Source organism: Cryptomeria japonica, chromosome 11, assembly GCF_030272615.1.
Source record: "Cryptomeria japonica chromosome 11, Sugi_1.0, whole genome shotgun sequence".
NCBI classification, from domain to species: domain Eukaryota; kingdom Viridiplantae; phylum Streptophyta; class Pinopsida; order Cupressales; family Cupressaceae; genus Cryptomeria; species Cryptomeria japonica.
This window is the reverse complement of record NC_081415.1, coordinates 215,991,933-216,280,290: the sequence shown is the minus strand read 5'-3', so window position 1 is coordinate 216,280,290 and position 288,358 is coordinate 215,991,933. Positions and strand designations below refer to the sequence as shown.

Sequence of the window (288,358 nt, the reverse complement as noted above, 5' to 3'; positions counted from 1 at the left end):
TTCAAAGCTTGAATACTTTGTTAGAATTTTTGAATTGGAAACCATAAAAGCACCATTATTATTGTAATGCATGAAAATGAGCATATATATATATACTCAATCTAGTGGTATTATGTTGAAATGTTTCACATGACCACTATTACTTTTAACTTAATATTATATATCTATTTATTTATTCTTTTTCTTGTTATTGTATTTTTTTAATATTGAAATAATGCATCTAATTTGGTAATCAAAATTTGGAAAATACATGGTGTAAAGATAAAAGTGAAACCATAAGATGAAGATGATATTTTTTTCCTCTGATCAATGTAATTTGTAGAATTTATAGAACTTGTGTGAGATTGTTTCCATGAGTATTACTTTCTAACAATTCTATTGAAATTTTAAAAAATATTTACAAATAAGAAATAAAAAATAATTTTAAAAACAGCGTAATGTATAAAAAAATATTAAAGTTATTGAGGTTTAATTTTATTTATTTTAAATTTAATTTTATTTATTTTAGCATTTTGATAAAAATACTAAAATTAATTTATTTGTATACAACTATCCAAGTAAGATACACCATTTGACTTGGGAAGACTTAAATGTAATGCAAAAGCAATTTCTTAAATTAATTTTGATTTGTAATATTTTTTATTATGAGTATGGATGGTTGTTGAATTTTTTATTTTTGAGAAAGTGGTAAAAATTTATTAAACTCAAAGAAAAATTACAAAAAAAGAAAAGTCATAAGCCTAACTCAAAAAAGCCCACAAATAACAAAGAGAACCTTTGAACCAACAACACAATCTAGTCCTCCCTAACTTCTCCAAAGCTTGGTAGGGGTCCCATGGGAAGGGCTTAAGCTCTATTTTTAAGGAAGAGGCGGTCTCATTGAGATTTTTTTGGGGGGCTACTGGATTATTTAGAATCTGTTCCTAAAAAATAGAAACTCCTACTTTTTAGGGTTCCATTTTTAAGCCGGTGAAAATGGCTGGCGGCTAGAAATTTCCCCACCAGTTTAGGAATTGTATTTGCCACTTGGCAATCAGATAAAAGTTGAGATGAGTTCCACAAAACATTTTAGAGGGGAAATTGAAAAAAAAAACAAATTATTTCCTTTTTCAGTGCTGCTCATGGGACCACTGGCGTCGGACTTAAATTTTTAAGCAGAACTGTGCTACACATTTCATGGGACCACCAGCTTTAAAAAAATCTTTGCAGCACCCACTATTTTTTAGGAATCCGCCTCCATGAAACCCCAGCCTTAGCCACACAATCCACCACTATTGATGCATCAATGTTAAGCCCGAACTTACAGCAAATCAACAGAAAATTGAAAAGCTCCCTTAAACGTGACAAATTACAGCAATACCAAATCAAATCACTTCAATTCACACATAATCTACATCCATTTTACAATGATTAATCTTTGTACAATAACCCAGTGGCTGTACAAGACTTCTACACACAGAGTGTTCTTGATTTTCTCACATCCCTAATGCTCGGTTCCCTTGTTTGTAGCCAAAATTGGTTTTCCATTTCACCATATACCTCCTCTTGTGTTTGCGCAAGCTCTAACTCTGCTTCCTTTTCATTTCTTTTTTTTTGTTGCAGAGAGCTCACTTCTATCTCAATACAGATCCTCTTCTCGGGCTCGTTTTCCCAACTTCATTCCTCTTCTTAACTTCTCTTGCCTCTTGCAATTCAATGTCTGTTCATTTCAGTAGTTTCTCCCAACCTTATGTGTACCCACACAATTGTCCACCTGACTTGGAGTTGATCGATCAATTTATGATGTCTAAAGTCTTGCCAAACATTCTATATTGCATATGATGCAGCAAATAATCCATCGGCTGGGCTATGCTTATGGATTTGCATACAATACTGAAATCTCCTCTATCACTTATGCATTGATGGATATCAATGCTTTGCGAAGGTGTTGTTTGTACTAATTGAATTTGTCTAAAAACCTATTTGATAGATCCATTTTGTGCACATCAGGCATTCACTGCAGCCCACAGGACTTGAGGCATTTTGTCAAACAGTTTTCGGGCTTTGTCTTTCCTCAACATTTTGCATACATGTCAACTGAGGCAGTTGTCATTACAACATTCGGAAAAACTCCCTATCTTCTGTGCGTTGATGGCTTTCCAAACATGCTAAGGATAAGCCAAGTCACATGTTTTTAACACTACTTCATGCTCATTAAATTTGGACTGTGTAAATGAGAATTCTTATTCTTGTGAGCTGGAGATGTTCTCCCATTTTAACCAATCGAACATAGACTCTGTAAAGAAGGTTGGGATTACTGGGAAAAATAACCATCTTAAGTTAAGAATCGACCATAGTTTGCCCTCTTACGCAAGGAAAAGGAAACTTAGTTTTGCCTTGTTTTTCATTGCATCTACCTAAAAGGAAGCTTTGATGGCAGCCAACAAATGAGGAGAAGTTGTCAAACACTTACAACATCACAAGAGAAAATGAGAAAATGAAGGAATAGAGGTCATGTTATTACAAGGGGTAAGGTATGTACGTCTCGTTTGTAGTGCAGTTAGGTACCTCTCTCATAAAGAGTACGAGGTAGTCCCATACTGCTCTAATCCATCTGTAAACCCATACATAGATGGCTGGCATCGTGGACTATAAAAGACATCGTTATTATTATTTCAGTCTATATGCCCTGATACATGTGAAGCCTTGAACCTTTCTCACACCTATTTTTACGCTTTCAAGTATGCCTCGTAGGTTGGGATCCTTTCTCATCTTGAGTTTTGGTATTTAAAGATGGGTATGGTTGCGCATGGGAGTAAAATAGATCCATTTATTATGAGAGAAGTCATTTTTTTTCTCTAGATATGGTGGTAATGCTATTTGTTTAGCTGTATGCTATGATCAAGGGTATGTTTTACTTCATTTTGCTGGTCTTTCTATCATGATGCCATGAGATTGAGGATTGTCAGGCCTTGTTGTCCCTATCAAGAGGATGCATTAAGATTCTATAAGTGCATTTATAATGTGGAGTAGGAGAAATGTTGAATGTAGCAGATTCACATCATAGAGACAACATAGATCATATAGCAAGTGGCATTATAGAGTTGTTCTTGGTTTAAAAGAGCCAAGGTGTAGAGGATAACAAAGGTTGGTGTAGAGGATAACAAAGGTTCATTCTCAGACAAAGTGTTGGATATTACAAGAGATTCTGGATCAGCAGCATAAAGACTTGTATCTGTCATGAAGTTTAGCCACAATATTGTTGTCAAAGGGTTTTACAAGAATACATGAAGATGACAAATGTTCTTTTGCATGCATACATACCTTGATAATTAGAAAATAATTTTGTTTTCTATGAAACATAGAATTTCTTGATAACAATGCTTGCAAAAGTATGGCATAAGCATCACTCTTTCCATTGTAGTGGCAATGTGGTCTGTTTTCAAGGTTTTAGCTTCACTTTTGCCTTGTGCTATGCTCATAAATCTCATAACCTTGATCATAGAGTTCTTTTTTTGATCGGTAAAGGCAAAGCCAAATTATATTGATTATGTAGAATTTACAGAGCTAAGATAGCAAATAGATTTTTAACAGAATTCAAAATGGAAGCATCAAAATGCCTTCTAGAAGAGAAGAAGGAATGCAACCAGGCAGTCCATGGAAGGCATAAGGAGTCCTTCTGAATTAACATATATAAGTCTGAGGATTCCCTTTTTATAAAAAACTAAAAAATCTAAATGGCAGAAGCTTGCTGCCCTATTAACAGAGATTATGCTGATAAGAACAAATACTCGCTCGAGAGACAAAACAGTAAGCTTTAAAATAACTAAAAGGGGACCTAGCTTGCAATTTCCTTATGGGCTTCAGATGGCAGGTGCTCCTTGATCATAGAGTTACTATCCTACAGTGGAGAACTTTGTTTTTGAAACGAAACATGAAACTTTGACAAAAATCAAAATACAGAATGCAGTATTGTAGATCATTAAAGGAAGACAGTCACTTTGGAGCACAATGATATGACAATGGGAAGGTTTCACACTGTCTCACCTTAGTAAATGAAATTGGGCGAGCATTAAGAAGAATAAATCATAGACAAGTCAAAATGGATTCAAGGACATTAAGGAGTAGCAGTCAAGGAAAAGAGGCAGCCCTGTGGAGTGGAATAAATAATGAGCAATATCATGTCACAGTCAAGTCCTTAAAGACAATTTGATCCTTGTGTGCATAAATCAGTCTTAAAGGCTTCAAAGAAAGGAGATAGAGTGTTCTTGGATCTCAAGAGCCTTGCTTAAAGTCTTGGTCCATAAGAGCCTATGGACTGTCATAATCATGAAATAATTATACAAAAGATCAGTAATGCAGCCGTATAGAACAGTCCAATGGAAATAATCACCTATGAACATGATATGATAATAATGAGAACATGTTGTGTGGTAGGGTTTCTTCATGTTTATTACTTTTGTTCCGAATATATAGACCTTTTATTGTCTTGATGGTTTCCCTTTGCTCATGATCACCGTAATGACTGTGGTGGCTTGTCTATTGCAACTCCGTCTCTATTTGCCATAATCACGAATCATCACAATATGATAGTTCAATCCATCACGCTTTTGGCAAGACACCAACCATGGACAAAGAGCAAGTCGTTTTGTCAAGGAGCCAAGATTTGCACGGCCGTTACAATCATGCTACTTAGGTTTTCAAAAATAATGAAATCATGAGCAAGGATGGAGACAAGATGACGAAAGCAAAAGTTTAAGGGCAGATTGCAACATGAATATCAAGACTAAAGTAATGACAGTTTATTTACAAGGAGAACACAAATACTAAAGCATCTGCAAAGAGGTGTGAGACAATCTCATACATAACATTTTGCATAGCCAAAAGTTGAAGGTCATGGTCATGGTCATGACAATGAACAAAAGGGTTGAGCGTGTGAGTATGAAGACAAGGCTACTGTATTTTTAAGACAAGAAGACAGTCAAACCAAATAACAGTCCAAAGAAGGCTTCAAAAGAAGAACAATCATTTTGATTGTGAGTGCAACTGGATAAAGCATGCTTGACCTGCATAATGACAGTGAATAAGTATTGAAGAATTATGCATAAAGACAGCTCAACCTGTGGAAAAAGAATGGAGACAGTCTAAGTAAGAATCCAAGTCATGGAAAATGATCAAATGCAAGAAGGAAATATTTAGAATGGTTTATAGACTTTAAGAACTACAGTCATGGTAAAAACCTTTATGGTAGTGCTACAATTACTCCGCCATGGTAAATCATAGTTTATGAAGCATGAGATAGCAGCAGTATGATAAAGAGCAGTGTTATTTTAATGGATTAAGGTGGCTACAAAGTATATTGAAATTGTTTAAACCCTATCATCATCATGTTGAAATCAAAGCATAGACAGTCCCATAAAAGGATTTTTAAAAGCAACAACATTTCACATGAAGACCATATCATTGAAGGAAAGGAATGACAGTTAATACCAAAGTGATAGAACAATCATAATATAAAAGAATGCTCTCAGAGTCAGATGAAGAGATATTAAGCTTGAAGAGAGATCAAAAATTAATGGACATCATACATTATGGGAACCCTTACTACATGATCATTGGGGGAAAGTAGTAGAAGTTTGTAAAGAAGTTTTTTCATAATCAAAACCTTTGTTGCAGTTGATAGTCATTAGAGATAAAGAGCATGATAAAATTTGTCTTAGTTTTGATAAGGTGCTAATGTCCCGAAGATAGGGGTTACTATGACAGTGGTGGAATAAAGGGACTGTGAAGAAGTATGACAGTGAGCAGACCTAAGAACAATGATGACAATATTCTAAAGTATAGGCAAATTTATGAAGGGAACTGCATGTAAGGAGCAGCCATAATAAGATTTATAAAGTGGCAGTTGAGAGAATGAGTGCATGGCTTGAAGATGTGTTTGGTTTAGCAAGGCAAACCATGCAAGAAGTGACAAGTAGAATGTGCGATACACTCTCCCAAGAAGAGAATGGTACAATAAAGACAACTATGGAGTTGAAGAAGACTAAATGACAGTGATATGATTATCACATAGTGAGTAGCAAAGAGCTTGTAAAAGGGAGACATGATATCAAGGGCATATTGAAGACAATTGAAAGTGTGTATAGAATGCAGAGAAGAAGACCAGTTTTGGGACTCTTAGGCGTCATTTTGACATGTGAGAATGTCCTTTATGGATATATATGCATTGAAAGAGTGGTTTGATGTTATTATGACACATTTTGGAGCTATTTATGGGGTCTTAAATGGCCTTTTTAACATTCATCCGACCCCAAGACTTTCTAAACCTTAAAAGCAAGAAAGAAGGCACATGTCCTATTACTTTAGGAGGTTGGTTAATCAGTTGAAGAGCTGGAAAAAGAATATAGGGGCAGATGAGAAGACATAGGGGTTGTTGTGAAGGACTTTGACCCAGTTTTGAAGACCAACCAAGTATCTAGGAACTTCTCCAACACAAAGAAAGCATCTAGGAGTTGTTTTATGACTCATAGATGATATTATCATTGTGAAAATCAAAAGACCTACCAAGAGTCCAACTACAGTCAAGGGACAGTTTTGAACACTTATGATGTATTCTGGAGAAATTTGGAAGGCCTTAAATGGCCAAAATCAGTTCCATCCGACCCAGGGCAGCAATTAAAGACTTTGTCAAGCATCCAAAGATACCTCCAGCTAGTAAGGCAAGACACATGCCTCTCTTCTTTGTTGCACATGTTGCAAATTTTTAGGAGAGGAAAGTAGGCTATGAAAGACACTTAGATTTCAGTTTTAGAGTTAGTTCTGGCAAGTTCTGCTAAGTTGTAATTCTAAAAAATTGTACTGAAACTCTCAATCAGTCTTAAAGATTGAAGTATGCATGAAATATCTTTATTTTAAAAACAAAACAATCATTTCCATATATGTACCGCTATTATAGTATCATTAAGCAGTAAAATTCAGTCATTTTCTCCCTTCAAAACTATTGTTTAATGTGCATATTGCTGGTTGATCTTCATTTTTTTTTTTTTAATTAAAATCCTTAATGAATGTCTCATTTCCAACAGTTCAGAAAAAGAAATTATATGTTTGTGTGGGTTGTAGATTGTGTTTCAGCTAAAAAGCACTTAGTTGTGAAAATGCATGTCTTTTCTTTCTAAGATTGCCAAACACTTTAACTTTTCTTCAAAACATTGACACATGAAATTGTAAAAACATTTAAATTGTACAATAAATAGCTGGATTTTTAAAAATATTATATGTCAAACCGCCAGTATAGTTATGAAAACTCAATCTGATGCATCACCGTCATAGTTTTAGGTCATTTTTTTAGCATTTAAAAGACATTTTTAGAGTTTATTACCCTTTTCCATAAAAAAATTAGTACTTTTCAAATAGTTTTAGGTGAGGTATCAATAGGAACCAGCTTGCTTTAGAGATTCATTCCATCTTTTAGGCAACCCATGGGCCTGGGAGTGTTTCCACGTATAGATAACTGAGTAAATGACTTAGTGGGGGTGTATATTTGATTGATAACAAGACCTAGAGAGGGGAGAGGTAGAGAGAGAAGTTCACAAAGAGAGAAAGAGGGGTTTGAGGTAGGGAAAGAGATTGAGAGGGAGGGAAAGAACTAGAGAGGGGAGAGATATGGATGTAAGAGATCTAGAGCTAGGAGAGAGAGGTGTGAGAGACCTAGTGGTATAGATAGAGGGGAGAGAGCCATGGGCAATGAGATAGGAAGAGAGGTAGTGAGGTAAAGAAGAATGGAGGGAGAGACCTAGAGATGGGGAGAGAGGGGATGGGAGGGATAGGTAGTGATCAAGAGAAGAGAGGAAGAGAGAGAGAGAGAGAGATGGGGTTAAGGAGGGAAGATGAGGTAGAGAAGGTGGGAGAGATCTAGAGAAGAGAGAAGAGAGAGAAGAGAGGGAGAGAGAAAGGTCTAGAGTTTTGAGGAGATAAAGAGAGTGAGATGGAGAGAGAAAGAGAATGTTGATAGGATCACCTTGATTAATGAAATTTAATTAAGTATGAAAATTTATATTATCTTCTAAAACCAAGAATCTACATTATAACTCTTAGAGATCTAAAACTGCTCTCAAACATCATGCCAACATATACATAAAATATAACTTAAAGTATAAGAATATTTATCCTTTCTTATACCTAATGTTATATTTTATGTATATATTGCACTTATAGAGAGAGAGAGAGAGAGAGAGAGAGAGAGAGAGAGAGAGAGATGTTAATATAATACATTTGGCAAGCACCAAGTTTGGTGCATCCCACATGGAAAATTTCTTTTTTTCAATTTGACGAGTGTCGAATTTAGTGCTTGCCAAATGGTTTGCATAGGAAAACACCAAGTCTTTGGTTTGCACTTGCCTTGGGCATCCAACCCAAAGCCTTGGATGACTATTTTAGGCCTAAGACATGTTTTTTTGAAAAGATGAAAAAAATTCTAACACTTTTGTTCATGCTCTCCATCAGGTTTGTATGTGTTTTGATGCAAACAAAATAAACACCATGGTAACGTCAAGCTCTCTCTTAGCTATCCAGCCATATAATTTTTTTATATTTTGATTATGTTAAAGTTTTCATTTCTAATTTCTTTTGTTAGTGTGTTTTTTTTTTGTCAAAAACCAATATGTGCTATTTTGGGCATAGAATATTACTCGTTCATCAAATTTTGAAACAAATTACATTTTTAGAAATTACACTTCATTCTACACATAAAATAAAAAAATGATTTCCAATTAGTTTACAAAAATTTTAGGGGGGAGAATGTTCTAATTTCTATTTTTTAGGATGTATCCACTTCAAAAATTAGTAAATAACATTATATTCATTAAAAAATTAGTCAAAAAATCTTACATAAACTACATGGTGTTGGCTAATTTTTCACTAGAGAAATTCGATAAATTCTGAAGAAAAAAAAAAGTTGACATTTTAGGGGGAGCACACCAGATGCTATGTTATGTTTTTTTGGAAAAAAATAAGACCATTTTTTGTACTCCCCTTTTTTGAAACTCTTAATCTCCACCATTTTCAAAACAATTTAGTAGTTTAGAAAGTAGACTCAGAGCTCTACAACTCTTGTTCTTGGTGAATCTTTGAATTGTGAGTGTAACTATCTTAATTTTCTCATCGAAGCTTACACTTTGCTGATTTCAAAAAAAGGCAGCATCTTAAGACCACTTTTTGGTCCCCCATCTTGATGCACTCATCCAATTTTATATACACTAGATATTCATTCAACAATTGAAGTGTTACAATAAAAATATTTGTTACTTTTGAGGGAGAAGGTATTGAATAAAATCATGAGCTAATATGTAATGGCAACCCATGAATGTACACCGTATAGAAGTTAAAAATTTGGAGACATTTGATCTTGTTGATTCAATAAGAAAAATATTTCACTTTTTCATGAACCATTTGAAATTGTTAATTTTTTTTATATATTTCCCTTATTCATTGTACATCAGCTTTCTATTGTAGGTAGGGCATCCTTCCCAAATGAATCTGCAATAGATAAGAGAATTATAAAAATTAGATTATATAGAGCCTTGGTTTAGCACAAACAATTAACTTTAAAAGATAATATGTTGAGGGAGGTCACCAAAATATTGTCCTCAATAAAGTTGACACACCAAGAAACCATCCTAAGAAAAAATAGATTCATGTATACAAAGTTATATATTAACAATAATTAAAATTCATTTATTTGATTTAAAAGTACTCCAAACAATCAATAGTTGATAGATATAATCTAATGAGAATGTGTCTAATAAATTCATTACTAATTTTCCTTTGAATTTTTGCATTTTAATATTTTGAATTATAAGTAATTTAAAGAAAAAATATTTTATAATTTACCCGTGGCATGCAGATTTATCCCCTCATAGTGTCAAATTCTTCATCCATGGAAACAAAAACTTTAAGATTGTGTCAACTTTATTGAAGTATTCCCTTCTCCAACTCACTTTTAGATCAATATCATTGTCCCTCCAAAGACATTGCATATGACAATCCCAATGCTATCTCATACCATGTATATTTAGTGGGTTTTTTTTCTTTGTTTATTGAAATTGGAGGAATAGGGACAAATTGTGGCCAAGAACATTTATTTGGTAAGGGGAAACCCCATAAATTAGGATTCCCTAAATAAGAAAATTCTTCAAATGTGTCAGTCATATGTGGTATACTTCCTGAAAGGTTGTTGTTTGATCAATTCAATGAATCTAAATAGCTTAGAGCTTCAAGCTCTGTAGGAACTTGTCCAAAAAAATGATTTCTTGAAAGGTCTAATGAGTCCAACTGACTCATTTCTCCCAAACTATTTGGAATGTTCCCATTCAAATTGCTCATTGAAAGATTTAGAAGCTTCAAACCCTTCAATTTCCCAATATTAGAGGCAACTCCTCTCTCCAATTTGTTGTTTGAGAGATCTATAGATGCGAGAGTAGAAAGTATAAATGGGTAATGTTGATCTATACCTTTTAAAGTCATATCCAATCCATCTTGATAAGAAACTTGTGAAGAAGACAATACCAAACCATCTTGGTTTTCTATCATCATTGCTTGCAATGATACAACTATCTGTGGAATCAAACCTAAGATATGATTGGAAGAAAGGAGCAAGATTTGGAGATTCATCAGTTGGCCAATCTCTGAAGGGATACTACCTATAAAAAAATTCTCCTTCATCACCAATACTCTTAGATTTGAAATATTTCCAATTAATACTGGCATTTCACCTCCTAAAAAGTTGTTTCCAATATCAAGAACTTGTAGTTTTGAACAATTTGCAATTGAAGAAGGGAATAATCCATTAAGGTTATTATTGTGAACAACTAATGAATATAATCTACTTAACTTACTAAACTCATGTGATAAGCTCCCCACCAAATTTGTATTCCCCAAATTTAGGACAATGAGAGAAGAGCAATTAGACAAGCTTTAAGGGATCACTCCTGTTATTTTGTTATTTGCAAGATTTAATAGCTAGAGTAGAGGTGATTTTCCCAATGTTGGAGGAATTTTACCACTAAACAAATTTTCATTGAACAACAATATTGAAAACTTAGATGACCAAATTGATGGGATATGCCCACTCAATCTAATTCTAGACACATCTAGCTCTTGTAGTTGCATTTATGTTGCAGTATTTGACAATAGGCCTCCTTGTAGATGGTTTCTTGAAAGATTTAGATATTGCAACAAAGGACTCGTTTCCCATAGCCAAGAGGGAATTACGCCCACAAGAATAGCATTATTTAATTCCAAGATTTGAAGTGAGAATTGTGTTAAAATCCAATGTAGAAATTCTCCATCAATTTTTCATGATATTAAATATAGTTCAGATAGCTGAAAGGGTGGAATCTAGGTTGTGCTAATATTTAGCACACAATTAGATAAATTCAAATGATTTAGCCTTGTAAGCTTGTTAAGGGAAGTTTCTGAAATCAACTCGTAATAATTTAGTGACATGTATAGTATTTCTAAAGAAGGTGGAAGTGATGAAGAAGAGATGGTTTCATTGAAATGATTGTCAAGACCATACAAACCTTTGAGGGAGGAAATTTGAGCGAATGAAGGGGGAATGGTCCCAATTAGATGGTTACTGGTAATACCCAAATTCTTGAGTAAAGAGAGATTTCCCAAGGAATTTGGAATGTTACTACTCAGTTGGCTGGATTGAAGATTCAAATACCTCAACAAAGAGAGACTTCCAAATGAAGTTGTTATGCTTCCACTAAGTTAAAGAGAAGGGTGTGGAGAGGTGAAGAAAACAAGCAAAACTGAAATTAAGAGTACAACCAGCTTCTGTAAATGGATGGCCATTTTGGGATGTAGGGAAATAGGGGAATGCAATTTGTTGTGTGTTGTTCAGGTGGGGAAATCTATTCTTAAAGTGAATGCTCATCAACAGGTCAATGATTAGGATGTACTTTCTACTAACAAGTTAAGACCCAAAAATTCGTGACTTTCGCGCATTTTCTTGAATAAAATAAATTATTATTTTTTATTATTATCGATAGAAGAAATCAATATTACATAGTAAAAATTTTAGAACCCCTTGAAATTTTATAGAGAAATTTGAGCGATCTCTCTACTATATTTTGGTAAATACTAGCAATTGCACTTTTGGTGTGCAATGGGTACGAAGAGGTTTGGAAGGTTAATTAGTGAAAATTTTAGTTTATTTATTGCATGCATGTGTGTAGGACATGAGGTCAATTAGTAGGCATAAAAACATGATTAAATGGATAATTAGACTCCATTAGTCAAGTTATTTTTTCAATTGAGTTGAAGAGGGAGAGGGAGAGGAAGGGAGAGAAAGGGAGAAATAAAAGTTGGGAAAAGTGAGTGAGTGAGTGAGTGAGTGAGTGAGTGAGTGTGTGTGTGTGTGTGTGTGTGTGTGTGTGTGTGTGTGTGTGTGTGTGTGTGTGTGTGTGTGTGTGTGTGTGAAAGAGAGAGAGAGAGAGAGAGAGAGAGAGAGAGAGAGAGAGAGAGAGAGAGAGAGAGAGAGAGAGAGGTATAAATGAAAAGGGGATAAATAGAGATAGAAGAGATAAATATATAGAGATAGAGGAGGGAGAGATAAAAATAGATGATGTAGAGATAGGTATTGAGAGAGATATAGAGGAAGAAATAGATATATATGATGATATAGAGGGAGATAGAGATAGAGAAGAGTAAGAGAAGGTGATATATCTCAATATATAGAGATTGAGAGGGAGAGAGGGAAAGATATAGATAAAGGGTGATATAGACAGATAGGGAGGGATATAGAGACAAGGAGATAAAGGTAGAGAAAGATATGGATAGAAATATTTAGAGAGAGGAGTGAGAGGGAGATAAAGAAAGAAATATAGATAGAGGAGTAGAGATAAAGATATAGAGGAGGAAAGATGGAGGAAAAGAAGAAGTGAATGAGAGAGACAAATGTAGAGGAAATGATATAGGTAGAGTGAGATATGGAGCGATAGAGAGGGATGAGGAGAGAGATAGAGGGGGATATAAAGTTAGAGTGAAGATAGAGATATAGAGCAGGATGGATGGAGAAAAATGAATGTGTGTGTGTGTGTGTGTGTGTGTGTGTGTGTGTGTGTGAGAGAGAGAGAGAGAGAGAGAGAGAGAGAGAGAGAGAGAGAGAGATGAAGTTAATGAGAGAAAGAGAGGTAAGGAGTGATACATATAGCAAGAGATGGAGAGATATATATTGAGAGAGCCAGATATAGCAAGAGAGATAAATTATAAACAAAATATTAATGAAATATAAACAATAAACATATAATTTATACAATACAATATGTAATCTAAATATAATTATAATATTAATTTGAAAATGAATTTAGGTATTTAAATTGTATAAAAGATAATATATAATAATAATATAATTTATTTAAAATTCATAAATGTAGTAGATATGTTGTAGAGTACAACTCTAGCATATATGAATAATCAACATTAGAGTTTATCAAATCTAACATAACTTTGTTTTTCATCTAATTTTAAATTTCTTAAGAATTTGATATACATTTACTTGTTCCTTTCAAATTAAGGTAGGATTTCATTATGATCTATCTCTTTTCTATCTTCCCACCCTAAGATATCACATTATCGTGGTACATGTTAGGGATCGTTCCTTGACTAACTTGTGCACTTTAACATTGGGTTATGTCATGCTCTTATCATTTATTTTGCATGACATATCTATTTTGATACACAAACTTTTTATTTAATGGATATGGGTGTCTTCTCTCTAGGGATTTTATTTTACCACGTAATTTATTTGTTTCATCATTCATTGAGATAATTAATGTCTCTACCTTTGTATGTTAGATATGCCAATGCATTTTATATCTATACCTTACATGATGTTTTAAAATTTATAAAAATGATGAGCATACCTTAAGCAAGGATGTATTATGTGATTCACTTTATGACATTACTATGTTTCATGGCGACACATCATTTATATGTCATCATAATCCTATCTTCACATATTCATTTACTTTGAATGTATTATATTTTTCTCTACATGATGACAATCATAGTAATGATCATTCCTTCACATCTCATGTTCAATCTATGGTACTTATTATTCACATAACTCTTCCCCACATGATTATAAATTACACATTTATGATCATTTATTAGCTTCTCAAATCTTTTTCAATGTTGTTCTATTGACTTATTATGCATGTTGCACAATGACATTATAAACCTTAACATAAAACTCTTAATTTTGGGATTATGATGGGATTATAAATACAGCCTTACATGTGAAACCATCATTACTTGTTAATTCTCAACATAAGGTTCATAACATCTTATAGATGAGTGCATCTAGATTATACCAAAATAGTAGATCTTTATAGTAATTTTATCTGTCTCACTTTTTTATACATCCTTAACAAATATAGCCAATAATTTTTACATAATATGTATCCTTAACTCACATAAGCTTAGTACAAACTTAGAGATGACCTCTCGTGATTAATCATTTGATCCAAGTTTTCCTATTAATATGGCTTTATGTGTGTTACCTTTTCCTTTGGACACCTTCAAAGGTTTACAAGTCCAAGGCCCTAACACCATATGGCTTTGAGGTTAGAATTGTGCCTTAGGTGACTTTGTTAAAATGGGTACCCTTAATCTTTGGTTCTTAATGGAAGAATTTTGAGTTGGAGTATTGTGCTCCTATATCAAATAGAAAAGCAATCTTGTGAATGATATAAAATTCTCTATTAAACTTTAAAAAAATAATTGTTCCATTAGTGAGCTAAAAATAAGAATGTCATCATTACAAATAAATGTTATTTAAATTTGATTGATACAATATTATTTCCAAGCATTTCAACCATAATAAATATTTTGATGAACAAGAATAAGAATTTAAATAATTATAATAGATTTAATTAAGAAATATAAATTAAAATATTTCAAACTTAATTAAAATTCATAGATTATCAATTACTATATTTTTTATAGTAATAATGGATAATAAATATTTTTTAAATATATTTAAAACAACACTTAGTGAAAAGTATGAATAAATAATTATGGAAAAAATGTTTTAACTCATTTAATAATGCATTCTTTATGGGAACTAAATATATATTTAAAACAACTTTTAATGAAAGTTATGAATAAATAATTATGGAAAAAATGTTTAGTTCAATTCCTTAGTAATGCATTTTTCACGAGAACTATAAAAGTTGGCTTAGGTGGCTAGGTCTAGGTGAACGCTCATAGTTCTAGTCTTCACTCCTTTACCTCCTATTCAATCGAATTTGAGCTATCGACGGGTACAAATTCATTAATGATATATAGTTGTCAGTAGTGTTAGTGTAGCGACTTTATCGACAATGAGATCCCTCTCTACCACTAGTACATGCTTTTGGTGTGACGGAAAAAATCTACAAGGTATCAAAGCGTAGGTCATCGGTTCGAGTCCCTCAAGCCCTAGACACTTCATCTGCGTAAGCTTGGATTATTGACATGGTACGTGGTTGTATTTGACTCTATCGTGTAGGGGGGTGTTGGTGTAACGACTATATCGATAATGAGATCCCTCTCCACCACTAGTACGTGCTTTTGGTGTGACAACAAAAATTTGCATGGTATCAGAGCACCAAGGATAGGAAGAAGGAAAATAAATATTTTTTCTTGTGGGTACAATCAATCAAAGCTTAAAGAATGGAGTTTCCAGCCTCTTCTCTTCTCACTCCATACAACTATTTCCAATGGAAGCCAAAGATTTTGCTTCAACTTAGAAGTAGAGGCTTATAATGAATAGTTATGGCAACAGAGGTTGAACCTAATTTTGTAGTTGAAAAATCCAAATATTTCAATAGGATGGATGAAGCCTACAGTCTCTTATGCTTGTCCATGTCTCCAGAATTGTCGTTTCATGTTGAAGGATGCAAAAGTCCAAATGAAGTTTGGACCATGTTGGAGACTCTTTTTGGAAAGCAAGATGAGATATGGGGGTCACATTCTTGAAAATGAGCTCAACTCATTAGATCCAAATTTTTTTGATAACATTCAAGACTTCTTCACCAAGTTCAAGACCTTATTACTCTAGTTGAAAGGATGTGGAATCAACAAATCCAAGGATGAAAGCAAATCAATCATTTCTATTCTGTCAAAGTTGGGTCCAGGATATGTTGTATTTGTCTCCACTTTTCACACAATTAGGCTTGCAATAGGAGCAACTTGGAAGATGCCCACATTTGATGCCTTCATTGAGTCCTTGATACATGAGCAAGATAAGCTCATAAAGATGGGCACATTGAAAAATTCCAATGCTCATGCACTTGTTATGCATGGAAGTGGAAAGAACAACTCCAAATCCAATCAACAATCCAAAGGCAAAAGGAAGAAGGAACTAGATCCAAGAAACGAAGGCAATCCCAAACCTCCAAATGGATCTACCAGCTCAAAAGAAAAGAAGGATAAAAAGGGAAAATCAAAGTGCAACTATTGAAATCGTGGTTACCATCTAGAATCATCATGCATGAAGAAGACCATTAATCTCATGGCACAAACACTTCAACAAAACAATCTTGGTAACCTTATCCCAGAAGATGCCAAGAAGAAGCAAGAAGAAAAAGCACCAGAATCAAGAAACAATACTCATGCATTGATTGCTATCCATTCTTCTTCAAATGCATGGATCATAGATCTGGAGCTTCACACCATATGGCAGCCACAAAAGATTCTCTCTCTTCTTTGAAACCATATTCTGGTTCACCTATTTGCTTGGGAGATGGATCTCCTATAGCAGCAACTAGAATAGGGAGGGTTGAGATGGGAATTGGAAGTTTTGAGAATGTCTTGCACATACCAAAGCTTTCTATCAATCTTCTTTCTGTGTATCAAATGACACACACTGGCATTGTCAGGAGAGTTGAATTCACTCCAGATTCCATGAGCATATTTGACATTGAAGACAACTCCAAAATTGTTGTTGGTAAGGAAAATCACCAATCTCATCTATACACTTTCACTGATTTTGTTGCCAAATCATATTCTACTTTACTTCTAACACATGCAAATGATGAAAGTGAAGTTTGGCATGAAATATTTGGTCATTTGAACTTTAGATAAATGCAGTAATTGAGAAAACAAGGGATGTTGAAAGGCTTTCCTACCATAGAATTTTTTGATGGAGTTTATGAAGCTTGTGCTCTTAGAAAACATCCACAAGAAAAGTTTCCAAAGGGGATTGCAGGGAGAGTCTCCTCTCCTCTAGATCTTGTTCATAGTGATTTGATGGGTCTATTTCCTGATCCTTCCATGAGTAAAGCCAAATATGTTCTAACATTCATTGATGATTGCACAGGATACACTTGGGTTTATTTTCTCAAATTCAAATCTAAGGTGTTTGAGAATCTTAAGATTTTCAAAGCCCATGTGGAGAATCAATCAAGCAAAATGATCAATATCCTCTGCACAAATAATGGGGCGGAGTATGTCAACAATGATGCTCAACATCTTTGTGATGAAGAAGGAATACGGTTACAGAATACAGTTTCTTACACTCCGCAATAGAATGGGGCAGCTGAGAGGAAGAACTAATCCTTGAAGGAGATGGCTAGTTGTATGTTGCATGCTAAATCTCTTCCCTCCAAATTGTGGATTGAAGAAATCAATTGTGCTTCATACATACAATATAGATCTCCTCACAAATCTATCACAAAAAAGACACATTTTGAAGCATGGAGTGGCATGCAATCGAAAGTCACCCATTTCACAAACTTTTGGATCATTTGCATGGGCTCGCATTCCTACAGAGAAGAGGAAGGCTTTTGGGCCTCAAAGAAAATAATGAATCTTTGTTGGATACCCAGATGGTGTAAAGGGCTACAAATTGTTAGATATTTCAACATTAAAAACATTCTTCATTGAGAGGAGTGTCTACTTTGATGAAAGTGCCATGCATGCATCTCATGAGCCACATTCCAGTACTTCTTTGCTTCCTCCTCTTACAGATCTCAAAGATGATACATGCAATCATTCAAATCTGATCTCTGCTACATTTGAATTTGATCCAGATGAACCTAAGCATGCATGTGTAGATCCAGATGCAGTTCCTGATTGAGCTTCTAGTGACAATTTAGTATCTCCTGTGAGAAATCAAAGGACTAAGAGCTTGGCTAATATATATGATGCCCCTCATGCACTTTCAGCTACTGATCCCATCATGCCAATGCATGCCTATGTGATTCAAGCATTTGATTCTCAGACTTATCCAGAAGCTGCAGGGAATCCTCTTTGGGAAGTAGCCATGGATGAGGAGTACAATTCTCTCATTGAGAATCAAACTTGGGATTTGGTTCCACTTCCACTTGATCGCAAACTTGTAAGGTGTAAATGGGTCTACAGAACAAAGAAATCAACAGATGGCCATGTTTGTAGATACAAAGAAAGCTTAGTAGCCAAAGGCTTTCAACAAGTTCATGGAATTGACTATGATGAAACTTTTGCTCCAGTGGAAAAAATGGACTCCATTCGGTTGGCTCTTGCAATTGCAGCAACAAGGTGGTGGGAGATTCATCACATGGATGTGAAGAACACATTTCGTCACAGTGATCTCGAGGAGGAAATCTATATGGAGCAGCTACAAGGGTATGTAAAAAATTCCTCATTGGTATGCAGGCTCAAGAAGTCACTATATGGCCTCAAGCAGGCACCTAGAGCTTGGTAAGCTAAAATGGATTCTTATCCTCTATCTCAAAATTTCATGCGATGCAAATATGATCCAAGTGTTTAGATGATGAGAACATCTAACTGTCTATTGCTCATAGTACTTTATGTAGATGATCTACTAATAACAGGTGATTCAGCCACAACCATTGTTGCCATTAAAATTGCTTTGCATGACAGATTTTCCATGACAGACATGGGCCTCCTCCACTTTCTCCTTGGTCTTGAAATTAGTTAGATTGAATTAGGAGTCACAGTTGCTCATTCCAAGTATGCAATAGATCTTTTGGTTCAATTTCACATGAGTGACTGCAAGCCAGCAACCACACCTTTCCTATCAGGGGTAAAGCTTGAGGATGGCAAGGACACACCATTGGTGGATTCCACACTATACTGTCAGCTTGTGGGGAATCTTCTTTATCTCACTCACTCTCATCCAAATCTCTCATATGCAGTGGGTGTTGCTTTCAAATACATGCAGAAGCCACATGAGCTACATTGGAAGGGTGCCAAATGTATTCTTAAATATGTTCGAGGAACCATCGGCCATGGGATTCATTATTCCACATGATGTACCTTGGATCTCATTGGCTACACTAATTCTGATTGGGTTGGTGATCACATTGATCGTAAGTCCACTTTAGGCTATCTCCTTAGCTTGGGATACGACCCCATTTGTTGGTCCAGTAAGAAGCAATCTGTCATTGCTTTGTCATCTGCAAAGGCTGAATATAGAGGTGCAGTCAATGTTACCATTCAACCTGTTTGGTTGCAAAATTTTCTCAATGAGCTTGGTATCCTTTTTCATCGCCTGACAGTCATTTGGTGTGACAATCAGAGTACATTGAAGTTTTACAGCGATCCAATTCAACGTTAACGCGCCAAACATTTTGAGATGCATATGCACTACATCCGAAGTTTGATCCATGATGGAGTCATAGATTTGCAACATTGTCCCACTTCTCACCAAGTTGTCGACATCTTCATGAAGGCGTTCACTGAGCAAAAGTTTCACTTCTTCTGAGATCTTCTTAGGTTGAAGGAGACTACAATACTGTAACCTTCATGCTTAGTTAGCATCTATTTTGAGGGGGGGCTTTTCTTCCCACTAGGTTTTCCTTCTTTCCTCATTTATTTCCTCTTCTATCTCTTTAGTTAAACTTAAGGGGGCTGTTAGCGTTAATTTTCAGTTCTGTTGGCGTAGCGACTATATCAAGGATGAGTTACCTGCGTGGATTATGGATCATAATCAGTTCCATTGTTGCATCCACAATATGTGGATCGAAATCTACTTCTTTAGTCAATAACGGTTAGCTTTGGTTTCCTCCATTCATGGGAGTTTAACACATAAGTCTAACTCAAGTTTCTTTGAGTTACATCCACAAAGTGTGGATCTAAACACAACAAGGTGTATGCACATCTTATGCCTTTTATTATTGTATTTTCTCATTTTCTTATGACATTAATAACAATTTCATATTATAATTTCTTTCAATTCAACTAATACTCTATTTTTTGTTCATGCTCTGTATTTTTTGTGTTCTTTGTTTGCAAAGTTGATGCAAGAGCATCCTCAGTTCTTGGCAATCTTGCATCAACCAAAAATATTTATTTTCTGTTTATTTTATTTTTTGCAATTTCAGCATTCCTTTATGCATTTTCCTTGCATTTTCTCACCGGATCTTGTGGAGCTGGATTTTGCTTATGAACATGATCATCTTCTTTATTCCTAAATCATAGAGCATTTAGACCATTTTCCGGCAAGTTATCGCTTCCAGATTTCGAGATAGTTTTTTTGCACTGGAACCACTTGGACATATTTGCTATTGGCAAATATTACGGATCCTTTTCGTAGCTTGTGGAGCTTTGGTTCGTTGATTCCAATGTTCCTTGGCATGTGGCTAACCTTCCCTCTATTCCACACTTCTTCCTTTGGATTTTTCAGAGGAATCTCTTTGGCAGAGGCTGACCTGGTGGTTTTACACGTTTGATCTTGTTCTTCGGCATTTGATCCCTCTTGGGCTGACCATATCTCTCTAGACCATATAAATCAATGTAATTTAGCATCATAAATCAGTTAGGCAGAACATAGAAGATATATCCTAAGATTTAGAGGTTCGGAGTTGACTGATTCTATAATTGAGCATGTATGTAGCAGGCCAGTGAGCCAAATCTTGTAACTCAGATGCTACAGGTTATCTACAATCAGTTTTCATGATCTAATTCATTCAGTTCTACATTGCCTCCATCATATCCTCTTGTTTCTATTGTGTTTACTCTTGCTACCCGGTCCAGATTGATCTCTTTGAGGTCCCTCCTAACAGGTGATTGCACCAAAAGTTATCTTTTTTTTTTTTCCTTCTTTCAGCAGATCAATACTGCTACAGCTATAAATTTCACATGGTATCAAAGCACAGGTCATTAGTTCGAGTCCCTCAAGCCCTAGACCTTTCGTCTGTGTAAGCTTGTCTTATCGATGTGGTATGTAGTAGGTACAAATCCTACATGATACATGGTTGTATCTGGTCTATCGTGTGGGGGGGTGTTGGCGTAGCGACTATATCGACGATGAGGATCTCTCTCCACCACTAGTACATGCTTTTGGTGTGACGACAAAAATCTACAAGTAGTACTGGTGTGGATTTCGAAGTAATGACAGCGTTTTATTCGGTGCTATAGAGATAGTACAATGATGAGCGAGAGAATGGAAATATTAATGGCAGGGACCCAAAAAACAGGAAAGAACCATTCAAAATGGTGAGGAAAAAAAACCAGCATAAAACAAAACAAAATCTGACAGCCAAAAACATTTCAATCGTCTTGCAGATATATTGGGAAACATGGACCGTGTATGTCGAATTTGAGGTCACCCTTCTCAAATAAGGAACGCCTTTAGGCCAAATTAGTCTTCTAGGTAACTTTGGGTAACATGTTGGAGAGTGAAAAGAAATCACATGAAGTGCAATTATAGCAGGGTTGTCATTATGATAGTGCTTTCATTAGTATTGTAGCAGTTTTGCCCTAACAATTGTGACAGATAAACAAAACTATCTATCATTTGATTGAGGATATTTTGGAAAATAGTACTAAGACTTCAGTGAGATTGATTCTAGATTTCTATGTCGTCAACTGAGATGATTTCAAGGTACTTTGTGGATCCAATTTTCTCACAAAAAATAAGATATTTCTTATTTAAGTTTCATTGATTTTAGGAGGTGTATGTATACTGTTTCTTTAATTCATTTAGCAAGCTTTTGTTGCTATCATAAAAAAATCTACTAAAAGATTTTCATCTTCTATATATAATAGATTTTTTCTTGATATCTACCTCTTTCAAATTTTAAATTATCATGAAACATTTTTTCTACTTTATATTAGTTAATTTCTCCCTATCTTTCATCACTCACTTTTTCTCTTCCTTTTCCATTTTATCCCTTGCTCGTGACAATTTAAACTCCTTTTTCCTTTTCTTTTTCAATATCGTGACAACTCTTCGATCTACTTGTTGCTCATAACAATTTAAGCTCCATTTTCCTTTTCTTTTTCAATATCGTGACAACTCTTCGATCTACTTGTTGGATAGACATTGTTTTAAGAAAAAATATTATTTACTTATATTTATATATATAAACCATCGAAGTATGACCGAACAGACTCATTCACGATGTTAACACAACAATGTTCTCATCCCAAAGAAGCCCAAAAAGTTGTGGGGTTTGATTCCGGTGTCAGAACAGGGCAGGGTCTATCTACGACTCGTCCATAGAGTCCCAGATTTCCAGTAAACGATCTGTTGAAAAGGCTTTAGAAACTTTCAAGCAAATGCAATTGGCAGGCCTGAAGTCAAATTCTACAGCCTCTGCCAGCATCCTTCCTGCGTGTGCAGCTTTGGAACAGGGTATGGCATCCATCAAAGCATAAAGAGTACAGAAATATTATCAGATGTTGTAGCTGCAACTGCTTGGGTAGACGTATGCAAAATATGGAAGCATCCTCCCTGCCTGTGCCAAAATGAGAGCTTTGGAACAGGGTATGGACATCCATCAAAGCATAAAGGATATAGGAATTTGTCAGAGGTTGTAGTCGTCACTGCCCTGGTTGAGAAGTACGCAAAATGTGGAAGCATTAGAGCCTGTTTGAGAAAATGCCTCAAAGAAATGCGGTCTCATGGAATGCCATGATCGAAGGATATGTACAATATGGATTTGTTGCAATTTGCAGATGTAAAGCCAAATTCCATAGCCTTTGCAAGCATCCTCCATGCCTATGCCAAAATGGGAGCAGGGCATGGACTCTCATCAAAGCATAAAGGATCGAATAATTTTGTTAGATGTTGTATTTGCAACGCGCTGGTTGACATGTATGCAAAATGTGGAAGCATAGACAAGACATTTGAATTGTTTGACAGGATGTCTCTAAGAAATGTGGTTTCATGGACTACAATGGTTAGATGATTTTATTCAGATATTATAGTTGGAAATGCTCTGGAAGACATGCATCCAAATTGTGGAAGAGTAGAAAAGGCATGTAAACTGTTTGAATACTCATTCTACAAGTTGGAAGTACGATTATTCGTTGCCAAGAAAGCAGCATAAATAGTATTATTGTGCCGAAAAACTATGAAGCCCGGTAATATATAAAAAATAATGCCATCCTTAGAACATGTGTAGAGAAATAATATTTATTGAGAGGCAGCACACCAAACTTGGTTGGGTGGATAACGATCCACTCTCTCTAAACATTGAGGATGTGTGGGTTCTAAAGTTTCCCTTTAAAGTTCTCGCTCTTTCCATTCAATTGCAGAACAACCACAACACTCTGTTTGGATACAGCAACTAGTGAGGCCTCCGTTGCTGCTAGCATAGGAGATTTCTGTTCACTATAAGAATCGTTTTGTTCAATGACAGGATCTACAGTATTGCCACGTATCAAAAGGAGATATTCTGGATACTGGACGTATGTGGCAGTTTCCTCATTGAGCCTCGCTGTCCATAAAAGCTCAGATAACAACGTGTCAAACAAGTTCATTCCCTATTTTCACATTGACAGGGCATATACATACACAAATACCTCCTAATTGCTATTACTCGATCCAATTAAGCCCACAAATCTGTTGGCCACCAAATCCAAACCCTCTTCCGCCTGGTCAAATCTAATCATCTCAGAGTTTTGGTTTTCTTATTTGGTTTTGTGGAATTGGCTCGTTCAACAGATCCTCAGGAAGTAGGAAGAGTCATAAGGGATGTTATAGACTTGTTTGTGCCCTCTGTAGATTTGACTGTTTACTATGGAACAAAGCAGGGCACCAATGGCCGTGAGACCCTCTCTTACCGTGAACCACCCAGATTTTCAAATTGATGGAAGATACTATGATGATAGTCTCTACACTTTGGTACAGCGTTACGTTGTTTTGTTTATGCTTTGGCTAAATTAGTGTGTGGCATTTCTGTTGAAGTGTTTTCCAAAACAAAATTCTTCATTTTTTATTGATTTCAAGATTTTGCAGTGTTAACATCACTATGTTCAAGCAACATGTGTGGATGGGTTGCTTAGTGGTTTGGTGTGGATGCATGCATTGACCAGGTGATGACTGGCCAAATTAGTCTTTGTAAAGCTGGTTAATTTTGCTTACCAGTTTATACAATTTCTTGAAGCATTCTTTCTCTTAAGACGATATAAATGTAGAAGTCAAATTTCCAAGTTCTTTGTTTTTAAGATTATGTGGGATTGTGTGCTGGAATGGGAAACAAAATTTTCACATCTCTGATCTCATCTTAAGGTTTTATCTAAATGATTATCGTTTTCTAAATGTTCTAATGGCAAGTATTTGTTTAATTCTGTCTAAAACAATAGCACTTGACTACTTCATGATGGCACCAGAATTTATCTGAAAGTCTTACTGGAAGTTCTTTTGTTGTGCAACCATTTGTTTCGGAGTACTTTTAGGCCGGGATCCATTCCAGAGTCTTTTAGGCTAGACTATCTGTTTTCACCGTGTGTCTGGATGGCACTGGGTGTTTTATCGTCTGAGGATTTGGGTGTTTACAACGTACAAATGTGTGACAGATCTTATTTATTACTTCCACGATCGGACGCTGTAAAGGTTAACGTATTCTGACAATGCTTTCGTTGAGCGCGATGCACAAGCCTGAATTTTAAACGGCGAATGGAAAACGTAAGTGGGTCGCAATTTATCCGCATTGGATATCTTCAAATGACAACTATTGATATGACTAGCAATTGCACCTTGGTGTGCAATGGGTATGCCTGGAAGGTCAATTAAAAAAGTAGTCTATTTTATTGGTGTAGAAGGTCAATTAAAAAAGGTGGTCTATTTTATTTTTTCATACATTTGTGCATTGTATGAGGTAGATTGATAGATCATTTAACAAATCATATATGGATCCATGTAAGTAGAGTGGGAGAGTGAGGGAAATATATCTATAATGGGAGAGTGAGGGAAATATATATATAGAGGGAGAGATAAAGAAATAAGGTGACAAAGGTAGAGAAAGATATGGATATAAAGAAATAGAGGGAGGAGCATGAGAGAGATATAGGATAGGATAGATGAAGGGAATAAGAGAGAGATAGTGAGACATAGTTATAGGGGGGAGATAGAGAGATATAGATAGAAGGTGATATAGGGAGAGAGAGAGGGGGGGGGATAAGAAAAGAGAGATATAAGAGACAAAGATGGGGAGATAGAAAGAGGAGTTGATAGAGACAAGTGTGTGTGTGAGAGAGAGAGAGAGAGCGAACGTGGAGATAGAGATGTAGGGAGAGAAATATATGGAAGAAATGAGAGAGAGAAATAAAGGATAAAGGAGAAGTGGATATATAGAAAGAGGGGGTGATAGGGGGAGAGGGAGATATAGGGATTAAAAGAGAGACATAGAGAGATAGATATGTTGGGAAAGAGAGAGAGAGAGAGAGAGAGCTCTTTATATCCTTTTCTGCTCTTCTTTCTCTCTAACCATAAATGAATGTGAAATGGATATACATCAAATTATAAGTCAAACTTAATACAAGAATGTGTCACTTATTGATACATAATTGTATCAATATATTCCATCAAAAAGCACCTAAAACTAAATGCAATTTGTTATTAGATATGCAATTTTTAACATGACAATATGTGATTAAATTTATTTAATTAACTGAAGTTAACAATAGATATGGAGAAGTTCAAACCTTGGCCGCTTTTGGCCAAACCTTTGCACTTTGATTTTAACCCCCTTTATGAGAAGTTCGACAAAATTCTGGTTTGGGTTAGGCTTCCTTACCTTCCTCTCCATTTGTGGGTTGATTCTCTCTTTGAGGAAATTGGTGATGCTATTGGGAGCTTCATTATGGTGGATAATGACTCCTTTGGGCTTTACCATACTACTTTTGCTCGCATCCTGGTTGAGCTAGATATTTCTAAGGGACTGCCAGTTGAGATTGCCATTAATTCCTCTTTTGGCAGTTGGGTCCAATGTTTGGATTATGAAGGTATTCCTTTTAGGTGTTGTAGATGCTTTAAAACCGGCCATGTGGCTAGGAATTGTGGGCTTGAGAAGAAAAATCTTGTAGCCTCATGGTGGTCGGGGGCTTCTTACCGACATTACATGATTAAGAAGTCTTCAGATACTTCTAAAGATTCGTTGGGTGCTGGGGTTTCTACTTTGGCTGGCTTAGATTCTTTATTGGCAATGAATTATTCGAACACCACTACGGATGTTCCTGTGATTAAAGATGTTGTTATACAGGTTGTTGATGTCTCTTCTGTTGAAAATGGTTTGTTGTCTCTTACCCCGTCGACTGCTTCACAATGTGTTGGCAACACTTCTGCCTCATCTGTTGGTTGTGATCATGTGCCCACGACGATTGTTGCTCCCTCTTCTGACACTCTTTTTTCCAGTCTGGAAATATTGGTGATGGGCCCTTCGGATTGGTTAGTTGTGACAGCTAAAGTTGAAGATGGATGGATACCTATGAAGGGGAAGCATTCAAAGACGTCCAAGCCTTCTTTTGATATGACTCTTCGTTCCCACAAGGCCAATTGCAAATCTTGAGGGCCCTTGTAGTTGGTTGTTTGGGTTGGTTTTACTAGCCCTTTCTTTGTATGGGTTGAATGTTGTCTTTAGGGGCAGTCCCTATTTTTTTTGTTGTTCTATGTAGCTGAGCTTTCAATGCTTTATCTATTTTATAATCTGATGTAAACAGTTTTGGGGCCCCTTCAAAACCTGCTTTTCACTTAATAAAAAATGATAGATATGGAGATATAGATGGAGGAGAGGATTATAGAGAGGAGAGGTAGAGATAAAGAGGACGAGGAGATAGAGATACATATGGGAAGAGAAAGGGAGAGTGATGTGAAAATAAAGGGATAGATAGGGGATAGGAAGGGAGAAAGGGAGGGAGAGATAGGGAGACAAAGAGAGAGAGAGAGAGAGATAAGTAGAGATAGATAAGAGGGGGAGAGGGGGAGAGAGAAATATAGAGATAGAGATAGCACATGAGAAATAGACTCATAGAGTGAATGACAGGTAGAGATAAAGATTATAGATAGAGAGGGAAAGGGAGAGATAGGGGATTGAAATAGAGGGAGCAAGAATTAGAGAGGAAGAAGATGATAAAGACAAGTAATGGAGAGGGGGGGAAGAGAGATGGAGGGGGAAAGATAGAGATAGAGATAGAGATATTTGAAACGTAATAAATATTATATAACTTGTATTACAATATAAAATATATTAATATTTAATTACATATCTTATTCTACACTAAATTGTATATTTTATTTTAAATGAACTATTAATTCGAAAATGGAATAGAAGGTAATCTAAAATATATTTTTAGTTCATGGAAAAACTTATGTACCATTATATAGACAAAAGAAAAGTAGGGAATAATAAAAATGTAAACTACACAAGGCATATTAGTTTTTGGATATAATTACCATAAAAATTCTACATTGATGATGGGTATAAAATGTCAAATTTAATTTGAAGGGCATGATGGCCGAAAGACAAAAATAGTACATGACAACATCTAATTCTAACATTCTCGATAATATTTGAGAAAAAAAAGGAAATCTATTCACATGGCATTAGTTTGGTTGAAATGTTGGTGAGAAATTAGGTCAATATTTCTAGCATGGTTTAAACTCTTTGGTATGATTAAATTTATTCCTTCTTTGCATGGTGATAGTTCGGTTCTAATATGTGGAAAGATAGATATAAGGGAGAGCGATGAAGAGGAAGATAGAGATAGAGATGAAGAGAGAGAGCTTTTTATATCTTTGTCTCCTTCCTTTACCTCAATGTTAATTTCTCTAATAGAATTTGCAACTACAATATATCTAACATGTCATTCACTTATTGATGAGCATATTCACCAATTATAAATATAAATTATGATCAACCTCGATAAGAAATTATTTAATATATAAAATTTAATATGTGATCAAATTATAAATTATTTATATATTATATTATATTTAATATGTATGTATGTTTATTATTTAACTATGTACATTTTTTATATATTTAATTATATTATTATTATATGACTAATCCCCTCTCTAATCAATTCTTTTAACTTTGTATAGATTAATTAAAAATAATATCCTATTTTGATATGATGAAATTTAGTAATATGTTATATAATATAGAATGATAAATATTAACTGTATGTATTATTAAATATTATTTGATATATATAAATAATATTATTAACATATAAATAGTAGATATTTAAAACTTGTTAAATGTTTTGTATTTTTAATACTTTTAAAATAATCATATTATTGTATATAAATTTAATTTAGTTTCACAATAATAAATATAATGTATAAATGATAAAATAAAATATTTTGTTTTAAATCTTGAAATGATAGTGCCATGCCAAATTTGCTAACTTTTAATTGTAATAAAAAAATATTTAAAATGTAATTTTATAATTTTCTAATATCTCATTTCTAATTAACATAATTTAACATTATTAAATCAATTTTCTATTGCTTAAATGAGTTTTCATAATATTAAAATTTTAAATTTCTAATAATTAGTTGATAGAAATATACAATCATTTGAAAAATTACTTCTAGCTAAAAGTAAAAGAAGAGAGATATTCACTAGGTTCAACTTCAAATTATATAAGATATTGAATGAATCTCCTACAATAAAATAACATTAAATAGTTATCTCTCTCCGTATTAAATAAATACCATTACACTTAATAGATCATTTTAATTTAAATACATTAAAATGTATTAACTCTCACTTCAAGAAAGCATGATTAAAAATTATGTATTTCTATCTTATTCATATATTTCAATTTATTGATTTGAGACCCTTTTTTTTTTCTATAAAATTATATTAAATATTTACAATGTACCAAACTATTAAAATCAATTATTTATAAATTATAGAATAATAATTTTTTAAATAAATAAAAATAAACATTATATTCATTATATATTATAATATACTAATGATTAAAATTTCTAATAATAAAAATTGGAATATAATAAAATCTATAATTTAAGGATGTCTTTAATATGATGAGTGATATATTGTAGTGACAAAAAAATAAAAAATTCATTCTTATAAATCAAAAAGACTTTAAAAAATTAATAAAAAACAAGCAATAATATTATGTTATCTAACTTTTGTTCTGTTCTTTTTTAATGTTTCCAAATTAACAACCATATTTATCCTATGAAAAAGGATATTGATATTTCCAAATAAACAACTATAGGTATTTATTTTATGAAAAATAATAAGTGATATTAATGAGACTAAGTGTCTTGACAAAAATATATATTTAAAGAGGATGTTATATTTTTTTAAAGCTAAGGAAGGAGACTTTTTTGCTGATGACCTAAATTCCTTCAACTCGATTGTTATTTAGCTAAGTTTAATTGCTATTAAATTAGACGAGGAGTAAAACTAATACCGGTTCACATGGTTGCCAAGTCCATTTTCATTAATGCCTCGATGATTTTCATTTGGTGTACGTGTCGATTTAAGAACCCTGCGATGCATTGATTTAATTCTATCAAATCAAAAGGAAAGGGGAGGGCGGCCTCCTAGTGGTTCGACTGCCTAAGCAGGGAATGGAGATGGACATGGACATATAGGCAAAAATGCAGAAAAATCAAACGGTTTATATGGTTTGAATCGTCATGCAACCTTTTTATAAATTTTCAGCCATTGATTTTAAATTATAGATTGTCCATCTCATATAAAGAGATGCCTTTGGCGTAAAAAAGCAAGTCATCCATTTCAAATAAGGAAACGCTTTCGGCGTAATAAATATTGAAAAGGGTAAAGAAAATCACGAGGGAGGCATGTAACAATTATGTCTGGAAGTTTCATTGTCAGCGATGATATTTTATTTAGGAACATTCACTCTCACGTAGTGTGAGTTTGATGGTGTTCACATATTCTCTTTATCAAAGATTACATCTTTATTTTTTACATCTAATTGTTTATGATTTTAATTGCGTTTATTATATATTATATTCACATATGGATGAAAAATGTCAATAAAAATAAACTAGCAATCACACTTTGGTGTGCAATGGGTACGCCAAAGAGATGTGCAAGGTCAGTTAGATAAAAATTTGGTCTTTTTATTGCTTACATTTGTGTTGTACATGGGGTCAATTGTTAGGGATAGCTCTAGGGGAAGAAAGATGGAGAGATAATGAGATAGAGGTAGAGATATTGGAGAGATATAGGAAAAGAGAGAGATGGAGAGATTATGAGATAGAGATAAAGGGAGAGAAGGAATGAAAAATATGGAGATAAAGATAAAAAGAAAATAGATATAGACCTAGATTTCTAAGAGGGAGAGGAAGAGAGAGATGGACGGATATAGAGAGGTGGATATGTCTATAGATAGATGGAGAGAGAGGATGATAGAGTTAGAGATGAAGATAGAGTCGGAGTGGAAGTGGGAGACAAATAGATAGACAGGTAGAGAGAGGTAGAGGGAATGATAAAGATAGATAGAGATAGGGAGATTGAGATAGAGAGGTAGATGAAGAGATATAGAGATATAGAGGAAGAGGGAGAGGGAGGGAGAGACATAAATGGTTAAATAGAGGGATAGAGAGAAAGAGATATAAAGAAATGTAGAGGGGAGAGATGGAGAGATAGTAAACAGAGAGGAGACATTGAGATATAAAGGGGGAGATAGAGAGAAGAAGAGAGAGATAAATATGGAGAGATAATAAATATAGAGAGAAGATATATATAGGGAATAGAAAGTAAGATAATGATAAAGATAAAGAGATAGGGGGATAGGGAGGGATCAAGTGAGGGATAGACGAGGAGAGATAGAGAGGGAGGATAGAGAGTTTGGGAGAGAAATGGATAGAGATTGGTAGAGGGGGAAGAGAGGGAGAGAGATTAATAGAGGGAGCAAGAGAATAAGAGTGGGGAGAGAGGTAGAGGGAGAGGTGAGATATAGATAGAGGGAAATGTAGAGAGAGAGAGAGAGAGAGAGAGAGAGAGAGAGAGAGAGAGAGAGTAATGAAATGAATATACAAAGGAAAATAGAGATAGAGATATAAAGTAGGAGAGATCCAAAGCGAGACATAGGGAGAAAGAGTAAGATATAGGATGGAGTGATAGAAAAAGGGGGAGAGAGGGAGAGATGTGGGTAGAGGAGGAAGCTGCAGAATAGGAGAAAGAGATCAAAAGAGATAAATAGAGAGAGTAAGAGAAGAGGAGTGGGGAGAGTGGTTCAAGAAATGACTTAATATATAGAGAGGGGGAGAGGGGGGGGAGAGGGAGGGAGAGAAAGAGAGATATAAATAAAGGGTGATATAGAGAGATAATTTAGGGATACATAAAGTGTTAGAGAGAGATAACGAGAGGGATATATAGATATGGAGATAGAGGTAGAAAAAAAAAGATAGAAAGAGATAGAGGAACAATATGGAGATCGAGAGAAAAATATCTAGATATAGATATAAAGTTGGAGAAATGGAGATAGAGAGGGCGGAGAAAATATAAAGAGATAAGAGAGGGATAGGGAGAGAGATAGAGAGAGATAAGTTATTAAGTACATAGGGGTAGAGATATAGATAGAAAGGGATAGAGAGGAGTGAATAGGAGATAGAGATATAGAGTAGGGGAGATGTAGTGAATAAGACTCAAGAGAAAGTAGAGATATGAGATATAGATAAAGAGGGGGAGGGACATATAGGGAGAAAGAGATAGAGGGGGCAAGAGTGATAAATAATAGTAATAGAAGTAGAGAGAGAGAGAGAGAGAGAGAGAGAGAGAGAGAGAGAGAGAGAGAGAGAGAGAGAGAGAGAGAGAGAGAGAGAGAGAGAGAGAGAGAGAGAGAGAGATTTTAAAATAATTTGATAATATTTATTTTAAAACGATTTAACAATCAAACAATTAATAATAACTACACACTTCATTATATAAAAAAATTTAAAAAGTATATTATTGTTGTAAAAATAATTGACTTTGATTGACATTTAAGAATAGCGTAATTTAAATTATATTTACCATATTTTTGGTTAAATAAACTAATAAGAAAATCAAGTTACATGACCTATCTTGAAAGTGATAAATGATGATAGTTTCATTGTTTAAATTGAAATAAAAGAGGGGTTAAAATTTATTCAAACAAGAAGAAATACAAAGCAGGGGCATCGAGTAGCCCTACCAAGATCCACTAAGTGATCTAGTTGTTCAGACAAACCCAAAGGTAAATTAACTATATACTTATTGTTAATATTTAATTAGTTAACTTGTATAACCCATTTAAATAAACAAGTAAAAAGTAAAATTTCCACTACAATTTTAAAAAAATGTACTATTACAATTTATAATTACACCAAAGGCATCTCCTACTATGAAATGGACGGGCTAATTTTTTGGATCAACAATTGATAAAAGATTTGGTGGTGCACGTTTAGGTTTTGTAGTTCGATGATTTCTACTTTATGTACATCATGGATTTTTTTCGCTGTCTGCCAGATTTTTTGTTGACTGCACGACCAAAATACATCATCTCGTACATTAATGTATCCCGGTCACATACCTACCTCCTGCAAAAGCCACACTTCTATGTGCAGAACGTTGAAAGATTCCAGAGCCTCACCTCCACCTTGCAGTCCACCATCACCGCGTGCAACAAAAATGACCGGATCTATGTCAAATTTGTCATCGCAAACTCAAACCTGGAAAGAAGTACGCTTTTCCAAACAGAAGGTACTGGAATTCGAGAATCGAAATGAAAGGTTCGCAGTCTATAATTTAAAATCAATGGCTGAAAATTTATAAAAAGGTTGCAAGACGATTCAAACCATATGAACCGTCCGATTTTTGTGCATTAAATCATGAAAATTTTCACCTGTACGTCTATGTCTATCTCCATTCCCTACTCCGACAATGCCTTGCAGTCGAACCACTAGAAGGCCACCCTCCTCTTAAATCAATGCATAGGGTTCTTAAATCGCCACATACACCAAATGAAAATCATCGAGGCATTAATGAAAATGGACTTGGCAACCATGTGAACCGGTATTAGTTTTCCTCCTTGTCTAATTTTATATCAATTAAACTTAGTTGAAGCGCAATCAACTTGAAGGAATCTAGGTCATCTGCACAAAAGTCTCCTTCCTTAGTTGTCACTACAATATAGTACTCATCATATTGAAGACATCCTTAAATTATAGATTTTATTAAGTTCTAATTTTTATTATTAGAGATTTTAATCATTAGTATATTATAATATATAATAAGTATAATGTATATTTTTATTTATTTTAAAAATTATTATTCTATAATTTATAAATAATTTATTTTAATAGCTGGGTGCATTGAATATATTTAATATAGTTTTATAGAAAAAAAAAAGGGTCTCAAATCAATAAATTGAAATATATGAATAAGATAGAAATACATAATTTTTAATCATGCATTCTTCATGTGGGAGTTAATACATTTTAATGTATTTTAATTAAAATGATCTATTAAGTGTAATGGTATTTATTTAATACCAAGTGAGATAACCATTTAATGTTATTTCATTGTAGGAGATTCATTGAATATCTTATTAAATTTGAAGTTGAACCTAGTAAATATCTCTCTTCTTTTACTTTTAGCTAGAAGTAATTTTTCAAATGATTGTATATTTCTATCAACTAGATATTAGGAATTTAAAACTTTAATATCATGAAAACTCATGTTTAAGCAACAGAAAATTGATCTAATAATATTAAATTATATGAATTATGAATGAGATATTGGAAAATTATAAAATTACATTTTAAATATTATTTTTATTACAATTAAAAGTTTGCAAATTTGGCATGGCACTATCAATTCAAAATATAAAACAAAATATTTAATTTTATCATTTATACATTATATTTATTATTTTGAAACTCAATTAAAATTATATATTATAATATGATTATTTTAAAAATATTAAAAATATAAAACATTTAAAAGTTTTAAATATCTACTATTTATATGTTAATAATATAATTTATATATATCAAATAATATTTAATAATGCATACACTTAATATTTATTATTCTATATTATATAACATAGTATTGAATTTAATCATATCAAAATAGGATATTATTTTTTAATTAATCTATACAAAGTTAAAAGAATTGATTAGAGAAGGGATTAGTCATATAAAGAAAAACATAATTAAATATATAAAATACATACATAATTAAATAATAAACATACATAAATATTCAATATAATATAATATATAAGTAATTTATAATTTAATCACATATTAAATTTTATATATTAAATAATATCTTACCTAGATCATGATTTACATTTAAAATAGGGGAATATGTTCATCAATACATGTTAGATATATTGTAGTTGCAAATGCTGGTAGAGATTAACATTGAAGGAAAGGAAGGAGACAAAGCTATAAAAAGATCTCTCTTTTCATCTCTCTCTCTCTCCTTTCTATCTCTATTTTTATCTCCCCCTCTTCCTCTCTATCTCTTTTCCTCTCTATCTCTATCTTCCTCTCCATTTCTCTCCCTTATATCTATCATTTAACCTCCCCCTCCTCTCTCTTCAACATCTATATTTCTCACTATATCTATCTCTCTATCTCTCCCTCTTTCTATCCACATATTAGAACTGAACTATTGCCATGCAAAGAAGGAATAAATTTAATCATACCAAATAGTTTAAACCATGCTAGAAATAATGACCTAATTTCTCTCCAAAAACTAATATGCAGCCTTGTGTAGTTTACATATTTATTATTCTCTACTTTTCTTTTGTCTATATAATGGTACATAAGTTTTGTCATGAACTAAAAATATATTTTAGATTACCTTCTATTCCATTTTTGAATTATTAGTTTATTTAAAATAAAATATACAATTTAGTGTAGAATAAGATATGTAAATAAATATTAATATATTTTATATTGTAATACAAGTTATATAATACTTATTATGTTTCAAATATCTCTATCTCTATCTTTCCCCCTCCATCTCTCTCCCCCATCTCTCTATTACGTGTGTTCATCATCTTCTTCCTCTTTCACTCTTGCTCCCTCTATCTCTATCCCCTATCTCTCCCTTGCCCTCTCTATCAATATATCATTATCTCTACCTCTCATTCACTCTATGAGTCTTAAGATCATGTGATATCTCTATCTCTATCTTTATTCCCCTACCTAGATCTATCTCCATCTCTATATTTCTCTCTACCCCTGTTCCCCCCTCTTATCTATCTCTACCTATATCTCTCTCTTTGTCTCCCTCTCTTTTTTTTATCTTCCCTCTATATCTCCCTATCTCTCCCTCCCTTTCTCCCTTCCTATCACCTATCTATCCCTTTATTTTCACATCTCTCTCCCTTTCTCTTCCCATATGTATCTCTATCTCCCCATCCTCTTTATCTTTACCTCTCCTCTCTATATCCCTCTTCGCCATCTATATCTTCATATATATTGCTAACTTCAGTCAATTAAATAAAATCAATCACATTTTGTCATGTTAAAAATTATATATCTAATAACAAATTGCATTTAGTTTTAGGTTCTTTTTTATGGAATATATTGATACAAATATGTATCAATAAGTGACACATTCTTGTATTAAGTTTGACTTATAATTTGATGTATATCCATTTCACATTCATTTATGGTTAGAGAGAAAGAAGGGAAGAAAAAGATATAAAGATCTCTCTCTCTCTCTCTCTCTCTCTCTCTCTCTCTCTCTCTCTCTCTCTCTCTCTCTCTCTCTCTCTCTCTCTCTCTCTCTCTCTCTCTCTCTCTCTCTCTCTCTCTCTCTCTCTCTCTCTCTCTCTCTCTCTCTCTCTCTCTTTCCTAATATATCTATCTCTCTATGTCTCTCTTTTAATCCCTATATCTCCCTCTCTCCCTATCAGTCCCTCTTTCTATATATCCACTTCTACTTTATCCTTTATTTATCTCTCTCACTTCTTTCATATATTTCCCTCTCACACTTCTTCCATATTTTCCTCTCTCTCTCTCTCTCTCTCTCTCTCTCTCTCTCTCTCTCTCTCTCTCTCTCTCTCTCTCTCTCTCTCTCTCTCTCTCTCTCTCTCTCTCTCTCTCTCTCTCTCTCTCTCTCTCTCTCTCTCACACACACACACACACACACACACACCACACCTTCTATCTATATCTCTCTATCTATCCCCCCTATATCTATGTCTCACTATCTCTCTCTTATTCCCTTCATCTATCCTATGCTACATTTCTATCTCTTTCTATATCTCCCTCTTGCTCTTCTCTCTATCTCTTTCCATTCATATCTTTCTCTACCTTTGTCACCTTATCTCTTTATCTCTCTCCCTCTATCTATATATTTCCCTCACTCTCCCACTCTACTTACATGGATCTAGATATGATTTGTTAAATGGTCTATCAATCTACCTCATGCAATGCACAAATGTATGCCAAAAAATAGACCACTTTTTTTTTAATTGACCTTCCACACCATTTCGGTGTACCCATTGCACACCAAGGTACAATTGCTAGTTTAAACTATGTTATATTGGTACAACATGCATATGGTTTAGGGAAAGCTTATAATACCATTCATCCTTTAAAGATTATTAAAATTAATACGAGTTTAAATGATAATGAAACGCACTCTCTATTTTCTTAACTTGTCATTGACCAACACTATATTCCAATTGTTAAATGAATACCCCATTATATTGCTTAGAAATCCAGTAATAACTCCCTTTGGTGTGGGCCTCACACGTGACGACTCACTACGCTAAAAAATGGAACATGTGTTGTGTTCCTCTTCTGTAGACCTCGTGCTTTATTCCTTTTCATTGGCTATGCCATTTATTTATACATAAAATGATATTAAAAAATTGCTCCTTTATCTAACAAAGATGGAAATAATATTTTAGTGTGAAATGCATGTTGTAATTGTTGACATAGTTTGGCAAGGGTCGGGATTACTTTCATCGTCTTGTATCTTCTGTAAAAAATCTAAACTGTTAATAACTTAAGTTAGCTTCTCTACTTCATATAGGGCACACCTTTGACGTAATTAGACATAGTTGTGACACTTAGGTAAATTAAAAGCAAAAAAAATATTTTTAATTTTACAATATTTTTATTACAAGATTAGTACATTTATATTCTTCATAAATATATAAAAATAAAAAAATATCTCTACATTACTTCCAATATATAAATATATGATATAATATAATAGTAGTATAATAATAGATTAGAAATAATATTATTAATTATAGGGATTCAAAGTGCCGCATAAAATCCACTTCTTTCTCAAGCATAAGGATAGAATGGATGATTTTGCTTTAGTCAAGAGTTTAATAGAAATATAATAAAAAAAATTGATACTAAAAACCATTTTTTTTGCTTTTGTAAAGCGTTTAATGAAAATATAAAAAATAAAAAATATATTAAAAGGATAAGAATATAATATAATTATTTAATAATTATTACAATATCATGATATAATAATAACAATTTAATTTTAATTACAATTATAATAATATAATATTTTTTAAAGTGGAGTAATGAACAAATATGATATCCTTCAACGTATATTACTCATATTTTTATAAAGACAGGTATGCAAGTAAGAATATATAAAAATTATGTATACTCAAGTTTAAATTAGAATGTTAGTTCCAACAAAATCTAAAATCTACATTTTGTACACTTAGAAAAAAGAGGCAGGACTCATGATTAGACTATGGTAATCAAACAAATTAACAAGAACAAGCTATTCCTTTACACATTTGTATCTACAAGATCAAGCAGGCGATCCTAGAGATGATTAACATGACAATGAAAAAAAGATAAACAAAAATGATAGATCTTCAATAAGCCATTAAGTAAATGCCTAAGATTTACCACTAAGCTCACCCTATACTAGTCACTAATTGAAAGACCTACATACTTACAATAAGTAAATACAAAAATAGATTTACATTCCTTAAATTAATTCCCTTAAAATTTGTTGATAACATATGCAATATGGAATCCATTATACATAAATCTCTTAAGATATAATAAATGAAAACTCAAAAAAGATATAACGTAGTTTGTATTATTGTATTATGCATACTAGTAAGTTCTAACCTATTCCTGAACAACCAGGGAACCACGAGGAAGATAACTTAAATAATAATAAAATTGATATTACTAAAAGAAATTGTCTTAGTTCATTGGACAATAGTGCTCAAGCTTGATAAAACACAAACATTAATGTAAATGTGAAATGAGAACCACATTACACCTTATTATCTCAATGTAAAGCAATGGAATCAAAAAAATTCACATAGTTAAATCTTTTTTAATGATCTACAAATGCTTAGTGATATTCCATATATGTTACTGTGAAATTCTCTATAAAATTTTAGAGTTTATTGCTACATCAAAATAATGTTACCTTAAAAACCTATAAAATTCACTCAAACATCCTAGTAAAATGGGGAGACACTCGAATATGACAAGAATCTTACTAGACTACATCTTCTCTAGATTTACAAGCAATGAATACAAAAATCTATACTTAGACATATAGTTTCTGATACACTAGAATATATATAATGGGAAGAAACTTCCATACAAATATTCCAAAAGTCTCAAATATAATACCAGACAAGTATATTAGATCATCATACTAGTATAGAACTTTTATACTATGACACTTGTTGCAAATCTAACATACTATAGGGAAATGACCTCTTTGTTCATGCTAGTACTCTCTTAGTAGCCGAGCATAATAATAATAATTAATTTTCAAGGATGGACAAAGAGATATTTATTGGATTAAAACTCATACATGATCTATGAAGAAATCACTTCAAGTAGCATGGAAGGTCTTGGAATTATAAACTTGTTAGATTCGTTTCTAGAAAATTAATATAATCATCCATTCTTTGAGATTCAATTCCTATTTGAATTCGTATACATGGTATGAGATATATTAACTTCATTAACTCTTATTTAGTAGCTTCAAATCCATCAACTTATCATTCACTAGATTAGATTTGTGTCTTACAATTATACACTCAACTATTTTGAAATAAATTTAAAAGACATTCCAATGGCTTGTAGAAATTGGGAGAAAGATTAACCGTTGACACACATCAAAGTTCGATGGATTGAATGATGTTTTACGTAAGTGTAAGGTAATAAGAGTCAAGAGTGAGAAAAAAGTGAGAATATGAAATGTGGGATTTAGTTTCTAATTTTGTAATATAGAAGTCGTTCTAATATCTATATGGCAACATTTGGTTAAACAAAAGATGTATCAAATTAACCTTCTAAAATTTCAATTGAGGCAATAACATGCTTGCATATGACCCACCTAAAAATAAGTTAATAAAAATAAATTATAATCTCTCATGCATTACCCACTTAATTTGAGAAAATATTTATTATGTCATTGAATAAGATGGTTGTATTAATCTAAAACCCCTTGTGTATGATCCACTTAATTCTAAAATATCATTACATTAATATAGTTTATTATATAAAAACATCATACCTATCTTGAGCACATATAAAATTTAAAAATATATATGAAGAATATAAAATTAAAAAAATATGCATTATTTTAAGATTATGAGAATTTGAATTTAAAATTAATAAATAAGTTTTAAAATTGAAAAATTACAAATTTGAAGATTATATATTCTTATAAATAATGTTGAGGTGAGCATTAAAGAGGAGAACATTGAAAAGAAAGATGGAAGGTTAAAAAATGTAGAAGAGGAAAATGAGGAAGAGATGAATATAGAAATCGTAAATGTGGAAAACACTCAGTGAAGAAATTAATACTAGTTTGTTAAGGGATGTGGATACACAAATGTTCAATTAAATTATATTAAAAATAACACAATCGATTTTAATGACATAAGAAATTATTTAAACATGAATGTAGAAAGAATTGAAGATATAAAAAATAATTTAAACATGAATATAGATAATGTTGAATAAGCTTGATCCGTTAATGGACCTTAGTGGGTCTATCCATCTAACAAAGTAGACATACAAACTAAATGAAAGAAACTGAAATAATGACGCATCAAGATAAATTTTGATGGGGCTTCGAAAGAAAATGGGCATGGTAGGATTGGTGTGGAAATATACTTGCATGAAGTGTACAGAAGCTCGAAGAGGGAGCGAACAACAAAGCCGAAGCAAAAGAATCTTCACTCACAATGAACTTAGCGAAAAAAAATTCAGCTCCCAAAATTCACGTAGGTGACAATTCACAAATAATGACCAATGCAATCATCAAAAAAGAGATCCAAATGTAGATATTGAACAAAAATATTAAAATCATTAGACATAAACTTAATTCATTTCAAAATTTAAAAATTCCTCATATTAGTAAAGAGGGAAATGAGGTGGTCGATAGTTTATCCAAGTAGGTGGTTAATTTATTGCATGACAAAGAGGAGGATATTTTGGACGATCTCTGGGAGGTGGCCATCAAGGATGACAGCATACAAGAAGCAGATATTATACCTTGAGAAGACAGGGCATTGAATGTGATGCCCCTCCCAAGGTGTCTGGAACATGTAAATCATATTAAAGGTAGAGTTAGTTGGTATTCGTATTTCATTATGGAAGTCGACAGCAAAAGACAGAGATAATTTCATATAGTATGGAGGCAAATTTCTTTCTGCAAATTTTGAGGGAAGATTTCTGATGATAAACTATAGAATATGTTCAAGATAGAAGATCCTATGTTCCTCCAGGTGACCTGAAGATGATGCTTGGTAAGGAATTTATGAAGGCAAAGTACAAATATTGGTTGGAGTTTTGTGAAAGACTACGTCTAAGAGAAGAAGGCAGAGGAGAAGAAAGGAAAAGGTGAGAGGAAGCAGGCAGGTAAAATTTGACAAGCAAGACTATTGGGATGGACGGCAATAGGAATAACCCATGAATTATGCATAGTGTGGATATGTTAGTTTCTAATTAGATAGTTTTATTGGTTAATATTATGGTAGTATATTCAAAATGGGAGGGTGAATATGATGTAATTTTGGAAGGAACGTATGCAGTAGTTGTAGAATCCAAGTTAGAGAATTTTTTTGTCAAAAATTGTCGATAGAAATTTCTTGTACAATAGAACTGTGTAGATGATTAAAAATGATACTAACAATGTAATATTCTTATGAAGTGATACAAATATAACCATTTATCTATCAAGGAAATAATAAATATGTTCATATTGGAACACCTCATATAAGGAAGTAAAAAAAAATATAAGAAAATTGAAAGAAATATGATAGATAGTCTTCATGGTAAGAAAATTTTGTGCACAATTTAAAGTGACACAAAAAAAATTGAATTCAATATTAAATGAAAGGTTTAACATATCAAAGTAAATTAATAATGAAGTTAATTATAATGAAAAATCATAAAAGATAATGAAAAACTAGGCATATTCACAAGAAACAGAAAATTTTCACTAATAAATAAATTGCTTGTATTGTTATTGATGTTGTTTATTCTATCGGCTTATCTTCTCACTTTAAACATAGAATAGACCATCACAACCCATAAAACTAACTTATTTAATTAACCAATTGTAAGAAAAAAAATTAGCTAAACTATGTCAAATTTTAAATGTAAATGTTAAAAATTTATGAAGACAAATAATGAGAAGATTGAATAGTGATGATATCTAATTCCAATTTGTTGGACACTCAACTTTCAACTACTAACACTATATAAAATTTAATAATGAAACAAGTTGTTTGATTGATTAGTTTTTTAATGATCAAATAAGGATACCCTCTAATACTCTCGAGATGTATTTAATTTAAAATTTGGATTAAAAAAATTCCTTTCCTTACTTAAAACATTTATAAGACATAAATAAAAAATAATTAAAAGTTATATGAGATCAAAATAATTGAAACATAAAATTAAAGATCATTTGAGAAATGTAAATCTTAATATATGAAAAAAAAAGAAATAATGAAGCACGTTATTGTAAGATCGTACAAGAGATTTTATTATTATTATGGACTTATTATATATATATATATATATATATATATATTTCTTTACATACTAACCAAATTATGTAGGAATGTTGTATGTATATGTTACCTGCAACAGTTAGGGAGTTCATAACTATTTTATTAGTTGATAACTTGATTGAAAAAAAAAATTACTCAATAGTTTATAATTTTAATAATCCAATAGATGCAAGTGGACATTTAAAAAGAAGCTTGGATTAAATAGTCGGTTAGAGCAATAAAGGTTAGACCAGTGGCCAAGGGCTACTCCTAGAGAGAGGGAGTTGATTTTGGTGAAATTTTCTCTCTTGTTGCAAACTTAATTTCTATTAAAATCATATTGTCTATTATTGTTTCTTATGATTTTGAGATAAAGAAAATGGATATTAAATCTATTTTCTTGCATGGTCATCTTGAGGAGGATATTTATATGAAACAACTTGATAGTTTTGTTGTGAAGAGAAAAGAACAATTGATTTGTAGGTTAAAGAGATATGTTTATGGTTTTGAAAGAGTCACCCAAGATGTGGTACCAAAAGTTCAATAATTTTGTATTGGATTTGGGACATATGAAGAATGAAGAAGATCATTGTGTTTATATTAAGGTAATTGATGAGATGATGTTTATTGGTAATAGCTAAGTGATGATTAGAGAACTAAAGGCTCAACTTTCTAGCACATTTGATATGAAGGACTTGGGGGCTAGAAAATATATTTTTGGGATGAAGATCAATAGAGATCTAGTTCACAGAAATATTTGGTTAAGACATAGTAAGTATGTTGATATTATTTTGCAGATGTTTAATATGCATAATTGTAAGTTAGTATTCCATTTTCAATAGGTACTAAGTTTAGTTTACACATATCTCCAAGTTTTTCAATAATGATTATGAGGATATGTCTAAAGTTATTTATTCTAGCATAATTGAGAGTTTTATGTATGCAATGGTTTGCACTAGACTAAACATAGCCCAAGTAGCGGGAGTTATGAGCAGTTTTAGGTCTAATCCTAGTAAAGAGCATTATGATTTTGTTAAGTAGGTGTTTATATATTTATGAGGTAATTCTAATTACTATTTGGTTTATCATGGTACTAATGATGTGGTTTAGTCATTGGACATACAGGGATTTGTTGATGCAGATTGGGTGGGAGACTTGAATAGTCGAAGATCCACTAGTGACTATGTATTTACTCTATTTGGAGGAGCACTGAGTTGGATGAGCAAGAAACAACCCACCATTTATTTTTCCACCACTAAAGTAGAGTATATGGTTGCTACTCATCCTTCTAAGGAGGTGGTATGGTTATAGAGACTTGGTATTCACATTGCTTTGATTGTAGGATTGTGATGATCATATGTGATGGTTAGAGTGCTATATATTTGTCCAAGAATCCCATGTATCATACTCGTATTAAGAATGTTGATGTTTTGTATCACATTGTACGAGAGATGGTTTAGAATGGTAAGATCATGATAGAAAATTATTTGACACTTTAGATAATGTTACGAAGCTAGTGACCACAAAAAAGTTCTCTTGATGCAAGAAGGCCATGGACCTTGATCATTGTACTTAATCTTATTTTATGTATCTCTTGGATGTAATTGCGATGTATAATGTCATGTGGGAGAATGCAAGGATATGGTGACATTAACCTTGCAATCTTAAGCCATTCACATGTCTCCATGTTCCTTGGAAAGTGTTCCCCGGGACCACGGGGGCTTCACTGACTAGGCAATATTATATCATGTGTGCATTCATATTGAGGGGTTTAATATCCTTAAAAAAATATCAATATATTGCTTATCTGGTGAAAATAGGGGGATTTTTAATTCAGGCTATGAAAAAATACAATATTTGGTGAAAATAGGGGGTTTTTAATTCAGACTATGTATTGGGAGGGGGTGACAAAAAAAGGAGTTTAGGGCAATATTTTTTGAAAATAGGGGGATTCTTTAGTATGTCATGAACAAACATGATATAACCTAGGCTAACTAAGTGAAGCCCCCGTGCCCGAGACATGGGAGAAAAGTATTAAATATTTGTACTTTATGGCTATTTTCAATTGCATTTTCAAGAGGTGATAAAAATAAATTAAAATAGAAAAAATACTCTTTCTTATGTCCATATTGAAACATGAAGCATCATGCATAAAGAGACCAAGTTTGGGAAGAGAAAAAGGTGTCCATTTGAGGATCTGAATAGTTACTAGGAGTTGTAGAGCACTCAAAATGTCTAAAGTCTAAAAGTGGCTTTGGGTTTGGTGCCTAAAAAAGAGTCACTTGAATAATTTTATTATTTTATTATGTCTATTGGTTATTCATTCTCCAAGGCGTGGTTTTTTGCAAGTTGTTTTGGCCCTTTGTTTTGGGAAAATAACAATGGGTTTCCCTTTCCCATTTGGCTATAAATTGGAGCCAAGGCATAGTTTTTTATTGTAGTTTCCTCAATTTTTCCAAGTAGTTTTGAGATCGTGTGGAGAAGTTAATTGAAGTGTATTATTATTTTAGACTCTCTTTTGAAGATTAAAAGTCTACTTGTACTTGTCCTCTAGTGGAGTATTTTCTTGAAAGGGTTTCTCCATGCAAATTTGGTCTCCTTTGGTATGATTCATTTTATATTAATGTTGAATGGTAAAATCACATCTTCATTTAAGAATTGGTAACCTTTCCATATGTGTAATTGTAATGGTGGAAAAATAGGGTTAGAATTAAATTAAGATAATAAAACCACTAAATAACCTAATTAACCAATTACACTATGGAGGAGAGGAAACCAATAGATCTAGCTTTGCAAGACCGAGATTTTGATCAAATTCCAAGGCTCCTTGGATAGGGCCTTCTCCTCCTTGAGTTAAATTGAATTGGATTGTAGAAGATTAGGGCAAAATATGTGATTATTGAAGACATTAGGAAAAAATAGTGAGCTACAAATTTCGCATGGAGCCACCAACCTAGATCTGAGCAGAGGAATATGTTTCAAATCTGTTCCCAGAAGTTCCCCTTGATTTTTTGGGACCAGGTAGTATCAATTTGCCATGGTCCTCTGAATTTCTCATCATCGAAAGTTGAACCTATTCATCTCCATGAATTATGTTGATCCTCTTGAATGCAACTTCGTACCTCTTTCCTACACACAAAAAGAAGGGGAAATTGTTGGGAATAAGGGTTTTCCTAAGTCAAACCCCGGTTTAAGAATGAACCTTGAATGAAATAATGCAAATACCAAAATAAATAAATATATATACCTCATATCTACAATTGTAAATGATGATGATGCTTTTCTATTTGAATGTAATCACAAATGTTGTATGAAATGGTATGACAAACACAAAACCCTAATCACACACAAATGCTTGCATAAGATTGATGTAATTTTGCTCCACAATGGTTAAAGGATAAATATGCAGCCTTGAAAATCTCTGAAAATGCTTGATGAATGTTTCACAAATGCACGAATACTTTAGGTAAGGTGTGGATATAAAAATGAATTGATATAATGTCTTTATATAGGTGTTTCTAGGTAAATTACCAATTAGGGCGACCTCCAATGGTCATTCAAAACCACAAGGATCAAATCTTACTGATGAGATATAGCCCCCACCTTATTTCAAATTGGAGCTGAATTAAGCGAGCCTATGGCATTTTGGGCGCCATGGTCTAGACCATGGCATTCCACACCTTGATCCCACCACAATCAAGACCATTTAAACAATGCTAAAATAGGGTGGATATCCCATGGTAGGACCCACAAAAGGTTACTCATGGCCTCAAAGCTAGAGAATAGACACAAACAGACCTAGAAAGAAGACAAGGATATGACATGTTAAAGTAGGGGCACAAACATGGGGTGTAAATTGGACCATTGACAATTTACGATGCTATAGTAATCACATAAGAAGTTGATATTCCAATCTTTCTTCACCTTGTTTCTCAACACGAACGAAGGTGTTTGCATATTTTTTTCCCCACTTGGATTTTTTTGTGTCCTATGTTTGTAACTCATTATAGTGGGAAAACCCTTCTTGACCTCTTCTTGTGATTCTGTCTTTGGTGTAGTCTTCACTATTTTAGGTTCCATCATCTTGGGATCTCCCTCTTTCAAGAATGATTCTTTTGGCTCATTTTCATTTAACTCATCCTTAGAAAATTTGGAATCTTTCTCTTATTTTCTCCCTCAACTAATGTAGTCATAAAGGGTTCTTTTATTCTAATTCCTCCCATCATTCCCTTCCAAAACCCTATTTGTGGGGTTTCTCCTAATATCTTCTCTCTCATCCATTTTTTTGAAATTCATAATAATGAGTAAAAGTCATGTCCAAATGGATGGATCCTAGACCACATAACAGTGTGACAAATTTCCAATTCTTTACTAAATGACTTTATTTTATCTTGTTTTAAATTTTGGCTCTAAACGTTATTGAACCCATAGAACCCATAGCTTCTTTTCTCTTCCTTATTTGCAAGTACCTAAATTTTCCTATCACTTTTTGCATGATATTGCATCACCACACATTCATAAGCTACCAAAAAAGGTTTTATGGTGCCACTTTAATCTATCTTTCCAATTTTTTTAATGAAAACAACAAATTTATATTGTAAACAATAATATCCACTAACTAGATTCAAACAATAATGATTTATTATACTCAACAACATGACTAATTAGTTATTCAAAAAATAAAATTATACAACATGAATTGACTTTGACAACAACGTATGTCAATTACTACCTAATTTCTATAGCAAAAAGGATTGTTATGATAGTAACTATAAAAATAACACATACAATTCTGCAATAAACAATACTCAAATGAACAACTAAACTTCCTTGCAACTCCTTGAAGATCTAATGCACTCTTTGAGTGAGAATGGCATTAAGAACCAAAAGGGTTTTTCTCCTTCATTCCAACACTAAATGGGTTTTTCTTCACTAATCACAGTCTCTTTAGGTTTTTGTCTACTGATCATAGCCTCCTATGAGCTTTTGCCCACATAAGATCACTTGAACAAAAAATTCCTAAAAGATGCAATAACATAACATGGATGATTATAATTGAATATTTCTCTAGTTTTATATGCTACCCCAAGAGATCAAACTAGGTGGTTTGAGCCCAAGTTGGTGTCGATGCCCAAATTTGAACTCTACATGCTACATCACATGTCAACATTAGTGGGCCTTTGCATGTTAGGCGACAGCTATTCTAGCTCCAAAAACACACTAACGTACTATGAAAAGCCGCATAACACCTAATTATAAATGCATTGCAAACCGTTGATCGCAAAAGTGATGGTTGTGATTTTGAGGGTGTCAATAACACGAATGTTTTGGAGCCAGAATAGTTGCGTCTATATACCTTATAGAGCTTACATGCTTTCCTATTGGAGGTTCAAAGATTATCCTTCCTTTTGACTTGGAATGGGTTGGAGGTACCTCTAAACCCTAATCCCTAACATCTATAAAGATTATGAGGCCCACTTTGAAAAATCAAAGCTATAAAGAATATATAATGCACACGAACCCCACTGATCTAATAAAAAATTAGCAAGGTTTCTTGCTAATAAGATAGCACATATGATTCTTCACATTCATGGATTGATCACATTATTATTAGACTATCACGCAAGCCCAATATTTTCTAATGTGTAAAGACCAAAAAATCTTAATTCCATATTTTTCTCTCTTTGCGTGTGAACTTCTAGGATGAATAACATTTTGTACAAATATTAAAAGTGACTGGACATGTGAATGCCTTCCCAATTTAATATAAGTTTCCATGTTAGAAATGTTCTCGTCAATATGATAAAATTGACTACGTTGATATTGTGTTATGTCATAAATGCTTTTCTAGGTTTCCGGTCTCATGAAGTTTCCACCTTGAAATTTCTCTTGGTATTTGAAGAGTACAAGGAGGTGAATATGCTAAAATTGACTTGACAAATTGATGCAATTAAGGGAGATCTTTCTCCCAACTCACCTATCTAACTAGGTGATAACTCTTCACTCACTCACAAACCCCTCACAAGGTCATTAGTTACTCACAAGGTTTCAACACCCCAACAACTCACCCATTCTTCTCAACACTCCTCCAACAAATGGCATTCACTCAACTAGGGCAAAACAACACGATCAAAACCCAATCCAACTCTCCAACACTCATAAACCCTTTGTAGTCACTTGCTCAAAACCAATCCTTCTCTAGGACTCCAACCTCCACTCTCATCATGCAATGGATACTCATAAACACCTATACCCCTCTTGACACAACCTAAAAGGATTTCCTACCCCCCCCCCAAAAAAAAAACCACCCAACAACCACCATGAGATCACTACCCTTTCACTCCTCTTTAGGACAGTCTACAACATGTTTTAGGACAATCCACATTTTGAGACCATACACCTTCCTAAGGAACCCCAAACACTCTGAATGGTTACAATGTATTTGTACCCTCCTTCACTCATTAACTTCATCCACACCAACCCTTCCAACCTTGCAAAGTATTGTGTTCTTTGGTACCGTTAAACTGTCACAGTCAAGAATGCTACTCTGAGAACAGCCAAGGGTTTCTTGTTGTTTGTTATGTCTTCTCAAATCACCAACCTCTGAACCACACCTGGGTTCCTCTTGCATCCCTCTCTCCCCTCTCTAGGTCTCCCAAGGACAATTAAATGAACTCACACCTTCCAAACTCATGAACATATTGTGTTCTCAGTTTGAGGCACATGAAAACAATCATATCCTCCTCATTTGGCACGTGCAAGATGATGCATGGGGCCCTGCAAGAACATTCATTATCTTCTACATTTTGTTGGAAATTACGTCAAAATAGGCATATTGTCAAAATGGGGGTAAAAGTCAACATAGGCCTATTTCCAACTTAATGTTCAACTGGTTTCATTATCTTCTACATTTTGTAGAAAAAAAAGGGAAATGTTCACAACAATATCATAGGTATTCTTAGATATCATTTAATTTGATATCAAAATCTAAACTTAATTAATAGAAAAAGTAGTTGTTTATCTCTTTTCTATTTGAATGATGTGTAAAATTTCTATTGCCATTTAACTATTGAACTAAATGATATTTACGTAAAGTGGAATATCGTACAAAATAGTAAGAAGATTAAGATGAATTGCTTCAAGGAAACATCATCGAAAGACCAATCAAATATAAAGTAGAAAAGAACGAATAAACTTGTCATATGCCATTTTCACCAACAACACAACAATGTTGTGGGTTCCTACAAATGAATTGTCAGCCATCTATTGTGGTGTTCACTATAAGGCCTCAAAAACCAAATATTGTAAGACATAAATTCATTTCAAAGAGCTCAATCATCTCAAATCACTTTAGTAATGAAAGGGTTATTGTTCAACTAATGAGAATAATTATGAATTGCCCATTAGCATAATGCATGCACATTTGTCATCGAAATGTCAATACCTCTTAGATCAATTCGTATATGCATATAGCCAAATCATCTATTACTAAATTATATTCTATCATAGTTAATGTTTATATCACATAATGCAATCAACCAATCAAAATCATCATGAACAATAATGTAGTCACACTTTCATTTAAATTCATCTTATCAAAAATCCTAGAACAGAACATCATTTCATATTTAAATAATTCTAAACTCATAATTCATTTCACAGATTATGTTCACTAGTCATCTCATAATCATTGGTTACATCAAAGGCATATTACACTCACATATGGGTGCAAAAACCTCGGTCAATAAAAACTAGAAGCATTTAATTTGATGTATTTGTGACACTTAGATGCATGAAAACAAAAAATCATTTTATTATTTTATAATTTTATATCTTTTATTAAAAGATTAGTATGTTATTTTTTAATACACGCACACAGATAATATACTAGTAGATTAGAAATAATGTTTTTAATTATGGGGATTGAAAGTGTCCCTACATAAAATCCACTTTTTTCTCAAAAATAAGGATAAGAATGAATATAAAACAAAAATATAGTGATATGATAACAAAATAATAATAATGTAGTCTTAAGACATTTTTTTCTTTTGTCAAGATTTTAATAGAAATATAAAAATATAATAATATAATAATTATAATTTGGTACCAAAAAAGGATGACCCTTTGCTGAAATTGTGAGGCTTCTTGTCTATAGTGCCTATAACAAAGGATTCAACGTCGTGGGGTTACTCTCTCCTGTGTTAACAATTGAGATTATTTACCCACAATTTTCAAGGGTGAACCTTTGGTGAAATGGTGGGGCTTCTTCTATGTAATGCCTACAACCAAGGTTCAAACGTTGCGAAGTTATTCTCTATTGCGTCAACAATTGGGATTGCTTACCCTTAATTTTCTCTTGTTAATGGGATGAAAAAGGTTAATCTTTCTCACAATCTATGTGATAGTGTTGTATGGGAGGAACTTGAAATCAGATGGATAAAGGTCAATTTTGATGGGGCTTCAAGAGCCAACATTGGTCCAAGCGGAGTTGGATGTGTGGTATGAGATCATACGAAAAAGAATTCTTGAAGAAAAGACATAATATCTTGGAGAAACGATGAACAACATAATTGAATTTTGAATAGCTCTGTTAGACTTAAAATGTGGTTTAGACTTGAAAGTTGATTAATTGCATTTGGAAGGTGATTCCTTAATAACTATTAATGTTATTCATCAAAACTCAACTTCTAATTAGAAGCTTTGCAAATGGTTAAAACCAATTTGGGATCTCAAAAATAAATTTGTTGAATTCAAAATAACACATGTTTATCGCAAGGGTAATATCTTGGCAAATGAATTGCTAAAAGAGTCGTTGAGTAAGCATCACATGCCATGTCGAATATACTCTTATAAGGCTAGAGTATGTAACTGTTAAGTAGGTTCCACATGCCATATCAAACATCTTGTCAATAGGCTGAAGTCATCTCATTTTGTTTGTTGGTGAGCAATGACGTGTTGGAAGCCAAGAACACTGAGAGGGGGGGTGAATCAGTGTTCTACCTGAATAATTAATTTTAACCTTATTAAAACATGCATACACCAACTAGTATACCGGTACATATAGAATTGAAAGAAGTAAAGCAACAAATAAGAAATCACATTAATGAATACCATAACACATAATTATATGTGGAAAACCTTAAAGAGGAAAAACCACGATGGGATTTGTGACCCACAATATCAATCCACTAGTCATATGAAGAGATATTACAAAATATAGGGGCCTGCACTTGCAGGAAGGCTTACAACCTAGAGCACACTGCTCAATCACAAAAGGAGTCTCACTGACTACATACAAATCCAAACTACAATTCGGATAAATGATTGAACTACAAAGATAACATCTTCTATGCCTGAATATAGTTTTGGTTAAGCTTTGTCTGTTCCAGTCTAAAACCCTTAACCCTATACCGAAATAACCCTTTACAAAAATATCCCCACATACATAATCTCTCTCATATATTTCGCATCTCCTCCATTATTTTCTTCCTTATACATATTCTCATCCATATCATATTTCAAAATGATCTAACCAACTGACCTATATACCCTTTACAATTTATCATGCCTTATGTCAGCTTACAAAGATAATTACAATATGAATATACATGTCGACTAGATAACATAAATACATGAATATCAAAAACAATTGCCGGATCCAAAAGATGTCGGCCTCCAATACTGATAACCTGATTCCAAACCATGCCAGCCTGCATTGCCGATAACCAAAGAATTCCTTCCAACCTGCTGATGTCGATGCTGGTGCCGGTGTCGGTGTAGTGTCTGTGAAGTACTTGTCGGTACACAACTAACCCAAATTATGAAGCCGGAATAAATTACCATGTTGTCATCAATGACAACATATTGAAACCAACCAATTGAATGTCAATTGCCAACAATCTCCCCCTTTGGCATTGATGGCAACACTCATGTGAAAAATGGTCATGGTTTCCAACTGTCGGTTTCATCCTGAACCTACTCCCCCTAAGCTAAATATCCATCAATACAAAATACTTCATACTTCCATGATTTTCACCTATACTACCCCTAATGTATACAACTCCCTTTTCTTTTTCACATCTATATCACTCCCCCTTTGACATCAATGCCATCAAATATACCAAAAATCCAAAAACCAGGACGAAGAATGAAAGACTGTACTATGAATATGTCCCAAAATACTTTATCGGAGCTGAATGTATTTGAAAATATCCTGATAGACCTTCTCCAATAGCTCTAGATAAGTATCCCAACTTGATTTGAAAGTGTCGGATATAGATACAAGTCCATTTAGCATATGGGCAGGTGACTCTTTCTCATTAAGCTTTGTCGGTGTGGGCTTACCAACCAGATCTATACACTCCTTATGTACACTAAGTTAGTCCAACCGGGGACTCACCAATCCTCTAAGACTTCTGGCTCTCCTTATGATTTTATATTTTTCCTTCTCAAGAGCAAAAACTTGGGCTTCCAAAACCAAAATTTGACCATCTATAGATGTAGTTAATGAATTCAATCCATCAAAAGAATTGGCAATACCTGCAATCTCCTCCTGGATATCCTTAATCTTTTTATTTGTCTCAGCTATGAGCAAACCTGTATTACAGCATACTCGGTAGATATTAGTACACTGCCTCGATGCATTATCTATCAATTTCAACTTAGCATTAATCTTCTTCCTCTCAGACTCAATCACTTGATCAAATATAGCTCTTTTTGCTTGTGTGAACCTCTCCAGTGCTTGCCGGTTTGATATATGCTGCAAGGATTGAAAATCCTTTAAAATGTGCTCGCTGATTGTCTTAAGCTTGCCGAATGGGCTTGCTTCTCTATCAAACTTTCACTCTGGGACTAGTCTATGCAAAACAGTGATAGATTGATCAATAACCCCTTTATCCATAGATCCCTCCTTCAACATTTTATGTGCAGTCATCATCATGAGTTCAGTAGAACTCATCTTGGTTATGCTTTTCATTTCAACCTGCGAGGTGTCAATTGACAACAATGATGGACTCACTACCAGTTCCCTATCGGATTCCCCTTTCTTCTCCTCTGATGTTTTAACCTTTATAGCTTCCTCACTTGCACCGGTGGCTTCACCACTTGTTGCAATCTCAGTAATTGGCGATTCATCCCTAGGGACTGTAACCTCATCTTGTACATTTGTATCCGGAGGACTATTGCCCTCAACATTAGAAACCTATACATTATCAACCTTTACACTCTTTGTATCTACTAGTATCTCAACATTTGCATGTACATATGTATCATAGGGGGCTCAATATCCACTATCTTAATGTTTTTCAAAATTAAGGGTGAAGTACCCATAATACCTTCTCCTTTTCCTTCAACCAGGATGTCTGCAGTCTCTGTCTTTGGTTCCGGTGAAGTATAAAAAAACACGGTTATCTTCAAAGAACTTAACCCATGCCTTGTGGGTCTCCTTGATGATCTCATTTACTCTACCTAACATAAGACTGATTATTTTATGCTTGTTGTTAAAGATTTTCCTATCTGCAACCTCAAGTGTCTTATCTATCTCCTCTGGAGCAATAGAAACACAAACATATAACAACTCTTGTATCTTTATATGCCTGTCTTCTTGCATTGTTGATAGTTTTCTAGAATCTAAAATATCATACAACTGTGTTGGTATTCGGTTTTCAATTTCTATCAAGGTTTTCTTATAGATATCCAAATACAATAAAACTAATTCCTCTACCTCTCTTTGTTCATCATTATCTAAATATTCATAATAAAACTGTACATTCTTTAACATACCATCTTTAGTAATCTCATCAACTAACTCTGCACAAGTCTTTGGTGGAATGATAGTTACATTACCAGATTCAAGTGCAAGATCAATGTCATCCTTCTTTCTCCTTCCAATACCAAATAGGGTTGAAGGTGTTTCTTTAGGTGCTCTTCTCTAGGCTGGTACCCTGATAGTAACTTTCCTAACTGGTTGCTTCTTAAGCTCTACCTTAGTTTATTTAGTTTTCTTCCTCAATACCCTTTTAAACACCAAGGGTGTGTCATCTTCAAATGCATATTCAGCTACAATAGTTTCCATGAATATTTCTGGTTCTTTTCTCTTCCTACCTTTCTCCGGGACAACATCAATCAATGCTTTGATGTCCTGTGAAACCTTTTCAACAAACTTACTTGCCTTTCCTTCCCGCTTATCTCTCTTCTTCTAGTTGAACTCAGTTTCAACCTCATGCGTCTTCTGCTTAGCAGTGCCAAAGGTTTTTATAGTTTCATCTACTAATGCATCAATTAGCATTTGTGCATAAGCATCAAGAATCTGTGCATCAACTTCATAACCCATTTCCTCAATCCAAATCTTTCAAGGCCTAACAACTTCCATCAAAGTTTCATCTTTCTTGACCATGAAGCATATGTCAGTTGAATACTTCTCAACAATGTGCTGGGGAACCCTCATCCTAGAATTCATAGCCTTTTGAAATGCTTTAAAATAACACCAAACTTTGTCATCTCTTTGACTACCCAATGTAGCAATTGATTGTTTTAGTTGCCTCCCTACCGAGATATCAAATGCCCATTTTCTTTTCCCAAAACCGGGAGTCTCATTGATGAAAAATAGCATTAAACAAACAATTAGGTTACCATACCAGAATGTTCCTTTCTTTTCTCCTTTAATCTTTCCTAATTTTATCAATAGTTCATCCAACATCCAACCACATAGATCCAACTTCTCATTCTCTCTCATCATTTTATGAGCTGCATAAATGCAGAAGCTAGAAACAAAATTCAATCGGTTTGATTGTGTTACCTTGTAACCAATGACCATGCTTACGAATCTGATATCTGTATCGGTGATAGTATTGATCCTCATTGACCATGTGTCTGATGTTGCGTTGGTAATCTTGTTGACCTGATCATTTGAAACTTTCTTCTCCGAACATTGTCCAACCTGCGGTAAACCGATGATTGCCCTGATGGTCTCCTTCGTAATCTTATATGGTCTATCTAACCAAATAAACTCTCCATGCACCCTGCTCAAAACATACCTAATGATTTCATCTTCGAATTCCGGAATATCCAGAATGTCGGATAAGCATCTCCAATGTCTGGAACATCTTCTAGAACCTCTTCCCGGGGCATATGCAACATCTTCACGAATTTTGCCTACCCCTAAGGCATCTGTCTTAGTTACCGAATGAGCTTCCTGTCGGTGCAGAAGCAACCTCCTCTTCCAGTAGAGTAACCAGTGCATTACCATCTGTTGATTGTTCTTCAGTCTTCCTGACCCATCTTTGGGTCTGATCTTGCTAGATTTCATTAACCTTCTCTTTTCCTTTCTCTTTTGATCCTCCATTACCAACAGGTGGATTTCTACTTCTAAGGAACTTAGCAATATGTCCAACCTCATTACATGCATAACATGTAACATTGTTCTTTAGAATTGCTTTGTTAAAACTGGTGTAATTGTTTGACCTGCACTGATTAGCCATATGTCCAAATTTTCCACATTCATAACACTTAACATTCATTCTGCAATCTTCTATCTTATGACCATACTTATTACATTTAGAAAATTGACCAGGAGCAGAATCAAGGTTCTGATTTGCTTTGTTTCTACATTGCCTAGCCATGTGACCAAATTTATTACAAACAAAACATCTACCATCAAATTTATAAGCATTAAACTGCCTTATTAGTGCCTTAAGGTTTTGATCTTTATTTGCAGTACCAGAACTTTGTCCTTGATCAAATCCAAGTCCACTGGAATCTCCATTATGCCTTTGTCTCTTCAACAACTCATCTAGTTGTGTTTAACTAATCTTGAATTTTTCTTATACTCACTTGCAATAGTTAGATCATCTCTCAGAATTATCATTTGTCTTTCAAGCTCTTGTTCATTACTTTGGGATTGTATTGAATCAGTTCTTAACATATCATTCTCATGAACCAACCTTCCACATTCTTCAAATTTGTTCTTCAGAGATAGAACAAGATTTTCTTCCTTTTTCTTTCGTTCCTAAATCTCTTTAGACATTCTCATAGTTATAGCTTGTATTTCATTCCTCATAACCATGTTCTCCTGACTCAGCTTCAGACATCTCTCATTAAGTGCATCTTTCTCATCGTTATCCTTATTCTGCAAAATTTTCTTCCTCCTAGCCTGAACAAATGACAGTCTCTCCTGTAGGACAAGAATGAATTCCTGAGCAGAATTCAATTCATCTTGTAGCTTCAAGTTCTTCATCGTTTCAGCATCATAATCTTCAAGTGCCACCTCAAGTTGCTTCTCCAAGCTCATATCCATGGATTCCGAATCTTCCTCAAGCTGTTAAACTTCCTCTGAGGCACAAGGCTCTATTATCAATTGTTGGAATCCAAGAACACTAAGAGGGGGGGGGGGGGTGAATCAGTGTTCTACCAGAATGATCAATTTTAACCTTATTAAAACATGCATACACCAACTGGTATACTAGTACATATAGAATTGAAAGAAGTAAAGCAACCAATAAGCCAATCACATAAATGAATACCATAACACACATAATTATACGTGGAAAACCTCAAAGAGGAAAAACCATGGTGGGATTTGTGACCCACACAATCAATCCACTAGTCATATGAAGAGATATTACAAAACATAGGGGCTTGCACTTGCAGGAAGGCTTACAGCCTAGAGCACACTACTCAATCACAAAAGGAGCCTCACTGACTACATACAGATCGAGACTACAATCTGGAGAAATGATTGAACTGCAAAGATAGCATCATATATGCTTGAATACAATTTCGGTTAAGCTATGTATGTTGTGGTTTGAAACCCTTAACCCTTTACCAAAATATCCCCACATACATAATCTCTCTCATATATTTCACATCTCCTCCATTATTTTCTTCCTTATACATATTCTCATCCATATCATATTTTAAAATGATCTAACCAACTGACCTATATACCCTTTACAATTTATCATGCCTTATGTCGGCTTACAAAGATAATTACAATATGAATATACATATCGGCTAGATAACATAAATACATGAATATCAAAAACAATTATCGATGTTGGATCCAAAAGATGTCGGCCTCCAATATTGATAACTTGATTCTAAACCATATCGGTCTGTATTGCCGATAACCAAAAAAATCCTTCCAACTTGTCGGTGGTTCTGGTGTCGGTGTAGTGTCTGTGAAGTGCCTACTGGTACACAACTAACCTAAATTATGAAGCCGGAATAAATTACCATGTTGCCATCAATGACAACACATTGAAACCAACCAATTGAGTGTCAATTGCCAACATGATGGACCAAGATGACAGGCGACTAAATCTTTTTTCTTAAGTCGTAGTACTATGAGCTATTGGAAATTGCATAGGGGAGAGGGGTCAGTAGTTATACAAGGTCTAATAGTCAATATAACAATTATGATTATAATATCTAGTCTTGCCACATATTTATACTATATATCATAAATAAATAATCTACATGTAAATAAAAAAAACAACCAAATGTTGGTCAAAATGGACCAATACTTGAACACAAGCGAACCTATAAATGTTATATGAAAAAGGGATAATAACATTCATTAATAAGTTAAATAAATCATTTTTTTTGTTTCAAATAAAATATCATAGCTATCCACTATAAGTGTGTCATTTATAAAATAAGATGCTCACTTCAACAAGTACTATTATCATAGTGAAAAAATATTATTCTTATGAGTACAACTATTGGGGTAGCAATGTATATGCATTGGAGTATTTCATATTAATAATGCCTTATCACAAATAATATAAAAGGTGAGTACAATAAATACCTTTTTTTCCATCAAATGTGAGAGATTTTCCAAAGGTTTTTGTGTTCAACAATTGGTCCTTTTGTGTTCAATATAAGTTTTATTTTATATAAATATGTTTTTGATTAATAAAGCAGCGTTAACTAGGGCGCTGACCCTTAACATAGTCAAAAACTATCAACAAAAAACAAGCAACATCAAGAGAGATGATGTTGGCAAAAAGAAAAACAGCCCAAAAACAGTTAGAAACAAACATAGTCAAACAAGCAAGGAATCCTATCCAACTAGAGAATAGAAAAGACCCCACTCAAGGGGGGCAAAGCCACCCAAACACCAACAAGGGGGGGTTTGGGGCAGGGGAGAAGACTTCTCTTTCCGCTTGCAAGCAACCATATTCCAAGCGATGTTGTCATTAGGTCCATCAAACGAGAGATCAACAAGAAGGGACCCTGCAGGGTTACAAACAATGGTGTCAACAGGGTGTTGAAACTAAACAATAGGAGGTTGTTGTAGAGCAGCAACAGGCTGTGTCGAAACAACAGCAACAAAAGCAGATCCGGCAACAGGGGATCGTGGCTGCAGAATAGGAGAAGCAGAAGTGAGGACCTGAGGAGATGAAGCCACAAAAGGAGCAACAGGAGCTGTGAGGGGCACTACATCGACATCATCAAAAAAATTTGTGTTCAACTATTGGTCTTTTGTGTTGGATATAAAAGTTAGAGATAACACACTTATGATTACTAATAAACATTTGGTCCATTTAAGTTGCATATAAGTTATATTTTACATGAAAATACGATATTGTACTAATTACAAATGAAATTTTTTTATTCAACTACTAGGGATTTTTAGATTAAGTTTTGGTCGAATATTTAAAAAGTCATTTTTTGGACACTTTCGCAGTAGGCGTGTTATTTTTTCAAGTTGCGCGATGAGTCACGCCTTCAAACCTTAGTTGTAGGTAGCTAAATGTCCATTTTACATTTCTAAAAAAAAACAGACGTCTTACGATATTCCATGTGATGGCTACATGTTGAGGAAGTTAGCCCTAACGACTACTAGTTCCTCTCTATACAACTTGGTAGTCTTATGTAATTGTGTGAAATTTGAGATGATGGAGATGTGTTTGTCGATCCTCTGGCTAACAAATCCATATATAATTAAATAAGGTCTTGCCAATATATGTATTCGCATGAAGCACTTAATTTTAGTAATATTTGACAATTTAATGTGACTATGTCGACCAAGAATTGACGTCATGGATATGAACCATCTGGAGAGAAGCATGTGTAAGGACTATGCCAGATTTGTAACGCTTATTTATTCCCTCTAGCAGTTGTTAATGACTTACCTTTCTTGCAAAGTGAGTGTTGGTAGTTTAGTCATGGATATGAATACTCCATTACACCTAGTGTCCAACAAGAGGCAAATGTCCTTTCTAGTTCAAATTTTCAAGAAATGTTTGAAGAAGATCTTTATTTCTAGTCATATCTTGGTCATTCATTCTATGGAGGTTATTTGGTGCAATGAATTTCTAAGGGCCAACCATAGACATAAGCTCAATTCTAATGTGTCTACCATGTTTTTGGCAACACTTTTGGAGATGGGGAGCCTAAGAAAATAGCAAGGTTGTTATACCAAAAAAAGAACAAAAAATATTTTCTTGGCAAGCTTGATGATTAAAAATATCAGAATGTCAATGAGGACAAGCGAATCCTATTCCCCAAAGATTATTATGTGGTCTGATGCAAGGGTAGAGAGGTGGGGGAAGCTCCCACTAATTTCCTCAAAAAGAAGAAATTTCTCTCACCATGGTGTTTCTAAAAATTTGATGGGCATGGTAGACAATGAGGGGGAGAACTACATGCAACCTAGAGGCTTTATGAGTGATATGGAGAAGGAATAGTTAGGACCAACATCAAGGAGGAAGGGACATGTTGTTGGAATGGAGATTTTGAAGGAGGCAAAAGTTGTGGCGCATGTAGACTATGGCCCAAGATTATGAAGTCGAGAGAGAAGTTCCAAAAGCAAGGCTAGAAGGTTAATTAACACCTGGGGTTTAGTTCTAATATGATGCATGTGATGGTTAGTATAATTAAGTTTATATATTAAGGGATAAAATATATAGTTGAGTCACCATTTTGCCACATGAAAGAGTTATTAGCTCTCTTAATAAGGGTGGTTGTAGATAGCCTTTATGGTTAGATGATATCAAATAGTGGATATAGTCATTTTTCGCTTTTGTAAACATTTTAATAAAAATATCAAAATATAATAACAAGAATATATTAAAACATAATAATATAATCATATCTTAATAATTTAATACTAATTATAATATTATATAATATAATGATTTAATATTCTAACAAATATTCATATTCATATATATATATATATATATATATATGTGTGTGTGTGTGTGTGTGTGTGTGTGTGTGTGTGTGTGTGTGTGTGTGTGGGTGGGTGCAAATAGATATTCATACTATTTCACACACACAAATATGCATATATATATATACAGATACTATATATATATATATATATGAGTTTGTGTATATATGCTCAAAAACTAACTCAGCGATATCCTTATTCAAACCTTCACATATGCATGTATCATCCTCTCCTCTCCTGTCCCTGTTTGTGGGTAAAGGGGTGTTTCAGGAGTATTGAAAGGAGTTTGGTTGGTGCCGGTTATTCATGTTTTGGCACATGCAGGTTTACACTCCACTGCAGGGTATCTGTGTTTAGTATGCTCTGGGCAGCTCGGGTGTAGTCTTCAATTTGGCAGATATGATATCTTCTTATGACAATTGGTGTCTGCCAGGCTATGTGTATTCATGCTAAGGATTCTGGCTTTGTTTTTTGATATTATTGATTCTTTGCTTCGGTTGTGATTGATATTTGCCCTGTTTTTATTTTGGGGACAGATTGCACTGGTTCCTGGTGCAGTTTTAGTGGTATAAGCTGTGGTATTGGACTTTTCTATATCGGGTGGGGTTCACTCGGGTCTTTACTATCTTCTGCGAATTAATGGAATGGTTTTCTTTTAGTGGTTTTGTGAAGGGCAGTTGTGATCAGCCCAGTCTCAATCATTGTTTCAGATCTGTAGTAGGTCCTATTGCCTCTGTACAGATCCTTTGTTATTCTGGTTGTTTTATTCCTTTATCCAGACATATTTTTCACTGTGAACTTTTGTTTAGAATCATGATCCTGGCAGACTCCATGATAATCTCGCATATTGACATTTATATGTGCATACATAGGCATATGAATTTATTTTTGCTATGGAGTATCAGATGTATGCTGTGTTAAAAGTGATTAAGAAATGGACCCTTTCCATTAGTGTAGGCAGAATTGTAGCCTGGATAATCTCTTAAATTGAATCCTAAAAGGTGAAAATGGTTTCAAGCTAAGGGTTATCCAGGCTACAATCCTCTTACATAAAATAGAAAAGATGATATTATTCATTGAAGGATTTTTTCATATTATCATGTTTACTATGCTACTAATAGTTTGGCAAAGTATGTTGCAATAAGGTTTTTGCAGATGCGGGATTCAGGTCCTAAAGTTAAAGCTCGGAGTATTAGTGGTTTCTCCTTTTTTGTGAAGACGGGTACATCCAGAGAGTGGTGCGAGATTTTATGCACAAAAAGAAACTTAAAATATCTTATTAAGACAGTCATCTCCCTCAGATGAGGAATTGTAAAAAAATTTCAGTTGTTCTGATATCTGATCCCTTAAGGGATCTGGGCTAGACCGGAGGTTTTCTTAGCTCCATTCTTTCCTACCGGTGCCCACACTGAATGGAGTTGTAAAAAATTTCACAAAAGAAATAAAATGCGGCTTCAGCCTTTTATTGAGAAAAAAAAAATATAATGATTTAATATTAATTGCAACATAATAATATCATAATTTTTTAGGTGGAATAAGGAACAAATATGATATCTTTCAACATACTTAACCTATATTCTTGTTTTTTATATTAAAAGCAGCATAACAAGGGTGTTGACCCTATAACATCCACAGCCCGGAGGCAGCCAAAAATAACAAGAAAACTACAACCACCAAGCAATAACAGCTATAGTCACAACAGTTGAAAAGCAGTGCACATAACCAACCAGAGATTAAACTAAGTCCAAAACATCAGCTAACATAAAACATACGATAATAACCTATTAATTTTATCAGAGTAGCCAAGCTCTAATAAACAAAAACAACAAAAAAGAAGGCCCCTATGACACTAAGCATTACTAGACTTCTTGACAACCTGGCCCGCCTGCAGCAAGGCATTACTCCAATCCTCAGTCAATAACTTAAAAAACTCCTTGTGAATGTCATCCTCGTCGGCAACATCACCAAGCACCTTGTCCTACATTAAGCGAAGTGAAGTCATCGAACTGTGCATAACTTGGACGTTGAATCTACATATGTTGTCCATCTCCATTTCCAACTCAAGGATTATGTCCTTCAGCATACGTAGTTCCTCCCCCATTTCCTTCAACTCTTTATCGGTCCTCTGACATTCCGTGCAACTCTCACCCACAACATTCATCTTCACATCCTCCTCCAAGGCAACCTCTTCCAATCTTTCATCCCCTATTGGGTTCCCTTGTTTAGACCAGTTGTTATTAACCGACTTCTCTGGGTTCTCATCAAAATTCTCCCCACCACCATCATCCTTCCCCTATTCTCCCTCTTCTTCTAAGACATAATCAACAAGCTTTAATCGTTTACCCTTCCCAGAATCACAAGAGGCCAATCTATTTGACCTTCTTCTGCCTTCATTCCTACTACTCTCTCTTTCATCCTCTTCCTCCTTACTTGACTCTTCTAAAAGAGTAATATTCTTACGGCTCATGTTATTTCCTTTCTTCTTTCTTGTTGAGGGGTTTTGGGTTTTGGGCACATCAATTTTTGTAATTACCTCTAAGGTGGAGGGATTTCTAGGGGAAGTAATGAAAGCAGCCTCAAGTTGTCGAATGTAGTGTTTAGTCCAAGTACTAGGCGCACCGATTAACAAGGGGGAAGCACTTGAGGCAAGCGCTTCCATAACCACAATATTCTTAGGTGGATATAGGGCCAAATGGAACAAATACAATCTATAAATCAAGCCTTGGTGCAAGTGCACGGGCATTTTGTCTTGGTTTTTAGAGTCTAGGGCTTCTTTGATAGTGTTCCAAGGAGTGAAATGGATAGAAGGGGAAAGAGATGGTTTCATGGTTCCTAATATGATTCAAAAGTAGCATATGGTAAAAGTAGTAAGCTTTATGATGACCTTCTAGAGTAAAATATTTCATAACCATCAAGCATACCATTTTCAAGTGGTCGGGCAACTCCTCTCTCAAATATCAACCTTGCAGCTTCACAGAGGCTTCATTCCCATGAAAGAACAAGTTAATACTTTCACTATTCGCCCCATGACCGGTTCTCTTCCACTTCTTGCCTTCCATGGAGAGGCTAGTCGCTTTTGCAATCACTTCCTCATTGACTTCAAAAAACATTCTTTCAATAGTGACTCTCTTATTAACCCAAAAGGTAGCAAATTGCATTGACAATTCTTCATCAAACCCTTGCATTAGTTCAAAGTACCCAACAACCCCTCCTTCCCTATAGATGTGTCATACAATTTCTATATTCTTGAACTCATTTGGCTTATTGAGCTACCTATATTCTTGTTAAGATAGGTTTGCTAGTTATTATTCATCTATTAGAGTATATCAAGAAATAATATGAAACAATATAGTCGCAAGATGAGAAAACCACAAGTAACAATATATATCCAAGGATTATAAGCAACAAAATGAAATAAGCAAAACGTGCTAAATCTACAAGAAAATGCACATAATAAATCATAAAGTTACGCAATTGTTTATGTCCAAAAATATAAACCCTCTTGTTGAGCATTGAATTTAAATGGATAGAATTCTGTGGTTTCAATTGAAGCTACAGAACTTTTCTTGAGAAAAAAAATGAAATCAAGCATGCCCTTAAGAATTTCGATAGAACCCTTGGCATTTCCATCGACATCAAAATCCTAAAGATTATCGCTCAAACCAAGGCCATCGGATATACATGCTAATACTTCACCGAGATATCTAGTTTGACCAAAATGGTACACCTATTGTATCGAAGAAACCTATCACTGTTTCATCGACAAGATGACTTATCGAACAGACTTGGCCCTCGATGAGTTCCAAAAGTGGCTCATTGAAAACATTATTTTCATCGACGAGTGGTATGTCGAGGAAACTGCAGGAAGTTCTCATCGATAAGACTTTTCGAGAAAAGGAAGGTGTCGAAGAGGTGTAAAAGTTATTGGCCGACGATCACGGTTTCATCGAAAAATGAAAAGTCGAAGGAGGATATTCTTCTTTCGTCGACATGAAAGATTTCATCAATGACCCGTGCAGAAGCTGGATAACAAGGGACCGTTATCAGCATACTCAAAAAATGATAAGATGATTGCAAAACGAGGCGGTGAAAGGATTCCTGCCGAAAACGGGGTTTCGATAAGCCGATGGAGGATTACGTCGACATAGACATGTGAGGTAGAGCCTTTCGATGAAAGTGAAGAAATCAATGAAGCCACAAAGCTCCTTAATGATGACAATAGTTTCACCGAAACTAAGGAGACATCAATGAAACATGACATTTCGAGGGAAGATAAAGTTAAGCCACCAAAGTACATGATTCCATCGAAAAAGGGTGCGGCCATAGAATTGATGAGCATCGATGGGCGATATGAAGTGCTGCTAGACGAATGATTACTTTTTGCCGCGAGGATCAATACAAAGCTTAATAAGGTCACTTCATCATAAATTCAAATAAATGCCTCTATAACCGTTGTGCAACTGATAATGGTAACTGATAAAGTCGCCATGAATGCTCGATAAATTGATAAAAGAGGAAACACTTCTGAGCGATACTTGAAGAATTCGCAGCAAGCCTCAGAGAGCTGAGACGATTCAAGATCAAACTCACAAGTGGTCCAGAGAGTGGCCATTAGATGCTATAAGAGTGACAGTTATATTAATTATCTTGGTATGCTTAATCTCTTTATCTTTCACTTTGTTAAGAAATTGTAATCAAGTTGTTAATGATGAAGGGACATAACTTCTCACAGAATAGGTGTTGCTCACTTATTTATATGAGCAAATTTATGTGAAAGAAGAAGAATAGAATAGGATATCGGACAAATACTATAGCCTCTGGCATACTATTGTACCATTTTGGAAGCTTTAATAGAATCAGTTGTTTACTTCTACATGTGTTGTAGATTATCTCATTTTCTGTAGGCAGTTGTTTGTGATATTATCTAAAGGAGATAAGGTTATTTGTATTCTTATAGTGAAGTCTATGTTCCTATATTATAAATTTGGATTAAAAAGATCTACTCATGGATTGTAATTGTTCCATGTAGTTCTTCCTTGAATGGTCCCTTAAGGTTAGGGTTAAATTCATTCAGGGGGTTTGTGATATAAACATTTGACAGATCTCATAAGAAACAGTAACTAACAGATTTACCAAAGTGGGTAGGTTTAAAAACTGTCTCACAAATCATACATTAAGTCCTAGAGAAATATAAGACTCTGTAGCCCAAATAACAGGAAAGACATTGGTCATTCACAAATCACAACCTTTACCATATTAATTACTTTTACATTAATGCAATAGGACTAGTTGAGTGGGACACATAAAACCAGTTAGCAATAGAATACATACTTATAAATTTCAAATACAAAGATCGAATAGCTTCCACAACAACAATCTTCAACTCATCTAAAACCCACCCATCCTAGGAACCTCTACCATTTTGAGATAGGAGGAAGTTAGAATAAGATAAACAATCTGCTATAAAAAGCATTAGTCATCGAAAGCCACTCGTGAATAGGTATACCCGCCTAGGTCTTGTAGAGCCTGAAGTGAGGGAGTTAGTAACCACATAGGTTCACTCTATAAGTTGGCCAAGTCAATTGGAGGGTTTGATCATAGGAGTTGGCATTTCCTTAGAACTTATCCAATCTGTTGATTTGAGACCCAACAGATTGGCAACTCTGCTGGGGAGAGTATTCATTTAAAAGGACTCTGCTGTGGGAAAGAACTCATATAAAAAGAAACAAATTTCCTCTCTAGAGAGAGGTGGCGACTCTGAAGAACAAAGAAGAATTTTTATGTACGAAAGGAGGTCAATAACACAAGGCCATCCAATAGAACAATTGAACTTTGATCAGAAAAGAAACAAGAAAAAACCAAACAAAGAACCAACAAACAATCCAATGTAACACATGAATGATTTCATGAACGAGAGGTATAACCAGTATTACTCTAAAAATAACTCACAATCAGCTTGGAATAAATAGAACCATACAATTCCTTCATGCCCAAGAAATGAGGACTTGGTAGTTGTAGATAAAGCACGAAAAGGAAAATTCCCTCCTGGTTTTGAAAATCATCGCCCAAATTCGAGAACAAATACATTAAGTTCCTCAGGTTCAAGTAGGATGGATGCACTAGACCGTTTTGCAGATTTGACGAAACAAATGTTAGATGTAGCTACTAAAATGAAAGATACTGGAAGAACAAGGGAGTTTGTGGAATTATGTGCTAGGCTGGGTATCAATATCAATGAAAATGATATTGATCATGACCTGAATAAGTATAAAGAAAGATGTGAACATGCAACCCAAGGGTCGGACAAGGGAAGAAATCATAAAGATAAAACCAATGTAAAGAACAATACCTATAAGATAACTAGAAACCCTTTATATGATCATGAGAATGGTAATTGTGAGAGTTGAGAAACACAACACCACATGAGCCCAAATGATCTCTGCAAGCTAAATAACCTGTTACAAGGAGAAGCAAGGAAGCAAATAACAGATAAAACAAATACACAAAAAATATGCTCAAAAAAATGAGAGCTCAATATTCACAAAATGTGTAATGTGATAATCCTTACAATACAATGAAAGAACTCAACCTTTAATAGGTCAAGAAACCCTAAAAAGGAAAACCTAGATTTGCACATAATAATTAATAAAAGAATTAATTATTATGCACCTAAAGTTAGCTTAAGTGTAAAAGAGATAAAGGGAACTTAAATAATTAAACAAATTAATTAATCAAGTAAATACCTAAATACTCTAACAGTAATTATGCATACACCCATGTACCTCATGAACATCAGTACAATCATTATAACAACTTTGCATATCAAACTCAATTCCAACCCCGAAACCAATTTCCCCATTATAATAACATGAGTCAGAACCATTGAAATTTCTTCCAGGGAGGATATGGATTGATGAATACAGAGCGTATCAAACAATTTGACTTTTCAGGAATGATGGTGTATCCTCATCCCATCCCAAATGAAATCAGGATTGCAGTACCAAAATTCACTAGGAGTAATGCTATCACAAGAGAAGCACATTGCAAAGCTTTTGATACAATCATGGAAGATTTTTGCCTCCCATATGAAGATGTTAAAATGAAGTTATTCATGCAGTCTTTAACAGAAGATGCACGAGATTGGTTCAGAACATTACCTGATGCTTCAATAAGTAGTCTTGCAGAGTTTAGGAGACTTTCTCTTGAACAGTATGGAGATCAAAATAGCCTTGAGATTGCATTACATGAAATCATAAGTATCAAAAAAGAACCTAATGAGACAGTAGTTGGTTTCAATAGAAGATTTAACAGAGTTATAAACAAAATTCCTAATAGGATAAAACCAGTCTCAGAGGTAAGCATCTTGTATTACATAAATACCTTTGACAGCAAGACAAATTATGAACTCAGAACAAAAAACCCTACAACTCTTCAAGGAGTTATGAAAGTTGTCATAACTGTAGAAAACAATAGAAAAGTTGTTGGGAGAATTGGGAAGAGAGAAGATACTAGGTTGTTCGACCCAAAAGCTCCCAAACAAACTAAAGATGAAGATAAATTGGACAAGGTATTAAATGTTCTAAAAGATTTATCTGTGAAGGTAAACAAAACAGAAAAATAACGGTTCTTCCGTCATGATAGACCCAGACTACATGATATGTCTTACAACACTACTTGGAAGGATGGGAAACTAATGGAGAAGAGTTAAAAGGATAATATGCAAACACCAGATCCTCTGAAAAGAACTATTAATCAAGTGTCAGATGATAACCTGTGGTGCTTTGCCTGTGACATGCCACATTCTCCTTACCAATGTATAGTGGCAAAGAAGCTACAAGAAGAAGAAGAAGAAGAAGAAGAATGTGAAGGGTATACAGATGACCACACCATAAATTTTCTATCATTCGAAAAATATAACTCATCTGAGGAAGAAGGGGATGGTAATGTAAGTTCCAGACGGATCAATCAGCAATGTTGTATGCAGCAAATATTCTCAGATGAGGAAAAGAGATCAAACTTAGGGTCCCCACTGAGGAAGAAAGGGAAAGAATCACAATGACTACAATGGAACAAGCCAAAAGAACCTATGCTCTCAGAAACAAAACCATAAACCCTGAGCAGAAAAAGCCCTCTGGAATGTTCATAAAAGAAGTCAAGAAAATATCTAAACCGATAAATAGAATGAGTAATATCCAAGATAAGGAGCCAGGCAAAACTAAAGAGAAAGAGGTTTAGATAACAAAACTGCAAAAGGGAGAGAGGGAGAATATGGTAGCTACTTCCCCAATACCCGTTGCCACATCGTTTGACATTGCCAATGCTTTGACACAAATGAAGGTCTTTGTGTCATTGCTTGAAATGATGAAGTTCCCAGAATACAGAGAGAAGACTCGAAGGATGATCACAGATGTCTCAGGAGATAAAGTGAAAGAACACAAGCAGGGTGGTCAAAACAATAATGGTGAACATGATCCAGCTCCAGCCATTTATTTCGGGTCGACAATAACAAAAAATCCTTCCCAAGTAGATCCCTTTTACCTAACTCTAATGATCAATAATAAGATGATTAAAAACTGCATGATTGATTCAGGAGCAACAATAAATGTTATGCCTGTAGGAGTCATGAAAGAGCTTGGAATGGGGGTGGATACGACATTCGGCAAGTTTTACGTTATGGATAATAGATCTGTTCCAGTGGTGTGTGTTATGAAAGATGTAGAGTTCAAGCTAGCAGCATGCCCCGAAGCATCCTACAAGACAGACATCACGGTAGTGGATGTCCCTCCAAATTATGGAATTTTATTATCCAGACAGTGGTCAAACCTAATAGGGGGACATGTCCAATTGGATTTGTCATATGCAACCATACCAATGAACGAACATGAAGTGAGAATTGAAAGACAGCCTCATTCCTCATATATCATTGAGGATGTGGAAATGCCTAAGCCAATATGTTTTATTCAATCAGACATGGATAATTTTAAAGGACAATTGACAAAGCCAAAGATTGAGGATTTGTCTCCAATTGAGTCTTGCATCAAAGAAACAAATGATCAAGTGTGGCGCATGTACTTTGATGGCTCGTGTAGTAAGGAAGGAAGTGCAGCCGGGATTCTTTTCATTTCACCAAGTGCAAAAACATTTAAGTATTCTTTCAAGTTAATGTTTGAATGTACCAACAATATTGCTGACTATGAGGCTTTAATCACAGGACTGAACCTAGCAGTTAAGCATGGAATTAAAATCCTTAGTGTATTTGGGGACTCAGAATTGATAGTGTCCCAAATTAAAGAAAAAAATGCCTCTAAACACATCAAATTGAAGCAATACAAAAATGCAATCTGGGAAACCATTGAATTGTTTGATGCCTTTCAGATAAATTGGATTGATAGGTCAAAGAACATAATGGTTGACTTTCTGGCGAATATTGCATTAAAGGAAAGTGATGTGACATTAAATGGGATATCAGAAGTGGAGATAAAAGTCACACCTTCCATCCCTGATAACCTATACAAATAGCAAATTTTTCAAAATGATGTTGACTTGCTAAACTTCTTGCAGTGTGTGGATCATTATCAGGCACAGGCTATTAACTTTAATGACTTTGTGGAAGAGACTGATGGGAAAGAAACCTTGTTTGGAAAGGAGATCATACAACTAAAATCGAACAAACTACCAAGAGGTTTGGTTGCATTAGAAAGAACCTTCAATGCACAGGACATAATAGAAACTAAAGTGACTCCAGCCAGAGAAAGTGGTGTTGAACAAGTTAACTTGGGAAACGAGGAGTCACCAAGGCATGTGTTTGTTGGAAAGAAGTTAAGTCCCAAAATGAAGCAACAACTGATAATATAGCTCAGAAAGTATAGGCACGTTTTTGCATGGTCATATGATGAGCTCAAAGCCTATAGAGAAGATCTTTTCCAGCACGAAATACTCCTTAAACCTGACGAAAAAACGTTTAGACAAAAACAAAGACCTATAAATCTAACCTTGCTACCTAAGATGAAAGAAGAAATAATAAAAATGAAAGATGCAGGGATAATCAAACCTTGTAGGTATTCCACTTGGGTTTCAAACCTAGTGCCTGTCAGAAAAAAGAATGGAGATATAAGACTCTAGGTAGACTTCAGGAACTTGAATATAGCATCTTTGAAAGATAACTACCCATTACCAAATATGGATATCATGTTGCAAAAGGTAATTGGATGTGATCTATTATCTATGATGGATGGATTCTCAGGTTACAACCAATTAAAGGTCAGGGAGGGTGAGCAATACAAGACAACCTTTACAACACCATGGGGTACGTATGTGTATGCAACGATGCCATTTGGCCTAACTAATGTTGGAGCAACTTTCCAAAGAGAAATGGATGTAGCATTTGCAGAGCCAAAAAATTTGATAATGGTGGTATATCAGGATGATCTAACCACTTATTCAAAAAGCGTTGAAGACCACTGCAATCACCTTGAAAAGATATTCAAAAAAGCTTTGGAATATGGAATCTCTCTTAATCCAAAGAAATGTCATTTTGGAGTTGAGGAAGGAAAACTCCTAGGACACATAGTATCCAAGGAGGGAGTAAAAATTGATCCTGAAAGAGTGGCTGCAATCAATGAAGTCCCCATTCCAAAAACCGTTAGTCATTCAGTCATTCTTGGGACAAATCAACTTTGTCAGGAGATTTATCCTAAACTTTGCAGACATTGTAAACCCTATAGTGCAAATGTTGAAGAAGGGAGCCAAGATGGATTGGGATGCAGAAGCATTGGATTCCTTTGTGGTAATCAAAAGGGCAATATCTAAGGCACCAGTACTAATATCACCAGATTTTAGCAAGCCATTTTTTATCTTCTCTTTTGCCTCTTGTCATACGATAGCAACAATATTATTGCAGAAGAACCAAGATGGTTGTGAGCAACCCATTGCGTACTTCAGCAAATCGTTGAGCCCATCTGAGATCAAATATGATATAAATGAGAAACGGGCCTATGCTCTAGTAAGAGCGGTAAAACACTTTAGACCATACCTGGTAGGGGCAGAGATCACAACTTATGTTCCTAATGCAGCAATGAAAGATATTTTCAAACAAACAAAAGTAACAGGAAAAAGGTGCAAATGGATCAATTAAGTCCAGGAGTTTAACATCGAGCTCAAGATTTCAAAAGTCATTAAGGGTCATGGATTGGCTAAACTCATTGCAGGAGCAGATTCCGAAGGATTTCAAGTAAATGAAGTGGGGCTCGAGGAAGCCAGTTTCAGTATCGAACACACATTATGGTACACAGATGTTGTGTATTATCTTAAACATATGAAGTGTCCAGACAATATGATTGATAATCAAAAGAGGACCTTGAAGTTGAAATCATTAAGATATGTGATCATTAATGGTGACTTGTATTGGAAAAACAGAGATGGAATATTACTATTGTGTTTAGATGAATGTCAGGCAGACAAAATCTTGCAAGAAATGCATGGTGGAGTGTGTGGTGGTTATTTTTCTACTAGAACTACAGCACACAAGATATTAAGGGCAGGGTATTATTGGCCACATATGTTTAATGATTCCTATCAGTATGTTAGAAAGTATGAAGCATGCCAAAAATTCTTAGGAAAAATGAAATACCAAGGAGCACTCCCATTGAGACCAATGCAAGTTGAAGAACCGTTCCAACAATAGGGATTGGATTTCGTAGGGGAAATATGTGATAAATCTAGTGGAGGACACATATGGATCTTGGTAGCCACTGACTATCTAACTAAATGGGTGGAAGCAATCCCTACCAAACAGACTACTAGTAAAGTAGTGATCAAATTCTTCATAGAAAATATCATTGTCAGATTTGGTATTCCTGCAAGAATCATCACAGACAATGGTATGTGTTTTAGATCTGAAGAATTCAACACCTTTTCTGGAGAATATGGCATCAAGATATCTCATTCATTTCCCTATCATCCCCAAGGTAATGGATAGGTTGAGTCTAGTAATAAAAATATTCTCAAGATTATTAAGAGGATGTTAGGAGAAAATAAGAAAGCATGGGATTCTAAATTGAATCTGGCAATTTGGGCAGATAGGATAACAGTGAAGAAGTCTACAAGAAGACCTCCATTTGAATTAGTTTATGGCAAGAAAGCTAGACATCCTCTGGATAACCCCTTGCATGTTCACAAATTTATAGTACGGGAAGAGATTGATATCAATGATCCTATGCAAGAAAGGCTTGTGCAATTAATAGAGTTGGATGAAATCGGGACAGAGGCCCAGAAGAAATATTAAATTACAGAATCAAATGAAGAGATTGTATGACAAGAAAACAACAAATAGGAAATTTGAGATAGGTGATTGGGTCTTGATGTGGAATGCAAGAAATCAGAAGAAAGGCAAGCATGGGAATTTTGAGGCTCTCTGGCTAGGACGATATATAATCCTGGATAAGGCAGGAGAAGACTAATATTACATACAAAGTGTTACATGAGACAATCAGGAACTATCAGTGCATGAACAATACTTGAAGAGATTTTTCTCTTAAAATATTATTCCATGTACAGTAGGTTAGGGTTCATTTTCCATTGTATATACTGCCAACCACCATTAGTAGGTCCCTATTCACTAGAGATTCTAGATTCTTGAAGGCATCCATAGTATACCTCCATCCCCAATCAAAGCCATTGTTGAGCATTGAATTTAAATGAATAGAATTTTGTGGTTTCAATTGAAGCTACAAAAGTTTTCTTGAGAAAAAAAATGAAATCAAGCATGCCCTTAAGAATTTTGATAGAACCCTTGGCATTTCCATCGACATCAAAATCCTAAAGATTATCGCTCAAACCAAGGCCATCGGATATACATGCTAATCATTCACCGAGATATCTAGTTTGACCGAAATGGTACACCTGTTGTATTGAAGAAACCTATCAGTGTTTCATCGACAAGATGACTTATCGAACAGACTTGGGCCTCGATGAGTTCCAAAAGTGGCTCATCGAAAACATTATTTTCATCGATAGGTGGTATGTCGAGGAAACCGCAGTAAGTTCTCATCAATAAGACTTTTCAAGAAAAGGAAGGCGTCGAAGAGGTGTAAAAGTTATTGGCCGACGATCACAGTTTCATCGAAAAATGAAAACTTGAAGGAGGATATTCTTCTTTCGCCAACATGAAAGATTTCATCAATGAGTCGTGCAGAAGCCGAATAACGAGGGACTGTTATCGACATACTCAAAAAACAATAAGACAGTTGCAAAACGCGGCGGTGAAAGGATTCCCGCTGAAAACGGGGTTTCGATAAGCCGATGGAGGATTACATCGACATAGACACCTGAGGTAGAGCCTTTCGATGAAAGTGAATAAATCGATGAAGCCACAAAGCTCCTTAATGATGACAGTAGTTTCACCAAAACTAAGGAGACATCGATGAAACATGACATTTCGAGGGAAGATAAAGTTAAACCACCGAAGTACATGATTCCATCGAAAAAGGGTGCGGCCATAGAATTGATGAGCATCGATGGGCGATATGAAATGTTGCTAGACGAATGATTACATTTTGCTGCAAGGATCAATACAAAGCTTAATAAGGTCACTTCATCATAAATTCAAATAAATGCCTCTGTGATTGTGATCATTGTGCAACTGATAATGGTAACTGATAAAGTCACCATGAATGCTCGATAAATTGATAAAAGAGGAAACACTTATGAGTGACACTTGAAGAATTCGTAGCGAGCCTCGGAGAGCCAAGACGATTCGAGATCAAATTCACGAGTGGTCCAGAGCATGTTCATTAGATGCTATAAGAGTGACAGTTATATTAATTATCTTGGCATGCTTAATCTCTTTATGTTTCACTTTGTTAAGAAATCGTAATCAGGTTGTTAATGATGAAGGGACGTAACTTCTCACAGAATAGGTGTTGCTCACTTATTCATATGAGCAAATTTTTGTGAAAGAAAATTACAATGGGATATCAGACAAATACTATAGCCTTTGGCATACTATTGTACCATTTTGGAAGCTTTAATAGAATCAATTGTTTTCTTCTACATATGTGTTGTGGATTATCTCATTTTCTATAGGCGATTGTTTGTGATATTATCTAAAGGAGATAAAGTTATTCGTATTCTTATAGCGAAGTCTATGTTCCTTTGTTATAAATTTGGATTAGTTCTTCCTTGAATGGTCCCTTAAGGTTAAGGTTAAATTCATTCAGGCGGTTTATGTATAAACATTCGACAGATCTCATAAGAAACAGTAACTAACAGATTTACCAAAGGGGGTAGGTTTAAAAACTCTCTCACAAATCATACATTAAGTCCTAGAGAAATATAAGACTCGTTAGCCCAAATAACAAGAAAGACACTGGTCATTCACAAATCACAACCTTTGCCATATTAATTACTTTTACATTAAAGCAATAGGACTAGTTGAGTAGGACACATAAAACCAGTTAGCAATAGTATACATACTTACAAGTTTCAAGTACAAAGATCGAATAGCTTCCACAACAACAATCTTGAACTCATCTAAAAGCCACCCATCCTAGGAACCTATGCTAGGAAGTTAGATTAAGATAAACAATCTGCTATAAAAAGCATTAGTCATCGAAAGCTACTAGTGAATAGGTATACCCGCCTAGGTCTTGCAGAGCCTAAAGTGAGGGAGTTAGTAACCACATAGGTTTATTGTATAAGTTGGCCAAGTCAATTGAAGGATTTGATCATAGGAGTTGGCATTTCCTTAGAACCTATCCAATCTGTTGATTTGAGACCCAACACCTCTAACGAGATCATAAAACATCAAGAAGACATGAAATAAGTGTAATTGGAGGGACCTCACAATCAACCTATAAACAATGATTACAGTTTAGAGCTAAGCTCTTTCATGAGTCCTCAACACTGATAAGAATTACAGAGCAATTTTGGCAAAATAACAATACTTGTAAAAACAATGCATACAAACTACTTTGCAAGCCTCTAATTTATAGATTCACAATGCCAAATGAAGCTTCACCAAAATGGGGATCACGAGTTGTCACATGCCACAATCTAAGCCTCTACATAAATGCAAGTTGCACCTTTACATACACGACACATACATAAACACTTGTTCAACATGCATAACATTTGCATGCATGCAAACTCCTTGTGTGCATAGATGTCTATAAGCTAAGTCCCACCTATCATTGTCACTTCCATTTCCAACTCTTACACTATCATAATTTTTCATGATGTGATTTTATCATAATTAGTTATAAACTCTTACACCTGGACACATACTACAAAAATAGCCGTAATAAACTCAACACAAAAGCATCTAACTTATTGTACATCTTAAGGAACTGCTTCAAACATAAAAAGAATTTTTCAACTTACAGACCAAATGCTCTTTAACTTTAACAGTGTAGTGCTCAACTTGTTCCACAATTTTCCTCCTCTAAATCACCATGAAAGAAAGTTGTCTTCACATTTGTTTGCTCAATTTTTAGATAATACGTTGCAACGAATGGTAGTAAAAATCTAATGGATGCCAATTCTACATGAGAATGTCCCATCGTGATCAATTCTCTCCTATTGAGAATAACCCTTTTCACCACCCTTGCCTTATGTTTCTCCACACTATAATCAAGACTAAATTTCTTCTTACATCCCAATGAGCTTGCATCCTTCAAGCAAAGATTACAAATCCTATGAATTGTTCTTTTTTAATAAAACCATCTCTTCTTCCATAGCTTTTATCCAAGAATATGCATCACTCATATTTGTAGTCTCCTTTACGATCCTCTACTCATCTATGTTAATCTCTCTTCATCATTAGCTACAACAAGTGTGATGGATTATCACCATATCCTTTCCTTTGCTTTTTCTAGCTACAAAACAACGAAGGAAACATTCATCTCTTTGAAGATGACACTTCTATTATAGAGAACCTTCTAAGCCAATGGATCAAAGCTTGTACACTTTTACATCGACACCATAGCCACTTAAAATACATTTTAGTGTCTTGTCTCTAATATCAATCTCTTCTCATTTACTACGTGCTTATACTTAACAACCAAATACTTTGATATGTCCTAATCATGGCTTTTTCCCAACCACACCTCTATAGGTGTCATATAGGCTATCTCCACTTAGCATACTCCTAACCCTCTTGACGAAAGGCATGTTCATCCTCTCAACAACTCAATTCTATTGAGGGGTGTATGGAATTGTCTCACCATGCTCTTCATAGAACTTGTAAAATTCTATTGAATAAAACTCGCCACCAATTATTAGTCCTCAAACACTTGATCTTTTTACAAGTATGGTTTTCTACAAAGGCTTAATCTCCTTATATTAACTAAAGACTTCAAATTTTCTTCTAAGAAAATATGTGTTCTACTATAATTATCAATAAATGGTATAAAATAAACAAATTTAGAAATTAAAAAAAATTGACAAGGACCAAAAAACATCAAAATGTATTACATCAAACAACCTAAAAGACTCGTGAGAACTAGAATAAAACTAAACACAATTTTGTTTTCCATATATACAATGTACACAAATATCAAAGTCGAGGTTGCAATCATCTATCTCCTCAATGAGGCTTTTATTACCCTTTCATAACTATGACCAAGTCTTTGGTACCACATCATTATCTTCAACGAAAAGTTTCAAATCTAAGGAATAAGCAAACTTAGATACCTAGAAAGCATGACCATTGCAAGCAGATGCAACACTTCTTTGCTATTGGTTCAAATGGTCAAGATGAAAAACATTGGATCTATTTTCTTCAATTCAATAGAATAAATATTACATTGAACCCTGCATGCATCCAACTGATACAATGTTGATCCAAACACCCTTAGCAAGCACCATAACTCCTCTACTCATCTTGCATCCTCCATTAAAGAAAACAACCTACACACCCGCATCATTCAACTTACTCATAGAGTAGGTTCCATACCAAATCAGATACACAATACATTATTGATCCCCTTTACCATCAAGAAATCTAATCAAGTTTCCTCCATCACTCTTCTATGACCACCTACCTTCAAATGAGAGTCATCACCCAAGTACACCTCATTGTCAAATTCTTCAACCTTCAAAAACCAACCCCTACATGATGTCATATAGAAAGATGCACTAGAATCATTGAGCACACATCTTCAAATGCATGAGTTGCTAAAGCTATAACAAACATATCACCATTATCTTAAGATGATTTATTAGAATTAAAATGTCATGATTTGTTGTAGTTCCAACATTTCTTGAACTTTCTAGGAGACTTAGATCTCCCATGAGATTTGGATCTAAACTTTCCTTTCTTCTAATCCTTCTTGCCTTTCTCCTTCAATAAAATTTTCTTCTTTTAGTCCTTCTTGCCTTTCTCCTTCAATCTAACTTGAACTATAATAGCCTCCTTAATTGTCTCAAAAACTTCTCTTTATATCTCTTCGGACAATAATGATGCAACCACCTCATCCATCTGGAACTTAGTGGTGGTACTCCCAAATGGCCATCACAAGGTAGTTCCACAATTCTATCAACAAACAAAGTAAAGTCGTACAAAAGTCCTCTATTTTCACACCAACACAACTCAACTAAACAACATACATGTTAAAAGGCATTAAAATGATCAGCTACAAATACTCCATCTTCCATCCTTAAAGAGTAAAGTTTCTTCTCAAGAATAACTTGTCCACAAGGGCTTTAGCCTAATAAACATCTCCAAACTTCTTTCATAGTTTTTCCACTAAAATCCTTTCATTTCATACGACCAAGTTTGATGCCAAATATTGCAATCCATATGTCTTAAGTCTACAAGCATATCTTCCATTTTAAGCTCCCACAACTAAAAATTGTCATCATTGAATTTCCCCATTTCTATTCTTCCAATTGTACTCACCATCTCCTTCCTACAATAAAGTCACAAAGTACTTTGCAATACAACAAAGATCAATACAAAAATTCCTCTACCCAACAATGGAACCAAAATTAGTCAAGCTCTAATACCAACTAAAAGGAAGCAAGATCAACGAAAATTTTTTATGTCAATCTACTAAAAACAATACAATTTTTTTTTCCTTTAAAACCCTTAAATTACAATGTAGAGATGCACAACGATAAGTATAAACATGCAAAACAACAATAATATCATAACACAATTATTTATGTGCGAAAAACCCTTCGGAAGAAAACCCCCTCTCTAAAGCACAACCCAATGATTTAATCTATAAACAATGGCAACAATACAGTTTTAAAGCTAAGCTCTTTTAGGAGTCTTCAACAATGTCAAAAGATTTGGACCAAATTCAACATAACAATACATGAAAAACACTTCTTCTAAAGCAGTATGAAAAACACTTCTAATGAACTACTTCACAAGCCTCCTAATTAGATTTGCAATGCCAAATGAAGCTTCTCCTAATGGGCACCATAGATTGCCACATGCCACAATCTAGGTACCTGAATGCATAGCACCCACATAACCCACATGCACAACTGCTCGACATGCACGACACTTAACATAAACGTTAACTCTTGCATGCATAGGCGCCTACAAGTTGGATCCGACCTATCATAGTCACTTCAGTTTCCAACTCTTACACTGTAATAAACCAATATAATGAAAGTTCTTGCTCTCATTCACTTGATCTAAATTATTTGGTGATGTGTCATTCCTAAAACATACATAAAATTATTTTGTTGCTTTAAAAATGAATGAAAATTATTCTGTTTGCTCACTCTATTAATATGATAACAAAGGGGTCTGACAAGGAAGATTCGTTTGAACAATGCTCCCCCTTTACTAGTACAAAAAGCTCTAAGAATGAAAATTTATGCGAACAATGTTTTCATTAAAAAACTAGCAACAAGCTTTCTTTTTTGAAAAAAAATTGAAGAAATAATTCTGTCAACAATCCAAACAAAACAAACTAACCACTACTAATTCAGATTTAAAATGCATATTCAAGTTTCTGGATATGGTCGGCTAAACCTCAGTACCTACATAATTCAAATTCACATAAGGTCACCTCCACCAAGGAAAATCTAGTAGTGTGCCAAAGAATTAATAGGTCAGAAATGTCACGTGCAAAACCAACGAAAAGGTCCAGTTCAATTTTAAGCTAATTACAGTCAATTACAAAAATCATCGTAATACAGTTGCGTTTAACAAGCAGTAAAAACAAATATTATCAACTTGGCACAAATTCCCTTAATTCATGCCTCCACAATGTATAGTAGAACTGTTTATTTTCCTATCTAATTATTTATAGTAAGCGTTATGTAAGAATTCTACCTGTAGTGATGGACTTCCTAGATCAGAAGCCACCATCCTGAAGAAAAAATAAGCAAATTTATATTTACGTTTTCTTAATCTTGCTGATATTTTCAACAAAATAAAGGAAAACCATGTATATTTAATATTTTTGAATTTATGATTGTTATTCACGAAGTAGTTTGTTATCAATAATCTTGAGACTAAACAGAGCGAATTTTGAAAAAAGTTGGTGAGAGATAAACTGTTCCTTTCATGAGTAATAATATCATTTTATTGTAAAAATGCTCGTGGCCTTAATAAGGTCTCGAAAACCACGACTTTTCTGATTAAACGCCAAACTCAACCAACCAGATATGCACAACTTCCCAATTCTCCAATATGTTCCATAAGATGTAAATACCACGAATGCTCGAAACTAAATTGGAAAATAAATTGTTTTCGTCTGATATAATATACAAACAATAATCAAAATAAACATTTTCAACGGAAGTCTGTAAGCATGGCTGAGGAGTTGGTTGTCCCGAGCTTTATTATGCTAATAAATTGAAGGCATTGAAGTGTCAAAATACTACAAGTGCACCTAATTTTGACTTACTAGCTTTACATTTACTAAATTGGTTTGTACATTCTTCGTATTCAAACCAAAGCATGTTTCTTGTCCACAGACTGAGGCCTGCTAAAACATTGAAATGCAGAATGTATACGACAAAACCAATAACATACCTTACAATTCCACCAGATTTTAAATTTTAAGTGAATAGGGGAACCTTAAACCTGCAAATAATCTTATTGAACTAAGAGAGGTAAAATACGATCTGACAAGCAAACATATAACTAAATTACAGGTACGATACCATTAGCTTGTTGCATAGAACCCATAGATGTCCCTGCAAAATTCACACTGAATGCCAATTAGCAACCAGAGGCCCACTTTAAGAAATTACAGATGAACGCGAATTCAAGGTAAAGCCAACAATTCTACATGAAAACTTCACAAAAGATAACTGCATTTCTCCTTGCTTCTGGCATGCTAGTATATCTATATACTGCATGCATTTAAAAGTGTCCTGATCATAAATGAGAACATTGATAATCTCATGCAAAATATACTTTGCAATGATCTCTTAATTCCATGCACATGTAGTAAAAGAATATTTAGGAGGTAAATTGACAAACAAAAAAACTAGCATTTATACCTGCATTTCCCGTAAAAGTATAAGGTGTCTGTATAAATCTGTTCCGCATAATGCCAGCTGGACCAACTTCCATAGGCAGTTGAGACCTTGCAAATTTATTTTCATGATACTGATTTTGAAAATTCATATGAGATGGATGCCCATTAGTGATTGAACGGCCTATTTCTGAAGTTGGAGGTAGCATTTGCTCAGATTTCCGTATTGATGATATCGTTGATAATTCTTTCTGCTGAAATAACACCAAAAGAAGATTTGAGTGCACTCCAATTAAAAATTCGTCATTTGAAATGTTTGACACGGATAGAAGCTAGGGCAGGCCATGACATATGGCTACCGCCCACTACACTGAAAAATTGCATAATGCATTTGGGCGACATTTACCAGCATCCTAAACATAGCTACATTAACATATATATAAAGGATCACATGAGTTTTAACTTATTAAGACTATCATAGGATTATATATTCTATTTATGCCAATCAAATCAAGTTTCCTGAATGAAAAGGGATTTAACTCTTCAAGCAACTAGCCTCACAAAATAACTTCTATAGAAAGCAGCATATATTTTCTTGGTGAAAATGCGGGTCCAGTGCTTTGATCTCGATTGTTCGCATCATTCATCAAGTCCATTGACTCTGAAATTTATCCATTGTAATGCATTTCATGAAAACTAAAATTTAATCAGAATTTCTAAAAAATTTTAACACTGGTTTTTTTGCAATGATTTTTTGACCATTTTTTTATTAGCGAAGGTGAATATATAATTTAATGAAAAAGAGAGTGGAAAATTTCGGACATTACCAGCATGGCTAAACGTATGGAAGTACAGCAGGGGAAGAGCCTGCCAGAAAGAGCTAAAGAGAAGGTAACAGATACAAGGCAAATAAGCCAAAAATTAAGATATCCCGAACCAAAAGATCAATTGTTACCAGGAGATGGTGATTGGTACTAGTACAGGAGATGCGAACAGGTACTGGTAAAAGAAAAAATGTAAATTTGGATAAAGGACTCTCAGACAAGTCATAAGAATGTCTTTCAAGAGAGCTATTGATTTTTGTGAGCCATTTGAGTGTTCAATACTCCTCTAATAGTGTATAATTTGATGCAAGAGAGAGAATTGGATTGAAAACGATATAATAGATTGAAATTAAAGCAACACTTTAAGAGTAAAAGCCAATGTTTTTCATTTTCAAGGGGGTCGTTATTAAGAACAAAGTCTCTTCTTCAGTCTTTAAGGTATCCATGAAAACCCTTTCAATTTGGGTAGGAACTTAAACGAAAAAATTAACCATCCAATTCGCATCCACCAATCCACAAATGCAACTCATTGATGGTTGGACACCTAGGACTTTCCTACTGATTGTGCAATCATTATGAGTATGAACTATTTTATATTTGTGGAACTCCTCTCCATTGACCATTATCTTTAGTTGTGGCTTATTTTCTCCTATTGCACCACAATTTTAGAGGTTGTGTACTAATTCTATTTCCGATCCATTGGTAAATTTCAGGAATCTACTTTTTTTGAAAACGACCCATTTTCCATAACTATATTTATATTATTAATAGTTATTAAAAGTTAAAAATCAAAATAAATAATCAAAATTGAAAAATAAAAAATAAAAAATTCATATTTATAATATTAATTATTAATTGCCCCCATTCTTGAGAAGTCTTGGTTTCACTGAATGTGAAAGCAAGAAATGAAACAAGATGGGAGCCCCCAGAAGTAGGGTGGTTCAAATTAAATTTCAACAGGGCATCTATTACAAAAAGTAATGACACAAAATGATTACCAAGATATAAGGCATTAATAAACGAAAGTCTCCTTAAGTAAAAGTTACAAAAGATCTATCCATAAAGGATAAGATCAACAAATAAGAAATCAAAGGATAAAAACTTAACTAAAAGAAAGAATAACCCTAAAGTCTATCCTAACTACTTAATTGACCATTATAAACTTACTATCACTATATTACTTTAATATCCTCCCTTAATGGTCAATCTACTAACTACACCAGGGTCCTTCCGAAATGTTACATAATTGTCAAAACCCAAGGACTTGTTAAGAATGTCTGCAGTTTCATCCTCAATTGGACAATTCTGCAACATCACCAATCCATCTTCTACAAGTTTGCTAGATGAAATGACAAAGAAGCTCCACATGTTTGGTATGCTCATGGAAGATTAGATTCTTGCCAAATCTCAACACCAAGGTAGTAATGTAGGAGGCCTAAATCTGTCATGTCAAAAGCCTTACTCAAATTACATTTAATTTGTTCAATCAAATGCACCTCACTACTTGTAATGATGATATCATCCACGTAAATGAGCAGTAGAATTATCCCATTTCTTACAATTTTGATGTTCAAATTTGGATTTGAAGGACTTCTTTGAAATCTCTATTGAACAAAATATATGTCAATATTAATCTACCATGCCTTGGGTGCCTGTTTCAAGCCATATAGAGCTTTTGTCAGTCTGCATACCTAATGCTCCTTTCATGCAGCCTAAAAGACCCTAGCCGCCCACGTTTTTGGATAAAAGGTCAAAAAAAGACAAACTCTACATTTTTTGTTGTAATCTACCAAAATATCCTGCGCTCCAAAACAATTACAAAAAACATTAAAAAATCACAATTTATCAAAAAAAAATGACAATTTCTGGAAACAAACATAATTTTAGATGACAAAAACACAATTTTGCAAAAGAAATGGCTGCATAATTTAAATAAAAGAAAGGTGTGATTTCCAGAAAAGAACCATGTGATTTGTACACAAAACCTAGCCTGATTTTTCAATAGGAAAACAAGCTGCAATATTGTTGGTAAGCCCACATTTGAAAAAAAAATCCCCAGAAACCCTTGACAATGCCTCTCAGTTCCATACGTCCTTTTGATAAATTAGTATGCAACTAGTGATCCATCACCGTCACAGCCAGTAGCAATCTCTTGGTCAATTCGCCTTCACCAATCCCAAGGTTTAGAAAACTCCAAGCTCTCATACCACATTATGAAAAGTAATAACACAAAATAACTACCAAGATATTCGATATTAACAAAGGACCAAAAGTTTTCTTAAATAAGACAAAATTTGTTACCCCAAGTTTCGAGGACAGGGAGAAGTGGGGGTGGGGTGATGCATTTCGAGGATGGGGACAAGAGGGAGCCATTTTTAGGGGACGGCTATTAAAAAAACAGAAATTTTCAAATATTTATACGATAGCATTGATAGTTTCACATATCATTCTATGCTTCAACTAAAACTTAGTTGTGCAATTAAAATGTATGTTGGGATTATCCTCAACAAAATAATAACGTCAACAAGTTGCGAAGGATCTAATAATTCCTACAAAACCTACCAAGGCACCCCCAAGGTTCAATGTTCTACAAGAAATAGAACAAAATCACACTCACTATACAAAATAGTTAGAAAAACAATCATGCAAGTTCTTATAGTTACCTATATCATTTGAATAACTAACCTTGTTTGCTGATAGAGGGCTTATCCCAATTCATGAAGATATAGATAAACACATAGTTAATCTTATATCACAAGACCAACTTATAGTTATAAAGAATTATAAAATTACTAATCTAACCCTATAGGTTGTGATACTCCCCATTCAAGCAATATAATCTTAAATCTGACACATGCAAAATCAAGGGAAAGTGGAATAAGACTTGCATGTCTGAGATAGGTTATGAAAACAAGTTTTGATGTTTGCAAAATCATGGAAAGAAGGGATAATTGTATTATAAGTCATGGAACATGTCTGGAATCATCTGCAAGCTAAATGAGCTCTTACCAAGTATGAAAGAGGGATAACATGTGCAGTTATGAACATTGTTTACAAATCACTTGATTTTCAGATATTAATTCCTTCTACTTGAGTTTTATTTTATTTTTATTTTTTTTATAATTGAGTTATTTTTTCAAATGAACTTAAAGTTGCTTGTCATAGGGGACAGCGACCTATCCCTAGACTGGTCGGGAGAAGTCCAGGCATCCCCTACGTATCCCAAGGCCCCAACCGTTTCCACTGAGTTGGCAAACATCCACAGTGCATTTCCCTTTTTTCTGATTTTTATGGATGGCGAGGGGTGTTTCCAAAGCATCCCCAAGACATTTCCGACACAAGACGGCCCAATTTTAGCCGTCTATGTATCCCCAAGTAACATAGGTTACTAAAGATCTATCCATAAAGGATAAGATCGATAACTAAGAATAACTAAGAAAGCAGAGGATAAGAACTTAATTATATTCCTAAAGTTTATCCTAATGACTTAATTGACCATTATAAACTTAATAACACAGTATTACTTGAATAGCATCTACAGGAAGCCCAAGCCTATTGGGAGTAAGATGCATAATTAGAAATCATTTTCTATCCCTCACAATTTTGATAATATTAATTTTTGTTTTCTGGTTGATCTCTTGTTTCCATTGCTTTTATAATATTTTTTTTAAAAATGACTTTCATCTCCATGTAGATTTAGACATTTTAAAGATATTGTATTTCTGAACATACAACTAACAACACATATGAGGTGATAACACTAACAATTCTTTGAAGGTGAGTATCTAAAGACTGGGTAAAGCATTACCATATTTCAGCCCGATAAGCAATCATAGGTAAAAGCATGGAATCTAAAGGAAATAACTCTTTATTATATAGAGTTCTGATAACAAGGCTTTAAAATATGACAATACTCCAAAATATTTTAGATACTCTATCTCTAAAGCTAATCCCTTTAATCAATCCAAAAACCATTAAATGATCTTTTCACTTACATTACAACTTAAATTGTTAAGAGTAAGACATCTAAAACTGATTAGCATAAGATATTGGCTCAAACCTTCTTTTGACCCATTAGATCTTTCTGTTGATCGGTTACGTCATTGTCAGGGGGTAAAATCTGTACACGTCCAGATTGCACTCCAGCATCCCCGGACAGTGGTTTAGGAATTGATGGCTCATTAGAGTTCTCTTTTTTCAAAGATTCTTGATAAAGATGACCGAGTACAGCACGCAACCGTTGGTTCTGTCTTGGGTAATATATCTTTGTTGCAAGTGGAGCTGGAATATCTGTTGTTGCACATGAACAAAAATGCTATTAAATAAGGATTGTAAGAAAAACTATATTCAACATCCATCATGATGTCATTCCACAGAAGAATTGACCATTTTATTTCATATCAGAACATTGGTATAGGAATATTCTGACCTGCAAAACGGTCATCTTTACTTTTTGGCACATTTCCATGAACTACTTTAGTATTGTGTTCTTCTAGTAGTACATCATAAACCTGCCTTCTTCCTTTAACTGCACGCTTTGACGATTCTGAATGCAATTTGCCTAGATATATCATAGATTATCACTATTAGCCTGTTAATGTGTCCAAACGGAATGCAACCTTATTGCAAACTGTAATCAACTTTAGCTCTACTTATAAGATCCTTAATCAGATGGTCAATATTTCACCCACTAGAGCATCCATTAATTAGAGAAGACAGGTTTTCCATTTTTTCTACCATCCGTAGGGGAGAGATTCAAGATAACTAAGGAGTCCTTCTGTGACTTTATATTTTTATAGACAGCATTCATTTAAATAGGGGAAATCACTTTAGGCTGCCTCTGAAGCCATTGAAATACCAGTTTAGAAAACAGTAGACGAGTTATCTCCATTCATTAATCACATGTTCTGGAAATCATGCCCGCATTACCAGGAACACTACAGACATGCATAACTTATGAGGAAATAGAATATGAATGATGATTAAAAGATCGATAAATATGTAGTTTAAGTTTATAGCTTAAGACGACTAAAGTTACAGTGTGGCTTTGACGTGAGATCACATGTTATTTCCTGTTAGTCCTACCACAAACTGATGACATTACTAGTTCTCATCTACAATTTGTGTTGTGTGAGCATTTTACATTCTCTTTTTCTGTTACAATGACACCACTAATTTTTTGCTTGCTATGAAATTTTTATCCCAACTATAAAGGAAATATAAAGAGTCTGGAAATCAACCTTTGTGACAGAGAGAAATAATAATGATTTAATAATGCCATTGAATTCAATAATTAAAAATGTAATAAAAAAAGCTATGAAAAAGTGTGACGGCTATTCTCAACCACCTTTGGGAAAAATTTATTTATATATGGAATTGTAATTTGGAAATTTGGGCACAGATAATTCTTCGTGATAGCACAATGCAATCAGTGGATTACAGAAAAAGCATAGTGTATGTCCAACCAAGGATACAGAGTAAGCTTTGGATGGTTACTGGTAAAGGCAAGGAAATTATATACGACATTTTTCCTCTATTCAGCCATTAGCCTGACAGCATATGTGACTAATCACCAAGGGAATGTGCAGCCAATTTCCACAGAGTATTCAGATAATTATTCAAACTTGTGTAGAAATTTAAATATTTCCTGATGAATATTTCAATTGATTCTCTGTAACTTTCAAATGTATCTATCATTGATCCTACTTTACTAGATTGTGTACGCCATTTTAAATACTGGAAATCATACTCTGTAATTGGGAAAGCAGTTTACTACATTTTGGCATCATAGCGAGTTTCCTAGATCTGTAGTTTACTAAATTTTGGTATCATAGTGATTTGTCTTTATTTCAAATGCCTTAAGTGTCTATTCTTTTAAGAAAAAATTGCTTCGTCCACACCGTTTCAGCCCATAATTTTAATACCATGGCTTACAACACCTTGGCCTAGTGATAAGCACATTGCTTCAAACATGTCTCGTTTCAGATTGAGGAAACATGCCATAAAACAGATCTGATTCGAAAACAATGGAAATACATAGTAATCCAGATAAGAAAATATTTTCCGGAATAACCTTTAAGAGTTAAAATATGAATTTATACCTCTGCTTTGAAATTCTAACAATACTGATTACTCAATTGTGGTAGCATGGGCACAACCCTGCCAGTAGCCATGATACAGAATAATAATATTTAATTAAATAGTATTCATACAAGTTGATGGCTGCCAACAATTTCAGACAACTCTCCAAGAGTCCCAGACAAAATACTAAAAGCATTTAATCCTCTGCTATTTTTTGCTATAAGTGTACCATATGAGTGCCCTTCTAAGAAATAATCCTTGTTATTTTTATGATTGTGTTAAAATTATCTATGTTGAAGGACACCAAAAATGATTAAGCATTATGCATAGCATACAATTGGTGAATAAATCTTTTCTTTTTTATTGTCTCAATTCTAGAAATGCTAGTCCTAGATGGTCACAATCTTGTTTAATTAGAACATATGGGTATAGTAAACCTGAGTTTCTAGGCATAGCATACAATTGGTGAATAAATCTCCTCTTTTTATTATGTCTCAATTCTAGAAATGCCAGTCCTAGATGGTCACAATCTTGTTTAAACAGAACATAAGGCTATTAGGAAACCTGAGATTCTTGGCTATCCTTTAGGTAATATATGAACATCTTTATTTATTAATAAATAAGTCTATTTCATTACCCTGGGCTGCAACCACAGGACCCAAGTTCATGACATCTTCTTTCTTTAATTTTGTTATATATACATGAGTGTAACTTAAGGGTACATCGCCCCTTTTTCCATCTTTTTTGAGAAATGGGGACACCCCATGCACACAGGAACAGGGACAAAATGTCCCCAAACTGTTCCAAATTTCTTTTCAAAATGGGGGCAGTGCCCAACTGTCCTAGGGACGCCCTAATGCCCCTAATAGCAAAAAAAAAAAAATCAGTCGAAGATAAAAGCTGAATTTTTTGAAATAATAAAAAACTTGACCACATCTTTTGGGCCCTGCAAATCCTCCCAGCACATTAGATTCTTGCTTTTATACTTTATATGCCTTGTCATTTTTAATTATTCTAATTTCATTTCATGTGTTCAACTTCAGAGACAACATAATTTATGGCAAGGTTAGCAACTTATCACAATCTACAGCAGAATTGTTTGGTGTTTTTCCTTGCAAAGAACTTAAGAAGAGGAAAAGCCAAAGGTTACAGTTACAGGTATGCAACAAGAAATCCTTTTCAATTTTTATTTCAAAATTTGGATGGTTTTTCAATTTTGTTTGTCTTTGAATTCTCTTTTGGCATCCTCAGTATACACAGGTCTACATAAATATCTATTTCACCATTCTCTGGCTCTCTGCATATAATTTGAAACTGAGAAAGCTAGATTCATCAGACCCTAATTCAGTTCTCAACTTTAAGGTATGCTGTCCATCCCCTTAATTAATTGATCTTGCAACTGAAAGCGAGATCATATCTGCTTTCTTTGAGATCATGGAAGAAAGACAATTATCAAACCTTATTTCCACACCCTGAAAGAAAATGGATGCTGTAAGAATTGAAATGCTCAAGGGCTTAACTTTGGTTCTAAACTTAGTAACTAAGAACTTACTCTTGAATTTAGATTTGTTAGTTATCCTTGGGCCTTATATTTCACTTCTTCGGATGATATAAGTTGAACTTCCGTGATTATATTTGCTGCTGTGACCTGCCTTTAACACCTCCCAAAGTTATCCATCTACAACTTAAGGAAACAGAAACCCCAATATGGTGTTAGTTGTTTTACTTTTTCTTATAGCTGACTGCTGAGATATTTATTTTTTGAAATTTAATAGTCCCTGGTGCCAGTTTTTACTTTTTAATATTTATTATTTAAATTTATAATAATATATTGTTATTTTATGTTGCATTCATTTTAGATTTCCAGAGTCAAGATGAATGCGTTTAGTGTTAACCTGATTTTAATTTAGAGAATGATATTGATAAGGAATCAATTCTGGGCAGCCAAATGCAAAACCCAAGCACAGCCACAAACAATCCAGTTGGGCTGGCAAATATATTGAAATCTGATTGCCCTTCAGAGTTGTTGGCACAATATCCCAAAGGGCCATTTAGCAAAGGTGTTGGGCCTTGTTAGAAACTCACACATCAAGTGAGAGATAAGATGATCATATTATTTAAGGGGGTATCACTGCACCTACACTTTTTGGTACAACACAGGGTTCAGGTAGACCACCTTCATTTCCATCATTTAAGGTGAGTGCACTGGAATCAAGAGGGAAATGGAAAGCTACAAGATCATAATCACTGAACCTAATAGTAGAACTATATATGATCAATGTACAAGGAAGGGAGGCTACAAATGAGGCCAATGCCAATTTCACTTTTGGTAATGGCATTCCTTTGCATGTTGCTTGATCTCTTTTGAACAAGGAAACAGTTGATACAGTGAGCAAAGTTACTGGATAGAGACTAAATTGAGAACCACTCTCTTGAAAAAAAGTTATTCCAAGGTTAACTTGTTGATAGAGGAGAGGAAGGCCAAATGGGCAACACGTTGCTGCAGCATAATCATGAAGGGTTAATGGACCACATTATTGATAATTTTATGACCACCTTGTGGGAGAAGATGGAAACCAAACTCTAGAAAAGAAGTACCATTCATCTAATCAAATCACCAAACAGAGGTAGTAAATTGGACATTGGTATAGCTCGTACAAGGCTAAAATAGCAAGTTGCCAAAAGTTTGGTATGACTCTTTGCACTATATTCAGAACCCATACAATAAACCAATCCATATCTCTATAGGTCTGGCATCATTTATAATGTGTTTGCATTATATGCCAACTGGTCCACTCAAAATTGCACTGAAACAAGATAAGGATTGGACTCGACGGTGACAAAAGCAGTGAAATTTATTGAGAGAATTCATAACATCAACTCAAGATTAAGACTAATGTTCCATGGGGACGAGTCCCTAAAAAAACTATTGTCTCTGGAGATGGAAATGTCCTAATCAGCCATTTTTCCCCATGCAACCCCTCACTAGCAATAGGGAGGAAACCTCCTTAGGGAATTCCCCTCAAGGAAAGGCCATTTCGACGATATCACTCCCAAGAGAGGACATTGAGAGAACTTGAGGAAAGTCACTTGCATCCCTTAAAACTTTTAGAAACTTGCACCCATCGACCACTTCTGAACAATCAAGATTTGAATATTTTTATAAAGATTTCTTTTTGGAAAAGTGGACCAGTACCCCTAACCCTAAAAGTTCCATTTGCCCCACCCACACCCTAAACACTTCAATATTTATAAAAGAGGATTGCACCCTCAATACAAATCACTATCAAGTTTTTATTGCATTGAGCAAAAGTGAACTATGAGTAAGAGCAAGGCTGCAAGAGAGAAAGTAAGAGTGAGAGCCAGAGGAAGACCAAGTCTTTGTCAATCAATCATGAAACACATTCATGAAGTCTTCAAGGGAGGCCTTGATCCTCCTTTGCTAACAGCACTATCTATTCATCTATCGTCCTAGGTTTCTAGTACACTAATCTTCATTAGAGGTAACAGCGAGAAGAAGACAAGAGATCATCAAAAGTACACCATTTGAGGTAAAAATTAATATCCATTGTTCATTTGCACATATCCTTTTGATTGTTTTTATTTCTTTCAAAGTTTCAAACAGTTAATTTTTCATTTCTATTTTTTATTTTATGTTTGCACTTGCAATTGCAATTTTTAGAAATTAAAAATAGCAAGTACAAAAAGGTTTACAGTCATCTTTTGCACATAAGAGGGCAAGGAATAAAAGGATGTGAAAAAACAACCTTAGCTAAGAAAGTCAAGGTGTCTATGTTATTCAAGGAGGGTGAAACAAAAAAAAAAAAACAGAATGTGAGTAGAACCTACACAATCGAGTGTACCATTGCCTACCCAAAACATTGACGTTGAGACTCAATGGAGAAACAATTTTACCAAAGGAAAGAGATGGGCTACTAGTGTTGCAAGCATGTTCAATATACAATCATTGTTGAAATTATAGCTAAGTTCGGATTACATGTAATTATAGCTTGCTATGAATATTGGGCGAGACCTATATAATGTAACTTGTGGATAGGGCAAGACCTATATAACATAACTTGTGGATAGGACAAGACCTATTGAATGTAACTTGTATTAAAACGTGTTGGAGCTGACCTATATTAAAATCACTTGTAATGTGAGGGCTATTTCAGTTTTGGCACCAACCTTAAAGCATTGAATTGTAATTAAATATGTTCTTCATGCAAGCCGACTTGGGAGAATTAAAAGGCTAAGTCTCCTATATATACAAGGCTATCAATCATTGTATGATACAACACACTCAAGCGAATTACTTCTCTAATCTGCAAGTCATCTAAGTATTCAGCAAATCCTTCTAAGAGATCAGCAAATTCTTCTTGAAGACAGCAACCATCATCTAGAAGACAGCAAACACCACTGAGTGACTGCAAACTGGTTTCAAGTGGCAGCAGTCATCATTTGAAGATCAGCGAACTATTCTTGAATGCTGTGAACACCATTCTAGGATCAGCAAACTTCATCCCTAGGACAACAACTTTTGTATTGCAGATAAGTTCATCATTTCAGCATGCCCTAGGTTAGAAGTATAACTGTGATTAGGTTGCTGTTAAAGAATGAAGCTCATTGTAAATTAAATTGGTGTTGCCCAATAAAGATCTGAGATTAGTGGCTGGGTTTTTCACCTCCAAGAGGGAGGTTTTCCCAGGGTATCTGTGTGTTTTGTGTTTGTTCTTCATTGCATTCTGATTTCTGTTGTTTATTGTTTAATCTGATTGCTAAAATTAACAATCATGACAAGTAATGAATTATTCAATTGTCATTTTTTTCTTTGCACTTGCCATCCCTTTTAATGTGACACATTCTCCCTACTTCAAACAAATGTTAAATGATACAAATGTTGTTGTTCCCCCATATGCCTCTTGGTCTATATAAACTAGACATTAGCCTCCTTGATAAGAGAGCATTCCAAGGTGAATTTAGCAATTAACATGAAGCAAATTTGGCTAAGGTTGGGCTACTCTATTATCATGGATAGGTGGACCAATATTGCAGATTGACAATTCATCAATATCCTAACACATATACAGTTGACTCTTATTTTCTTAAAGCTATTTATTACTCGGAGAAGTGGAAGGATGCACACTTCCAATTTCATATTTTAAAGGATGTCATAGAAGAGGTCAGTGTCTCAAATGTTGTACAAGTGGTCACCAATTTAGCACATGTAAGTTAATTGACTTGATGGTCGATTGTTACTTACAAGCACTTCTTTTGGACCCAATTTTGTGTTCATGCATTGAACAACGCATCAAAAGAAATAGTACAAATAGATTGGAAGAAGAGTGTGGTGGTAGAAACCAGAGGTATACAGATCTTCATTTGCAACCAGCACACCTAACTCTCTTCAAGACATTTTCAATTATTAATTCATTAAAGTTTGTAATTGCAAATTAGTTTCATTTTTTTATTAGCATTCACTTGTTGCACAACAACTAAAGAGTTCACGCATTACATTTTGTCATTGATTCTTATTCTTTTTTGAAATTTTCATTTGCAAATATGTTTGCTCCTTCATCCCACCCATTGCATGGGTCATTAGATATGCTAATAAAGACTCTCATACTTAAAGAGATTTCCAAGACATTTGACAACATGATTGGGTTGATCAGGCTAGCAATTCACGGCAAGGATCCTAATTTGGGTTTATATCATATATATGAAGATCATAGCAAGCCATTATGGTGCAGCATTGGAATACAATGAACAACCCACTTCATATGCAACTTGTGCTTTAAATCCTAGATGGTGTGCACCAAGGTACACAAAAGTGTCTCCTAGTGAAAAACAAGTAAAAAATAATTCATGAAAACCCTTCAAAAGGTAGATAAAAATGAAGAGGTAATTGTACTTTGAACATAATGGCTTGCTTTGTCAATCTTTAGGATCCAACATTTACAGAACAAAAGTAATGACAGATAGAGCCACATTAGGTCAATCCATGCCTATTAGATGGTGGGCATGGCATGGAAAGGATGCACCAATGTTGAGGATGATTGCAACTCACCTCCTTTAACAAAATGCTAGGTCCTCTATTACAAAGAGGAATTAGTCCATTGAAGTTCATTCGATAAATCAACAGGAATAGACTTACCTTTCATAAAGTTGAGAAGTTGGTGGCCATGCACGGTGCCTTGTAGCTTCGAAATTGACAAACTTCTAAGCATCAACAAACTCCAATTGCATGATGACATGTTAATAAAGAGAATGCCACACAAATTAAGAAGAGGCATAGGAGGCATTGGTAGGGGGTCTATTGGATGAGACAGCCCTTCATGTTGGCAATGACTCAGAATCAAACTCTAATTTTGATTTAGGTGAAGATGAGGCAAAGTGAATTTGGTAGTAGATCTAGCTGTCTACATTTTGTAATTGTAGCGTTTCAGTCTTTTCATTTTGTTGTATGTGCACATTGATGATGAAAACAAAAATGATTAGACATTGAATGTTGTTTATTTGTATGTTGACTGATGTAGATTCTTAATTCATCTCCAATGCTTCACTATATGGTTATATAATGAATATGGTGAATGTCTTACCATATGAATATTTAAAATTCCCAGTAATTTTAATTTTTTTCCTTTTTTTACTCATTGTCCACTATCGTCCCTGAAAAATGAACTCCTATGCCAGAAACATGTCTCTCATCACCTGTTGTCCTTGTCCCAGAAACTTGTTTGAACATAGCTTAGAACATAAAATTTATCATAATGTCATTATGATATATTAAAAGATAACTTTAAAGCCATTATCGTAATGTCAAAAATATGATATACCTAATAATATAATATCATAATATGAAGGTTGATTATCATGGATGGCTAATATTGCGGGACCTTTTAGAGAGTTGCCATCATTATCCCTCCCCACATTTAAACCAATACCAAAGCGGTGATCAAGGTGCAAAGAATGGATAATTTTTTGGAAAAGCAATATATCTCTAAAATACTTCGGTTGAGGAGGATATATTTCTGATGTCTGTGAGTCTCAGAGAGAAGAAAACAGAGTCCATGAATGTCTTGATGCTAGGGCAAGGGAGCCTCTAAATTATTTTTATATTGAAGAAGTAAATCATTAAGATGTGAGTGAACAGCCATTAGTTCAATTGTAATTGGGCTTTGCCTACCGTAAATGTCTCACTCTCTCCGGGGAAAGTCTTAAAGGTTCCGGCTAAATTTAATCAGCACCACATTTCAGCAGCCTTATTAAATTTTAATCGATGTTTTTGTAATTTTATTTTATTTAATTCTTTAGCAACGGTTGATTAAGGTTGGCACAATGATGATTTGGCACGGAATTGTTTTAAGCACTTCCATAGAGTCTGAAGTTGCGACGCACATGTTTACTATGTGAAACAAATTTATTTTGGATTGATCTTTACATAATTTGAGTCAAATTATTAAGAAATGCATATTGTATATTACATATTGAATTATAAGATTATATGTTTAAATTAAAAAAACTATTGAACAATTTATGTGGAGTTGAAAAGGATTTTGTTAAAAATAAGCTTTGTATTGTTATTAACAAATAAGATTAAGATTGTGCTTAGAGTGATTTTAAAGAATGTTTAAATTTAAAAATTGTTTCATTTATATATAAACAAATTTATTTAAGAATCATTTAAGATTTCAATTTTATTGTTAAGAATATTATAATGCAAGTACTATGCAACTCAATGACAAAGCATTTGATGGTATTAAGTTTAAATTTTCTACAATGTCGTAAAAAAAAAAAAAAGAGAAGAGGAGAGAAGTATCATGCCACTCAATGACAATTATTCATATGTTATAATAAAATTTATTAAAAATTATAATAATTCATGTAATATAAAATATAAAGAATTTTACACATGGAATTATATAAACCTAATATAAATATCTTAAATATATTTATTAAAAAAGTATTAGAAGATATCAATGCATTGCTATTGTGAGGGAAGTGAAGCACACATAACCTTAATTAATTTTTTAAAATTCAATTATTTTTTTAATAATGTATTTATATCATTACAATTCACTACTTGCTCCACTACAATTATACTTCACAATATAATTAATATTTTTAATTGAGTATTTTGTACATGACTAAATTTTGAAATAGGTTTCACTTTAATCTAACAATATGCTATAGTAAACAATTTTTTTTTCCAAAAAAATAGACAAACCCACTCACACTAAATGTACTCTTTAGTTTACCTTTATAATGTTCAATCTTATTACCATGTTTATTAGATAAAAAATAAATTAAATGAATAAGAATCCAAACTTCATAAGGCTTGTAAGGAGTTTTGTATGAAAGACTACAATGAAAACGAAAATATTTTATTAAATAGAGTTATGAAATAATGCATGTTACAAAAAAGAAGTATATCATAAGATAATAGTGCCATTAAAGTCATTTGTACATTCGTGAGAGTTAAATTGGTTCAACTTCGTAACATACATTATTTTTTCCTTTCTTTATTATTAGCATAGAAAAAATGAATTGGCCATGTTATAAATTCCTAAAAACACTCACCAAAACCATGGGAAGTGTGATAGCTTACAATTTTGCAAACCAATCTCATAGATTTAAAAATATTGGGATTTTATAGCTAATAGATTATTTGCTTCAAGACAATTTTTTTGCAACTTTTTAAATTAAAATATTAGCTGCAAGTCAAAATTTGCTTCTAGACATAAGAAACACTAAATTCTAGGCAATTATCCGCACAATATAGTCTATCAGCTAATAACTAAATTGACCATCATCACTATAAATGACAATTACCTTCAAGTGAATTTTGAATTTTGAATTTATCAATTGAATATAAATTAAATTTGTAAAATAGACATGTTATACATTAGATATTTTGTTTGGATGATAGTCATAAGTTATTCTTTGCATTGTACCAATCGTTAGTCAATAGTTAGCAAATAGACTATATATTATTTGCTGTGTTTTTGGTGATCCATATCTGTCAACAATGGCATTTGTCTCTTCAAATGTATTTAATGTACTCACTCGCATTTTAAATTGTACAAATATCTAATGTTATTTCTAAGACTGTCGAACTTTTACCATATATTACTATCGGCATTACCATTGCACCTCTATTTGGTGCAAGCACTAGTGTATTCAAATCTAGTCTGAATTTGCCCAATGAAATATAGATGAAGATATTGCTACAGACGTGCACCTCAAGACAAATTATAAATAAAAACTATATATTACATAATATAATATATACAAATGGTAAGACTTGGAGATTATGTAAGTGTTCTCATATGACTTCAACTATAATTTAGCAATATTACATAATATAATATATACAAATGCTTAGACTCGGAGATATGTAAGTGTTCTCATATTACTTGAGCTATAATTTAGCATTTAATTAAAATTCTGATAGCAATATACAACTGTTCTATGATAATATCTCAAGAAAATGATAAGGTATAGAGAATTACAAGTCAAGGGTCCCTGACAACATGTTCCAGATTCCATGGTAACTCCACACATAGAATCCGAATTATCTGATGTCAATGATGATTGAACAGGTAATCTGCAAAAACAAAAATTGGGTTACTGTTTATCAGTTTTACATCGTTAATGACTTCACAAAAACTACTGTAATACTTTAATATCAACAGACAATCCATAGTCATCTACTGAAGCCTTCAACACTCCCGAATAAGAAAAATTAATCAACTCCAAATATGAATGTTGGAAAGCATAGCTACAAAACATTTATATGACTTGAGAAGAAGACAGCGACCAAATTCATATCATAAGATATCCAGGTAACTATAAAACAAATAAGTAAACATCAAACAATAATTTGTTAGTTTTTCATACTTACATATGAAAGCTCAATGAATGAAACTTCTATAATCTATGTTGCTATAAGAGGATGCAATAAAAACAGTAAAGGATCTGTGTATGCCCTGGAAAATTTGTTCAATTTCATTTGAGGAAGCACTTCTTTTCAAAAGTAAGATTGCAGGCTTCGCTTGTTTTCCAAAGTTATGAACTCTTCAGTTTGGCTTTTAAAATTCATTTTTCACTCTCAAATGACCTAATCCTGCAATACAAACAAATGTGGACCATCTTCAAGTCAAAATAAGGGATAAATGATAATAACAATGACTTAATAATTGGATGAGCATGTGGGAAGTTTACTTATGAGACTCAAACATGATTCATGAATCTGAGTCAAAGTCAGGCTCACTAAGTCTGGAGCCTCAACTCATAAATCTAACCTACATAGTTTTTCAAACAAATAAACCCTTGTCTCATTTGAAAACAATGTTATGTTAACTATAGTGCACATATGGTCCCCTGCATTCAAACTATTTTACTGTGGCAAGTTGTTTGTCTTCATGAATTTGTCGGTGAACATTGATTTAATGTAACACCGATATCAACTTTGTAGTGGCGATAAACCAAGAAAATAAAGTGGATATGATTTTAGACTTACTTTGACAAAAGTATAAAATGTTATTGCTTTTCTTTATGATCTTCAATTTAGAATGATATTGTTAGGAAATTACTATATAATCTCAATATAAGTGCTATGTTGAATAGTTTACAAAATCCAAAACTAGTGTAACAGAATGAAAGTCAAAACAAAAAAACAAGTTTTACCCCACAAAACCCAATAAAAAATTAGTGTCAACTACAAAAAAAAAATTGGTGGTTGCAAACATATGTCTCGAATTGTACATCAAATCTGAGTGTATCCAAATCAACCATACTGCCATGGTGAGCTATGGTTCATGCAGTGTATTTGTGCAGTCTGATTTTTGGCATTAACATGGTTGGTTGTGAATCTACTGGTTTAAAACAAATGTCTCAATTGGGAGCTAAGGATCTTCAAGATCATAGTTTGAGGACTCTCCAGAACTCTCTAGACTCCCAAGTCCTATCTCTAGCTGAGTCCACTTGCCATTGACTCCTAAAGCGAGTCCGGAAGAGTTCTGGAAAGTACTCATCCGAGTCTCCCCGCAGAACTCTCCAAGTCCCAGACTTGGACTCCCGAGTTTTTGGGCATGGACTCTTGGTTCCACTTAAGTGCTGCTAGGGAGGTAAAAAAACATTAAAAAGTGACTTTTCCTTCACTTTTTTTGGTCCAATATTGACCAAAACAGGGCTAAACTCCAAAATAGGAAAGGAGAGGAAAAGAGGAGCATTTGAGATCCAAAAAGACAATGTTGAAGAAACAATTCATCATCATTTTTATATCATAGCACCTTTTAGTTCAACCCCTGACAAATTGAGTTACATTAGAAAGGGAAAGCAGAAGACGTAGATTGTATTTGGTTGTTTTTCTCATTTTGACATATCATTATATGCAAACATTTATAAATTATACATTTGTGTAATGTCCCACCCTCTCTAGGATACTGAAAGCTTGAACAGTAGAAGAACACCTGCTTGTTCTTTAATTATATTAATAATATTGTGTGTCTTTTGAATGTGATCTTTTAGAACTAGACAGAAGTTGCAAAAGATGTAGTATTTTTTGTTTGAAGTTTTTTGAAAGAAAGGAAACAAATGCCTTCAAGTAGTAATTGGAACAATATACAAATTGAATTTAAATTCAACACTATTACCAATATTCAAATGAAATTAGATACATCAATCTCCAAACAATAGTTCAGTTACAAACAATGAAGTCTTTTAACCCACTACTAACCATAACCGGTGGTTGGAGGAGAAAATTGAACTTTTGATGGAACATACAGCAAGCAGCTCACTCGGAAATGAGCTGCTTACTCAGAAAATCAGCTCACAGAGATCAGAAATCTGATCTTTTCCACTCCAGATCACTTTCATAAGGTAGTTTGCGGGGGACAATGGGTTTGCAATACATAGATGGAAGTTATCCCTTGAGTGGGAACAGTTTATGAACTCCAAATCCACAATCAGTACGGTCTGATATGAATCTGATTTAATGGTTTTCAGACCCCTTTAACTGCTGCAACCTTCACCAAACTGGTTTGTTGTGTAGGAAATTGATTGCCTAATAACAAAAGACTGATTAGAAAGATGTGTCCGAAATGACTTCCAAGGTGCTGTAGATGGAACTCAGCTAGCTATTCAAACAGCCACCTCACTCAGCCACCAAAAAAAACTCTTCAACTGATCCAAGAAGCTCTTCAAGACTGCTGCCAGGTCTTCACACAACTTGTTTTCATATGCCAATACACCCTTGTGCAAAGGTGATCCAAAATCGTATTTTCCAAGCCTTCCAATCTAGAAAGTACGGCCACACACACAAGCAAGGAGGAGGCTTCAAATTTGCTACAAACTTATTCAACTTTGATGCTGAATGGAAACCCTTGAATATGGAGTTTCTCCTCACACCCTTGGCTGGTCTCTCACAACTGCAGATGTGCAAAACAATGGAGGTTTTCATCTCTAAAGTTCTCAAAACCCTAACAATGATAATCTCCACAAGGAGCCAGAAATAATTATCAGCAAAAACATGAATAAAAATGAGTCTCCAATGACATTTAAAAACCTTTCCACAAGTTGCCCTAATTAGGGTTGAAACCCTAACACCTCAATCAAATTTAATGAATTAAATAACAGTTACTTTATCCTCGTAATAATTCTCCCACTTAGGACATACACTTTATGTTATATGTTTTCTCCACTTATACTAACCTTTTATCTCTCTCTTCCCCATTCACTCTCTCACTAGGAATAGGTACATAGGAAAGGTGAAACTTAATATTATTAATATGTTTTAAGTGACCCAAGGACACCTGGCAAGGAAGCACCGCACTCTCTCTCTAGACTCGTGTATGCCTTTGAAGGAGATATTCTAGGGTTTAATGCAGTTTTAGATTGGCAACTTGGAGATAACAATGTTGTTGACTAATTCCACCCATGTTTACTCTAAAGTGCCCTCTGAAATAGGAGAAAATCACCAATCCAATGTCCTTTGCCCGTCCTTATCAGTCTACGAGGACTTCGGTAATAGATTGATCCTAATCTGTTGATTCAAGCTAAGAAAGGACATTACAATTTGAAAGTTTGAAACTATGAGTATGAATTATGAAATTTCAAATGTTGAGTGTTTGAAGATCATATGACATGTGTAATGTTTCAATTATGACAAATTGATAATCAAATTAGGCTTTCATGTTCTCTAAATGAATTAATTTCATTTTTTTAATTGTAAACTACTATTTTTCTTTTTTGTCGAGTTTTTCATCAAGTCTGTGCCAAGTCTCGAGTCTAAGTCCTATTTTGGGCTTCCGAGTCCAAGTTTTCAAACTTTGTTCAAGATGTTGATAATGAGTAAATAGTTTGTTTTTCATTATTTTTGTGTTTATTCAAAGTAGCTGAATATGCCCCCGCCCATCCTTAGGTGTGTGTATCCCCGTATCCAATACAAATACACATACATACAACAAGGTTACTGTTGATGTGTTTTTTATGCACTTCATGCAGAGAATAAAATACCAAGGTATCTTATCCTCTCTTGAACAAAGACCTCTCAATGCTAAGCTATGTGACCATACGAGGTGACTCCAAGATTCCAAATGTCAATTCTTGACATGTGAATAAGCTCAATGGTTGATGTGATTTTGTTGGACTCGCAAGGGGGACCTATATTTTACATTAACTCTTGCTTAAGTGCGGCTGGAACATTAAGATCAATGATAGCACCTCATCATGCTTGGATGGACACATTCCCGAGCTTTCCTTCGCCATGTTGCCAACAACTACACAAAACCGATGCAATCTTCCAAGAGGAATGAAAGGTTTTCATATCATGAACGTCAATCCAAATACCCAATACACCGGTGCAACTTGAATAAACATATACATAATTGAACTTAGTACATCTTGATGTTCAAGCTAACAATGCACTTGAATTGAAAATCATCCATCCACAAATAGTATGAACCAAGGAATTATCAACATCCACACATTACTCCATCACAATCAATGAACTTCATATAACATGAGGATATAACAAGAAACCTCGCAATGTGTAGAAGAAACAACACATTCCATCATATCTTAAATGAAAAGTATGTTTGTTTACAAGTTGGCAACAATTTCTGCCTTTCTCCTCCTACTCTACTCTACTTCTAATGTCTTTTGTTATTCTCTAACTATTAATATTTACAAATAAGGAAGTGGAGCCTTATATAGTGCTCTCATAGTAATACAATTGAATGGCCAGGATCAAATCCACATCAATGGCCAAGATTGAAAAATAGAAACCCTAATTAGGGTTTGTTACACCCATTACATAACATTTAATGCTTGACCAATGATAAAATTACAATAAAAGGACACATGTCCTTTGAACGTTGAACAATAAACGATGAGGTTAGGTACATCGAACTTTGTGCCTCCACATGTGGTAGTTATCCTCCTCGTTGGGTGAGTCAAGTGCATTGAATCTGGATGCCCTAACTTGGAATGATGTGATTGGGTTGACGATGACTCAGCACCACCTCAGGTTAATCCTTGTAACTCATCACAAAGTTTATGTGATTCAGACAATATCTCATGATACTCAACATTTCCAAGCCCCTGATGTGATGATGGTCATATTGCTCAAGTCAACCTTCTAACCTTGTTTGATTCTTTTAACTTGTCTTGATCACTTTCATCTATCCTTTCATCCTTGGGAATTCCATCTTATGATGTGTTTCACCTTCAACCTTGGAATCCTTCACCTTGACTACTCCTGACTTTGAAACCTTATATTGATGTAGGGATGTATCCATGGTGTACTAGCCTTGAATCTTGGATTTCCAAAGGAAATTCAAGATAATTGCAAAATTTCCTCTTCCTCATTGCTCTATCCTGATGTAGTGAATCTTCCATTGCATCATTGTGAAGTTCTCTCCCTATTGTTTGTGAAGGTAGATGATATTTTATCTTATACATGTCCTCCTTCATGCTTACAAATCTCAATGTTGTAAGTCCTCCATTGCATTGGTGAATGATCTTCCTTGCACTCTTGGAGCATTCCTTGTCTCTTCTCATGTCATGAAGTTCCTTCCTCAAGTTGTTCCAAAGCCTTTCATCCTTGATGCTGATTCTTCCCTTGTACTAGTAAGCTTCTTGATTTTGTCTCCAGTATGCACCTTCATCATTTTCTTCAATCATACCTGCAAAATAAACAAAGAAGATATCAAACACACATGGAATGGACAGACTTCACAAACCCTCAAATCTGATATGTGCTCTAAATGATGGTGAAATGATGAATTGTTTTCTGTTTTACAGGTCTGATTTCTGAATTGCTAGGGTTGATTTCACCCTGATCTGCTCTTGGTCGTGGATTTGGAGGGGTAAAGGAAGACTTTGAAGGAAGGTCGGGGATTTGAAGTAGTGGGGGAAGTATTACTTCTTGGTTGTGGATTTGGATCAATGAGCAAAGTAAAGGAAGTATTGCTTCCTAGCCGTGGATTTGGAGGTGCTAAGGAAAAGGGGATATGACTATCATGGATTTGGATGGGTAAATGGCCAAGGATTTGGAGTGGTAGTAGAAAATGTCAAGGATGGCGGTGGATATGGAGGGGAAGTGGAAAATGTCAAGTTTGGCCATGGATTTGGAGGGGAAGTGGAAAAACTCGCTTGCCTCCCTTAAGTCATGGTTGCCTTAATCACTTTTACCCTTCATCAAACTCATTCATCTGCCTGATGAAGTATCATGATGATGCACTTTCCATTGCCAAGTTAAGGGAAAATTGGTAATTGCTGTAGATTTTGAGAGGTAAGGGAAGTTTCTTGAGTTATGTCGTGGATTTGGAAGTGTGAGGCAAAGATGTCATGATGGTTGGGGTTTTGAGGGAGTGACGAAACTTTGCAAGGAAGTTCGTGGATTTGGGGAGGTAAGGGAATGCGGATGGTTGGGGATTTGGAGAGGTAAAGGAAGCCTACTAAGATGGTCGTGGATTTGGGGCAGTGAGGGAATAAATGCTTGCCTTTTTTAAGTTGTTGATTGCATCAATCACCTTCAGTTCTCAATACTTAGCCATTTGCTTGATCTTCATTTTCAAAGTTTAAGATGTTACTGAGCAATATTTCTTCTTTTCCTCCTCCATCAACCTTGCTACCTTCATGCTCATGGCATGGATTTCCTCAATCCAAGGAGGAATGGATCCTAGGCCGTGGATATCAAAATGTCAAGGAAAAACTCTACCTAGGTCATGGGTTTGGGGGTGTAAAAAAAGAATTCCTTACTTCCACCTTGAGTTGACCACTTCACTACATGCCTAAGTTGATCACTTCAACGCTTTCACCAAGTGTAAAATGATTTGTTCATAGGGTTAACTTGATGTTTCTTGCTCCTTTATCACCCCTTAGACCTTGATTGATCCTCATCAAGCACTTCATCTAAATTGATTCCTCATTTCTCCTTGATTGATCCTCACTTCTATTTTCCAGCCTGAAGATATCCACTTGCTTGGTTGACTGCTCATCACACTTAAGACTCAAACCTTGACCTGATAGGGAAGTTGCACTATGAAGCATCACTCAAAGACTACCTTGATTCTCACCTATCACCTAAGCACCTAGAGCTGAGAAGACCTCAAACTAGTCTGGAGGAAGACCCGACTACTGCTAGACTGTCTGACTTGATCACTTCCTGACAATCAAAGGCGTTGTATCTCTCACAAGCCAAAGGTTAAAGGTTTGAAATTATTGCCAAGCTAGACAACTACACTACCAAGCAAAAAAGTGGGGGTCCCCATTTGCAATGGGGCGATGTGTGAAATCGTCACAACAAATACAAGTCAGCTACCATACCAATGCGTGCCAAAAAAAATCTGATTTTCCAGCCATGTTGGTTACCGTGTGATTTGATATTTAAAAAATTTAACATGAATCTTCCTAAACTTAATTTTAAAAAACTTCAATTATGCAATAATTTTTAAAAAAATTGGTACAAACAAAACCTACACCAAATGAGGAAGACAAATGAAATGTTTTTCTATTTCAGCGACCCATTTTTTATTTTTTATAATAATTAAGTATGTAGTGGAAAATAAGTATATAATAAATAATTAAATTTAAAAAAATTAATTGTTTATAATTTTATATTCATATTATGTTGTTTGAATGTTAGAGATCTTTAAAAGCTTAAAATTTATTATATACTTAATTATTTATTTTTTAAAATTCAATTTATATTTACTTATTTTATTAAAAAAATTGAACTTTTAATTAAGATTTAAAAATAAAATGTGAAAGTGATTTTTTTTAAGTTTAGATTTACGCACGCACACACAAATTAAATTAAATTAGATTTAATTGACATTACTATTAATTAGATTATAGGTCCTAGTTTGTATATTGTAAATTGTTAAATCAACTTATACTTATTTATATAGCAATTTTGTGTATGTATTGCTTTTAAAATCCTAATTAATAAAAATCTCCTCTAAACTTGGAAAAATGTGACATATATATGTATGTGTTTTTTTTATGAATGTCGTATCTGTTGGTATTTTGATAATGTTTAAGTTGTGATTGTCATTGATGGACAGACACTTATTTTATGTATGAGTTATTCTCCACCGGTAATATGTGGTGTGTTGTTTGCACTGGTATTATATGCCATTGTATGTATAGTCTTTATTTGTTGAAGACTATCGGTGTTTTGAAGAAGAAGCTTACCGGTCGTAGTGGTATGAAGACCTCAAGCGATATGAAGACCCCTAGCGGCAGTTAATCTTTTGATCGGAACATTATGTTCCAGTTTTCCAGTCTTATTCGTTAAACCAGTAATCGGTATACTGTGCCAAACCGATATAATTGTGAAGTGTGATGAGTTATCATCCACCGACACTTTAGCGGTGTTTCAGTGTCGTGTTACCAAATATGTCTAGATGCACTGTACCTAGGAAATTGTAGTCTAATCTTATTGGACCGACATGAAATCAGATCCTATATGAGGACATCATGTCTAGGGTTTTGAAGGATTGATGTGTGTGAGTATTGTAGAGCAGATTAGGTCTGTGCGAAATAGGTATCTCACTGTAGAGCTTGTGAGTGCAAAGGATATAGGACTGAAGTAATGTTGTAATGCATTAACGGAGAACTGTCAAGGATCTAATCAAGCATTTTGTGCTATCTTCTAGATCATTCACTTGTTGATTACTAATCTCTTCGACAAGTTTGAAACCCTTAACCGAGTAGGCCCAACAAAGCCTTTTGTAAATCCTCTAACAAGGTGGTTCACAGTCGTGGATCTAAAATCTTTTAACAGGGTAGTCTTTAGCAGGACTTATCTCCTAATAGAGATCTGGATTCCTAACAGGATCTGTTCTGATGAAGAACATTGTAAGGCCTTAACCGGTCTGACCTTAACTGGTCTGGTTACTATTTTGCAAATAGTTGACTTGTGAGTTTTACTCACCATGGTTTTTCCCATTTGGGTTTCCACGTCAAAATATCTTGTGTTATGGTAATTGTGCTTCTGTGGGTGAATGCTCTATTTGCTATTTGGCTTATTTATGTTTTAACCAGTTTGTTGTTTAAACTACTACACCAATCTGCTGGAAAATTGTTTAAGAGTTTGGTTAAGTTCTAAGGCATACTAATTCACCCCCCCGCCCCCCCTCTTAGTATTCATCAATAGGTATCAGAGCCAACCTTTCTATAAGTCTAACCACTTGGAAGGAGATATGGGGGAATACAACATGAGGGAACTCACTCACCGTCTGACTGAGTCTGAGAGAGCCTATGATGAACTCAAAATCAAGTATAAAGCCTCTTTAGCCAAGAGAAGAGAACTTGTTGAGCAGTTGATGGAATTTACTGAAAACAGCTCTTCCGATGAAGCAGACATGGAGGCCCTAGTCGGAGAAGTGGAGAAACTAAATGAATCCAAAACTAACCTAAGGAGGGAGTTGGAAGGACTGACTATCAAGATGAGTCAGGAGCTAGAAAACAGAAGAAACGCTGAAGATTTAGTGAAGGACAACGAGTGTGAGATCTCTAAGTTGAAACAAGAGATTGGTACCATCACCGCTCATCTACAAGAGGGTAATGAAGAGAAAGAAGAAATACAAGCAGACCTCAATGCTGCTATCTCTCAAAATGAAACCTTGATAAAAACCAATGATGCTCTTTCCAAGGAACTTGCTGAATCAAAGGAGATACTTGCAAAGTTCAATCGGAGTGCTGCTAAACTGGAACAAAAGATGGAATCAGTGAAGCCATCAAAGTATACCACTGGACTTGGTTTCTTTGCATATGAGGAAGGTGAAACCTCTGGAGCCAAGAGTAATGCACCAAAAGAGCAACCGGTACCTAAGAACAACAGCAAGAGCAAAGGTAAGCCAAAGTTTAAACCTGTATGCTTCAACTGTCATAAGGAAGGACATACTGCCAATGTATGTAGGAGCAAGGCTTACAATAATTTTCCTTACATACAAAACAATGTGGCTAGAACAGGTAGATTTAATGGTCACTGTTATGCATGCAACAAGTTTGGGCATAGAGCTTTTGAGTGCAGGTCGGTTATGAACAACTCTGGAAGTTATGCACCAAGATCTAAAGGAGTTGTCCCGGAACCTCCTATGAACCGGAACCCAAACCGGTACAGAACCTATGACCACTGGTCAAATGGTTATGGAGCGGCAAACAGTTGGAGAGCAACCTGTTTGATCTGTCGTGGTAGTGGTCACACTGCTGCAACATGCAAAAGGAAGAATGGAAATGTCAACACGGGACCATGGAGAACACCCGGTATGGTATGCTATCATTGCAACAAACCGGGACACACTGCCAGAGCATGCAGACTGAGAAAGAATCCATCGAGAGGCATACCGGTCGACCCAGAAGACAAGATCGATGTTGAAACCGTTCAGGCGGATATGGATAAAACTTGGAAAAAGAAATCTGAAGAGAAGCCACAAGATGTACCAGTATCCGCACCCAGTATGAAGATCCCTGAACCGGCAAACTGAGCTTCGAAAAGCTTGGGGGAAACATATCGGTAACAATGTCTCGAACCCTCGGAGTATATCGATAAAGTGCCTTTATCAGTATTGGTTACCTGTTGACCAACAGAAGAAACGAAGTGGTAAAAGGAAAAGTTAGGGTTTGTGCCCTAACGGTGATGCATTTATTATGGTAGGTAGGAGTATATTTAAAAGTGACTTTCGTCATCATTTTTACTTACCTATTTTCGAAGAAGAAGTTCTCTAGGTTGAGCAGAGCAACAAGAGCAATTCATCTTGCATTCGAAAGAATTTAGGAAGATATCTTGCACAAGATTTTGCAGTCATTTAGAGTGGAGGTCAGAGTGGTAAAACAAGCTTTTGGAGAAGTGTGTTGCGTTCGACATCGGTGTACCCTAGTTCGAAATCGGCGAACCCTAGTTTGGAATAATAAGGTATTTTTCGTCGAATCACTCTCATCATTTGGAATTATCTTGATATGGCTTCTACATCTAAAATCCCTTCTAGTTCTACCGAACCTAAGGAATCATCTGAGTTTCTTAGGAGGAAGGTGAAGTACAATGCCCTATCTCAAATTCCCGTCATAATCATTGTCGAAGGGGATGTTTCAGGATATATTGATTGCAAACTAGAAGACCTAGGGTCTCTAGTGATTCACTCCCAGCTGAGTCTGTTTTGTGGAAATGATAAGAAGATTAAGCCTGAGTACAGCATAATCGAGAAGAAGAAACTTCACAATGCAATATATTTTATCGAGGAATTTACAGAAAACACATTAGGATTATTCTAAGTAGGGCTCATGGTGATAAGATGTACCTTGAGCGAACCCATGATATTACACCGGAGGCAATTCATGTTGTGACCAGTTTCTACAATGTTGGGGAAGTCCCCGTCCTTCGCAAGATCACCAAAACCAAAGTGACAGAGCTCACCGGTTTTGTGAGCGACCAACGGGCAATGATTGTAAACACCATAAAAGATGACTTGGTGAAATATGCGTGCATGGTTATCGAGTATAGAGTATTCTATGCTAGCAGAATGAATTTTGTTCCTACAGCTGCGGTACATGTCGCTTATAGGATGATCAAGGAGAATGCAGAATGTGACTTATGTACCTACATGCAAAAACAACTCATGGAGAACCTGAAGTCCATCAAAGTCGACAAAACTCTGAGGTTTATGTTTGGTCAACTGCTTGTCGGTTTGTTTTTCTATTTTCAAGGATATTTTCCAGGAGTTTGTGATGTTCAATGGTCGAGTGACCTACCGGTTTCCAAACAAATAAAGGAGAGTCTGCAAGTAGTGGGAACTGCGTATCCAGAGACTCTGAACAAGTATTTTGATGAGTTCAGACTAAAGATGAACCAAAGAATGAGAATATCAAGTGATCTAGTTAAAAAATATGAAGATGATATCTATTTCACAATCAAAATAGATCATTGCATAATGCAAGCGGTCGAGCCCAAAGAAGAAGAAGTTGAGCCTACGGGCTATGAAGTGGTAAATGATATACTCACAGGGTATGCCTCTACCCTACTTGCCTATGTCACCGCATTCGCCGACCTTTAGTCATGAAGTTCGAAATTCGGCGGATTGCAGAACATAAATAAAAATTTGTTTAAATTCGCCACATATTCGATACAGTAAAGGAAAAAATTTGTTGTAATAAACTATATTTTAAAAAACATCTAGCGGAGGAGAAAGCATCTTTGTCCAGAAAGAGAAAGTTGTGCCCATCGCCAAGACTTTAGGGGTGCGAACGAATCGGCCTTGTATGCATTCGTTCATTTATTTATAAAGTTACTTTATAAATAACAAAACATAAGTTGCCTTTAATGTAAGTTTATAAAAGGTTATTGGTATGTCCTGAAAAGTAACTTTATAAAAGGCTATTCACGTGTATGTTTTGTTCTTAATTTAATTTTTTTCTTTTTCAAATTAAATTAAATTTATTTATACTTTATATTTTACATCACATTGATTTATTATTTAATATATAAATTTAATAAATTAATAATATTTTAATTTAATTTTTAAAAATAATTTATTATTTATTTTATTTTATCTTTAACTTTATTTATATATTTAAAAATACTAGTATACAAATATCCTTTTATTACTCATTTTCAATTTATTACTAATATTTTATTTTTTTAATTTTTATATAAGGCGAATTTAACGTCGAATTTTTTGCCCTTGCCGAACTTCATCGGAATTTTATGGTTGTCGAACTCGAATTCGAATTCGAATGTGGTGACTTAGCTACTTGCTTCACCACTGGATCCAAAGAAGAAGAGGACCGGTACTTACTCCGAGAGGATCAAATCTGTTGAAGTACCGAAGCAGAAAAAGAGTAAAGCAGTGCCATTGGACTGAACCGGAGGTAGAAATGAAGAAGACAAGGCAATCAAGCAAGAAGACGAAGTCCACCAGTAATGTACCAGCAACCTCTGCACCGGTAAATATACATGTTGCTTCTTACTAGCCTATGACACATTTTCAAAAAATTATGAAGAATGTTAAAAGGAAAGTACTTGACAATCTAAAGGATTATTTTGATGATCTTAGCGATAGTGAAAAGGAAGAAGTAGAGCTAGAGGTCATTAAATATTTGTGTGATAATGATCGGTCTCTGATTGACATTAAACCTGTTGTTCATAATTCTTTGTATAATTATTTGGATAATAAATGGCGCATTGTCATTGAAAAGGAGCAAGAAATTAGGGAAGAAATTTTTTCCCAATATTTTCCTAATGCCTCTAATTCAGAATTGTTTGAGATTCTTAATCGGTACAAAGGCATCTTTTTCATGCAAAAAAGAAGACTTCAACTACTCGGTGGCAAAACCTTTGAAGTGGAAAAAGACACCCATCTGCAAGTTAAAGCAGCTGTCAAAATGCAGAAAGTATCCAAAGCTAATCGACTGGCTGAGCAAGAGCCTGACCTATCCACAACCAAACCGGATGAAATCTTCGACAGTCTGGGTGAAAGAATAGCAGATCCAAATGAACCCATTGATGTTGATGCACTAGATGTTGAGGACACCACTCCAGAGAAGGAGAAAGCTGAAAAGAGGAGAGTGGAGAAAGAAAAAGATGAGAAAGCGGCAAAAGAGAAACAGGAAAAAGAGAAACTAGAAAAAGAAAAAGTAGAGAAAGAGAAACCGGTAAAAGAGAAAGCGGAGAAAGAAAAACAAGAGAAAGAGCAAGCGGAGAAAGAAAAACAAGAGAAAGAGAGAGTGGAGAAGGAAGCAGAGAAGAAGAAGGAAGAGGAGAAGAAGAAGGAATAGGAGAAGAAGAAAGAAGATGAGAAGGAGGAAGAGGAGAAGAAGAAGGAAGATGAGAAGAAAAAGAAGGAAGAAGAGGAGAAGAAGAAGGAAGATGAGAAGAAAAAGGAAGAAGAGAAAAAGAGGGTAGAAGAGCGGAAGAAAGAAGAAGAGAAGAAGAGAGTGGAAGACGAGAAAGAGAAGGCGGGCAAGGTAGCCCAGGAAAAAGAAGAGGAGGAGAAGAAAAGACGAGGAGATCAAGGCAAAGGAAGGAGGACAGAATCCTAAGGCAACCAGAGATCAAGCCAACCAGGTTGATCCCACCAGTCCCACCGATTTGACTCTTGCTTGTCTTACTCAATCGGTTGATGAAAGTGAGCTGCTAAGGAGCATTCAACTAGCTCAGGTTAGATTGGAAGAACTGAGGAAAAAGAAAGAACAGGATGTCATTCAATTTGTTGTTGACACTCTTTCCAATCTAATTCCCGGTACTAACCTTCCCAGTACCGATTCCTCGCTAGCCAAGTTAAAACTTCTTTGCACAGTGGTAGATGATCAAGTGCAATCTTTAGAAGATGCTGCCTAGGTTTCTGCAAAGAAGAAGCGTGAAAAAGCTCTAAAAGCTTCATTAGTAAAGAAAATGGATGTAGACAGAGCAAAACTACTTAAGCAGAAGGATGATATAAGTTTAGCTATGGGTGAAGGCAACCTACTCTTGAGCAAAATCTGCCTACCTCACCTATTTTGTGAAGATGCTCTGCAACAGAAGAGTCAACTCCAATCGGAGTTAAAGAAGTATATCGGCAACTTCAAATTGCCATATGATTCGTTCCCAGTGTATGGACAAACTATTCACACTCACCAATGTCAAATTGCAAAGATTGAATCAGAGATCTGCAAGCGGACTCATGATCTGCAGGAGATTCAGTTGCTTGTATTACCAAAATTGCAGGTTCTTCAAAAGTGCTTCCTGAACTTGGAGGCTATTACTGTAACACAGGAGATGAGCACTATCGATGCAATGGAAGAATTAGCCTTCCAGATGAAGACCGAGAGTGAAATTGCTACCTCACTTCTTGATTCATGGTCTTCAAACATGAAGAATTTTCTGAAAAACTTTAAATCTCTTTTTGAGAAGTTTTACTCTTTATTGTCATGAACATATGCTATGTTTTATGCAATATAACTTTGGTAAATTTCGGTGAAACGGGGAGTGTTTGCATTACTCTGTCATTGTTGGCAAAGCGGGAGTAGTATTGAAAATTTCATGCACATACTTGTAAATTTTGCAAGGGGAGTAGTGTATATGCTTAGGGGGAGTAATTTTGATTATGGCATTTGTTTTTGTTTTGTAAGCACTTAGATGTCAAAATTTTCCTAAGTGTTGCCATCAATGTCAAAGGGGGAGATTGTTGGTATTTTGACAATGTTTTAGTTGTGATTGTCATTGATGGACACACTTATTTTATGTATGAGTTATTCTCCACCGGTAATATGTGTTGTGTTGTTCACACCGGTATTATATGTCATTGTATGTATAGTCTTCATTTGTTGAAGACTCTCGGTGTTTTGAAGAAACTTACCGGTCGTAGTGGTATGAAGACCTCAAGCGGAACAAAGACCCCTAGCGGCAGTTAATCTTTTGATCGGAACATTATGTCCCAGTTTTCCAGTCTTATTCGTTAAACCGTTAATCAGTATACTGTGCCAAACCGGTATAATTGTAAAATGTGATGAGTTATCATCCACCGACACTTTAGCGGTGTTTCTGTGTCATGTTACCAAATATGTCTAAATGCACTCTACTTAGGAAATTGTAGTCTAATCTTATTGGACCAACATGAAATCAGATTCCTATATGAGAACATCATGTCTAGGGTTTTGAAGGATTGATGTGTGTGAGTATTGTAGAGAAGATTAGGTCTCTGCGAAATAGGTATCTCACTGCAGAGCTTGTGAGTGCAAAGGATAGAAGACTAAAGTAATGTTGTAATGCATTAACAGAGAACTGTCAAGGATCTAATCAAGCATTTTGTGCTATCTTCTAGATAATTCACTTGTTGATTACTAATCTCTTCGACAAGTCTGAAACCCTTAACCGGGTAGGCCCAACCAAGCCTTTTGTAAATCCTCTAACAAGGTGGTTCACAGTCGTGGATCTGAAATCCTTTAACAGGGTAGTCTTTAACAAGACTTATCTCCTAACAGAGATCTGGATTCCTAACAGGATTTGTTCTGGTGAAGAACATTGTAAGGCCTTAACCGGTCTAGATACTATTCTGCAGATAGTTGACTTGTGAGTTTTACTCATCGTGGTTTTTCCCATTTGGGTTTCCACGTCAAAATATCTTGTGTTATGGTGATTGTGCTTTTGTGGGTGAATGCTCTATTTGCTATTTGGCTTATTTATGTTTTAACCAGTTTGTTGTTTAAAAACTTTAAACTACTACACCGGTCTGCTGGAAAATTGTTTAAGAGTTTGGTTAAGTTCTTAGGCATACTAATTCACCCCCCCCTCTTAGTATTCATCAGTATCCATACCCGACATTGTATCTATATTTGCTTGTATTTAGCCGTTATGCAATGCATACAAGAAGTGGGAGAATATTGAAAAGGTGAGTTGTACTGAATTGTACACTTTGCATGATGGCATTTTAGTGATGTTATTGTTAGGAAGGTAGATCATACACCTGTTGTGCGATGCACACACGTCCCCGTCTTTTCTACCAGGGACCTGTTGTGACCATTTCACACATCGCCCCATCGCAAATGGGGACCCCCTCTTTTTTTGCTTGTTTTTCGTTCGTTTTCGCTTTCGTTTTTAGGATTTTGTTAGTCAGTTAGTTGTCTGGATTTAGGGTCAACCCCTAGGGTTTTTACTTTTGTCTTTTCAGGCCAAAATCCAGTCGTTTTTGAGAGCTTTCGAGCTTCCTTTTCTAGGATGCTAATTTTGAATGCAATAAATTCGCCAGAATGGTTTAATGTTCAATTGGAATGTTGATGCAGAGCTTAAATTTGTCTAAGTGTTGAAAGTGAAATGTGTATTTTTGTCTGATTGAATATTTTTGACCAAATTTTGACCTTTATGATTTTTGATCCTAGGCATTTGAAATGATTTGTTTTCGCCTTGTGAAGTGTTTAAATGTGAAAAATCATGTTATTTTGGCCTGTAGGAGCAAATTCGCTCCTGTCCCTCAGTGAAGGACGGGAGCTCGTTTTCAAATATCTCACTATTCCTGCAGAGTTCAGATGAATTACGAATTGTAAGTGATGGGGAAAGGCGAGATCTTTCCATTGAATATAAATTGAAGATTTTCATGAACACAGAAATGCCTCCAAGAGCAAAATCGCTCCTGTCCCTCAGTGAAGGACCGGAGCTACAAATCAAATTTTGCCTTGTCCTTGCAAGATTTTGACGACTTGACGATTCGAAGAGGTCCAAAGGGAGATGCTTTACCAGATGAATATAATTTGAGATGCAAACACGAAGGAGAATGGTCCAGAATGCAAAGTTCGCTCCTGTCCCTCAGGAAGGGACCAGAGCGAAGTACCTTATAGCTCCTATCCCTCTCCCAGGGACCAGAGCGATGTCCTTCATTGGGCAAAATCCAGGCAAAAATCAAGACAAGTTTACGTTCAAAGGCAAGGAAGAGTGTGAGATGAACTCATTGAATACAAATTGAAGATTTTAAAACGTCTGCAAGGGTCCCAAAAGGCCTAGTTCGCTCCTGTCCCTCAGGAAGGGACCAGAGCGATTTTTGTTATAATTGATTTTCTTGCCAAGTTGCAGACGATATCAAGGCATGGATGAATGGGGTAGAGCATGACGAGTCCGTTGAATATAAATTTGGGACCTGACAAAGTGGAATGAAGGCCACAAGGGATGGATCGCTCCTGTCCCTCTCCAAGGGACCAGGGCGATACAGTGGTTCAAGGCCGTTCCTCCAAGTTCAAGACCTTCTAAGATAAGGAACGAGGGTGGCAAGGACATTTCAAGACATCTTCATCGAGCACAAGCACTTAAAGGTCATCACAATGAAGAGATTTACACTCTAAGACCCAGATCGCTCCTGTCCCTCAGGAAGGGACCAGAGCGATATCTCTATAATGGCGTAAATTTCAAAAGGCAAACAAGTTTCGAGCAACCAAGAGGGTCGAAAGGACATCATTTCACGTAATGAAGATGATTGCAAGTTGGTAAAAACAAGAACAAGCACATAATGATGAACTTCGCTCCTGTCCCTCAAGAAGGGACCAGAGCGATGTTGGATATATTGGCCACTTCATGCAAGATTTACGTAAGGTCAAAGTTTTGCGAGATTGTAGAAGGTCCATGGCATGATTAGAGGGTGATACAAAAGGATTTTGAACGTAAAATGATCATCAAATTAAACATAGAGACCACATCGCTCCTGTCCCTCTCCAAGGGACCAGGGCGATTTGCTTTGGATTCTTCGTTTTGCTCCAAGTTCATGCCAAGTCAAAGCTTCGCAAGGTTATGCAAGGTTCAAGGTGTTTTTTGAAGATCACATGTAAGAGTTTTGAACGTCCAAACGTTGCTAATCAAGTTAAAGAGCTCATATCGCTCCTGTCCTTTGGACAAGGACCAAGGCGATCCCATCAAAAACACTCATATTCCTTCAAAGTCAAGGCAAGGCGAGGATGGACAAGCTGAGGGACGGCGTTTGGAAGACATCACAACGAAGATTGAAGTTAAAAGTTGCCAAGATTAGAGAGAAAGACATGGATCGCTCCTGTCCCTCTCCAAGGGACAAGGGCGATGATCCCTCTAAACGTCCAAACACCTCATACAAACAAGTTGAACAAGCGTAGAAGGAACAAGCAATGAAGTTATTCGCCCTACAATGAAAGTTCGAGGATCAAAGATGCATATTGAACGTGAAAACATGGAGATCGCTCCTGTCCTTTGGACAAGGACCAGGGCGATGAACATCCAAAGGCACTTAAGCACACATGCAAGACGATCTAACTCAAAGGACCCATCAAAATGATCGATATTGAACATGGAAAGGAAGGAGATGAACGTTGAAGTTGCAAGAATCAAGACAAAAATCATGAATCGCTCCTGTCCCTCTCCAAGGGACCAGGGCGATGAGGTACGTCCCTTTCATTTTCATAATTTTGGCGCCAAATAAACATTTCAAATTTCCCTTAAATGCTAAGTTCGATAAAATTGAAAATCCTATTTAAGTTAGCATTTAATATGGCGTTGATCATTTATTAATTATTTTGCCTTTATAAAAAAATCGAAATTTATAAATTAAAAACGAAAGGCATTTAATTAATTATTAATTAATCTATAAAAAATCGAATTGGAGCGCTTTGGCATGTAGGTCGGCCTTGTTATTTAATTAAAAATCATTTAAAAATCGTTCAAAATTGCTATATTTTATCAAGTCGGCCTAAGGGATGAATTGAGGTGCAAGCGCTATATATAGGGGGGTGAAAACTATTATTTTCACATCATTATTTTTATCCCTCTACATGCGAATTAAGGAGAAAGAAGATAGTGCGAAGTGTGCTTGAAGGGGTGCGAATTCCATTCAAACCAAAGGTGGCGCTAATACATCAAAGGTGGTGCGATACTTCATTTGAGTGAATTTGCCAAGAGTTGAAGACCACATCAAAGGCGAACTTGAAGATCACGTTGAAGACAAAGGTGGCGAAGTTGATCTTTTGAGGAGATAACATTGAAGATCATTTATACCTCAATTTTGCCTAGGCGAATTTTGTCTTTTTGCATTCTAGAGTTAGCTCTCTTTTGAGGTATGGTGATTTGATTTTATTGCTTTTATTCATTCATCGTCATATTTTAAATTTTGAAGTTTTGAATTTTGATTCTCTTAGCTCAATCGTTGTTTTTTAGGAAATGATAACTCTAGAGACTTATCATGACGTTTCCTAAAAACTTCTCTCTCTAATCTATGTTATTTATTGCAAAATCAAGTTCTTATAATGAAATGGTGTGTAGGTATGGCGACTCCGAAGACGGGAGCATCCACCAGTCGTTCAGCTCTCATGAAAGAAGATCAGAAGACCGAAGAAGTGGAGACCAAGATCGTGTCGAAGTGGAGCAACATTGGAGATACAAACTTGGGGAACTTTAGCACGAAGAAGTTTCGAGAGGTCCCTTACATTGGCAAGCCATCACCTGTCGCCCGGAGAATAATAGAGAGTGGCATCATCAAGGCGGCCGGTTTTCCTCCAGCTATTCAGTGCCACGAGTTGATGATCGAGTGTGCCCGTCACTACAATCCACAGTCCAGGACAATTGTGTCCAATGAGGGAAACACTTTGGCGTACCTTTCAGAGGAAGCTATAAGTGAAGCTTTCCATCTTCCAGAGCACAGGGACATGATATACAAGAGCATTGAAGGAGCCAGATCAGTGTACGACGATGATCCAGATGCTTGCTTAAGCATAATCAACAAGAACTGGCTACTCAAGAGTCGTCCCCGTCTAAGCAAGGTACCGAACACACCGCACAGGATTGATTTCCAGGAGGAGTACAGAGATTTGATTACTATGCTCAACAGAGTTACAGGAGCACCTCATGCCTTCTATTCTGAGAAGTGGATGTTTTACTTCATCCAGGTGATTGTTCAAGGAAAGGGTACAATACATTGGGCTAGGATAATTAGCCATTGCTTAGACGTACAGTTGAGGAGACTCGGGGCTACTAAGTCCTTCCACATGAGTTCATACGTCATCTATGCTTTGATCAGGAGTGTTGAGTACGCAAGACTACCTCACAGAGGAGTGATTGGAAGAGGACCCGGCGAGGTCAGAGCTTGTGAATCCTATACCTACTTGCATCATCCGTCAGGGAAAAACTACAAGTTAGTCAATGATACCTTCACGATGAACATCACAAGGACGTTGCAAGGTGGAATTCACAACAGGTTATCTCAGGATGCCCAGGAATTCATAAAGAGGTACGGTGCTTGGTTCATTCAGTTTCCCAAGTTTACTTACATTAGAGTGCATGGATGTCCTTTACCTCCATACATGTTGCCGAGGTATCCGACAGACAGAATTGTGTTACTTGAAGTAACAAGGCAGTTGGCAGCATATGTGAAGGCATTCAGACACAGACATCAGAATGGAGTCCAAGTACCTATTATTTTGGGTAATTCAGTTGAGGTATGTCCTAATGTCTTAGCCATGGATGACGCAGAGAAGGAGTTAGCCTTGTATTCTTTTTCATCTTTTGCTTGGAGAGAGAGTTTTGATCCACATGGACATTTAGAGGAGATGGTCGGTAGAAGATTTAGACATGAGCATCAAATTGAAGATTTTATGATGAACCTCCTAGATGATCTTGAAGTGAAACGAAAGATACATTCTAGATTGCCTTTGGATTTTATCAGGAAATGCAGGATTTACAGAGTGGCCGACCAAGCTCAGGACAATGGCAGGCATATCCAATCTTCCTATGATAGAGAAAGCAAAACAATAAGGTTGGATTGGAATGAGCCCGAGGTCGTGGATTTAGATGCTTTGATGGCACCAGTTTTGTCTTGTACTCGCAGATGGGTAGACGTTCAGCATCAAAAGTTGAGAGAACAAGGCATAGCTATGTCTTTTACTTTGGAAGAGAAACCAGCCGAAGGTGGAGCTAGTGTGAGTGAAGGCAATCCTAATCCTAGGAATTCAGGTGAAGGTAACCTTCGATGTGCCAGTGAAGGCAATCTCCATCCGAGAGGTTCGAAGAGAAAGGAAAGATCAGAAAAGAAAGAGCCTTCCAAGAAAAAGCAAGGGGCCAACAAAGATCAAACACCAGGTACTTCTTCTAGACCAGAGAACAGAACAACTCAAGTGGAAGAGTCCATGGAGTCTATGGTACAGAATGACAGGCAGGAGGAAGGACAGGCACAGCATGTTTCGTCAGATGGATCTCTCCAAGACTATGATTTAAATGAAGATAATGAGATGACATCTCCTCCCAGAGAAGAAGAAATAGTGCATAAAGAGATTCAAGTTCAAGAGACAAGATCAAATATCCCAGATTGGTTGAAGGAAAGATTGACTAAGGTGATCATAGTAGAAGACGAAGACAATGCAATTGATTTAGAGAGCCTTGTTGGACGTTCACGTGAGGTAACAGAGAAGAGAAAGGCTACCAAGATGTCCAAGATGATTCGAGATGAGACTGGATCCAGAAAACTGCAGATAGCTACACCGGCAGTAGACAAATATGAAGGTGAGATACTAGCAGAGGAATATGATATACAGACTTTTGAGCTAGGACCATCCACAGCAGAGCAGACATTGGATGATGCCACTGATTCATTTGAAGCATTGAAGGACAAGCTTAGAGAAGAAATGGAGAAGAATAGAAAGCTTGAGAGAGAGAGAGGTGCATGGAGGACATATTTCAGTCACATCAATGAACCTTTGGGACGTCAGGATCCAGCTAGATCACCAGTGCAAGCATTGCCACTTCAATCGATCAATGAAGCAGAAAGGTTCAGGAACCTGGTCCAGCGTACATGTAGTTGGATGGATAGATCTCATACAGTGGCCATAGAGTTTGTTACAAGGATGACGAAGATCATTCATCAGGCTATCCAAGTTCTTGAGATAATCCACAGATTGATGGTAACAGTAGCTGCATTTGCCCATACCAAGGACGTTATCATTCCTGTCTTGAAAGTTATAAGACACACATCCAGAAGAATTTTAGCGCAGGAGAGGATCTTGGAAGGTGATTCTCACAGTTTATTTCAGTGGTCAACCTTACTCCATATAAAGAATGTTCTCTTCGAGGACATCAGTGTTAGATGCGGTCAAGTTGAGGAGGTGATCAATCCGATCCAGGACAGAGTATTTGAGGTACTTCGTACCATTCTTGGCAAAAGGATCGAGGTCGAGACAGATGTGGATATGCAAGAATTTGAGGATAGAATCAAGATCATCTTTTGCAAGGACGCAGATGTTACAGATGAGCAGTATGATCAGATGTATGCCACCATGCTCCTGATTGATAGAACGAAGGAACTTGAACCTACATGGGACGCAGCTCTTCTAGATGCATTTGATCAGGTCATCCACTTAGAGGAGAGTATGAAGAATCTTCCCGAGATTCCAATCACAGAAATCGAAGGAATCGTGACAAAATTCATTGCATATGCTAAGAAAGAGAATTGGAAAGGGAATAAGATTCTAGATGAAAGGTTGTTACAGATGACATGACACCTTATTTCTCATTGGTTGATACCTCCTAGGTTTTTGTGCCGAATTTAATATTTGGCTATGTATTTAATATTGTTCAGTAAAAAGGAGGTCATTTGTAACAAACCCTAATTAGGGTTTAGGTGTCATGATCTTGTCCGTTGATTTACTTTTAATCTGGACCTTTCATTGTAACTGGGGATGCTATTTATACCCCCATTTTTCATTTCATTATATAGAGTAATAGTCAATAGTCGAATAGTGAAATAGTTGATGTAAGAGAGATTAGAGTTAGAAGTAATTTTATTTTGTAGCAAGATTGAGTCTTGAAGAGAGAAATTCAAGCAATTGTTGTACATGATGACTTGGAAATCAATAAAATATTGAAGTTATGGTGTTTTGTTGCAAATTTCTTGAGTTATCTTCATGGTTGTTTGATATACTTGAATCGTGCTCAATCGAAGTAGATTGTTAATTTGAAGGACTAAGTGTGAGATTTGATATTTGGTAGGATTCGTAATCCAAACCACTAGCTTCTTGCTGATTGTAGGAAAGCCTTGCGTGGTCGACTGGAGAAAACTTTGAGTCCTTTAATCTTCAACCATTATTGTGTCTTGGATATGTACCTTCGTAGTAGTGTCCTTGATCTTTGATGCATTGAATACCATTATATTACCTTAGAAGATCACACTAATTTCAATTGAGTTGTTATCTTATGGCAAAATTGAAGTTGGTTGAATCTTACCAAGTCTCGTCCATACTAAGTCATTCATAGGGTTAGGTTAGATTAGACCTCTTTTTAAACCCTATCCTTTTGCTTTTTTTGAAAGTTCCTTTTTAGTTTAGTAAAATCTTCGAGCTTTAGAATGCGTAAGACCCCTTGGAGGAAACAGCAAATCACATCATACCACTAAAAAAGCTTGTCCACACGTAGAGACCCTACTAAAAGAACCTTGGAGTCTACCTAACTGATCCTTTTTGCAGATCTTCAGCAGTTCGAGACTATTTTCTCAAGAGAGGATAAGATGCCTATTGGTATTTTATTCTGTGTATGATTGTGTATAAAATACACGTCAACAGGACCCCCTTCCTATAGTCTACTCAGGTGAGAGAGAACACGTGTGCCATTGTTTTTCGCCTTCTAGCATGCTGTGGAAAACACTGAGCATGGTGTAATGGTATTTTCGAGATGCCTTTCCCAAGTTCGCATGGATTAAATGCCCTTGTCCACGGCAATGAAAATTCCAAAAATAACCTTCAGGATGTTCAGGTTTCAAAACGCAAAGGAGAGAAGCTCGGCATTTTGTGAGGTGATGCGTTTTGTTTTCGCCTCTCATTTTTACCGAGGAGAAGCACAACATTCCCCTCAAAACATCGAAACCTTTAACATTTACAAAAACAAAACCAAGTTTGGCAATGTGTTTTTCCTATGTCATTTTGCTTTCGCCTTCAAACACTGATATCAGTGTCTTAGCATTTAAAGGGACACCGGGATGAAAATTTCAGGGTTCTCTTTTATGACAAGCTTTTGCTATCGCAAGCCCTGTAAATACCAAAAAAAAGATCCCAAAATGATTAAGGCACATTGCAAAATGAAACCGCCTTTCACATCGTCTAAAAGGCTGAATAATACACAAAGTGCCACGCAGTGATGGAATGAAGTGAATAAAGATTACAATGTTCGGGCCTTCTAAACCTAAAGATATCCCCGGCGAAAAATACCGAAAATGGATTCAGCCTACATAAAATGGAAACCTCACCAAATCCTCGAGCATTTGTTTAAAGAAAATGAAATCATTTTTTCTTTTTTTTGGCATTGCCTTCTAAGCCCATAGGAAACACCGAAAACAAAATTCCAACACGATATGGAGTCAATTCAAACCTCAAAAATACTGCGAAAGAAATCCCAAAAGCACTAAGCAAACAAGAAAAAATCGAAACAATAAAATATTGGGCTTAAATGAAACCAAAGAAGATAGGTTCATTTTTTTTTTTAACATAAGAGCCAAAAGGTGAATGTATTTGTTTTGCGCCTCCATAAGCCTAAACAAAATACCAAATTAAATCTTGAAATGCCAATGCAATGATAGAAAGATGTCAAAGAGAATAAAGTTCGCACTTTTTATTAAAATCATCGCCTTGACAAAGTCATCAAACATTTCGAAGTAATTCGATGTCTTCTTTTTAAAATTGAGAAGCACAAAGTTCGATCTTTTTTGAAGCTTAAGTGGCTCTTTTTTCCCTTTTATTAGCACCACCAAGAACACCGAAATGTAAAGGGGATAGTTTTTCCATGTTTGAAGAAATAAAGTTCAAAAGGAATCATATGTTGTCTTTGCTCTATCGTTCCTATGTTTGACCAAGACAAAATGCAAGTGCTTCAAGCTCCTTCTCAAAATACCAGTCAAAACACCAAGCAAAGAGTTTGAAAAGACCAAAACATAGAGTGAAATAAATTAGACCTTTTTACACGAGAGTGGGGCAATGCAAAGTTTGTTTTTTCTCTTCCAGCTCTTGTCTAACACCAAGGCATTTATCTTCAAGGCCCAATCGTAGCTTCTAAAGCAGAGAAACGCCACCAAAACGTGATCAAGGCAAGGAATAAGGCATCATTTTATTTGTCTAGTTTTTTATATGTGGCATGTTCTTTTCAGGTCAATAACACAAAGGAAGCAAACTGGAGATGCTTGGGATAAAGTGGGCTCTGCACCACTACCATTCGAAGCACCAATAAAGTCGGAAGGTGAAGGTGTAGAACACAGGATCAAAATGGTGATCACAGAGTAGTGAAGAACATGCTATAGAGTCAAGACCGAAATGATGCCATTTCGAGTCTCTGGAAGGCAGCAAAACACTCAAAATGCTACAGGAAAGGCAGAATCAGAAGTGCACAGCTAGAAACATTAGAAAATCAGTTTGTAGAAACAAAGGTGCTTTATTGTAAAATGGTTACCTATGGGCCCCATTTAATGCAAATTAAAAAAAAGGGGGCACAGGTTAGTTATTTAGTTATTTCTCAGCTACCTAATTTGCCTTGAGCCCAGAAAAGTCTTGTCTTTTGACCAGAATTGATTGAGAACAGATGCAGGTAACTGAAGTGGTTGAAAAAGGCAGTTGGGAAGTTATGGGAATTAATAGGTATGGGTTAAAGCTATTAGAGCTTCTAGAAGGCAGATCACAACCATTGGATGGATTAAATCCTGGCCTTTGATTCAAAATCTAAAAATGTATTAAAGGCTAGTGCCTCTCTCTTTGTAAGGGGTTAGATTTTTGGATTTAGAATAGTTCGATAGCTAGTAGAATAGGAGTAGAAGTAGAATAGAACTGTTGGACAGAAATTGTTGTAATGGCAGTTAGAACAAATAAATGGAATATCGAAGCCTGGTGTTTCATTGTTTGTCCTAATTTGTTTGCATGGTTTCTCTACATCTAGTTAGTTAGAGTTCAGTAATTTTAATGGTGGTGTGAAGGTATTTGATGTGATTTCAGGTTCATAGCATTGGAGGCTTATTGATTGTAGGTCCCTGTGCATGGTTAGTTTGAACCTAATGATTGTTCTTAGTTCAACTGTGGGTGTTTCTCTCAGGCAGCGTCAGAATTGGTTGTCTGAATGAGTATCCATAGTCTGAAAATCCTTTATTTCCTAGGAGCTTGCACTATTTCTGTGGAGTTGTGAGTATATCTCTGGCTAAGCAAGAAGTAGTTTATGTAAAATTTGTCTACCTATAGCACCAACTAATACTTTCATCATCCTTAGGATTTCTAAACCCTATCCCTTTTGTTATTTATTTTCCCAGCTTGAGATGCAAGGCATCGTCAGATGTAGGCTAGCTTGTTGTATTTGTAATTCCCGTCATGTTTACTAGCAAAACACATTACCGCTAAGTTATCCTGAGCCGTCAAGACTTAACAATTGGAACCTTGAGGTTCTCCCCTTTGAACCTTCAGAAAAGCATTAGGGATTTCCTTATTCAAGAGAGGATAGGATACTTAGCATTCTATTTTGTGTTGACCAAAAGAGAAGCGTGTGACTTTTCCTACGTCAACACCGTATGTAGTAGCATTGTAACATTGTTTTATGTTATGATCCTCATGGAATGGAATGAAACACTTCATTGTTAGGTTAATTTCTTTTTTGTAGTTACATTGTAACATTGTTGTATGTTGTGATCCTCATGGAATGGAATGACACACTTCATTGTTAGGTTAATTTCTTCTATGTAATGATGTATATAACATTAGAACTGCAAATATTAAGGGGGTCACATATGGACAAGCAAAGGGACAAGTCAATGAAATGTGAAAGGTTACCTTTAACATTTGGGTCATGTAGAACACGGAAAACCACATGCAGAAGCCTTGGAATGTGGTAGAAACATTTTAGAAATGTGAAGCCACATTAAGCACTTGGATAAACTCATGGTTTCTTGTTTCTCTATTTCCTATGTATAGAGTTCTTGGGTTGGCGGTTTGCCATGACACAAGCAAGTTGCATATTGTTGTGATAGCATCCACAAAAGGCATGGCAATAGATGTATTTACATGGTGTTCTAACAAGTCTCTATTTGCTTTTATATTGATCGCATGAAGGGGGAAACTCATAGAGTGAATTGTGAAGAGGTCAATTGAGAGTGTAGGTTTTTATTGAGGACAAGTTCTCTAAAGGTACTTGTTAGATTTGACAAAGCAAAGAAACTATTTGAGGATAAGTGAAATTCTCTATATATTTTAATCTTGTTATTTGGATAATATATCAAAATGGTTATATGTTTCTTGTTAAGTTTTCCCAAAAAGGGTTTCCAATGGTAAACCCAATGTTTTGTATGCTTTGATTTGTGGTTTTATTGCACACATTTTGAATTTTGTAACAAATTCAGCACAATTCTCTTGAGATTGTCAATAACTTCCTAACAGATATTGTAGGACTGGAAAGGTAGCCAATTTTTTGAAGCATTAGGATGAGTGAGTGGACAGCAAAAGGTGTCCAAAAAATGTGTGAATAACACTCCTCAACCAATAACCAAGCAGCCCTACAATTTTCAGCATTGTCTATTATAACTCGCATAGCATTTTGAGGGCATAATTCCTCAATGGCTTGACAAAGTAAGTTAGCAATAAATGCACCATCCTTCACCTCTAACTCTCAAAAACATTGCCTCTTAGGGGACACTACAACAATATTGATTAATGAACAAATTTTTACATCTTTCCATCCATCCAAAACAATGGAAACCCATGTTTCAACCCACAAATCCCTTATGGGCTTCAAGGAGTCCTCTACAAATTTCACCTATTTATCCAATAAGATGCTATGCACTTTTTCAAAACCTGGCCCTTGCACCCTTTTGGAGCCACACTAATTGATTTCAGCATTTTTTGCCAATATGGTGAGTGAACAGCATTGAATGCCAATCCATTCACATAGGCACATCTCACTATGTCCTGATTGGGAATCTCTCTAGACTCGTTCTGAAATATCAGTTCTAACAATCCCTATGATCTCTTATGCATAGAAGCCACAAGTTGTTCTTCACATATGGAAAAAAATGGATGGCCCACAGTAGGTTCAAAATAATAAGGCATTGGGGGGGCTTCATCCTCAAGATCATTTCTTTACTACTGACGATTTGATTTACCACATAATGCTTGTTCTACTTTTTCTTGTTATTCACCAAATGCCAAGACTTGTGCATCCAGAAGGCCTTTATCATCTTAACCTAGACAAATTTGATGCCTTGTCAAGCGATCTTGCACAAATGGCCTTCCACTCAACTTAATAAGCTTGAGTATCTAACTTTACAATGACCACAAATCCAAACATAACCTCCACCACCTAGAAGTTGTACCATTTCCACATATTTCCAAAGGGGAGAGTTTGGGTATGTTTTGGAGCAGGGTTTGTTCACATAGCTAGAATCAATTGGCATTGTGATACCTTAGACAACAATTTCAATAAGTAACACATTTGAAGAATTGAATTAAATGAAATTTGAAAAGCAAGAGAATTCATTTGTGAAAATAAAAACTAAAAACTTCAAAAAACCTACCCCTTTTGAAGAAATGTTCTTCTGCGATCTCCTTCACAACAAAACGAACACTTGCAAATGCATAGCAATAGCACGCAAACCAACTTTGAGTATTCAATGATAAATTTTCAACTCTATTCATATAAAGGCGGGAAAGAAAATAAGTCAACAATGGAGAAAAAAAAATTGTTTTTCATTCACAATATGAAAATGATTTTGCTTTGGCCTTGTGATTTGTATGTCATATTTTAGGGTTAGAAAGGTGAATGCAGCTTTTGGAATTGAAAAAGTCAAAAAAATAAATTAAATGCCCAAATTTGACAGATTGATGCAACTGGACGCAACATTGAGCACAGGTTCATCCAAACCGAACCTTGTCTGAACCCACAAGGGACCGACCCCAAACCCCAAACCATGTTCAAATTGAAGCGAGACCTAGAGTTTTCCCTGGGCAAACCGATAACATAGATTATATGTGATGTGCTATGAGATTTATTTTTTTATCATTAGAATCCATAAGAAGATATGCTTATCATGTTCGTCCTACAAACATGAAGTTGTTGACAAATAACTGCAAGTTCTTTATATGATTTTTCACCTAGAGGTCAATTAAGCATATTTTGGAGTATTGTTGTACATTGCATTTGTGTTTAAACGGGTCAGTGTAATGGTAAACCCATTACAGAGGATGGAGAATTTATGCGTATGAGAAGAATCCTACACGCCTTATCCTACATGGTAAGGGGCTCCATCGCACTAAGTATTAAAGTATTCATTATATTACTAATAGTCATTAGTTAGTCTTTAGTTAGTTTTAGTTTGTTTCTAATTTAGTTGTTTCATGTTTGTTCACAATGGTTTAATTTAGAAACATCATCTTGTAATTGCCTATATGTATTCATTTCTCTTCATTAATTTAATCATGCAATTACAATTTCATGGTATCAAAGCCATTTTTTAAAAAATTGGCAAATTTTTTTATAAATTAAAATCATGTTTAGCTTGAAAATTATTTCAGAAGTTTCGCAGATTCTTTGTTAAAAATCAAGGAGTTTCTAGAGGTTGAAGGCAACTCGAAGATTTTTCCTCTCTACAAATCAAAGGTCTTCTTCAATTTTCAGTCTTCATTTCTTGCATGACCTGATGATATGAGCCTATTTTCTTTTTCGTGCAAAGTATGTGTGCTGCTTGATGTGGGTGTTCGTTTTTTCATGCAACGACAAAGGTTTTTTCATATTTTCTCTCTACCACGTGACTTTTTTTTTTCACGGTTTTCTTTTTCTCTGCAACTAGGTTTACCATGACGACTTATTTCCTTTCTGTCCCAAGGGTTTATGCTCACAACGGGAAGCTTCTACGACGCATTTGATAGTGATCTTTGTCTTCAAAACACAACAGCTCTAGGTGACAATCACGAGAGGTTTGAGGAAGATCATATTGGTCAAACTGCTCACAACTAGGGTTCCAATAAAAAAATTGGGTTTTCCCTATTGTGACCTAGGGTTTTTGGGTCTGTTTTTTTGGGCACGTGACTAGTTCTTGTTTTTTGCTAGAGGGTTTTTTAATCTCTCAACAAAGTTTTTGACTAATTTTTGTTAAATAAAATCAAGGTTTTTTTCTTGAGCATCGCCTCAAAATTTGTGCCGCTGGATTCATACCTCGGGCTTCGTGCAATAAGGGTTTTGACTGATTTTAGAGAAATAAATCACATTTAGCTATTGCAATTTGTTTTACCTCATTTTTTGTGCATCAAAAAGCGGGGGGATGGCGTCATTGACCAGCATCATGTTGGAAAATAATCAACGATTCAATGGCAAAAATACAACACATGGAAACAACGAATGTGCACAATATTTGAATATCGGTGTTTGGACCAAGTTGTTCTGAGTACAACCCCTCATCCCACAGTGGCAGGAAAAGACCAGGACAAGTATGATGAGGACAATCAAGAAGCAATTATGTTCATCAAACTATCAATCACTAACAACATGCTTCCACAAGTGCTGTTTGGCAAGTCAACTTCAGAGATTTGGACAAATCTGAAGAATATTCGTGAGACGTCAGACAAGAACCGACCATTTTTTCTAAAGAATATGTTGTTTTCCATCGTGATGGACGATAAGATGTCTCTGCAGGAGCATCTTACAAAGCTCAAGGATGTAAATGTATTGTAATTTCCAATTTAATGGACAAGTTATATGCAGGATGGTGTATTTTGCGTTTTTGATATTATGACTATGACACTAATATTGTTATCTTTCTTTTATTGCAAGTAAGGAAGATGAACATGTGTCGATTTCAATGTCATCTCCTTTAATTTGAATGATGTATAAATAGTAAGATGGCCACGATCAAGTGGCACCTTGATCGGACATGTCTTTTAGACATGTCCGACCAAGATGTCACTTGGTCGTGACTCTTACAACCATCAACCGATCCATAACTAATCGGTGCTATAAACATACCCGATAATGAATCGGTATCATTGTTAATTGTAAGTTGTAACAGATCTAAACATACCCGATAATGAATCGGTATCAAAGCATATGATAATGGATCAATATAAAGTAAACAATAACAATAACTGTTAGCATTATATGCTATCGGGTTAATACCCTGATAGCATATTAATGCCGATTCATATATGAATCGACATTAATATGCTATCAGGTTAATAGCCCGATAGCATTTAGATTGACGCTTAACATAGTTAAGTAGGTCGTCAATCTAATCCATCATTATCCAATATCAATATCATAATTATAATCAATGTTATAGTCTGATAAACATAAAGCATGAATGAGTAAACTAATAACAGAATAGAGGAGATTAATGAGTTAGGAGAGTCTTATCTTGCAAAAGCTACTAATGCATTAACAAAGGATATTTGTGATCAACTAGAATCTATTGGTCACAAGATGGAGGAAGAAGACATGGTGGTGATCACTCTCAAAAGTTTACAATGCTTGTATGAACATTTTATTAAAACGCTCAACATTACATCCACAAATATTGACTTGATGTATCTTGTAATATGCAACAAGATTCTATAGCAAGAAAGGTGGAAACAACAGTTTGGGAGCAGCAACGAATCATCCACTATAGAACAAGCCTTCATTGCCAAAGCCAAGGACAAACACAAAGGCAAAGAGAAATCTTTTTAACCAAAAGGACAAAGCGAACCTGAGAGCAACTCCAAGAAGGTTATCACATGTCACTATTGTGGTAAGCTTGGCCACATGAAGAAGCAATGTAGAAAACGGTTCACTGACGAGTAATCCAACCAAGGAGAGTCTCAGTAAAAGGCCCATGTTGCAGAGCACATTCAACAGAAGGAATCTACTTTTTACACTTGTACGGCCAAAAGACCAGCAAACCAGGTTAAATCCTCTACCTAGTACATTGATTCTGGAGCTTCTCGACATTTCACGCACATAAGAGATTGGTTCATGGAGTATACAAATTGCTTTAATTCAGTGATCTTTGGAGGAGGTGAAGAGTATACAGTTGTCAGCAAGGGCAACGTTCAGATTACATTTTGTGGGAGGAATCTCATATTCCTCAATGTATACTATGTTTTGGGCACGGAGCTAAATCTGCTTTTTATTAGTAAAATGATGCGACACTGTTCAAAGTTGGTTGTTGTCTTTACTGCACGCATGTGCCACATTAATGATAAGGAGTCCAAGAGGATAATTGTTGTTGGCCTTGAGAATCATAGATTATACAAGCAAATTGATACTAGCGAGTCTCGTGAGATTGCCATGGCTACAAAGAGTTCTTCCATAAGCACTCTTTGGCATCAACAATACGGGCACCTCAACCTATTAATTCAGATGCAAAAGCATATGGATTTCAAAAAATCGATGTTGTTCAATTAATCAAGAAGACAAAGCTCCTTTAAATAGACTTACAAAGATGATGTTTCTAAAAGAAACAATCATTAACTAGAAGCGAAATTAGAAACAACTTAAATGACCATTAATAACACAAAGAGAAAGATGTTATTCTAATACCCTCCCTTAATGGTCATCGTTCTAACTACCAAGAGAAATAACAGAGAAGGTTGCCCCCTTCTTCTCAGAACACGCTACAATAGAAGACAAGAGCCTGCCACTAACTCTGCGACTTGAGATGAGTCTGCCACCAACCCTCCCAGAAACTGCAGAACTTCTGGAGATACCCAAAACAACACCAACCGTCCAACTTGATGTTGGAGAACTGTCCCTCCTTGTAACCAGAGACACACCAAGAACAGCTATCACGATTTTGAGGAAAAAATCGGCAAACCCTCCAAACTATTGCAAATGAGCAAGATGCCCGAAAATAGACTGCAAATAAGAGACTAGTGCAGATGTTCGCACAACAACTCCAAGTGCGACGAAAAACAGACTACAGCGAAGTACAATTTTTGAGGAAAAAATCATAAACCCTCGTGATTTTATTTTTTTTACAGCAACAAAATATTTAAAAACCCACAAATAATTTTTTAGGACAAAATTATTAAAACCCACAGATTTTTTTTAAGGGAAAAAATATTAAAACCCATCAAAAAAAATTTTTAGGTAAAAAAATATTAAAAACCGAAACAAACATCGATGCCCATAAGCCATCTTCACGCTTTTCGAGGCACGAAAAACAAGGTACTGAGAAGATTCTAAGTGCACAAAACCTGACTGCCTTCCAACATCAAGTTGGTCAATGACGCCATCTTGCAAGTTTCCCAATGCACGGAAAACGAAAAACTAAGAAGAGGCGCTTGCACGAAATTCAAAAAATTCGAATCCCAATGCAGAAACAAAGGCAAATGCAGGTACAGACTTCAAAAAATGAAGTGCGGCGGGCACGAATTTCAAGAAAAAAATTCCGGCTAACCCAGAAAAATCCGAAGACAACCCAAAAATCCTTGTGAAAAAACCCAAAACGAATCTGCTCTCAGAATCTGGATTTGCTGGCTCGAAAATTGAGGCACAAAAATCGAGGCACCTAGAAAATTCTGACGACGAACCAGTTGAGATCTCGAAAAACCCACCAAGAATCTACAATAAAAAAAAAAATTCGATTTGATCTAAATGGAAAAAATCTTAGTCGAAAATGCAGATTTCCGTCCAAAAAATGGCTGAAAAAATTTGCAAGCGGGAAAAAAATCGCGTCGCGTGGTCGCGCGAAATGCAGGACAGACGGGTCGCAGGAGAGGACACAAAATAGCCAGAAAATAGCTGAAAACCCTAGTAGCCGCAGCCAAAACGAACTGCTTAAAAACACAAAAAAAATTTCCAAAAAAACAAAAAACTGTTAAAAATTCATGACGAATTTTTAATTGAAAAATTATTTCGAAAATAACTAAGGCTCTGATACCATAATACAGATGCAAAAGCATATGGATTTCAAAGAATCGATGTTGTTCAATTAATCAAGGAGACAAAGCTCCTTTAAATTGAGTTACAAAGATGATGTTTCTAAAAGAAACAATCATTAACTAGAAGCGAAATTAGAAACAACTTAAATGACCATTAATAACACAAAGAGAAAGATATTATTCTAATACCTATCATATCTCTCACAGTTAGCTCGAGAGACACCGATACAAAGCTTATCTAAGATTCAACGACAGACACATGGTGTGTGCAGAGCTTGCCAAGCAAGGAAGCAACATTGCACTCCATTCTCCAATGGACAAGCTTCAAGAGCATCCAAGGTATTGCAGCTAGTTCATGCAGATGTTTGTGCACCAACGAATACAGCATCGGTAACTGGTGCCAAATATTTTCTTCTGTTTGTCAATGATTTTAGTAGAAAAATGTGGGTGTTTTTTCTCAAAGCAAAATCAGATGTGTTTAATGAATTTCAGAAGTTAAAAGCATTAGTTGAAAAAGAGTCTAGACATCAAATCATAACTCTTATGTCAGATAATGGGCATAAGTTTTGTTCAACTAAATTCACAAGCTTCTGCGCTAAACACGGTATCAAGCATCAATTCACCACACCCTATACCCCTCAACAAAATGGTGTTGTTAAGCGGAGGAACCAAAGCATAACAAAGATGGTTTGGTGTATGATAGAAAACAAGAATGTGCCTAAGAAATTTTGGGTTGAAGCAATGTATACTATTGTATACCTTTTGAATCGATCTCCCAAACAAGCCTTTACGAATATGACTCCCAAAAAGCTTGGTCAGGGAGGAAATCAAAAATTAGCCACCTCGAGGATTTTGGTTCAACTATATATACTTGGATTCTTGATGCCAAGAGAACAAAGTTGGATTCCAAGAGTCAGAAGTTGATGCGTACAGGCTATAGTGACAATCATAAGGCCTACCGACTGATTGATGTGGACACTAACTGTCTCACATTTAGTAGAGATGTCGTTTTCGATGACGATAGTGGGCCCTTTCGTCTCACATTCAGTAGAGATGTGATTTTTGATGTAGCAGGCCCTTTCAGCTCACCTTTACCATCCAACATCCTGAAAAATCAGCCTCTACAAAAAAAAAATATAGGAGTTAGGTTTCCATTAGCTTCACCTGAAGGGAGGGATTCTGATGATTCTAAACCTGAAGTTGTGAAATCTCCTAGGCATGATATTGTACCACCAAAGTTCCCTCAGGATAACCTGGATCAAAATCGAGATGATTGTATTCCAAGCAGCCCAAGTCATGTGGATAACCTGGATCAAAATCGAGATGATCAATGATGTTTGTGATATTAAACTTGTCAATGATGTTTGTGATATTAAACTTGTCGAGGGTAGGTCTTCTAGAACCAACAGCAAGAAGAAAAACACAGTCAACTTTGCTCTTATGGCCAACATTCAAAGTGTTTATGAGCCCTAGACATATTCAGAGCCAAAAGGTAAACCTGAATGGGAAAAGGCTAAGCTAAACATCATAGTCTTCTAAAGAATAGCACTTGGGTTCTCTCAGATCTTCCACCAGGGAAGAAACCCATTGGCTGCAAATGGGTCCATAAAATGAAGTACAAAGTTGATGGAACACTTGATAAATACAAAGCTCGATTGGTGGCTAAAGGCTTCTCCCAGAAGGAAGGAGTTGATTAGGAGGAAACCTTTGCTCCCATAGCAAATATGAGTATCATCCGACTAGTTCTAGCCATAGCAGCACAGTCTAGTTGTAAAGTCCATTAGATGAACGTAAAGAGTGCCTTCCTCAATGGTGATTTGGAGGAAGAGGTCTACATGACACAGCCTCTAGGTTTCAAGGTTGCAAGCAAAGAGCACCAAGTATGTAGACTGGTGAAGGCTCTTTATGGCCTAAAACAAGCCCCCAGGGCATGGTAGATCAAGATTGATCAATACTTGGCTGAACAGGGCTTTCAAAGAAGTCCTTCAGATCCCAATTTGTATGTCAAGAGTGCTGGTAATGACATCATTTTTCTTGTCATCTATGTTGATGATATCATCATTACTAGTAGTGGAGAACACTTACTTCAGCAAATCAAACAAAACTTGTATCAAGCATTTCATATGATAAATTTGGGACTTCTACATTATTGTCTTGGTGTAAAGGTTTGGTGGACAGGTGGCAGCATTTTCATCTCAGTCGAAGTATGTCAGGAGTTTGTTGGATAAGTTTAGGATGCAAGATTGCAAACCTTCATCTACACCTATGGAAAAAGGGCTAAAACTATCAGCCAAATCAGATTCACCTATGGTGAATGAGTAGAGTCATTCAAGCATCTAGTTGGCAATCTCATCTACCTTACAACCACTAGACCTGATCTTAGTTATGTTGTGAGCTACATATCTTGTTTCATGATAGCCCCAAAAGCAGAACATTGGGTTGCAACGAAGCGTAAACTGAGATATGTAAAAAGGAACACCTGACTTTGGCATTTTGTATAGCAGAAGCAAAGATCCTTGGTTGATTAGTTTTACAAACTTAAATTGGGCAGGTTCTGTTGATGACAAGAAGTCTACTTTTAGGTATGTCTTCAGCCTTGGCATGGGTGCAGTCACATGGACCAATAGGAAGCAGCAAGCAGTAGCTCTTTTCTCGATAGAAGCAAAGAATCAAGGAACTGTTAAGGCAGCATGTGAGGCAATTTGGCTTTGAATGATGCTGCCTAACATGAGAATGTCTCAGGCAAGCCATTCACACTTGTACTATAACAATCAAGAGGTGTTGAAACTTGCCAAGAATCCAATCTTCCACGAGCGAACCAAACATGTAGAGCTATATTGTCACTTCATTCAACAGCTTGTTGAAGATGGAACTGTAATCTTGCAATATGTTCCAACTATGGACCAGACAGTAGACATTCTCACCAAGTCTCTAAGCCCGGACAAGTTTGTCAAATTTAGGGGGCAACTTATTGCATTTGATAGGATGACCATTAAGGGAGGGTACTAGAGTATTTATTATATTATTAATGGTCATTCATTAGTCTTTAGTAAGTTTTAGTTTGTTTCTAATATGGTTGTCTGTTCACGATTGTTTCATTGAGAAACATCATCTTGTAATTGCCTATATGTATTTGTTTCTCTTCATTAATTTAAAATTTTAATCATACAATTACCATTTCATTGAGATGGTCATTTTGTACCCTAGTTATACAAGGAAGAAGTAGGATAACAAGTGATAGTCTTTTCAACAATACAAGTGATTTGATGAAAAATTACAGGAAAACCTTCATTGGGATTTGGCTAGTGATAAAATTTCTTGTACAAGTGTAGACTTGACTAAAAAAATCACACACAATAGTGCTTGAGTAAGCCTGCATTCACGCAAACCCCATTAGTGCATTACATTGTCTGTTTCAAACAAGCAAAATGGGGCTATAATAGAAGAGACACTTATGCAAAAAATAAAGAGAATTACAACTGGGTTATATACATTATTCACAAAATTTTGATCTTCCTTTCTTTCAATAATTGAAAGATAATCATGTTCTTTTACGTATCATACATGTTGCAAGTTTAGGAATGTAATTGTAATTGTGATCATACCGTTATTCCATGATTCATTTATCTTGAATGCTTTTAATGCCACAAAATATGGAACATGTGGCTTCCCACAAAATTAATTCACATTTTCTTCTGCAGAGGCTGTAAACTATTGGTCTTCCACACATGCATCCTATTGCCATATGTGTACTATTTTGTCCATGAACAGCAAATGTGCCAATTTTGTTAAAATAAAAAAGAGGTTACAAGTTTATTGGCATTTGTACGAGATAAGAACTTAAAGAATAGAATAATAAAACTGGTTGAAGTAGAATTTATATTGATGTGCCAATTAAAAAAGAAAAGAAGTTTTCAAAAGTCTACAAAAGATCTAACAGCTAGATTCCTTGAGCAATTGCATACAATGGAAGTATTAATTTATCAGCATATTACATGAAGAAAATATATTTTGCATTGCCATATTTGCTGTTGCAACTCACCAATTAATATCAAAAAACTCATCATTCAACAATTGGCTTGCTATTAATGCTTATTATTTGTATAATACTAGAAAAGTTAGAATGAACATACAACTTGGCACGTTTTGAAGGAGACATAGCACCTTCCGAATAGCTTGCACTTCCAGAACCGTCTACAATTAAGCTTCCATCAACTAGCATTGGAGATTCTGAGAAAAAGGCATATATAATAAGCAAAGAAAAAATTGGTGAAAGGAGATTCTGAGATTCATAGAAGTATGCATTAGTAACAATTGTATCGGAATAATCTAAATCTTCACATATTCATCAGCCACCACTCTCAACATTGCATGACTAAAGTTAGAGGTAGATCACATAATTGCACCAAATCTGCAAATATACAAAAAAAATAAAAATGCACTGCTGTTCAAAAATGATAGTGATCAGTCTTCAATGTATACATGAGTTGCCAGTTGGGTTAGGTTGAAAGTTTGGGTTTGCAATACAGCAGGGTTTTTCCTCTGGATTTGGGTTCAAGTACAGCTGTATATATGTGTAAACCCAAACCGGCATAAAATGCACTAATGTTCAAAAATGATACTGATCAGTTTCTTAAGTAAAACTAATTGCCAGTTTGTGTTTAGCTTCAATGTTTGGGTTTAATACATATACATATATAGAATAGATATCATATATATTATTATAATATTATCTATAATCTATAAATTCCACATAAACTTATTCAATTATATTTCATTTTACAATTTTTAACTTAAAATAATTTAAGGATATCATAATTTAAAATATGAATAATAAAAAAATTAATAATTTAAAGATTTTTTTTAAAGGAGGTTATTTTCACTACTAAGAAAATTTGAAAAAGTCATAAGCAAAGAACAAGAAAGGTTTGTAAAATTCCATATTGTCAAACAGCAATATTTTTGAGAAATATTTTCATGGAAAACAGCAATGGTTTTAAGAAACATTGACATCACTGCAGTGAATCTTTAGAACCAAAAAAGCAAATGTAATAACCCATGTAATAAACTAGGATTGAACTAATAAACTCAGAAATTTCAATACCATACATTTGTATATATTGGAGTTGAGTACCAGACTTCAAGAATTTTACTAATTAAGAGTTAAATCTTCGTGAGAGAACAACTTATCACTACATCCCAACTATTAAATACATGTTACATGTTTCAATCAATTAAATGTATAGCAATGAGCTTTGTTGTTGAGCATATATGGCATTAGTTCAATGAATAATGAACAATATATCTAGATATATGTTTTTCATGATGCCCATATATTCTCATAAATTATCCATACAGGATAACAAAACATTACAACAATTTGGAACTAATGTTTGTTGTCACACAAATTACTTGAACAAGGTGGAAACAAATATTGTTGCCACAGAAATCGAAACGTTATTGGTAACCTTTTTAACTTGTATGTGCTTGACTTGAGTTTATAGTAGAGTACTAATGTTTCCAAGTTGTCCAATAAACTCAACAGAAAATTTCAATTTTTGGAGATTTGGTCATCATGTAAGACTGAATCCAACTGCTTTAGCAAATTTAATCATAATGTTGTGTCAGAGAGATTTTGCCTGGACATAAGGCTCATCAATCTCAAGTACGACCAAGGTCAAATGCAGTTGGTGTTTGAATAATGTAAATGGCATCTGACAAAGGAGACAAGACATGACACCAGTGCTTGCCTAGCCCGCCCTGAAGATGTCAAATATCAAGCAAAACAAACTCTTCTAGTGATTTCTAATAGTAAAGCAAAAAAATGAAACAACTAGAACAAAAGTGGCTTATAATTCTACAAATGCTAGGAGCGATCTCTTTGATAAAGCAATTGGTGCACAAGAATCCTTCAAGAGGTTTGAGTCAACATCTACTTTACAACACGTAGCCCAAACATAGGTGGAGGAAACATCAACTATTTCTTCGCGACTCATATTACACCAATATCATATAACACTTTGAACAGTACAAAATAGAGGAATAATGTCCATGAACAAGTGAAGAAGTCTATTGCAAATTTCCAGTACTACTCTAACCTTTGGTTCCATGTTATTAGATTTCCATATTTGCAAGGTGCAGTGGATGCTCTTGTAGCTACAAATCCTAGGTTCAAAGCTCCATCTTATGAGACATTGAGAGTCGGTATGCTCAATGGCACAATACAAGATGTTAATGAAGTTGTTAATGAACATTGATTGGAGTGGACAAAACCTAGATGCACCATAATGTTAGATGGGTGGACAAATAGAAAGAAATCAATTACCTTGTTGCTTGGGATATTGGCACAATCTTTTTGAAATATGTAGATGCATCAAATAGGATCAAATATGCAGTTGCATCATTTCAATTGTTTGACAAGCTGGTCATGGATGTATGGCCACCAAATGTGGCTCGGTTTTATTACAAACAATGTTCCTGCCTATGTTGCTATTGGGAGACTTCTGAAGCACCAGTATCCCTCTATGTTTTTTAGCCCACACATAGCACACTACTCTGATCTAACCTTAGACGAAAACATAGTGAGGTATTGCAAAAGGTTCACACAAATACCAAGTTCGTGTACTATGACACAAGGTTGTTGTGTATGATTGCTCCTTCATAGAGGACAAGGAGCTAGTTCAACTAGAGGTAACAAGACTTACTATGCACTTCCTTGCATTGCACAATCTTTACTAGCAAAAAATGAGTTTGAAACAAATGTTCATTACAAATGAGTGGATGGAGTATAACTTCACTGTAATGTCCCCACTTTGAAATATAATTTAATAATAAATAAAAAATTAAAAATTAAAACACAAAAGATAAAAGAATTAAATTAAAATAAAAAAGAATATAATTAAATTTTAGTTAAGTTAATGAATGGTCAAAAGACATGGAAGGAAAAGTTGTGACTCTGTCAAACATGAGATATAAAAGGGAGAAGAGAACTGTTGACGTGGCTAAAGTCATATTACTAACTCTCTCCGATCAATGCAGAATAGAATGTTGAGTATCCTATCCTCTCTTGCGTAAAGTATCCCTAATGTTGTTTTAGATGATCAAAGGGGACAACCTCAAGGTTCCAAATGTCAAGTCATGACTGCGGGATAGCTCAACGGTTTCATGTGTTTTATTGGTAACACAAGGGGGCTTACGTTTACAACAAGCTGATCTGCATCCAACGATGTTGCAATTCTCAGATGGGGGAAAATAAAATCAAAAAGAAGGGTTTAGGAGACCTAAGCACAATGATGATAACAGTTAATGCGACGGGTAGACAGATTTCCATAAACTAGTTCTTGTTTCACCGAAGACACCCTCACAACTCGACAAGAACAGTGCAATCTCCAAGGGGATGAAGGATTTTCAGACTGGAGACACTCATTTAAGCACCCAATTCTGACGCAGCCTAGGATGAATACCCACAATTGAACTAAGCACAAGTAAGGTAGACTAACCATGCACGGCGACCTACAATTAGCATGCCCCCAACGGTATGAACCGGAAATGCATCAAATACCCCCACATTTTGCCATTGAAATCATTGAACTCTACTTCTAACTAGCTGGAAGGAAACCATGCAAACAGAATAAAACCAAAACAACAAACACAAAATCAATTTTCATATATTGATTTTAACTGCTATTACAACAATTTCTACAGCAGTTCTATTCTACTCCTAATCTGCAAACTACAAATACTTCTAACTCCTAAAAATCTAACTAATTCTAACCCCTAAAAAAAATCTAACAATCTAACTTCTAAGAATCTAAAAATCTAACCCTTTACAATGAGAGGCATCCTACCTTTTATAGATTTTACAATTTGAACCAAAGGCCAGGATTGACTGCATCCAAGGGTTGCAACCTGTCTTCTAGAAACTCGGCAGCTTTAACCCATGCCTAGTTAACTTTCATTTATCCTCCCAACCATATTCTCAACTACCTGCAACTATTTGGCATTAATTCGGTCAATCAAGTAGCTGAAATAACTAACCTATGTCCCTTCATTTTGAATACATTAGATGGGGCCCACATGCAATTGTTTTACATTAAAATTATTTAGTTTACAAACTGATTTTTCTGGAATCAATTCCAGCTGTGTATTCCTCAAAATGCACACATTGGTAGCATTTTGTATGTTCTTTTGTCTTCAGTCTTGAGGGTAGATTTCAACTTTGTGGTTCAGGTAGTAGCACGCTTCTCTATGATTGTCTCTAGCTTTGCACTATGCTCTTCATTGGCAGTGATCAAGGATTGTCGTTTTGATCTTGCGCTACGCATTTTCGCTTCCCAGCGTCGATGTGCAAACAATCAATTTGGACTTGAATTAATCACCTCGCAAAATTAAATAAATTTAACAAATATTAAATTTTTAAGGCAATGTTGGGCTTTGTTTTAGCGAAGATGAAAGATGTTTGCTTTTAAAACAATATAAATCCCCCTTTGCAAAATTAGGGTTTTAAGATTAAAATGTTGAGACATGGACCAGCTAGGACTCGACCCTAGGACCTTCCATACATTGTTGGAATGCTCTACCACTGAGCTACTGGCCCCTCTTGGACCAGTCCATCGTCAGTCCGGGTGTGGCTTATTTCCAACACCAACACCCCCCCTTAAGCCACACCTCTCGTGTGCTTGGGGCTCCTAGCCCGAACCTGGCTTCGATACCATGTTGAGACATGGACCAGCTAGGACTCAAACCTAGGACCTTCCATACGCTGCTGGAGTGCTCTACCACTGAGCTACTGGCCCCTCTTGGACCAGTCCATCGTCAGTCCGGGTGTGGCTTATTTCCAACACCAACATAAAATGCACAACAAATATGCCAAGATTCATTTTAAACGTCCCTTGCAAGTTTAGCGATAATCACTGAATTTTGTTTCTAAACGCCCCCACTTTAGCATAAAGTTCGGCTATTCTATATGAAATGAGCGATTTTCTTTGCATTTAAAAAAAAGGGCACCAATCTTTGTTTAATGAAATTTGAACATTGCTCATAGAATGGGCGACTTCCTCCTTTTGAATATAAAATTCAACCACTTCAAGGAAGATGTGCGAACTTCATTTGCTTGTTTTTTACTTTTTTCAACAAAAAGTGTCGACTCTCCTTCAAACACCAAACTCGGCTAACATGGCTCCTTTGGGCGATTGTTTTTTCTCTTAAACGCCCCATATCTTTTAACATGAAAATTTGGTATTTATAAAGGGGAATAAGCGAACTTTACTTTTGCAAATTTTGAACTTTTAAAAGCACTTGTTTTAGTAAAATTCGGACGTTTAATAAGAGATGTGCGATTTATGCTTTTGACTTGGTCGAGTAAGGTATTACAAATTCCGGGTATAGGTTTGAACACACCCCTTTTAGATTTTAGGTTTTCCAAGTGAATGGTGCAATTTCTTCTAAACGCCTCTCTCCCTTAGTCCGAAATTCGGCCATTTTGTTGAAAAGGTGCGATTTTGGCCCTTTCACTCAATGAAATTCGAACCTTAGAAGCTCTGCGCGATTTCATTTTACCCTTTTACCTCTCAACTGAAATTGAGGGTCCTTCATCGAAATGGGTGATTTGATTCTTTTATCTAAACTGCATGATTTTGGAGGGTTTGAACTCGAAATTTTGAGATGAAATGAGCGAATTTCATAGGGTTTAATTTCACTTAAAAGGGAAAGTCGTTGAATCTGTTCGTTCACCTAAGTTGAATCTCGGGTTTTTCGATGCTTTTGCGTGACTTTTACATCTCATTTTGCCCTTAGTTTTTAATGTGAAATCCAGCCATTCTGAGGATTCTGCGCAATTCTAGGTTTGCTTTCCTTGCAAATTCGGGCGTTTCGATTTTGTTGTCCTCATTTTTGTTTTCAAAAATATGGACCATTACATTAAAAAATTGTCAAAAAAATGAAAATTTTACTCTATGGCACGCTTCTCGAGGCATAATTTCACCTTACCCCTGGACTGGCTTAATCCTCGGTCCATCCTCAAACCACGTTTCGAATTTCATCGCATTTTGAGTTCATTTGCTATGTTTTTCCTTCAATTTCGGGTTTTTCTCCCTGTCTGCAGGTGGGAAATTTTCCTTAAGTTGCAAGTTTTATGTTTTCCTTTGTTTTGTCTTTGTAGGGAAATTTTTAGTTAATTACAAGTTCACTTTATGTAAAAAAAACTTGTAACTTACTTTTGATTTCCCCCTTGTTGCTTTTTGGCTCTAGGAACTTTTTGGATAAGTTACAAGTTAATTTTAAATTTAAAAGTCACTTGTAATTATTTTATAAAGTTCCTCTTTAAGTGATTTTACTTGTAATAGGGATTTTATTTCCCCATTACAAGTTTTTAAAGTTGCTCTTTAGTTGTAATAGGGATTTTATTTCCCTATTACATGTTTTCTTTTTCAAGTCACTTGTAAAGGGAATTTATTTTCCCCATTACAAGTTCTTTTTTTAAGTTATTATAACTTGTTGAGGGGATTTTATTTTCCTGTTACAAGTATTTGTATTTCTCTCTCAAAAACCCGATTTGCTCTAGAATGGAGAAAAATTGACATTTTAAACTTGTAATATGAAGAAAGAATCCCGATTTTCACTATTACATGCGAAATTGAACTTGTTGTTCACTTCAAAGAACCCAACCAGCCAAGGAAGGCGAATTTGTTGAGGATTTCAAGTAATTTTTTGTGGAGAAATCTTAGGAGGTATAAGGCGTTTTGAATTCTTCCCTATTTTCATGCATTTTCAAACACATTTCACACCATTTGGAGGTCATGATTGCTGGTTTTTTGGTGTTTAATAGCAAACACGTGTTTTGTAAATGCCACAATTTTCTCCTCCAAAATGCCACGAATCTTTCATCTCCTCAGTCATTTTTCCTTCTCTTGCCTAGGCGTTGGGGTTTGATGATGATTTGACTCATTCTACTTACGTTTTGTGCCACGTTTTTGCTGTCTATTCTACAAATCCGAGTTTGGAAAAACGTGGCTAGGGTTTTGGAAGTTCGTTTTATTGCTTATTTAAAGGTTTTGCTTCTTCATCACGAGGATTGTTGCATTTCCTTGATAGAGCATTTGGTTTGAAGCAAGGTATGATTTCTTTTCATTTTGTTTTTATTTCTTGTTTTCTTGTTTTATCTTTCTAGTTGTAATTTGTATATATGTTAGTTTTGCCTCAAAATCGGTTTTGTGAGAGAGATTTTCCCCTTTATAAAGTAATTTGTGAATTGCATTGATCTTCCCCATTTTACCTCTTTACTTGCATTCGGGATTTTAAAATCCCGATTGCAAGTAGGATGAAAATAATTGATCTTCCCTTATGGTTGGAATATTTTAACCATCTTTTGTTGAAATTCCAAGTTTCAAAGATGAAAAATACCCATTCTTTCAAAATCGGGTTTTTTGAGCCGGATTACATGTTGAGAGTTCTTCCCATTTTCTTGGAAGTGATTTTCCCAAAATCTTTCCATTTTTATGCATACTCTTTGCCTTTATCCGTACATATCATTCCCCTCATTTCCCACATGTCAAAATCTCATTTTTCACCCATTTCTCCATTTTCCCTTTTTACAAGTATACTTGCATTCGGATTTCAAAAGTCCGATTACATGTTTGTCCATCCCCACTTGTATACTTGTAAAATGTTTCCCAAGATCTGAAATTGGTCAAAGTCAAGTTTCAAGCATTCCTTTTTATTTCCCATCTTCCTCTCACAAAATCATGAAGTGCAAGGGTTAGAGTTTTTCCCATTTGAAGAAGAGAAGATGTTAGTTGCAGCTGATCTTGATGTTGCTTTGACATTTTTGAGTCTTCATCGCAGCATACCAGATTGTTCTTGAATGACAGATATGTCATCATCCTCCGTTCCCAAGAAGATGAAATACAAATATGACAAATACCAGAATGAGATTTCTCCTACACAGGTTTCGTCTCCTATGGATCATATCAAGGATACGGAAATTGGGCATGTTGACATGTCAAAATTTGTCAAAAGGGTAGAGGATCCGCAAGATAATAATATGCAGCGTTTGTTGGACAGCCACATTCACCACGCTTCCTCTTTTCGGGTGGCTGCCCTAGAACCTGAATTTGTCCTTGCTTGTGCTCATCATTTTGACAGGGATACAAGAACCATCAGAAATGATGATGGGGAAGCAATAATTCGCCTTGATGCGGATACCATTGAGAAAGTCTTCAGAATACCGTCAACACCTGTGTATATGGAGATTTCCAAGGATAGTACAACTGAGTACTATGTCAAGAGGGAAAAGGACTGCAAACACCACATCAATAGGTGGATTCAAGGACCACGGGCCACTTTCACAAGGTGGGCTAAGTTATACCGTTCTGAATTCAAGTGAGAAATTGGAGACATCATTACTCTTCTCAGCAGAATGTTGGGTCTTGATTTTTCTAATGTTTTTGAGCCTTGGATGTATCAATTTATCATGTTCATAAGGCAGTCCCATCATATTTCATGGGGAGAGGTCATCAATGATGCTTTGTGTGAACAACTCGCAACAGTCCCTACCACTATGACATTTTATATGAACTCATACTTAATGTATTTGGCAGCATCACTTAGACATTTCCCTGGTCTTTCTACCAAGGGTGATCGCTCGCTTATACCAGTGTGGGAATACTATGATCAGTTGCCCTTGAGACCCAACAGATTACATTTCAGGAGGGTTCAAGATGCTTTCTTTGGTTACTTCATGTGCCAGTTTGATAAGACTCTGAAGAATAGAAGGGTGTCAGATGAAGCATGGGAAAAAGTGAATGAGTATGGTTGCTTGTTCCTTCAATTCCCGACTTTTACTTATATGAGAGTCGGATGCTACAGTAGGCTCATACATGCTTCCTAATACTCAACTAATAGGATTATTCTAATGAAGTTGGGAAGACAGATCATGGTTGTGCATGCTCATCAATCCATCAAACATAAGGTTGGGATGGGGATCGTTACAACTAACTTATTGAATATCCGTCGGTATTCTCTTGTCACATTTGTCAAAGCCAAAGCCATGGAGACTGAGATACAGGAGATTAAACTCAAAAAGTTTAAGTCAAGGGCAGATTTTGACTATCGAGGTATAAAGGAAAGGATCAAAAAGTCCTTCATACATGTGCATCGCATTGAGGATATCTGGGTGGATCTACATACAGAAAAGGAGGTTTTGAAGATGGACTATTGTCGGCTCACCCTTGAGCAGATCATTGACTTGAACCTGGTGGACATTCCACGAGGGATGATTGATGATGGGAATGTGATTGACCCAGAGTATGTCTCACGGAAGGTCGAAGAAGCTCCACTTCCTCTAATCCAATGGTTACACAAAGAATGCACTTCCATTCTTGAGAGATTTCGGTCCATCTTAGCTAACACCAACACTTGGCTCAAAGGTAATGGTGTTAGGCTCATCAAGATTGAGGTTGGAAAGGAAGATGATTCTACAAGGCCTCTTGGATGCAAATCTGAGATTTAGATTGATATTAAGGAAGGTGCATCATCTTCTGGCACAAGGATCAAGTTGCGGGTTAGTCGGGCAATGGTGCTTCCTCCTGAGGAGGCGACAATTAGTGGGAAAGAAAAGTCTCAGCTTCACGTTCATGTGATTGATCCTGATGATCCAGAAGAAGGACAGCAATCAGATGATGCTCCTAGGTCACTAGCTTCGAAGTCATCTCATGAGATTCCCTCCTCAGTTCCCATGGAGCTATCTCTATCTCCTCCTGACACAGTAGCGGTTGAGTCCCCTCAGGATGCCATTCCTATTTCAGCAGTTGAGCCTCCTATTGATCATCAACAAGAGAGTCTGCTGGAAATCTTCGAGGATACTCTTGCATGCATTCATCTATTAGAGATTGATACCTCTACTTCTAGCTTTGAGGAATTTATGAAACAAACTTCATGTCCTTTGGTTACCGAGCAAGCCATGGTTACCATCCAGATTCCAGACAGATATACTTCCCCCGGGATGACCACGATTGCTCAAACAGAAACCGCTTCTCCTTTGCTTGGAGTTGCTACTAAAGGAGAGTTGATGGCTTTACCTCCATGGCTTAGTTCATTCAATCCCAAGAGGAAGAAGCAGGAGATTTCCCCTGATGCCTTTGATTACCAGCAGCTTAAGCAAACTAGGCCCAAGGTTGCTAAAAGAGCCAAAACAATCTCAAGGGTTGATGGTAATACGATGAAGGTGGCTGAAATTGTTGAGCCTCTTGCAAATAAGCCACGTGAAAAGATGTCAGCTGTTGATTACAAGGTCACAAGGGTAGAATTGGGTAAGCAAACAAATGAGGTAGTAAAGCATGATGCCTAGTATTTTGTAGCTTCACTAGTACAGCGGTATGATGAGCTTCTAGCCAAGAAAGACAAGCTAGAAGAGGAGAATAGGCAACTTGTTGCAGTTGTTCGTAAGATCACAAAACCTGTTGGTGAAGTGAGTAATCCTTCAAGTTCTACCGAGGCACGAGAATCAATTGAGGGAGTTGAGAGAGCTGCTCAAAAGGTACAAGCATTGGAATCTTGGGTTGATCAGCTTCATAATTTATGTGCACAAGTCTTGAAGGAGGTTTTCCAAATGATGGTCAAGTTAGAGACCATTGAAGAACAATTGAACCAAGTTTTTGATACTTTCAAACGGAACTTGGAAAGGGTAGAAGACAGCTTGACTACTTGGCTTAAAATTTATCACCAAAAGTTAAGTGTTCTTCTAGAACATCAGGTAATTCCTTCAAGGGTTGTGTACTTAGAATATCAGGAGCTCTTGGAGAACAAAGCCCTTGTTCACAAGTCACTTATTGAAGACATTGATGATGCTATGAGGCTGTGAATGGAAGTTTTTCAGGATATGATCTCTCATTGTGAGAAAGCTTCTTGCAACATCATGGGTCATGATGGGGAATTATTGGCAAAAGAAAAGGTTCTCTCAGATCTGCAGTTGAAGATCCATCAAGAGTGGAAAAGTGAACCATTTTCAGCAACATTCAAACCTTAGTGACCTATCAAGCCTACTTGCAGGAAATCCAGTCTTCCTTTGAGAGGAAAAATGCCACAATCCTCCGTTGCAGCGATGTTATCATGAAAACCATGATCATGGCCAAAAATACCAATGAACCGGATCCTAATGAGTTGCAAATGATCATCCAAAAGTTCGAAGGATTCATGTCTTCTCACGCTGGAACTTAAGTGTTTTTCAACACTCGGTTGCATTTTCAAAATTGTAATCTTTTAGTTGTAGTTTCTCCTTCGACATGTTTACTTGTAAAAATATTTTTGTGAGATTACAAGTTAAGTCATTACTTGCGTTTTTGTAATTACAAGTAGACAAGTTACAAGTCAATTTAGGATAGGAATTGTAACTTGGAATAAGTCATAGTTAGTTATTGAATAAGTCTTGGTGGTTGAGAGAATTTCTCAAATTAGTTAGGATCCTCTCACCTTTTTCTTATGACTCCTCCCCTATAAATACTTGAGGGAGTCTATTGTATCTTGGATCTTTTGGAAAGCAAGCAAAAACTCTGTCAAATTTGCAGCAAAGAAGTCTTTGAGCTTTTATGTGTGAATTTAAGAATTGAAAGAAATAGAAGAAGATTGCTCAAGTGTTGAGTCTTTGTGCTACATTATTGAGTTTGTGTTCCATGTAGTGTTTCATAAAGAGCTTAATCGAATTTGATTTGCAGTCTTTGAGCTGCAAGTATTGGAGGTCAATATAAATTAGAGTAAATATTCTTTTGAGAGGAGTTGTAAGACTTTGTGCTTGCCCTTGTTCTTAAGAGAGTTTAGAAGTAGATTTTGTAAGAAATAGCTGTGAGTCTTTGAGCTCGTACTAGTTCTTACTGTTTTATGTAGAAAAGAATAAGGTATTTCAGTTTGTGTGCTGATATAATTTGTTCTAAATATCATTAATATAGAAAAAGGGTAGATAGGACTTCACATATTCAAGACTTTGAGTTTGATATTGTTGTCCCGTCCCGAAGGAAGTGATGGAAGTCTTTGAACTTTCAGGAAACTTCATTTCCTTTCTCTCATTTATTTTAAAGTTGTTACTGCTGTTTTACCATAAATTGCTATCACTTTTCTACGAAAAGAAAAGGATATTAGCTTTCTTGAAAAGAGAAGAAAGGCTATTGTTTCATCCAATTTTAGTTTTAGTATTAGATATAGATAGGGGGAGCCTACCCTTAATTAGGAGAGTTTTACTCACACACTGTGGTTGAAGCCACAATTTTATATGATTCCTTAAGTGTACAAATTTTTTAACCAACAAACGACCTTGTTTTTTGCTTTCCCTTTCACAAAAAATGAATTTTGGGCGTTGCAATAAGAATGCACGAGTTTGGCTTAAAATGTGAGATTTTATTTTTTGCCTGCGATTCCAAACTTGGCTCTTTGGAAGGTATGGGAGGCCTCGGGTTTGAAAGTGCAAGATCTTCATTCTCTCTTGAGAAAACAAAGGGCAATAGGGGTCCCTTGAAACAGGGGTGTGTGTACAACGAGCACAACAAATGGCAACTCGGCTACGAAATGTTCCTGAACATTTCAAGGATGACTATCCGGATGGAACCCCAAAATCTCTCGTTTATACCCCACAAAACAACCCAAATGACAAACGACAGATTCAAAATAAAAAAGAGGTCAGAAACTGAATCAAGTCACGAATCTTGAAAATCAAGTGTGTGTAGTGAAGTTCATTCCAGCTTGAAAAAAGTTGAAATATCATTGTTTAGTCAAGACAAGCTACATGGGGTGAATCTAACTTTAAAAGCAACCTGGATATTGCCCCGCTGCCCGCGAGGCGTCTATAGCCCCGACAAGGTTATTGCTTGTAAGCTCACAGAGACTGCTCTGTTTCCGGTAGATTTTCTTTTTTGAATACCGGCAGAGGTGTGTCTGGAAGCCAAGTAGTTTTGATATTTCTTTTCTTTTCGATTTATTTTCCTTTGATTTTTTTCCTTTCATTTTCGCTATTTCACTTTGGCTAGTAAGCAATGAAGCCTACGTGGGATTGAGTGTTATAGTGGTCGTTGAAGCAGAGCTTCAAAATTTTCACTTGAAATGAATTCCCTTTGATAAAACAACATACTTAAGCGATTTTAAGCGTTAAAGGTGCATTGATCGCGATGTTGGTGACAAGACATAGTAAGCAACTAAATTTTTAAAATGACTAAACCTTAAACCAAATAGACTGACTACGGGGGCAACCGTCAATTAGGTGCTCTACCAAATTCGACATCCAAGAAACAGACCGGAAAACATCTGGACTCCGTACACCAAAGCTATGAAAAGAAAACATGCATACCCCTACAAAAACGACAAGGAGACAACCCCTTCCCAAAGGAAACCTACTCTAAAGCAAACAAAGCAAACTAAACAAAAGCAGAATACGTGAAATCTAAGCTAAAACAGAAAACAAACTACTCTAAAACATAAAATAAAAACCTAAACTAACTATATACAAGGAGAAACCGACTATACAAAATGTGGGCTATATGCATGCGTCCCTGACCCGAGATGATTTCTCAATATGTGCAGCAGCAATACGACAGCGGGGGTAGTCCTAAGTTTGGCTAGTTTGTCTTTATATTCTGAAAATAAAATTTTCAGTTGGCCACTCTCAGTTTTAACTAGGACGCTGGGCAATATTAACAATTGGGGAAGCTCATTAGGTCCATGGTTAATCCATTTACAGGTTGCTTTCCTGAGTTATTCAAAATCAAATTTAAAATTTTTAGAATTAACAGCAAAAAGGAAAGAAACAACCTGGTGTATTTCTGAGTCGTGCGGGGTGTCGTATGTAACTATTGGAAAACAAGTAGCGTTCCAATAGGGGGCATTACATTCACATATAAAATTGATGGCATAATAATGGTAGAGTACGTTTATTCTGCAAGTTTTATGGATGCAATAGAACAAGTCGTATTATTTTCAAAGACTAGTAAAAATTCTGAGGCTAATGGATGGAGAGAAATCTCCCATGGGCTATTTGTATGTGGCCATGGATATGGCCAAGGAGGTGATTGGAGGTATTATTAAACATGTCGAGGACAAGTACATGCCACTAAAGAACATAATCAATGGGATTCACAAATGCATTCTACTATCCATGTTGTTTGATATTATCTAAATCCAAAATTGTTCTATAACCCCCAGAGAAACGAAAATTGCCAGAAAATCGCCAGACTCGGCGAGTCTGAGTCTAAGACATGCTCACCAAGTCTTTGGGACTCGGACTCGGACTCGTTCGAGTCTGGCGATCAAACTCGCCAGACTCGCCGAGTTGGCGAGTTTGGCCAAAACTCGCCAAACTCGGTGAAGACCGAGCCTCAAAACTCGGCGGGCGTTAAGTTGGAAAAAAGACCAAAAAAACAGTTTTAAAAGCTTTTTCAAATTCGGTATTTTTGCTTAATTATCTCCTATCCCTAAAAGTGAACTTCATTTCATTCACTTGCAAAATAGGAGTAAAGTGAGTTGGGAAGAAAAACAAGGGTGTATAGAAGAAAAACCAGCAAGGAGGAAGCTCAAGTTTTCTTCAATTTGTCACATTGGAGCTGCATTGTGTTTGGATTTGGTGCATCAAAAGTTGGATAGGAAGAGTTTGCAACTCATTTCAAGCTTGTTGTAAGAGGTAAGATTGTTTTTTTGAAGATTATTTTGTTTCTTGTATGCAAAAATTGCATTTTCTATTCATTTATTTTGAAAGTTTTACATTTTCTTCCAAAATCTTTTGTATGTTTGTATGTAGCATGTAGTATGTAGTTGTACTATGTAGGGTTTGTAAATTTATTTATTTTTAAAGTAGGGTTTGACAAACCCTATAAATTTTTTTAAAAAAATTACAAACCCTACTTTAGTTTTTTTGAATGTATGTATTAATTTTATTTTGTATTTGTAATGTTTTATTGCAGCAAACTTCACCTTATTATTTGCCTCAACTTCAAGTTTCACAAAACTATCCTAAAATGTCTACTTCAAGTTCTAGACCCCCCATTAGAAAGGACCCTGCTTGGAAATATCATGAGGATTTTCCAAGGCAAGGAAAGGGGCAAACAAAATGTACATTTTGCAAAACAATATTCCATGGAGGCATATATAGACTGAAATACCATATTGTTGGTGTGCGTGGACATGATGTCGAACCATGCCTAAAAGCACTCCCTGAGGCCGTACGTCAATGTTATGTAATGGTTGAGGAAATTGAAAGGAAAAAGAAACAAAAGAAGGATCGAGCGGCCATTGGGAAAGAGGCAAATTTAGGAAGAGGGACACAGTTAGGTTGTGTTGGAGGCCCTTCTTCCTTACCTTCATATCGTTCCACTCAGTTTGCTACTGTTGGTGCTTCCACTTCTACTTCTATAAGTGGCAATGCCACCGCCACTTCTCATGCTCCTAGCACTAGTAGTTGTAGTGGGAGTGTTAGCATTGGACCTAGGATTCGTAAATCTAGGTTGGATACCTTCTTTGTGCCTCGCACTACTCCTGGGTCCCAATAGTCGCTTGAGGGCATGGGTTGGAACAAGGAGTTCCATGATGCTACTAAAATGGCAATTGGTAGGTTTTGGACCTACAGTAGTATTCCATTCTTTGCAACCAGGTGAATGTTTTATAACTTTTATGTTTGACTGTTTTAATTTTTATACTTAACTTATCTCATTGAATTTTTATACTTAACTTATCTCATTGAATTATTATACTTAACTTATCTCATTGAGTTTATTTGCGACGAGTCTCCTTATTGGCAAGAAATGGTTGATGCCCTTACCATATGCAGGGCGGGGTTCAAAGCCCGTAGTGAGAGTGATTTGAGCGGACCCATTTTGTCTCAAATGGTGGATGATGTGAAGAAGGATTTAGATGAACAACGCCAGATATGGAGCACTAAAGGTTGCACCATCATGACTGACGGTTGGACGGATAGGAGAAATAGAACTCTCCTTAATTTTCTTGTTCTTCCGCAGGTGATTGATTAATTTTAGTTTCATATAGTCTTTAATTTATTTTTTTTATCTAATGGTTTATTGAATGATCATTGACCTAGCTTTATTTTTTTATTTCAGGGGGCACCGTTTTCATCAAGTCCATTGATGTCACCGCCCATTGCAAGAATGCCACCTACCTATGTGAGCAGATAGAGGAGGTGATTGATGAGGTGGGTGAGGAGAACGTGGTACAGGTGTGTTGTGACCATTTCACACATCGCCCCATTTAAAATGGGGGCCCCCTCTTTTTGCTCGTTTTTGCTCGCCTTTCGCTTTGCTTTTTAGGGTTTTGGTAGTTCGTCAGTTGTCTGGATTTAGGGTCAAGCCTTAGGGTTTCGTTACTCTCCTTTCAGGCCAGAGTCCACTCAGTCTTGAGAGCTTTTTTGAGCTTCCTTTTGTAGGATGCAATTTTGAATGGAATGAATTCGCCAGAATGGTCTATTTTCAATTGGAATTTTGGGTGCAGAGTCTTAATTTGTCTAAGTGTTGATGATGAAAATGTGAATTTTATTCAATTGAGTAATTTTGACCTAAATTTTGAGTTTTTTGATATTTGATCCCGGGCATGAGGAATGATTTGTTTTTGCCTTGAGGAGTGATTAAACTTGTGAAATCATGATATTTTGGCCTGTAGGAGCAAAATCGCTCCTGTCCCTCAGTGAAGGACCGGAGCTCGTTTTCAAAAATCTTACTATCTCTGCAGGATCAAGATGATTTTTCGAATGGAAATGGTGAAGAAAGGCGTGATCTTTCCTTTGAATATAAATTGAAGAATTTCACAAACACAGAAATGCCTCAGGAAGCAAAATCGCTCCTGTCCCTCAGTGAAGGACCGGAGCTCAAAATCAAATATTGCTTTGTCCTTGCAGGATTTTAACAACTTGACGATTTGGAGAGATCAAAGGAGATGCATTTTATCAATTGAATATAATTTGAAGGCACAAACATGAAGAAAGTGGACCAAATTGCAAAAATCGCTCCTGTCCCTCAGTCAGGGACCAAGGCGAAATCCATTGTAGCTCCCGTCCCTCTCCCAGGGACCAGAGCGAAATTCTTCATAGGGCATGTACTGGGCAAAGATCAAGCAAGTTTTAGGATTGAAGGCAAGAAAGGAGGTGAATTGAACCCGTTGAAGATAAATTGAAGATTACCAAACATCTACAAGGGACTCAAATGCCTAAGTTCGCTCCTGTCCCTCACCAAGGGACCAGGGCGATATTTGCTAAAATACTTGTTATCCTTCGAAGATCATGTCAAAGCAAAGTTGCAAAGGGTTTAAAACGTCGTTTGGAAGGCAATGAACGAGAAGTTAAAGGTTAAGTACAAAGAATGTTGGCTAAAACACACGGATCGCTCCTGTCCCTCTCCAAGGGACCAGGGCGATAATCCTCCAAACATCGAATATGCCTTGTAGAAGCCAAGTAAAACAAGCATGGAGTAAAGAAACAATGTTATTACTTGCTATATGATGGAGATTGGAGATCGAACAAGCAAGATCAAGGAAAAAACATCTAGATCGCTCCTGTCCCTCTTCAAGGGACCAGAGCGATATCACATCTAGAGGCACTCCTTCGCACAAGCAAGTCACTCAAGTTTGAAAATCCTAGCAAAAATGCCAACTTCAACGTAGGGATGAAGATTTTGAACGTCAAAAGCACAAGGATCGAGACCAAGTTGCTAGATCGCTCCTGTCCCTCAGTCAGGGACTAGGGCGATGAGGTTTGCATTTCTCCATTTTCAAATTTTGGCGCTAAACAAACATTTTGAATTTCTTTTAAATGCTAAATTCGATGGGTTTTGAAAATTCAATTAAATGGCATTTAAAATTTGCGCTTGATATTAATTAATTAATTGTTTTTTGCCTTGTAAAAAAAAATTGAATTTACTAATTAATAAATGATGGCATTTAATAATTAATTATTAATTATTAATTTAAAATCAAATAGAGCGCTTGGTTTATGGAAGTCGGCCTTGTTATTTATTAATTTTACCAAGGTCGGCCTAGGGGTAATTGAGGTATAAGCGCTTATAAAAGGGAGGTGAAAGATTTCATTTTCACATCGTCATTTAATCATCTTTACATGCGATTTGAGGAAGACAAAGGAGAAATGCGAGTTGTGTTTTAAGGTGCGAATTTCATCAAAGGAAGGCGTAAACATCAATCTAAGGGGTGCGAACCTTAGTTTCATTTGTGCGAACTTGTCAAAGATATTGGAAGATCACGCCAAGGACATCCCAAAGCTGGCGAAGTTGCTAATTTGAAGAGGAGATCACGTTGAAGCCATCTAATATCAATTTTGCCTAAGCGATTTTATTCATTTTGCATTCTAGAGTTAGCTCTCAAGGGAGGTATAGCGATATGGTTTTATTGTTTTAATTTTGAATTGTTGATCGTCACAGCTTAAATTTTGAATTTTGAATTTTTGAATTCCCTTAGCTCAATCGTTATTTAGGAAATGATAACTCAAAGACTTATCATGATGTTTCCTAAAATTTACTCTCTAATTTTTGATATATATTGCAATATCTAGTTACTTATTATGAAATGTTGTGTAGGTATGGCGACCCCTAAGGCAGGAGCATCCACCAGTCGTCCAGCTCTCATGAAGGAAGATCAAAAGACCGAAGAAGTGGAGACCAAGATCGTGTCGAAGTGGAGCAACATTGGAGATACTAACTTGGGCAACTTCAGCACGAAGAAGTTTCGAGATGTCCCTTACATTGGCAAGCCATCACCTGTCGCCTGGAGGATAATTGAAAGTGGCATCATTAAGGCGGCCGGCTTCCCTCCAACAGTGCAGTGTCATGAGTTGATGATCGAGTGTGCTCGTCATTATGATCCTCAATCCAGAACGATCGTGTCCAAGGAAGGAAACACTTTAGCTTATCTTTCAGAGGAAGCTATAAGTGAGGCTTTCCATCTTCCAGAGCACAGAGATATGGTCTACAAGAGCATAGAAGGAGCCAGGTCAATATATGAAGATGATCCAGATGCTTGCCTAAGCATCATTAACAAGAACTGGTTACTCAAGAGTCGTCCTCGCCTGAGTAAGCTACCGAACACACCACACAGGATTGATTTCCAGGAGGAGTACAGAGATTTGATTACAATGCTCAACCGAGTCACAGGAGCCCCTCAAGCTTTTTACTTTGAAAAGTGGATGTTCTACTTCATCCAGGTGATAGTTCAGGGTAAAGGAACAATTCATTGGGCTAGAATGATTAGCCATTGCTTGGACGTACAGTTGAGGAGACTCAAAGCTACCAAGTCCTTCCACATGAATTCATACGTCATCTATGCCTTGATCAGGAGTTTCGAGTACGCAGGACTACCTCACAGAGGAGTGATTGGAAGAGGACCCGGCGAGGTCAGAGTTTGTGATTCCTATGTCCACTTGCATCATCTGCCAGGAAGCAACTACAAGTTAGTTAATGATACCTTCACGATGAACATCACAAGGACGTTGCAAGGTGGGATTCACAACAGATTATCTCAGGATGCACAGGAACTAGTAAAGAGGTACGGTGCCTGGTTTATCCAATTTCCGAAGTTTACTTATATCAGAGTTCATGGATGTCCTTCACCTCCATACATGTTGCCGAGATATCCGACAGACAGAATTGTGTTACTTGAGGTAACAAGACAGTTGGCAGCTTATGCGAAGGCATTCAGACACAGACATGGAAATGGAGTTCCGATACCTATCATATTGGGCAATTCAGTTGAGGTATGTCCTAATGCTTTAGCCATGGATGACGCAGAGGAGGAGTTAGCTTTGTATTCTTTTCCATTCTTTGCCTTGAGAGAAAGCTTTGATCCACATGGATATATGGAGGAGACAGTTGGTAGGAAGTTTAAGCATGAGTTTCAGATTGAAGATTTTATGATGAATCTCTTAGACGATCTTGAAGTGAAAAGAAAGATGCATTCTAGATTGCCTTTGGATTTCATCAAGAAATGCAAGATTTACAGAGTGGCCGACCAAGCACAGGACAGTGGCAGACATCTCCAGTCATCCTATGATCGAGAAAGCAAATCAGTAAGGTTAGATTGGAATGAGCCCGAGGTCGTGGATTTAAATGCTTTGATGGCTCCAATCTTGTCTTGTACTCGCAGATGGGTTGATGTGCAGCATCAGAAGTTGAGAGAGCAAGGCATAGCTATGACTTTCACTTTGGAAGAGAAACCAGCCGAAGGTGGAGCTAGTGTGAGCGAAGGTAATCCTAATCCCAAAAATGCAAATGAAGGCAACCTTCGAAGTGCAAGTGAAGGCGATCTCCATCCAAGAGGCTCGAAGAGGAAAGAGAGACCTGGAAAGAGAGAATCTTCCAAGAAGAAACAAGAGGCCAGCCGAGATCGTTCATCCGGTACGTCTTCTCAACAAGAGAAAAGGACAATTGAAGTGGAGGAGTCTATGGAATCGATGGTTCAGAATGATAAAGAAGGACAGGTACCTCAAGGGTCACCAAGTGGATCTCTCCAAGATTATGAGCTACATGAAGACAAGAATAATGACGAAGTAACATCTCCTCACAGAGAAGAAGAAATATTGCATAAGGAGATTCAGGTTAGAGAGACAAGATCAGCCATCCCAGATTGGTTGAAGGAAAGATTAACGAAGGTGATTGTAATCGAGGACGAAGACAATGTGATTGATTTAGAGAGCCTTGTTGGACATTCCCAGGAAGTGACAGAGAAGAGAAAGGCTACCAAGATGTCCAAGATGATTAGAGATGAGACTGGATCCAGAAAATTGCAGATCGCTACACCGACAGTAGACAAGTATGAAGGTGAGATCCTAGCAGAGGAATATGATATAGAGACATTTGAGCTAGGTCCATCCACAGCCGAGCAGACACTAGATGATGCCACTGATTCCTTTGAGGCATTGAAGGACAAGCTTAGAGAAGAAATGGAGAAGAGTAGAAAGCTCGAGAGGGAGGTCGGTGCATGGAGAACATATTTCAGCCATCTCAATCAGCCTTTGGGACGTCAGGATCCAGCAAGATCACCTATACAGGCACTTCCCCTTCAATCAATTGGTGAGGCAGAGAGATTCAGGAGTATGGTCCAGCGTATGAGTACTTGGATGGATAAATCTCATACAGTTGCCTTAGAATTTGCAACAAGGATGATGAAGACTATTCATAGGGCTATTCAGGTTCTTGAGATCATACACAATTTGATGATAACGGTAGCCGCATTCGCTCATACCAAAGATGTTATCATTCCTGTCTTGAAAGTAATTAGACAAACATCGAGGAAGGTCTTAGCGCAGGAAAGGATTATGGATGGAGGACCTCACAGTTTACTTCAGTGGTCAACCTTACTCCAAATGAAGGAAGTTCTCTTTGAAGACATCAGTACTAGGTGCGGTCATGTTGAGGAGGTGATCAACCCGATCCAGGACAGAGTATTTGAGGTACTACGTACCATTCTTGGCAGGAGGATCGAAGTTGAGACAGATGTGGATTTGCAAGAATTGGAAGATAGAATCAAGGTCATCTTTTGCAAGGACGTCAATATCACAGATGAGCAACAGGACCAGATGTTTGCTACCATGCTCCTGATCGAAAAGACTAAGGAACTTGAACTTACATGGGACGTAGCTCTTCTAGATGCATTTGATCAGGTCATCCACTTGGAAGAAAGAATGAAGAATCTTCCCGAGATTCCAATTGCTGAGATCGAGGGAATCGTATCAAGATTCATTGCATATGCTAAAAAGGAGCATTGGAAAGGGAATATTATTCTAGATGAGAGGTTGTTATAGATGACATGGCACCTTAATTGTCATTGGTCTATGTCTCCTAGATTTTCGTGCCAAATTTATAATTGGCTATGCATTTAATGTTGTGCAATAAAAGGGGAACTATTTGTAATAAACCCTAATTAGGGTTTAGGTGTCATGATCTTGACCGTTGATCTGCTTTCAATCTGGACCATTCATTGTAATTGAGGATGCTATTTATACCCTCATTTTCATTTCATTTGTAATAGAGATAGTTAAGAGATTAGAGAGAAAGTTTGATGTATTAGAGAGATTAGAAGCAATTTTTATTTTTGTAGCAAGATTGAGTTTGAGGAAAGGAATTCAAGCAATTGTTGTACATGATGACTTTGAAATCAATGAAATATTGAAGTTATGGTGTTTTGTTGCAACTTTCTTGGTTATCTTCATGGTTGTTCAATTTACTTGAATCATGCTCAATCAAAGTAGTGTGTTAATTCGAAGGACATAGTGTGAGACTTGATCTTTGGTAGGATTCGCTTTCCATACCACTAGCTTCTTGCTGATTGTAGGAACGCCTTGCGTGGTCAACTGGAGATATTTGAATCACTTAACCTTCAATCATTATTGTATCGTGGATATGTACCTTCGTGGTAGTGTCTTTGATCTTTGATGCATTGAAAATCATTTGTTACCTTAGAAGATCGCATCAATTTCAATTGAGTTGTTATTTTATGGCAAAATTGAAGTTGGTAGAATCTTGCCAAGTCTTGTCCACATGAAGTCATTCTTAGGGTTAGATTAGATTAGACCTCTTGCAAACCCTATCCTTTTGTTATTTTTGAAAAGCTTCTTTAGTTTAGTAAGACTTTCGGAGTGTAAGGCCCCTTGAGGACACAGCAAATCACATCATACTGCTGGTGCTTATCCACACGTAGAGACCCTACTAACCAGAACATTGGAGTCATCCTAACTGATCCTTCATGCGAATCTTCAGCAGTTAGAGACTTTATTCAAGAGAGGATAAGATGCCTTTAGGTATTTTATTCTGTGTATGATGGTGTACAAAATACACGTCAACAAGGTGGTGACCGACAAGATAGCAAATTATGTTGCTGTGGGTAAACTTTTGATTACAAACTAATTTTATTTGCAAATTAATTACTATCTTGTAGTTTGTACCTCCATTAATTACAATTTACAATGCAACAAATTATGTTGCTGCAGGTAGACTATTGATGGAGAGGCACCCATCTATAGTTTGGAGCCCATGTGCTGCTCATTGCATTGACCTCATGTTGGAGGATATTGGAAAAATCCCATTGGTCAAGAGATGTGTAGAAAGGGCAAGAAATGTGTGCAAATTTGTATATAATCATTCATGGGTGTTGGCTCTTATGAGACAATACACAGAGCAGAAGGAGTTAGCTCGTCTAGGAATCACAAGATTTGCCACAAACTTCATCACATTGCAGTCCATGCTTAGGTCTAAGTCGGCCTTGAGACGTATGATTGTTGGTGAGGAGTGGTCTTCCTCATCCTATGCTAACACCCCTACAGGGAAAGATATAGCACACAACATTTTTGATGAGCAAGACTTTTGGGTCCCTTGTGATGAGATAGTGAAGGTAATTTTTTTATAAATTCTACAAATTTAACTTCATGTTTTATAACTTATTATATGTATTCTCTTATTTGCTCATTTTTCTAAATTACACAATATTTTCAATTTTGCAGTTTGTTAAGCCCTTGGTGGTTTTGTTGCGAGTTGCGGATGGAGAAAAGCCCGCAATGGGCTATATATTTGAGGGCATGGATACGGCGAAGGAGGGCATCAAATTCGTCTATGGAGGAGATGAGAGCAAGTATGGTCCCATTTGGGAGATCATTGATAGGAGATGGCATCATCGGCTTCATAGGCCCATCCATGCAGCAGCCTATTATCTGAATTCGGCATTCCGTTTTATCCCTTCTTTCAAGGCTGATGTGGAGGTCCTCAATGGGCTATACTCAATCATGGAGAAGATGGGACCTGTTGGTACTACTCAGATAGAGCTTATTCGAGAGCTACAGTTGTTCTCAGATGCACAAGGGGAGACCTTCTCTCGTCCTGTCGCCAAAGACAGTAGGACAACTATGATGCCAGGTAAAAATAAATTGTAAGGCTTAATTTTAGTTTTATTGTATATTGTAACTTGTTAAATGAGTTCATGAGTGAGACTGATTTTATTTATTTTTCTCATTTCAAACTCAGATCATTGGTGGAGCTTTTTTGGCCCAACAACACCAAATATTCAGAAGTTAGCCATTTGCATCTTGAGCCAACCATGCAGCGCATCAGGTTGTGAGCGCAATTGGAGTATGTTTGAGCACATACACTCCAAGAGGCGCAATAGATTATCTGTGGAGAAGATGAATGATCTCGTCTTTGTTCACTACAACCTCCGCCTGAGAATGAGAAAGAATGCATTAGTTGACATCTCTCCTATCATTCTAGATGAGGTTGATCTTGAAGCAGAGTGGGCCAATGAGAGTCAAACAGATCCTGAGATTCCTGCAACTGTCTTTAGTGATGATAGCACTGATTGGATCGGCCAGGTAGATATAGAGGTTGAGGCTGTAGCCATGGCAGAGGAGGAGCAGAGAGCACGAGCAGGCTATATTTACCTTTGGTATTTGTGTGGAACATTTGATGATGATCATACGATGACATGGATTTTTATTCCATGAGTTTTGTAATATTGTATACATTTGACAATATTTATATATTTATATTCGTTATTTCCTTCAACTACAATTTGCGTTTATGCTTATGTGATTGATGTATACTTGTGTATGTAATCAAATGAGCTGAGTTTGATGATGTTATTGTGTCTTTAAGGTGTATTCAATAAAGGGTGCATGAAACAAGTTTTAAATCTTTAAAAATCTCTAAATTTCTTGAGTTTTTCACTTTCCCGAGTCCAGCCGAGTGTGGAGCCGAGTCTGACTCTGAGTCCCAAGTTCGAGTCCGAGTCCCGTTTCTTTGATAACCCCTCACTCAAAGATATTGATTTTTAAGGTTACACAGAATCTATACATGTATACGGAAAAAATGTTCCCCACCACAAACAAGTTGTAGATAGTTATGGGAGAGTTGCCAATGTACAAGAAAGAAATGATCTTTCCTAAAGTATGATTGTCATGCAAGGCAAGAACACCTTCAAACTAGGTAACTTGGAATAATCTCTATATGTTGAAGACATATACATGAAATTTCTCATGTTTTTAGCATATCTTACATGATATCATATTAAAATAATTTGTACTTTTCAGTGCAATGGTGGAACTTTCTCAAGCCAATAAGCCAAAAAATTTAGACGGGTGACAAAGCACATTTTCAGCCAACCATGTAGATCATCTTCTTGTGTGCATTCTTGGAGTATTTTTAACACATTCATTCCAAGAAATGTAACCATCTAACACAACAATACATGAATGACTTGGTGTTCCTTCAACACAACCCTTGCCTAAAGCTAAAGAAAGCTCCAGGTTAACCATTTTGAAATGCTTGTAATCGTAATTATTAACTGTAATCAATATTTTTTTCAATTTCAATTTCCAAATCTAATTTTTATATGGAAAAATTTAGGTAGTGTTGAGAAAGAGTAACCAATTGACCTTGACAAGATCAATCCAAATTTTGAGTGGATTACAAATGATGATGTTTTTCTAATCTTAAGAATTTTCATACCCTAACAAAGGGCAACCTTGATAACGATTTGGTTGGACTTGGGAGAAGCTCTAACCCAAAAGCTTCATCGAAAGGACCTACAACTTTCTAGTGTAGATCTTTTCATAGCACCAAGAGTAACTAGATTTGTCTGATTTTTTGGAGCTTGTACTTAGTGTGTAGGTTGGCTTTGAACAAAGTAGATTGTATTGATAATTTAAAACTATTAGCATTTGGATATTATTTATGCACTATGAGTAGAGAGTAACTTATGCAATGCAATCAACAATTTGAACAAGAAGGACAAATCTATATTTCACAATCAATGGGCTAAACTCTCAATTTTATTCTCTCTATGTCTCTATGCTATTGAAATGCCTTCAAATTTCAAAAACAAGATTTTTTCTCCCTTTTTCTATATTTTTACATTTTTCTAAAATCCAATTTATCCCCGTTTAAATTCCCCACTTTTTTGAACACATTATGTTTTTGGTGTGCCAATTTATCTTGTCCACTATGCTCATAACCAATCTTGGATCTTCTTCATAGATAAGGATGCCAACCCCAGGCTCTATAGATCCACGGAACAAACCTTCCATTGAGAGAGAGGATCAAATCAATTGCATGCAAAACTCTATGAAGACAATGGCTCCAGATTCAAACTCAATAGAGATATATTTCAAACACTCCAGCCACTAATTGAGCCTCTATACCTCCTTGAACAAAAAAAACAGCATTTTTTTAAATATTTTCAACCTTTATTTTTAAGGATTCTCCATGGTTACAACCCGAGTTCACCCAAGAAGGAATCATTGGGTACACAAGGTGCCCTAGCCAAACCCTATGCAGACCAAGGGTTGTCCTAGAGCTAAACCTAAATCGGCACTATATTTTACAATATGCTGACCTATTTCAAAGAATCCAATTACAAAGATATAGACCAAGCATAATTCAAAAAGGTGGCTTCAAGAAGGTACAAATGTTAATCTTGTGAACAAGGAATATCATGGACAGAGCCAATTGTTATTAATATCAATTACTTGAAGTTGGAAGATGGTGATTAAGCAAGTATAAAAATAGAAACTAATTGCCTCTTAATAAAGCAACGTCAATGCATTGTTAGGAGATTGAAATAGAGCGATTATGATGAGTGAGGGAAGAGAAAAAGAGGGAATCAAAGGATGCAATCCTAACATTAGCCAAGTTACAAAAATATCTTAATATTCTAATTCAATTTTGTAAAAAAGAATACTTTGATTTTCATGTAGATTATGATAAAATAATTGTTCGAGGCACTAAACCTCTAGATCCTTCCAATTTAGTCCTTAAGGGCATTCGTAGAATATTATTTTAATATTCGATACACTTGTCTATAATAAGTAGTTACAGTTACTTTGTTGTAATTAGTATCTATTTTTGTGTCTATTCTTAAATTGCAGCTATTTTCTAATTTTCACATATGATATATAATATAATGCATGCTCTCAGCCTAAGAAAGCACGCCATATTATCTAAATCCCATTCTTAAGTTTTTACAACCACAAGTTATGCACATACATCTTCTAGTTCTAATAAAGCTTTTTTTAACCTATGTACAAGTACTTTCTGTTTGTTATTCCATCACCAAAAGGGGCAATAATTATGTGTACATAGTATTACATTGATTCCCCCAAAATGGCAATTCTCACGCCTTATCAAAAGTCCTGTTTGTTATTCCATCACCAAAAGGGGCAATAATTATGTGTACATAGTATTACATTGATTCCCCCAAAATGGCAATTCTCACGCCTTATCAAAAGTCCTGATTCAGCTTTAAAAACAGCTCACTCTAATTTCAAATGTATGATTTCACTTCAGACTTTAATCCCCCATCATGTTTCATTATACACCAAATTCTTGAACCATTTTGGAAAGCAATTTGGTCACTAATGGACATGATGTACGGAAAATTTACTTGCTCCCACTAGTAGACTATTGGATAGACAATAGTTAAACTAGATTGAGAAGGAGAGGGAGAGGCATATGTAGACAAGGAGATGAAGAAATAAAATGAGAGAGGGTAGAGGGATAGATAGAGATGGAACAGATAAATACACACACACACACACACACACACACACACACAGAAAGATAGACGGAGAGAATGAGAGAATGATAGAGGGAGAGATAGAAAGATAAAAATAGAGATAGGAAGTGATACATAAACAACGGTAGAGAGGGAAAGATATAAGGGTAGAGAGAGATGGAAAGATAATAAGAAAAAGATAGAGGGAAAGATTGAAGAAAAAATATGAAGAGATGGAGATAGAGAGTTAAAGAGATATAGGGGAGAGAGGAAGATAGAGGTAGAGATATAGATATAGTGAGAGGAAAAGGGATACAAATGAATCATGAGACCAAGAGAAGTAGAGGGAGAGATAAAGATAGAGAGATAGAGATATAAAGAGGGAGAGAGATAAAGATTGTGAGATAAAGTGATAGAGAGATAGAGATCTAAGGATATATTGAGAGGGAGAGAGAGATAGAGAGATAAAAAAACAAAAAGAAAGATAAAGAAATAGGATTTGAGAGAGTGAGAGAAAAATAGGTGGAGATAGAGTGAGAGAGAGATAAAGTGTGAGATATAATAAAACCTCTAAATCAGGAAATAATCAAGCTCCATTACTAATAGGATCATTTCTGTTTGCAATAGGTAGAGAGGTAGAGATGGATGGGGGAAGTGTGAGAGAGAGATGGGTAAGGAGATAGAGATACAAAGGATGGAAAAGATAGAGATGGAGATGGATATAGAGATAGAGAAGGAGAGAGATGTGGAGAGAGAGAGAGAGAGAGAGAGAGAGAGAGAGAGAGAGAGAGAGAGAGAGAGAGAGAGAGAGAGAAGTGATAGGTAAAGAAAAGTTAAAAAAGGATGAAGAGATAAAGAGATTAAGTTAGGGGGAGAAATGGAATAAGAAATATGGAGAGATAGAGATAGAGAGGTAAAGATTGACATAGGGAGAGAGCTAGATAGAGGTGGAGATGAAGATAGAGAAAGAGAGAAAGAGGTAGATAAATAGATAAAGAGATAGATAGGGAGAGCGAGAGATAAAGATAAAGGAAGAAAATGGAAGAGATAGTGAGAGAGAAAGAGATGGGAAGAGATAGAGAGATATAGAAGAGAGAGGGAAAGATTGACATGGATATACATGATGAGATAGAGTGATAAAGATATAGAGTGAGAGAGGGAAACGGAATCAAAGATAGAGACACATACAAACAAAGATTAGAGATAGACAAATAAGGGGGGAGAAAAATAGGGGGAGATAGAAAAAGAGAGATGAGAAGAGAAAGAGAGATAGAAAGGGCACAAGAGAGGGGGGGAAGAAGAGGGGGAAAAAGAGAGAGAGAGAGAGAGAGAGATAAGGAGATATAATTATGGCTTTCAAATCTTGCTTGGGTATGAGCATATCAACATGGAGATTTGTCGACCAATTTATAACTGACACATCAACAAAGTTGTTTACATAGGTTGACACCTAATATGGTGGCTATACTATTGATAAATCTTTGTACCAAAGGTAAAAAATTTAATAGAATATTAAATTATTATAATCAATAACCTCGTTTTTCTTTTTGGTCACATATTTACTATCATTTAGTTCCCTTATCCCCTTATACCTATCAAGATAGAAGACATGTCATTCATAATTGTACTAATTGGTAATTTGGATTTTGTAGCAGAGAGAGTACCAAGAGAGGAAATTACTTGGAAATTGCATAGGACGTATCATTTTTCATTGAATGCGTATGAAGTTACAAAATATTTGTTGGTTTCTCTATTGTAATTGATGTATTGTATCTTCTTCCTCACTTTTGTTGTTTGTACTTATCTCTCACCTTTGTGAGTCTTAAATTACACTATACCATTATTTTCTTTATAGCCGTAATTAATTTGCTTTAGCTTCACATACAACCTTACTATGAATATGTTATTCTGATTATATGTTCTTGTATATTGATACAATATGAGGTCAAGTCCTCTTAAGGCCCCTTCAACCTCACACGCTTCTAATAAATTTTGTGTGCTAATAATCACATTCTAAAATGAATTAATAGAGCTTTAGTTTTCTATTCAAAAACTATATTAAGTTTAATTTAATCTAAATTATTTTGTTATATCTATACATTATTTACAAACTTCATTATTAACTAAAAAAATTATTGCTATGAGTACAAAATAATACTAAATTAATAAATTGGCATGTTGTGATGGTTAAGTTGTGTTATTCTTACCATCAAGGTCCAAACCTTGTGCTGTTGCTGAACGTTTAAATGGAAATGAGGTCCTCCATTTTTAATAAATGTTACAAATATGACATATATAACATAAATATATATTTTTATAATATTATAATAATAATTAATTAATTAATAATTTATATTATATTAAATTAAAATATAATATATAAAAATAGAAATAATTACTTCAAATAACAAAAATGTAAAGTTAAAATGTGTGTATTTTTTCATGGTAAATTACTAAATTCAAAGACAAAGGTAACACCATTAAATAACGATAGATAAAACCAAAAGCAAACATGCCTTTTTTCTTAAGGTATACAAATATAGATTAAAATTATTGTGTGCATGCTCCTCTTTGCATCCCTAAGTGACGAAAAAAGTAGCTTTAACCAAAGTAAATACATTGCTAGCTCTACACTTTTACTAACTACGGAATGTATTTGACATCTGCGATATTAACTTTCAGATGATTCTGACACGTTTCTGACAAGTCTGATCTATTGTTTTCAGTGGAACATCAAAAGCTAGCCGCGTACAGCAAACCAAATTAATGTCATTTTCGTGAATAGTGAAAATCTGACGGTTGAAGTTGTTGCAATCATCTTGCCTCTTCCTAAAATATTGTATGCCGTTGATGGTGAAAATAAGCTCATGAACTTCAAATAAAGCAACGCCTTCTGCATAACAAGATGACACTGCACCTTCTTTGGATATACATCTCAAGGAGGCAATGTATAGGAATTCCATACATCCAACTAATTTGCATTACATGATAAACTCTACATTTTATAATGCATCCAACTATTTTGCATTTTAATTCATTTTTTCCCATCCTCTGCATTCTGATACAGTTCCTGGCCCGTCATTCATATTTTATATTTTCACCATAGCACATTTTGTTCTAAAACAGTTGACCATCCTTTAAGCACCATCCTAGGTCTCAAAACACTATGCAAATTAAATCGCCAAATTGTGATTATTACACATTGTTCACGAACTAATATCAGCAATTCCAATTGTCAATTCTATTTTTTCAAAGGTCGTCTGCAATCTAAGACAGCAGCATCTTCACTATTATACATGCCAGAAATAACGCCTACATAAATTTCTTAAGTTTATCAAGGCTAAACCTATTCCCTTTTGGTAGTCTCACTCACGAACTCAACTGTCAATGCTACCTTGTATAGTGGCGAGCTTATATTTGTTCCCTTTCATCGTTAACCAATGACCTTCCTATCCCTATCATTTATAATTTAAATCCAATTCAACAGCTCTTATTATTTTTTGCATGATTCAATCTCATACTGCAAAGGACTCTCCCAATCCTTTTCTTTATGCAATCAATGACCCCTTTGACCCCTTCCCTTTCAAACCCAAGTTCAATCCTTGTCACACTAAAGGCAATTATATTTCAAAACAAAAAGCCAAAAGAATGTTGACCTTGCCAACGTTCTATCTTATCCTTTCGACCCCGTGCACTAAATCTAATAATTTCTCTCTTTCAACTTTCTATATTTAGTTCAAGCTTCTTTCAATTACAGCTGTGTATGTAACCATTTATCTTGTCCTACCCTGGATTGCAATTCTCAGGCTATTACCATTTTTGAGGACTTCCTTTCCAAGTGGCTGTTTTACTCTAATGGCTGGTGAGAGTTTGTAGCATTACTTATGTTGGTATACTTATTTTTATCAAAAAAAAAAAAGTGATTTATCGCACATCTCTTGAATTACCTATAGCTAAGATAACAGTGCAACAGGCTTAAAGAATTAAAAAAGTGCCTTTATAATGTTAACTGTTGAGGTGCCAAATCATAACATGTCTCTATTACGAATTCCAAACACTGTAGATTTTTTTTGAGGATTCAATTGTAAAAGAATTGAACACTTCAACAACCTTCTTAGTCCCATTAGTCATTACAATATTCAATCTTTTAAAAAGTCTGTAAAATCACTAATGAATGTGCACATGTAGCAGTGATTAATAAGATGGAAAATAAAGGCTTATAGCTGGCATTCTAAACATCAAAGAAGCAGCGGAAAAAAAAAATAACAACAAAAAAAATTATCTTACTTTTCACTTCTCTGCTAAGTGAGGATGCAATTCCCATATGACAATCATCAACATTTGCTGATTCTGAGGCACAAGTATCTTCCCCATCAAAAGATTCTGATATTTCCTGATCCCCTGCTGCTGTAGTCTGGTCTTTCAAAAAGCTAAGGATTTACTGATGGACCTCAGTAAAGTAACCACACATCTGTATGGCACAGACCAGTGGAAACTAGCTAGGGCATTCAGGAGCAAGGACAAACTAGAGAAAATGGCATCAAAGGCAGAAAACAATATAACAATCATCAATAAGCCTATAGGTAACTCTGCCTCATAGTCTGTTCGATATTAAAAAAGAAAACTCTGCCCCATAATTTGTTTGATTAAAAAAAAAAACTCTGCCTCATAGTTAACCCTTCTCTATGAACATTACGAGAAATAATGTTCCTCACGATTGGGATTGTTATGTTCTGCATTACTTTGAACAAACTGTTTAACTGGCTTGAAATTCTCCAAATGATTGAAAAAATGGTGCTCTGACATGAACCAGGACACAAACATTGCACTGTCAGTAGAATTAGCATCCATAGAATAGTAAAATAAACCAAAGTTGTATATTGGCAATTTATTAATTATTATGTGGCCCATGCCATATACTAATTTCTTGTTCTTTTATGCAAAATTTTGACTAAATCGCTGACTTTTTGGCAATTATGATTCATTTCTTCCAAAGAAGACTGATGAATGTGCTAATCCACAAAATACCCTGAAAGATTAACATTTTATGTACTTTCTACCTTCAGACTTCAATACAACAATACCTTAAATGAATTTTACTAGGTGGAATCATTCTTATCTCAACAATCAGTGTTATACTGACAACCTTCTTGTATTTGTTGTTTACAAAAGGATACTTTCATGAGTTGTTTGAACCTTTTTCCTGACTTTCCGAGGTGGCCTTTTGTGTCCAGTGCCCCCATCAAGCTCCAGACCAGTATCATCTGAAGCACTTAATGATTTGCAACGCTCTGCACAAATTGCAGTCAGCAGCTATAAATTGCTAACCATAACACCATCTCAAAAATAAGAAAGGACTTTTAAAAAGAGACGTGTGCAATGTAGTAACTATATACAGCTGAAATGACCACATTTACAAATGAGATTGATACTTAGTCATAGTGAAAAACAACAATTACAAAAGATCATCAAATGCAGAAATATAGAAATGCTTCACATGTCAACCACAATGCTATGAGAAGAACCAGATTACATTTATGTTGAATAGAACCTAAGTTTTGTGCATTTATTACGTTTGCTGGTAAATATCAAAGTTTGTAGATTTTCTAACCTCCACAAATAAAAGTCAGATGCAGTGAGTCAAACCACCCAATAATTATTTCTACTCATATTGACATAAAGCTGGGCAAAAATATAGGAGTCATTTCTTAAGGTATAAATCAAATAGTTATAATCTATAGCCAATGACAGCTAGCACCACTACTCAACTGTGTTTCCATGATGTCAGCATTAGAGGTAATGACACCTGAAACTATTACCAATAAAGAAGTCAAGCCCTTATTAGGAATTGTGCAACAGTCCCAGGGCCTTCACAAAGAGAAGGTACCACAGCCCTACTGAGACTTGCTTAGTGCAACAATTTGATAAGACTAATGTTTCAGTGAAGTCAACTTTATAGTAAGGAGTAACAATAAGCATAATTCCATATGAGAAATAAAATTGACATTTGTTCCACCTTCAATTAAATAAAAAATTTAATAAGTTGAGCATTAGTGTAGGTCACATTTTTGACAATTTTCATGTACTAATAATATTAATAAAATATAATTACAAATTATATGCATTATTTGTACTTACAAGTTACAAAGCTGAAAGAAAAAACATTTTCAAATTTTATTGTTCATTTTGATGGCACATTGTTTAACATTAATCTTCTACTAGCAATTGCACCTCGGTGTGCAATGGGTACAACAAAGAGGGGGTGGAATGTCAATTAGGGAAAAAATTTGGTTTATTTTTTGCAAGCATTTGTGTAGTACATGAGCTCAATTAGTAGGTCATTTAGCAAATGACATTGTTTGTGCAACAAGGGCATCAATGAAGTGATTGCTTCAAATCAATTATGCATCCACTTAAAGGTATCTAAACACAACAGCAACAAAATTTATAAATCAGAAAGATAATCAGGCTCCATTAACAATAGGCTCATGTAATGTTTATGATAGGGAGACAAAGAATGAGAGAGAGAGAGAGAGAGAGAGAGAGAGAGAGATGAGAGCATAAATATGGAGAGATCAAGATAGAGATACAGAGACAAAGATATGTGGATGTAGAGGTCTAGAGGTCTAGAGGGAGAGAGAGAGAGGGAGGGAGAGAGATGAACAAAGAGAGGAAGACATGTATACCTCGATAGAGGGGGGGAGAGGAAGATAGAGCAACAGATGAAGAGAGAGACAAATAGGTAAAGAGATAGAGAGAGGTAGAGGTAGAGATAAAAAGAGAGATTGAGAGGATTATATATATATATATATATATATATATATATATATATATATATATATATATATATATATATATATATATATATATATATATATATATATATATAGAGAGAGAGAGAGAGAGAGAGAGAGAGAGATACAAAAATTGAGATGGAGAGCGGAAGAAAAATGGGGGGAGATAGAGGGAGAGATGGAGGTATATGGGAAGAGAAAAAAAGACATGGAGATATACGAGAAGTGAAAGGGAGAGGGTAGAGAAATAGACAGATAGGAGGGATAGTGAGTGAGAAAGGGAGAGAGAGAGAGAGAGAGAGAGAGAGAGAGAGAGAGAGAGAGTAGGAAAGATGGGAGTGTATGAAAGAGAAAGGAGTAAATAAGAGAGACAGAGAGAGTTAGAGATAAAAAGGATAGGGAATGAGAGAGAGAGAGAGATGACTGTTAGGGTTAGGGTTAAATGTTGTTAAAGGTTTGGGTTCAATTTGGTATAGGGTTTGGGTTTAATTTGCTATAGAATTAGGGTTCAATTCAATTTAGGATTCAATTTGGTTTAAAGACAACATTAAATTTATATTAGGGTTCAACATGATTCAATCAAGTAGGGTTTATTTTGGTTTAGTATTGAGGTTAGGTTGAATTTTATTTATTGTCGATTTAAATATTAAAATATATTTTTAACAATTTAAATGTATAATTATAATAATAGTATTATATTTTTTTATTCTATTTTTTTATAACAAAGGATTAACAATTGAATCCTTAGATCTTCTTAATTCTTTGTGTGAAGTTTGGAACATAGTGTGTTTGATGGGAGTAAATCTAGTTCTTGCATGTTTGACTTACACTAGTGTTGAACAATGCTCTTTGCCATATGAATATGATTTTGTGAATATTCTTCTTTCGCTTATTGCTCCATTTCCCTAATAGTCATGAAATTCAAGCACAGTTTTAACATGATTTATTTATTGACTCTACAAATCATGTGTATTTTTGTAAATTTTAATATTTTATATATTTTAATAACATAGAAATAAGTTAATATTGTAATTCAAAAAAATATGTCAAAAGTAATGTGTAGTAAGTTGTGTTACCATATTATAATTATTTAAATGTGCTAAACTAAACTAATACTATATATACCTATTTTTACGCTGAAGGCGTTCCCTATGGCATAATTATTCCTAGCTATTGAGATCAATGGTTACAATTGATCTAAGAGTGTGCAAGATGATTCAAAATATCATGACCATTCATTATTTTGAGTATATATGTATATAACCACTTGTCTTGGTGCGCCCCTGTTGTTATGTTTTGTATCTTTTATCGTTTTTATTCCCCTTGGCGAGACTTTTAACTCTCAGTTGTGTACCATTCTGTAATGTCCCCTATTTAGACACTGTCAATTCCCAAGAGCAACATCTATGTTACTACCTCCTATCATGATTAATTGAGCATGACTAACTAATTCTCTGTAATATAACTTTGATGCCATTAAAACCATGCCTAAACTGTTGTTTTTATGATCAGAATTCAGTTAGACAGAGATAAAGCAATAATGAACAATAAGACACAGTCAATACCCAGCAACAATTATATCTCTTATATAATAAATGAAGGAGCAGCAATTCTGCTTTACAATTTAGCCACACACTTGGCTAATATGAAACAATAAGAATAGCACCTCTCATAGGTGCGATTATACAACAAATGATATATTTTCTTAATCACATTCTGCCTGATAAAAGAGATGTTGATCTGCTGCTCAATGTCGATCTCCCTGTGGTAGTATGCAATTGTCTTAATGAATTGATTCTCTTCATAGAGAGAGAGCAGCACCCTCTACAAATACTAGATGATATGGACTCTACCAAACAATGCGTCTCTCCAGGATACGTCGGCCTCTTGCAAAATGACATATCACTTACAAAAGGTGGTGATCATTAATGAAGCGCCTCTTCACAAAAATCTGCTCCAAATAAATATATATATATAGCCACAACTTATTTATTTGCATATTAATTATACTTATTTATTTGCTTATTAATTAGATCGATAGAAGGATGAGACCCGAAGCTATATCATCAACATAAACCCAAACCAATCTGACCTATTCCTAGGAAAGGGCTTGGCTGCCTAGGGCACTTGACACCACCTCCTTAATGTAACCCAGACTACCAGAACTCATTCCATTCACCCTTGGGGCCTGCAGCCCAGATTTCAGGAGGAGTCCTTTCACCCTTGGGGCTTCTATTGAAGTGGTTTTACTCTGTCCCTCCCTAACAGCACCCATCTCCCTTGGGGAATAGAAAATACAGAACTGATTATAGTTTAGGACAGTTTTAAGACATTCCATTTATCTTCAGGAATTATCAATTATTTATTTAGTCCTTAATTATCTGTTATGTAATTTATCAATATTTATATATATATTAATCAAAATATATTACCTATTGTATAAATTTAAATTATCAACATTACCATTGCCTAAACACTAAGCATTAATCTATCTATAGACTGTAAAGGCAGACAGATCTGACATGTGTCAGATCTGGTCTGCCACTTATATGAAATTGAGTGTGACTATATTTTATGACTGTCCTACATATTGCAGTCTATATTAATAATACTATTACTACTAAATTCTGCATAAAAAAACTATTAGGCTGCATATGTTAAGCATACGTATTAAGCAGATCAGCATGCATACCAGCATGCATACCACCGAGAACAAGGATGTTACTGCCTGTAACTTAATAATAGATCTGATCTGATTGATGGTGATTGTCAGTGATGCAACCCGACCTTCTTTATGAGCACAGACTACCTATAATAATTTCTGATCCATTTGATGCTTGCAGATGATAGATATATTTTCCTCCCTCCCCCCTTGGACTGATTTTCATCATCTCTTTATATTGTGGGAGAGGCATTATTTCAACAGACATGTCCGTTTATTCTAAGGACTGCTTCCTTTACAAAATGTGCCTCTTCATTACCGATTTGTTAGTAAAATGGCACTTTATTATTAACATTGATGGTGCTGGGATTAAATATGATTAATATCATATGATTTGCTGTTATCCTTAATTTGAATATGATAAGTGATTTACCAAAATACAAATTAAGTCATTTATATCATTATGTCAGTAAAGAATTTATATGTTAATTGATTATGTTGCTGGGAAGATGATTGATTAATCCATTATCAATCAAAGCGATATTGATGCTGTCAATGACAATTAACAATATATGAATGGTTATCTTCCTTCTTGGTTGATTTACTGATGTGCATACCATCCTGTTGCATATCGAGGATCATTGGTTACTTATAGATTGAGCTATCGTTCTTCACTACTAGTTCCTTATTCATTGATCGACGATATTGCCTTATTAGTGAGTAGTGATGCTTCTGTTCTTTGGTTTCTTGGACCAATCCTCATTATGATAGACAATGCAGATTTCAATCGATCATCCTCTTTCTCAATAGATATTGCTTAAGTCGTTTTCATATCATTAATATTAATCGATGCTTGTCTCAGTCGATTCCCTTGTAGACTTAAATCTATTGATCTTAGATTTTATTTCATGCATCACAATCTGTTTTATCTTATTCACAATCTGTTTTATCTTATTAGTTATCATCTTTATTTATAAAGATAATATAAGGACCCTTTCCCAAGTATATGTTTGACGGAGTTGTATCATGTATTTAAATTTGGATGGGGATATCACACATTCTCTTGAATTGCATTGGCCTACTTTTGGTCATATGTGGACATTAATATAATTTCTTTGTTTCTTTCTTCCACGTTTAAGATATGGTAGATAGGGTATGCTAGTGACAATTTCCAAGGAAACAAGACAGAGAGCACCAAACAATGCAAATTTGAATTTGAAATAAATGAATATTTTATTGATGTGGCTATTGTAACCGTCATCAAGAGTGGTGTGCATCTTATATGCCTATATTAGAGATGCCTTATTGAAAAGAGCTAGAAAATAAAATTCAATTAAAGTAGGGAAACGCTACACCATCGATGAATATTAAAGTAAATCCAAGATCCCCTTGATACATATTGCTCAAGCTAAAAGTTGATTAATGTTAGTGAAAAGTTTGTTTTCTTTCTTTTGAGAGATAGCAAGACAATCAAGTAGTTGAATACAAGAATTCTCTTGAAATGTCTCAAAAAGTTTGCTTTCTTTATTTTAAGAAATAAGCAAAATAATCAAATAGTTGAATACAAGGCTTCTCTTGAAATGTCTCCCAATAGGAAGCAAAAACAAAATGAAGAGTCATGGCAATTTAAGGAAGTTTTCCAAGCAACCAAGCACATGCCACCCAAGAGTGGTTGAGTGTGAGTTCTAATTGCTATTGGACTGTCCTCGTTTCAAAAATGATTTATATCAACAATCAATCATAGAAGAACATGAGATAAGAAAGCAATTGAAATCTTTGCTATATCAAGGTATTATCCATCCAAGCACTTCTCCATTTGGTTCATCTATTGTTAATGTATCGAAGAAAGATTGTTGATAATGGAAAATGTGTACTGAATATATAACGTTGAATAAGATAACAATTAAGAACGAATACAATCTTCCATAGTTAGATGAAGTGTTGAGCTTCAACATGCTTAGTATTTTACTAAGTTGGATTTAATATCTAAGTTTCATCAAGTGAGAATTGAAGTGGATAACGTGTTAAAAAAAAAGTACTCAAGACAAGACAAGGTTTGTTTGAGTGGCTTGCATTTTCTTTTGGATTGTGAAAGATGCCACTTTCATGAGATTGATTTATAAAAAATTGAAGCCAGTCTCCAATTCTTGTATTTTTGTTTACCTGGATGATATATTGATTTTTTTGGAAAAGCCTATGGTGAGCATTTAATGCATTTGAAACAAGTTTCACAATGTCTAAAGGAGAATAAACACTAAGATTAAACATAAATTTGATTATATGTTCTGCTTAGCTACACAAAATCTTCAAAGAATTATATTTGTGAACAAAGTAATTAGCAATTAAAATAAGAAGAACATTTCATCTTTAAGATGCTCTTATCTATTTGATATCATTAGATTGAAAACTATTTAGTGCAGTAGTATGTCACTATAGTGAGATTTCCTTCCGCATTAGATAAAGTATGTTACTAAAGTGAGATTTCATTCTCCCTCCCTCCCATTGTCATTCTTTGACATTAGTATTAATTAAAATTTCAATTAAATTTTGCAGCCAGAAACTAAAAATAAAATGTCTTCAAGATTTTTGTTAACGTACTTGAAATTTCCCAGCCAAGGGCAACAAATAAAGTTTGATATAACTAAAATGACCAAGGAAAAACATACCAAGAACAAACTCATATATCTCCACTGTGAGCCTGTTCTGAAAGAGTACATAAAACTACTTGAATTGGAATAACTCATGGACTACTACAATTAACCAGTAAGATGCGCCATAAAACCTTGAGGGCATCCAAATGATCTAGTCAGATCTTTTGATAAAGGCGTCTGTCTACTCATTGAAATCAATGTGTATTGATATCAAGCACTTCATTGCAGCATTCCCCAACCATCAACATGAACTTTCATAAGTGAAGAAGAACAAACCTGCATGAGCTGCATATTGGCTAGCTTTAATTGGCTTCTTGCATGTCTTACAAGATACCTGCAAGCCCATTTTTGACAAAACACCATTAAAATTTTACTCAGTCATTTAAGTTTTCAATCAATAGATTTTAAGAAATTTAATAGCATACGCAGAAGTTAAATGAATTAATGAAAGAATGACTGAAAAAATGTAAGTCAATATTCAAAAACTTTTGAGAAGCATTCAGAAAAATCTGTCCATGAAAAGAAAGGTTCTTCAGAAAACAAACAGTACTTTAAAAAAGCAGAAGCATTATAAGTCAGCACATGGATTTGATATTAAGAGAAAACAGGATGGTATACTTGGGAGACAGAACATAGTCAATTATCTAAGTTCTTGATTCGTCAGCCTGAAGCCCCAAATCTGTGTCCAATCTGAACCCAATTCAGATTCCAGTTTGATACAGCCAGATGCTCGTACAGGGGGCAAAAAAAATTCTGTGAGTTCATCCCCAAAGAATTCAGATGAATCTAAAACGAATTTTGCTGCATTTTTTTAACATTGCAGCAAACCCCAAGGATTTTTAATTTCTTCCATGATTTTTTCGGCCAGTATTTGTTATTCCACTCAATAACCTTTATCTATGATAGTGTTGAGATTATTGGGCAGGCGATTGCACATAAAATCAAACAATTGAAGGGTCAATGGCTCCAATTGAGCAAGCTGTATATTCTCGGTCCTTCACTGCCAGATTAAGTGAATGTATGTTTCTCTTTTTTAGGTTTTTTGTTTTATGTTTTAGGTTAGAATTTAGGTTTAATTCTTTTTTAGTTTTTTATGTTTTAAAGTTAATTTGTATGTTTTTATATCAACAGACCCAATCCCAAAAAAAAAATTGACCGAACCCAAAAACCAGATCCCCAAACCCGAACCAGTACCATGACTGGTAACTTAGTTAATTATATTCATTGTGGCATTAGACAAAACAAACAATCAAGTTGTATCCATTAACATTATAAAGACAAAACCATCGACATCTAATGGTCCACTATCATTTAAGCCTTTTACACAAAAGCCATCGTAAATAATCTCAGGTTTCTAGTGTTCCACTACCATTATTGTGCATTGTTTGTAATAAACAAAGACACTAAATGAGTTACTAATTTCTACTAAGGGCCAATTATGGTTTTGATGGAACAGAAAGAAACAACTATTTATGCATTCTGCTTTACTTCTTTAAACAAATTCATCCTATGAAGTATCCACATGCCCCTATTTTAAAACAGAGTTTGAGAATGCTCTTGTTCACTCCAAAATATTCTCCAGTTATTTCAACGACTTCTTCAATATATGGACCCTTACATGGCAGTGTTTCATGTTCACACCAGAGATTGGAAAATCGCCCAGGACTCACCAAACTCGGCGAGTCCGAGTACGATTTATGCCCCCAAGTCTGGCGAGCTCGAACTCAGACTCGTCTGAGTCCAAGGGGCGAGCTCGCCAGACTCGCCGAGTTGGCGAGTTTGGCCTAAAATCGCCAAACTTGGCGAGTCAAATGCTTGAAACTTGGCTGTCGGTTGGGTTAAATAAAATGACGAAAAAAAACATTTTAAAAAGTTTTTTTTAAATGAATGATCTCGTCTTTGTTCACTACAACCTCCGCCTGAGAATGAGAAAAATTAGGGTTACAACATGTCAACCAATAGAAAAATAACACCTGACGCCTTTATTAAATAATAAAAGTCTTTTTAGCCTCGCTGCCCCTTGACCCCACCTTGGGGGTGCTGCCCCTAAACCCTCGTCAAAAAATATGGGGGGAAACTGCGTCGATAGAAGTAGGGAAAATTTAACCTCCGAGTCTAACACTAATTGGATCGACCAAGTAGATATAGAGGCTGAGACTATAACCATGGCAGAGGAGGAGCGGAGAGCACGAGCAGAGACAGGAGATTCAGAGGCAGATAGTGACACAGATGTTCCTAATGTTGGTGAGCATGGCATGGTGTCACGGGGAGCAGCTATGGTTGTCGAATCATCCAGGACCTACGTTAGACGCCTTCGCAGGGGGCTGGGGCCGGAGTGTGCAGGCTCCTCTGAGCCATAGGCTTGTAGTCGTATTTAACTTTGGTATTTGTATGGAACATTTGATGATGATCATATGATGACATGGATTTTTTATTCCATGAGTTTTGTAATATCGTATACATTTGACAATATTTATATATCTATGTTTGTTATTTCCTTCAGCTACAATTTGCGTTTATGCTTATGTGATTGATGTATACTTGTGTATGTAATCAAATGAGCTGAGTTTGATGATGTTATTGTGTCTTCAAGGTGTATTCAATAAAGGGTGCATGAAACAAGTTTTAAATCTTTAAAAATCTCTAAATTTCTTGAGTTTTTCACTTTCTTGAGTCCAGCCAAGTCCGACTCCGAGTCCCGAGTCCGAGTCCGGGTCGGCCTTGCCGAGTCCAAGTCCCGTTTCTATGGTTCACACGCAATTTTGAAACAAACACAGGCACTGCTGATCAATAAAAGTGCATATGGTATAAACATGGAGGCAGCAACATATCTCCCAAACTGGGCCATGGTGATGTACTAATTGTCTCTTGTTGTGTGAACACCCAAGAACACCAATGTTCTGTTATGATCCGAGTCCCTCCTCAGCTGCAATTTCCTACTGTGAGTATTGCAAAGTGTTTATTGACTTGCATTATTTGACGTGTTAGGAATGCATTATTAAACATGTTGGGAACACTTCAACTATAAAACAAGCAGCAATACTGCTAGTAATTGTGTTGCATTACATCTGCATGCTGGAACCTCTTTCTTTCTGTAGTGAGAATGTCGTCTATAATTTCAGCTTTAATTTGTAGGCTGATATATTTTCTGCAGCGCATCAAGATGCTCATTTTGTTCGGTAAGGCACTCTTACAAAACATCCTGATTATCCTTTTGATCCCTGATGTATGAAACCAAAAGGGAGACATATCTTTGAAGAATGTTGTTTTAAATTTGTCATGCATGGCAGCAAGAAATCCTTGAAGGGGGTTGTTAATATTGGCCAATGCAATATGAGAGAAAGACTCCTTGTTTTGGAGCAATTTGGTAATTGCTTTTCAAGAGGGAACAAATACAAAAGGGTGACCAAGGCTAACAGCTTGATCAACAACCACTTCCTTGGCTAGCAGGTTAGAAACAGGGGTGTCATTAAACATGGCCAGCGCTAGACAGTACACAATAGCAAAGACGAAGAAAAATATCTTGTTGTATTGGGTAAAAAACAAAGTAAGAGGGCTTGTGGGACCCTTCAAACAAATCAGTAGCATATAAGACAAGCATTGGCAAATTGGAGGACAAATAACTACTGGCAGATGGGGCAGAAAAAGCAGATATGATGCAGGAGCATCCCTGGTTCTTGGCAATCTTGCATCACCCAAAAATATTTCCTTTCAGTTTCTTTGTTCTTTTCAGCAGTTTTGTTTTTGAGAGTTACCGGATACCTTGGCGTTGATCATTTCTCATGCGGAGCTGGATTTGAACTTCATTCTTGTTCATCTTTCTTGTTCTAGATCTGCGTTTCATTTGGATCTCTTTCCGACAAGTTATCGCTTCCGGATTGGTTGGCAATTTTCTGTTTCCCCGGATGCTTGAGCTTAACGGCTAGTTGGTGTTCCTGGATCTTGCGGAGCGATTCCTTGATTTGTGAAGCTGACTTATCATGTGTGGGATGATCTTTGCTGCTTGGCTGACCCTCTTGTTGGTCTGTGCTTCGTGGTGATTCTTTTCCGAAGGATTTTCATCTCATCTTTGGGCCGGCCTATCTACACGTATCATTTTCCTTTCTTTGGGGAATGTGAACTTTCCTAGCTGACCCGGATGTTCCCGGATGTTATATAATGATGTATTTGGTCGTAGCAGATTCAGTATTTAGGATATAGAACAATAGATTATTATTTGAATCCGATGGTTGCTTCTGGATTGATGCATATGGATGTATTTCTGTAATAAGGCAGTTGCCTGGATGTAAGCCGAATGTTACCGACGGTTGCATTTGAATCAATGAATTGATCCACGCCTGATCTGGCATTCTCTCTCTCTCGTGTTGTTTTGTGTTGTTTTGATCTTGTTGCACGGACCGGACTTCCCCTTTGGGGACCCTTCTATCCGTGGCTGCACCAATTGGTATCAGAGCGAAGGTTCGTCCTATTGAATTTTGTTGTACGGTGGCAGATTGCAAATCTGACTTGCAGCTGCAGAGGACTTGCTCCTATGGCCCAAAGAGGTAATGCGAGAGGTGGAAACCAGAGAGATGTTGATCCGGCGGTGATGGACATGTTGAGGCAGATTGCAGCTCGTTTGGATGCTATTGAGACCACACATAGAAGAGGTCGACATATTGAGGATGTAAGTGATGAAGAAGAGCAGAATGTTGAACCGGAAAATGGAGGTCAATCGGAGTTGGCGCAAGATGATGAAAGATTGATTAGAGCTTTGACAAATGTGAACAGTAAACCACACTTTAACCCACCGGAGTATAGTGGTAAGTTGGATTCGGATGAGTTGATAGATTGGATTACCAAGATGGAGAAATACTTTGATTTTGAGGTTACCGGTGAAAAAAAGAAGGTGAAATTCGCTTGCACAAAGTTGAAGGGACATGCTTCCTTGTGGTGGGAAAATTTGCAGACTAATAGACAGAGGAAAGGAAAGGACAAAATTAAATCTTGGGATCGGATGGTGAGTAAGTTGAAGGCGAAGTTTTTGCCGGCGGATTATCAAGTCAATTTGTTCCGGAGATTGCAAAATCTGAAGCAGAAAGAATCTAGTGTGAAGGAGTACATCGAGGAGTTCTACAAGTTGAATATCAGATCCGGACATGCTAAAGATGAAGTTGAGCAGATTGCGAGGTATGTTAATGGTTTAAGAATGTCTATACAAGATGAAATTAGTATGGTGAAATTACAGTGTGTGGAAGAAGCTTATTAGTATGCCCTAAAAGTTGAAGAAAGATTGAATAAGAGGCATGAGCAGAGACAGAGAGGAAGAGGCGAAAGATTTCAAAGAGGTAGATCCTTTGCCGGAGGTGGCGGATCCTTTTCGGAACAGAATAAAGGCAAGGCAGAAGATTACTACCAGAATGGTGGACAAGGTGGTTACCAGAATGAGGGTTTTAAGAGAGATGATAAGAGAAAGCTTATTGGAACTTGTTTCAAGTGTGGTGGAGAAGGACATCGAGCTTTTGAATGCAAACAAGGGAATAAGAGAACTGAGAATGGTGGAAGAACCGCTTTTGCAAAAGAACCTACCTAATTGTTGAACAAACCAGAGGATGGTGAAGCTTTGATGATAAGAAGAGCCCTATGCCAGAATGAGACAGATGAGGAACCATTACACAGGAAGAATTTGTTCCGAACAAGATGTAAGGTGGAAGGTAAGTGTTGTAAGGTTATTATTGATAGTGGCAGTTCAAAAAAATTGGCCTCGGAGGAGATGGTGACTAAGCTGAAGTTGCAGAGGTTGAAACACCCTAAACCCTACCAGATAGCATGGATTCGGGATGATCATAAGATCTTGGTAATTGAGCAATGTTTGGTTAAGTTGAAGATAGGAGAATACTATGACGAAGTTCTGTGTCATATTATGCCTATGGATGTTTGCCATGTTTTGTTGGGAAGACCCTGGCAGTATAATAGACAGGCTATGCATGATGGGAGAAGGAATATCTATACTATTGTTGCAAATGAGACAAAGCAAACTTTGTTGCCTCCGGAGGAACCCCTGAGAAGTGAGATAGGCACGAGTGTCAGAATCTGTTTGGTCGATGGGAGAAAGTTTCTAGATGGGTTGAAGAGTGAAAAAGTGTGTTATGCGTTGATACCTAAGGACCCTGATTTGAAACCGGAGGAAGAAGAAAGGGAGGAGATAAAAGAGTTGCTGATAGAGTATGAAGACATCATTTCAGATAATGTACCTGATGGATTACCCCTTGTGAGAAGCATAAGTCATTGCATGGATTTGATTCCCGGAGCTAGTTTACCTAATAAGGCAGCACACCAAATGACACCAGCAGAGAATGAAGAGTTGAATAGGCAAGTGCAGGAGTTGTTGAGGAAAGATTTGATCAAAGAAAGTTTGAGCCCTCGTGCAGTACCTATTGTGTTGGCACCGAAGAAGAATGGAGAATGGAGGATGTGTACCGATTCAAGAGCAATGAACAAGATTACAATGAAGTACAAATTTCCTTTGCCGAGGATGGATGACATAATGGACTGTTTGAGTGGAGCTAGATATTTCACAAAGATTGATTTGAAGAGTGGATATCATCATATTAGAATCAGAGAAGGTGACGAATGGAAGACAGCATTTAACACAAATGAAGGATTGTATGAGTGGTTGGTAATGCCCTTTGGATTGACTAATGCACTGAGTACTTTTAAGAGATTGATGAATGAGGTATTGAAGAAATTCTTGGGTTAAGTTTGTGATTGTATGAGTCTGCGGATGGACTGAAGATGGACCCTGAGAAAGTGAAAGCAATTGTTGAGTGGCCTACATCGGAGAGTATTGGAGACAATGAGGGGAGACCGGAAGAATTTTAAGTGGGCAGCTGGAGCAAACCGGAGTTTTGAATTGTTGAAGCAAAAGGTGACTGAGCAACCTGTGTTAGCCTTACCGAAATTCAATAAAGTCTTTCAGGTGGATTGTGATGCTAGTGGAAGTGCAATTGGAGTTGTGTTGACCCAGGAAGGAAGACTTATAGCATATTTCAATGAGAAGTTGAATGATGCAAGAAGAAGATATTCAGTGTATGATCAAGAGTTCTATGCCATATGAATATCCGAATATCATATGGATATATTCAGTGTATGATCAAGAGTTCTATGCCATAATTCAAGCCTTGAAGAAGTGGAGACACTATTTATTGCCTAAGGAGTTTGTGTTGTACACGGATCATCGGGCTTTACAGTATTTGAGCAGTCAGATAAGTTGAATCAGAGACATATGAGATGGGTTAAGTTTATGCAGAGCTATACTTTTCTTTTAAAACACCGGAGTGGAAAGTCAAATAAGGTCGTTGATGCCTTGAGTAGAAGAAGAAATTTGATAATAGAGATGAGAGTTGCAGTATTGGGATTTGATGAATTGAAGACCCTGTAAGCGGAAGACATTGATTTTGCGAAACCTTGGAGAGCTTGTGCTAAACCTATTGTTGCAGACCAGAGTAAGTGGTTGGATTATTTTATTCAGGATGAGATGTTGTTTAGGGGAAATCAGTTGTGTATACCTCGGAGTTCTATGAGAGACAGTTTGATCAAGGAGAAACATAATGGAGGATTGGCAAGACATTTCGAGATTGATAGGCTTTGGTGAGTGAGAATTACTTTTGGCCTCAGATTCATAAGGATGTCAGGAAATTTGTTCAGAGTTGCAGAATTTGTCAAGTTGCAAAAGGAAGTAGTCAGAATACTAGATTATATAAGCCTTTGACAGTACCAGAGAGACCTTGGGAAGATATAAGCATGGATTTCATATTGGGATTACCGAAGACTCAGAGAGGAAATGATTCTATATTTGTGGTGGTGGATAGATGCAATTCATGTAGCAGATCTATTTTTCAAAGAAATTGTACGATTGCATGGGTTACCGAAGAGCATTGTTTCTGACAGAGATACTAAGTTTGTTGGTTACTTTTGGAGGACACTTTGGAAGAAGATGAAGATAGATTTGAAGTTCAAATCTATGTTTCACCCACAAACAGATGGACAAACTGAGGTTGTAAACCAAAATTTGGGGAATTTGCTGAGATGTTTGAGTGGAGATAAACCCGGAAGTTGGGATTTGATATTGGCATAGGTAGAGTTTGCATATAATAATTCGATAAATCGGTGTAAAAGGAAGACACCATTTGAGATAGTTACCGGAGTGAATCCTAAGGGAGTTTCAGAATTGAAAGATATCAGTCATGAAGCTAAGAGGAGTGCAGAAGCAGAAACATTTGCAGATCATATGGAGGCATTACATTCAAAGGTAAAGTGGTATTTGGACGATATGAAACGGGAATATAAGGAGAAGGCAAATGAGAAAAGAAGACATAAGGAATTTGAAGTTGGAGATGAAGTGATGGTATATCTGAGAAAAGGGAGATTTCCTATTGGGGCCAATAATAAGTTGAGGATGAAGAAGTTTGGACCGTGTAAGATCTTGAGGAAATTTGATTCGGGTAATGCATATGAAGTGGAGCTACTGGACACCCTGGACATATCACCTATTTTCAATATTGCAGATCTTTATCAATATCATGAAGCAGAACACAGTGACAGTGAAAAGGAATTGAAGCAGTTTCCTGAGAAGAAACCGGATGAGATTGAAAAAGTTTTGGATAGCAGAGTCAGTAAGAGCACACGCACCAATCAGTACAGAGAGTATCTTGTGAAGTGGAAAGGCAGACCAGTTGAGGATTCTTCTTGGATTCCTCAGGCTGAGATAGACCGTCTTGGTTTTCCTCTAGCCCCTGCAAAGTGAGGGACTCACTTTTCATTAACCCCAGATGTCAAATGCAGGAGCATCCCTGGTTCTTGGCAATCTTGCATCACCCAAAAATATTTCCTTTTAGTTTCTTTGTTCTTTTCAGTAGTTTTGTTTCTGAGAGTTACCAGATACCTTGGTGTTGATCATTTCTCCTACGGAGCTGGATTTGAACTTCATTCTTGTTCATCTTTCTTGTTCTAAATCTGCATTTCATTTGGATATCTTTCCGGCAAGTTATCGCTTCTGGGTTGGCTGGCAATTTTTCGTTTCCCCGAATGCTTGAGCTTAACGGCTAGTTGGTGTTCTCGGATCTTGCGCAGTGATTCCTTGATTTGTGAAGCTGACTTATCGTGTGTGGGATGATCTTCGTTGCCTGGCTGACCCTCTTGTTGGTATGCACTTCATAGTGATTCTTTTCTGAAGGATTTTCATCTCATCCTTGGGCCGACCTATCTACACGTTTCATTTTCCTTTCTTTGGGGAATGTGAACTTTCTTGGCCGACCCGGATGTTCCCGGATGCTATGTAATGATGTATTTGGTCGTAGCACATTCAGTATTCAGGATATAGAACAATAGATTGTAATTTGAATCCGATGGTTGCTTCCAAATTGATGCATATGGATTTATTTTTGTAATAAGGTAGTTGCCTGCATGTAAGCTTAATGTTACCGGCAGTTACATTTGAATCAATGAATTGATCCACGCCTGATCTGGCATTCTCTCTCTCTCCTGTGTTGTTTTGATCTTGTTGATCTTGTTTTGATATTGTACAAGAGGCTAATGTGTGGGAACATGGGAAAAAACTACCTGCTGCTGCTGTTGGAGGGTGCTCTCACTTTCTAAATTTATGGAGCTATTGATAGTCACAATGACTTTTGTTATTATAGTGAGAGTCCTCTCCATTGTTTCAGCTCTAAGTTTTCCAATCTGCACCTTCTGTAATCTTTGAAATAAGAGATAATAACGTGTAAAATTATACATTTGCAATATTGTACCCTTTAAACGACTCCGCCAATAACCTGGAACTTCTCCTTTTCATCCTAGCAACAGAAATCTATCGATTTAAGAATAGAAGATCAATCTGAAATGACCACTTAAATTTGATGCAAGCCTTGCATACAAAATATTTGTGTCATCAGCTTGAGACGATTGGCAGAAAATTTTGAAATCTATGACACCATCCTAGTAATTCCTGACTTAACACTTCTCATAGGGCTGCTGTAGAGGAGTTCAATCTCTAACTTGGAGATAGCAAAGCAATGTTGAATAGTGTAGGCAAGCAAATCACCACCCCCTAGATGAATCAGCATCCATGAGACAAAGAAGATCACTATTGAAAATTCCTTCTAATAAATTTGCTTGTGTCCATGGTCTTATTTAAATTTGTAAACATTAATATAAACAATGAGCTTTTTCTATTAACTGCAAGCATAGATGGAAGACTCGTCAGACTCGCCATGGACTCACAAGTCCATTGGTAGGTCAAGTCGACTCGCGAGCTGAGTCCTAGCGAGTCTTAACAAAAGACTCGCGATTTTTTTAAAAGGACTAGCGCGAGTCCTAAGTCGGGACTCGCGAGTCTAACCTAGAGACTCGCATCACCCAGCAAGCACGCCCAACCACGTTTTACATTGGTTGCTTTTTTCATTTTTCACTCATTTGGCATTCTTACTTGCTGAAAACAGGTTTGTAGGGTTTGAAGGAGAGGAAACAAGATTAAAACAGCAAAAGACATCTAGGTAAGGATTTTTCTTCTCTTTTTTTTTCATTTCCATGTTTTGAAAATCAAAAGAATCTTGAATAAACAAGGGGGTATGCTGCCGAAAAAATTTCTATTTCCCTTCTTGACTTATTTTCTTATTATTTTTTCTTGTTTTCAAATGCTATTTTTTTCGAATGATTCATTATCATTTTTTTTGTTGATTTTCCACAAAACCCTGCTGATTTTTTTATTTTTTCATGTTAAAACACAATGGCAAGTTCAACTCCAAGGGCAACCCCAAGGCCAGGAAGACAAAAAGACAAAGCATGGAAGTATGGGATACTAGGAAACAAAAAGGGGGAAGTCACTTGCACCGAATGTACGAAATGGATGACTGGTGGAATCAATAGATTAAAATACCACCTTGCACAAATACCTAGATATGGTGTGGAGATATACCCAAAAACAACTCCAGAGATTATTAGAGAGATGAAAGCCCTTCTTGTTGAGCATGATATGCAAAAAGAAGAAAGGCAAAAAACTAAAGAAGCCATAGCAGCTGGAATGAATCCCACATTGTCCTCTTCGAGTCCCCTTGGTAACACTGATGGTCGTGGAAGCCCAAATTTATGTCAATCACTTTCATCTTTTGGTGACAATAAGGGTGAGGCTAGTGACACTCCTCTTAGATCAGACCCTAGTTTTTTTGTTCCACGCAATGTTCCAGGAGCACAACCTTCACTTGAAGGTACAGGATGGAATAGAGAGAAGCATGAACAAGCAAGGATAGCAACAACAAACTTTTGGTTTTACAATAATATACCTTTCAATGCGGCAAACAATGCATATTGTGAAGCTTTGGTTAATGAATTTACAGTTGCAGATAAGGCGTTTAAGGCCCCAACAAGTAAAGACTTTAGTGGGCCATTGCTAGAGCAAGCCCTAAGAAATACACAAGTTGTAGTTGATGATCAGAAAAGATATTGGAGGAGAAAAAGATGCAACATTTTAACGGATGGATGAATAGACAGACAAAATAAGACTCTTCTCCACTTCTTGGTGGCTTTAAATGGTGCAATGGTATTCCTAAAGTCTATTGATGCCTCAAACAAAATAAAAAAATGCTGAGACTTTGTGTAATCTATTGGATGGGGTATCTGCAAGAATGCTTATGGAGAGGCATCCTACGATTACATGGAATCCTTGTGTTGCACATTGCTTGGACATGTTGTTAGAAGACATTGGGAAGATTTGATGGGTGAAAAGGGCGGTTGAAGGTGCAAAAAGTGTCACCAAATTCATCTACAACCATACTTGGGTCCTTGCTTTAATGAGAAAACACACAAATGGCAAGGACCTTGTGCGACCTGGAGTGACACGAATTGTTAGCCACTTCCTCACTTTGTAGAGCATTCTTGGTGCCATTCCTCATCTTAAGGAGATGTTTGTGTCTAATGCTTGGTTGGCATCTGCATACTCCAAAAAAATTGAAGCGGAGAAGATTGTAAGCATTGTTTTCTATGAAGGGTTCACCAAAAGTGGAGATGAGTTGATTAGGGTAAGTAACAAACACAAACATAAACTTTATACAAGATAATCTATTTTCTGATTTTTTAGGGGTTAATTTTGTACTATTTTAAAATTTGTTTTCATTTTTTTAGGTGACAGAACCTTTGGTAAGGGTTCTTCGTATGGTGGATGGGCATGCCAATGGGTTACATTTATGAGGCCATGGATAGAGCCAAAGAGGCCATTTGACATTACTATGGTGGTAATACAAGAAAATGTGAAATCCTTTGGCGCATCATTGATCGTAGGTGGAGAAACCAACTCCACCAACCAATACATGCCTTCACCTACTTCTTGAACCCAAAATTCTACTTCTTTGATTCATTTAGGGCTGATGAGGAGGACATGGCAGGTGTTATTGCGTGTATTCATAAGATGGCACCTGATCCTAAGTTGCGAGACAAGGTTCTTGACGATTTGGAGGTGAGATTTGACATTTGCTATGTGATATATTTTTATTTATGAATTTGGAAATGTTCATTGTTGAGTTTGAATATCTATTCATGAATTCAAAATGTTCATTGTTCAAGATGTAGAACGGTGCAAAGCAGAGACTCTTCTCTTCACAACAAGCAATTGATAGGAGAGGAAAACAATAACCAGGTAAAAAATTTAGTTCAATATTACAAGAAAAAAAGTATAAACTTGATTGTTACATTTTTTTTCTCAATTCTAATATTTCTAAAAAAGATTTGTAGATTTATGGTGAGAGAATTATGGTGTTGGCACACCTAATCTTCAAAAGATAGCCGTCTGTGTTTTGTCCCAGCCATGTAGTGCTTTTGGGTGTGAACGGAATTGGAGTTTATTTGAGAGCATTCACACAAAGAAAAGAAATAGGTTGACACAAAAGTGCCTCAATGATCTTGTCTTCGTTCGGTACAACCTTTGCCTTCGCTCTAGAAAGGTGGAGGGTGTTTCACATGAGGCCATTGACTTAAATGAAATTTATCCATATGGTCAATGAACAAAATGATGGTGATGATGTCCTCCTTACCAAAGAAGATCTTGCAGAAATAGAGAGCAGAGCAACACAAGAAGTAGAAGTAGCAGGATTGGATGAAATGGAGGAGGATGAAGATGAGGACTTTGATTTTGAAGAAGAATCATCTCACCATTTAGATACCTCAACACCTACTGCTACTACTACTAGCTCAAGGCCTGAAAAATTGAGCTATATTAGGTGAGCAAAGAGGAAGATGTAGTCTTCTCTTTAGTTTGTTGTTTATGTTTATAACATTTGGACATATCATTATATGTAATTTTGTAAACATTTATAAATTTATGCTGCCATTATACATTTTAAAGTTTAAAACTATGAGTATGAATGATGAAATTTCAAATATTAAGTGTTTGGAGATCATATGGCATGTGTAATGTTTCAATTATGGCTCTTATGTTCTTTAGTTTGTTGTTTATGTTTATAACATTTGGACATATCATTATATGTAATTTTGCAAACATTTATAAACTTATGCTGCCATTATACATTTTAAAGTTTGAAACTATGAGTATGAATGATGAAATTTCAAATATTAAGTGCTTGGAGATCATATGGCATGTGTAATGTTTCAATTATGGCTATTATGTTCTCTAATGCATTAATTTATTTTTTGTTTTTTGTGTAAAACTACGGTTTTTTTTCTTTGCCAAATCTTTTTGCGAGTCTGTGGCAAGTCCGAGTCCGAGTCCAATTTTTGGGCTGTCGAGTCCGTGGCAAGTCCAAGTACAAGTCCAGTTTTTGGGCTGCTGAGTCCGCATCCAATTTTTGGGCTGGCGAGTCCGATTTTTCCAACTTTGAATGCAAGGCATTGTGAGTGTTTGCAACATGAGATACTTTGATGCTATCAATCCTAGTAAAAAAACAAATCAGTAGCTTTGGGAATGTCTTGTATTTTCAATTGGAATTTGGAGAAAGTTATACAACTATTGTTAGAACGTCTGATGTACATATGACAAGGTTGATATGTTGTTTAACTCCTCTAAAGGAAGCCACATGTATGCCATGAAGGGTATGACGTAGTTAGGAAGTCAATCAATGAACGCTTTATAAACATTAATCTCACTACTGTAGAAGGCTTTGTCCATTTTTCTTACGGCCAACGGTTTGTCCTTGTCCACTAGATTGACATGGCATGTGTAGAAAACTAGATTTGCTCAGTAAGCATTGTTTTGTCTTGCAGCATGACTGTGCAATGAAGAATGATGGTGAGAACAGTCATCACCCATTTGAATTTTGGTCTTTCTGGAGATCACAGGAGAGAGGCACCTAAGTTTGGCAGAGAGTGATGGGTAATGTGGACATTGCAATTTAAGTGTCAACCATTCAACAGGTCGATTCCACTCAAACTCAAACCTACCTAGTTGAGCCATTTGGACATCCTGGGGGTAGCTGAGATGAGGAAGGTTGAAGGAGACCTTAGCATTGAAATGGAATTTGATAATGCAATACCAAGGAACTGGGACAGCTCAAATATATTGACTGACCATTGAAAGTAGACGGTTTTCTTTTGGCACTTTCATCCTGAAAAAACCCTAAAACTTTGTCAAACAACTGGTTTAGTAGAGTGTATCATCAGAATGTACCTTGCCTTTGGAAGTGAGTTGCTTCATTGGCCAAAACATCAACAACTCTAACAATCTGATATAGTATAAGTAATTTGACTTTGATGAATTTAAAAAGCCAATATTGAGTATGGAGTCTATAATCCAATTTGGTTGAACCCGAGTTGAGAATTGCCTTTTATTTCCAATTTTCTTGGTTGACATTCTGCAGCAAAGTAAATTATCATATGCATTACACGAAGCTCCACCTAGATGTTGGTTTGGACTCCCATATATTCACTAAAGGTGATCAAAAATGCCCCTTAAGACACTACCATTAATTCTAACATTACACCATGTTGTGACTTGTTCACACATCACCCCATTGTTAATGAGGACCCCCTCTTTTCCTGATTTCTGCGTTGTTAGGTTAGGGTTTTGGCTGCTTAGTGGGCAATTTTGTGTTTCTCGTTCCCGAGTCTCAGAGTTTTGATCATGCCTAGTGTCGTTTAGGGTTTTTGAAGTTATAGGATCAAGCGCGTAAAATTTAGATATTAATGATCCTAGTTTTGTCCAAGTGTTGACCCTTTTTGGAGCATTAACGTGTTTTTTTTAATGCCCTCATCGGTGATTTTAAGTGCTAAGGTGTTTTCAGACCTCTTGGAGTTGTTTTCTCGCTGCTAGGGAATTTTCTAACATGATTTCACACTTTATCCCGATAGTTTTCCTTGTGTTACGCTCCAATTTCTGATGAATTTGCCTAGGTCCAGTTGAGTTTTGTTAAGTTTCGAAGTTTCTAAGTGATTTTGAGTGGAAAAATCATCATTTTTTGGAGTCAAATCCATATTCTAAGGTTAAAAGGTCAAAATTCCACACTAGAGGTGTTTTTCCCCTCATATTCCTAGCTACCCATGGTTTTCCCCACTCAAAATCCAGACTGGACATGAATTTCCCCTGAAATCCATACTTGTCTTATTTTTCCACCATTGTTAATCCATGCTAGGGTCGTTTTTCCCCTGGAAGCATTAAAATTTGACTAAGTGTCAAGATTTACCCATGATTTTCTACCAGGGAGGTATGGACAAGGTTGTTGATGATGTCTACATTCACTCCATACCTGGGTTGATTTTCCACCAGGTATTTGTGACAGGTCTCTGAGGATTTTTGTCCAGATTTTCATCCAGACTCATAGTGATTTTCCACTGGGAGTGCATTTGATAATTTTGAGTCCAGATTTTCATCCAGACTGAGGTCGATTTTCCACCAGAGGGGAATTTTTGGGTGATGACTTAATTTTTCAATGGAATTTTCATTCCTCACTCATATCGATTTTCCCCTACCCATTTTTATGCACATTTGATGAATTTTTAAGTCCGGATTTTCATCCAGACTAGGATCGATTTTCCCCTAAGGGGATACTTGACGATTTTAAAGTGATTTTGTGAGGATTTTTTTATCCTTGTTGGGATCAATTTTCCCCAATTTGCTCATTTTGGATTTAAATTGAAATATTTTAATAGATGAGCCTCATTTTAATTGTTTTTAATAAAAGGCAATGATTATTTAAAAGATGAAAACAATTAATAAATGATTTTCAATGAGTATTTAATGTTTTCAACCTTCTAGAAACAAGTTAGTTTCACCCAAGCAAGTATAAGAACAAGTGTTTTATCCCACATTGCTTGTGTGGTGAAATTTGGTGATGAAAGTAAGTTTAAAGGGAGGAGTCCGGCATTATTTTATTATTAAGTTGTCATGAAGATTCCATGCAAGGGCGATTTTCTCCATATTTGGCGATTTTGGAGCAAGTGTTGAAGTGATGTGTTAGATTGAAGGCCTCCATTTTTTTTTAGCTTGGCAATCCTCTCCATTGCTGCCATCAGATTTTCGATTTTTGGAGAGTTAGCGATTTTTCTATTTTGGCAACTTTGATCATTTTAGAGGGCTCCTACCTCTAAGTTGGCGATTTTTCTTAGGGCTGCCATTTTTGCTGCTGTTATCAGACTGGTTTGCTGCCATTGAGACCCCCCCATGCCACGATTTTGGTGAAGTTCGCGATTTTTTGGTGAAGGCAATATTTTTTGTGTTCGGAGTTTTATCTTCAAACAAAAGTGATTCTCCTTGATATCGCCAAGTTTATCTGCTGTCTTCAGACCATTGTTAGCAGATTGAGGTGCATTGAAGACCATTTTCAGATTTGTGAAGGATGGCGCCATAGCTGGAAAAGTTCGGTTTTTATTTGCCAAGTGTTTGGAGCACATTTTGGTGGATTCTATGCATGTTGGATGCTACCATTGCCCCCCTACTCGCAATCATTTGCTTCAGATCTGAGTTTTCACTCCATTGCTTCAGGTTTTGACCTCCATTCTGCACCTTTGGAAAACTCTTCTTAAGTCGTCCACATGATCTTCTCTTTGCCTGGAGAAAACTATGATGTCATCCATATATATAACAATGCATTTACCAATTAAGTCCCTGAAAGCGATATCCATGGCTCTCTGGAATGTGGCCCCGGCATTTATAAGTCTAAAAGGCATTCTCTTGTATGCAAACATTCCCCATTTGGTGGTAAAAGCAGTCTTTAGTCGATCTTCGGGCTCGACCAGAACTTGGTTATATCCTGAGTATCCATCCAGAAAAGACATCATCTGTGACCCATTGACAATTTGTAACACTTCATCTAGTGATGGTAGCGGATAATTGTCCTTTTCTGAAGCTCGGTTGAGATTTCTGAAATCAACACACAATCTAATCTCTCCATTTTTCTTTCTGACAGGAACCAAGTTGGCGACCCACGTCGAATGTCTTACCGGGAAGATGATCTTGGCCGAGAGCAGCTTCTTCACTTCTTGGTAAATCAAGGGTTCCAATAACGGATTAACCGGTCTTTGTCTCTACCTAAATGGCTTGCTTCCTGGCTTCAAAGGGATTGTGTGAGTGATAATTGTAGTGTCGTAGGTCTTGAGATCTTCATAACTCCATGCAATGACATCTGGGAAATCCCTCATGTTTTTTAGGATCCCATTTCTTTCAATTGTTGTGCAAGACTTACCAATAAACACATTCTTAGTTTGTATGTCGTCACCTACGTTGATGGTGTCACACATGTTTCCTTCCATGCTGTGGTTCCTTTTCTCTTTCAATTTGTCGGGATCAAAAATTCTCTCCAATTCTACCACTCCCTTTGGAATAGTGTTTGTCTTTAAATTCAGGACACCTTCGGCATCAAATTCTGCTTCTCCTACTTCTTCTTCATCAATGATCTGGGTTAAGAAGACATCTGCGTTGGTTAAGAAATCCAGGATGTGCTTGTCGTCTTCGAAAACTTGAAAATTGGTGATGTTATCTGGGACCGAAGGGACTGACGTTAATTCAACTGTGAACTTCTTCAATCCTTCCATTGCTAATGGTATCAATGAACTAGCGGCTTGTGCGAGGGAATTAGCCACTTGATTCTGATGTCTGTATATAGAATTGATATTGAAAGCTTCAAAACTCTCAATGAGATCCCAAACTCGATTTCTGTATCTAGTCAATCTTTTGTCATGGCAAACATACTGCTTCCTGATTTGCCTTATAGCTATCTCTGAATCTCCATATACTTGTAGTATTTTTGCCCCCTTTTTGATGGCTAATAATAGTCCATGAATCAAGGATTCATATTCAGCTACATTGTTGGTGCAAGGAAATTGTAATCTGTGAGCGGCAAGGTAGGTTTCTCCTGTTGGGCTAATTAATTCGAAGCCGGCTCCAGATCCTTGTTTAGACTTAGATCCATCAAACCTTAATGTCCATATTGTATTTTCTTGATTTTTTGTCTCTGGGCCTTCCTGACTTTCAGTTGATGTATCGGATAAGGTTTCATCTTCCACAGAACTCTCGGTCTCTGAATCTTGAATTTCTTCTAAGATCCATGCCTGCGGGGCTCTCTTGTATACTTGTTCTAATGCGGTTTGACATAAAGCACAAGATAGTTCTGAATGGACGGCATTGTGTATTCTACACCAATTTGGAAGAAGCAGATCTCGAACGGACGCCAAATTACCAAGTTGCACACTTTGCTGTATGTTTCTATGTACGAACCTCCTGAAATTTTCAAACATTCCATCATCCTCTTGGTCAGATCCTTGATCGCTTTCGATGACAATTTCTGTAGATTCCATCACTTCTTGTTGGCCATCTTCATCTTGTATGTTTCGTATCATCAGGACTTCCTCCACTTTGGGCTTGTATGTCCCCAGATCGGATTCTAAGAAAAGGACTTCATTGTCTTCCCCGTACTCGGTTATCATAAGTCTCAATCTTGGAGTGCTATCAATCTTGATTTGATTTGGGACTCCTCTCCATGGCAACCACATGTGTGCAAAGTCTGTCGACACATACCCATTCAATTTTCGTGACCAATCTCTACTTAGAAGCATCCCATATGAATCAGGGATATCCACCACTGATATGTCTATGAAATTTTGAACTCTTGGGTCCGCGGCCAATTGCATGTGAATATTGTTCAACTCGCCCATGACTGGAACTTCTGTCTTGTCTAGCTGAGTGACCTTTCTTTTGGTAGGAGCAGGAGTTATTCCTAGTCTTTGACAGATAGCCAGGGGCATCACATTACTGGAAGCTCCTGAATCATAAAGGCAATTGTGTAATAATTTCCCAAAAATTCTAACTGATAGCAGGAACGGGGCCGGTTCATCTTTTCCTTGAGAAGGGGCTGAAGAATCCCCATTGTGTTCTTGATGTTTCACTTCATTGACTTTTGGATAATCGTCTTTTGCTAGACTCTCCTCTTTTGAGTGATCTGTTTTGTTTAAAGATTTCGCTTTCTTGACCACATCCCTTTTAATTGCGACTTCCTTTTTTGGAAGAATCTGGTTAGTGGCGAGGCCTTCTTTGATGGTAGGTTGAGTTTTCTTAGTCTCACCCCTTTTGAGTAATACCTTTCCTTCCAACATGTCTTCCTTTTTAGCCGGGAAGGTTATGGTCTGGACCAAGCATTCATTTTGTTCGGATTGTCCTTGGTCATTCGTTTCCTCTTGGGTCACATTGATAGTGGCTTGAGCTCTGTTGGTCAAGTCCTGAACATTTGACCTTACTGTACTAGACTCACTCAAACTATTGATCACTGCATCTTTGATTTGTGACACTTTGAGCAACTCGTAGAGTGGTAGACTAACTTTAGTTTTCTTGAGTTCATCTAACACCAATGCGGCCAATCTTTTCATTTCATTGCCTACAGGGGGTGCAATATTCCTCTGTCTGTATTCTTGTGTGTTTTGTGGATATTCTGGATTGTTGCTGGCTTGGGGATCGGGAGGAGTAGAGAAATTGTTCGGAGGAATTGATGTAGTTAAGGGCTCTTGATTCCTCTTATTTCTGTGATAAACCCTTTGGTTCACACCTCCTGAAGATTGGTGAAATACTTCTTTTATCCCTTCTACTAGGACACTATTGTTCAAAGGTGGAAAATAATACTCTGAGTCTTCTATAGGTCCATTTGCTGATGCAGGTGGGAACTGGGATCCTGGAGGTACCATTGGTCCATTAGCAGACTCTGGTGGAAATCTCCCATTTCGTGTTTGATTAACCTCTTCTTGTGAATACTTGCAGCTTTCAACAATCATGGCTTGACCGTACTGCGTGGTTGGGACCATTTCGTATCCTGTCATGGGCGGATTTTCAGGTGGATCAGTGCTACGCATCTCCTGTTGGAAAATGTCGGCCGCGATCTTGAATTCAGGACACTGTAACTCGGAATGTTGGTTTGTATTGTGGAGTCTACACCAACTGGACAAGGCCGCCTCTGCTAGAAACACTTTGCTGGTGGAAGGATTTTCTTGATTCTGTGAATTGGGCGGGTTATCTAGTGGCGTCACCACATTTCCGTTGTTGGGAGCAGTATTCCATGGTCTTCTCTGGAAGCCTTGGTTATTATTTCCTTGAAAATTATTTTTGAAACCTTGATTGTTATTTCCTTGGAAATTTTGATTGTTCGTATGTTGGCCATGGTTGATCCTTTGCATACTTTGGAGTTGATTATTCTGGTTCCTCAGGTGAGTTACCTCGGTTGATAGTTTCTTGACTTGTTCAATCAACTCCTTCATTTCGTCCTTTTCTTCTTGTGTCCTTGACGAGCTTGTGGCATTTTGCAGGTACACAGGTTGTGCGGGTGGAGCTTGTGAAATTGGAACTCCAGGGTGAAGGACCAACTGGTTTGTAGGCTGTACGTTTGAGTATGTTGCTTGTGGAATAGGATTCATAACTGGAGTCTGGTTAGCCAATGCCATTCCAACTGCCTGCATCTGGTTTGGTGCTGCGACAGGTCCCATGTGCAGTAGTGGTCCGATGATATTCTGTCCCATGTGCTTACTAACTTCAATAGCCTTTGCATATGCTGCATTTAGATCATTCGGGGTCGGATGCGTCCTTACAAACATAGCAGTGAGATGATCTAAAGCTCCATAGTAAATTTCCCTTGGGTCCGCAATGAGATAAGGGTGTCGTAACATCGTGTATGCGCGGTGAAACCTGTTGTTGAAAGAAGTGATGGGCTCATGTTCTCTCCTTCGGACTTCCACAAATTGTCTATATAACTCAGCTGGTGTAGTTGGTATACCAAACTTTGCAATGAATGCATCTTTCATTGCGTCCCAAGTTCTGATTGACCCTGTAGGCAAGTGAACGAACCCAAAGTATGCCTCTTCTCCTAATGAGTAGGGAAAAAGCCTACATGCTACATCTCCATATTCGATTCGCCTGTTACGAAGAAGGTCTTCGAACATCTTGATATGATCTTCTGCTGTGCGATGGAAATCACTGACATTGAACTTGGAACAAAAATGTTCTGGATTCTTTGGCATATCATGATAAACTGCAAATTCTAATGGTGATGGGTTGTTGATTAGCCAAGTTGCGCCATTAAGCACATGAGGAGGAGGAGGAGGAGGCGGAGCCTGGTGAGCCATCGTACTCTTCGGGGCTTGAGAATTTGAAGCAGGACTTGATGAACTGGCTTGGCCCTTTGTCTGAGAAATTGCTTGGATACTTGATTGGATCGCCGCTTGTACTTGTTCTTGAAGAACTTGTGATGACTCAGGAGATTCCTCCAATCTTAGTTCGAATTCCTTGAGAGTGTCCTCTCTTTTGACTCGCTTCGCCTTTGAAGTAAACTGAAGTTCACTTAGATTCTTGATGCCTGGTGTTGATCTCAATAATCTTTGATGTTTCTTGGGCGAGAAAGAACCAATGCGATCCAACGTGAAGTCTTGCAAGGATTATTGTGGGTTCCTTTGATTGCGAAGTTCTCTAGCTGCGACCCTTTGATGTTCCTCGGCTCTATCCTCTTCTTGCTCCAAGATGATTCTGACTCTGTTATACTCAACTTCACCACTTCTCCTTATGTTCCACGCTAGATGATTCAATCCTGAAACGATATCTTCTTGAGTGTTGCCTATCTGTAAATTTGGTTGTACTACTTGATTCAATCCTTCATGTGGCAACAACATCGTGATTCATGATTATGCTTGGAATGTATTCTTCCCCAAAATTTTCGGACTTCGGATACTAAGGCCCTCCTTCTAGCGCCAATTCTGTTGACGTGTATTTTGTACACAATCATACACAGAATAAAATACCCAAAGGCATCTTATCCTCTCTTGAATAAAGTCGCTAACTGCTGAAGATTTCGCAAGAAGGATCAGTTAGGATGACTCCAATGTTCTTTTTAGTAGGGTCTCTACGTGTGGATAAGCACCAGTGGTCGTTGTGATTGCTGTGTCATCAAGGGGCCTTACGTTGCCGAAGATTTTGCTAAACTAAACAAGCTTTTCAAAAAATATCAAAAGGATAGGGTTTGCAAGAGGTCTAATCTAGTCTAACCCTAAGAATGACTCAATGTGGACAAGACTTGGTGAGATTCTACCAATTTCAATATTGCCATAAATTAACAACTCAATTGAAATTGATGAGATCTTCTAAGGTAACAAATGATTTTTCAATACATCAAAGACCAAGGACATTACCACGAAGGTACATATCCAAGATAAAACAATGATTGAAGATTTAAACGATTCAAATATCTCCAGTCGACCACGCAAAGCGTTCCTACAATCAGCAAGAAGCTAGTGGTTTGGAAAACGAATCCTACCAAAGATCAAGTCCAACACTTTGTCCTTCGAATTAACACACTACTTCGATTGAGAATGATTCAAGGAAAATGAACAACCATGAAGATAACCAAAAGAATTGCAACAAAACACCATAACTTCAATATTTCATTGATCTCAAAGCCATCATGTACAACAATTGCTTGAATTCCTTTCTCAAAGTTCAATCTTGCTACAAAAGTAAATTGCTTCTAAACTCTAATCTCTCTAATACATCAATAATTTCCAACTCTCTCTAATTTCTAGTTTTTCCTTCTTACAAAATGAAAAGAAATGAGGGTATAAATAGCATCCTCAATTACAATGAACGGTCCAGATCAAAAAGCAGATCAATGGCCAAGATTATGACACCTAAACCCTAATTAGGGTTTTATTACAAAAGTTCCCCTTTTATTGCACAACATTAAATGCATAGCCAATTATTAAATTTGGCACGAAAATCTAGGAGACATAAACCAATGACAACTAAGGTGCCATGTCATCTATAATAACCTCTCATCTAGAATCTTATTCCCTTTCCAATGCTCCTTTTTAGCATATGCAATGAATCTAGACACGATTCCTTCGATTTCAGCAATTGGAATCTCGGGAAGATTCTTCATTCTTTCTTCCAAGTGGATGACCTGATCAAATGCCTCGAGAAGAGTAGCGTCCCATTCAGGTTCAAGTTCCTTAGTTTTCTCAATCAGGAGCATGGTAGCAAACATCTGGTCCTGTTGCTCATCTGTGATATTAGCGTCCTTGCAAAAGATAACCTTGATTCTATCCTCCAATTCCTGCAAATCCACATCTGTCTCAACTTCGATCCTCCTGCCAAGAATAGTACGTAGTACCTCAAATATTCTGTCCTGGATCGGGTTGATAACCTCCTCAACATGGCTACATCTAGTACTGATGTCCTCGAAGAGAACTTCTTTCATCTGGAGTAAGGTTGACCACTGAAGTAAACTGTGAGGTCCTCCATCCATAATCTTTTCTTGTGCTAAGACCTTCTTCGATGTTTGTCTGATTACTCGCAAGACAGGAATGATAACCTCTTTGGTATGAGCAAAAGCAGCTACTGTTATCATCAAGCTGTGGATAATCTCAAGAACCTGGATAGCCCTATGAATAGTCTTCATCATCCTTGTTGTAAATTCTACGGCAACTGTATGAGATTTGTCCATCCAAGTACTCATACACTGGACCATACTCTTGAATCTCTCTGCTTCGCCAATTGATTGAAGGGGAAGTGCCTGTATGGGTGATCTTGTTGGATCCTGACGTCCTAAAGGCTGATTGAGATGGCTGAAATATGTTCTCCATGCACCAACCTCTCTCTCAAGCTTCCTATTCTTCTCCATTTCTTCCCTAAGCTTGTCTTTCAAGGCCTCAAATGAATCGGTGGCATCATCTAGTGTCTGCTCGGTTGTGGATGGACCTAGCTCAAATGTCTCTATATCATATTCCTCTGCTAGGATCTCACCTTCATACTTGTCCACTGCCGGCGTAGCTATCTGCAACTTTCTGGATCCAGTCTCATCTCTAATCATCTTGGACATCTTGGTAGCCTTCCTCTTTTCTGTCACTTCCTGGGAATGTCCGACAAGGCTCTCCAAATCAATTACATTGTCTTCGTCCTCAATCACGATCACCCTAGTTAATCTTTCCTTCAACCAATCTGGGATGGCAGATCTTGTCTCTTTAACCTGTATTTCCTTGAGCAATTCTTCTTCTCTGGGAGGAGATGTTACTTCATTATCTTCCCCATCTTCATGCAACTCATTGTCTTGAAGAGATCCACCTGGTACCTGTCCTTCTTTATCATTCTGTACCATTGACTCCATAGAATCTTCCACTTCAAGTGTCCTCTTCTCTTGTCGAGAAGATGTGTCGGATGAACGATCTCGGTTGGCCCCTTGCTTCTTGGAAGATTCTTTCTTCTCAGGTCTCTCTTTTCTCTTCGAGCCTCTTGGATGGAGATCGCCTTCACTTGCACTTCGAAGGTTGCCTTCACTTGCATTTCTGGGATTAGGATTACCTTCGCTTACACTAGCTCCACCTTCGGCTGGTTTCTCTTCCAAAGTGAAAGTCATAGCTATGCCTTGCTCTCTCAACTTCTGATGCTGCACATCAACCCATCTGCGAGTACAAGACAAGACTGGAGCCATCAAAGCATCTAGATCCACGACCTCAGGCTCATTCCAATCTAACCTTACTGATTTGCTTTCTCGGTCATAGGATGACTGGAGATGTCTGCCACTGTCCTGTGCTTGGTCGGCCACTCTGTAAATCTTGCATTTCCTGATGAAATCCAAAGGCAATCTAGAATGCATCTTTCTTTTCACTTCAAGATCGTCTAGGAGATTCATCATAAAATCTTCTATCTGAAATTCATACTTAAACTTCCTACCGACTGTCTCCTCTATATATCCATGTGGATCAAAGCTTTCTCTCAAAGCAAAGAATGAAAAAGAATACAAAGCTAACTCCTTCTCTGCATCATCCAAGGCTAAAGCATTAGGACATACCTCAACTGAATTGCCTAAGATGATAGGTACAGGAACTCCATTTCCATGTCTGTGTCTGAATGCCTTCGCATAAGCTGCCAACTGTCTTGTTACCTCAAGTAACACTATTCTGTCTGTCGGATATCTCGGCAACATGTATGGAGGTGAAGGACATCCATGAACTCTGATATAAGTAAACTTCGGAAATTGGATAAACCAAGCACCGTACCTCTTTACTAGTTCCTGTGCATCCTGTGATAATCTGTTGTGAATCCCGCCTTGCAACGTCCTCGTGATGTTCATTGTGAAGGTATCATTAACTAACTTGTAGTTGCTTCCTGGCGGATGATGCAAGTGAACATAGGAATCACAAACCCTGACCTCGCCGGGTCCTCTTCCAATCACTCCTCTGTGAGGTAGTCCTGCGTACTCAAAGCTCCTGATTAAGGCATATATGACGTATGAACTCATGTGGAAGGACTTGGTAGCCTTGAGTCTCCTTAACTGTACGTTCAAGCAATGGCTAATCATTCTAGCCCAATGAATTGTTCCTTTTCCCTAAACTATAACCTAGATAAAGTAGAACATCCACCTCTCAAAGTAGAAGGCTTGAGGAGCTCCCGTGACTCGGTTGAGCATTGTAATCAAATCTCTGTACTCCTCCTGGAAATCGATCCTATGTGGTGTGTTCAGGATCTTGCTCAGGCGAGGACGACTCTTGAGTAACCAGTTCTTGTTGATGATGCTTAAGCAAGCATCTGGATCATCTTCGTACATGGACCTGGCTCCTTTTATGCTCTTGTAGACCATATCTCTGTGCTCTGGAAGATGGAAAGCCTCACTTATAGCTTCCTCTGAAAGATACCGCCTTAATGATGCCACTTTCAATTATCCTCCTAGCGACAGGTGATGGCTTGCCAATGTAAGGGTCCTCTCGAAACTTCTTCGTACTGAAGTTACCCAAGTTGGTATCTCCAATGTTGCTCCACTTAGACACGATCTTGGTCTCCACTTCTTCGGTCTTTTGATCTTCCTTCATGAGAGCTGGACGATTGGTGGATGCTCCCGCCTTCGGGGTCGCCATACCTACACAACATTTCATAATAAGAAACTAGATTTTGCAATGTATAACATAGATTAGATATTAATTTTAGGAAACTTTATGATAAGTCCTTGAGTTATCATTTCCTAAAAAAAGATTGAGCCACTGAGATTCAAAATTTCAAAATTCAAAAAAAATCAAGCTATGACGATCAAAATTCAAAATAAGGAATCACATCGCCATACCTTATTTGAGAGCTAACTCTAAAAATGCAAAATAAAGAGAATCGCCTAGGCAAAAATCAATGTTTGAAGCTTTTCCACGTGATCTCTCTTCAAATGAACGTCCACTTAGCACTTCGCCACCTTTGGAGTCTTTGAAGTAGTCTTTGACAAGTTCGCTTAACTCAAACTTGCACCACTTCCTTTTCTAAATTCGCTCCTTGCTTGGAATGGAAATTCACTCCACTTTGAACACAATTCGCACCTCTCCAAATCGCATGTGAAAGATGTTTGAATAATGATTTAAAAATGAAATAAACACCCCCCTTTATAGGCACTCACCTCATGCATTACCTTAGGCCGACTTGGTAATTAAAAACAAATTTAAAATAAATTTAAAGGCCGACTTTTGTAAAAACAAGAGATTCAAGCGCTCCAAAATTAATTATTATTTAAATTAATAATTAATTAATTAAATGCCTTCGTTTTTAATTAATAAATTCGATTTTTTTTTAAAAGGCAAAAATTAATTAATAAATGCTTTGCGCTATTTTTAAATGCTATCTTTAATTAAATTTATCGATTTTTAGCATTTAATAAAATTCAAAAATGTTTTAGCGCCAAAACTTGGAGAGGTGGAAAGATACAAACCATATCGCTCTGGTCCCTGACTGAGGGACAGGAGCGAACTTGCATTTTAGCCTTGATTCTTTTACCTTTGACGTTCAAAATTACAATCTTCACGTTGAAACTGGCATTTTTGCAAGGAATCTCGAGCTTGATCGACTTGATTTTGTGGATGAGTGCCTCCTGAGGTTGATATCGCCCTGGTCCCTTGGTGAGGGACAGGAGCGAACCTTATGTTTTCTCCTTGACCTTGGCTTCTTCGATCACCAATCTTCATCATGAGGAAGTAACAACGTTAGTCTTTCACTCCACGCTTGCTTTACTTGGCTTTTACGAGGCATATTTGAAGTTTGAAGGATTTTCGCCCTGGTCCCTTGATGAGGGACAGGAGCGAACCTGGTGCTCTAGTCTAAATTTGCCGTCTTTCAACCTTTGCTTCATGTTCATTGCCTTCCAAATGACATTTTCAACCTTATATAATCTTGCTTTGACATGATTTTCGAAGGAAAATGATAGATTTAATGAAAATCGCCCTGGTCCTTGCCTGAAGGACAGGAGTGATTTAGCTTCTTGGCTCAATTTGATCACCTTTTGACGTTTAACTTCCTCGCATATCATCTTCTTAAGAACACTTTGACCCTATGCAACCTTGTACGTTCTTGACTTAGCGTGATTTTTGAAAGAACTGGCCAATATGGTGAATATCGCCCTGGTCCTTCACTGAAGGACAGGAGCGAACTTTGGTGTCTTGGGCGCATCCTTGTTCTTATCAACTTGCAATTGCCTTCACAATATAAAACGATGTCCTTTGGTCCTTCTTGAATACTTGAAACGCGATCAATATTCAAAATTTAAGCCTTCATAGAAATTTCGCTCTGGTCCCTGACTGGGGGACAGGAGCGAACTTGAGCATATAGTGCAATTCCTTCATCATATTAACTTGTAATTGTCTTCAAAGTGCAAAACGATGTCCCTTACTTCCTTTCAAACATTTAAAATGTGAATGGTAACTTAAATTTGGACACATTTAAATATTTCGCTCTGGTCCTTGCCTGAAGGACAGGAGCGAACTTGGGCATTTCAGTGGAGATCCTTCATCTTTGGCTGTCTTTGATACTTCGTTCTTCGTCGAGACACCTCAAAATGTCCTTGCCACCTTATACTTTGACTTGGAATGACTTGAATTTGGAAGAAAGGCAAGATAGCTGCCATTTCGCCTTGGTCCCTGACTGAGGGACAGGAGCGAATTTTCACTTATAGGCTCCATCACACTTCGCTAACTTCCAAAATTATCTTCAATGGTCTTGTAGTACCCCCTTTCATTCATCTTTGCCTTGGAGTTCATTCTAACTTGGTGAGAAATTGACCTAAGGCAAAAATCGCTCTGGTCCCTTACTGAGGGACACGAGCGCCTAGGCCAATATGGAGTTCACTTTGGTGTCTTGCACTCTTCAATTTGTCTTCAACAGGTTCGTTACGCCTTCTTTGTTTGCCTCAAACTTAAAACTTGCTTGATCTTTGCCCAAAACATGCCTCATGAGGAAATTCGCTCTGGTCCCTGGGAGAGGGACAGGAGCTACCACTGAATTTCGCCCTGGTCCCTGATTGAGGGACAGGAGCGATTTAGCTTCTAGATCAAGTTTTCCTCATGTTTGTGCTTTCAAATTATATTAAAATGATGAAATATATCTCCTTTGATCTCCTCAAATCGTCCAATTGTTCGAATCCTGCAAGGACAAGGCAATGTTTGATTTTGAGCTCCGGTCCTCCACTGAGGGACAGGAGCGATTTTGCTCCTACAGGCCAAAATATCAAGATTTTGGGAGTTTAATCACTTCACAAGGCAAAAACAAATCATTTTCAATGCCCGGGATCAATTATCAAAATTTTCAAAATTTGGTCAAAATTACTCAATCGGACGAAAATCAAACACTCATCATCAACACTTAGACAAATTTTCAGAGTTGCACTCAAAATCCCAATTGAAACTAGACCAACTTACTTAGCCTCTAGCGAATTCACTTTATTTCCAAAATTGCATCCCTCGGGAGGAAGCTCTCAAATTCAAAATTGGACTGGACTCTGGCTTGAAAACACAGTAACAGAAACCCTAAGGCTTGACCCTGGTCCAGACAACTAACAAACTAAACCAAAACCCTAAAAAGCAAAGCGAAAGGCGAGCAAAAACGAGCAAAAAGAGGGGGTCCCCATTTAAATGGGGCGATGTGTGAAATGGTCACAACACAGCGGAAGGTGTCTTCAGACATAATTTTTTGTGAAAACACAACCTTTCACACCTTTCCCTAGTCACTCTTAATCCGGTATACTCCTTTGCACTATGATTTGCATGAAATTTCCAAGTATAAGGAGGTGTTGATTTCATGAGGGTTTTCATACCCTAAGTCTTGTCATATTTTGTATTAAATTGTTAAGATCTACCTAGAGTGTGGAGTATTTTCTTGACTTCATATTCTAAATTAGCCTAAATCATTAGGAAGTCAAGAATTCTATTTAGAATGTTGTATTTTTCCTAAGTTATAACTTCAAGCTTCGTACAGGTGTGATGTCGAAGTCCGGATTTAAGGAAAGAAGAGAACAGCAGAAGATACTAGAGACTAGATTCTATCCACAATCCAAGATGTCATCCAGATGGAAGGAGATTACGGATACAAATATGCATTTCTTGAGCCAAAACTTGATGCGACAGCAGATGTTCGGAGTCGGAAATCAAATTCCTTCCCCAGCGTATGTAAACATTATGAAGAGTAGTATTTTTCAAGCCGCTAGATTCCCATGGTCCATACAATGCAGTGAGCTTATCCTGGAGTGCGCGCGATATTATGATCCTCACTCGCGAATGATCAAGACTCCTAAGGGCGTTGTCATTGCCTACCTTGTTGAGGATGCGATTGCTGAGGTGTTTGGAATTCCACACGGAGCAGATATGAAGGATGCAACTAAGGATGAATATGAAGAACGGTACACGAATAAGATGGATGCGTGTAAGAGTATGATAAACAAAGAGTGGATGATCGAGCCTAGGCTTCATCATTCCAAGGCTCCCAAGACACTCATGTGCACAAACTTCAAAGAGGAATATAGTGACTTAGTATTCCTGCTTAACAGAGTGATGGGGATGTTGCAGGGTGTAATATTCAATGGATGGATGTTCTACTTCATCTAGGATTGTCTTAGAGGGACATTGATAAATTGGTCTAAAATCATAAGTGACAATTTGGACTTTCAGCTCAGGAATGTAGGGCAGTCCAAGTCATTCGCCATGACTTCCTACTTGGTATACCTACTTGCACGGTTTGTTTCATACAAAGGATTGATATGCAAAGGTGAAGTCGAGAATGGGCAAGAACAATTCAGGAGTCATGAGTGCTACCCCCAACTGAACATGTATAGAATTGAAGACTATAAGAGAGTGAATGATGTATTCACCATGTACATCATGCGGATGCTGCAAGGCGGAATCCACAGAAGATTGTCCAAGGAGGCAACAGAGCTAATAGAGAAATACGGATCATGGTATATTCAATTTCCCACTTTCACATACCTTAGGATTCATGGGTTTCAATCCGAACCCTATAGGCTTCCCAGGTATCCGTCCGACAGAATCATCTTGTTGGAAGTGGTGAGACAGCTTCTAGAGTTTGATTCAATTTAGAGAGAGAAGCACAGGACAGGCATGACATTCCCTATTTCAGTTGGGAAGATGTTGGAGGTTTGCCAGTCTGCCTTAACTGCCAGCACTGCGAGTGAGGAGCTTGCATTCTATCGATTTGCAACCTTCAAGAAAAGAGAAAGATTCGATCCCGATAAGAGAGTTGGAAGGATTCGAGGAGAGAAGTTCATCCACAAGGTAGACATAGAAGATTATTGGGCTAACCTAATGGACAAGCAGGTAGTGAAGAGACGAATGTGGTCCAGGAATGTCAGTGGATTTCATGAGGAAGTGTGGACTTTTCCTCATTCCTGATCAGGTGTTAGACAACAGGGATCATAGACATCCGCAGTATGAGAATGAAATGAAGAAGGCAATCTTATTGCCTAATTGATCAGAATCAGAAGAGATTGATCTAAATATATTGATGAGAGAGGTCTTGATTTTCTCCCGTACATGGGTAGATATTCAGATGAATAAGTTAGTTGATATGGGTGTTTCCTTCACTTATGAAAAGATGAAGCTGGAAGAGTCTACTTCCGAAGATGATCAGAGGACTATCAGTGATGTCAGGATCCAAGCGAACGAAGAGAGTCAAGCTCCCAAGAGAAGGAAAAACACGTCAGGAGGAGTCAAGGCCAGAGGGAAGAAGATTGAGGAGGTGAAGAAGAAGAAACAAAAGACTATCATTCCTCCACCTATCATTCCTTCACCACCTCTCAGTGTCTCATCAATTAAGGTAATTGAAATAACAAAGCAGAACAAGGAAACCCAACAATGTTCCAATACAGTGATACTACCAGAGAATATTCAGGAGTTACATGCCACAGCGACATCTGCTCCACCAAATGAGAATGATGATCAGCTGGGATTCCCTACTGTCCATTTGGAAGTTAGTTTGGGAAATGGGGTATACGATTTGACCAGGAATAATCCTGATGATGATGATGATGTTAACTCGGCATTGAGAGGGCTTGATCGAGAGTTGTGTCTCGATGATGGTATGGAGATGGCCGCTATTCCTGATCGGCTGATGAGAAGTATGGAAAAGAGTAAGAAAATGATAGAGGTACAGCCTATTGATGACATTGATGATTACCTAGCTAGGAGCAATAAGGAGAAAGAAACCAAGAGAGTTGAGATTTTGTCGCACATAGCTAGAGATAAGACAGGAATGCGGATTGCGCAGGTTGTTGTTCCTATTGGAGGCGTGACAGCGGACATTGCTACTCTTATGGATTTCCATATTACTTCAGTTGCCCTTGGTCGTACATCAAGAGAGCAAGAGTTTCAGGAGGTTGGTGATAACCTTAAGGCGATCAGCGCGAGGTTAGGTAGAGAAGAAATTGAAGAGAAAGAAAAGTATAGAAAAGAGAATATTAGACTTAGAGAGTATATTGCAGGGATAAGGCGTAAGAATCCCACCCTTATTTCCCCTATTGCAGTTGATCATAAACTACATTCACACTATGAGGCAACGAGAGATACACTCTCGGAGGTGGAAAAGTGGATTGAGAATGCAAGAAAATAGGCGGATAATTTCCTTACTCAGTTTGTCCAGGCATACGATAGGACAACAGGGCTCGTGTTTAGAATCCAGTATTTGGAGGGAGTATGGGAAGAATTCCGGCCTATTGAGGAGAAGACTATTCCACACCTCAAGGCTTTGAAGAGGATTCCTAATTCCACCTTGGTCAGTGAGAGTATTGTGCACAGGGAGACAGATACGATTTCTATGGCTGGTATTGCTCATTGGCCGTGAAGAGATCAACTTATGAAAACGCCCAATTGAGTTGTATGGAGATGGAGGGATTGATTCAGGACATCCAGATGAAGATCCTTGCCTCAATTGAGGAATTATTGGGTGTTGATGTTAGTGATGCTAGTGGTTTGCACTTAGCCGAAATAAGAGACAAGATGAAACTTATGTATTTTTGTCAGTTGGACTCTTTGAAGAAGAGTCAGATAGATGACTTGGTCTCTTTGTTGATTCATGTTCATAGTTTGCAGAAGCTCATGCCAGATTGGGAGAACACTTTGGACGCTTGCTCGGATTCGCTGGACGTGATTGATTTGCAAAAAGATACCTTGCCTAGCATTTCCATGGAGGAGTTAGATTTTGTATTGGCTAGATTCTTGGAGTACGCTAAGAGAGAGAGAGATGCAGGGAGGAATCTTCTAGAAGATTACCTATTTGATGACTAGGTATCTTTTTATTGGGCCATATGTTGGTGGCGTCAATTTTGATCTTGGCTATTGATCTTGTATCAATCTTGGCCATCCATTTTGTAGGAGACTATATATACCTCCTTGTCTCCCATTTGTAAGAGAGATTTTTTGTAGAATTGTTGGTATATGCTGCAGCTATTTGAATCTAAATCATTGTTCAATTGTTGGTGATTTTGCTATTCAAATGTTGTCTTTGCATTCATGGTTCTCAATTCCTCCAAGTTAGATTAGAATTTTTAGATTAGAATTTTTTTTCATGTTTATTAGATTGAGTGAAAGATTTGTTGAATATATTTGTGTGGAATCCTTAATCCATACCACTAGCCTCTTGCCGCTGGTAAGTGCTCCTTGTGTGGTCAACTGGAGATTTGAGTAAGCTTAACTTCAATTATAATGCAACCTTTGACAAGCATCAACTTGGATGGTGTCAATGTGTGATGGTAATAGTCTAAAAATCCTTGAGTATATCTTAGACGATTGCACTAAGCTTGTGTCAATACCTGTTTGTGAGACCCTGCCTAGTTTGATTCCACTAGATTTGTTCATCATTTCCTACATTCTTAGGCCTAGAATAGATTTCCTGAACCCTATTCCTTTTGCCCATTTTTTAGTAAGAATTAAGTCCAGAGCTACATTGCTAAATCCTAAGTTGTCAGTACACCTATTCTGCATATTTCATGATCGAAGAACATAATCCTAACATTTGCGTAAGTCCCCAAGTGAACACAGCAATTCACATCGGCCATTGAGTTACCCACTCGTCAAGACCTGACATGTAGAAACCTTGGAATCATTTTAGTTGATCTCATAGTTGAACTACTCGCGACTCGGCTCGACTCGCCAAGCCCCTGAGAAAAAAACTCGGCGAAAACTCGGGAAAAACTAGGAAAAACTCGGCGAAAAACTCGGCAACGTAAAAACATGCTTAATTTTAATAAAAAATGCATTTTTTTTGCAAAATTTAATGAGAAGATGCATCCAATGAGTCAATAAATGATAACACAAAAGAAACAAGCTGATTCTAGATATATTTGATTGCAAAGTGTCTACAAAATCGCATCCTCATGAGAAATGCTGATGGCTGGAAGCAAAATAGTAAATAGTTTTTGTAAAACCAAAAGTAAATACAACTTCCTCTCCCCAGCTCTAGCTAAAACTACTTTCAAACTTTCATCATATTTGAAATTTCATCATTCATACTCATAGTTTCAAACTTTCAACTCAAAGTTGGGGTCAAGGGGCATCGCCGAAGGATCCTAAAATTTGACTAAGTCTGGAAAATTGAAGAATCCTCCAAAAACTAGATTTTGCATTATAACTCCTGGAGGTCCGAAACCACTCTCAAACATCCTGACAGTATATATGGAATATAACTTAAAGTATAACTCACTTATACTTAAATGTTATATTCCATATATGAATCCTGACGGACAGACCAAAAAATTCGGCGATTACTTGAGGGCATAGTGGGCTCTCAGGGTGGCCCTTCCAAGTGAGTTTCCCCCTTCTCAGCCCAAAACCATATAGAAAAACAAAAAATGCATGTATTTTTTGCCATTTTTTGCTGTTATGCTAACCCAGGCGAGTTTTTCTTTAAAACTCGCCGAGTTTTTGACAAAAACTCGCCAAGAACTCGGCGAGTTTTCCTGGCGAGTAGAAGTCATTACTACTCGCCAGGTCCAAAAACTCGGCGAGTTTTTGTCACTCGCCGAGTTTTCGGCGAGTGTGCCATCTATGGTTGATCTTATCCTTAGCATCTGAGGTGATTTTGTTCAAGAGAGGGTAAATTACTTTGGTATTTTATTCTGAAATGTTATGTGCATAAAACACACATCAACACACCATTATGTCATTATTAATAAATATGATGATATAATTGACTGAAATCACTTACCATACTTGTCCTAAAACACAATCCATACTCTTATGACTGCCTTAATGCTCTTATTCATAAATCATAACCTCTGCTTTCTCTAACAATTATCTGTCACTTTTGTAGTGTATCAATATTGTTGCTCAATCTTAATGTTGTGGATCAAAAAGTGGTAAAATAGCATGTAATTAATCTGAGACAAACCAATACAACTCTAGAATAAGCTTGCACCAAAGAGACCAAAAGCATATGCATGGTGCATGCACAAGGCATGAATAGGGAAAGACGTGCTAGATCTATCCAACTTACAACATTCTGCTAATGGATATAAAAATAAACTAAGATTAGTCATCTCTCCATATTTTAAACAGCCAATTTCCTACTGTTCTGACATAACTTGCTTAACCCTCAAACCCATAGAAGTTATAAGGAAACATTTGTCAGAAAATACAGTTTGTTCCATATAAGTTTAGCACAACAAAAACCATTTGGCAAGAAAACTAAAGGTTGCATTATTACCAAATTCAGAGGATCTGTAAGTGGCTTCCATTCAAAGACATGCATGTCTGCAAAACCAAGTATTTAGTGAGAAACAACCGATATTTTCAAGTTTTGTTTTTCTTCAAAAACCCTTATCAGAATTCATGACAGCAATGACTTCTAAATGACAATCTAATCACATAATGCTCAAAGCATATTAACTGAAGAAAACCCAAGCAATCACTCAAATTTCGAGGACTTCATAATTTCTTATTTTTTAATTTTAATTTATATTTGTATAGAAAGAAGTTCTTTGCCTATGAAATCTTGAACATGGCGAAAAAAAATTCCTAAACAAGCTTAATAGCAAGTTTAATTCTATAGCCAGTTACGAAAAATGCTATATAATAATGCATGAAATATCTTCAAATCAAAATGACACAAACAATAGATATGATTGGTACAGAAGTTTAAGGAAAAAATCGGGGAGAACATGGCAGATAAGGAGAAAAGGCAATGGCTATAATTAAAAAAATTCAATTTCGAACAACATTGAGATTTGACATGTCCAAAATAAGCTAGAGAACATTAGCACAGATACCCTCTTCCTCCAAAAGATTGGCCTCGTCTGCCTCATCCATTTCTTTCTGGATAACTTGAGCTGCTAATCTCTCACGGATAGCCTCCTCTGCTGAAACATGAAAATGTTGGTAAGGTGTTCACACCCATACCACCACATAGCAATCTAACAAGACATTCTTGACAAGAGAAAGCATACTGCAATGAAATAACAAGAAAATAGATATCGAGCAAGCAAGAAAAAATGTCTAATGAACACTTTTCCCTCTAATTGTAATGTCTAGTGAACATTCTTCCCTCTAATTGCCTGATACATTTAATTAAAATAACAGAAACAAGGAGAAATACCCTCATAATATTTCACAATATTAAATCATAGAATCACCTGATGATGGTTCCATCGAACTGCCACTTGACAGAAGCCTTTCCATGGCTGCCAATCTTCCCCTCCCAGGTGTGTACGCCATTGAAGACAGCCTATATTTCATTAATTATGTCAAACACCTAGCTAAACAAATCTTATAAATAAATGTAATAATGTGACTTGAGGATCATGTCAATATGCCATGCATTTATCAAAAGTCTTAGTTTTAAAAAGTAAACTTAAAAATCACAGTATAATTACAATTATAGATGAGCAGAAAGAATTAATGTACAAGGATCAAGATAAAAATTAGTAATTCAAACTTTCCAAAAGAAACAACACATGCAGCGAACTGCACTAGAAAGAAAAGAATCAGATTTAAAATCCACAAAGTACTCAAATGTCAGCAGACACATAACAAGGAGCATTATGTAGTATAGCAAGGTAGATATTGCAATTATATTAACATCTAAGAATAATCAAACAAAGTGAACAAGTATGGACAAAGGAGGAGATTGTTGGAAATATTGTCATTGATGTCAAAGGGATTTGTTCTTGTCATTAATGTCAAACAAGTGTGGACAAGATTGTTAAAAAGTTGTCATTGATGTCAAGTAACTACATTAGATTATCATAGCAAGCAATGGCAAAGGATAAGTAAAACCATTGATTGAACAGTTAACTTGAAGATTACTATGCAGTGAGATTACTCTAGCAGTTTAGAACAAGCCAATATGCAGTTTCTATTACTCTAATATGCAGCAATTGAAGGAATTTTGACAAGGTCAAAATGATTATTAAAGCAGCGATAACAAATTGATGTACAGCAAATAATGAAAGTTGGCAGATTACCAAGGCCGATTCACATCCAAGGCAAGTGACTCTAATAGGGAATTAAGGAAAGGTTGAAGACAGTGACTTTATTAAGACATAAATTGATGCAAGTATGGTCAACTTAATCAAAAGGTGGCAATCAGCTTCTGATTTTAATATGACAGCAGATTACAATCATCTAGAAGTGAAATAACATTCACATGTACAAGCAAAAAACATACCAAAGATCCAGTGCTAGGGTTTGAGGCTAGTTTGCTATCCAGAAAATGGATACAAGTTGAGAAGGATGGTGTAAGAGCAGATCAGTGGATCCAATCTACTTATTCTGCCATAAGATGAATTACCAATAACAAATTGGGCAAAGAACCCAATTACCAGCTGGAAATCCAACCTTTGCCAGGCAAAATTACACAATTTTGACCTTCTTTTCCCACTGTTTTGCTCACCCTAATCACAAATCTAGTCAGTTGACTGTGATTTCTTCCACACTACCCTTTCTAATCCCAACAATGAGATCAAGCACAAGAAATGGAGTTACAACCCTCCATTTAATTTTAAATTGATGCACAGCCTTCTAGAATGGTACGGCCCTGCCTAGAATGGTACGGTTGCAATTATGAAACCCACACTTGCTGCAATTTCAAGACAAACTGCTCAGAACTGATGTATCATATCTAATGGTGATTGATGGGCTGGTTTTGTTGCTAAATTGACCCCCAATGGGTCTAGACAAGGCACATCCTTGTCCCACGTGGGCAAATTAGTGGGTACAACACCTCCACTACCAATGCAGATCTGAGGGTTTACGTCCTCCAAACACCTGCAATTTTTGCTGCTGATGCAGAGCAGAGAAAATCAGAAATAAAATAATAACATAATACCAATTCTCTCCTCCAAAATGTCTAATAACCTTTTCCAAAGAGTGGCATAACCCTAAATGGAATATCCCATTGGAATCCAACTCAAAGGCATCTTCCTTGGCATCTTTTGGGTCCACGCAACTTAAAGGCTTAAAGGCTTTTAAAGAATGACATGGCAAGGGTCCCACCATGCCATGTCATTTAATTGATTTGAGCAAAGGGGTGGCGTTGACATAAAGGGGGCCACTTTATTAAAAGGTACGCATAGCACTTTATTCAAACATAAGCCTTTATTAAAAAAAGAAACTTAGGCTTATAAAGTAACTTTATAAAAGTTACTTTTCCTTATGAACTTTTGACACGAAATTTTTAAGTGTCTTTATTCATCAAATGCAATGTGGGAATTGCATCAAAAAGATGGGGACATGACAGTCTCCCCTTCCCGAATTTGCTTGCCCACAAGCAAAGACAGGGCTGGATGCTTAAGAATCTCTTCTCCTTCCCAAGTAGCATCCTTAATGGGTAAATCTTTCCAACTAACCGAATATTCCTTGATCACACTGTTCCTCAAATGCCTCTCTCATTGTTCCAGAATCTCAACAGGAATCATAACCAGTTTGCCTTCATCATCCAACGGTGGCAGTACCGGAAATGCTACAATACCCTGACCAATTGCCTTTTTGAGGCATGATACATGAAAGACATTGTGAATCTTACTCTCAGGAGGAAGCTCAATCTCATATGCTACCTCACCCATTCTCCTCAGCACTCTATAAGGCCCATAAAACTTGGGCTTCAACTTCTCAGCTCCCTTAACCTCAACCGAGCTTTGCCTATAAGGTTGAAGACTTAAAAAGACCATATCCCCAATCTCAAAAAATCTCTCAACTCGATGCCTATCAGCATACATCTTCTGCTAATTCTGAGCTTGTTGAATATTGTTCTTGAGAGATTTTAATATATCCTGATTCTCCTATAACCAATCCCGAGCCAAAGGCACTCTAGTATCAGCCAAAGCTAACTTAGTGAACGTCATGGCATCATAACCATACAGTGCATGAAATGGAGTCATCTCAATGAACATGTGGTATGTAGTATTATAGCAGAACTCCCCCAAATACAAACAACGAACCCATGCACGTTGCTATCCGGAAACATAATTACGTAGATACCCCTTTATCCATTTGTTGACAATCTCTGCCTGGCCATCCGTCTGAGGGTGGTAACTAGTACTGGGAGTCAATTCCATAGCACCGAGTTTGAACAACTCTTGCCAAAAGGCACTCATGAACCTACTGTCACGATCACTCACAATGGTCTTTGGAAGACCATGTAATCAGAAGATCTCTCTAAAAAACAAATCAGCAACCTGTGATGCTGTGTAATTTGATGCTATAGGAAAGAAATGGGCATATTTAGTCAATCTGTCCACCACAACATAAATGCCATCTTTCGCTTGGACCTTGGGAAGTCCAGTAATGAAATCATAAATATTCTAGTCTACTTTTGATCGGGAATGGGAAGTGGTTGCAGCAAACCAACAGGGTGTGTGTTTTCAATTTTATTTTGTTGGCAAGTAAGACACTCACGCACATGCTGTGGGATATCACTCTTAAGACCCTTCCATGAGAATCTCCCTGATTTGTCTGTAAGTTTTTCCATATCCGTTGTTGGAAAATCATGAAATGCATGCATAATCTGATTTTTAAGTGGGGATTCAGGTACTAAATAAATCCTTCCTTTATAGTAAATGATATCATCAACAACCGAATATCTCTCATCCTGAATAATCCCATCCATGACCTCACATGCAAACTGATTCTTTGAATACTCTACCAACAACTGAGATTTCCAATCAGCTGAGACTTCACATAAAGAACATAGGACAGCAGATGAAGGTCTCCTAGATAATGCATCAGCAGCAGCATTACTCTTCCCTTTGACATATTCTATGTCAAAATCATATGCTTGGACCTTAGAAACCCATTTTTGCTGCCTTTCACCGAGATCCTTTTGCTACAAGAAATATTTCATGCTATTGTGATCAGTTCTCACCACAAATTTGCAGCCAACTAGATATTGTCTGCTTGTACATGTAAATGATAGTAAATGCATATTGGTGTTCTTTTGCATTTTGTGTATATCCAAGTACCTTCGTTTCAAATTTCGGATTCAAACGGTGTCATTTGATATGTTTTATAAAGCTAACTCAAATGCTCTTTTCTTGAATTTAAAGTATACATTTTTAGAATTTTTACCAAAATGAGTGCATTTGGATATTAATGATTTTCTCTTGTAGGAACATTACATTGATTGGATCGTGCCTATGAATTGTCTATATCATTATATGACGACATGGGGAATCTTGAAGCCTCGTGATTTCGTTTGATATTTTTACGAAATCCATTTTATTTACAATTTATTTTAATTTTCCTGAAGAGTATAACATTAATTTGAAGTGTTTGGCTTTGGATATTATATTTTTGCTTCAATTAATATTATAATGTTATTTATTTAAATTATTTATGTTGCAAGGTAACAAAGGTTTATATGATATTTTTAACTAACATAAATTATAGTCTTGTTACCTGCAGGGAAAAGAAATAATGAGTTTATTTCAAAAAGAATTAAATACCGATATTAGATGGGGGAAGAATATATATTCTTGAATTATTTTAATAAATAATTTTTTTTATTTTTTTTAAAATACTATGAAAACATCTTTGGTGGAACTTATATTTAAATCTTTTAAATAAAAGATTTAAATACATTGCAAAAGGAAATCAAAGTTTCGTTTTTTTTTTAACGAAGAAAGCCCTTTTACAGAATGTATTTTTAAATCATTTTTAATAAATGATTGAAGACTTTATAACAAGGAAGTGAACAAGATTTCACAAAGGAAAAGGATATCAATTCTAGTGAAAGCAAGGATGAAAGAGCTTCAGGCTTTTCCTTTTTTGAAGTTTACCACATACAGAATCTAATTCAATGGGAAATAACAGTTTCAAAATTCAAAATGTGGTGAAGGAAGGTTGGAGGATTATTAGGTGTGAAGATTTGAAATACCCCACAATGGTTTTGTCCCTATGCATGATAAATTGAGACATTTAAGCATACAGAATATATCTTGACGAACTTGGGATCCAGTAAAGAAAGGGCTAGGTTGAGCTATGAAAGAAATCTTGTGGGAAATAAAATTAGCTCATAAAGATTAGTTGAAGATAATAAACAACAGCAGCAAAAAATTCATTCACGTTTTTGCAGTTCGGACCATCTTTTGGAGCTGGATATGAATGATTAATGATGTTTTTAGTCTTAAAATGATTGCCCCGACCATATATCTCACCTTGGAGGACCTTTTTATGATATTTTTATTGTTTTCAAAGTGTCGGTGAGCCCATAAATAACCCAGATTTGAAAGTGACGGCCTGAACAGGTGGAAATTCCAGCGATATCACAGAGCATTCTGAAAATAATCAACCTCCTGTTTTTTTTTCATTCTTGCCGCTATGCTGCCAAAAGGGGCATTAGTGGAAGTCAAATCAGTAAATTGAAAGTGGCATTCACAGAAGCATCAGAACTATATGGATTTTCCAAAGAGCTAGCATTGTTAAAAAATGATACTACTTTGGAATCACCTGTAACAAGTTTCATCCCAGTTTTGGTTGATGGAAGCAATTTATTAAATTACTTTTTAATCACCCTATTGGGAGATCGGCAAGACATAAAATGTGTTACCCCGATAGATTGTAGTTACCCCGATGGAGGCATTTGCATTTTAGTTCTTTTTCATCGAGCATCGGCACAACTTAAAAGTACTTCCCCGACAATGCATAGCCACCCCGATGAGATTAAGGTAATATGATTTAATTTTGCCATTAGGTAAGTATTTTAAATTAAATACTTTGCATTTTGATTTTTTCAAATGGTAAAATAATTATGAGTTTGTGCAAGAATATTATTAAGACATTATTTTCACTTTTTGAAAGCTATAGTTAATATTATTAAAGTGACATTTTATGATTTTATTTTCAAAAGGTACAATGATTTATACTTCCCAAGCAATTATTTTAGTAACATTTTTACCTTTAAGATTTTTCTTTTGATTTGAAACCAAAATGATTTCAAATGTTATTCACTTTATATATTTATATTTTGTATTTTCAAAAGGACTATCAAAAGTGATTATTATTACTTTTAGATTTATTTTCAAAATCACTGGATTATTTGATATGATATTAACATGAACAAAGGGTTAGATTATTCTTTGGGGAAAATTATTTTTCGTAGGGGATATGTTGTCAATGTTTTTATTTCTAAAATCTATCCTTAGAAATTTATAATTTCTAATTTATGAGTATTTGATTTTTCTTTTTTGTGCAGGATACTATAACAGAGAATTATATTTCTTAACTTTGCATATACATGAAGTATCTTTTACCTAAGAAATTTAATAGAATATTGTATTTTCATAATGATTTTTATCATTCATGTAAATACCAAAGAAAAGGGAAAAGTTATTATTTTTCACATTTAAAGTTATTATGATCTTTGAATTATCTTTTGAAAAGGAAATATTTTGTCATTCAAATGTTATTCACTTTATATATTTATATTTTGTATTTTCAAAAGGACTATCAAAAGTGATTATTATTACTTTTAGATTTATTTTCAAAATCACTGGATTATTTGATATGATATTAACATGAACAAAGGGTTAGATTATTCTTTGGGCAAAATTATTTTTCGTAGGGGATATGTTGTCAATATTTTTATTTCTATATGTTGTCAATGTTTTTATTTCTAAAATCTATCCTTAGAAATTTATAATTTATCAAAGTATTTGATTTTTTTTTTTGTGCAGGATACTATAACAACAGAGAATTATATTTCTTAAGTTTGCATATACATGAAGTATCTTTTACCTAAGAAATTTAATAGAATATTATATTTTCATAATGATTTTTATCATTCGTGTAAATACCATAGAAAAGGGAAAAGTTATTATTTTTCACATTTAAAGTTATTATGATCTTTGAATTATCTTTTGAAAAGGAAATATTTTGTCATAATGAGGAATTACATTTATAAATGTCTTTTGACAATAATGAATAACATTTGATTATCAAATGGTTGATATTTTCTTTCATCAAATATATTTACCCTAAGTAAATAAATTGAACACATGCATTAGGGTAAATCATTTATATCATGTGGATAATGGTTTGATTGGTTTTTTGCAAGTATATATTTCATATGATAAAATATTTCCAAAAGAATTGAAGTTGCCCTAAAAGGTGAAAATGTATTCTTATCGCATTATTGGAATATTTGTCCACAGATATCATTTTCAAAAGGGAAGCATATTCTTCTATGAATCATATTAGATATGATATCTTTTACCTTATGTTATTATTTGAAAATCTATACTAGGGTAAATTAATATTTTCCAAAAGGGTTGAAATACTTTGATTACTCTAACCAAGTATTTACATCCAAGAAAAGGTTATTAATTTTTCGAAGGCAAACCCTAATCAAGGGTAGAATATGATTAATTCTTAAATCAAAGAATTTGGTTGGCTTATCTTATGTGCAGGAGATCTTTGGATGATAATGAATATTTAAAGATTTGCACGATCAAGCCAAGGAACTTTATCAAGGCGGAAAATAAAAGAACATTATTAAAGCATTTATTTAGTATGTATTTTAGGGTTTTGATTTGTAATTATTTCTTAAACCAAAGGGTGTGTCCTTTGGGAATGAAACTGTCTACAAATATCCCTTATGTTTATAAAAGGGAAGTCACACAGAAAAAAGGAAGGGACAACTTTTTCATCTTTCAGAGACCCTGCTTGTTGGGACTGCTAGTGTTATGTTAAGGCAAGTCTGTAGGAATGAGAAGTTATTTTTGTGCAAGCAAGAACATCATGAAATACCTATGAGTCTGTAGCTTCTGTATATCTTTTTATTCCAAAATTAATATATAAGATTTGTTGCCTTTATCTTCAGATCATTTTATGTTACATGGTGTTGATGAATCAAGTTCTTTCGATAAATCTAATTAAGATTTGCTGCAGTGTGCCATCACATGTTGTTGTGTAAGAAACATAATTGTTTTTGTTATTCTTGCAACACATAATGAAACCATTGCAGTGATAGTCTTGCATATTTGTGAGTTTTTCAAACTGTCTCCGAAGTTGATTACAAATATTCGTCCACTAAGTAACATATAAATTGTCAGATAAGGCACTGGTCTATTGTTAGTTTTTTGTGAGTAAATTTGGTGTGCATAAGGTCCTCATCAGGGAAACATACTTCTTATTCCTACCAATATTGTTCTTTCATAATTACTTAAGGTTCCAACAGCATTCTTTTATAAGCATTCATTCACTATTAATTACATTCAAGTTTTCAAATTAAAGCAAGTTAAAAGCACATAATAAAGCACAATTGCAGGAAACATTTTGCCATCCTTGCAATTGCTAGTTTACAAAGTTTAAATTCACTATAAATAAGTCTCTTTGTGCTTTGGAGTCTAAGGTATACCTGACTAGGTCTAGTGAAGCTTGAAGTGCAAAGGAATTTGGTTTTTGACCAATCCTGTTCGTTGGCCAAGGTTGATTGGATCAGTTAGGGATTTGGCAAGTCCCTTTGATTTTCAATCTGTGGTTTTGGAAACCAACAGATTGGCGACTCTGTTGGGGAGTTGTCATACATAGTTTGACATTCACCTAGAAGCTCTAGTGTTTTTTCATTGAAGATTTGATAAGTTTTGTTTTCCCCATTTGAGTCACACAACAGATTGGCGACTCTGCTGGGGAGTTGTCTACAGAATTTCAATTCCAGAATCTCTGTTAAGGTGTGCTCTACTGGAAGGAAGAACCCGGGAGATCAATAAGTAATATTTTCCTCCACAAGAGGTGGCGACTCTATTCTACATAACAAGATCTATTTCAATTGATGATTCTACTAAGGGGGAAGATCTAGAAAGAGATGAAAATTTTCCTTTTTGAAAGAAATAGCAATTTTGTTTTAGAATGTTTCAAAGAAAACCATTTATTCCAGATGGCATCAGGCCATTGGATCTCAGAAGCTTTCAATGTATCCCAAACAAGTTGTTCCCTAAGCTTTCACAACTTGTACCAAAATTCCATGGGGAATATGATGAATTAGCACTTGATCATTTGGGTTCATTTTATACATTCGTAAAGGATTATGAGATTTATGCAGAAGATTATGTGATGAAATTATTCGTCAGGACATTGAAGGATAATGCAAGAGAAGCCTATGAATCACTCCCTACATAGAGCATCTCATCATGGAGGGAGTTGGAGCAATGATTCCTTGATGTGTTTCATGATGCAGGTGAAGAAGGAAGCATGTGCTATGAGCTACAGGAAGACCAAGAATACACTATGGAAACGGAATTCTGTGTGTCTCCCTTGGATGAATTTTTAAATATTAAGAAACAAGAAGATGAATCTGCAGTAGATTTCTTCATGAGGATGTTCAATATTTATCAGAAGATACCTTCAGATGTCAAGCCTCCATTTTATGAGTTATTAAATAAAATATATAAGTTAGGGTATGACTCTCAGTTGTACAATTTGCTCATGTATCTACATGATGAAATAGTTGCAGAAGATAATGGATGCAGGATGAAATCTACAGAGGGAACACAAAACCCTAATGAAGAGGGAAGTTTGGATCGGATTGAAGAAGAATCCATTGTTGATGAGACCTGTATAGAAATAGACAACATGCAATATCAAAATGAGGAATCTCTCAGTGCGGAAGAAATTTCAGATTTATTAGATATTGAATACCATAAATATGTTGAAAAAAATGGTCCAATTTTTTTCTCAATCCATAAGAATAAAAAGATTAATAAATCAATGTATATGCAGGAGGTATTCATTGAAATGGCAAATAGCTCTCAGGAGGATAAGATATTTGAAGAAAGAAATATGTTTACAAAAAAAATTTCAAATGTTCCAAATTTTTTGGATAATGATATTCCAGAAAAATACGAGAAAATATGTTTTGGATATGAATCAATTTCTAATCCATTTTGTGAAGTGACTATGATCCGTCCAAACAATGACGATGAAACAGGTTTGCATACAGTTTATGTACAGGAAAAGATTTCAATAGATGTCGCTAATAAGAATTGTTACCATGTTGATAAGGCGGATGATGACTTTCAGGAAGTTACATTTTGTGAAAGACACCACTATGGTACACCAAATAATATCTTATGTGACGGACCACAGGAAAATTTCCACAAAGGTATGCTTGTATATTCAATTCCATTGTTTGGAGAATTAGAAGGAAATTTGCCTAGAAATGGTTTAGAGATACTTCATAATGAAATTATTCGAAACAATAAGGCAACACATAAAGAGAAGGATAAATTATTTTCACAGAATATTTTTGAAAACAATATACATTCAAGAATACTGTGTGAAGAAAAGGAGGAAAAGGGTACTTTTAAAGATGACCTAAATTTTTCAAAACCACCATATAATAAAATTATGGAAGATAAAAAAATAATAAGTGATGATACTCATGAAAATGATATTTGTCCAAAGTTGATGTGGATTGCAGAAGGGGATACTAACACTAAATTTTTTCATGCTTCAGTAAAGGCGAAAAGATCTCTCAATAAGATATCTGCCATCAAAGACGGTAGTGATAGGTGGTGTGTGTCCTCAAAGGAAATTGAAAGAGCGGACATTGATCATTTCGAAGAGGTCCTGGGTAGAGGTGTTGATTCCGCGTCTGGGTTTATCCTTTGGTGGACTATTCTATAGCAAACTTGGTATCAAAGGAGGACAATTCCTTGCTAATTAGTCTGTATTCTCTCAAAGAAGTGAAAGAAGCTACATTTTCTCTCCACCCTCAAAAAGCCCCTGGACCGGATGGTTTTACGACGGAAGTTTTTCAAAAATGCTGGAATTTTGTGGGAAATGACATTTGGAAGGTGGTTGAGGAATTTAGGAAGAGGAGGAAGTTTGTTAAAGCTATTAACCACACGATGATAGCACTGATTCCAAAAAAACAAAGTTGTATAACAATGGCGGATTATCGGCCTATATCTCTATGCAATACTATCTATAAGATTATAGCTAAGGTGATGTCCAATAGATTGAAGAAGGTTCTCCCTAAGTTGATTTCCAAAAACCAAAATGGCTTTAATCCTGGAAGAGAGATCATAGATAGTGTTGTGCTAGTGTCAGAAGTTTTGCATTCAATGGTCAAAGGAAAAATGAAAGGTATGGCTGTCAAATTAGATGTATCTAAAGCCTACAATAGGGTCATTAGGAGTTTTCTTATCAATGTTTTAAGGAAATTCGAGTTTGATCAAAAGTGGATAGAATTTGTCATTTTTTGCATTTCAACAATTAGATTCTCTATATTGGTTAATGGCTCGGTTTGTGGTTTTTTTGAGGCTACTAATGGTTTGAGACAAGGTGATCCGTTGTCTCCCTTTCTTTTTGTGTTGGTGGTGGAAATTTTGAGTAAAAGCATCAAAAATCACAACAGGCGGGTAAGGTGGAGGGGTATTAGAATTCTTCCGCAAATTGAGCCTATAACTCACTCTCAATTTGCAGATCATACTCTGCTCTTTGGAACGGCATCGATGGAAGAAGCTATGGTTATTAAGGATACTATTGATGTTTATGCAGCCGCCTCGAGTCAATTTATGAATAAGGAGAAATCTAAGATTTATTTTTTGAATACAAATAAGCATCTACAAGCCAAGATAGCAAATAAATTAAAATTACAGATTGGATCATTTCCGCTTAAATACTTGGGGGCCCCCATTAGTTCGGGGGTTAGGCAAACTCAAATTTGGGAGGAAGTAATCAATAATTGCAAAGCAAAATCCATGTTGTGGAAGAATAGATGGCTTTCGCAAGCGGGTAGGATTCAGATGATCAGGTCAGTCCTTTTGGCAGTTCCAATCTACAGTATGTCATGTTTTAAGATGTCGAGTTATGCCTGCAGCAAGCTTGACGAGTTGTTAAAGAAATTTATTTGGGAAGGAGCAAAGGAGGAAAGAACAATCCCTCTAATCAATTGGGATACTGCTTGCCTTTCTAAGGAGGATGGTGGGGCAGGACTCAAGAAAATGGAGCTACAAAATAATGCCCTTGGAGCCAAATTATCATGGATGATGTACAAGTATCCAGAGAGATTGTGATGCAGAATTATGAGAAGTAAATGTTTGGACTCAGAGGAGGCAGACAAAATTTTTACGGTGGCAAATGCTGAAAAAGGATCTACAATAAGGAATTTTCTTTGGGAAGGCAGAAATCTCATCACTGATCACTTAACATGGCAGATAGGGAATGGTAGAAAAGCAAATTTTTGGTACGATTCTTGGGGAGGAGAGAGATCCTTGGTTGAGTTGTTCGAAGATCACAACTGGATTTCACAAGTTCAGGAATGTGTTGGAGAAAAAGTAGTCAATTATATGGAAGGAGGAGGTCATGAGGGTGATAGAGTTAGGTGGAAGAACATTAATATAGGGAATTCAGAGCAATGTGCCAAATTGAAATCTTTATTGAATCAAAGGCTAGTGTTTTGTTCAGCGGCAGAAGATTCACTTTTGTGGTGTGCTTCCAAATCAGGAGAATACAAAGTTAAGTGGGGATATGAAGTGCAAAGGCACAGGCTGAGGAACCCGTGGTGGCCATACAGACTATGCTGGCATGATAGAAACTTACCCCAAGGCAGGTGCATTTTTATGAATTGCTTTACACGGCAAACTATTGATAGGGAACAGGCAAAAATCCATTGGCATTGTCGGACCAAGTTGGTGTGTCATGTGTAGGAGGGATGAGGAATCAATCAATCATCTGTTGTTTACTTGTCCGATGGCAAGCTCTTGTTAAAAATGGTTGTGGTTGATCTGAAAACGGTCAGGAATGGAGAGATGAAGGATTTCCTTAGCTCATGGCCTAAATGTTTCAATTCCAAATGGGAGGATGTTTGGCTAGTAGCTTCGGCTTTGATAGTATGGCACGTGTGGAAAGAAAGGAATAGAAGAATATTCAAGGAGTGTGCATTACTCAAGGACAAATTATTGACTAAGATTAAAGAAGCCATAAAGGAAGTAGTTAATTGGAACCTAAAGAAAAAACAAGTTAGAAGGTTCACGAATTGGGACAAGGCGATGGAATCTAAATGGTCACTTAAAGAGTCTGGACAGTTGCAGAAGAGGGACATGAAGGTGGACAGGCAGAAGGTTCGATGGAGGGAGCCCGAAAAGGGATGGATAAAACTCAACTTTGATGGCACTAGCAGAGGCAACCCTGGAAAGGCAAGGTGTAGTCATTAAAAATGAGGAAGGATGCTTCTTACAAGGTATATATGGCAATCTTGGGGAATGTACCAATAATGACGCAAAAATTAGAGCTTTGGAGGTAGGATTGGAACTTTGTGCAGAAAAAGGATTTTCTAAAGTGATCATAGTAGGGGATTCACAGATTGTCATAAACGGGGTGATAAAGCGAAAGTTCAAAAATTGGAAGCTAATTCCTAGAATTAATGGTCTACTAGACAAAATCGGGAAATATGGTCTAAGTCACACCCTCAGAGAAGGTAATAAAGTGGCAGATCATCTGGCCAATATGGGAGTTGAAACCAAGGAGAAATGGATTAAGATAAATATACAAAATATTTCGGAGGCGCTTGAAATGATAATCCTGAAGGATAGGTCTGCTCTACCCCCATGAGGGTGAAGTACTAATCCTATCTGTGCTAGTGGTAGGAGTAGGTGATTGTGTCACAGGTTGAGTCTAAAAAAGGGAGCATCGATCTCTTAAGCCACATTTCTTTGAAGATCTAAGCAGGTAAGGACGACATGTCTTTTCGAAAATGCAGGATGTAATTGTCATATAATTGACAGCAGGAGGGATTGCAATCAAGTGGCAAAGATTTAGATTAGACACTGATCAGACTTGTAGAGTATTGGACAAAGAGATAAGAATTGTCGACGCCTATATTGATTTATAGATCTTCCCAAACCCTGAATCAGCAATGAGAAGGTTAAGGAGTAAATAGGGAGAAAGGTTCAGTCATTAGGATGGTGCCGTTTGTAGCTTTTGTTGAAATTAGTAGCTAGCTCGGATTATGCTAGCCCAGATCATCAAACTTTAATGTTGCTAAAAACAATTAAAGTTTGATTATTATTCACACACTTAAACGCATATAAGGCTGGCCCTATTTGGGCGTATAAGCATAATGTAACGTGTTCTAAGGCAGGACCCAAATTGGGTGGTTAAGCAAACATAATGTAACGTGTAATAACTTCATTATGAGGCAGGACCTATTGAGCAATTTAATTGTAAAATATAAAATATATAAGCAAGCCGACTTGCTAACTTGAAACCTCAAGTCAAGTATATAAACAAGTAAATTGTATGGCATTAAACACAATCATTACAACAACGAATTATCTCTACAAGACTAGCAAATTTCTCCAACATATAATCAGCGAAGTTCTTCTGTGATTCATCTCTCTAGAGGCAGCGATCCATTATTCATGAACTGCAAGTCTTAGAGCAACATCCTTGAGAGCAGCATCCTTGGTCAGCAAATTGACTTGCATAATCTGTGCACGACAGCAAACAGACTTCTGAGACCTTGCAGATAAGTTAATGCTATTGTTTGTGCCCTAGTTTCATGTCAACATTCTGCTGTTCTAAGTTATCTGCTGCTGAAGCAAAATTGTAATGTTACATTATGTTTCTATGTAATAAAGATTAAAATTTGTTGTTGGGTTTTTCACCTCCAAGAGGGAGGTTTTCACAAGGTACTCTTGTGTTCTGTGTGTGCATTGTGTTGTTTTTTGTTCATTGCTATCAGTCTGACCTAAAAATAACAGCTTTGAGTTGCACGCACTGTGAAGTGTCCGTAGAAAACCAATGTTTGGATTTATTCAATACAGAGGAGGAAATTTATTCGGTCATTTTGGAGATGATTGATGTTTCCCTCAATCTGGAAAGGCACTGGTGTGATGGATTTATTTATGAGGTTGTGTTAACCCCAGTAGTGGATGTTCTGGAGTCGAAGGAAAGATGTCTAGAGCTGATTGGGGGTTTTGTGAAACCAGTGAATGGAGATGCAGTCATCGATGCCTTGCTGGAACTACATGATGGTACGAAGGAAAGTATTCTGCAGTTATACTTCAACCCATCAACATACTACTCCTCTGAGTCGGATGATGATTCGGAGATGGAAGATCTACAGGGTGAGTCTGTTGAGCAAGGTGGGGTAGATACAGACAATTTTGATTCAAAAGAAAAGGAGGAAAAGGAGAGAAAGGCAGTAAAGAGGAGGAGGAGATTTGTGGAAAATGCTTGGCCTCTAATCAGAAACGGGGTGAGAAATGGGGACTTGACAGAGTTCAGGCAGCTTAAGAGTGACGTAGACTGGTGGATTACAGAGGAGTCTGCGGAGTCCCTGTTCAGGCTCGGCGAACTGGTGTCGCAGCTATTGCACTTCCTTCTATAAGCTGCCTTATTTTTTGCTTTATATGATAGTAGAATTGTGCAGTCAAGTTATAAGATAGGAGTGTGGCTTAGAAATGTTTGGAGTACGGTTTTGAGATGTTTTGTGTGTGGTAAAGAAATGTTTGGTGTATGGAAAGGCTTGGTATGTATAATTTTCTATGTAATACCTTTTTGAAATCAATATAGAGAGCTATCCCCATTAAGAATAGCACTTATCAAAAAATTAAAAAATTAAAAATAAATCAAAAATAAAAAGTACTTGGTCAAATGGCTTGGTTTACCAAATAAAGATGCAACCTAGATGTTTGAAGCAGACATTAATCAGCATGGAGTAAAAGTTGAAGACATCATTTCATCAGGAGGATGAAATCTTTTCCTCTCTGGATGTATGGTGCAGGAGCACCGACTTGTCATCATTTTGGTTTGAGTGTGTCGTACAAGTTTTAGGGTTTTGATTTTGGTTTGAATAAAGGTCCATGGTGACCATTTTGTATTTCTTCAATAATGTTTCTTGTAGGGTCTGTTTTAGAATGCAAAGATGCTCTGTCGATTGTAATTGGAACACCAACAGTCATGGTATGACTGTTGGTGTCTAGAATCTTAAGTTCTTTTTATTTGCCTCGAAACCTATGAGGCAAGGGATGTTGTTGATGGTTACATTTTCACTGCTGAAAGATTCGAAGGGAGAATGAAAAAAGTCTTTTCATTTTCTGCTGCTCATCATGAGTGTTTCCTGAATTCTCTTTCTGTTCTTATTTGCTCGACCTATTGGGTCTCGTTCAATAGGAATATTTCATGCTATGTTAATGATGTTATGAATTAATCTGTTCTGCATTTGTCTGTATTCGAGTAGTAAGGAAGATAAGAGTCCATGTCATTACTACGACAGGAAGCGTAGAACCCAAGTGGTCTGTGAGGTTGAGAGTCCAAGATGTGAGTGATCACCATTCCACCTTGCTGTAAGTTAGACCAGGTGGGATGGGAAGTGTTAAGGTAGTTTTAATGGTAGAATTAGGTCCTGCAGCAAAGGGTGGAGAGGGTAATGTCTCTCTTCAAAATTGAACCTAGCATCTTCATGTGCTAGGTCAAGAAGTTCACGGCTGACTGTTAAGTTTGAAGACCCTATGAGAAAGATAGGGAAAAGGTGATCGAATATTAGTTCTCGCCCTCTATTACATCACAAATTATACCCAACCCTAGCCATTGTCCTAATTTAGGGACAATTATGTAATTTTCTTAACACCCCATCAAATTTGTCATGTGGACAATATTTACCCAATTGTCAGTGGTGAGTCTTGTTTAGATGTTGGCACTATTTTATTATTTGTTTGAGTGTATTAATATAAATTATAGTTTGTGTTGTATATTAAATTAATGATTAATTAAGGGTTATTGTGACTCTAAATGTAATTTTGATTTATTTAAAAAATGACTTATGATTTATTGTTTATTATTTATTATTTATTATTTAATTATTTATTGATTACTATTCATTGTTTATTATTTATTGGTTATTATTTATTGTTTATTATTTATTAAATTTATTATTTATTATTTATTAGTTATTAGTTTATTGTTTATTATTTATTATTTATTGTGTTTTTTTTTAAATTGATAATGCGCTGAAGCCAATAAGATGTACATACCCTACCCCCTTGTGGGATTTGAACTTGTGACCTCTTTTTTAAGAACACAAGTTCTCCACCACTAGGCCAACTCAAGTTGTACATTTATTATTTATTGTTTAATATTTATTGTTGTTTTATTTCTTGTTTATTATTTATTATTGTGATTTATTATTTATTATTTGAAGTTTATTATTTATTGCTTATTATTTATTGTTTATTGTTTATTATTTAATGTTTAAGTGGATATTTTATTATTTATTTTGCTTTGAGGTGGAACTAATTGTTCGATCTAAGGGGAAACTAGTTGTCTTATTTTGTGGATAATTATATTTTAATTATTTATTTACTTATTTATTCTTTTTCCGATTTTTTAGGAGTCCACTTTTTATAGAAGATTTGTAATTGGTGATTTATTATTTGTTAATATTATTTAATTGTTTTCATGGGGATTGTTATTATTTTGGAATTTATTTAATGTTATTTAATATTATTTATTTATTTAATATTTTTAGGTTTAGGGTTTTTGCTTTTCTTTGTGCACTTTATTTAGAAAATTGTGTTCTATTTACGAGGTTTTCATGAGAATTGATGGGGGAGATTATTATTATTTTCTTTTCGAATTTTTGGGGAGGAAATTTGAGGACAGGAATTTGCAAATATTAGACTTTCTTTGAAGCACGATTGGAGTTTCTTGAGCTTGATTGTTTTGAAGGCTTGGTTGCTGGTTTGAAAAGACTTTGTGTTTCAAAATTCATCATCCACATTCTCTTCTCTCTTTTTCTTTCACAGGTTTTCAAATAGGTATTCATTTTACTCTTGCTTTATGTAATTTGATTTTAAACAATTATTAGGGGGAATTGGGGGTTTGATTGAATTATATTTATCATAGCATTGTATTTGTTATTTGCAAGATTTTGGTTTGCATGGAATTCATAATTTAGTTTTGTAAGCAAGTTTGATTTTGTTTCTATGTTGGTTCTTTAATTTGTGGATTGAATTTTTACCTAAACCTTAGGTGATAGGTTAGCTAGGTACACTTAGGGGGAGTGGCTCACTATCGAGGTCAGGGCCCAGATGTGGCTACCAGGGTAACCCATAGGTGAGTTTTGTAATAAGTGTGAACATTAATAAAATTTGGGTTGGGTTACACATTAACAAGATAATTATGTGCCCCGCTCATGCCTTGTGTGCTCGTATAGGCAGAGGATGATAATGGGAAGGCTTGGCCATCTGTTGAGACGTGGAGCTGGCAAGCCTAGCCATCTGTTGAGATATTGAGCTGGCAAGATCATGCATTACCTTGTCTTCACGAAAGGAATGTATGGTTCCACGAGTTGTCGAATGGGGGTCAAGGTCTAGAGAGACTACCAGGATAACCCATGTCAAGACTATGTGATGACACTCTTCCCTTTTGTGTGTTCTAGTTGCCTATTGTGTCAATATTATGTGAAACTCTCTAGGAGTTTCTTTAGATTCCTTTGATGGTCTTGTGTTATGGTATTTTCTATCTTTTGGAAGTATGCATGTTATGTTTATTTTCCCTAGCCTATTTATTTGTGTTTGGGGCCTTGTGTCTATCTCCTAGCTCGGTGGGTGGGCCTACAGGTTCCACATGGTTAGGTGGTGAAGCTTTTTCCACCCATTGGGAATACTTCAGAGGACTTGCATGTGAGCGACTAAGTGGACCTATTCTTTATGTTTCAGAGTCTACACATCTTGGTTATGAGATGGTCTACCTTTATGATGTAATTTGTAATGTATCGTCCAGAATGTTGGAAGAGACATGTAATTTCCATAATCGTATTTGTTCTCAAGAGTTGTTGATGTTATTTCAAAAGGAAAAGAATGTAAAATTTATGTGTATCAACAAATGTTTTGCATGTTTATGGGTTTATGTGTTTTGCCTGTGTTCTTACTATTAATATATGCTTATTATAGGAATCTTTCTTTTGATGTTTTAAATGAACATAGAATAGATATTTATCCGTAAAGTTAGAAATTTTTTTTTAAAAAAAAATTATTTGTTATGTGAATTGCGTTATTAGTTGTTTATTTTTTGAGCTCCCAGATGAGGTGTTACACCCGCAACCAAGCAAATATGACATGGGCACTTTATAATTAGTGTGGATGCAATTGCCCCTTGCTGAAAATGCAAAGTGGTCTTTGATTTCACTGCTTTACAATTGCCAATGTAAGGCTATTATACTGAAAGTACAATTTCTGATCATGGTGAATACAAACCAATAGCACCACTACGAAGTACACAAATAATTATGCACTTGAAAAGGAGCCCAAACTGGGCCCCAACAACTCCCAAAACAAGAACTATGCAACAACACTTATGACAAATTGTAAATACGGCATCAAAATTTGAAACCTCAACACCACCATAAAGAGCACAAAAAAAGTAACCCAACTAAAAAAAAAATGAAGTCATAAGCCCAAGATATTAGCCTCTAAAGTTGTACTACAAATTCAAAAGCTGCAAAAATGTAAAAAGATTTTACAAACATCAACAAAAAATCATCACCAAGTTTGATGGGATTGCCACCAAGAATAAAGGTTCACCAAATGTTACTATTGGCCAAACATTTACAACTGGCCCAAATTTGGAAGGACATTATTAAATCTAGAAATCTCTATTGAATTGGTAAGACGCCAATGATGGTGGAACCAATGAAATGGCTGTCGAAATTGGTGGGCTATGTGAACTTGGACATGGGAGGGGCTGAGGGGGGCAGTTTTTGGGTCGAGGGGCACATAGGTCACACCCCAATGTTTGTGCCCAATACAAAGGGCCTGAAGCTGAATGAGGGGTTTGCAACCTATTGTGACCATTTCACACATCGCCCCATTAGAATGGGGACCCCCTCTTTTGTTTTTGGTTTTGCCTTCTCTTTTGCTTGTTTTGCTCTCTGCTTTTAGGGTTTTGAGTGAGTGAGTGGTCTGTCTGAGCTAGCTGGATTAGGGCTAATCCTTAGGGGTTCTTTTTGGTGTCGTTCAAAGTTGAGTCTAACCAAATTTTGGAAAATTGTTAGTACGCCTGAAGATTCAAGATTGTCAGAATGAGGTATACCTTTCAGGAGAGTCAAATTGGTTAGGTCAGGGATAGGACAGGTCTCAGGTCAGATCTAGATTGAATAGGGGTTTTTGGGTAAGGTCCAGTTTGTTTCTAAGTCTGAGTTAGCTAAACGTGGTCAGTGAAGAAAGGGAATCTAGTCGGCCAAGTTAAATGGGGAATGAAATGGATCAAGACCCTGAAAATGTCAAGTTCACTCCTGACCCTTGCTGAGGGTCCAGGGTGAAATTCCTTGTAGACTGAATTTCCTTCACAATTTTGACTAAGTTATGACATGTTTGAGGGTGAATTTGTGTGTTCTTGCCTGGAGAGTTTTTGATCGATGTTTGGAGAGCAAGATGATGCCTGAAATAGAAAATTCACTCCTAAAGCTTGCTGAGGGTCCAAGGCAAACTTCATTCTAAACACAATTTCTGGTTTTGAGAGGATTTGCTAACTGGTTCCTGGCCTTGAAAATGACTTGACTTTGCCTTGTGAAGTGGTTTGAGACTTAAATTTTAAGCAGTTTAGCCTAAAATGAGGATTTTGCTCCTGACCCTTGCTGAGGGTCCAGGGCGAAAATGTTGCTTAAGTTTATTTGTCACTGATTTTGGCTAACTTGTTTTTGTGCAGGGTCTCCCGGAAGGAAGATTGGACGTCACTTGATGCAATTGAGGGTTTGAAAACATGAAAAATGATGAATTTTGGGCAAAAGGGGCAAATTCGCTCCTGACCCTTGCTGAAGGCCCAGGGTGAAATTTTGAATTTTCCTCATTTTGCAGTGAAAAAAGATCAAGTTTTGAACATGAATGGAAAATGAACAACTCCCCTTACCCACCTGAGAAAGTTTTAACTTGAAAAGATGAAAGACTTTGTTGAAAACCTAAAAATCGCTCCTGACCCTTGCTGAGGGTCCAGGGCGAAAATTTCCATTGGAGTCATCTCTAGCCTTGTTTGGTCAAATTGAGATGTCAGAAGCGTGGCGAATGGCAAAATGAACATGATGAAGCCCCCAAACTTGTTTGAAGATGAAGGTATGAAGGAGTTTTGCCCAGGAAAGGCAATTTTGCTCCTGACCCTTGCTGAGGGTCCAGGGCAAAATTCTTTATAAACACATTATTTTACCTTTCTTGGACATAAAATCCTATTCATAGCATATTACAGGGTGAGATCTTACTTGGCAAAGAGGTTTCAGGGCGAAAAGTGAAACATTTTGGTCAAAATTGCAAAATTCGCTCCTAACCCTCTCAGGAGGTCCAAGGCGAAATTCTCAAAAACACCTTTTCTTGCAAAGTCAAAATGATTTTTTATGGTTGGAGTGGATCTGAAAAGGTATGTTTTATCCTTTGAAGATAATCTGAAGGGCCAACAAGAAGCAAACAAGCTAGATAAGCAAAATTCGCTCCTGACCCTTGCTGAAGGCCCAGGGCGAAAAATCCAAAATCTAACCTTTTTCTCCAAAGTTGAGCAAAGCTTGGCTAAGAATAAGATTGTAATAATGTTTGAATTGCCTTGAAGTGGAATTGGATTGCTAAGGATGTAAATTTTGATGCCAATTGGGAAAATCGCTCCTGACCCTCTTTGAAGGTCCAGGGCGAAATTTCCAAATCTTCCTATTTTCCTTGCATTCCGAGATGATATTTTGGTTCTCAAGACTCAAAGGGGAGTAAGGCATGATGTTCTATGCTTTGGAAGTGGTTCGAAATTGGAATGATCAAGAATTTGCTCAAAAACTCAAAATCGCTCCTGACCCTTGCTAAGGGTCCAAGGCGAAAATTGCAAAGTCAACCTATTTCTCTTTAGTTTTTTTGGCTAAGGCAAGGATATCCTGGGCTAGGAAAGAAAAATTGCTCCTGACCCTTGCTAAGGGCCCAAGGCGAAAATTTGAAAAACTCTTATTTTACCTTGTAGAAACAAAGCAAACTTGGATGGAATCGATGAGGAAGGACATTACCTAGTGATGAATGAAAGTTTCAACAAAAATGATGATGGATTGAGCATAATTTGCAAAAATCGCTCCTGACCCTTGCTAAGGGTCCAGGGCGAAAAGCTTGGAAGGAGGATTTTCTTGCTTGGTTTGATTGAGATGAAGTATCAAAGGCATCTTGAAAGGCGAAATGAACATGGTCTTGCGTAGTGAAGAAGTTTTTAGATGAAGGAATGAGGATTTTTTAGTCAAAATTGCAAAATTCGCTCCTGACCCTTGCTAAGGGTCCAGGGCGAAAATCTTTCAAACACCTATTTTGCCTAACAACAGCAAACCAAGCATGCATGGAATGAATGAAGAAGATCCTTGCTTAACCTTGTGAAAAGATTGGAGCTAAATGATGGAGGAGTAAGAGCAAATTTGAAAAATCGCTCCTGACCCTTGCTGAGGGTCCAAGGCGAAAAAACCCTAAATACACTTTTCTTCCAAAATTCAAGTGAAATCAAACTCAAACTCCAGTAAAAGATGCCATTTAAGATGCCTAGGTGAAGTTTGGACGTGTAAAAATGAGGTATTCAAGGCCTAATTTGAAAAGTCGCTCCTGACCCTTGCTAAGGGTCCAGGGCGAAATTATTGATATTCTTCATTGATACCTTAGTCAAGCGTTGATATTCCTCAAATCTCCCAAAATTGCTAAATTCGAGGCATTTGAAAAGATTAAATTAAATTCGCATTAAATTAGAGGCATATTTAATTTAATAAATTAATTTTTAAGCCTTGAAACAATAAAGAATTCCACCTTGGAGGCATTAAAATTAATTTAAAAATTAAAAAATACAAGTTGAGCGCTCAAGGCATTATTTTGCCTTTATTTGGCAAGTCGGCCCACCTTTTTTAAAGGTTTTATTTATTTTTTACCTCTTTATTGGCAAGTCGGCCTTGGGGAAACAAGAGCTAAGCGCTCTATATAATGGGGATGCTTTGTTCAAATTTTAATCATTCATTCATCCCTTCTTCAATGCGAAGTTGAAGTGCGAATTTGAGGAGCGAACTATAGCATGTTTGAGGCGAATTTCTACTAAGTGTGGATACTAAGGAGGGTGGAATTTATTCCTTTGAAGCTAGAGGAGGCGCAATCCATCCAAGGGAGGACTATAACCTAGGCCTTGTCCATCAAAGTCTAGTTTTCTTTCATCATTCTCAAGTTTTTTTTGAGTACTCAAGAGGAGGTATGGCAAAATTATCTTAATATCCTTATTCAAGACTTGATTTTTGGGCATTTTTTAGGAAAGTCTAAGTGTTGATTAGTTAATTAGGAAATGATAATTCTAGATTTATCATGAAATTTCCTAATTAATATCTTAAATCCTCCTTTTGAGTCTTATTTTCTACCCTTTAATGCTTAAGGACTAATTTTGAAATATTGTGTAGGTATCAAGATGGAGACTCCAAAGGCCGGAGTATCTACTAGTCGCCCGGCTCTCATCAAAGAAGATCAGAAGAATGACGAATTGGAGACCAGGATCGTGTCCAAATGGAGTAATATCGGAGACACCAACTTAGGAAACTTCAATGTGAAGAAGTTTCGAGAGGTCCCCTACATTGGCAAGCCATCACCTGTTGCGAAGAAGATAATTGAAAGTGGCATCATCAAGGCGGCAAGTTTCCCTCCCGCAGTCAAGTGTCATGAGCTGATGATCGAGTGTGCCCGCCACTATGACTCACAATCAAGGACGATCGTATCCAAGGAAGGGAACATCTTAGCTTACCTTTCAGAGGAAGCTATAAGTGAAGCTCTTCATCTTCCAGAACATAAAGATATGATTTACAAAAGCTTAGAAGGAGCCAAGTCAATCTATGAAGATGATCCCGATACGTGTCTGAACCTCATCAATAAGAATTGGTTGCTCAAAAGTCGGCCTCGCCTGAACAAGATTCCCAATACACCGCATAGGATCGACTTCCAGGAGGAATACAGAGATTTGATAACTTTGCTCAATCGAGTTACAAGGACTCCTCAAGCTTTTTACTTCGAAAAGTGGATGTTCTTCTTCATTCAAATGATAGTCCAAGGGAAAGGAATGCTTCATTGGGCAAGAATTATTAGCAATTGTCTGGATGTGCAATTGAGAAGACTAAGACCCACCAAATCATTCCACATGAGCTCATATGTTATGTATGCCTTAATCAAGAGTTTCGAGTATGCAGGGCTACCTCACAGAGGAGTGATTGGAAGAGGACCCGGGGAAATGAGAGTTTGTGATTCTTATGTTCATCTGCATCATCCGCCTAGAAGTGACTACAAGTTAGTCAATGACACCTTCACAATGAACATTACTAGGATATTGCAAGGTGGGATTCACAATCGACTATCTCTGGATGCACGAGAGCTTGTGAAGAAGTATGGTGCATGGTTCATCCAGTTTCAAAAGTTTACGTATATCAGAGTTCAAGGGTGTCCTTCACCTCCCTACATGTTGCCGAGGTATCCGACAAATAGGATAGTGCTACTTGAGGTGACTAGACAGTTGGTAGCTTATGCAAAGGCATCCAGACACAAACATGGAAATGGAATTCCCATGCCCATCACACTAGGGAATTCACTTGAAGTATGTCCTAACACTCAAGCCTCGGAAGATGCAAAGAAGGAATTATCTTTATATTCATTCACATCCTTTGCCTCGCGGGAGAATTTTGATCCTCACGGTTATATGGAGGAGACAATCGGCAAAAAGTACAAACATGAGTTTCAGGTGGAGGACTTTTGGATGAATCTCCCAAGTGATTTAGAGGTTAAAAGAAAGATGCATTCCAGGCTACCCTTAGATTTCATCAGGAAATGCAAGGTTTATAGAGTAGCTGATCAAGCCCAGGATAATGGTAGATACCTCCAGTCATCTTATGAGAAGGAAGACAAAGCAGTGAAGATAGATTGGAATGAGCCCGAGGTTTTAGACTTGAGATTTTTGATGGCTCCTGTCTTATCGTGTACTTGCAGATGGGTGGATGTACAGCATCAGAAATTGAGGGAGCAGAATGTATCAATGACTTTTACTTTGGAGGCAAGACCACAAGAAGGAGAAGCAAGCGTGAGTGAGAACACTTCTCATCCTAGAGGTGCAAAGAGGAAAGAAAGACCTAAGAAAAGGGAACCTTCCAAGAAGAAGCAAGAAGCCAATCTTGGTCACCCATCAAGCACATCTTCTCGCCATGAAAAGAAGGCAAGCCAAGGGGAAGGTCAAGGGAAGATGGTACCTGAAGTTGATGAATCTATGGAATCCATGGTACAAGATGACAAGCCAGAAAAGGAACAGACGCCTCAACATTCATCAAGTCGATCTCCTCAAGTTGATGTTAATAAGCTACATGAACAGAAGAATGATGATGAAGCAACATCTCCTTTCCGAGAGGATGGACCACTGCTTAAAGAAATACAAGTAAGAGAAACAAGATCCGCCATTCCGGACTGGTTAAAAGAGAGACTGACAAGGGTAGTTGTGGTTGAAGAGGAAGAAGATGTATTTGATCTAGAAAGCCTTATAGGAAATTCTCAAGAGACAATGGAAAAGAAGAAGGCCACAAAGATGTCCAAGGTAATAAGGGATGAGACAGGATCCAGGAAATTGCAAATAGCTACACCAGTAGTGGATAAGTATGAGGGTGAGATTCTTGCAGATGAGTATGACTTAGAAACATTTGAGCTTGGTCCACTTACCACCGAACAAGCGATGGAAGAGGCAACCGATTCATTTGAAGCACTTAAAGACAAACTTAAAGAAGAAATGGAAAAGAATAAGAAGCCTGAGAGAGAAGTCGGTGCTTGGAGAGGCTATTTTAGTCATCTCAATCAGCCTTTGAGACGTCAGGATCCAACAGTATCTCCTTTACAAGCACTTCCTCTTGAATCGGTTGGCGAGGCAGAAAGGGTCAAGAGCTTGGTTCAGCTTATGAGCTCTTGGATTGATAAATCCCACATGGTAGCCGTTGAATTTGCAACAAGAATGATGAAGACAGTTCATCGAGCTATCCAGGTTCTTGAAGTTATCCATAGTCTAATGATAACTGTAGCTGCTTTCACTCACACTAGAGATGTTATTATCCCTATCCTACAAGTGATAAGGCAAACACCAAGACGGATCCTGGCACAAGAAAAGATAATGGATGGAGGAACTCATAACCTCCTACAGTGGTCAGCTCTGCTCCAGATGAAAGAGGTCCTTTTTGAAGACATCAACACCAAATGCAGTCAAGCTGAAGGTGTCATCCATCCAATTCAAGATAAGGTGTTTGAAGTCTTGTGTACAATTCTTGGCAGGCGGATCAAGATTGAGACAGATGTGGACATCCAAGAGTTGGAGGAGAGAGTCAAGGTCATCTTTTGCAAAGAGGAGAACGTCATCACAGATGAGCAATGAGATCTGATGTTCACTACCATGTTCCTGATTGAGAAGATCAATGAACTTGAACCTGGATGGGAGACAGCTCTTCTCACTGCTTTTGATCAAGTCCTTCACTTGGAAGAACGAATGAAGAATCTTCCTGAGATTCCCATTGCTGAGATTGAGGGAATTGTGTCCAGATTCGTTGGATATGCTAAAAAAGAGCATAGGAAAGGGAACAAAATTCTAGATGAAAAGTTGTTATAGGATGATGTGGCAGCTTAATTCCTATTGGTCTATGTTTCCTCGATATTTGTGCCAATTAAATATTTGGCTATGCATTTAATAATGTTCATCTAAATGGGGACCTTTTTTGTAACAAACCCTAATTAGGGTTTAGGTGTCAAAATCTCAGCCATTGATCTTCTTTCGATCTGGGCCATTCATTGTATTTGAGGATGTTGTAGGTCACGGGGACAACTGAGAGAGGGGGGGGGTGGGGGGGGGGGGTGAATCAGTTGTCTAATAAATTCAAACCAAAATCTTATTAACCAACATAATGCTTAGTACCGATAAGACAGTTAAGTATGCCGGTAAACAGTGTTAACAGAAAATTGTTATACCGGTAAGAGTTAATGCATGAAACATAAACATAAAGTCATCCACAACACATGACACAAATATTTGTACGTGGAAACCCTGTAAGGGGAAAAACCACGGTGGGAAACCTTACCCACAATCAGATGATACTACTGCAAATAGTAAGTGTACAAAGAGGGGTCTGCACATGCAGAAAGGCCAACAGCCTAGGGCTCACTGCTCAATCACAGATGGGAGTCACACTGACTACAGTTGGATGGTTAAATCCAATGAGAATGTACTGCACAAAATAGCATCTTCATATGCTGGATTCAGTACCGGTGTAATGCTGATATGCTTCTACAAAAACCTAACTTCACCTTCAAATGATGTTTTCGTGTATATCTCTGCTTGATCTCGCATATACCCTTCCTTAAATCTTTTTCTCTTTCCACACCTGATCTTACAAATAAGATCTTACATTTATATTATACCCTAAGACCAATTTTAATAGGTCGGCTCTACAGGATATTACAATAAAACATTTTACAAATAATATAATATCCGATGCAATAATCGATTGAACATGTCGGCTTAATGCATTTACAACAATAATAAATCATCTCCATAGTGTGCCATGCTGATCTGGAAAAGATAAACCTGCCAGTGTAACCCTAGATAACCTGGACCTATTTGCCGGTAAAAGCAAATATGCAAATAAGAATATGCCAATGATTATTACTTCAAAGAAAAGTGTCCACATGATGTCTTCGACATTACCAGGTGTCTTCTATGTCAATGTAGGTACCGGTGAACATTATATCCTGCCGGTTAACCATATACCGGTGACTGTTGAACAGTTTACTGATTGCCGGTGAATGTTGTTGGATCTCCAAAGTAGGTGTATTTAGTAGGTGTTGACATCAATGACAAAACCATACCAAAATACCAACAGATGCTATATATACCCTCACTCATTTTCATTTTGATAATAGTTAGAAGTTAGAGAAGAGAGAGAGAGCTTAGAGAGAAGAAAGTTATCGTGTAGCAAGATTGAGTAGTGAAGAAAGAATTTTGAACAATTGTTGTCTATTTGGCTTTGAGATCAAAAAAATATTGAAGTTATGGTGTTTTATTGCAATACTTGTGGCTATCTTCATGATTGTTTATCTTCTTGAATCATTCTCAGTCGAAGTACTATTTAAGTTTAAGTTTGAAGGACTAAGTGTTGTGCTTGATCTTTGGTGAGATTCACGTTCCAAACCACTAGCTTCTTACTGATTGTAAGGACGCCTTGTGTGGTCAACTGGAAATATTGAGATTGCTTAAGAATTCAATCATTTTGGGAAGTACTGATATGTATCTCTATGATAGTATCTATATCCTTGATGATTTGAAAATTACTGAATCACCTTAGAAGATCGCATCGATTCTAGTAGTGTTGTAATTTCTTGGCGATACTGAAATTGGTAGAATCTTACCAAGTCCAACCTTCATTGAGTCATTCTTAGGATTAGATTAGCATTCATCCCTTGAAACCCTTATCTTTTGCTATTTTTTGAGAATCTGTTAGTGTTAGGAAGATCCTGTTCCTGCAGTCAAAAAGAAAGTAATATGGACAAGCTTTCTTAGAAAGTACGTAAGACCCCTTGAAGAAACAGCATATACAACGACCACTGGTGCTTATCCACACGTAGAGATCCTGCAACGAAGAACCTTGAAGCCATCCTGATTGATCCTTTTCCGCGATATCTTCAGCATTCAGAGGCTTTATTCAAGAGAGGATAAGGTACCTTTAGGTATTTTATTCTGTGTTTGGTCGTGTACAAAATACACATCAACACAACCTATCAAAATCCTTTTAACAAGGGCCTACAAACCTTGTGGAGGGGCCTGCACCAAACGATCCTACCCTAAACAATAGAACAAGACCTGACAAGATCACACAAGCAAGAGCCTATTAGGTATTGTAGATTTGTATTTAACTTATAGAAATAGTCCACACATGAACCAATATTAATGTCATTAGTAGATATTGCCTAGTAATCAATTGTTAATCATCAAACAAAGCACTTACAATGATGTTTCGTAGAAATGGTCAAGTTTTTGTTGTACAGTGGCCGACCGACCAGTGAGAAGTCACCGAAAATTATGTTAGAACAATTAGTAATGACCAGATTAGATGATAAATCTTCAAAAACTACCCTCAGAACTAATCACTATAGAAAGATAAAGAACATTGCAGTGATTGTAGGGAACACTATAGCAGCTAATAAATGATAAATATTCCCCTCCAAACTAAAAAATATACTAAAACTTAACAATAATCTGTAAAAACTACATACCAAACACCAAAGAAAAATAAAAATATAAAGCATATCAGCTCACAGGTAATCCCAAGATGAAATTTCTCCTTCAGAATAGAGGGTTTTTCTCCTCGAAACCATTTGCCAATAGGGTTATTGTCCTAGAGAAAAGAAATGAACAGAAAGGTTCTATTTTGGAAACAAGAGTTTGATAGATAAAATGGCAGTGGAGAACAAATGAGCTCCCACTCCTTTTTTATAAACTCCCAAGGAAATTAAAATAAAAAAATTAAGACCAACTTAATTATTACTTATTTAAATATTTTCTTGACCCAATCCATTAACCTACATGAAATTTGAAAATAAACTAAGCGACCATGACAAACACCCTAGGGCTGAAAAGGGGACATGAAATGTTTTAAAGTAGAAAAATGAAACAAATAATAGGATAGATCCCGTATATTATACAGAAAGAAAACTGGATTTATGGTTCAAAATGTAGATACATGGATATTTCTTCAGTGATATTGACATTTAAGGCATCTTCTATGGTGGCAAAACAAAATTGTCCTTTAAGAAGCAAATGGAACAAATGAAAAGATAACTCTGATACTTCATGCATAAGTAACAGATCTGATGGATTACATCTCAATCTGTCAACGTTAATATTTACCTTGACTCGGTAAAAAATCTTTTAATAATTGTAGTATAGCACAGGTATATCGATCTAACCCTATATGACTTGTAGTTTTCCTGCACTCCTGTCCTTTCATTATGCATATAAACCTTTATTCTTCTGTCAAATGACAATGGCTGTGATCACTATTAATGTCGCTGATAACGGACATTTAAAACATCAATGTGCCTTTCTAGTTCAACAATGGTAAAGGCAAATGGTATTGTCTCATTCAAGGAACTCTAATAAAGCAACAGCATAATAAATCTAGTCCTATATGAATTGGAATTTTCCTGCACTCGTTTCCTTTCATGTGCATACTGATAATTTGCATATTTTATAAGAAAATAGCAGACTGCTTAAACATTAGAATAATCATAATGAAACAAATAATATGGATCACTACCAATACTATCCCCAAGAATACTGGATTTACAGTTCAAAATGTAGATGCACGGATATTTATTAAATGATACTGACATTTAATGTATCCTCTGTGGTGAAAAAAGTAAAATGTCTTCTAAGAAGCGAATGAAACAATTTAAAAGAAGACAAATCTGATTTTCAGCATGCGAAGCTAGCAAATGAGATGGTCTACACTGTACACCTCAATATTTAAATACTAATATTTCCCTTGATAAGTTTTCAATAACTTTTCGCATAAATGATATGAAAAGGAGAATACTAAGCAATATTATACATTACTATTAGATAGTGCCTTACTCTGATAAGGCACATTTTAATGTTCTATATTAAACATCAGACATGATTTAATGCACTAACTTTTATTTGCCTGTTAACAATAAAGCAATTATTAATGGCATTAAAAACATTATTTTTTCTCCAAGAAGATTAATATTGAACTACAGGTACAGACTGTCCAGAAACAGTAGAGACATACATTACCAAACACCTTGAAAACTCCGCTCATTTAATCTAAGCATCCAAAATTTTCATTCTCCTTTATTTATTACATATCTCTTGCTGTGCGAAGTATGCTCTACCACATTTTATGACTTAGATCACCCACACACAGAAAGCTTCTGTTACTGCAAGAATTGAATAGTTAAATTGGGGGAAAAAGAAATACCATTTTAGAGGATCAAAAAAAGAGAGCTTAGTAAGACTACAGTATTTAGGAATTGGAAACCATTAAATAAAATTTACAACCTAGAATGCATAAATAACATCAAAGATGCTGCAAGACTCCATTTCATCCTTCAGAAACACATCCTAATATATCACTATTTTATTTCTGACTTCTACAAGCTATAACTTTCATTTTTACATATCTCTAATCTTGTTTATGATTGTCTATGAACATCCTTAGAAAAAGTAGATTAGTCAAGAATACATTATAAACTAAAATATGTGAATGAATGCAAAATAAATGCATTTTAGTGCTATTAAATCTGAAAATAGGACATAACATAGCTGGAAAACTCACCAAGTACTCACGGGTTTTTCCCCAAAACAAATACTCATAAACTCCCAGATCAGAAGTTTTAAATTTTCCCTGTGTTGTTCGCTAAACTTGTTCGCTAGCTTTCATTAACATTATCCCAAACATTGCCAACCCTACTTAGCATCAGGTAACTATTTATTAGTTATATTCTTTAAGCGGTCCAATTGGAGTTTATGGTGAAGTGTCCCTTGATGCTAACTGCTGCTCTTAATCAACTGATGCCTGCTTGAACTCTTACTTGTTAAGATATGCACCCCTTGGATATTTGTTGTCCACAATCTACCACTCCTCTTTGGTGTTTTCTTTGCTGGGCTAAATGATTCTAAGGCTGCAATCTGAGCCTGTACTTAATTATTTTAAAGCTGCGACCAGGGTCTATGTGTCATGTCCCCTCCTTGATCGTTATACATAACCTAAACGAAGCAATTATTATTATTAATTAATATAATATCTATTAATGAATGATTACTTAAAATTTATTTATTAATTAAATATTATTATTTAATTAATATTTATTACTGATAATATTCTTGAAATATTTAAATAAAAAATAAATCATTATATTATAAACATAATTTACATATTCTTGATTGTAAATACAATGGTTCAAATTCTGAAATATAGATATAGCTCCTTATATTATATTTATTCATAATTATAATCTAAATCTTTAATTATTTTCATCATTCCATAAATTCATATGTTATTAAAAAAATGTTATTTACAAATTTCAATTGGTAGTGATCATATATTTATTATAATATAATTCATAGGCTTATTTATAATCAAATGTTATTCTATCTGTGTGGCCTTATTGTTAGTAAGTATTTGGGCTGCAACCCACGTGACTCTTGGTCTTGGTGGGGTGTGAAGAAAAGGCACGCAGCCTTTGGGCAAATCGGTGCCACCCTCCAAAGAGAGAATGTGCCTCTTCCGTAGGGATAAAGGGGCCCGATCTTCCCTAAGGAGAGCACGACGGAGAGAAGGGAGATAAAATAAAGAAAAAAAGCCACGGCAGATAAAAAGAAGGTTACGGTCAGATAAAGGGAAGAGAAGGAATCACCGAAGTCGATAAGAGGGATCAAGGGGAGAAAAAAAGATACGTATATTATCTACAGCCATCGAACATATTAGATCAGAACTGCTATTAAGTTACAGGCAGTAACAATTAAGTTACAGACAGTAACATCCTCGTCCTTAGTGGCATGCATGGGGATGTCTTTAATAAGAGTGTTTACTATATGAAGATTGGTAATGCTTATATATAATTTAATAGTAATATTAAACTAGACTGCAATAAGTATGACAGTCATATTTAATATATAGTGGCAGACCAGATCTGATGTGCGTCAGATTTGTCTGCCTTTACAGACACCAATATACTAAGTACTAACAACTTACGTCGTATTAGTGAATTATACAAAAGGGTAATTAACAATTGGTAGTTCATAAATACGTAACTAAAAATATATAAATGATTTATAATATAAGATAATATATTTATTTGTTTTTATGTTCAAATCAGAATAAAGATTATATATATATAATGTCATAATCAGACAAAAACCAAATATTAGATTGTAAATCAGAAAGAACTCATAAGATAATAAACAGTAAGAAGAATTTGTTTGGGTATAATCCTTGCTTCTGCTGTCAGTATTCGCAAGGTTGAGAATTGAGATGTTCCAAAAAGGGTGGTCTAAATCCAACTAATAGGATGAGCCCAAGACAGGGCAGGGATCAGCGACCCATAAACCTTGAGGGCATGGTCCCAAGATAGGTAAAGGCTTGGATCTGTAAACTTATCATGGATATATGAGGGATGAACAATTTACTATTAATAAATTAATTGATTGAACTATGGAATATCACTGATTGGATTCATGCTAAGGTGGAAATGTCTCCTAATATATTTAGTTTGAGTCATAAGTATATTGAAATAGAATGATTATGGTTAGAACATGTCTCAGCCTAGTAGGGGACATTACACTATGATGGGAGCATGACAAGAGCTCTGTTATGATCCATTACAGGTGGGTGCCATTCAGAAGATCTTTGCTTGGGCTAATTTCCACAATGAGAACCATATGTAGCTACTGCAAATGTATTTCATGAGTTGAAAATGTCCCTATTTGGTAAAAGTTTCACACTGAGTGGGTTGACCAATGACGAGGATCCTAGAAACAGAGAAGGAGCTTAAGTATTGTCAAATTGAGGAGCACGGCCCATTAGAGAGGCATGGGGACTCAGCATGCAAAAATCTGTTACAGGTTTCGACTGACTAAAATGATCCTGAGTAGCAGTGTCAAGTTTGATAGCCTGCCAGAAAAATGAACCACCTAGTGGGGATTTGAGGATAAGTACTAGTTGTTGGTTAGAGCAGCAAAATCTTTCTTTTGTCTCGAGACCATTGGCCCACACTTAAGATGATGTGTCCAAGTGGATCTAGATGTTTGGACACAACAAAAGGCAGCTCAAGATGAAGATAAAACACACGTGTAGAAATTTGATTGATATGAGGGAGGCAAGTATGACAGAAAATACGTTTGGTTCATGGCTCTAAAGTTGGTGAGAGATGTGAACAAAAGAAGGAATAACATGAGAATCTCAACACTTTTTAAAAAAAGCAAGGTCTGGAATCTTCTTTGAAAGCTTGATATTCTTGGGAAGTTTTAATTTGTAAAATATTTTCCTTCCATGAAGGGTATTGATAGAGACATAATACTCTAAGGTCAATGCCAATGATCAAGAATGCTTATGGATATATTGTATGAGAGTTTTTTCACCTTCAGAAGCAAACTTGATCACTAACATGGACTGTTGAAATATTATGTCTCTTACTGTGACACTACTATAAAAATATTAAAAAGCAGTTTATCCCATGCATGCTTGAGCGCAAATACACTTCTGGAAGATTTTTGAAAGTAAAGATTCAAGTGTCCAACAGTGAATCTTTTATTACTTCATAACATTCTCAATTTAATGTGGTTAGAGGAAATAAATGACTGCAATTTTCTAATTATTTGTTTATTCAACTTGGTCATCTAGTGAACCAGTAAAATTTTCCAAACCTGGCATTAATAGGTCTTTGTAATTATTTGACAAATCCAAACCTGGTATTAATAGGTCTTGTGTTTATTATGAACCAGTAAAATTTTCCAAACCTGGTATTAATAGGTCTTGTGTTTATTATGAACCAGTAAAATTTTCCAAATCTGGCATTAATAATATTGTTCATCTAAATAGTTTTGTATTCTTGTTCTGTATAAGATTTCTTTTACTTTTAATGGGTAAAGGCTGAGTTGTTTTAAAATGTTTGATCTAAGAAAAGCTATGGTTTTAAGAGGCAATTGAAAGGCAGTGCAATAGATAGGAGAACCTTTCAAACATAATCCTAAGGTAACTGTATCAATAAGTTTGCCTGCAAAATTAGCTTTTAATGATAGTGTATGTGCATGTCATTCCCCATCACTTATAGGTGGGTGTCCCTCATTCACCGTCTAGATACAAAGAGAGAAATGTGGGCAGAACTCAGTCAGTTGCTTTTAATGCATAAGTGATTTTCTTAAACAATCAAAATTTTCTAAGGCAAGTCATGCGGTCCCCATATGAAACCTGAATGGCTTATAAACACACAAACTTTTCCCTGGAAAGAGGCTAAAAGAATTGCAAACAATTCCAGCAAAGCTTCCAAACAGGGAAATGTCAACAGAAAAGTTTTTGAGCATTCCAAATGCTGGGGAAAGAAATCACTGCCTGTAATTATTTCTATACTTTTGATCCTTTTGCCAGATTTCTATGAGCACAACTTCAAGATTCTTTAATTTTCACTGACTATGGCAGACTTGCAGGGATTTAATTTTTTCCTCATAGACCATATGATTGGAGAATCAACCCTATAGTAATTGGGTGGCAAATGTAGCTAGAAAGGGCAAAAGAATTCTCATGTATCTTCAGTCAAGTATACAGTTAACAGTAGTTACATTTATTTATTGTATTGAGTATAAGAGGAAATGTTGCAGAGATCTGCAGTTGATGTGCACAAACTAGAAAGATAAAAAAGTTGGCATACTCTATGAGTCCACAATGAGGGCCTATTTGGTGAACAGACAAGAATATTGCAGAAAATATACCACAAACTTTCAAATCTTTCGGATTAAACATATAAACGCAATAGAACCAAAGATTTCATTGAGTTCTATTGCAAAATTCTAACATATAAGGCAATTTTGTGGAAAATGTACAAATAAAGAGCACATTTCTTGAGCTTATTTCCTAAACGACCGGAAGTGCATTTACTTATGAACTGCAAAATAATTATATGCAATGATGAAAAACAAATTCATGGTTGTGTTCTTTGACACAAAAAAGGCAGAATTTTTTCATAAAATTCTATAATGATGATAATATTTAAAAACTTTGAGTTTGACAATGTTTATCTGACTTTGCCAAAGTGAATTTCTTTCTAAATTCCTTGACCTTAAAAAAGAAAGATTCCAAACATTTTCCTACAATACAACACAACTTAAAAATAGCTAGAATATGGGAGAAAGTGGTGAAAGCTTCAAAGTGTTGGTCAATTTACTTAATAATATTCATCTAAAACATTTTTGTCAGCTTAAGATTTTAGAAATACCATTGCAAGAGGCAAATGATAATATCCTTCTATTGTTTCACGTCATTTAGCAAAAACTTTAAAATTTGCCAAAATATGTAACTAATTTTGATAAAAATCATTGAAATAATATAAAAGTGTTTCACAATTAAAGAATATTATCCTATTGTTTCATATAATTTTGCAGGCACAGAGAAAACTGCAAAACAAAAGTAACTAGTATTAAGATAAGTTATTAAAACTACATAAAAGAGTGTTCAGATTTCACAACTACATAATATAAAAGTGTTTCACAATTAAAGAATATTATCTTATTGTTTCATATAATTTTGCAGGCACAGAGAAAACTGCAAAACAAAAGTAACTCGTATTAAGATAAGTTATTAAAACTACATAAAAGAGTGTTCAGATTTCTATGATTTAGCTATCACTCTGAAACTGGGTTTGGACCAGAGTGTGCCAACAGGCTGCAGCAACACTCAAAAACGGTGATGTCCCTGTGGAGGTTTCCTATGGCATTGGGACAGATAGAGGGAGCAGTGGATACAGTGTGAGCAACTCATAGAAGTAGCAGAATTTCAATTGTAATGTAAAATCAAACTCGGCTCCTTTGACAAATTAAAAAATAATAAGAACATTCACCAAGCATTACCAAACAGCTCCCCAATAAATCTTGCATCACCGGAAGAGGTTATTTCAATAGCAAAACCAAAAAATTATACCGGGGAAAAGTGTACAACTATAGCTCATTCGAGCAGCTTAGAGACTAACAGTAGCAAATTTAACTCCAGCAAAGCATTAGTTCAAAAAAGAGAGACTGTACCCGATATGGAATAGTCAACAAAGAACTAAAAGAAGTACAGATATTGCATCATAATCCAATAACACTACCAGTATAAAGCATAATAGCCAGAAGGAACAAAGCTAACAGATCAAAATCATTTGAGGAACACACTTAGGTTTGATTTCCATTTTCTTAGCTTCTTATTTCTTATCAATGTTGATCAACTCCTTAACTTGAGCTTCAAGAGTTTAGTTCAGAATTCAACACAATCCTTCATCCGCCACGCAGGGTACGTAAGCAATTAAACAAAAAACAAGCAAACACTAAAAATATCACACCAAAAAGAAAAGGAAAAATGAACAATCGTTGACAACTTAGACAAGTGACTTTCATATCTGTGAATTATAATTTCAAGAAAGATCAAAAATAGGGCAATTGGCAAAAAATCAACAATAACTAATACAAGTTGCTGCACAGAAGCCCATTAAATCTTCAAACAAAAAAAGATAATAATAAAGAGAATCATCATTAAGTAAACAAAAATCTCGGACAACATTGCATACCTTGTACATACGATTATGGGGATTCCGGCTGATCAAACATGCCCAAAAATTTAGCAGTAGTAAGTCGCCAAAGCGGTGGTCGGTGGTGGAAAAATGTACAGTGCTGTTTTGTAAAAAAATGAGCCAAATTTTAAAAGATCTCCACATTTGGCGGAAAAAAATGAATGTGGCCTTTTTATACAACTCAATGTGGTACTGAGTGGAATTGTGCACGCCAACTAAGGGCGGTCGCTCCCGCTTTCGCAGAGACTTTTCCGAAAGATACAATTTATGTTGCTGTTGATGAATAGGCATCCGATGTTCCGCCTGCCTCCAAAAGGTAATGTTATCAATGAATGGGAGAAGGCTTTTTTTATTTGGGTTAAATGTTTTGCCCCAGCTTTTGTGCGTTCAACGGGCTGGACCACATTTCCTTTCTCTCCGTGAGTAAGTACCGAGACAGCTTTGAAAGAAAATAAAATTTGACTCCATCAAACAAGAAACATTCAAACTAGGGTTTGATTACAAGAATATCATCTCTATTAACCTTTTCTTTCAAAAGAGAGTATCTTTATTTTCATTATTTTTATTTTTTCCCTGGTATAGATTGTTTTGGTCTTTTAAATGTTATTTAATATTAAATTTATATTTTACTTTTGTTGTAAGCTTTCTTGTTTGATGATATGAAAGAATCTTAAATATTGTAATGATAAATTTTTATTTGTATTTTATATTGTAGAAGATTTGAACTCAACATCATTTAGATGTCCACAACACAAACTGTATCATTATATATGTTTTATTTATTTCTTTTATTTTTTAATTATTTTGATAAAGTTGTGTCTAATGTTATGATTAGCTATCAATAGTGTGGTATGTTTCAATATAGAAATTGGCAAATAATTTGATCCTAACTTAAGTCCATCTTTACATTTATTTATGAATTATATTTAACTTATTCAAGTTATTGTTATATTTGAGAATAAAAACTAATTCATTTCATTCTATATGCAAAACTTATGAGCTCTTATTCTTAATATGTGTTATGGGTAGTGGAGCATTATAAAGCATTAGCATTGTATCATTAACTTACACTATCATCCTAAGCATCAATGCATGTTAGTGCATGTTTGCTTGTTGTCTTTGATCTCTCTCATTGGATAGTTAAATTGATGACAAGGGTTTGGCCAAGTGAGAACAAATCGAACCTAACAAGCTATGTATTTCGAGTCCAAACACTTTTTAAAATTAGTTGCAAGGATATTGCTTATAAACAAACTTCTTGTCTTTGATCTTTCTTATTGAATAGTTAAATTGATGACAAGGGTTTGACCAAGTGAGGACAAATTGAACCTAACAAGATATGTGCTTTGAGTCCAAACAATTTTAAAAAAAATTACAAGGATATTGCTTATAATCACTTGTGAGATTACACCTACAATTTAGATGTCACTTTTGAAATATTTCAATTGGGATCTCCAACATTAAAACCTTGTGTTTGCCATTTAAGTACAATCTTATTGACAAAAAAATCAAATGAATTAATTCTCAATATTAAAGGAAGATTCAACCTATGGTTTGATTATAAGAATCTCACTCTTTTAATCTTTTCTTTCATAAGAGGGTATCTTTATTTTATTATGTTGAAGGCATATTATACTCGCAAATAGATGAAAAAATATTTGTCAATAAAAACCAGAAGCATTTAATTTGACGTGTTTGTGATACTTAAATGCATGAAAAATAAAAAATTATTAATATTTTTTTTAATTTTGTATTTTTTTATCCTCACTTCCACCTCTCAACTCCCATTCACTATCTATTTAACTATCGATATTAGATAATCTAAAATATGAATATTGATATAAAATAAAAATATAATGATATGATAATACAATAATAATAGTAATGTAATCTTCATAGATTTTTTTCTTTGGTCAATAGTTTAATAGAAATATAATAATATAATTTTTTTTTAGGTGGAATAATGAACAAATGTGATATCTTTAACATACTTTTCCTATATTCCTCTAAAGATAGTTATGCTAGTTTTAATTTTTTACTTTTAACAAATGTTTTGGTTTTGTGAATGTTATTTTAAAAAAACTATTTATCTAGTGTTAAATCTTAATTTAAATACATATGTTTCATAAGAAAAACATGTAAAATTTTGTTATATTTTTTTATTTGATTATTATAAAAAGTGTTAAATATTGTAAAAAAAAAAAAAAATTAATTGTTCTTTTCATTGATAAGGTTGTGTCTAATGCAATGAGTAGTGTACCACTAGAATGTTTCAGTGTAGAAGTTGGTAAATAATTTGGCCCTAGATTGATGCACCAAATTTGATTGGATCAAGGGATATCTCCTAATTACCCTTCGATGAAATATGCTATGCAAGAATTACTCTCGATCAACTCCGAGGAAAATTAAAAGCTTTAGGCTTCTAACTACCCCCAAGACATCTATTAGTGTCTTTGGAATGAAGCTCAACAATCTTCTCTCCAACATGAAAGAAGAATGGTGTTAGTCATCTTGCAACAAAACTAGATACCCTACATATAAAGAAGAAAAGGCTTGAAGCTAAAGTATTTATCACCGAACACTATCCTCACTATAGACAAAAGAAGGCCAATTGTAAATGCAACGAGATTTCTAGTATCTTTGAAGAAAAGCAAGCCTAACAAGAGTTTCATGCCTTGGAGGATGAAGAAGGACAGGTCCTCTACATTGCTTGGTGGAAATTGTGGCAACAAAGACAAGGTATGCCTCAAGACCCCATGTATTACAATGTTTTGTTCCCTCAATTCAATACAAATGTTACAAATTGGAATACTCCACCTTGGAACCATATGCCCAATCAACCATGGCAAAGTAATTCACCATTCAATTGGATATCACAATAGGGGACATGGCCACAACAATACCAATATCAGTCTCCTAACTATAATTAACAATGTTAATTATGTCAAAACCCAAGGCCATATGTAGTAATGGCAAGGCAACCAATAGTTGAAAAAATCTAATATGTCTTACCCACAGCAACAATGACCTTTAACTCGGTACCCCACACTCATGCCAGACACATTACCTCAACAACAAGCAAATATTCCTAACCAGACCACACCTACTTTGGCACAACCAAGAGCATCATAGTTGCTTGGTCAACCTGCACCCAATCCTAATAATAAGCCTATTGGACGGGCTTATACTAATGAGGCCATCCAATATTCAACCTATGTGGTTGAAATCAGTGATTTCTACTTGCGCTCAAGAAAAACTCTTGTTGGTCCTACTTCCCCACAAATTATAGAATTACCTAGCGATGAACCACCCTTTCTAGAAATGTCATCTACCCAAAAATATCACCCTGAGCCTAAGTTTGACCTCTCGTGGCAATTGAAAAATGTTTGTCTCAAATTCCCTCGTTTGAGCTATTAAAGTTGTACCAATATACACTAAGACTATCAAGGAATTATGTCTTAATGGACAAGTAGAAAAAGGAAAGACCTTCAGATTGTCCATGTCATAGGACAATTAGCTAATACTATATTAGGAACCTTGGTTGTCCCTAAATACACAAACCCTTGTATCCCTATTGTAGATGTTCATATCAATGGGAGATTTATCAAAAACAACTTAATTTACCTTGGCACGACTATAAATGTCATGACTAGAGAAACGATGAACAATCTGCAACTAATGAATTTAAGGCCAACACCAATAGTTTGACAACTAGTAGATGATCAACTTTCAAACCTAAGGGGGTGATAGAAGACCTGGTTATCACATTGGATTCATGGGAATACCCTGATAACTTTGTTGTCTAGTAGCCAAAAGCCAATTTGGGGGGTTATCCATTGTTCCTTGGACAACCATGGCTAGCCACTGTAAATGCTTTTATTGGTAGTAGGTCTGGTAACATGATCATTTCCAATGGAAATGTGACTGATAAATTGGTCCTCTATCCTCCTGCTCAAACTTATGCAAATACAAATCAGACTATATGCCCTAATCTAGAAGATGGGGATCAATACTCCAAACAAACACCCATGACTATAGAAAGGAGTCCCATGTTACATATTCTAGATGAGGATGAAGTCCTTGCTCACACCATACAAAATCCCTATCGAATAGAGACACAATAAGTTGAATTTCTATCATCCTTAACCTGCCCACTCCACAACCTCTTATCTCATAAACACGATTCCACCTCCAGTATCTTTTATGATATTTTGCCACATAATTGGAGCCTTAATATATCTAGTCTTGATATTGCCTATGTCAAGATAGGAGCAACCCCTATAAAAGTGTCTCCTAGTAAAACATGATATCAATAATGAATTAACTCCAGCCCCACGCTTTGAACATTGTTTAGACACTTCAAGGTCTAAGTAAGTTTTGGATTTGTAGTAATGTATTCCAAATCTCTAAATATTTAATAGAGCCCCCATTATCAATGTAATGTATCATGTAAGTGATGGAATAGGTAAGATTGTTGTAAGTCTTGGATAGTCCCCGTAAAGCTTCACGATCTACACCAATCAAAACTGTCTACTCATTTGTCAAAGAAAACAAAGCATTAAGATTTACAAACCACATAAAGCTAGGGTACAGAGAAGGGATGGCTAACAGATTGAGCAGAGGATGCACGTATGGAATATTGTTTATGTCTTAGGCTTTTTTTTTCTTGGTACGTAGGGGTATTTAATCCAAGTTGATGGAGGCAAAACATTCAGTACCATTTTCTCAACTATTATAGATGGAATGAATTTAAAGCAATCACTCATCAAAATTGCTAAATTTGGAAAGGATAAAATGGTTGGATACAAAATAATGCATATCATCAATCAAAAACCTATAACCATCCATTAAGTTGTAGATAGGCAAAGCTAGTTGATATGAATGCATGCACATGTAAAGGAGAAATAACAATCAAAACCAAAAATAGATATCAAAGGTAACTTTTATAATAAGTGTCCTTGCATGCCAAAGGGGAAACATATGATGTGAGGACCAGCACAATAAAATGAGTGATAGGGAAGCATTCTTGAAAGCATAAATCATAAAGTTGATAGTGTTGGATTATGCATTTAACCCTTGGTTTTATGTAAAGTTGTGTAGAATCAAACATTAGGAGGTATGACAAGACACAATCACCTTGAATGTGAAGGGATTGTCTAAAGATATTGATAATGTTTGTATAAGAGCAATTAATAATGAGATGACTATTTTTTTATAAGTATAAAGAATGTTGGTTATGCAAAACTTAAAAGGATTTTCTCATTTTTTATTAATAATCCAATTGACTCTCGACAATTTCATTGGATAAGTTTTCCAATGTATGTTGCTACAATGTACAATGGATATAAAAAAGTCTTTTGATTCTAGTTTTATGCAATCAAAGAAGAATTCATATTTTGTTTGTATTTTTCCTTTCCCCAAGAAGTGCAGTAACTTTGTTCCAATGAAAAATGCAATTGGAAATTCTATAAGAATGAGGAATTTATCAGGCATCCTCATTTTGCCATGGTTTGTTGTGTTATTCCTTTAAATTATAGCTCTCCTATATCCAATTCTACAGTGGCATCAATAATACTCTCTTCATTGGATTAAAGCAACAAGGGCAAAACAAATATCCAAATCAAAGTCGATGACGCCTATTGTTGTTGTGTTGTTTGTGGTGTAGAAGCACATTTAAAATGTTAAAGCATGCATCTAAAAATTGCAAATGTGTGGCCATGGACGGTTCCAAACAACTACCACATCACTGGATATAAATATGGACAGAAATAGTGGACGTCCTAAATAGGATTGCATGTTGCTCATATTGTGAAGCATCTTGTAATGGTTATTTTCTTTAGGCTCTCCAATTTGGCACGATGTATGGTGTTAGTGCTTGCCACACATTGAGTATCATGCAAACTTAAGCATTGAATCATATGAAATTTGTGACCTGGGTCCTTTGAAAAGACTCATTATATCCCTATTTTATGTGAAAGACTTGGACAATAAGAGAATGGGAAGCAGATTTTTAAGATGGGGCAAAAGAATTAGCATCCTTTATGCGAGGAAAAATTAATAAAAGGGCAAGAGGATAGTTCATGCAAAGAGACAATCAAATGGTAAGGAGCACAGGTGTGTGGTATATTCATGAAGCTTGTTGTCATGAAGAGATGTTTTAATGTCATGGCTTTCCCTTGGCATACAATACCACTCTATGTAATTGAGCAACGTAGGAATTGTGTGCAGGAAAAGCGGGGCTATGAAACTCAAAATGTGAAAAATGTTGTTCAAAGAGCTTGTCCACACACCCACATGACTTCTTGGTGCAAGTTATGGAGTCATGAAGAATGACTCAACTTCCCAAGGTAGGTTCCATGGTTCTCTATCTCACAAGGTCCCTCAAGTCAATGCCTTTTCTCTCAGATCACTGAGCAAAGTGACTTAGGGATGACAAATGCAAGAACGAGGGATGCTTTAGATTGATATTAACATGAAATGCATCCTATTTATGCATGATTCTACAAATGAGTTAAACTAGATTATAAGATGACAAGTTTAGTAACAATACTATCCTAACATGATATACTAGTTAATGATTTAAGCTAATGATAATAGAAATGCTCTAAAATGCTTATTAGATTAATTCCTATTACAAATAGAGGCTAGATGCATGCTAAAATTGAGCATAAATGAGATATAAAAGCTTGGATCCTTTTGAAATGGAGGAATGAGAACTCTATTTATAGTGAAAATAGGGCAATGGATGGTCAAAATTGAAGGAGTTAATCAAGGGTCGGGATTGAAAGTTATCAATCCATGTTTACAATTTCCACCAATGAAATGGTGACAATTGTCAACATAAGACTGCTCGAGATGAGAGGTAAGAAGCATTAAATGCTTGAGAAAACATCATGGTTACCTTCGAAGGTAAGGGTTAAGGTTAGGTTAGGGTTATCCAATGGATAAAGCTTTTACCCAAAGGATAAACTCTTGTGCAAAGGTTAAAGGGATAACCATGGTCAAAGAAATAAATGCTTGATGAGACCCTTGGGTTAGATGAGGGTTAAGTTAGGCAAAAAGTCTCTAACCATGCCACTAAGGGTTAGTTAACCATTAATGGTTTAAAGACTTTGGGGACAAATTTGTAAGAGTCCTTCCAAATTTGGGGGTATTCAACAAGTTAGCTTGTTGAAGGCATAAAGGCTTAATGCCTTTTGAAGACTTTACTCCAAATTTGAGAAGTGACCTCCTCAAATTTAGGGAAAGTGGATAACGGATGGGTTTAGGCTAATTGATTAGGATTAGATGGGTTCTAGAAGAATTTAGGAAGAAGGTTAGGAGGCAGGTGGGAGATCTAGGAAAATGCAAGTGGATGAGGGATGATAGGATTTAATTAAAATAAATTGTTTTATTTCAATTTGGTTGCAAGTTGGGAAATTAAATAAATTAGATTTATTTAATTGGGGTAAACTATTTAATTAAATGATAATTTAATTAAAATGTAGAGAGAAAGGATTTAATTAAATAAAACGATTTATTCAATTAAATGATGTAAAGGACTTAAGTGAATTTAAATAAAATAAATTGAATAATTTATTTAATTTAAATAGAAGAATGTGGATGATTTAATTAAATAGAGGAATGAGAATAAAATGAACATTAAATATTCATTTAGGAATATGGTCATTTTTATACGTCTACATGAATCATTTCAAAAATTGAAGGCGTGGCATCTTTGAAGCTTCTCATATAGTAAAAAAAATCTCACACTATGAAATTCATGAAAATAATGGGGAAATACAGTACCTTGAAGATTGTCATAACATAATCATGAGATAGAAGAAAAGCATAAGAATGGAGTTCATGAAAAAGACAATGCATACATAAAAGGACAATGTAGTGCTCATGGGCAAAAAAGGATTATAAGATAACAACATAAAGAAATGAAGATACACACAAGTGAAATTGTTGGAAATATTTTATAAACCTTAAAAGCAAACGCAATGGCAAGTGTAAGACTTGGTTGGGCAACCTTTACTTGCACAATTTATGTGAAGAAAAGGAAGTTTTGAGTAAGATACCAATATGACAGTATTCTAATCATGTGCACAATCAAGTCATCAAAATATTGTGATGATATTAAGGAAATGACATGCTCAATCAAGCCAAAAGATATGCATGACTGTCAATATCAAATGAGAGGGTCTCAACAATGAAGATATTTTCAAATGAGATACCAGAGCCATCATAAGTGATTAACATAAGGACAGTGATCCTTGTGCAAAGAAAATGAGGGAAAGTTTTGAGATATATTACAAGACCTAGTACAAAGAAATCCCAATAGAAGGTGGTAGAGCATGTTCTAAATCAACCCAAAGCATTCAAGGGGAAAGATTATAGAATGACAGTTCTTAGGCAAATAGTGATAATGGTAAAGACCTATGCATCCCAAGTAACAAAGTATGACCTTTTTATATATGTGCATGACATAGATAGAATACAGATGACAATGAAAGGGTCAAAATCCAACGGAGCAATCCACTAACAAACCATGCACGAAAATGATGTAAAATGAACAATGGTAGAGGATAATGATAGTCTTGGATAAATAAATGTGAAAAGAACAATTATGGTCTATAGATAGTATGATAGTTTGAAAGAATGAGCATAAGGACATCAAAGTAGTTTTAAGGAACAATGATCAATCAAGAGTCTACCTCATAGACTCTATGCAAGGAGGTCGGTATTCAAAGTAGTGAAGAGCGTGATAGATAGAAAATTGTGGGAGTAAGCTAGTGGAAAACAAGCATATCACATAAATACGTTAACAAACCTTTCACTATATAAACCTACCAAAGATATAATTTTTGTCAAGAATCATAAATGAAAGGTCTTAGAATTGGTCAAGCTATTTCCTCGATTCCACTAAGAAGCCTATTCAAGTTCATAGTAGAAATACATGTTCTAAGAGAATGGAAGGGAGGTAAAAGAAGTTACGAGGTTGTTTGGAGTAGTTATTGATGCTCTGCAAAATGGACAAGGTTAGTCTGAGATAAATAACACACACACAAGAAATCGTTAGTGTTAATCAATCAAAAACTAATCTAAACAGGCATATCAAAAAAGATACTAAAAACATAAAAGCATATTTAACTAAAGAAGCAAATATGATGAGGCATCTCCAAATACCTCCTAACATGCTCTTAGCTTCTTCTCCTTTGTTCCTCTCCTCTCCAAGTTCCAAAATAGTGTAGCTCTCAACAACTTTTTGCACTATGGATGCTTATGGAGGATTGAGTTTTGGGTATTTTGTTTCAAATGTGAAATGAAAAACTAAAATACTAGATGCTATTAAAATGATTGATTTTAACTAAAATAACAAAGATATTAGTTTGCTATGTTAAATGCTCTCTAAAATGCCTATAGGTTAAATGCATACAAGTTTTCAGGATCTAGATTATGAAGAAATGAGCTCTATTTATAGGGAAAATGAAACAATGGATGGTTGAGATTGAGCAATCCCAACAAGGGTCAGGATTGAATGATTTTCAATCCATGTGAGGCTTTCAACCCAATCCCAGGATGACAAGTGTCAATGTGAGATAGGTTGAGAGAAGAGGGAATAAGCATTAAATGCTTGATATGACCTTGGGAGTTAAAGTCAAGGTTAGTTGAATGAATAAACTCTTTATTCAAAAAATAAAGCTTTTATCCAATGGATAAACTCTTGTGCAAATGTAAAAAAGGGATAAATATGGTCAAAACAATAAATGTTTGGGGAGACAAGTTTGAAATAACCATAAATGGTTATGTAAGAGCCATAAATGGTCATGTAAGAGCCATTAGTGGTTTTTGAAGACTTTGGGGGTTAATTTGTTGAACACACAAAGCATTAAATGCTTTTCAAAGACTTTTGAAGTCTTTGAGAAGTGACTCCATTTTGCTTAGGAATGTGACAACAATTAGGGGATGGATTAGGCTAATTAGGAAGGGGTTAGAAGAATCTAGAAGGGGATTAGTTTTTGCAATTGGATTTGGTGGGTGAGGGAAAATAGGATTTTTATTAAAATAAAATTAGTTTATTTCAATAAATGTGTGCAAGTTGCATTTGTAGGAAAATGCAAATGGGGGGGGGGGGTTAAATGATTTAAATAAATGTTAATTTATTTAAAAGAGGAAAAGGGGGATTTTAATTAAATAAATTGATTTTATTCATTTAATTGATTGTGAATTTGGTATAGTGAATTAATTAAAATAAATTTAATAATTTATTTAATTAATAGGAGAATGTTTGAAGATGAATTAATTAAATATTAATTTAATTAACTGATGGCTAATGGATTTTTAATTAAATAAATAGCAAATATTCATTTAATTAGAATGGACAAATTTATGTGACTACATTTGCCCCTCTTTGAGACTGTGCGGTTTATCGCGTCGTTTCAAAGAAAGAAAAATACGTGTGAAGAATATGCCCCATAAAATGTAATTTTTAATGGGTGGTATGCCCCCTCGAGAGATGGGTCGAAAAATTTCAAAAAATCGGGCGATCTCTCAAAAAAGAATGAAAATTGGCAGGGTGGTAGAAAAGAAGAAGTTAGTAATGCAGGTGAAAAATAGAAGAAATCGGGAGTAAAGTGGAGAAATGGGAGGCTCGGGAAGGTTACGGGGACCACGGCGATGAACGGGGGAAAATTACAGTGATTACGAAGGGTTTAAATAGGGAAAAATGGGTGAAAACAAGATCATTTGTGACCGCGACCATTGTGAATCCAGAGCTCTGAAAGTGACTTGTGAGAGAAGTGAACAACAGTCAGGATGCCTGTACCAGTTGTTGAGCACCGGTTTGAGCGAGTTCGTCTATTCAAGCGGCCAGATGACTACGGACCAGCGATATGCAAACTTGAAATTTTAATTTTTATGCATTTTTGATACGTTTTTTGCTGAGTCCAAGTTGAGTCAAAGCAATAGCGCTGAAACTATGTTTTGGCACTTTTGCTCAATTAACTAGCGCTACTGTGCCGCAATGGCGCTATTGCCCCATTGTTTGAGCACTTTTGTTTTGTTTAGGCGCTTTTGATTAAGAAGCGCTAGTGAATGCTGATTTGAGCGCTATTGTTCTTAATAAGCGCTATTGAGAGGTTGTTTTAGCGTGTTTGAAGTTTGAGCTCTTTTGGATAGTTGATTGAGCACTATTGTTGATATTCTAGAGCTTTGGTTGGTAAAATAGCGCTTTTGTTGTGAGGATAAACAGATGCCCCAGTTTGTGTGAAAAAGATCGCCTAATGCCAATGATGGATGGATAGGGATATGAAGTGGGAATTTTTTTGAACCATAGCAGTCTGAGGAGACTTAGGTCATTAGGATAAATGCCTGTTGAAGTCTAGGTTGCCATGATTGCTTACCTGTTGAGACCCGAAGATACTGGATCAAAGTATCTGTTGATAGTTTTAGGTTTAAACTTTAAAAAGTTTGAAAACAAAACAACTGATGAGGAGTGATGGATGCCCATGTGCAGAGGATTTAGGCATGTTGCAGTTACGCGAGAGACACTCGGCGACACAGGGGTTGCGGGATCGATTGACAGAGGCAGAGATAGATTGTATTGCCGCGACCGGATTATATGAGGTGATGCACATGTCTATGATTCGTATGAATCACAGATTAATCATAGCATTAGCAGAGCGGTGGCACAGCGAGACGTGCACCTTCCATCTGGCACAGGGGGAGATGACAATGACCCTCGAGGATGTGTGGCGCATCCTGCGGATTTTGATTCGGGGGGAGCTGGTCACGTATGACAGATCTTGGGGGACCCTTGCAGTTCAGAGGTTCTTTGATGAGGATGTTGTTATTGATGATGGTTCTATTGCATGGGAGGAGATAGCTACGTTATATGAGCCTCTACCAGCAGTTCTATCAGGTATCGTAGGAGGACTTGTGTCTGGACAAGCGATCGCATGGTTTGGCTGTGGGGTGGAGGCAAGTGATCGAGATGATGATGACCGAGGGGACCCGGTTTGCTTGGGGGTCGTGCGTGCTGGCGCACTTGTATCAGGAGCTCCATGAGGTGGTGTACCGGAGGAGGAGTTCCCTAGCAGTGGGAGTGACGCTGCTTCATATTTGGGCCTGGGAGCACCTACCAGTGACTCGACCTGTGAGTCTTAGGTTTCGCGCAGTGGATCAGCCATACACGTTTATGTATACCGGCATGATGAGTCAGCCCCACCTAGGGAAGTTAGAGTGGTGGCGACGGGCGTTGGACGATCTTGATGTAGTCATATAGCGACCATACCTAGAGTGTGAGCCGTGGGATGATGATGTAGAGGCACTTCTGTATGTATTTATGATCAGATTCCTCATTGGGAGGACATTGTATGATGTGGAGAGACAGGTGCCCGGGAGAGTTCTGAGACAGTTTGGACGACAGCAGGGACTGCCTAGTGGATCAGGGGAGTATGCGCGGGTGATCCAGGAGAGGTATGCATGGGGGCCAGTGCTGCCGTATGATCAGGCACTGGCGGAGTTTCGGACGCTACAGGTGAGACCGTGGGACATACGACCGAGGGTTGTGGATGCAGGGGTTTCAGAGGAGTATACATAGTATATTGCGGCCCATCCGTTTCTACGCATATCAGATCCAGCAGAGCTGGTGCCCGAGTTTGAGGATGAGAGGGGACGGAGGAGGGGGAGGGGAGGAGGGCGAGGTCCGATAGCAGGCCTTGGAGGGAGAGGAGATGATGGAGGTGGTGGAGGAGGTGGGTTGGGGGTTCGGATTCAGCGAAGAGGGAGAGGTGGACTGCCCCTACGGATGTCACAGGGACCGTTGGTATAGGGAGGAGTGAGATTGGGCAGGAAAGGGATGGAGAGGGAGATATCGAGGGAGAGAGGGGAGGGAGCCACTAGAGAGAGTGGTATAGGTGAGGCTGCTATGGAGATAGGAGAGGGATCAGGTGGAGATGTGTGAGAGCGATTGATAGTTCATTTGCAGTCTCGTCTTGAGGCATCAGATGCACAGGTGGATGAGTTGGAGGCGGAGGTGGCAGCTAGGGATGTGCAACTATTTGCACGGGAGTCAGAGTTGGTTGTAGTGCTGCAGGAGAGGGATAGTGCAGTGGAGAGATTAGCAGAGTTGCAGGAGAGAGTCTGGATTGGAGCAGAAGCACAGGGGCCTACGGGGGAGGTGATGAGGGAGATGCGGTGAGCACAAGCAGAGATAGAGTACTGGCGGGGTTTATATGAGCAGGTGGTGCGAGCTAGTTAGCGAGCACTTAGCTATTCATAGATGTGGCAGGCCAAATCAGAGCGATCACAGAGGGTGCAGAGTAGTGGAGGTGTGATGGGTCCTCTGCGGAGGGAGAGATCAGGGGATGTAGGAGTGAGTGGTGGTTTGATGAGGCCTCCACGGAGAGATGGATCAGGTGGTGCGGGCACCAGTGGGGGAGCAGGTGGTGATGGTGGTATAGCATCTAGCCAGAGTGGCATTTGAGAGAGCATTTTTGCATATATGTATTGTATCATTGTTTATTTTTTGGACTGTATCTTGGATGGCTCTTGGTAGCCGATTTTGTAGACTTCATTGTACTTTGATATATGAGATGATATATATGAGGAGATCCCATATTTTGATGATATGCATTTGATATGTATGGATGTTTATGCAGGATGATGAGTTATTGCTTAGATGGATATGTGTATATGTATGCATTTGATGAGATGTTTCTTATATACTTGTGTTTTTACGATGTTGTATATTGACAAATGAATGCAGGTTTATACATGTGTGCATGTTTGTATTTGATGTAATGCTTTATGTATGTAATGCCATGATGATAATGTATGCTTATGATGATTTATGAACAGGATTTTGGTGTTTCCTATTGCAATATAATGATGAGATAATTTATGTGATGATGTTAATGCAATGGTTGAATGAATGATGTTTATGTATGGATATGCAGCTAGATGTTTTTAGATGAATGTAATATGGATAAACAAAATGTAAAGTACAAATGTTTATATTATGATGTCTAAATGAATGCATATGTATAATGGATATATAATATGAACCAATGTGTTTGTGGAAACAAATGGTTTTATGATTATAGATGCGTAAATATGTTTTAAAAAAATGATAATATGATGATATCACAACTGATGGTTTGAATAACTGCACCTTAATGCAATTAAAAAGAGGATACTGAATGCAATGTGAATGAATCCTAAAATGAGCATAATAAGATACTTTAATAATGGATGAATGAATGCACCTTTTCACTAATGAATGTATGCAATGATAAATGATAAAGAATGATGATGGATAATTGACACTAAATGAATGCCTAGTAAATGATTTAAAACAATGAAAGACAATTTGATCCCACGAATGAATCTAATTATTTATGATTTATGCAATGATGCCAATGATTAATGAAAACTAATGTCAAAAATGAACTATATGCAATATTAAGTTAAAAATGACATGAATGGTCTTAATGCAAGATGTACTTAAATGCGACGATGATATGACCATGAGGAATGCAAGGTTTTTTGAGACTTTGCATGATGCATTGATGATGTATCAGAGTACTCGATCGTGATTGTATCCAAGACCAGCTTTTATGGTCATATTTTGCGTATAAATTCTACATATGAATGAATGAATGGATGGGTGATATGCAACGGAATGCAATATATAAACAGATGAGATGAAATGATGATCCATAGTGCTCTATTTTCATCATTGAGCTTTAAAATGTTGGAAGAGAATACAAGCATTTTGACATAGTGATTCAAGATGACTTGAGTATTCCTTTCATGGATTTTATATAGCAAGTTAATACAAACGACTTGATATAAGGGTCAAGTCGACCAGAGTATTGCTTGCGGAACAGACAAGGATTATCTTTGTTTATGCATGACTTGGATCGTCCTCCTTGATCTTAGGTTGATCATATCCTGAGACAAGTGCATACCGTAATAAGAGATAAAACCTTTATCCAATTTGGACGAGGAGGAACCAAAGAATGAGCATTGTACCTGCAAACAAACAATATATACACAAAGAATAAAGAATAAGAATCCTTGGTAATGGTTCATGCCCATATGGTCAAGGTATACACTGTAGTCAGCAAGCCGTAATGATCTATGACTGCATTTTGGCATAAGATCACGTATCTTGGTGAACTTCCCATGTATATACCATTAGTACATGCCCCAGTACTTCATTGGAAACGATGCAAAATAATGCTGAAAGATCCCGATACAGATAAACGAATGATTGTACTTCACAAATCAACCAAGTATTTGATAGCTTAACATAATTTTCTTGTCAAAGAAAACGTCATTTTGTCTTTGTGTTGGCAAGGAAGGATGCATCCTTGTTGAAGATAGTTTGATTGTTGATGTTGATTGTTTGGTCAATTTTGAGAAGTGATCATCGTGCAAAAAATTGTTCAATGTTTTGTTTTTTTTGTATCTGCTCGGATGAGTATGTACAATGTGTTGCCATGTTTTTGTTGGATTTTTTATGGTTTTCTGATGTTTTTGGATTTTGTGATATATTTTGAATGTTTTTGGATTTTGAATTGTTTTGAATGTTTTTGGATTTTGAAGTGTTTTGGATGTTTTTGGATTTTGAATTGTTTTTGAATGTTTTTGGATTTTGAAGTGTTTTGGATGTTTTTGGATTTTGAATTGTTTTGAATGAAGAACTTTAATGAATCACAAGACAATGTAGGATCCACTTCCATCAATAGTTTAAGAGAATTGCCCCCAGTTTTAGACATGACTATAAAAAAGCGGGATGCGGGATGCATGTAGTACTTTCTTGGATTTGTAGATTTATAACAAGCCATGGTTGATGGATGGATGGATGTATGTATGAAGTATAATGTGAGCACAACAAGTCGGAAAAACAATGGAGCCATAGCCTTTACGAGTGGCGCCTGTTTACCAGGTTTTTACCATCGTACTTACCCAAGGTGCCACCGAAGTGGTTGTTCACCGTTTGGATGCATGATTTTTCTTGACTTTTTTTTTTTTAGGTCATTTTATCTGGATGTTTTTGGTATTTTCTGGTATGCAGGGGAGCCTGATGCTCCGTACAGCTTATGTGTAAAACCGTTTGAGGTGCATGTTGTTGATCGGATCTGCTAGTGGCTCTCCTTTTGATGTAGCCAACTGATATGCCCCAGACCCAAATACAACATTAACAACATATGGTCCCAGCCAATTTGATTCAAACTTGCCCTGATGTTCTCTGTGTGGTTGGTTGCGGGGATTCTCTCGGAGAACAAGATCACCTACCTCAAATGTACGAGATCTAACTCGATGATTATAATTTCTGCTCATGCGCTGTTGATAGGCTTTGAGATGGTTGTATGCAACTTGTCGCTTCTCATCTAGTAACTCTAAGTCCTGAAGACAGGATACTCTGTAGGCTTCATCATCAATGAGATTATGTAAGGAAACCCGTAGTGATGGTATCTTGACCTCAATAGGCAAGATGACTTCTGCACCATAGACCAATGAATAAGGAGTTGCACCTGTAGGGGTCCGAATGCTAGTTTGATATGCCCATAGCGCTGGATTCAGTTGAACATGCCAATCACGATCGACATCATTGGTTGTCTTCTTTAGGATCCTCAATATATTTTTATTGGATGCTTCGGCCTGACCATTGCCTTGTGGGTAATAGGGAGTGGAAAAGCAGTGTTGGATATGAAGTTTCTCACAAAGTTCACGAACATCCTGATTTTTGAAAGGAAGACCGTTATCTGTGATGATGGACATGGGTACACCATACTGACAAATGATGTAATTGAGGATGAATGAGGCAATCTGCTTGTCGGTGACTTGGGTAAGTGGAACAGCTTCGATCCACTTTGTGAAATATTCGGTGGCGGTAATAATGAATTTATGGCCATTGGATGAAGATGGGTGAATCTTACCCACAAGGTCTAGGCCCCATTGACAAAAATGCCATGGTGTCGTGATTGGTTGCAGTTCCTGGGCTGGTGCATGTATTAGGTCGCCATGAACTTGACATTTTTTGCATTTTCTAACAAAGTAGTAGGAATCTTTTCCCATAGATGGCCAATAATATCCAGCTCGCATGATCTTCTTGGCTAGTGACGAGCTACTTGAGTGAGTCCCACAAATTCTTTCATGCACCTCTTCCAAGGCCTTTGTTATCTCATCCTGCTCTAAACATCGAAGGAGAGTACCATCAAGACTACGTCGGTATAGGGTTTCGGCAATAATGGTATATCGAGTAGTTTGGCGAATGAAGGTTTTACGTTGGTTATTCGATTGGTTGGGAGGAAGGGTGTGATCGCGGAGATAGGTGTAGAACTCACCGTACCATGGGGATTCAGAACCGATAAGGCGACATATCATTTTGGATTCAGGGATATCATAAGCGGGAATCCAAAGCTGTTCTACCAAGAACTTGTAGCATGTTGAATTCTGTGGAAGATCTAGGAGAGATGCGATGGTAGCCATAGCATCAGCAGCTCGATTATGATCTCTTGGTATCTGCTCAAAAGTGATAGTAGTAAATGATGTCTTTAACATGTCCACCATTTTCTCATATGGCATGAGTTTATCATCCTTGGTTTGATATTCATCTGTTGCTTGTCGAATGACTAGTTGTGAGTCGCCATATACTTGCAGTTCTTGTAATTTCCATTGTACGGCTAGCCTGAGTCCTGTGATCAAGGCCTCATACTCTGCTATGTTGTTTGTGCACGGAAATGTGAGCCTGTAAGACTTCGGGATGCTATCACCTTGAGGTGTGATAAACAGAATGCCTGCCCCCGAGCCGTGCCTAGTGTATGAACCATCAAAGTATAGTTTCCATGGCTGTGTTGTTGCGATCATGAATATCTCTTCATCTGGAAAATTGAAAATGAGAGGACGATCACCTATGAGTGGTGCATCGGCCAACTGATCTGTAATAACTTAACCTTTGATAGCTTTATGGTCTACATACTCGATATCAAATTCACTTAGAATCATTACCCATTTGGCCAAGCGGCTTGTCAATGTTGCTTTGCTGAGTAAATACTTGAGTGGATCAATCTTTGCAATGAGTTGTACCTTATGTGTTAACAAATAGTGCCTCAGTTTAGTAGCTGCTAAGATTACTGCTAGGCAAGCTTGCTCAATAGGTGTGTAATTGAGTTCATAGCCCACCAGTGTGCGAGAGATGTAGTAAATAACACACTCTTTTCCTTCTGTATTATGTTGTGCCAGTAGTACACCCAATGTTGTACTTGTTGCTGAGATATAGAGTAACAACGATCTACTTGGATCTGGTGGGATCAACAATGGTGGATTCATGAGATAGTCTTTAAGTGTCTGAAATGCTTGTTGGCATCGGGCATCCCACCGAAAGTGGATGTTCTTGTGTAGCAGGTGTGTGAATGGGTGACACTTATCAGCCAATTATGCAATGAATCTTCGGATGGATTGAAGTCGTCCTTGCAATGTCCTTAGCTAACTGATGTTCTTTGGTGGTGGCATGTCCATGATTGCTTTGACCTTTGCTAGGTCGACCTCAATATCTTTGCTTGAGACAATGTATCCTAGAAGCTTCCCGGAGGTTACTCCAAAGACACATTTCTTTGGGTTGAGTCAAACATGGTATTCTTCCAGTCTATCAAATATTTTATCTAAGACGTGGAGATGCCCTTCTCTGGTGAGTGATTTTGCTAGTAAGTCATCCACATAATCTTCCATCATAGTATGCATCATGTCATGGAAGATGGTGGTCATTGCTCTTTGATAGGTCGCTCTTGCATTCTTGAGACCAAAAGGCATTACATTCCAACAATATGTGCCCCATGGACAGGTGAAGGTTGTCTTATGTTGATCTTCTGGTGCGATCTTTATCTGATTGTATCCTGAAAAGCCATCCATGAGTGAAAGCATGGCATGTCCTGCTGTCAGATCCACTATGATGTCGATATTTGGTAGGGGGAAGTCATCCTTATGACAGGCCTTATTTAGATCTCTGAAGTCAGTACAAATGCGGATGCCCCCTTTTGGTTTGCCGACAGGAACAATGTTGGATATCCAATCCGCATAATCAATGGGTCTAATGAAACCAACATCCAAGAGTTTCTTAAGTTCTGCTTTGACTAGTACTGCAATTTGAGGATGCATCTTACGAAGCTTCTACTTGACAAGTTTGGCTCTTTCTGCTATGGTGAGGTGATGCATGACTAAATCAGGATCAAGCCCAGGCATGTCTACATATGACCATGCAAAGTTGATCTGACGCTGTTGAAAGAACTCTATAAATTTAGGTTGTTCCTCTGGAGTGAGAAGAGATGCCAGATGTATGAGATGAGGATTTTCAAGAGTCCCTATATTGTATTCTTGAGTTTCCTCGATAAGAATCGTTGATCGTTCCTGTTGTGTACTAGCGGGGAGGATGTCAAACCCTTCATCCTCAGGTGCCTCAGAGAGGTTTTCACCATTGGATACGCTCTTTCTTTTTACTTTTGTTGGATCAAACAGTGCCACAGTGTGGTTTTCACTGGAAGATCCATGTTTTATTGTTATATTTTTGCAGCTGAAAGGTTTGGCATCTGCCCCAAAGTATGCTGCGCTATTAAGTTCAATGGCAAATCCAGCTTTGTGATCCCCGCTTGGTAGGCTATCCCTTAATTCCAAAAATTCAATGATGGCCTCATCATTTTGGAAGAAGTCAAGACATGGGGGATTTGGTTGGTTCCATTCAATGAGTTCAGGGTGGATAATGGGCATTACTTCATCGATTAGGTTAAGTGTGTTAGATGTATCAGTGAGGGTTAAGATGTTATGGTGAAGGTCATTGATGGTACTCTCCCTATCAGAATCAGGCGTAGGATGAGACGTAGGGTCTGTGGAAGATGTTTCCAGTTCAGGAACCCATGTGGTCTTTATCTGTGCTTCTCCATAAACAGGGATGTCTTTGCGTGGTGGAGGTAGTGATGCATCTTCCTCATCTGAAGTGTTAAGCTATACAAAATCAAATTCCCACTCATGTGAGTCAGTCTCTGAGTCACTTTCTAGCATCCGATTACTATACCATACTAGGATGTCTTTTGAGTTAAATATTGCAGGTGTGATTGGTTGATGTACCTTTGTAGTGATTGGTGTTGCAGGAAGGTTGATGGGGATTAAAGAATCTGGTACAGGGAGTATCAGTAATATTGACTCAGTGGCTTCTATTGGAACTATTGGTGCCATAGATGCTGTTGCGGGTTCTGATACAGTTGCTGCTGATGGGATTACTGGTTTGTTGGGTGGGATGATTGGCATTGTAGCTGATTGTACTAGGATTTTGAGCCTCGGTGGGGCAGCTACGATGGTGTTTGATGTTGCTTTGATAATAAAAGGTGTCCTCTTTGCAATAGGCTGATACAGTGGTTTGTTGGGTTTTCCTTTGAATCTGAGCTTAGGAAAGATCTCCTTTTCAAAGCCTAGGCCTGCATTATCCTTGGGCTTTAATTCCAGCAGCAGTGGTTCATGTCGTCCTTGTTTGCAATATCCCAAAGCACTCTGACCATCATACCCCATTTTTTGCATAATGAGGAGGCCTTTGCCATATTGATCCGTATGAAGTTTAACTTTTGGTATATCAGTGGTGATAGGATCTTTATAGATCCATTCCGCTAAGTCCTCATCTTGGGTTTCTTCTTCTTGACTTTTTCCAAGGATGAAAGGCATCAAAGCACATGCTGGTGTGATTAGTGGTTGTTGGAGTACCTACTGTGGTTTACCATGTGTTATAGGAGAAGTAGGCATTTGTCCCACACAAAAGAGTTGACTCAAGTTTTATTCCCCAGGACCTTCCTCTGCTATCTTCATCTTAAGCCTTTCTTGCTTGGGTATAGTGGTGTTTGAACTGGCAAGAGAGGCGGGACTTATATATGATGTGGAGGAAATGGCTTCTCTATTATTAGGAACAATAATCTCTGGTTGTTGGTTGATATTATGACAATATGCAAAGGGATTTGCATCGCCCAAGATTGTGATCTCTACACCGTTATGTGGGAACTTGATACATTGATGGTAGGTAGATGGAATGGCTTGCATGGCATGTATCCAAGGTCTTCCCAACAATAGATTGTATGGCAGAGGAAGGTCCAGAACTTGACAGATGATGTGTTTTACCATAGGGCCTACTCGGATTGGTAGTACCACAGCTCCTTTGGAGGAATGCTCCGCATCGTCATAGGCTTTGATTGTGATCTTCTTACGGGGATCCACTGATTCTATTGCATATCCCAATGCTGTGACCAACTGTAGTGTACAAATATTCAAGCCTGCTCCATTATCGATCAAGACTCGCTTGATCCTATGCTGGTTGATAAAGCCTTCAATGTGTAGCGAAGCATTATGAGGTTGTTGGAAGGAAAAGTTGTCACTTTTGGAAAAAGTGAGACAAGGTGATGACTTTAGACTTCCAACCATGGCTTGAAATTGGTTTGTATTTAGGTTTGCAGGGACTAACACCTCTTGGAGTGCTTGATCCAAGATTGTTTTATGAGATGGTGATAGGCGCAAGAGCTCTAAAATGGATATAAGCGCGAGCGTTTTATCTAATTGTTCCACAAGATTGTACTACTTTGGGATGGAAGTGGTGCCTTGTGGAGCTGCCTTTATGGTAACTTTGCCGCGACGTGTAACAACATTGCAATTGGAGTTGGGATTTTTTAAGGTTATAGTTGCAACTTGTTTACTGGCATCATACAGGTGATTTACAGTATAATTATATGCATCCTATGTATAATCCGTGGTATCAGTGCCTCGCTTGGAAGTGGAAGGACCCCTTTGATCTTGTGATGGAAGTGGATTTTTGAACATCAGATGATCATTATTGGTTGTTTTTGGGTCATGTCCTTCTATTTCAATTTCTCCTTGATCAATAAGATCCTGAATGAGATCTTTCAATCGGTGACAATTACTTGTCTTGTGTCCTCTCCCTTGATGGAATTCACAGTGTTCAGTATCTCTCCACCATGCCGATTTGACCTGTGGCTCATAGTTTGATAGTTTAGGTAGAGTGACCAAATTTTGAGAAATGAGTTGTCACAATACTGTTTCAATGGGTTCCCCTAAGGGAGTGTATGTTCATTTTTGTTTTTGCTAATGAGGTCTAGGTTCATCGTGAGATGTGATGCGACCTCGATTCAAAGGAACATTTGTGTTATTCTAAGGTGGAGGATTTTGTCCTGCAAACCGAACCACAGGTTGTGCATTTTGTATAGTCCTGGCATCCACAACCCCATCGTTGACGATATTCTTGTTTTTGTTCTAGAAGCTTGGTTTATCGCTATTGAAGTGTGGGCGAGGACTATCCTTTGGTTCATTATATATTTGGATGAGTCCTTTCTTGATGAGTGCCTGTTCACATTTCAAACCCTTGGTGATCATATCATTAAAAGAGTCTGTGTCTTTGACATCCAGGTGAAATTCCATTTCTTCGTTTAAGTTGGAAATGAATATTTCCACTAGTTCTCGTTTAGGTAACTAAAGAGAACGTCTACTAGACATTTGGCGCCATCGTTGCAGGAATACTGAGAATAGTTCACCTGGTTTTTGTTTAGTGTTGCACAGATCAGCCATGGTGATGTCGCGTTCAATGTTATGAGAGTAATGAGCTAGGAACTTCTGGATGAGTTCCTCAAATGTTCTAATGCCACCTGGTAGTCGGGAAAACCATGATGTGGTTGTTCCTCCCAAGCTTTGGGGAAAAAGGCGCATTAGGTATGTGTCTTCATACGCTACTTCGAGACAAGCGGAATGAAATTCTCTGACATGATCACGAGGATCTCCCTTTCCTCTATATTTTTTGAATTTGGGCGTTTCGAATCCTCGTGGAAAGGGTGGCATATAAAGATTCCTATCAAAAGGATAGGGATAGATGTCATTGAGTGAGAATTGGTTAGTTTTGACACCACTATGAAGTTGTTGGGCGAGATTCTCGACTTGTTGCCGCAACATCTCCATTTCATTTGGAGGAGGAGGTGGTGGGTTACCTCGAGGAATGTTATATCTGATGGGATCTCTGCCTCTTTCCTCTTCATGGTGACTTTGTCTTTCTGATGCTTGTCTTAATTGGGCAAGATCAAAGTCAGAGGGGAGTTTTGCTCCTTCTTGAGCGAGCTTTAAAAAGTGAGCATCCGCATTGCTCCTGAGTATTTCATCAAACAGTCTGTTAAAGAGAGGGTTATGCTGAGCCCTTTCTATTGTTGCAGGAGTAGGAGTACTTGGGTTTTCGTCATTTGGATTTCCTCCAAGTGCTTCTTGAAATTCATTGAGATTTTCCTCTTCTTCTTCTTCCATTTCTATTTCTCGTTGCCTTGACTATGATTGGGTTTGAGACATTTTTGCTTACAAGCTTTTTTTTGAAGTTGTGTGAAAATGATGATGAGTTTTTGATGAAATGAGAGATTGATGGTTGGTGAATTGTGTTGTATGTGGACCTCTAGCACTTTTAAGGTAGATGTAACCGAAATTCCTTCTTTGAATTGCTTGCTTGTTTGATAAGTTTTGATGTGATAAGGTGTAGAGAAATCTGAGATGTGTTAGAGATTGAACTACCTAGTAATGAGAGGATTCGCTCATGAACTAGTTTTAACCTACGTAGATGTGTTTCTTAGGATGAGCTTATCCTAGATGTAGAAACAATCTAAAAAGTGATGTGATGTGTTTGATTCAAGCAATATCTAAAAGAGAACTTGTGACAAGAACCTCTTAATGTTTTGAGAGTTGGGATGGATTGATGATGAAGTGATGATGTATGAGTAAGATAATGGATGAAATGTTTTCAACTTCAATAAAAACTTTGTGTCACAAATGGGACAAACTCCATCTCTTCTCTTTCGGGTGTTGGTGGTATTTCTTGAGCTGTGTTGTATGTGATACAGACGTTTGGGAAAAAGTTGGGATTAATCTTACCTCCTTGGTTTTTGTGATAACTCAGAGCTCTATATTGCATAAAAGCTCTGCGGATTTTGAATCAAATTCGTTTGTTTTGCCTTGAAGGTAGAGACGCATATGACGCAGAAAAATTCTATGGGAGACAAAGATTTGTCTATTTAGATAAAAGAATTTTCTCCTTTTGATCAAAGCCTTTGAGCTTAATGGTCTTCTTTTCAAGTTGATATTCCGAGGACGCTTCTTCTTTCGCAAGATGTGAAGAATGGTCATAAAGTTTTGATACTTTTGTTGTTTGCACTTTGTTTTTGATGTGTTTGGTTGTTTTGAGAAATGTTTGGTTGGATGAATACTTTTGTTTTTGGCAGTGATTTTTTATTCTTCTTTGACAAGAAAACAAAGCAAGCACACAAACATGAGAATGTTGCCTAACAAGGCACAAATGAGTATGGGTCTAGATCAACCCAATCATTGGACTTCTATATGACCCTTCCTTTAGATGCATTTTTAAGGTGTATTTCCAAAGCCTGAAGTTGGCTCAATTTGCACTTGGTCTTTAAAACGAACACACTTCAAACACTTTTTATCCCTAAGGTCAAATGGCCAGTTGTGATAAATTTAGCCCACATCTTGATATTTCTTTGACTTTGGTACTACATACCTTATGAATCCCGCCTTGGCAGGTAAGGATGTGATATACTAAGTCTTGCACGAGCATAACAAATAGATGATCCCTATGATGGGGGAGTCACCACTTTTATCAAGTCACAAGTGACTTTTCAAAAAGCTATGTTTCTACTCAAGGAAATATGTGTGGTGAGTATCTTGGGAGCAAAACCATCTATGCTCTTGCACTAAATTATATCGCAAATATCCTCAATCAATAGAATGGGTGGGCTACTACTTAAAGGTGTTTAGTCATGTTCGATGTTTTTGGACATAAGTTCATTCTGCAGTGACTCACTTAAGAGCCTTGTAACTGGTGGTGGGGCCCATTTGTCATTTCGGCTTGTTACACTGTAGGAACAGTTATACCCAAAGCTACAGCTTTCGCTCTCACCTAATTTTTATAGTGGCTCGAAGGATTTACCGCGCGAGGTCATTCCCAAGAGTGATGTGTCTCTTGGCAGGCCTCTCTTAAAAAGATAAAATTTTTGAGTGTTACTAACACTTTTCTCTTGCACCTAGGACCATGAGAGCCAAGGGAGAGGATAGTGTGTGTTAGAAGTGGGACCACTCGACTGACTCTTTGCACAAGTGTGCCAAGCACAAAAAACACTTGTTCTTTTTAAGCTGCCATTGCAATGTGATCTAACTATTTGGAGATGTTGCTCCAATAGTCATGGTGTTCATTTTAACTTAAATGGAAAAATGTGTAATCTAGAAATTGGAAATCCTGGTCAACTGAACTTGAAGCACGTATGCATGAAAAAAATCATTTTGCAAAAAGTTTTGAACAAGTTGATTGTGTATTTTATGCGCACCAAAGATTGAAGTGTGCATTGTAAATTCTTTAGTTTGATGCAAGAAAATGGAATTGTTGATTTTAAGCACCAAATAAAGTGTGTTTCCTAACTTGCAAGAAAACAAATGTTTGTTTTGTTCAGTTTTAATGCACCAAAGAAACAAGTGACCCTAACTAGAAAGAAATGAAAGTTTGTTTTGTTCAAGTTTTAAAACACCAAAATAAATTTTGTGATTTTAAAGAGTGAGTTTTTAAACCTGCACAAACAACAACCGGTTAGTAAAATCCATATCTAAGGGGGGCTTCCACAAGCCTAAATTTTTTCACTTTTTCGGTTACAAGGTCCTTTTTTATAATGTTCTGTTGCAATAGCGCTAGTCTGTGTTTGAACAGAAGCGTTATTTAACACAAACGCACTAAAAGAAAAAGAAAGATAGAGAAGGCAAATGCGTTGAAACAGGGTCAATAGCACCAAAACAGTGTCAAAAGCGCCAAAACAATGTCAAAAGCACCAAACTTGATACAATAGCACTATTTTAAGAACAATAGCGCTAGAACAACAAGTATCAATAGTGCTAGAACACGATCAATAGCGCTAAAGCGCAACCTGTGTGACAATTTCAACATGTAAACGTGTTATTGGTTTAAAAAAATGATTTCTTGGGTGTTCGGATTCACGTCGGGTTCACCAAATGATGCTTTGCAAAATGGACAAGGTTAGTCTAAGATAAATAACACACACACAAGAAACCATTAGTGTTAATCAATCAAAAACTAATCTAAACAGGCATATCAAAAGAGATACTAAAAACATAAAAGCATATTTAACTAAAGAAGCAAATATGATGAGGCATCTCCAAATACCTCCTAACATGCTCTTAGCTTCTTCTCCTTTGTTCCTCTCCTCTCCAAGTTCCAAAATAGTGTAGCTCTCAACAACTTTTTGCACTATGGATGCTTATGGAGGATTGAGTTTTTGGTATTTTGTTTCAAATGTGAAATGAAAAACTAAAATACTAGATGCTATTAAAATGATTGATTTTAACTAAAATAACAAAGATATTAGTTTGCTATGTTAAATGCTCTCTAAAATGCCTATAGGTTAAATGCATACAAGTTTTCAAGATCTGGATTATGAAGAAATGGGCTCTATTTATAGGGAAAATGGACAATGGATGGTTGAGATTGAGCAATCTCAACAAGGGTCAGGATTGAATGATTTTCAATCCATGTGAGGGCTTTCAACCCAATCCCAGGATGACAAGTGTCAATGTGAGATAGGTTGAGAGGAGAGGGAATAAGCATTAAATGCTTGATATGACCTTGGGAGTTAAAGTCAAGGTTAGTTGAATGAATAAACTCTTTATTCAAAAAATAAAGCTTTTATCCAATGGATAAACTCTTGTGCAAATGTTAAAAAGGGATAAATATGGTCAAAACAGTAAATGTTTGGGGAGACAAGTTTGAAATAACCATAAATGGTTATGTAAGAGCCATAAATGGTCATGTAAGAGCCATTAGTGGTTTTTGAAGACTTTGGGGGTTAATTTGTTGAACACACAAAGCATTAAATGCTTTTCAAAGACTTTTGAAGTCTTTGAGAAGTGACTCCATTTTGCTTAGGAATGTGACAACAATTAGGGGATGGATTAGGCTAATTAGGAAGGGGTTAGAAGAATCTAGAAGGGGATTAGTTTTTGCAATTGGATTTGGTGGGTGAGGGAAAATAGGATTTTTATTAAAATAAAATTAGTTTATTTCAATAAATGTGTGCAAGTTGCATTTGTAGGAAAATGCAAGTTGGGGGGGGGGGGGTTTAAATGATTTAAATAAATGTTAATTTATTTAAAAGAGGAAAAGGGGGATTTTAATTAAATAAATTGATTTTATTCATTTAATTGATTGTGAATTTGGTATAGTGAATTAACTAAAATAAATTTAATAATTTATTTAATTAATAGGAGAATGTTTGAAGATGAATTAATTAAATATTAATTTAATTAACTGATGGCTCGTGGATTTTTAATTAAATAAATAGCAAATATTCATTTAATTAGAATGGACAGATTTATGTGACTACAATTATGATTAGTCAAGGCTTCTTCCAAACATCTAGAGAGTAGTTGTAAAAACAATATCAACATGTGGAGAGCATCCAGGGGCGATTGCAAGAATATAGGATCTAATAGAGCAAAAGAAGGATGAAAGGTCAAAGTATTAACTTATCCAATACCACCTAAAGCCTTTTAAGCATTTTTAATCATCGAGTGAGTGGAAGACTCTTTCCAGTGCCTAAGGATGATCTTTGACTTAGATAAGCAACAAGACACTTGCTTATTTTCCTAAAAACATGTACATCAATGATAGGAGGGTGGAGACAACATATAGTACACCATAGTTTATCTTTTGGGCTCAAATTCTTACCTTTTTTTTACTATTGTATAGTAATTTCTTAGGTTCTTTCAATCAAAAAGTTGTTCTGTAACTCTCAACCAATCATTTTATTATTGAAATATCATGTATTTTTGTATTATCAAAGCATTCTGATATACGTTTTGCTAATTTTAACACTTGTTAATCAATAAATCTTAATCTTTACCTTTTCAACTTCGATTATCTTGTCTATAAATATTACGTGCAATTGTATTTATTTGATTTTATTTGCAAAATCCTTGAATATGAGCCTCATTATAACACCTCGAAGTAGGGAAAACATACACTTATGCATGTTGTAAACTATTAAGTGAGTATTATGTTGGTTGAAAATTTTGTAAGCTTGTGAGGTTTACATAATTGTGCTTTCAGCCACAACGTGTGAGATTAAATCTCTCCCAATTATAAGGGAAGGCTCCCCATTTGCTTATCGCTCTAACTTTCTTGAAACAAAATTCTAATTACTAATCCTATTCTAGGCTTAAGTGTTGGACCATCTCGTTCTCTTTATTCAAAATGGATGTTTATCCTTTTCTCTCTTTTTAGAAATGGTATTATAATTTAGAGCAATAATGATTTAAACAACTTCTAAGTTCTTAATAAATAACCTAGGAGCAAATACATATAAAATTTACAAGTAAAGATGCAAATTTGTGTGAAATCACAAAGTCTTTCGTTGCTTCCCAGGATGAGAATATAATTATGAAGCTCAAAGTGAAGCTCAAAGTCTTCAACTCACTATTATCTCATCAACCTTTTTACAATAACTTAGGTAGCCCAAAACAATCTTTTTTGAAATACCAAAATAAAACTCAAAGTCTTTATAATGCTATTTTTCTTGCAAATTTATAAACTAAAACTTAAGTTCATACACTTGCTTTAAGACAACAAGGTAAAGCTCAAAGTCTTATTGATGTTATCCTCCTACAAGTTCTATTCTATCAATTTTGAAATGTAGCACAATGTCTACACAACTAAATCTATTCTACTCTTTCACAATATTCCAACAAATCGCTTTTGCTGAATCAATTCAATTACAATTACAAGAATGACATAAGAACACTCTCACGATAGAACACAATGAACTCAACACAAAGTTTGAGTGCCAAAGATGTTATCTTTATTGATTGAATTTGCAAAATCACAAATGAACTCAAGGTTTTACTTTGCTTTTCACTTCGAAAGAGTCTAGTTGCATATATAGATAAAAGATGAAAATTACAACGAGCACCCTCATATATATAGGAGAGGGTCAGTGTGAAAAATTAGGAAAAACTCAACTAACTCTAACTAAGTCAATAGTAGAGTTCTGGAGGATAGGAAAAGTGTTAGTCTCTTCAAATGCATAAAATAAACATAAAACACTAAGTAGAAAAATAAACATGCAAATGGAATAACTACACCATACTTCTCCTTTGGATTGGACCCTTGATGAAGTGAAGATGCACCCTTGCTCCACTTGTTTGGATTGGTCCTTGAATTGGGATGTGGAATGCTCTCGACAACACAACAACAAAGTAGATTGGTGGTTTGATGGAATGATGGATGGCAAGATGAATGATAATGGCTAAGTATGTAGTGATTTGACTATAATATGGATGCTATAGGGATATTTCTAAGTTCAAAAGGACAACATAAGATTGCACAAAGATGAGATATGGAAATGAGGAGAAGAGATTCCAATTTATAGATTGGAGGAGGCTAAAATGGAGGGCCAAAATTTATTTGAAATGGAGGGTGGAGATTTAAGGAAAGTGATAGGAAGGATTGAGAGGACAAGGTGTGGGCCATGAGATTTTCCATAAAGGAATTTCTTGTCTCTACACTCCTCAAGGTGCATGGGGAAGAGATCCCTAGGTACATTGGAAGAATAAAAATGAATTTAAAGTTCCTTGGGAAGGGACAAGGGAATTAAAAATTTCCAAATAGAAGATTGCATAGAAGGAATAAAGGAGAAAAGAAATTAAAAATTCCTTGGGAAGAGAGGAAATGGGAATGTGCAAAGGATTTCAAATCCTTTGACATGACCAAAGTGGTTACATTTAAGGTTTGGAGGATGAAGGGGGACAAACCATTTATGACAAGAAGTTAACTTGCTCTTAATCTTGGGGATTAAGATTGTGCAAATGATTAAGGAGAACTTAGAGTGCAAGTGGGAATGTTAGGAGGATGTGACATGGGGAAAGAGAATGAGTGGAGGAATATAAAATTTGGGGATAATGTTAATCATGGTTCTAGAATAATTAATTAGGCTTATTGAAGATTAGAATAAGTGATTTATAAGAATCACATGATTGGGTTAATTAATTGGAATTAATTAATTAAGAAGAATGTGTGGAGAATTAATAATTTGGATGACTTTAGAAGAATTAGAAAATAATTAATTTATTGGCAAATTAACTATTGGACTATAGTGACAAAATTGATTAAATTTGATTTAATTAATTTTGAGAAGATAAGGATAAACATAATTAAATTAATTAATTATGTAGAAAGTCTAAATTAATTAAATATTTAATTTAATTAATTTTAGATGAGAAAGGATGGAAAAAGAGCAAGAAAAAGGGGGAAGAGAGGCCCTATATATGCCACACAGGGCCTAAGGAGGGGTCATTGTCACACATAGAGTACATAGAGTGCAAAGAGAGCAAAGAAATGGATCGCATTCCATGCCACGAGCACCGCGCAAAGAAGGTCCAAACATACCAGCAACCACCTAAGCTTGGCCCACCAGTACATACCCTATCCCTAACTTTGTGTTTTAGTAAATAACATTAATTAGGGTCATAAATAGGGGGAAATGCTAGTATGGGGCAGACGTTGCGTCATTTCGGCATCTTCGGGGATGATCATTGTCTGCGAGGATGACCATTGTCTATGTAGATGGACATCGTCTATGCAAACGTTGATCGATAGATCAACGTCTTCGCTTTGGGAGAAAGGAGGAAATGGGTTGGACTACAAATCGCTATCTCCACACTGTGAATCAACACACGAGTCATGGTTTTGGCATCTCCACCTAAGGAGAAACGTTGTCTCCATGTAGCGAAGAATGGGGAAAAATGGGATACTAGGGCAGGGTTACGAGGTGTCAATGAGATGCCCCAAGGGTAGGATTAGGCTAGAATAGGCCAGAAAATAGGGTTAATGGAGTGGTTCGATTGGGTTCAGGAGGATCTCGACATTTTATCGTCATGGGAGCATTGGCCTCCCATAATGGCATTATTCAAAGAGCTAGGGGGATAGAGAGGACACTCCTAGCATGGTGCGGACTAGGGTCCGTAGTGCAGTTGTGAAAGATTCGATGTTATGTAGCCATGATGACCGCCTTAGTAGAGAGGTGGGAATAGTGATACCTGTACATTCCACTTACCGACAGGTGAGGCTACCATCGCTCTTCTTGATGTGTGGTGGATCTTGAAGGTACTGATCAGAGGTGTGATTCTGGAGTACCAATTGGAGCATGGTAAGGATTACCTTCAGAGGGTATGCTATACAGATGACTTACCGATGGACTGGACGTGGATTATTCAGAGGAGAGCGATGGAGCGTCGTCCGGATATCTCACGATTTGTTTTATTCATATGCAAGTTGATCAGTGGGAGGATGATGCCTAATCTCAATGGGCATGGATTTTCTATTGGCTGGAACATGTGCATTTATTACATGCTCGAGGATGAAGTACAGTATGCCTGGGGTGCGACCATTTTAGGATAGTTATACCATGATATGCACATGTTTTCTAATTGAGGTTAGAAGAACCTTGGGACTGTTGTCACATTGCTTCACATCTGAGCATGGGAGCACATCACAATGACATGACCATTAGGAGTGCAGGACCAACAAAGGAGATACCCTTACATTGACAGATACAGGGGGCTTTTGCATTATACACAAGTTGGGGCCATATGGTTTTGGAGACAGATTATCGATGAGATGGTAGATTTTACATGGAATCCTTTCAAAGATTGTGAGGGGTGGTGGCAACATTACATGCTTGCTTGGGTATAAAGTGAGATTTGGTTATTTGGTAGGACAATGCATGTGATTGATTAGTACCTCCCTCACCGAGTTATGAGGCAATTTGGCCATTGGCAGGACTTAGTGGGGCATTAGCATACACACCCATGAATCACTAGGGAGACAACCACCCGGGGGATACCATTGGACTGTTTGTAGTGTGCCTCAAGTGGACAGGTGTAGTGATATTTTTTTGGACAAAGAGGCCAGAGATCAATGATGCAGGGTGCATCGGGGCTTACACAGCATGGTGGGAGGCCCATAGACCTGTTCAACTCAGCAAACCAATCATTTTGGAGGAGGATAAGATTGCACCTTCTGTTGATGAGATAGTTGGGGGAGAGGAGGATGGTCCAAGAGAGGGGGAGGAAACAGGAGGAGGTGGAGGAGCCAAGGTTAGGTGGCGATTTCTGAAGAGAGGAGGGAGGGGACAAAGAGTAGCTATCATGGTGCCAGTGCGGGTATGGGCATTGGGATAGGTTCAGGCTCCATCTAAGTAGGTAGAGCCAACTATACAGGTATGAGGACCACTGGAAAGAGGAGAAAAGCCTATGGACATACCTATGGGTAAGGAAGGACATGAGGGAGAGAAGGTAGTAGGGCAGGTTCCTCAAACCAATTTGGATAGGAAAACAGAGAGGATCCAAGATTAGAGAATGGAGGAGTAGCTGACAATCGACAGATAGAGGGCTGAGCAAGAGAGGGTTAGGGAAGATAGTCTGCAGGTGGAGTTGGACTAGGTTAGGGAGGAGGGTGATGCTTTGCGAAGAAACTTAGAGGATTTTATCTCGAAGTGAGATAGTTTCAAGGTGGAGGCAAAAACCACCTCTGAGCTTCTAGAGGTGGTCAGGAGCGAGGGAGCCATTGGACAGATGGGAGAGGAGATGCGACAGTTGGATGAGGAGGTAGAGGCACTGAGGATGAAGTTGAGCAGAGAAGAGGCTGAGGTTGTCAAACTATGGGGGGAGAGGGATGCGGCGAGACAAGTGTTCAGTCCAACAATAGAAATAATAACTATAGTTAAAGTCTCAACCCGAAGTTTGGGCATTCACCTTGTGAAGTTATTATCTCCATAGCTAGAGTTCATTTGATTGTCAACCTAGGGACGTAATACTTGAAATGGGTCTGCACTATATATGCATTAAGTTCTTTTGATAGCTACCCTGCATTAATGCAACAACTAGAATCTATGCGGGAAAAGTAAGTAAAAATGAAAACAGCTAAATGGCTATAGGAAAACTCTGCATTAACATAAATCTTACTCAAGAAATACTAACTAAGCCCAAAACTGTCAAATATGAATTACTTTGTTTGCTTTGGCTGTAAGAATAGTGAATGGATCTATTTCCAGTGGTTGCAGGAACAATCAAGGCAAGGACGTCTACTGCAGTGAAAAAAGAAAACTAAATTTAACAAAGGCACAAGAACACTCACCAAGTGGGCCCCCTTGGATGAGTGTATCCAGGCTTCCAAAATAACTCTAAGTGCTTAAAATAACATAACTTTATTCATTGTTTGTCAAAAGTCAATACATTATTCAGTATGAAAGGAAACTCAAAACACTCTGCAACTTTATTTCTAAATATTTTGCTTTTTTTCTCTCTTCTTTTATTTTTCTAGAAAAGAGATGAGGACACTTATTTAAAAGAAAACAACAACTTCCTACAATCAAGATCACGTCAATGAGAAGAAGTGGATAACATTCATGAAGGAAAACAGTCAGAGTTAAGCCACTAGAAACGTGGATCTAAACCAAACCACAGCCAAAACATAGCGTGTTGGTATTACAAGATTGATGCCCACTAGAGTCAAACATAAATGAGTTTTGTGTGCCTACTCCTCTTCTGTCATACCTTATGCTCATTATCCTCTTCGTTGATTTGAACTTTTAGTCGCCTCCTTGAATATCTCAAACTGCCATCGGTGTGACAGGACAACCTTCTCCACAACATCTCATTTATTCCTACAATTGAAAAGAGAACATACAAGCATATACATATTTATTTTAATTAATCAAAACATCTATTAATTTCACACATGATATCGCCTATGACAATCCGTATGGCAACAGGAATAAATCACATGGCTAGAGGAATAACTAGCAAAGACAAAACATGATTTAATGGGTTCAGTTAACCTCTGAAATGCATATTGTCAAACTTTAATACATCATTACCATCCCATCATATAAATGAATACATGACAAAACTTACAAGTTTTAGGAATAAAAGGAGCTAATATCTCAACTCATCATGCCCCCCAACTTAGTGTCTTGTTGATCCTCCAGCAAGAGGAAAGTTTCTGATTCGGGCACTAACTCTTAAGTCACCAATAGTTGCCTAACCTGTCCCTCTTGAAGCCAAATTCCAATAAAATCCCTTCATCTTTTCTAGTCTGGCCCATTTGGCTTCTTTTGTAGCTGCCTCATAGGGTTTGTCTGTAATCCTGCATCCCAACAATGGCCACATGAGGATACAAGGTTGGAAGATTAAGGGCAACCAGTCATTGTTTTTCATCCTACCCAAATGGATGTATTTAGGGGCTCTCTGTATAAATGCATGAAAATTTGGCAGTGAATGAGGTTCACCCTGTTTCAAGTCCTCTAGAAAATTATTCCAATGTTGAATTAGATAGTCAATTGCAGTTGCACTTTCATTCTCATTCAAGTGTTCATATGCTTGGAATATTTCCTCCCTCGTTGGTAATACCTGACTCCTTACATCTGGGCTTGCTAATAACTTTTGCCAATCATAATAAAGAACCCGTAGGTCTTTGGCTTTAGTCCTAAGTGGCAATGGACAATCAAATTCAAGATTGTTATATGCTTTAGCCTGCGTTCCCATGCTAATTTCATTTTGCACCCATGACATTAATGCTTTTATCTGGATATCACCGATATATAACAAGGTGTTGTCCTCATTTTTGTTTTAAAAAATGAAGGACCATTACATAAAAAATTTACTCTATGGCACACTTTTCGAGGTATAATTTTGACTAATCCTTGGACTGGCTTAATCCTCAATCCATCCTCAAAGTACGTTTTGAATTTCATCGCATTCTGGATTCATTTGCTATGTCTTTCCTTCAAAATCGGGTTTTTTCTCACTGATTGCAGGTGGAGAATTTTCCTTGAAGTGCAAGTTTTAATGATTTCCATTGTTTTGGTCTTTGTAGGGAAATTTTTAGCTTATTACACGTGCACTTAATTGAAAAATAAAAACTTGTAATTTGCTTTTTATTTCCCCTTTGTTGTTTTTGTTGTTTTTTGGCTTTTTTAGTTAAAATAGGGATTTTTTGTTTAAGTTACAAGTAAACTTGTAGTTCTTTTCTAAAACCCCTATTACATGTATGCAAGTGAATTATAACTTGTTGTAGGGGTTCTATTTTCCCTTTACAAGTGATTTTAAACTTGCACATCTCTCTCCAAAACCCGATTTTACCTTGGAATGAATAAAGTGACATTTTAAACTTGCTATTTGGTCTAAAAAACCTGATTTTGCCTGTAAAGTGCATTTTTGACAATTTTAAACTTGCTATTTGGTCTAAAAATCTTGATTTTTGCCTTACAATTGAAAAAGTGAAATTTTAAACTTGTTATTTGTCTCCAAAAACCCGATTTTCATTGTTTCATGCAAAATCGAACTTGCACTTCTTTTCCAAAAACCCAATTAGCTATTGGAGGGAAATTTGTTGAAAGTTTCAATCGATTTTTGAGGAGATTTTTTAGGAGGAATTTGTTTTGAATCCTAAGGCAATTTTTATGGATTTGGAAGCTCTTTTTTACACCACGTGGTAATCATTCTTGCTGGTTATAAGGTGTTGAAACAACAAAAAATGTGTTCTTCAAATACTACGTTTTACCTAGACGTGCCATAAATCTTCAAGGTTCTAAATCATTTTTAACTCTCCTACCTAGACGTGGGGATTGGAGCTTTATTTAATCCATTCTTCATGCAATTATTGCCACGTTTTTCAGTTTTAGGCATTTTTGCAAAAACATGGTTAGGGTTTGGCATTTTGGATTGTCTTCTTCAACACAAAGTTTGATCATCTTTTGGAGAGGCATTTTTTAGTTTGAACCAAGGTATGATTTTTCTTCTTTTCTTGTTTCATTTTCTTATTTTCTTGTTTTCTTAGTTTTCTTTTCTAGTTGTAGTTTTGTAAATATGTTGTTCTTCCCTCAAAAATCGGTTTTGTGAGAGAGTTTTTCCCCTTGATATGCAATTTTTGAATTGCATTGTTCTTCCCCATTTTCCCTCTTTACTTGTATTCGGGATTTTAAATCCCGATTACAAGTTGGCTGGAAATCTTTGTTCTTCCCTTACGGTTAAAGAATTTAACCATTTTTGGTTAAAATTCCAAGTTGAAAAGATGTGAAATACCCTCCCTTTCAAAATCGGGTTTTAAAAACTGGATTACATGTTGAAAAGTTCTTCCCATTTTCATGAAAATGACATTCCCGGATCTTCCCATTTTTATCCATTCATGTCACCCATATCCGTACTTTCCATTTTCATCATTTTCCGCAAGTCTAATTCTCATTTTCCATCCATTTCTCCATTTGCAAATTTACAAGTGTACTTGCATTCGGATTTTAAAAATTCAATTGCATGTATGCTCTTTCCAACTTGTATACTTGCAAAGATTTCCCCAAGATCCGAAATTGGTCAAAGTCAAGATTTTCCCATTTTCATTTATTTCCCCTCTTTCTCTCACAAATTTGTGAAGTTTAAGAGTCAAAGTTTTTCCCATTTGAAGAAGGAAAAATGTTATTTGCAGTTGAATATGATGTTGTCTTAACACTTTTAAGTCTTCATCACGGTATTCCAGGTTTTTAATCAATGTCAGATTTGTCGTCATCTCCAATTCCAAAAAAGATGAAGTACAAATATGACAAGTATCAGAACGAAGTTGCACCTTCCCAAGTTTCTTCCCCTTTGAATCATATCAGAGATACATAAATAGGGCATGTGGATATGTCAGAGTTTGTCAAGAGGGTGGAAGATCCACAAGATAACAATATGTAGTGGCTATTGGACAGCCATATCCATCATGCATCTTGTTTCTCGGTGGCTGCCCTAGAACCTGAATTTGTTCTCGCTTGCACCCATCACTTTGACAAGGAGACAAGAATCATAAAAAATGATGATAGCAAAGAAATAATCCACCTTGACGCAGACACAATTGAGAAGGTCTTCAGAATATCTCCCGCACCTATTTAAATGGAAATCTCCAAAGAAAGTGCAGTTGAGTATTATGTAAAAAGGGAAACAGATTGTAAACGACATATCAACAGGTGGATCAAAGAGACATGAGCCTCCTTCTCAAGGTGGGACAAGTTGTGCCATTGTGATTTCAAATGGGAGATAGGAGACATCATAACCCTTCTTAGCACAATGATAGGCCTTGAGCATTCTAATGTTTTTGAGCCCTGGATGTACCAGTTCATCATGTTCATAAGGCAGTCTCATCATATATCATGGGGAGAAGTCATTAGCAATGCCTTGTGTGAACAACTTGCACCAGTCCCTTCCACCATGACTTTCTACATGAACTTATATTTGGTATACTTGGCAGCATCACTTAGACACTTTCCAAGTCTTTCTTGCAAGGGTGATCACTCACTTATACCAGTTTGGGAATATTATGATTAGTTGCCTTTGAGACCCAGCAAACTGCATTTCAGAAGAGTCCAAGATGCATTCTTTGGTTACTTCATGTGTCAGTTTGACAGAACTCTGAGGAACAAAAGGGTATCAGATGAGGCATGGGAAAGGGTGAGCGAGTATGGATGCTTGTTTCTACAGTTCCCCACCTTTACCTATATGAGAATCAGATGCTATATTGGTCAACCATATATGCTTCCTAGACACCCAACTGATATGATCATTCTTATGGAGTTGGGAAGATAGATCATGGCTATCCACACTCATCAGTATTCTAGACACAAGGTTGGAATGGGGATCTCTACAATAAACCCATTAAAAATTGGCCGATATTCTCTTGTCACATTAGTTAAAGCTAAGGCCATAGAGACGGATATGCAGGAAATAAAGCTCAAAAGTTTTAAACCTAGAGCTGATTTTGATTACAGGGGTATGAAGGAGAAGATCAATAAATCCTTTGTGCACATGCATCACATTGAAGACATCTGGGTAGATCTTTGCACAGAGGTCGAGGTTCTAAAGATGGATTACTGCAGGCTCATTGCTGAGCAAATTGTTGATTTGAACTTGGCGGATATTCCACAAGGGATGATTGATGATGGGCATGTACTTGATCCTGAATATATTTCACGAAGGGTTGATGAAGCTCCACTTCCTTCGATCCAATGATCACACAAGGAGTGCATATCCATTCTTGAAATATTTCAGCCTATCTTGGCTAACATCAACGCATGACTGAAAAGTAATGTTGTTAGACTCATAAAAATCAAGATTGGAAACGAAGATGATTCTGCGGGGCCTCTTGGATGTAAGTATGAGATTTAGGTTGACAACAAGGAAGGTGCATCATCTTCGGGCACAAGGATCAAGTTGCAAGTTAGTCGAGCAGTAGTGCTTCCTCCTAAGGAGATGACAGTTTGTGGGAAGGAAAAATCACAATTTCATGTTCAGGTGGTTGATCTAGATAATCCAGAAGAAGGGTAGCAATTTGATGATGCTCCTAAGTCTCTAGTTTCAGACTCACCTCATGAGATCATTCCCCCAGTTTTCATTGAGACGCCCCTTTCTCCTCCTAATTTTCTTGTGGATGAATCTCCTCAAAATGCCATTCCCATTTTAGCATACAAGCCACCTCCTGATTATCAACAAGAGAGTGTGTTGGAAGTTCCTGAGGACATTCCTACTTGTATCCAGCTGTCAGAAATTGATACTTCCACTTTTGATTTTGAAGAGTTTATGAGGCAATCTTCATGCCCATTGGTAACTGAGCAAACCGTGGTCATTGTCCAAACAAATATTCCTCCCAGGATGACCATGGTTATTCAAACAAAAACTGCTTCTCCTTTGCCTACAACTGCTACAGAAGGAGAATTGATGGCTTTACCTCCATGGCTTAGTTCTTTTACTTCAAAGAGGAAGAAGCAAGAAATCTCACCTGATGCCTTTGATTATTAGCAACTAAAACAATCCAGATCCAAGGTTGCTAAAAAGGCCAAGACTATCTCCAGAGTAATTGTTGACAGCAACAAGATGAAGGTAGCTGAAATTGTTGAACCCATTGCGGATAAGCCACTTGAAGAAATGTTGGCTGCTGATTACAAAGTTACAAGGATAGAATTGGGTAAGCAAACACATGAGGTGATTAAACATGATGCTTGGTTTTCTGTAGCTTCATTGGTACAACAGTGTGATGAACTTCTAGCAAAGAAAGACAAGCTAGAAGAGGAAAACCAACAAGTTATGGTAGTTGTTCATAAAATTACAAGACCTGTCGTTGAAGGGAGTCACCCCACAAGTTCTTCCAGTTCCCAAGAATCAATTCGTGGTTGAAAGGGTTTCTCAGAAGGTACAAGCATTGGATTCCTAAGTTGATCAGCTTCATGATCTATGTGCACATGTGATGAAAGACATTTTTTAGATGATGTCTAAGTTGGAAACCATTGAGGAGAAACTGGATCAGACTTTTGATACTTTCAAAAAGAATCTAGAAAGTGTTGAAAATAGTTTGACAATTTAGCGTATCATGCCCCAACAACAGTTGAGTGTTCTACAAGAGCATGCCATCATCTCTTCCAGGGCCATGTACTTGGAA

General features: G+C 36.2%; 1 protein-coding gene across 10 annotated transcripts; it reads right to left on the bottom strand.

The window, feature by feature from the left end:
- Positions 1 to 80,076: 80,076 nt before the first annotated feature.
- On the bottom strand, positions 80,077 to 249,237 carry LOC131068777 (SCA7 domain-containing protein SELMODRAFT_431321). Of its 10 annotated transcripts, none has more exons than XM_058004043.2 (14): positions 248,761 to 249,237; positions 242,235 to 242,382; positions 211,585 to 211,676; positions 211,222 to 211,308; positions 210,660 to 210,706; positions 175,490 to 175,547; positions 168,284 to 168,397; positions 167,394 to 167,525; positions 135,728 to 135,824; positions 97,268 to 97,362; positions 86,104 to 86,235; positions 85,735 to 85,964; positions 80,876 to 81,104; positions 80,077 to 80,566 (listed from the first exon to the last, which is right to left on the bottom strand). In XM_058004043.2, coding segments are annotated over exons 2-14 (1,368 nt in total). In that variant the 5' UTR covers positions 242,237 to 242,382; positions 248,761 to 249,237; the 3' UTR covers positions 80,077 to 80,513. The 10 variants fall into 10 exon arrangements, with proteins under 10 accessions (XP_057860026.2, XP_057860022.2, XP_057860023.2 ...); XM_058004039.2 differs by having other exon boundaries at positions 211,222 to 211,311; positions 242,240 to 242,382; positions 248,761 to 249,224; XM_058004040.2 differs by having other exon boundaries at positions 242,240 to 242,382; positions 248,761 to 249,224.
- Positions 249,238 to 288,358: the final 39,121 nt, after the last annotated feature.

What these genes read in the sequence shown, in the direction of transcription:
- LOC131068777 (XM_058004039.2), bottom strand. Translation starts at nt 242,277, where the DNA reads ATGCTTAGATTAAATGAGCGGAGTTTTCAAGGTGTTTG. An exon ending in CGGAGTTTTCAAGGTGTTTG is followed by an intron (nt 211,677 to 242,239) that starts GTAATGTATGTC and finishes AATGAAATATAG; the next exon opens with GCTGTCTTCAATGGCGTACA. An exon ending in CCAATATGCAGCTCATGCAG is followed by an intron (nt 168,398 to 175,489) that starts GTTTGTTCTTCT and finishes CAATTTGTGCAG; the next exon opens with AGCGTTGCAAATCATTAAGT.